The sequence below is a fragment of the Ursus americanus genome, chromosome 18 (genome assembly GCF_024610735.1).
Source record: "Ursus americanus isolate L20-20 chromosome 18, mUrsAme1.1.p, whole genome shotgun sequence".
Taxonomy (NCBI): domain Eukaryota; kingdom Metazoa; phylum Chordata; class Mammalia; order Carnivora; family Ursidae; genus Ursus; species Ursus americanus.
The window spans coordinates 13,117,307-13,360,802 of NC_142144.1; the positions used below are offsets into that span (position 1 = coordinate 13,117,307).

The following is a 243,496-nucleotide window of genomic DNA, read 5'->3' on the forward strand; positions in this document are numbered from 1 at the left end:
GAAAGAGCTGCTGCCCTGGGATAGTGAGGAGCAACTGATTATATACTTTGCGGTTGGAGGCAGTAAAGATAAGGGAAGTTCCAAAAGGATTTTCCTATGTCAAAGAAGACTCACAGGACACGGAGGCCTTGCTTTCTTCGAGCTAAGGTTGTTTTTCCCTCTAGCAAGTCATTAACGTTAAGACAGTTGGGAGCTTCCTGGAGGAAGGTTATATTCCGCCTGTCTCAAGTACTTGTCAACGGGCTGCAGGTTATAAGGACATTTAATCTTATCTGCATTTCCTTCTGCCTTTGTTTCCCACATCAGACCCATCCGGAAACTTCATTCTCCCAAGCTCCAAGACCCCACCTGGCCCACTGACAGCCTCTGTGCATCCTTCAAGTATTCAGCCAGGCCTCTCTGTTCCTTTCTCATTAGCAAGAAACAATTACAATTATACCTTACACTCAGGCTTGTGCCACTTTCCTGGCATCAAAGTATATTTTCAATGCATTCAAATATTTAAGAAGCTGATTTCTCAGTCTCTCAAATTGATGTTCAATGGCAAATGACCCTAGCAAAAGGGAGTTTTGACTTTCCACCCACAAAATACGTGGTCGTGAGTGGGAGTAGAATGCCTCTCGTCTTCATCAGTGCAGGGCAAGCTAAGCCGGAGCAGCCGGATGTGCCTACATCAACTCAACAGAAGTGAACCGCTGTCGTACAGGGCGCAGAAGCACAAACTCTCAAATAGATTTTTGGGGGGTTCCCTTTCAAATAATTCCAGTGGAGAACCCCAGGGGGTGTGGGGGGCGTTTTGAGAAACTTGGGCTGGAGTCTGTGAACGTGCACAGGCAGGACCCGCGCCAGGTGCCCAGTGACCAGCCCCCCCCTTCCGGAGCTCAAGACTTGGGGGGCTCCGGCAAGAGCCGCGAAGGCTCCAGCCCGCCAGCCTGTCGCTGTCTCCATCTGCACTCTTCCTTCCCCAGGAAACAAATGGTGGATCAGACCTCCCAGGCTCTCGGCTTCCCCAGTGTTTGGCGGCGCGCCAGGGCACCGAGGCCCCTCCCCGCAGTACAGGGTGACAGACCCCACCCCACCCGAAGCTCCCGCCCCCCCCCCCCACCACATGCAGCCCGAGACAGCAAAGAGGCCCAGCCACCGTCACCAGGGATTTTCTTTTCTTTTTTTGCTGGTTGCAGGCTTTTTTCTGCCTGAGTGAAAATGAAACAGACACCCCCTCCGCCTCCCCGCCGGCAGACACACGCACCCGCACACACGCGCTCGCGCGGCCGGCCTCCCGGCCGCCTGTGTCCGGGGCGGGCCCGGCTCTGCGCACACAGCCGCGGGCGGCGCAGAGCGGGGAGCGCCGCCGCTGTCTAGCGCTCGCCCGCTCCCGCGCGCAGCTGCCCGCAGCCCGCCGCCCACCGCCCGGGAGCAGCGCCCCGCGGCCCGTCGGCCGGAGCGCAGGCTGCACACCCCGCCCCGGCACGCCCCGCGGGGCTCGGGCAGAGGCGGCGCGGCGACAAGTGCGGGCGGCCGAGGGCGCCGCCGGGCCGGGGACCGAGGCGCGGTCCAGTGCCCGGTGCGCCCGGACTCTGCGGATCAGGTGGGTCTCGCGGGGCGCCGCCCGAGCCCCCGGAGGCCGGAGCTGGGCCCGGCCCGGGGGGCTGCGGGCGTGGCGTGGGGGGCGGCGGGGATGAGGAGCGGGCTACTGCTCCGGCCCTGCCCTGTTTCTGCCCTGCCTGTGTCCTCGCTTTTGTTCTTGTCACTATCTCTCTGCCCCAGTCCCTGTCCCTATCCTGTCCCTGCCGCTGCCTCTGCCCAGCCTCCAGGCTCGCCGGAGGGGCTGCGGCGGGGTTCTCCCCACCAGGTCCGTGGGATGGGGGCGGGAGAGAAGAGGCCCGGGGGGCACGGGGTAGGACCCCCGTCCCCGAGGAATCTCGAAAGGAGTGAGGGGTCTGTCCCCTCCTGTGGGGCAGGACACAGGATGGCTCTCGCCCCGGACAGGACGGGAAGAGGATGCCCCTGGGAAGGGGGAGCCTGGGAAGGTAAAGAGAGGGGCGCATGAGCCCCTGAAAGCAGGAGCACAGAGGGGGAGTGGTCGGAGAGGGAGGACCGAGCCAAACACCAGGCGTGGGGAAAGTTTCAAACATTTGTAACTTTGGCAGCAAAGGGCCTGCTGCACTGGGCTGAAGGGAGGAGACAGGGTCCTTTCGACTTTACAAACCACCCCGTTCCTGCTCTAAAGGGACACCACCCCGCCTTTGAAAATGGCAGAAAAACAGCTAAACAGAATGATTGCACAAACTCTTGAAAGGCATCCAAAAAACAGTAAAGTGGAAAAAATTGTCAGCACTCGAGGAGAGAAATCAGGACGAATTGAGATTTCCCAATCTTCCCGCTGGCAGGCGGGAAGGAGTAGGAAGGCGAGGAGAGTGTCAACGCCCCCCCCCCCCCCTCCACCGCGCCGCCCAGGAAGGAACGGAGACCCGGGCGGCTGCTTTTGCGGCTTTGCTTGTCGTTTGCACGCCTTCTGCCTCCTGCACAAGCCTCGTTGTCTCCTCCATTTACCTGGAAATAGGTATGTCTCAGGAGGCAGCGGATGCCCTGGGGAGCCCAGGCCTCTCTGCTTCTTCGCTGGGAGACACTTGCCCAGGGGAAGCCTCAGTTTCTGCAACTATGAAATGGGGCGCTGCTCTAAGACAGTGCCAGTGTGGAGGGGCTAGCGCTTGGGGGGTGGGGACATGGTTATTCTGTTGCACTTCTGTGCTTCTTCGGCTACACGAAGCAAGTACTTTCTATCTTGTCCCAAGTTACTTCTGGGTTTACCGAACCTCGCCTACCATATGGGGGGGGAACATGCAGATCTCAGTTACTGTTACAAGTGGCAGATACTCAATGAAGAAAGCAGAGCTAGGGTTTACCTGGTCCATGAGATTTCAAACTGTGTGCCCAGCTGGGAGTCTTGGGATCCTGGCTGCGGAGCCACCATAGTGGGGGAGGAGAGCCTCCAGGGCAGGGCTCTGACCCCTCCCTTCCTTCTTTCAGACAGAACAAGTTCCCTTCTAGAACCCTTTATCTCTCCTATATTTTGGGAACCCCCAGGGGCTGTTTTTAATACCACATTCCTCAGATCCAGTCTGATTTGGTCATTTTCAGTGGAGAAACTGAGTCAAGAGGTATGCAAAGTGATTAGTCTAAGATCCTCTGGCTGCCAGACCTTGCCGGAAAACCTGTCTCCTCTGAGTCATGGGCCCGGAGCCCTTTGCCCTGGGCCTCGTGGCTCTGAGCGGCTGTTCCTCCAGCTGTTAGGCCCAGCTCACCTCGACCCTAACTCCAACGCCTCAGGTCCACCTTCTCCTTCCAGGGGAAGAAGCCAAAAATCACATTGTCCGAGATTTTTTTAGGACTTTTATGGGACCTTCACATGAGAGTTGGTTTCACAGGCTGAGATAAAAAAGAAAGAGGTTCAACAAGAGCTAGTCAGCCTGCCGCCCCCATCTTAGCTGGCGGGACAGAGTAGGGAGTTCAGAGAGGCCAAGCAGCTCACCCCCGGGGCACTCAGCTTTTAACTTGAGGCTGGGATTGGAATGCAGCTCTGACTCTAAGGCATGTGCTCTTTACATTACGTGATTTCTCATGATGGCTAAAAAATGGCTAATGGACAGATGTCATTACGATGGGAGCAAGGGTGAGGGGAGAATGGCTGAAAGGGGGGCAGCATTAAGTGGGAGACTGGGCATTCATGGGGGGGCATTCCTACTATAAATGTAATCGTGTTTGAACAGTGTGTTTTCTGCAATGTACTTTCTTTTTTAGTTTAGAGGTTTTTTTGTAGATACTTAAAAATATTTATTTTTCTAATTTTTAATTAAAGTGTAATCTACATACAATAGCATCCACAGATCTAAAGTGTTCAGTTCAAATGTGTCTCGACAGCTGTTTACAGCTGTGTAACTGCCACCCAAAACAAGATGTAAATATTTGCATCGTCCTAGAAAGTTCCCACGTCCAACCAATTTTCCTTCTGTCCTTGCAGGCAACCATTTTTCTGATTTTATTACAATTGATTAATTTTGCCTGCTCTTGGGCTTCACATAAAGGGACTCCTACCGTATATCTCAGGTTTATTTCACTTGACATAGTGGTTCGCAAGTTCACCTGTATCGCTGCATATATGGGTCCTTGTTCCTTTTTATTGCTGAGTCGTATTTGTTCCATTGGATGGATAGACCACGGTTTGCTTATTTATTCTCTTTTTGATGCACGTTTGGGGTTATTTCCAGTTCGAGCTCTTATTTCTTGAAGAATTCTTTTGTGGATGTTTGTTTTTAAGTGGGAATGAAACCACTGGGTCACGGGGTATATACCATTTTACCCTCCTACAGAAATGTAGGAAGCTTGTGATTACTCCCCACCCTTGACCATGTTTGGTGTCGTCATTTGTTTTGATTTTAGCTATTTTAGTGGCTGGGTGATGGTATCTCTACCTTCTATTTTTACAATGGAATTTTAAGGGTTGTTGGAGGAGATAGCATGAACAGGTGGCAGAATATGGAATAAGATGGTAGTTTGGAGGCCAGTAGTTGGAATTGTGACCTTGGGAGGAGGAATTTCTGGGCTCAGGTGAGCTCTCCGTGTATCACCTGAGATTTAAGACCTGGTACTTGTACTCTATAAACTAGGCAAGCTCGTCCATGCTTATGGCTTTAAATCCTGCCTCCCGGACAGTCATTTTTATCTCCAGTTCACATCTCTGTTTTGGGTCCCCGATTCACATGTTTAACTGCCCGTTGGGCATTTCGTCTTGGATGTCTCAATGACACTACAGACTTGACAAGACTGGAACACAACTCATAGTCTCATATGGGCTTTCTGTCATGGGTCACTGGATGAATGATGGCACCACTGAGAGAATACATGAAGAGGAACATTTGGGTCAAGGGCAGGGACAATGTATTTGGTTCCACGCTAAATGGTGTGGCGCAGTCTGGGAAGATAAGGACGGGAAAGTACACTGGGCGGTTAGGAGATGACTGAAATCTGCTGGGAGTAGCTTTGGCGGAATGGAGGGCAGGCAAGTTAGATTGCCGAGACATGAGAGAGAAAGAAGCAGAGGTGGTGAGTATGGGCAGCTCTTGCAAGAGATTTGTTTGAAAAGGCCAGAGGGAGATTGAGCTACAGCTGTACAAAGATAGGGTGAAGGAAAGGATTTTAGGAGAGAAAGGACAAGGGAGACGGAGGCTCAGGGGAAGGACTCAGTCCAGGAGAGGGAAGGATGGCCCATAGAGCAAGGTGCTAGAGGAGTGGGAGGGAACAGGAGAGGCTGGCTTTGAAAGAAGGATGGATGTCTCCACCCCTGAGACTGGATGTGAGTGAATGAAGGGGAGAAAGCTTATCAACTACAGAATTCTCTGTTGACCCTCCATGTGCACCACCTTCGTGACATGGAAGGTTCTTCACCACCTGCTCCCGTCTCGTCTCAAATAGGTAGTGTGTATCAGTTAGCTTCTGCTGCAGCTCTGCTGCATAACAAACAGCCCCCAGTCATAGCTTATGACCACAGAAGTTTATGGGTCGCCTTACATGCTGGCTGCAGAGCAGGTGGCTATATGGTCTTGCAGCTGAGCACCAGGTGCCAGCCAACCAGACCTGCTCCACGCATCTTCTCGCTGCAGGACGAAGGCTGAAAGAGCTGCCTCTATCTGGTAGGTGTTATTTTCATGGTTAGAGCTAGAGGAAGAAAGGAATGATGTGATGCCTCATAAAGCCTGAACACTGAACGGGCAACACTGTCCCTTCTATCCACATTCTGTTGGTCAAAGCCAGTGATGCCACCAGGCCCAAAGTCAGTAGGACAGATGGATGGATATACAGGCATGGGAAGGGGGAGGGGCAGTGGGACAAGCAAACTCCCCCCTGAGCACGGAACCCGACACACCGCTCCATTCCAGGACCCTGAGATCATGACCTGAGTTGAAGGTAGATACTTAACTGACCCTTTTTTTCCTTTAAGATTTATTTATTTGAGAGAGAGAGAGTGTGCGTGTGTGTAATGGGGGAGGGGCAGAGGGAGAGGGAAAGAGAGAATCCCAAACAGGCTTTACACCCAGCTTAGAGTGCAAGGCAGGGCTCGATCTCAGGACTCTGAGATCATGACCTGAGCCGATATCAAGAGTCAGATGCTTAACCAACCGAATTACCCAGGTGCCCCATCCGTACCATTTTTTGCAACAGCATTTGCTCAGTTTGTCTCTGTGGCACATTTTGGCAATTCTTGGAAAATCTTCATTATTTCAACAGACTCTTTCATGACTACTGGATTTGAATTGCTGCAATCTCACAATAGAACTTTAGTGGACGAGGGGCGCCTGGGTGGCTCAGTCGTTAAGCGTCTGCCTTCGGCTCAGGGCGTGATCCTAGGGTCCTGGGATCGAGCCCCACATCGGGCTCCTCCGCTGGGAGCCTGCTTCTTCCTCTCCCACTCCCCCTGCTTGTGTTCCCTCTCTCACTGGCTGTCTCTCTGTCACATAAATAAATAAAATCTTAAAAAAAAAAAAAGAACTTTAGTGCACAAGGAGGTACTTACGGATCTGCAAAGAAAGTGGTTTCTTGAGATGGAATCTACTCCTGGTGGAGATGCTGTGCAGACAGCTGAAATGACAACAAAGGATTTAGAATTACATCAACGGAGCTGATAAAGCAGTGGCAGAATCTAAGAGGCCTGACTCCAATTTTAAAAGAAGTTCTAATGTGGTAAAATGCTATCAAACAGCATTTCGTGACATAGAGAAATCATTCATGAAAGGAAGAGTCAGCAGCAAACTTCACTGTGGTCTTGTTTTAAGAAATTGCTAGAGCCACCTGACCTGCACCAACCAGTTACCCTGATCAGTAGCCGTCAACATCAAGGCAAGACCCTCCACCAGCAAAAAAAATTCCAACTTGCTAAAAGCTCAGATACTGGCTAGCATTTTTTTTATTTTAGCAACAAAGAATTTTTTAATTAAGACATGTACACCGTATTTTTAGACGTAATGCACTTAATAGACTACAGTGTGGCATAAACATAACTTTTATAGGCACGAAAAAGCCAAAAAATTCATTCCATTTGCTTGGTTGCTGTATTTGCTTTATTGCGTAGTTGGGAATTGAACCCGCGGTATCTTGAGGGTATGTCTGTAACTCTGCTTTTTGGCAGGGAATGATGCTTGGGAACAGGAATCCAGTTGGCCACGTGTATTTGTTAATAACTCCCTGATACAAGTCTCCATTGATTTGTTTATCTCTCTGAACGAATCCCCATCACACAGTCTACTCTTTGGTACAGTTGCCCTGTCCTCAGGCAGGGCAGTGAGCTTTCAAGTCACTGTAGCTTTGCAACACACGGTCCCTCTGTCTGGGAGTCTCGCCCGGAACTAAGTGTATGACCCGTGCAGGCAGGCAGTCCCGCCTTTGTCGTCCTGTCCTTCCGTGGAGCTCTCTCCCGCCCAGACCCCTGCCATGCAGGCTCCCTGTTCTCTGGCCCAAGCTCATGTCCTCTAGTACATCTTGTCACTGCAGCCCATGCCTTGCCAGACACTACACCGACTGGGGTTTTGATCTTTCCCAGGCTCCACTCTGCCCTCAGGGTAAGGCCCGTGTTCTTTACGGGACCTCCAAGGTCCTGCATGAGCTGCCCTCTGAGCCACTCTTTATTCTCATCAACCCACCCCCAGAATTTCTGCTCCAGCCTCAAAACTACTGCAATTCCTGAAACCCTCTCCTGGTTTGATAGCTCTGGGCTTTCTCCCATGCTGTCCCCTCTGCTTGGAACGCCCAAATCCACCTGCAGACTCCCCACTCATGCTTCATGACCCAGCTTCAGCATCATCCTCTCTGTGAAGTCAGTTTCTTCGTCCTGCCTTCCAGCCACCCCGGGCATCCTGCAGTTACGTTCTGGCACCTGTCGTCATTTCTGTCTTCCTGGACTCTGAGCTGTAGGAGCCAGAGGATAACTGCACTCGCCCAGAGCACACTTTACTGACCCACGCCGGTGGTGCTGTGGGGTCCCTGGAGGCCCGCTGCCTGAGTTTGCGTCCTTACTGGCTGTCAGGCCTGGAGCAAAGCACCTCACTTCTCGGCCGGGGCTGAAGGGTCTGCTCCCAGGAGCTTTATCTTGGCTCCTGGGAGAGGGAGGCCAGCTGGGTCGGTTGGGGAAGCCAGAGTGATGTAGATGGGGTCCGTGTACTGAAGGCAAAGGGGGCGTCATTTTATATATTTAACCAAGAATTCTAAAAGGCCTTTCTGTTCGAAAAAGAGGAAGTAAAAATATGTCATTTCAGTCTCCAGCCAGAGAGCTGTTCTGCTCAGCTCAGCTTGTCCAAACCCAGCACGGAGGCCACAGACCTCGGCCGCAGGCCGTCAGAGCCGGCTGGGGGAGTTGCCAGGACACGCGCTCCGGCGGCCACTCTGCTGATTTCTGTTGCCAAGTAGAGTTTCATAAGGGAGAGGTGGTGATGGCTGGTGGAAGGTGGAGCTGTGTGCTCACGTTTTTTTGTGCGCCGGGGAAAGCCTGCTCCAACGTTCACAAGGGAGCTGGGTGGTGGTGCTTCCTGTGGCTTCTCTCTTAAGCCACGTGGGCTTGGCAGATGTGACTGGCAGGAGAGGGCGTGGTGCCGCCACCTGGGCCAGGTCCCAGCTCAGAGAGTGAGTGATCTGAGCGGGTGGGAGAGAGCCCAGGGAGAGTACGGTTTGCCAAGTCGGGGGCAGAGCAAGGTTCCGGGAGGATGTTGTCAGGAGGGTTGAATGGTGCCGAGAGGTTGGGTGGAATGAACCTGGAAGAGATCAGCTGGCTATGGGTTGACAGCAAAACCCCGGGGAAAACAGAAAAACAATTATAGAATTATTATTATTATTATTAGAGTTCTCTACTCTAGTTGACAGTTCAAAGAGTGAGATCATATTTCCACCTGGCTTGAGCATCACAAAAGCCCTGTGAGGGCAGCAAATTAGGAATTAGGCCCCCATTTTATAGGGGGGGGGACTAAGGGAATGGAGTTTTAAAGTTTTGGCCAAAGCCTCTCAAGAACTAACTGCAGAGGGGAGGCATGAAAGCCCAGTCCCGACTCCAAACATAGCGTGGCTTGGAGACCCTGGTGGGGTACAGGCAGGGGGAGCGAAGATGGTTCTGATGGGTCAGGGGTGCTGGGCACAGATCCATGTCCAGCGCAGGACACGGCTGCTACGTGGTCCTGCTCAGACAGAAACCAACCCGAGAGAGCGAAAGGCAGCCTCTGGAAGAGGCTGGGAGAGAGAGAGGCCAGGTCTTGTGGTGAGTTCTCGGTGAAAGCTTTTAATTCCATCCCAGGATGGGTGCTCTTGTCTTCAGAAGCACTTGGGGCCAGGACAGTGAAAAGAGTCTGGGCTGAAAGTGAGCTGATCTGGCCACACCTGTACCAGCGGGAGGAGCCGTTGGGGCCTCAGTTTCCCTGTCAGCAAAATGGCCCGAGGCTGTGATCTAGCAAACTTCTCTCTGAGCAACTCCTGCTGTTAAACAGCAAGTCCCCCCTGGACAATGAACATTCAGACTAAAAGCCAAAAGGGAGAAGCAGCTCTTGTGCCCAGAGGGAGTTCAGGTTTGTGGCCCCTACTTGCCAGTTTGGACACCAGGGACTGTGGTTCTAGGAAATGCACCTGTTCCAGAAACTCGTGCTTTGAAATTAGCTATTCGTTCAACAGCCGCTGAGCCACCATATATTCATTCACTTGGCCCACATGGAGGTTGGGATTTGGCTTGGGAGACAGTCGTTAAAAAACCGACTGCACAGTGAGAGCCATGAAGGAGAAGAACAGGGTGGGTGTCACAGGGGAACCTGTCAGGGGAGGTGGTCAGGGAGGGCTTCCTTGAGGAAGTGATCTGTAAACTGAGCCGCGCAGGAATTAGAGGGTGAAGAGGGAGTTGTTTAGGCAGAGGGAAGAGGCTGTAAGAACCAATCATCCTGATATCCCGCTGGCTGTTCCAGAACTCAGCCTTGGTGGCCAGAGGAGCACGGAGAGGGAGGCAGGCCTGGGACAGCGGGCCAGCTGCCCAGAGGGATGACGTTGGGCAGCTTCAGCATGCAGAACAGCAGCTGCCCTCCTGTCTCCTCCCTCAGGGAACCACGAGTCCTCAAGTGGCCCTCCAGCTGTCCCCGAGAGGAACTTGCCCAGCTTCTGGGTGGAAGGCAAAAACACTTCTCAAAATCAGGGGCAGGGTCTTGGTGTGCTCAGTTGACTAAATCTGTGGTTGTCTATACAGTGGTATTTTGTATAGAAAATTCTGTTTTCATATGTTAGCCAGAGCTGTGCAGAGGAAGGGCAAATTAATATTCTTTTTTTTTTAAGATTTTATTTATTTATTTGACAGAGGAAAAACAGCCAGCGAGAGAGGGAACCCAAGCAGGGGGAGCAAGAGAGGAAGAAGCAGACTCCCAGCAGAGTAGGGAGCCCGATGCGGAGCTCGATCCCAGGACCCTGGGATCATGACCTGAGCTGAAGGCAGATGCTTAACGACTGAGCCACCCAGGTGCCCCGAAAATTAATATTCCTATGTGCGAATTTAATTGAGTGCTTAGGAATTCATTCGTGGGCGTGCAAGTGCTCAGTAAATGTTTAGGGTTAATATACTGACTAGGACCTGAGAACGTGTAGCGGTTAGAGATCATGGTTGTAAGCAACTGATGGACATTCTAGCTCACAGAGCAGAAAAGGCATGCATTGGAAGGATTTCTTTTACTGCTCACAGTATCCCTGAGGAGGCTGGAAAACCAAGCAGACCAGACGCAGTAGAGGTCGGGCCATGGACAACACAGTCCGGGTCTTGCCCAGGAGCTCATTCTAGCTCTTGCTGCCCCTGGGGCTGCTGTAACATTTCATGGGCATCCGAACCTTCGCGCTCTTGCTCAGGATGTAAAACTGCTAACGGGCCAGGCCTAGGTGACGCTCCTGCATTCCAGGGGTACACAGGCGGACAGGAGAGTGTCTGGCCCCTTCTGCTCTGGTGGCTGGAGGGGATTCCTGACACGAGGCTGAGAAGCCACAAAGCCCACCAAAGCGACCAGAGTTCCTGCAGGTCTAAAGAGAGTCACGGGGCTGTGGCTGCAGGAGGGAGAAGGCTTCTGGGGGGACTCTCAGAAGGGCAGCCTGGCCTTGGTCACCTTTTTGAACCCCTGGGCCTCAACATTCTCAGGTGGACAGTGGACTGGGGCGGAGTGTAGAGATAAGCGTGCCCAGTGGCGTGGTGCTGTGAGCTGGAAAACTCCCCTTGTCATTACTGTCAGTAGAAGTAACAGTAACTCCACTCAGCTGTTACCAGAACAGTTGTGTCCTCAAAGGAAGGAAACCCAACATATGAAAAGCTAGAATTCAGAAGCAGACCACACAGGTTTCTACAAACAGATTCTCTGCAGGGGTTCCTTTAAATTTGTGCCTCCTCAGGATACTTACCTTAGGACTTAACTGACCAACACTAAATAAACAAACTAATGAATGAATCACCATCTGACAGACCCTTGATAAGTACCGTGGAAGAGACCAGTTGTTGTGCGGGAACAGACAGATCCGTTTAGAGATCCTAGTCCGGCTTCCTCACTGGGGAAGCTTTAAAAAAGGAAGAGAAAGTTCAGGGCACGTGACCGGAGGCGCTGCCCCGACCCCACTCCCGAGAGAGTCGGGGCTGCATCACCACACCCTCTGGCAGGAAGAGCACAGGCTCCCACAGACACAGAGTGCCCGGGTTAGATCTAGACACCCAGGCATGCTGCTAAATGTTTTATGACTAGCTCCTCCAGAATTGAAAAAGCTCTGATACGTGGTGTTTGCCAATTTCCACAGTATAAATATTTCCACCATGACCAGTTTCAAGGCACCAGTTGAGGAATTGGGAGCATACTGTTAGTTAGCACTTGCCTCTGGATACAGTTGGTTCAAAATAACCTCAAGGGTGTATCATGTAATAAAACAATTAGGAAATGATGAGTTTTGATGATTACCTTTGTTCTTAATACAATTCATTTAATTGTAAGGTTATACAATGTAACTTTTAATGATGGCTGTGTTTAACAACTCACTTGCCAAATTCCTGAAAATTTAACAGTTGGCCGTTACAAGCCAATGGGAGCCAACTTTAGCTTGCTCTTGGCTCGGGAGGTCCCTGGAGACCCCAGAGAAAGGCCAGTGTAAACAGGATCCCCAAACAGACCTCTCTGCCCCCACCATCAGTTTCAAACATGTTTTAACGTCTTTTTTTTCCCCTAAAGATTTATTTATTTGAAAGAGAGAGAGACAGACTGAGAGAGCATGAGCTGGGGTGGGGGGAGGAGCAGAGGGAGAAGGAGAGAGAGAGAATCTCAAGCAGACTCCATGCTGAACACGATCCCCACTCAGGGGATCAGTCCCACAACCCCGAGATCAGGACTTGAGCAGAAATCAAGAGTCAGATGCTTACCCGTCTGAGCCACCCAGGAGCCCCATGTTCACATCTTTTATTTGCTTTATGACCCTTTCTGCCACCCGAACTTATGTCCTTAATTATTTGTTAATTATAATTATTGTTTTGATTTGCTTACCAACGGGAATGTGAGCTCTGTGAGAACAGAGTACTTGACTGGTTCACTGTCACGTCCCCAGTGCTTAGAAGAGCGCATCTGTGTCGTAGGCCCTCAGTAACCGAGGATCCACCGAATGAATGCAAGTAAGTCAAGGAGCCTTCGAGGGTTCGAATCCTGCCTCTGCTATAAAGAGCATCTTTCCTTGAGCCTCTTCCTTCATCTGCAAAAGAAAAAGATTTGAGCAGAAGCGCCTAAGATTCCCTGCAGCTATTAAAAAGTCTCTGTCCCTGAGAAAGACACCCCTTCCACACAGTGCAGCCAGAGATTGTCCAGTGAGCATCGTCAAGGGTAGGAGCTCGTGCATGGGTTTTGAGGATGGTCGGCTTTATTCTTTTCCCCTGCAGACAGCTTTTTAAACCCTGAGTGCCAATGACTTTCCTTGAGCAGCCATGACCAGTTCCTTCTCAGCCATGCTGAGAGAGCCAGGCCCTGCCTGTTCAGTGGCAGCCGAGACTTCAAGGCCCATGGCATTTGCCACTGGGTGAAATGCTCTTGGCTCCGGAGGGCGGGTCTGCCTGGGGGAGTCATTCCAGCAAGATAGGAGCCCAAACTCTGCCTCGAACACAGAGCCCACTGGAACCAAATGGGGGCGGCTGCAGGAGGCAGGACATGACCCATGTCTCTTGTACCAGCTTTAGGGCTTAGGACAGTGCGGAAGCACAGTCAGTCCTTCTTTGTTCCTCTTTGTAATCCTTCTTGGATGCTATTTTGTTAAAATACAGTAAAATGAATATACTCCCAATTTCTCAGCCTCCTTCTGCGGGAGAAAACAGCAGCCTGCCGCAGGCCACGCTCTGAGAGCCGCTGCCCTGGGGGCCATCAGCCAAGGCTCCCTTCCCTCCCACAGCAGCCGGCAGAAGCAGGTGTTTGAATATCCTGGCTGTGCCGGTGAGGAAACTGAGGCCGGGCCCGGTTCCAGACCGTCCCTGTGAGGAGCCGAGGGAGGCCGCGCTGCTGCCCCCACCTCCCTGTCCCTGGGGGTGAGAGACCAGCACTTCTGTCAGAGAGAGTCCCCTGTTCTCTGCTCCTCGGGGGCTGTGTGACTGAGTCCAGCCTCCTCTCTACGTGTGATTCAGGACAGAGACAGGAACAGAGCTAACCCCACACCTGGCATCTTTGGCTGCTTCTCATCCATCTTCTTCCCAAACAGTCGTCCTCGCCAGGGCAAGCCGAGGGGGGCCAGGGACCCTCCCCCCGCTGCTGAAGCTGGGTGTGCCCGCAGGCCTTCTCTGGGGCGGCGGCCGGGCCCCTGAATCCGTCTGCTTTGGGGAAGCGTCCTAGGATTTTCTGCTGCTTGCCCTACAGTTCTCTTTTCCTGCTGTGCATGGCTGCACCTGAAATTCGGATTCACTTTCTCTGAGGGACGGGGCTGGACGTGGCTGGCAGGGCCAGTAGGGCTGTCTGGGCAAGGTGAGAAGGGGAAGCGATCCAGAAACCAGAGTGATAACAAAACAGCTCATGCTCACTGGGCATTTTCTCACTTCGGATGCTGCCGTGGACCTCTGCAGGAGCCCTGGGTTTTCATCAGCCAGAAACCCCAGTTTTGCAAATGAGGAAACTGAGGCACAGAAAGATTAAAACATTTCCCGGAGCCACATGGTAAAGGAGAGATTTGGGGACTCAGACACGGGCGAGGAGACGGCGCCCTTCATCACGGCACCGCACGGCCTTCTGGAATCGAACACAGTGAGCAGGGAGACAGCACAGCCCCAAATCCAGTCCTCTCACTCAACAGATGGGGAAACGCAGGCCCAGAGAGGGGTGGGGGCTTCCCTGAGGTCACGTGGGGTGTGGGCCAGAGCCCAGGGGCCCTAGCCCTCCACCTTCTGCTCTGTCCTGGGATTCAGTCAGGCATCAGAAGAACGAACGGTCACGGGAACATCCCTTAGACCGTTGATCTGCTCATTCTGGGCTCTGCAGCCCCTGCGAATGCACCAGGGTGGGGGTGGCGGGGGAGGCCCAGTCGGACACCAACAGTGTCCTCCGCGCACACTGTTGAAGAAAGGTCTTGGGCATGGAGTCTTGGCTTTAATAGAAAGTTCAGAAACTCGTCGTTTCCCCATTAGTCCCGCCATGCTTGAGAGCAACAAGCCGGATGTCCCATTTCCTGTGTGTGTATGCCTGGTCGGAGGTATAGCTTCCGGGGAAAGGCAGGGGAGGAGGGAGCCTTCTTACCGGAATTACCATTGTTGACGGTGGGAAAAGCCCAGAAGGTTGTACCCGAATGCTTCGTTCTGGAGATAGGGAAACTGAGGCCCAAGAACGTAAGAACCTGTTCTCCGAACTTGTCCAGTGCGCCGGACTCACGACGGTTGTTGGGTTGGTTGGTTGGTTGGTTGGTTGGTTGAAGGGATAAAATCACAGAATGTGTGAGCTGGCAGAAATCTAATACGTGCCCTGTCCACCTCCCCTAGTTGTGTAGATGAGAACCTGAGGACAGTGTGGTGGTGGGTGGGGGGGGAGGGTACTTTCTGAAGATCAGAGCCCTGAGAAGAACTCGTTTTTCGAATCAACGTACAACAAAAACCACTGAATGTCACCTCTCTGCCAGCTGATTGAAGATGAGTCTTCCATCTCGTGGCGAGGCGTGTATGCCTATGTGTCCAAATATAGTGGTCAGTGTCCCAAAGGAGACAATAGGGTGCTACAAGGGACATTAAGACTATAACGGGGAGACTTCCCTTGGGGAATAACATTTTCATCGAAGCCTAAAGGAAAGGGGGGGTGCATGGGTGTGAGGGGGCAGGGAAAGGTGCCCCAGACAGAGAGAAGAGCATGTACAAAGGTCTTGAGGCAGGAAGTGCCTTATTTTACAGATGAGGACGCCAGAGACCAGAGATTGGCAAGTTACCTAATTTAGGGCCTCAAAGAATCTTCCTGTCCCCTCCCTGCCTTTTCTTGAAAACTTTTTTTTAAAGAAAGAGGCAAGAGGTAAACAACTAACTGAACAAAGGAGTTAGTGGCAGAGCTGGAATTATCAGGAACCCCCACCCCCACGCCTTCATGCCAAAGGAGTTTTAGAAAACCCTATATCTGGTTATTCCCTAACTGTGTGACCTTGAATAAGATAGATAGCCTCTTGGAGCCTCTGTTTCTTCATCTATGAAATGGAGCCCACCTTCCGGCTCTGAGGATTTCATATGGACTCCTATGAAAGAGCTTTTTGCTGGCCAGTGTAGGACCTCAGAGCTGGGAGTCATGGGGCTGCTGGGCTCCCCTCCCCTGCCTTTTAGGGCCACCTCTGAACCCTGGGTCTGAAGGATCCTGTCTTCACCCCACTGCTGTACCGTAATCCTGAAACCCACCACTCAGCATTAACTGCCTTTGGTACCACTACGCTCCAATCCACCACCAAGACACACATGAATCTTGAACGGTGAACTTTAAGATACAAAGGAAGAAGCTTGTGAGCACCTGCTACGCGCCCAACATCTCAGGGACACTTTACACTTTACGTTTAGCCCCCCCAACAGCCCTGCAAGGTGGGGCCTTTCTTCCCCTTGGTTGGTAAGGACACTGCCTGAGGTCACATGGCCAGTGAGGAGCCGCTGTGGGTCACCCTGGCCTCCTCATCCTATGCACATGGCCTAGGAGCCAGGAAAGGTGGCACAGTTGGCTTAGGATAGAGGGCACCCTGGCAGGTAGACACACCAGCTGCCCTCGCAACCAATATCCTTTAAATATTTGGTCAACCATTATTTGGAGTGGGGGGTGTTAGAGGAAATGGATTTGCAGGGAACACAAATGGCAGGACTCTTCTGGATTTGTAGTTCTTTCTGCCCAAGAACGTTTTCCAGAAGAAGCAGAAGGGATAGAAATTCACCAGTAAAGTCACTTTCCCGACTGCTGCGTTAATGTCCTGAAGGGGCTGTCCTCCACTTTTCTGTAACATTCTTTCCCTCTTCCGTTTGCATTCGAGCTTTCCCAAGCCAGACAGCTTCTTGGGAAGCTCATTAGGGGATTATATTCTGGTTCTGTTTTCATTTGGATTTATTTAAATACAGGTGAGAACAACTAGTCTTAAAAGGGGGAAGCACTCCGCCTGTCGTTTAGTTTGACTGAGTGGCTTGCTGTATACTTGAGTTGGCATTCTTGAACTTGGTTCCTTTTATTAATTAAGTACATAAAGTATTGCTTCCATTCACATAAAAGGCAATGATGCATTTTTGGAAAGTGTCAGAGAACCACCAGATTTATTTAATTAAATAGCTTTTTGTCCAGTTTTGAAAGTAATTTGTTCTCATTGTAGAACATCTGCAAATGCGGAGACGTGGAAAGAATAAAGTGATGGCTCTCCCACACTCTCATCACACGATTCACCGTCATTACCATGTGAATCTAGTTCTGGCCGGTATCTTTTTTTTTTTTTTAATCTTGGTGAAATATACATAATGTAAAATTTACCATCATAACACTTTTTGGGTGAACCATTCAGTAGCATTAAATCCATTTACATCATTGTGCAACCATCACTACCGTCCATCTCTAGAACATTTCCATCCTCCCAAATGGAAACTCTACTCGTTAAGCAATAACTACCCACTCCCTCCGCGCCCCAGCCCCAGCAACCACCACTCTACATTCTGTCTCCATAATTCGACTACTCTAGGCACCTCATCTGAGTAGCATCATCCAGTATTTGTCCTTTGGCATCTGGCTTATCTCGAGGGGCATAATGTTTTCAAGGTTTATCCCTGTTGAAGCAGACGTCACAACCTCCTTCCTTTTCAAGGCTGAATAATATTCCATTGTATGTCTATACCACACTCTGCCAGTCCATCCATTCATTAATGGACATCTGAGCTGTTTCTACCTTTCTGGCTCTTGTGAATAATGCTGCTGAGACATTGGTGCACAAATTCCTCTTCAAGGGGTGCCTGGGTGGCTCAGTCTGTTAAGCATCTGCCTTCGGCTCAGTTAATGATCAGAGCCCTGGGATCGAGCCCCATGTCTGCTCCCTGCTCAGGGGGGCTCTGCTTCTCTTCCCTCCGGTCCTCCCCCAGCTTGGGCTTACTCTTTCAAATAAATAAATAAAATCTTTAAAAGTAAATAAATAAAAAACAAAACAAACCAAAACAAACCCAAATACCTCTTCAAGTCCCTGTTTACAATTATTTTTGGTACATACCCAGAAGTAGGATTGCTGGATCATAGAATTCGATGTTTAATTCTTTGACGACCTGCCATACTTGTCTGGTAATTTTGATATATTTGATCCAGAGTTGAGATTGTAGTCTATGTGCAATTTGGTATCTGGCTTTCTCATTTAATTTCCAATCTTATTAACTGTTCTTCAAAAACAATGTTTTTTTTTTAAAGGTCATGTAATATTCCTTTGCATTGCTATCCACACGCTTCCCCCTCCACTCAACTGATTTCTGCTCTGCAGCAAACGATTTTAAATTACAGTGGTAAAATGAATAACGCTGGTAAGCAGCCCCGTGCGGTGTCCATACTTGTTTGAGGAATACTCCACAAAAGTAGGCTGCTGCCTTTAAGGAATTTAAAGATTTCTCCTTGGGGATTCGTGGATGATCATCCAATTCAGTGGTTTTAAAAGTTCTTTGTAGCCAAGGAAACTTTACTACAAACAAAATAGCACACAGAAGCACAGCATAGGATAGCAGACGGGTAAAGGGGAGACGATCTAAGGAAGCAGGGATGGGGGCTGAGGGTCCTGCTCTCTCGGCCTCCCCATCTTCCCTCTGTGGTTCCTGAGGGGCTTCGGGAGATTCTGGGGTTCTCTAGAACACTGTTTGAAAACCACCAGGGTGACCCAGTGCCTTTATTTTAAAGAAGAGAAGACATCTTGAGCGAGGAAAGGACTTTCTGAGGTCAAGTTCATTTTTGTACCCATCCATTTTTTTTTCTCAACACATAGCACTTAATCCCTGCATGTTGGAATCACTTAGGGAGCTTGTTAAAAATACAGTTTCCAGGGACTCTTCTGGATTCCAAGGCAGGAGATGTGGGGAGAGACAGCACTGGACCCCTTGCTCCATAGCTCACACTGGGCTCGGTGGGGTGCTCCCATTCTAGCCCCCTGCATTTGCACATGCTTGTCCTTCAACCCATGGATGGTCTTCCCCATGCACCAAAGCCCAGTTCAAATGGAGCCCCTTCCTCTGTGAAGTCTGGCGCACAACCCTGTGCAGGAAGCCTTCCTCCTTCCTCCTTCCTCTATAGCCCCAGAATAGAACATCTCCACTTGCACTGCCTTCTTTCCACTGTAGGTAATAGTTCATTGCTTCCAGGCCTGCCTCCCCCACTAGAATGTAAGCTCCCTAGGGGGCCTGTATAATTTCTGCATTCCTTGAAGCTCCAAGCACACACTGGGTGCTTCGTGATTCTTGATTGACTGGCATCGAATCTGGTACACACCCCATATCTGGAAGATAAAAAAAAATCAGATAGCCAGCAAATTATGGAAGGTCATATAGCCCATCGGAGCAGTGCCAGGACTGGCACTGGGTGTCCTGAGGCTCGGCCCGCAGCACTGGCCACCTGCCAAGGAGGACAGCTGTCTGGTCTGGACAGGGAGCACTGGCCCCAGCTGCCTTATCCCCGAGTCCAATAATAGCCCAGGTTTTCTGAAATCTAGAGAGCTCTGCCTGGTTGGTGACTCAGCATACAGGTTTGGATGCCTGAAATTTCCTTTATAAAACTTCAACCTATAGAGGATGGGATATCATGTTAGTGCTATTAAGACTGAGCCAGGGCACAGATGCTAAGAAAGCAAGTCTAGTGGGGGATGGCCAGCTAGTCTACCCTCAAGGATGCAGAGCTGGGGTTGGGGTCAGCCAGCATTATATCCAGAGGCAGCTGCCACAAACCCTCCTGGCATTCCAATTTGTGGTCCACAACTGATGCTTTCCTAATGAGCACACTGGACACTAAATTTTTTTTTTAATTGGGGAAACAAGTGACTTATTTTTTATGAGAAATTGTTATACATGGGGTCATACTGTTGAAATCAAAGTATTTATGATACTTGTGTATTTATGATGTTCAGATGGGCTAAAGTAGCTATGAACCACTCCCCACCCTTGCACAAAGATGGTATAGGGTCCCTTACTCTGCTTACCCTGTACCAGCCAGAACCTCTGGGTCCTGCCTCTGGAATCCAGGCATCTGCCTCCACTATGGACTCCTTTGGAATCTGGGGAAGCCCATAGACCCCTTCTGAGAATGTCTTAAAATCTAAAAAAAAAAAAAAAAAAAATGAGATTATGGAGGAAAGGATTCAAGCTGAACTATAGTTATTAAAATATTAATACCAGGGGTTGAATTTTAGCTCAGCCAAACTGAGAGGCTTCTGCATCTGCAAAATGGGGTGATTCCAACACCTGATTCACAGAGTTGAGTGAGAACTGAATAATGAGTGTAAAGTCCTTAGAACACAGCCTGGCATGTCGTGTGTTCAATAAAGAGTAGCATTTGCTACTGCTGCTACTACTACTATTAGTTATTATATAATGTACTTATTCCCGCTCTTCAGGAGCTCATGATCTGGACTAGGAGACTATGTACATGTGAAATAGTAATTAAAAGGAGAAGTTAAGTGCAGAAGAAAAGCGTGATAAAGAGCCAAGGGGAGCTCCAAGGGAGGGACATGGCTTCTGGCTGAAAGAGTACCACCAGGTAGTGGCTGAGCTTTTGGGCCGGCCAGGCTCGGATAGTTCTGGCTCTGACCCTTAGCTGTCGGAGCTGGGCAAGCGGTATCATCTCTCTGGGCCTCAATATCCTTCACTCTAAAGTCAGGTATGCTGTGCAGGATGCTGTGAGCTCCGCCTCCTCGCTGCCTGTGATGATTGGTGAGTGGGACCATGTGGCCGGCTCAGTTCCAACCCCAGGAGGCTCCCAGTGCTGCTTGGCACCCTGTGTCCCTATCCCTGGTCAGTGTCTCCCCCCCTCCCCAGTGTCCCTGGCATCTGCTGCTAACCTGGGGGGCTCTCAGGCTGCCCTCTCACTTGCTCTTATCAAGCGAGCTTGCTGCTTCATAGGAAAGGGCGTCTGTAGACAACAGCCCACTCAGCTTCCTTGTCATTGCTTTCAAATGTAGGTGAATGTTCAGCTGTCTTTGGGACTTGAGAAAATTTCTCCAGGACTAATTAGAGAAACCTTCTTGCCTCCGTCTTATTCGCGTGCGTTCATTCAGGGCTCTTAGTGATAAGGAGGGTGAGGTTTTGACAGGGAAGAGGGTAGACTACTACCTCGAGAATCTCCCACTCTGTGTGAGATGGGCAGCCTATCCATCAGGATGGAGTAGGTTATACTGCGTGCAGCAAGAAGCAGCCCCTCGAGGCTAGGGACCGAACCCATGAAGGTTTATTTCCTTCTCTAGTTCATGTAGGCATCCTGGGCCAGTTGGGGGCTGTGTCCCTCACTCAAGGAAGCAGGCTGCTGGAATGCCTTCTTGAACGTACTCCATGGCACAGAGAAAAGAGAGCCCCTAGGCGGTCTTGTCCTGGCAGTTGAAGAGCCTACTTTTATCATCTTGGTCAAACTAGTCACTAGTTCCCAGCCACAAGGGGACCAAGAATTGAAATCCTACGTGAAGGTGGAGAGCTGGAAATATTTGGTGGAACAGCATTAGTGAGATCTCAGTGGGCTATTCCCCTCTGTGCCTGGGTCGTGCAGACAGACAGAACAGCCTATGGACTTTCCACTAGGAAACCACACCGAGCAAAACCCCAAAGCCACCTCTCAGCCCCCGCACGAAGCAGAAGCACAGAGAGGCACACACAGCTGCTGGCATCTCTGGGGGGAACAAAAGCAGAAGCTCAGTGACGAACGGAGCCGTGAGGAGGGTGGGCGATACCTTCTCAGAGCTCAAGGCCCTCAGCTCATGACCAAGGCCAAGGCAACGGGGTTAAATTGTGGTTTTCATGCCACATTCTTCATAACAGATCCATGTGATGTGGCCTCCGTGGAGCACGTGTGGAGGTGTTTTCGCTCCATCTGAGCTGTTTTATGTTTCTGCTTGAGTGAGGATGTTTTTTTTCTGAATTGGAGGCCTCCCTTAGCTTCAGCCCATCTGTGCTCACCTTTTCCCAGTGACATTTCTGGGCCCACGTCAGGAAGCCCACCGTGGCATCCCCAAATCGTTCAAGAGCAGTGGGACCAGGGGAAGGGAAGAACGCTGATGTGGCCATCTCTGGCACAGGCTTCTGGAGTTTTCTTGGCCACAAATAAGGAAACTTGGGAAGAAGACCCCTGACTGCAGCCTCCAGCCCCTCCCTGAGCCCTTCGATTTCCTGTGCTGTGGTTTAGAGGCATCTCGTCCTGGAGGGACGCCAGACACCTGGGTAGCAGCCCTGGTCTCCTCCTGTCATTGCCCGGTGGCCCTGGATCAGTCACTTCCCTTCCTCAGGGCCCCAGTGTTCTCATCTACAAAATGCAGCAGCTCAGAGGTGGGGGGGCATGCTAGAGGGTAGAGTGACCTTGGGTAGTAAGGCAGTTCCTGCAGCCACATGGGCAAGTGGCATGTGAGATTGTTGTCCGAGTCCTCCAGAAATCCATGGAGCTCAGAGTAAGGGAGGGACTGAATGTTGGGGGGCTCCTTTGTCTTTTCTGTCTCAGGACATTCACCTCAACCACAGAATGCATTTGGTGGCATGATAGTTGGATTCTGGGCTCAGCTTCTCACCAGAGCGCCACGAGAGCGAGGCCATGTAGGCTAATCCTTGTAGACGTAGCAGGGCTGAGCGGTGCCTGGCGTGTGACAGGTGCCAATATTGACACTAAATCGATACTTATTTAATGAGTGAACAAGCAAGGGAATACATCATTCTCTTCAACTCTGACTGAATCAGTGACTTTCAGACTTCCTATGGGCCAGGAGCAGGTTGGAGAAACACTTGGCTCCACCCAAACCCAGCTTCCAGTCCAAGTTGAGTCACCTTGGGCAAGTCCCCAGATTCCTCTGCCAGTGGAAAGAGCAACAGTCACCCTGTCTCACGGGCGAGGGAGGCATCAGCAGGTGGGAAGATTTGAAAATGCCCCATTCAAAGGACGGGCTGGTTGTTTTTCGGACACAGGAACATGGTGGACTTTTTGGGAACACAGAGCCTGTGATGCCGGAGCCTGTGAGGTGGAGGGTTCTGGAATAATCATTATTAGGAATTAAGTAGCTGCCATTGGGCCCTTGTTGCAACATCAGGCCCTGTGCGAAGCACTTTATGTGCACCCTCTCATTCACCATGGTTGAAGAGAAAGGCATTGTTACTCTCATTTTACAGAGGAGAGAAACCAAGTCTCAGGAAGCTCTCGTGATTTGCTCAAGGTCGCGCATTTAGTCAACGCCAGGCCTGTCTGACTTGAAGGCGGGCTGTACACTCTGTGCCATGCTGTCTCCTGCCACTGTGACAGTGACTCACAGAGGACACGGTGCTTGTCTCTCAGACACCAGTGATGACCATGCCAGTTCCCTTTTCCTGAGTACCTGCAAGGGGCTGGGAGCTTTACAGATGTTATTGTTCATCCTTTCAACAGCTCAAGGAGTAAGGAATTATTATCCCTACTTCACGGATGAGTAAACTGAGGCTCACAGAGCGCGGAGTGACTTATCCAGGGTCAGAACAACAAGAAAGTAGGTGGGACTGGGATTTGAATCCAGGCCTGCCTATTCCAAGAAAAAGCCATCTCCATTGTGATCTCAATTAAGAGGCATTTTGTTTTGTTTTTTTAGCTTACAGCTAGGATTCCTGGAACCTCATCTTTAGAGATCAGTTCTTGGAAGTCAATTGATTGTCAAGTTCTTACAAGAGTCAATTTATTACAAGAGACCCAGGAAAACCTAGTAGAGGGAAAAAAAAAAAAAACAAGACAACCTCAGGATTTTCCAGTAAAAATTTTTTTAAAGATTCTACTTATTTATTTGAGAGAGAGAGGGAGAGTGAGCATGGAAGGGAGAGAGAAAGAGAGAGGGAGAGAGAACCAGCGGGAGGAGAGGCAGAGGGAGAGGGAGAAGCAGGTTCCCCGCTGAGCAGGGAGCCAGACACGGGACTCGGTATCAGGACCCTGAGATCGTGACCTGAGCTGAAGGCAGATCTTAACTGATTGAGCCATTCAGGCGCCCCATTTTCCAGTAAACTCTTAGCTTCTGAATCCTCCTAGCTGCACAGAGGAAGCAGGCAGAGCAGAGATACCCCCCCCCCCCGCCCCGCCAAGGCAGTAAGGGGGACAGCCGGAGGGCAGCAGCGGAGCAGAAAAGCATCTGGAGGGGCTGGACCTGCACCACCTCTGAGCAGCCGTAGGAAAGACTCGGATGCTAGAGGGGGGATCCTAGGGGACCCGCAGGTGGTAAACACAAGCCCTGGATTCTAGCTGGAAGGGATCTTGAAGAGGACTTCATGAACTCTATTTTATGGAGCCATTTCTACATAGAGTGACCCTATAATTTATCCTGCAGACTGGCACACCTTTGAAAGTGAAAGGGGGCTCTAGAACGTGAACCTGTTAACTGCCCCACAACACATGTAAGCCAGAACTGTCCTAGGGAAAGCAGTTCGTACGGTCACTTGATTTTATAGGGCCTTTCTTACCAACGACACCAGGCAAAGGCAAAGACTGTAGACAGGCAAAGCACAAGTAACAGAAACAGGAGGATGGTAAAAACGAAAAGAAGGAACAGGACACAGACCCTGAGGGAGAGAGGAGTGCTGACTTCTTTCTGCCAGTGGACGCGGGCACGGCCCAGCTCTGTGCCAAGGCCAGCCTGCGTAGCCTGATGGCAGGAGCAGGAGCTGACATCCGTAAATAGCATTTGACATTTGTAGGTGCATTCGTCTGTCTCACCGGACTTGGACTTGAAAAGTGCAGACAGTGGGTCTGATTCATGCTGTGCGTGGCCCCGTCCCAGCAGTCCCCGGTACAGAGGAAATGCCCTCCAAATGTGTATCACTGGAATAAACGCTGGTGGGCACGCTTTGCTGAAGTGTGCCAGGGAAGATGGTATTTTGCTTGCAGAGGAAAGAGTGGGGGGCCCTGTCTCGGAGGACCTGTCAGGTTCGATGGGGGAGGCATGGCTCCGTGCACATGGAGAGCTTGCTTATTGGCTGTGTGATCTTGTCCATGTTAGTTAACCTCTGAGCCTCAGTTCCCTGCCTGGGAAATGGAGAGCACTGTCACTGATCAGAGTAAGGATCAAATGAAATGGTATATGTAAATGAATGGTGGGCTTTATCGTTATTAATAACGTTCTAGGAAGCAGAGATCAGAGATCAGTTCCACACTGAAAAGATGTGCCTTAAACCATCAGAAAAGCCTAGAGATTGGGCACCTGGGTGGCTCGGTCAGTTAAGCTTCTTCCTTAGGCTCAGGTCATGGTCTCGGGTCCTGGGATCAGTCCCACATCAGGCTCTCTGCTCAGTGGGGAGTCTCTTTCTCCCCCTCCTTCTGCCCCTCCCCCCTGCATCTGCACTCTCTCTCTCTCAAATAAATAAATGAAATCTTTAAAAAAGAGAAAAGTCTACAGATGAAGCAGAGTTCCCTGTCACTAGAAGCCTTCAAGTAGAGGCCAGAGGCCGTGTGGCACGGATGCTGTAAATGGGCGAACGCCTTTGGGAGGTAGGCCGGCTAGCGAGACACTGGGCGCGTGGATATATTACCACTGGCATCAAAGCCAGAGGGACTTGAACTCCTGCAGATGAGAGTGACTTGTTTATTTCTCTCATGTCACCTGGCAGTCGTCAGCCAGCCAGGGGAACACACACAGGGGCAACGAGGCTGGGACTGGGAGCTGGCCCCTTGAGAGACAGGCTCTGCCTTGGAGTGGAGAACAGGACCCAGGCAGAGGCCAGCCTGAAAATGTTCCCTTCTTTTGCCATGTAATGCTCCCTTGGTGGTTTCAGGGCCTCCCATCTTGGCTGAGGGAGGAGAAGGCTGCTTAGAACTTGCCTCTCAGCAGTTCTGATCTCAGCAGATAAAGCCCTGGATTAGGCACACCTGTTGGCTCTGCCCCCCCCCCCCCTCCAGTGCCCTTCCTCCAGCCAAAGGCTGGGGCCTCCCCTTCTGTCTCTGGTCTTGGGAGCCCTCTCACGGCCTATAGCTCTGAAAGCACCCAGCGCCCCTCTGCAGGGGTCTGCGGCCAGAGTCTGTGGCTGGGCTTGAGGGGTGCCGCGCGCCCCCCCAGAGCTGGGATGCAGTGCAGAGTAGGAGACACTGGTCCAAGCTTTTCATCTGCCAGAGGGTGGAGGGTTGGGGGAGGGGGAGCGTGGGAGCCAACCCCGCACATGCAGGGAGGCAGAGCCAGGACCAGAACCTCCGTCTGCTGCCACACCTCCACGCCTGGCACTCCTTGGTGCTTCTCAAGACAGCAGCAGCCCTGCCCAGGCACATGTGTGTGGCCTTCTCCTCTCTGCGGGCGGCCAGGGGCCCCAGAGGTGGTCAGACGAGAGAGTGTGGCCCTGAGCTGGGAATCCAGACGGCCGGCCTCTGCTCACCGCCCTCACCTGGCTGTCTTGGCTGCATGGGGTCCTGGTTCCCCACCTCCCTCTGCCTCCTCCAGGTGCCCCCCTGGTTTCAGGGCGGTGCCTATTAGGGACGCCCCGCTTTGCCCTCTATGCTTCTCTGCCTCAGCACCCCGTGGACCTGCCTGCTCATGCCTGCGTGCTGGCAGCTCCCAAATTGGACTCCTCCCGGCCTCGCTCTCTCTAGGACGCCCCTGCAGAGCTGGCTCCAGCAAGTTCTTAGAACTCCACGCATCTAGGACGAACTCACCAGCTCCCCCTACTCCCAGCCCTTGCACTGCGTTCTTCAGTGGCAGCAATGCTATTCTGCTCTGCTGCTTCACCCAGAAACCCGGGCACCAGCCCAGAGCAGGGCTTGCAAACGCCAGCGAGTGTCCGCATCACGAGACTCCTCGTGCCGACACTCACGCTGGGCCCACTGGACACCCTCATCTCTGCCTCGCTCCCTCCATCCCACTGCTTGCTGCTACTTTTGCTCTTATCATTGCCATCCATTTTTTAGAATAGTTAACATGTATTGAACGTGGAGGTGCCAAGCCCCGTGCTAGGCAGGCATCGTAGCCTAGGAAGATGCACGGGACGTCAGCTGCTGTTTCACTTGGGTCCAAAACACATGAAAGTATCTGCCCGTAGACTCAACATTCTGGTAGAAGAAGAAAGATACTTAAAAGATAAATAAGGGGGCACCTGGGTGGCTCAGTCGGTGAAGCGTCTGCCTTCGGCTCAGGTCATGAGCCCAGGGTCCTGGGGTTGAGCCCTGCATCGGGCTCCCTGCTCAGCGGGGAGTCTGCTTGGCTTCTCCTTCTCCCTCTGCAGCTCCCCCTGCTTGTACTTGCTCGCTCTCTCTCTGTTAAATACATAAATAAAATCTTTTTTAAAAAAAGATAAATAAGGAACCTACAAAAAGAAAGCCATTCTAAATCTGGGAATTTCTCCCCAGTGAGGTGACACTTAAGCAGAGTTGAAGGAGAATGTACTTCATGTCACCCAGTTTGCTCTGTCCCTCACAAGCAGGGATGTCTTTTGTGACTGCCCTAAACAAGATTCGGATGAAGCAAACACTGACAGCCTGCAAACACTTGGTCTGTAGGGTTCTTTGTCACAGACACATAATCCTCACACCTCCGCAGAGGTCATCAGGGTGGGATCTTGACCTTCATTCTTCCCAGCCAGAAGTGGTCTTGGGTGCAAGGCCAGGCCTTCCCACAACTGGGCTGCAGCCACGTTGGCTCATTTGTTAGGTTTTTTGCCTCTCAATTCGGGAGTGACCACAAGTGTGTGCTCCTTGCTTTGACAGTCTGAGCAGGACAGTACGTCAGGGGAGGAGGAAGATTGTGTCGGATCCTTACGAGTTGAATTTGCGGCCTTCCAGGTTTGCACGCTGTGTTGAGCTGCCCTTAACCAGCCTGCAGCCTATAATCCACCGGCCTGCACAGTGTCCCCTGGAGGCAGCTGTCAGAGAAAAGGCAGCACTGGACTCACCAGCTAGCGACCTTCAGCAAATCACGGAGGCTTCCAGAACCTCCCATTGTTCCAACCACTTTGTGGGTGATCCCGAGGGTCATCAAGAGAGGCTGCTTTGTCAGCTGTGAAGTGGGACCCCCGTGTGACCTGTGAGAGGTGCTTGCTTGTGAAAAGGGATGAGTTTATCTCAGCATCCAGCCTCTGTTTTTGTCCCCTTTCGCATTGACCATGGCCCTGGGTTTCTGGATCATTGAATGCAACAGATCATCCCTGGACTTCTAGTGAGATGCTCAGTGGTGCTTGGTATTGGGGTGGGGAACCCAAAAGAAGGAAAAAGTAGGGCCTGCCCCTGGTTCTCTGGCCCTCAAGCCAGGGGCAGGGGAAGACCGAATGCCCAAGAGAAGGCAGGCTTTCAGGAGAAAGTTTTCTGTTCACTCTTGGTCTTAACACTCGCATGGAACAGGCACATTCGTGACGGAATTTTCACAAAGTGGACACACCTGGGTAACCACGACCCAGCCTAAGAAACAACATGACCAGCCCCACAGGAACTCCTCCGGGCCCTTCCCAAGTCTCAGCCACCCCCATGCTAGGTTCTAGCACCTCAGATTGGTTTTGCCTGTGTTTTTGAACTTGAAATAAACGGACTGACCCAGGGCCGCTGGCTTTCGGCATTACGTGTGTGCGACTCTCCTGTTGCCATAGCAGCAGCCGGCTCATCCTCACTGTTGTGCGCAATCACACTCTGGGACGGGACTGAGCTGCTCTGAGCATGGGCTTTGGGGTTGTTTCCAGTGTTTGCTGGGCGATGAATGTCCCGGTCTGTGTGTCTTGGTGAGCTCACGGGCATTTTCTTTTGCATCCAGAGCTAGTTGCAAGGTGCGCCTTTGTTCGGCTTTCCTAGATTTAGGCATGTTGTTGGGACTTCCAGACACTAAACACTGTGGCCCACCAGCTCGTGCCCCCAGAGGAGGGGGTGTGAAATTTTGCTCAGAACAGCAGTAAGAGGCTAGATTAGGCATCCCCTTGACCGGGCTCCTGGACTTTAGTCCCCTCTCCCAAGTCTGGGGTTTCCAGACTGTCCTCCCAGGAGGCATGTGGGGCCCCTTGGGAGGGCTGGAACCAGGGTGGGGGGGGGTGGGAGGGGATTTGAGCTTCATTTCCCTGCCTCAGCCAAAGCATTCTGTGTGCTCTGTTTTGCATAGTGGGGTTCTGAGAATGACTTCCTGTGGGTTTGTTTTTTTTTTTTTAATAAAAGTTTTAGCTGTTTCGATGTTTGAAAATCCACTGCTCTAAGGTCCTTTCCAGCTGGAAAATTCTATTTTAGGAGCAGGAGGTGGGTGTGGGAAGGGTTAAGCATTATTCAGCCCAAGAGCAGGGCCGGGCCTCCGTGACCTTTTAAAGTTCTTATAGCTCGGTTTTCGATGCGGGAGATCTCATAACATTCTATAAAAATAGCGTTCAAACAAAACAACTTCCGAAGTTCAAAAGATGTGGAGAAGGGCTTAAACTTGAGGAACGTCTAGGTAGCATTTCGACAAGAGTCTTGAAGACTCTCCCCTTCGCCCACCCACCCCTGCATTTTTTTTAAGCTCTCCATTGGCTGTTCCTTATAGTAGTCACTTGGGGATGTCTGGGCTCAGAACACTTCCCATTTTTGCGAAGGAGTGGGTGACGTGGGTGGCCTCTGGGTCCCTCTCAAGGGTGGCGGCCTTCCCTCCTCCAACACCAGGCCTAGTTTGGGCCTGTAGTTTCGCTGGGTGAGGGAGGCCCGGCCACTCATGGGCCCAAAGAGAAACGTCTCTGCCTTGGCATGTAGCTCTGAGTCAACAGGCCTGATAAACAGCCCATTTCCCGGGGCCAGCAAGGAACAAAGCCCCTGGCTGCTGCGGGATCTGTCTACCCCCCTCTTCCTGAAACAGCTGTTTATTCTTTTGACAGGAGTTGGAAGGCAGCACCTTCCCTTCCTCCCAGCCTGCCTCCTTCTGCAGAGCGGAGCTCCATAAGAACTTTGTTGTTTTGCCTTTTACTCTGCGGGGAGAGAAGCAGACGATGAGGTATGTGCAATGTTGAAATTATTTACTTCTGCCTTGTGGGGGTCACTGGGGGAGTGGTGAGCAGGCCCCAGCAGGGACCCACCTGGAGGAGGAAACTTGCTCTCCCCTTAACCTCTTGCTTGTGCCCTCAGTAGTCCTGGAAGAAGACAAAGTCCTTCTCTCCCTGCTCTAGAATCAGGAGCTGGTAGGATGCTGGCTCAGGGGCTCCCCCCCCAACCCCCCCCCCCCGCCCCCGCTGGCAGGACCTCACGGCGCTGAGCTGGCTGGCTGGCTGCGGCCTGGGCTTTTCTCTCTAGGATTCCCAGTGACAATGCAGAGGCTGGAGGACTGGGGCTGGCGTCGTGGGTGGACCCAGGGCCCTCCCACCGCAGTGCAGACACTTCACCTACCGTATTTCTCTCTGGGGGAAACCCTGAACCAGTGACTCTGGGGCCAGGCGGCAAGGAAAAGCTGGCCGGATCCGGGCTTTAGAGTCCTGAAGGGGGTTCAGGAACAGGCACCATGAGAGGCACTGCAGAAAACAGGTTGTTCTGTGTGTGACGGCTGGAGCGACAATTAGTCGTGTGTTTAGTCTGAGACCTGACTCTTCGTTTCCTCCGCCTGTGTTTACTCTGACCCTTATAATGGAAAACATCCCTGGAAACAGCCTTCTGTACGCTTTTATCCCCCCCTACCGATTGTCCCATGTTTCTTCCAGTGGGGAGTGTTTCCCTGGAGCATGCCCCATTGCAGCGGGGTTTTCGGGTCAAGTGGCCCTCCCGTCCTCGCCCCCAGACACTGTCCTCTTCTGAGAGTGGGGCCTGGGGGGCAGAGACTCTGCTTTTCAAACTCCCCCTCTGGGTGAGCGCGGTGACCTCAGTCTGCGTTAAAGCGGTTTCCTCAGCTAGAAGCCACTACTCTGGCCACGATGAGGGATGACCGAGGCTTAGTGGGTGAGGAAGGCCCCACCGGGCACATGGGAGGCGCCTGGAAGTGGCAGCGTTGTTGAGCCAATGCTCACCAGCCGGTCCAAGGAGAAGCCAGCCCCCTCGGTGAGTCCAGCCTGTGAGTGGCCGGCTCTGGGTCAGTTGTGACCCAAGTGATTTTCATGTGATAATCAAGAGAGACAAAATGAGAGGGTGTGTCAGAGAGACCCAGGTGATTTTAGTCCATGGATAAGCCTTCATGCTTATTGAGAGAAGAGGGGCTAAAAGGGTGGACACTGAAGCCCAACCCGCTGGATCTGAATCCCATCTCTGCCACTTGATGCTTTGTGACAATGGGCAAGTTACTTAACCTTTCTGAGCCTCCATTTTCCTATCTTTAAAACGGGGATGATGCGAAAGTGACTTCACAGAGTCACTGTGAGGTGCAGCTGAGACACTAGTGGTCAAACATTTGGCCCAGGGCCTGGCCTAGTTCAGCTGGGGGGCATCCAAGTGTCAAAGGGCCGGGAGCTCACTCCATTTTCAGAGTCCTCTTCAAGGAAAAGAACACAGAGTTGCAAATACAATATTAGCATGGAAGTGAAGATTAGAATATGAGAAGAGATAACGTAGCAAATAACACTGACAAATACTTCAAATAGGACTAAATCCAGGAAACAACATCATAATAAAATGATGTGAAAATCATATAAAGATGATTAGTCTGACTTAGCTGCCTAATGCATCTGTCATACTCTGCGTGGTCTTGGATTGCCTCTTTATCTGACGACGATTTTGCAGTATCATTTTCAATAGAGACAAGGAATGAAGCCATTTGGCCTCTGGCACGGTTAACTAACATTGCTTTTTGTTACTGAGCGTTTAGAAATGTTTCTTCCAGTGTCACAACTTAGTATTGGTGATGCCACAGCTGTAAATCTCTTGGCCGTTTCTCTCTCAGAGGACCCAGCTCTTTGACCCTGGAGGGGTTAGCGGTGGGGTACAAGGTGGCTGTGAAGCCTGGATCACTGTGACACCTGGGTAGGGTACAGAGCAGCATCTGGGTCAAGTTCTTCCCCTTGGGACCCAAGTGGGAGTCTCCTGGGCACTCAACCAGGTCCATCTGGGGCAGGCTGTTACTGGGATGCAGGTGGACATGCAAGGAGTAGGGTCAGTCCCTTGGCCCCACGTGCAGCCCCAGGACAGCCCTCAAGGCTGGAATGATCCCCCCGACTAGGGGTAGCACTCCTTGCCTCAGGAAACATATGGGCCTTCCTGACCCACTCCCCACCCCAATGATCAGGCCCTGGCTTGCAAGGGGGAATAGCTTCATTAGCTTCTGGGTAAGTCAGCCTCTGCACTCAGTGTATGCTAGTTGGTGCTCCCACCGCTCACTGCATGCTGGTTAGTGCTCCCACTGCTCAGTTGGTGCTGCCACTGCTCAGTGTGTGCTGGTTAGTGCTCCCACTGCTCAGTTGGTGCTCCTGCCACTCATTGTGTGCGGGTTGTGCTCCCACTGCTCAGTTGGTGCTCCCACCGCTCACTGCATGCTGGTTAGTGCTCTCACTGCTCAGTTAGTGCTCCCGCCACTCAGTGTGTGCTGGTTAGTGCTCCCACCGCTCAGTTGGTGCTGCCACCGCTCAGTGTCTGCTGGTGAGTGCTCCCACTGCTCAGTTAGTGCTCCCACCGCTCAGTGTGTGCTGGTTAGTCCTCCCGCCGCTCAGTTGGTGCTGCCACCACTCAGTGTGTGCTGGTTAGTGCTCTCATTGCTCAGTTAGTGCTCCCGCCACTCAGTGCGTGCTGGTTGGTGCTCCCACCATTCTGTCGCCATGTCAAAGAATCCCTGTGGGCCATGGCAGCAGGTGCTCCCCATGTGTCTATGTGAGCTGCCCTCGTAAAATGAGACAGCTAGCCCTCTGCTCGATTGCTCTTCCACATCCTGGATCCATCAGGAAAGACAGTCATGGAAAGTTAGGTCCAGAGAACTTGTTTCATTGATGGGGAGACAGGCCAGAGAAACTCGTGATCCTGGTTTACAAAGCCGGCTTTGTGTGGGAGCTGGGGCCCACCTGGAGGTCTGCGACACATAGGAACCTCGTCTTCCTCACGTGTCCACCTTGAGCACTGGGCAGTGGGGACAAATGTGCTGGGTAGCTGGATCCTGAGCTGGGGGCAGTGAGAAGGGGAGGTGTCATAACGGTCACCGACTGGGGTCACCATGACTCTCCCGTGTGATGCAGCCCTGGAGGACCCAGACTCTTCTCTCAGATAAAGTCACAGCTCTACTTCAGAGCCACGCATTTCAGAAACTCCCGTGAAACATACCGTCATCATGATGGCTGCCGTTTGTGGAGCATTCGCTGTCCACCAGGCGCAATGTGCTTCATAGACACCATCTCCTTTGGTCCTTTCTCAAGAACCCTGGAGGAGGGTGTTTAAAGCTCCATTTTGTACATGGAGTAGAGGCTCTGAATACTTGCTCAAGGCATCCGTCCAGGAGCACTGATTCCAGAGTCTTCATGCTGGCCTAGTTTCCACCTGGATTTCTGGGTCTAGACATCACAGTGGAGGATGTGGAGGACTAAAGAGGGTTTTGCCCAAGGTCATGAACACCCAGTAGGTTCCTGTGCCCTCCCCTGCCCCTCCCCTGCTATGTTTTCGTTTGCAACACTTGTCACTACCTGACCTGTAGCATTTTTGAGTCTCTTGATTGAATGCAGTAGTCCAGAAGCGACTCAGGCTAGCAGGGCCAGCCTCGTGCGGAGGCTGTGGCTGGGTTCCTGGGTTTGGGGGAGGAATCAGAGGCAGAGAGGCGGTTCTTTAGGCTGTGGGAATGTCTGGTTTCCCTCTGCCCGATGCCTGTGCTCCTGAGATAATGGCTTTTCCAGAGCTTCTGAGTGCTCTGTTCCTCAGCTGAGATGTTCACCTTTTCCCCTGACACAAGATGGAGAAAACACGGTCTATCAGAATTCCTTTCAGAGAGGAATTCAGTTTGGAAGGAATAACTTGACTTAGCCCCAGTGGGGTGGAACTCCAGAGATTCTCCAAAGGGGGTGTATGTCTGTGTGTGTGTTGTTCTGTGTGGGACAGGATGGTGGTGGGTAGGGAAGAATTAATTTATGGGCCGCATGGAGAAATCCGTCTGACACTTCACATGGGAACCGTTGGGAGGACCGGACTCTACTAGGAGCCCAGGGGCAGCCCGTGCATGGGGTTGGACAGACTCGGTGGGAATAGTCACAAGTGTGACAAGAGGGCCTGGGAGATGGTGGGGGGATTCGGTAGAATTGGCCCTGGCTGAATCTTCTGAAGGATGGCACCCAGGTGACCCAGAGTCACACTCTCCCACATGAGACAGGGTGGCAATTTTCAGCAGGGCCCAATTCTGTGCTCTACCCCTTAGAGGAAGGAATTCAGAAGCAATCCCACATTTCCTTCTTGGTGGGGAAGAGAGCCAACCGCCAACTTTCAGAATTACCTAGTTTTGAAAATTCTGAGACAGAAACCAAAGAGAAGGACTTGTAGACTACACCGACTGCCAAATGCCTCATTTTGGTCCAGAGAGAAAATTTAAAATGTCTTAAAAGATCAGTTGGCCACCCTGCCAGCCCTTCCTTCCCCGGGGACTTGGAGCCCAGATTCCGGGACGCCCGGATACGCCCGTTTCTAGCGTCCTGCTCAAGGACGGAGTATTGGCTCCCTGGCGCGGCTCGTGCTCGAAGGCTCCAGCAAGAGTGATGACTGGCCATTATCAGCTGCAAGCTGTCCGTGAGGTCCAGAAAGCAACAGGCTTCCAGAGTCGCTTCTGATGCTAGTTTCTGAAATGAAGAAAGCACATACATATTTGGGGAGGTGTGACTGACTTGGGCGCCGCCGGGTGTACTGGCAGTGATCCTTCTCCACCCCGAGAGTTTGGGTGTTTCTTACGCTGGGAAACAGTTGGCGTGGGATCCTCAGCAGGTGGGGCTGGTGGAGCTCTGGATGCTTGTGGCCGTGTTGTCACTTCCTCCTCCGCACACACCGGGTGTCAGTAGCAGGGGCCCGGGCTTGGGCTTGATCAGAGAAACCCCACTTCCCAGGAGCTCTTCATCAGGCCGTGCCACGGAACAGATGGAGGGACCTTCAGAGTCCCTCATTTGCACTTATTTGCACTTCATTATTAACAACACATTCTTATTCCTTTTCTTCACATTTGTTTTGAGCTCTTCCTAAGGACCCCTCTTGGTCGCGGTCACAGTCACGGTGCTATCTCACGGGAGCATCCCAAGAGCCCATTTTATGGATGCCCATTTTAAGAAGTAGCATTTGGGAGGAGCATTTATACAGTGCCACGCACAGTGAGAAGCATTTTGTGGACATTGTCTCTTGTCATCCCCATTTTCATCCTCATTTTAAAGATGAGGAAACCAGTTCAATTAGAGATCCACAATCCCTTTTCTGAAACCCCAGGGCCAGATATGTTGGAATTCAGAATTTTGGGGTGTGGATAATATATCACATATTAGGCAACGCCCCAGTGTAGCCACATCACTTAATAAGATACATCAATGTTGGTGCAAAGAAGTGTTAAAACAGTCTCACTGAGTGGGATAAAGATTATAGAGAGCCTCCTGTCAGTTAGGGCCCTGAGGCCAATGGAATTATAAAAAGACTTTTGGTTCTCAGAGGTTTTCGGAGCTGTGCATGAGGACCTGAGGACCTGCCCCAAAGTCAGGGCTCCCCGGCTCCGTGTGCATCCGCACTGGCACTCCGATCCACGCGTCTCTGGGAGTGAAGACATCGCCTCATTATACGAGGTGGCTACACTCCCAATCTAGATCTTTCACTCCCAAATGTGGGACTTTTCTTGTACTTCTCATCCTTTGGACCCTGTCTTCATCCCTTGGGAAACTCTCATCACCTCCCCAGCGACAGGGCTTCCTTGACCACCCAAATTAAAGTACTTTCTAACCTGTTATTCCCCACCCAGCACCCTAGCCCTCTTCAACCACAACTTCATGCAGCAATCAAGACATTTATGTACCTACTATGTGCCGATTGACTGATTGATTGATTGATCGATCGATCGCCTGTGGGCATGGTGGGGAAAAGCTAGATGGGGCTGGGATGTGGGTGAGCCTAGACTTTAAGGGACCAGGGTTGTCTTCCCCTCTGAGGATGGGACATGTGGTCAATATATCAAAGGCAGCAGAGCTGGAGAAGGAATGGTTCTCCATAATCTGAGTCGGAAGGCAGCTGGAGCCCATGGGAACCATTTATAGCTACACCTTCACCAACCCAAGTCCATGACAGACCCTGTGGTCAGTCAGTACACTTCCTGTCTGAGCGCCAAGATGGCCTCAGCATCCTTCCCCACCGGGGAGCCAGGTCAATTCATTAAGTTAGCCTAATTTGCCATTGCAAGCCTGTTCAATTTAAGGTAGAACAGACTCCATAGCTCTGGTTAAATAGTTATAAATGTTTCTCCTTAAAGGGTGGAAGCCTTGCTTAGAAACCATATCTCACCTTGCACGTATTTAATCTATTTTTTCCTTTCCCCTTTTTTGTTTCCCCAGGAGAAAATAATGAATGTCAAAGGAAAAGTGGTCCTGTCAATGCTGGTTGTCTCCACCGTCATTGTTGTGTTTTGGGAGTATATCCACAGGTAATTGGGGGTGTGGTGTCCACCTTTGACCTGAATCTCCTGCTTATCTGCCAAGTCACCAGGTTGAAGATTAAATTGAGGTTAACTGAAACAATGAAGAGGACAGTCTACCCTTCCCGTATCCCTGAGCCCTGGACTATATTTAAAATCATTAGATCTCCCAGTACCTTCTGGCTAAATTATCTTCCTTCCTGCTACGTTCCTAATGTCCTGATTTTTATAACCTTGCCATGCTGGGCAGGCTATATCCAGAAACAGAGAGGCCATATTAAACCCAAAATGTGACTTTAGATGATTTGAATGATGAGCTATGGGAATTACCTTAAGAAATTTCAGACAGGAATTCCATTAGAATTCCACCCTGAATTTTGCAAGTCTAAAATATTTTCGGAGTTTTAAAGGAGCAACTCAAAGTTGTTGACTTTTGCTGTAAAATCCACTCCGGGTGGCTGATGATTCATTTATGCCTGGCTACAACGCTTGAGGGTGTTCTGTTTTGTTTTGTTTTTTTAAACTCTGGAAAGCAAAATGAATTAAACATTTCTGGGTTTTCAAATTCATCCTGTGGATTCACCCCAAATATATGTGCTTCTGTGCTTTGGGAAAAGACAGTGTCTCAGAGGTTCCAGCTGGAGAGACTCCTGACAGAAAGAAGTCTCTGCAAACAGCTATAAAAATGCAGGATTCCTTGGACTTAAGAGGCACTGGGACAGCTCTGCCTTGATCCAGAAAGTACACGACACAGCTCTGGGTAGGGAGAGCTGCCTTGGCACCACGGCTGTTTGCACGGTGGAGTGCTTTAGTAGCCCCCAAGTTAAAGATGACAGCCTGGATTAACATTTGAATTCTTCCAGTTCTTAAATTCTAAGATTTGATGGGCCAGTAAGACCATCCTGGCTACTGAAAAAGGGTCTGTGCAATCAGTGGGAGGAGGACTCCCCAGAATACGGGAGCTCTTATTCCCCGGAGTGCAGCATAGATCTAGTGGCTTCTGGAGCATTATTCATAGCTCAGTTTCACAAAATCAAGACAAGCTAGAGTGTGATCAAGTTCAAAGGGTCTACACCCATGGCTTTTGAAATGAGGAAACTGGGGGTATTTAGTCCTAAGACGAGAGGATTCTGAGTTGGGTGCAGGGAGCCTGGGATCCCTTGGGTACTTGAGGGCAGAGGAAAGCCTGAAGTCTGGAGCTAGGCTGTCTGGAACTGGTCCTCTGTCACCACTTACCTCCTCCGTGACTTTGGGCAACAGAGGACTCTGTTCCTCAGTTTCCCTCTCTTTAAAAATGGGTGATACTAGTACCTGCCTCATAGGTACATTGTGGGGAGGATTAAATAAGTTATTGCATATAAAGCATTTAGGGCAATGCCTGGGACTTAAAAAGCACTCAGTAACTGCTAACTGCCATCATCATCGTCATCACCATGGTCATCATCTGCTCTAGAGGGCAGACTGGGACGGGGGGTTGTGACAAATAGAAGGAAGAGCTCTAGCAGTTGGAAGACGCCCAACAGAAGAACAAGCAGTCCTTGGGGTCCCTGCCCTGAGTTGAGACGCTTGTGCAGATAGCCCGCAAGCCCTGAATGCTTGATTGTTTAAGTTTGGCGTTTTGAATCTGAGCCAGAGTTGTACTTCCATATTTTGGGCGGTTCGCAGAATTAAAATATGGAAGCCAGAAGTCCAAATGTGGATTTTGGCACCGACCTCCCGTAAAGAGGGTTACTTTGCAGTGCCGGGCACTCTCTGAACAGTAACTGGAGCAGGTTCTGGCTGCTCTTTGGGACTATGGTCTGGCACGCAGACTCCGGGCACATCATTCTTCAATGGGAGGAATCTACTGAGTGCCTGCAAGAGGCATAAAAGGCAGCAGATCCTTTGGCACCTCGTGAACTGGCCACGTGATGGCTTGAGGTGAGCTGAGGGCACCAACCTGAGACAGGTGGACAGTACCGAGCTTAAAAAGGATTTTACAATAACTAAACAGAACACATCAACTGACTAGGGATATACCGTGAGCCAAGCAGAACTCCTACCCTCAGGGATTATGATCTAGATGGGGCAGGAAGATATGCGTACAGATAACCAATGCTAGAAGTAGAGAAAGAATATCAGGGTAGAGAAAAGGAACTGTCAGAGTTGAGGCGGCTAAGGTTATGTTTGGCTTGAAGGGGGATCTATTTTTTGCATGGATTTACAATTGTTTATAGAGCCCCTTCTATGTGCCAGGCACAGTGCTAGGATCGCATCGAGAAAGGCACAGAAGAGATGGCATTTGAGCTGTGCCTTGAAGCATGAATATGTGTGAAATGTCATATACCGCAGAGTGGGTATCACTGTGACAGTTGAGATGCTGAAGGATGCTGAGAGAGGAGGGTGAGGAGGGGAAGAAGGAGAGGTTAGTAAAGAAAGGTAACAGGGAAGCAAAGCTGAATTTAGAAATCGGTGCCCTAAGTGCCAGGTGGCCATCTGAGGGATGGGTCCTGTCTTCCTCATTCCCCTCCCCCTTCCACCTCTTGTAGGATCTGGAGTCAGATTCTCCAGGTTCAAATACTGGTTCTACTCCTCAGTAGCAGTATGACCTTGGGCAAATCACCTAATGCTTCTGTGCCTCAGTTTTCACCTCTGTAGGATGAAGAAGAGTAGAACCTATTTCATGGGTTGTTGTGAGGGTTCAGTGAGCTAATATATGTCAGTTGCTTAGAACAGTGCCTGGCCAAGTATTCACTATTACGAATATTGTCAGAATCAGTATAGGAACAAGAAATTTTGCAGTGTGGTCCATGAGTCCCGAGCTCAGAGGAGAAACCATAGGCGGTGAGAGAGCACACATTTTATTTCTACAAGGAGATGTGGACCCCCAACAGGGGGAGAAGGTGGAAGGAGGGGATAAGAGTTGGCAGGGTCTGAAACAACTGTGAGTCATTTGTTTTTTTTCAGGGACCAGGGAGCCGGGGCCAGGCAGGGGTTGAGCCAAGGGAGGTGCCTGAGCTCAAGTCTAGAACTCTTCCTACCAGGCTGCACTCCCTTTATTCACAGAGAGGAAAAGGGGTCAAGCAAGGCCTAGCACTGGGGCACAGCATCCCTGCACAGAACAGTGGAGTAACGCAGTATGACAAGTCCTGTCACTTTACCCCCCAACATGCCTCTCCAGTCAGTGCGCTTCCTCCCCTCTACCTCCTTGGCCGCCCTGATTCGTGCCTGGGTGATGGGCATCACCTCCAAACTGGTCACCCACATTCACTCCTGCATCCCTGCTGTCTGTTCTCCAGTGACCTTCTTCGGATGCATGAGACACCCTGTCCCTCCTCTGCTTAAAACCATTCAAGGGCTAAATCCCCAGTAGGTCCCAGCAAGGTCTGGCCTCTGGCTACTACTTCCTTGCACATTTAAATGCCCCCTTTTTACCTCCAGGCCTTTGCGTATGTTTCACTCTTACTGGAGCACTCTTCCTACTTCCCCTTCACCTGGACTTCATTTATCCTTCAGATCTCCGCTAAACCATTCCCCCCTCCTCCAGGAAGCCTTCTGGGTCTTCCTGTTAAGTGCTTATAGTTACTTATGCTTTTTTTTTTTTTTAATAGCCCTTCCTGGGGTTCGAGGTCATGTAGCTGTGTGATTATGGGAATAGGGTCTGCCTTCCCTGCTAGATTGAGTGGACCACAAGGACACATAGACACAGGACCTGTGTCTGTCTTAGCTAACAGTGTGTCCCTGGCACTCGACATGTAATCACGCTCAGCAAGTCTCAACTGAATGAGCAGAGATGGCTCAGTGGAGGAGTCGTATATTCACTGGCCTAGGCTTGTAGGAGCCTACAGACCAGCTCACCGCCTTCCTGGGCTCAAGACGTGCCCTCCGAGACTGTGCTACAGGAGGTTCTGCAGCCATGGCTTTGTTTTCTACAGGAAGATAAATCCTGGGGGCAGGATAGCGGGGATGTTCCCGAGTGGGTGGCAGGAGGGAACCCGTCTGTGGAGCCCCGCCCTCAGTGCAACCACCCCTAGACAGTGGAGAGCTGTTGTCATGGGTTTTTTTGTTTGATTGGTTTTTTTTTAGTTAAGGTTTGAGATTCTCCAGTGACCTCTTTCCCACCTCTTGCTCTGAATAACCCTGACGTGGCTACAAGTGAAAATTCCCAGTCCCTTGATACCATGGGTTCTATCTCAAAAGGAAAGTAGAAGAAACCTAGGAGTTGTCAAAACCCAGGCTTTCAGCCCAGGGCTTCGCTGATAATGGTTGCAAAACAGCTTTTCTCAGAATTAAATGTAACATGATATGTTTTTATTTCTCATTTGCTTTCAGCCCAGAAGGCTCCTTCTTGTGGATATATCACTCAAAGTAAGTGCTTTGAATTCTGGAGGTCTATGGGATGTCTCCCGTGTCCCGTCTGGCACCCCCCACAGTCTATTTTTAGCATGGCAGCGGGTGGTGGAGCCCTGGTCAAGGGCTAGAGGGTGAAGAGCGGTTTCCCAGGATTGGACTCCCCGCCTCCCATTCCCTAGACTGGCCTTTATCCAACTGTGACTATTATTTGGCCCTTGCTTCTCATCAAGGGTTTCTTTACGTGGTATCATTGGGAGAACATTCTGCCTTGCTGATGAAAAGAATCAGGACAGGTATTCCCCCTTATGCTGCCGAGTATATGTTCTATAAAGACCCTTGCAAGAAATTCCTTTGAGACAAAGAATCAGGAAAAAAAAGTCAGGGTCACCTGATGAGCTCATCTTTATTATTATTATTACCAAAGGCAGCGAGAACTAGGTAAGCCTTCATTTTTCTGTCTTTGGCTTGGTTGCCAGGAGGCGCAGGGTAAAGTCTTGCTTAACTGCTTTGTACTTTCCTCAGCTTTCATTTCTGATATTATTCCTGCCCTGGTGTTAAATCCTGGCTTTTATGCTTACATTCTGTGGGATCTTGGCACTTGGCCCAAACCCACGTGGCCGAATTCTCAGCTATGAAATGAACATAAAGATAAAAACCTTTATTCTCATGAGTAGCTGGGATGACCACGATCATACGAAAAACACCTACCTGGGTGACTAAAGAAATAGTTCTCTTTCTGTTCCCCTTTTGTTTATTTAAGTCTTATGTGGTCTCCCTGTGTATGGTAACCACATAAATTATCAACCATCTGAAACACCTCCTGAGAGTAGATGGGCTTTAAAACAGGTTTCTTTCTATTATTACGCCTGTTCGTGCCTCACCACCTTATTTGTCCAACCGCAGGACACTGCACCCCCTGGCTTCCCGCTCTTTTCCCTCCTCCAGAAAGCCCCTGCCTTGGAGAGACTCTCACAATGAGAGAGGATGGAAATTTCCACACGTGGGTGGCGAGGGTGGCTACTGATGACGGTTTCCTGAGCTTCTGGTTTAGAGACCCTCCGATTTCCTGAGGCTGTCCCTGCTGACCTTTGTAGCAACCTGAATTCTACTTTACTCAAAGAGATCATTCTTGGAAAAATACTCTATTTTGTTTTGTTTTGCATTTTAATTAAGATTTACAACTTGTTCTAGTAATTTTCAACTTTTATAAAGCTCTCGGATGGACGCTATGTCGTTGACTTTTCAAAGCCACCTTCGTGGTAGGTTCATTATCGTTATGATTGTCACCATCGTTATTATGTATCTGACTTTTCAGAGGAGAAAACCAAGATTCAGAGAGTGAAAAGGTCCCGTCACGGTCATACTACCAGTAAGTGGCATATCCATGACTCAGGTTTACGTATCCGTGCTCCCCACCCTGTCACCCCCTCTGCTCTGCTCTGTCCCTGCCAGGGCCCCCTGGGTGAGCGGAGGTCCGGGGGCTGCCCGAGGGTGGAGAGGTCCAGGCAGGGGTAGGTCTATCTTCCCCCATTCTGCTGGAGCAGCGTCACTTCTTCTTTTTTTTTTTTTTCCTAATTTTTATTTTAATTCCAGTTAGTTAACATACAGTGTTATGTGAGTTTCAGGTGTATAACAGAGTGATTCAGTATCCCCGTACATCACCCGGTATAGGGTAATAGGGTAGCTTCACTTCTGTCTGTTTTATGAACTGGCTTTTTTTTTTTTTTTTTAAGAACTATAAGTGATTTTCTGCCATTAAAAGAGTTTGGAAACCCTCCCCGCCCCGCCCCCCTCCCCCCAGTTTGGGACTGCCTCATTTTCTAAAAATGTCGTCTTTTTCATTTCTTAGAAACCCAGAAGTTGGTGACAGCAGAATTCGGAAGGGCTGGTGGTTTCCGAGCTGGTTTAACAATGGGTAAGGTGATGGGATGGCCCTCTGTGTTTTTCATCCACCCAACGCTTATAGAGTCCGAATAAAACAGTTTCATGTTCGTGACCTAGGGCACTCGTCTTTCTGGCCTATTGAAGTCATACAAGGAATCTACTTCATGGTTGGGACTCAGATATTTAAGTTTGGGGGTTTTGTTTGGTTTAGATTTTCCATTTAACTTGGGGGTGAGTGGGGCTTGGGCTGAAGTTTAGGCTGTGGGAAAGATGATCGCAGCTAATTCGGTTAGCCGTTCATTAGTCCAGCAAGTTCCCTGAGCCCCTGGAATAACCAACCCAAGGGTCCTGGGTCACTAAATTGCTAACTGTGCTGACCCCTGGAAGGAAAATATGAAAGGTGAGTACTGAGCCTTTTCACCAAAAGTATGTGTTTATGAATTAACATATCCGATCACGAAGCTTTCTCCGCATACCCCCTCACTGCACACATTCTCCACCTGCCAACCCGTGTTCACATTCCCCAGCTGTCCCGGTGTCATAGATCGTCCTCCCTGTCTCACTCAGCTTGCTTTCCCTTTGTATGTAGGACCCACATTTACCACGAAGAGGAAGACATAGATGATGAGCAAGAACAAAGAGAGGAAAACAACGAAGAGCTTCAGCTGTCAGACTGGTTTAACCCACAGTAAGAAAAGTACTCCCCCTCCCCGGGTTCAGTAAGTGCATTAGCGCCCATCGGAGGTGGCGGGGGCTATGGAGGCAACAGTGCCATTGAGAACGTTCCTGATGGGGGAGATGGAGCCTTAGCGTCCATCAGACTTTCACCATAGATTAGATGAGAAACGGAGAGTCTGGACATTTTGACCCGGATGCTTGAGCAACAATACAGTGATTCTGACAGCGGTTGTCCAAAGGCAGCAGGCACATCACAAAATCCTGGGGCTGGAAGGGGTCTCACTGGCCATGGGGTATTGTGGAAAGCAGTGTCAAGAGTCAGAGCAAGAAAATTCTCTCTGAGATTCAGCAAGCGCGTCTGAATATTGGCAGTGATGATGAAAAATCTCATGAGGCCATGCATGCATTTATTAAGTGATTATACAACAAATGTTGAACAAGTACCTATGATATGCCAGCTGGTATGTTTCAAACTACAGTGACGGTCCATTAATATGTTTAGAAACTAGCTTAATGGGTCAAAATGAGCTTTTTTTTAAATTGAAATCAAATAGAATACCAGAGGGCATCACATGAAATAGAACCAAGGTTACGTATTGTGTGGTTGAGTTGTTTCTGTATATATGTGTATGTATTTGGCTGTGATGGAAAATGCATTTCTCACTGTGAGTCGTGGTCAAAAATACTGTGCTAGACGTTGTGTTAGGCACAGGAGATAGAAGAAATCAATCAACATGGTTATATTCAATAAGTTCATAGTCTTCTAGGGGCAGGAGATGTATAGGGAGTATTTGCCAAAATTGGGAAGGAGGTGTGGTCAATTCGACTTCAGACAATGTGTCTGGGGGAGTAAGGAGGCAGAATCTGTCCAAGATGACCGTGGGGCCCAAGAGACTGGTGCGTGGTGGTGGTGTTGACCAGGATAGGGACTGGAGGAGGACAGCCGGGTCTAGGAGTGGGGGGAGGTGAAGAGCTCTACTAGGGACGTTTGTGGATTCAGGTCCCTGTTGGGCATCGGGACTGAGACTCACAGAATGCCTGTCTTAGTCTGTTCAGGCTGCTACAAACAACAGAAATTTATTTCTCACAGTTCTGGAGGCTGGAAAGTCCAAGATCAAAACACCAGCCGCTTTGGTGATTGGTGAGAGCCCACTTCCCAGGTCATAGACAGCATCTTCTCTGTCCTCACACAGAGACAGAAGGGGCGAGGGGGCTCTCTGGGAGCTCTTTCATAAGGGCACTAATTCCAGTCATGAGGCTTCCACCTTCATGAACTAAGCCCTTCCCAAAGGCCCCACCTCCAGATATCATCACACTGGCGATTAAGTTCCAACGTATGAATTCTGGGGGCACAGACATTCAGTCTCTGGCAGTGCCCGTGAGCTCAGTGGAAGACGCGTGTAGAGATCTGGGTGGCAGTGGGACCTGTAGGCCTGGAGGGGGCCACCCAGGCAGAGGACTAGAACCACATCCTATCATAGCAACATTTAAAGGGCCGGTGAAGGAAAAGAAATCGGAGAGGGGTTAGGAAGAACTCTAGGGGAAGAGGATCGGGAGAGAATATTCCTGTGGGAGGGGTGTGACCTCTGGAGAGACTGAATATGTTCTGGCAAGCTCTCTTTTTGTTTTGGGGTGGGGAATCACGCTAGTGTGAAAGGGTGGGCATTGTGGCCCCCACGTGTGTCATTCAGTGAGCTGGGCAACAGGGTAGCCATCCGTGAGATGCTAAACCCTTCCTGGAAATGCAAGAATATGGAAGCATTGGTGCTTTAAAGCCCCTTAGGTGTGTGTGTTGGGGGGTGGGGGGGGCCTCTGCTAGGCTAGGTGGGCTAGATGAGCCAGAGATAGTCACCAAGTTCCCGTCTAAGGAGGATGATGCACGTTCACTGTGGCATTTATGCTCGCTGTGCGGGACTTGGGAAGCAGGGTTGAAGGCTGAGTTACTGGAGACAAAGGGAGAGACATATCGTGGCCACCAGCTGTGACTCTCAGCTCTCCCCCATGCATGATTCAGCTTCTCCTCCAAACAAGTGGCGAGCAGATAGGTAGAGTATCAGTTTGAAGAGGCACCAAATTGAAGCCAGGGCACCAAAGTCTATTTCCTGCATAAACGAATGATTAGCTGAACAACTGCATGAACAAATAAATATATTTATATAAATGTATCCCTTCCTGGAAACAACCTACAGCATATTACAGCATATCGAGCACACATTTCCACATCAAGAGCTCCTAGCTTCTGAGAGAAAACATCCTCTGGATTTCCCTCCTACTTCTCCGTTCCCCCTTCTGGATCCCCTCCATAAGCACCTCTCCTGCTGCCCAGCCATCATATGTTAGAGTTTCTTTTTTTTTTTTTTTAAGATTTTATTTATTTATTTGACAGAGATAGAGCAGCCAGCGAGAGAGGGAACACAAGCTGGGGGAGTGGGAGAGGAAGAAGCAGGCTCCCAGCAGAAGAGCCTGATGCGGGGCTCGATCCCATAACGCCGGGATCACGCCCTGGGCCGAAGGCAGACGCTTAACCGCTGTGCCACCCAGGCACCCCCATATGTTAGAGTTTCTGGAGGATCTCATCCGTTTCCATGGCCTTAGACACGATGGTGTGAGAGTGACTCCCACCTTCCCATCTTCAGCTCTGAGGTTCCCTGAGTCCTGACTTGGGTCTGACTTCCTGCTGGGCAGCTCTGCACACACGTCTCCATGACCCAGCTGGATCTGCACCTTCTACCCTGCCCTTGTTCTCACTTCCCACCTCAAGCCAGAGCCTGGGATCTCTCTCCGGTTCATCCTTTCCCTCCACCCACCCCACAGTCGCATTGATGGATGTGTTCTGTTAATCCTGCCTCCAGAATTCTTCCTGCATCATGTCCTTCTCTGTATCCCACGGACCCCACTCTTTGTTCCTTTTGCCACCGGCTCTGTGCTGGATCACGCGCGCTCCGGCGTGCTGACGCTTAGAGGGAGTTCAGTAACTAACACATCGTGTGCACCTCCCAGCTTTTCTGACCTGCTTCACGATTCACATTTTATCATATTCATATTTAAAATATTCACTTTGAGCACTTCCTCTACCCAACACCTGGGGACCGCAAGGTACCCATGAATAAGTATGTAAAATTAAAAAGCTACCAATGGCCTAGGTAGGTATGTGTTTATTTAGCGGGAAGCCTCTGGCCTACCCTGGAGCCACACCCAGTGACACAGTGGGTGCTGTGCTTGGAAGAAAGGCATCTGGGCAGCTCTGAGTCTGTCCTGGCACTTTTCCCTCTTTTTAGAGCCCCATCCTTGTGATCTTGGACATCTCTGGCAATCGACAGCAGTGGAGACTAGCTCTGACACATGGGTGGCCTGCCCTGTGTCACTTCTTTTGGGCAAGAGTGGTGGTGATGGTTTTGCAAAGACTCCCTGATGCATGGGTTCATCTGGGAACTGATCTGGTTCTCATCCTCCCTCCTCCCCTGCCCCCACTGCCTGCGTTTTCAAGCTGTCACCCAGCTTTTTCGTCAGGGTCCATGACATGTTGGAATTGCCAGTGAAATTTAATAATTAACAGCTGGGAAATAGAACATTTTAATTTTTAAGTAAACATTAATTTTTAATATCGCTTTTTTCTTTTTCCTGCATGGAGGAATCTTCCCAGGCAAGCCACCAAACTGGGCACTGGTTTTCTGACTCAGTCTTTCTAGAAGATGGGGACTGTGTGGGGGTGCCGTTGTGTAGCAGGCTGACCACCTGCTGGGAGTGTGAGATTCTCAAGGGGTAGGATGGAGTCTCATTTCTCTGATCTCAGTGCTCGGCTGTGGGTCTGGTGTGGCTGAGGCAGTGTGCAGGGAGGGACTGTGTGCCCTGGCCTGGCCCTTCCTGTAAAGCTGAAGGTGCAGATCACTTCTGCTTTTCTCTTACCCCACCTTCCTTTATTTGTAAAATGGGGGTGAGGGTAGCACCCACTTTATAAGGTCAATGTGAGGATTAAATGACAGAGTAAAAGTCAAGTACTTGGTCCCTGTGCACCGTAAGTATGAAGTAAGTCCACTTGCTACCTGCCTTCCCCCCACCTTCCTTTTTTCCTTAAAGATTTTATTTATTTATTTATTTATTTATTTATTTATTTATTTATTTATTTAGGGAGAGTGTGAGAGTGAGTGGCGGGAGGGTCAGAGAGAGGGAGAGAGAGAATCTCAAGCAGACTCCCTGCTGAGTGAGCCCGATGCCGAAATCAAAAGTTGGATGCTTCACCGACTGAGCCACCCAGGCACCCCTCTTTTTTTTTTTTTTTTTAAATAATATTACTTGCTTACCACATGTCCAGCTCGTACATGGTTGCAAGACTTAGCTAGCGGGCTTGGGTCAGAACTACTAAAAGATCCTTGATGGGCTAAAACTAAGGACAGCAAAGAATGAGGCAGTAACACAGAGCAGACTCTAAGTTCAGAAACGTTGGTTACAGATGTGTAAGCCGTGTGTGTGTGTGTGTGTGTGTGTGTGTGTGTGTGTGGTGTTTGGTGGTTTGAAATCTTGTCATTCCACAAAGTGGGGGGTTTTATGTGACTAAAAGCATCACATAAACTTCTAAAAACATAACACAACAAGAGCTCACTATTTCTCATTCTGCGCTGTTAAAAATACCAGGGTAGCTAAGGTGAGTGGAAATGATGACAAACCTGGGTTGTAGCCCCAGCTTCACCAGCAGAGCCAGCCGATGTCCCTATAAGGAGCAATACAGGCTGGTAGCCCAGAGCGTGGACTCCGGAGTCAGACCATCTGGGTCTGAAAACCAGCTTTGCCTCTTACTAGCTCTGTGTGACCTTGGACAAGTTATTGAACCTCTCTGTGTTGCTCATTGATACAACAGAATCAAAATAGTACCTCTGAAGGGTGACGCCCTTAGCTCAGTGCCTGGTCTCACAGGAAGTGCTCAGCGTATGTCAGTCTCCATCAGCAGCGGCCAGCCGTGCGGCTCTGGACAAGTTAGCCAGTCTTTCTGAGCCTTGGTTTTCTTCCCTGTACAAGGGACATAATCTGTGGCAGGACTGTTGCCAGGACTAAATGAGAAAGTGTAGTGAAGGTGCTGGGCACAGGTTGGTGCTTTCATGACTGAAGGAAACCAAGAGCAGCAGTTCTCTGCGCAGCCAGCACTGGTGGGGTGTGAGGGCAGAGCCGAGACTCCAGACAAGATGGGGGGGCCAGGAGAGCAGCCTCAGAGTGCCCCACCCGACCCATCTCTGGGGGCGATTCAGCTGTGCAGGGGGAAGAGGGAGGCCAGAAGCAGGGCACAGGCAGGCGGGAGGGACTGTCATCTCAAGTATTAGAGTGAAGAGCTTGGTGACTGATGGACAGGAGGATGGGAGTCTGCTGAGGCTCTTTTCTACTCTGGGGCTGGGGGGAGGCTGGGACTGAAGCTGGAGCTGGGGCTGGGCTGATGCTGGGGCTGGGTGAGACTGGGGCTAGGACTGCAACTGGAGCTGGGGCTGGGCTGAAGCTGGGGCTGGGTGAGACTGGGGCTAGGACTGAAGCTGGAGCTGGGGCTGGGCTGATGCTGGGGCTGGGTGAGACTGGGGCTACGACTGCAACTGGAGCTGGGGCTGGGCTGATGCTGGGGCTGGGTGAGACTGGGGCTACGACTGCAACTGGAGCTGGGGCTGGGCTGATGCTGGGGCTGGGTGAGACTGGGGCTAGGACTGCAACTGGAGCTGGGGCTGGGCTGATGCTGGGGCTGGGTGAGACTGGGGCTACGACTGCAACTGGAGCTGGGGCTGGGCTGATGCTGGGGCTGGGGCTGGGGTGAGGTGGGGGTTGACCCAGCCTTGCCCAACTTCACTGTGGAAAACCCAGCTTAGCTGGTGGGATATGGGCAGTTTTGTGAAAACCCACCCTCCACTGATGTATAGGACTAGGGGAAGTTCTCAGTGGCTGCATCTATTTGCTGACATCTCGCTAACAGCCTCAGCAGGGCCACATGCACACAGCCTTCAGGGACCCAAGAGGGACCACTAGGACTTTGCCCTCATCACTGGCAAGCAGATGCCTAGTGGGGACAGGCCCGTTTGTGCTGGGGTTTGAATCTGATGACTGTGTTTCGGTCTCTGCTCCCCAGCAGGGGAAATGCAGCCGCTTCCTGAGCAAATGGGGGTCAGAGCTGAGTCTGTGTCACCCCCTCCTGCTGGGCCCCAGCTGCTCTGCAGCCTTTCCGTGTCTCCCCTCCGCAGTTGGTCAGTTTGCTGTCGCTCTTGTGTTGCTTCCTGTGTTTGTGTTGGCTTTGCCAAGTCCCTTCAGAGCATTCTGAGTGCAGAAAACATACCCCCCCCCTTTGCCCTTTGTACTCCTACCAAAGATGCAACGTGGTCTGAGGAGAGGGTCTGTGCCAGACCCCCATGTTCCAGCCTTGGCCGTGGGGGGTCTCTATTGAGTCCCTGCTTTTCTGGGTGACTCTGTCTCTTTGTTTGTAAAATGAATGATAATGCCAGAACCCCCTTAAATCTGGGGACTTTTTGGCCTATAACCAAGTTTTTACCTAGAAATCCCTTTCTGGCAAAAGGCAAATTAAAATAGCTTTCTCTCTTTTGGCTCCAAGGTCACTCTCATCCTCCCAAGTCAAGGATTAGGGACTCCTGAGGCTTGGATAGCACCCATGGGGCTAAAACCCAAAGATGCCACTGGTAATTTAGGAAGGGGATGGGGAGATAGGAAGGAAGAAGAGAACTAGGAAAGCAGCAAAAGGGGACAGAGGGTGTGGAGGTGTACAGGTAAGATCGCCATCAGGGCCCCAAAGGCAGCTCTCAAAGGCACCTGGCCAGAGCCTCCTGCCCCTCACTCGGAAGACGCTGTCTCTGCAAATGTCACACCAGCCTGCTGACTGCCCGGGGCTAAGTCAGGATTCAAGGGCAGTCTCAGCAAATCATAGCTGACCCCAGTGTTCCCTTAGACAATCTCCGCCCCACCTTAGGAAAGCTGTCCTGACTCATGGGGCCCTATGTTTTGTCACCAGGAAACGTCCAGAGGTTGTGACAGTGACCGGATGGAAGGCGCCGGTTGTGTGGGAAGGCACTTACAACAGCACCATCCTAGAAAATTATTATGGCAAACAGAAAATTACCGTGGGTTTGACGGTTTTTGCTGTTGGAAGGTAAGAGTCCCTAATAAGATCGATCTCAGTTTTTTCTTGTTTCGTTGTCAGAATGTTTGTGAGGGGCCCCCTGGGCTCATGGAGCTGTTCCTGCCTTGTCTGAATTCTTAGATAGGAGAATGTTATAATGGGATGGTGTCCATCTCCATTCTGCTGAGGCCCCTGAAGGGCTGAGAACAAAACAATAGTAGGTGAGTTGACTCCTTTCTACCTCGAAGTGAGGGTCTCAGGTTGCAGGTAAAAGTGTCCACTCCACCCACGAAGGAGCCTAGGGGCTACAGCACACCCACGACGACCTCCTTCCTGACCTCCATGGCTTTCTCTGGAAATTCCAAAAATGGTAGCTGTTGGCCCAAATGTGCATCATTCGTCCTCCTACACTCTCAGACCCAGGACCAAGGACAGAAGGATTTACAGTCCAGACTGATGCAAGCATGGCCGTTCTCCATGTCTTCCATGGGCTCCTCAGGTCTTCCTTGGCCCCCAGAGATTCAGCTAGCCAGAACTTCCTCTTCTAGAGGTTGGGTAGATTCCTGTTTCAGCTTTCATTTCCTTGTTTAGAACACTTCTTCCAAAACTGCAGTCATTCTTGCTTGAAATTAGTAGGTGTAATATTAGTTTTAAAATGTAACCCATTTTGCTTTTTTGGAAAGTTTTTGGGCTTTTCCCCCAAAACAAAAGCAAAAGTTCAATTTTCCTAGTCCGCACCCCCACCATGGGCCTCTCCTGTTCCTTTCCTGAAAACTACATGGGAAGTTGATCCCTTGGCCTGTATGAAGAGTGTTGAAGGCCCAGGTTGATTTGAGCTTCAGCTCTGCCCACCGCAGGGCCTAAAGGAGAGCTCTGTGAAGATCTGATGGTTCTCCTAAAACCTCCAACCCAGAGGCCAGAAGCCATCACTGTGGCCATACTAATCAGGTATGGTGACCTGGTTAGTCACCTGGGTGGCATCTCTAATAGACAAGGGTGACTCTGGAGTTTTGAGATTTTCCCCAGGAAAATCTGTACTATTCTGAGTCAGGAGCCAATTCTCAGCTCACCTAATCCCACAGCCCAAATGTTATGGGCGGACTCGATCTTGGTGTTCCCAAAAAGAACAGAATACTGCTTATGGCTCCACAACGGCTTCAGCATCCAGCTGCAACTCTGCAGAACCCAGCTATAAATCACCTATCCTGGGGAAAGCCCTATGCTCTCCGCTCTGACGCCCGAGAGGACTGTTTGTGCACTCAGCAGCAATAAATCCTCATAAGAGTGGATTTGGACTTTTAGGAGGTGTGATGTTTGGTTTGTTTTCAAATAACAATGCAGGAAGCCAACAGCAGTGTTTTAATCCCTAAACAATGTTAAACCTCCAGTGGCGGGGTCCCTGGGTGGCTCAGTCATTAAGCGGCTGCCTTCGGCTCAGGGCGTGATCCCAGAGTTCTGGGATCGAGCCCCACATCAGGCTCCTCTGCTAAGAGCCTGCTTCTTCCTCTCCCACTCCCCCTGCTTGTGTTCCCACTCTCACTGGCTGTCTCTCTCTCTGTCAAATAAATAAATAAAATCTTCTTTTTTAAAAAAAAACCCTCCAGTGGCGCCCTCCCTCGCCTTAGGATTGTCTCCCAAGCTTCAGAGCACAATAGAGTTTTCTTAAAGCTCCAGAGTGCCCAAGAATTTCCTGGCAGCCAGCCACAGAGCCATGTTGAACTCCCTGTTTATATTGCTCAGATATCTTCTTTCCATTTAAATAATCAGTACTGTAAACTCTTGGGCTTCTAGTGGCCAGCATTAAAAGCACACTTTATTTTGGTAGTAAAGAAAGGAAATCTGAGCAGTCACCAAAAAGCAAAATGAAGTACCGGTTACTATGGCGCACAAAACCTCTTGATTGCCTGCAGCTATGATCAGCAAATTAAATTCAATCCACATTCACTGAGCGAAGCATGAGTCTGGGGTCTGCATGAGTTGTGTTAAGACATCTGACTCCTACTTCTTCCTCCTCTCTGTGATCTCCATGGCTTCACAAGAGCATACAGCTTGGGTTACAGAAGACACCAACATGGTGTGTTTGGAATGAAGACCTATGTAGCTGGGGCGCCTGGGTGGCACAGCGGTTGGGCGTCTGCCTTTGGCTCAGGGCGTGATCCCGGCGTTACAGGATCGAGCCCCACATCGGGCTCCTCCGCTATGAGCCTGCTTCTTCCTCTCCCACTCCCCCTGCTTGTGTTCCCTCTCTCACTGGCTGTCTCTATCTCTGTCAAATAAATAAATAAAATCTTAAAAAAAAAAAAAGACCTATGTAGCTAAAATAGCACCACCCACCCATTAGCATGGCATAAATCCAAAACACATTGTCAGTACCAAATACCAAATGCTGGTGAGGACGTGGAGCAATAAGCACTCTCATTCATTACTGGTAGGAGTGCAAAATGGTACAGCCATTTTGGAAGACCGTTTGGCAGATTCTTAAAAAACTACAGATAATCTTCCCATGCATTTCAGCAACTGCACTCCTTGGTATTTAGCCAAAGGAGTTGAAAACTTATGTCTACACAAAAAACTGTGCACAGATGTTTATACCAGCTTTACTGATAACTGCCAAAACTTGGAAGCAACCAAGATGTCCTTCAGTAGGTGAATGGATAAACAAACTGTAACATCTAGAATATTATCAGTGCTACAAAGAAATGCGCTATCAAGCCATGCAGACGTGGAGGAACCTTAAATGCATGTTAACTTAGTGAACGAAACCAATCTAAAAAGACTGCATGCTGTATGATTCCAACTATGTGACATTCTAGAAAAGGCAAAACTATGGAGACAGTGAAAAGATCAGTGGTTGCCACGGGTGGGGTGGGGTTGGGGGAAGAGGTGTGGATGAACAGACAGAACACAAGATTTTTAGGGCAGTGAAAATACCCTGTATAATACCATACATAGTGATAGATACATGTCAGCATACATTTGTCCAAATCCATAGAATGTACAACTCCAAGAGTGAATCTTAATGTAAACTATGGAGTGATAATGATATGTCAGTGCAGGTTCATGGATCGCAAGGCATGTATCACCCGATGCTGGAAATTGGTAGTGGAGGAAAGCTGTGGGAGGGAGGGGGAGCAGTGGGTACATGGGAACTCTGTGCTTTCAGTTCAGTTTTGCTGTGAACCTAAACTTGCTCTAAAAAATAAAATCTATTTTGAAAAACAAGGAAAAAGTAGTTAAACTAAGGTTAAAGCAGGTTGCTTGCTCCAGTGTTTGGATGAGTCTTACAATGGTGGTATCTGAAGAGTGGATTGGTGTTTGGGGTGATCAGTGGGAGGCTCACAGGGTGAATATGTGATATAGAAGGATATCTATGCCCTGTGACCCGTTCTCTGGGTCCCAAAAGAGGATATGAGAGTAGTGATGGTTAGGCTTAATGTCACCCTTGCATCTGGTAGGACAGTAGCAACACTGGGTACAGTTTGAGGGAGAACTAGTGCCCCCAATGTTGGTCAGAGGGTGCAAACTTCCAATTATAAGGTGAATAAGATCTGGAGATCTAATGTATATCATGGTGATTATAGTTAATAATACTTATTATACACTCGAAAGTTGTTAAGAGAATAGATCTCAAATGTTCTCATCACAAAAAAAGAAACAGTAATTATGTGACATGCTGGACGTATTAGCTAATGCTACGGTGGTAATCATTTTGTAATATAAAAGTGTATCAAATCGACACTTTGTACACCTTAAACTTACACGATGTTATATGTCAATTATCTTAGTGAAGCTAGGGGGGGAAATATCTGGCACCCACTTTGCCTGCGCAGAGTCTGAACCAACAGATAAATAAGACAAAGGGTAGATGATGTGACTACCATGTTCATCGCAATTAAAGCAGGTCTTGGAGAATGTGGCTTCTATCTGTAGACCTTAGGCTTCCTGACAGTGAACCACAGGATTAGAAAGATTGGGTATCCAGGCTTCCAGATGCAGAGTAGGGCCCGTTCCACTAGGCTCACTTCAAGGCCCCAAAGAGTTGAGAGCACAGGCTCTCTCCAACTGGCTGGTGGCCATTTCCAAGAGTGAGAGTGGTGGGGGCAGGGCTGCAAACGCCCTGTCGCTCTTCCAACATCAGCAGGTAAGTCACTCCTCCTCCCCAAAGTGGAACGAATGAATGGTGGAAAGCAGCCAGGAATGTTCCCCTATCAGATGTGGAAAACACATGTCTGGGATGGGGAAAATCATTCCTCTCCCACACTGCCAAACACAGACAAGATGATTAGAAGAGCACGTAGTCTCCTGCACAAATCCCAGGAGTTACATTTGTCCCGTTCTTCTTTGTTTCAGATACATTGAGCATTACTTGGAGGAATTCTTAATATCTGCCAATAGGTACTTCATGGTTGGCCACAAAGTCATATTTTACATCATGGTGGACGACGTCTCCAGGATGCCCTTGATAGAGCTGGGGCCTCTGCGTTCCTTCAAAGTGTTTGAGATTGAGCCTGAGAAGAGGTGGCAGGACATCAGCATGATGCGTATGAAGACCATTGGGGAGCACATTGTGGCCCACATCCAGCATGAAGTGGACTTCCTCTTCTGCATGGACGTGGACCAGGTCTTCCAAGATAGCTTTGGAGTGGAGACCCTGGGCCAGTCAGTGGCTCAGCTGCAGGCCTGGTGGTACAAGGCAGATCCCGATGAGTTTACCTACGAGAGGCGGAAGGAGTCTGCAGCCTACATTCCATTCGGCCAGGGGGATTTTTATTATCATGCAGCCATTTTTGGAGGAACACCCATTCAGGTCTTAAACATCACCCAGGAGTGCTTCAAGGGAATCCTCCAGGACAAGAAAAATGACATAGAAGCTGAGTGGCATGATGAAAGCCACCTAAACAAGTATTTCCTTCTCAACAAACCCACTAAAATCTTATCCCCAGAATATTGCTGGGATTATCACATAGGCCTGCCTTCAGATATTAAGACTGTCAAGATATCTTGGCAGACAAAAGAGTATAATTTGGTTAGAAATAATATCTGACTTTAAACTGTGCCAGTAAGTTTCCGAATTTGAGAGAGTATGATTATGGCAACTTTCTCAGAAGAGTAACACTTGACTTTTAAACAATACTAGCAAAACACCAACACAGCAAATACTTGCTCTTCTTCCTTATAACTTTGAACTTTGCAGTATGGGAGAAGGAACCTATGGTAATCAGATGTAAATTCCTATTCTGGGTTTGGGGGAAATACTATCAACTAAACCAAAAAAAAAAAAAATTTTGTTTTGGACACAGGCAAAGAAAAAGCCAGAAACGCTCTGCACGTGCCAGAACGTACTGACAAAAGGGTGCGAAGGAGGCATTTGGCGACAAGATACAACTGTGGGAGGTCATCCCCTTGACTTCAGTGTCCTTGCTGAGTTGCTCGGCAGCAGAACTCTGAGCAAGGACACGGTCCCCCTTGGCAATCCTCGGATGGTTTCAGTAGCAAACTGCTTCAGGCCACTGGCTGTCCATGTTCTTTTCTCATCAGGAAAATGTCATTTGGCTTCTCTACAGAAGATTGGTGGAGATTCCCAATGGATATCATGGTGGTGAAGGTTTGGAGTCCCAGGGAATGTGAATAAGCCAGTGGGGGCTCAGCATGGAGTGAAAACAAAGACTCAAAGTTAGTTTGCCGTGAAATGGGCAAGAGGCCCATGCCGTGAAGTGGGAAAAGAGGAGGCTGGTGGGCCACCTCTGAGGGGCACAGGGCACAGGGCTGGTGCTTAAACACAGCACAAATCCCGGCGCTGAATGGGAGGCTGTGTGGGCAATCTCCAGCCTCCTCAGACCCACAACAACTAGAGCAGCAGGGGCTTGCATGGAAGATGCTTCTCGTTTTGCCCAAGTCACATTCAGTCTGCCAGACTCTGCCACTTGGGTCTTCGGTTCCATGGCCGGAGGAAGTGGATGGTGTCAGAGAAGGCAAAGGCCTGCAGTGGACTGAAGAGGCTGGCAAGGAGTTCCACTTCCCAAACCTGAGCTTCATGACAATAAGTCGTCAATGTGTCCTGCTGCAGCCTGCTCTAAGCCTCAGGGCCCCTCAGCCCATCATGCCCCAGTGGAGGGCTGACATCCAGGAGTGGACTGGATTGGAAAACCCTCCCGTCAAGCAACCTCTCGTTTTCCCCTGTCCTGTCTGCACGAAAGCAGTGTAACCACCAGACACAGTGGATAAATGTCTAATTGATTTTATATCAAAAGCAGACGGGACGGTAATGGGAGACCCAGTCCTCATGACTGAACAGCTTAACATACAGTTCCCTTCTCTAAGAGAAGCTCTGAAATCCTACATATTATTTAAAGTTAAGCAATTCAGCGTCAAGGAAGTTGGGAGGCACCATCTACATAGGCAGGTATATTTACAGTTTGCTTGTGTTCCAGTTTTGGTCATTTCGTTTCCATTTTTAAGTGATTGATTTGAAGAGCCACTGCCCTGGCTCCACGTTCGGCACAATGGGCTTACGTGATCCAAATGAAACCCACGTTTTTTCCTACCATTTCACTGTGCCGCCTACTCTTCAGTCCTTGCCAAAAAATCCCACAACCCAGCAAAACCAAACCAAACCAACAAAAGTGCTGAAGAAGTAGACTTCGTGAAAGAAAACAAGGACCATACGTCAGTTAGGATGCTGCCTTTAGGATTCAAGTTTTCTGGGATCCATTCTGGAGTAGAGACAGTTGAGCATTTAAGTCTTACACCAAAGAAATGATCTATCTTAAACGATTAGGGGAAAGGGCTGATGGTTACTTTTGAGGGAATCTTGATTTCTTTTTATTTGTTTAAATCCCAAATGAACAAACTCAAGATCTCATGAATAGTTATTCTTAAACATTAAAAAAATAATAATAAAATTCCTGATTCACAATTGAATAAATTATTTTCTTAGTAGATTCTGGATTCTGGTCTGATCATGGATTGTGTGTTTCCTCCCAAAGATGTTCAGAATAAGCCCGTTATAAAATTTTATATTCTTAGACTCCAAAAAGTCCTGAGGTCCTTCTAAAAATGTGTTCACTATTATGAAGATAGAACATGGTTGGAAGTCCCAGGCTTTCAAAACAACAAATGCCGATGGAGAGCTTTTCCAAAATGGTGCATTGAAGTCATTAACTGCCCGTGAAGGAACCAGAAAGAAAAGGCTTGCCCCTGAAGCCTAGGGTGGGGCACCAGGGCAGCGGGAGAAAACAATGTCGTAACTACATCTGGGGGTTATTAGTCCTGACCTCTGGGGAATATATGTGGCCAAAGGGGCCCTGGGAAAAGGCTGCATTTCCAGCACAGTCAGGGCGGGTGGCTTTGTAATAAACAGAAAGATGAAAAGTGATGAGACTGATAGAGTGTGGTGCATTAGCTACACAACAGGGCATCATTCCCTCATTAGAATGGTCTTCATTTTATAGGTGAGCAAAGCAGTGTTCAGAAAGGTTAGCCACCTGGCTAGGAAACAACCGAGCTGAAGCTCAAACCAGAGGAGCCGACAAGGATAGATGTGTTGACACCATACAGCTGAAGGGCCATGTTTCTAATCAAGGAAAATGCAGCTTTATAGAAGGACTTTACAAAGGGGCATTTCTGCCCAAAGAGTTAAGATTTTAAAAACTAGATGCATCCCCAAGCCTGTTGTACTATTTCCCACTTTTTGTGTACTAAACCTGCCCTAAATGCATTACATTAGTTAAAACGGATCCTGTAAGAAAAATAAAAGACTGTGATCATTCTTATCTTTACTTTGTGCATGCAGGGCTGATACAAGCCCTGTGGGCACACACTAGCTGTTGTGCCAAGGCAGGTGCCATGGAGGGCACGCTTGGGCAGGGGGGGCACAGGGGGCCGGGGGAAGGGACAGCCACGCCTCCACCTTCCACTCCACCTCTAATCTGGGGCTCACATGCAGCTGGAAGGGGATACGTTTCTTTAAGCCCTGAAAGGACCTTACTTCTCTTGTCCTTCTTGAGTGACACGTCTTTGATGTCTCCCAGCCAAAGTCACCATGTGATTTACCAATAAGGGAATCATAGTTATGGCAATACTTACAAGTATTTATTAAATGCACCATTTGTTAAATGTGCCTTTTATAAATGAATAACAGGCACAATAGCATACTAGCTGGTGCAAGGTCATAGAAAGCGTGGATGCATAACGTACAATGCATACTTTTTAAGGCAAGAAAGCAGGGTTAAGTGAGGATCCATTGGGCAAAGCCTCAGCTCTATAAGGGTGCCAACTAGAATTCAAACCCAGGACTGTCTGACTCTACATCCTTTGTTCTTTTCACAGCTCCTGTCTGCTTCCCTCACTCTTTCTTTTACTTGTGTGCAAGTGCGCCACACACATTTTAACCATCTTGTTTTAAATTTGAGGACACCAGAGGAATCATTACCAAAAGCTCTCAATTCCTTTGTTAGGCATTAAAGAGAGAGAACTTAGTAGACCCAAAACTCTCAGAATGCAGGTCTAAAGCGTTCAAAGCGCCACGCTGGAGAAGCAGACAAATGAAACGTGAGCGATACAGGGTCCAGGGCAGCATGGAGGAAGGGAGGAGGAAACTGCTTCGGAGGGGCTGACTCTGCACTTTAAAAGAAGAGAAGGGGGTGGCTGAGGAGTGGAGCTGGAAGGAGGTTTCAGAGGGAGGAGCAGCAGATGCAAAGCACAGAGGGCAGCCAGGAGACCTTCCCAGAGACCCACACAACTGGTGCTGGGGCCTTGGCACTGGCTGAAATCAGCTGGCAGAGCCTGTGTGGAAAGCAGTTAAGACCATGTGAGCAATTTGGCTGGTTGAGGATTCCATATTTGCCTGGCATTCGTGGCTCTCTTTCTCCCCTCCCAGCAATGCCTAGGCTCCTTGAAGCAGAATACGTGATTTCCATGGAAACTGGTGCCATGATTGGAGCAAGGGATCCAGAATAGCAAATCAACATTCTCCATCCCCTTGGTGGCAATGATTCATTTGGGGAGGGGCAGGTGACCTAAACTAGTCCACTCAGAGTGAATCTCAGGTCCTTTCAAGAAATGAGGAAGCATGTAGTATTAGGAGCTTGACCACAGGAAGGTCAGCCTTAGGATGGGACTGACAATAAGACAGGAGGGGCAGGGTTGCTGAAGGAAACACAGCCCTTGATGACAAGCCTGAGTCACTGGCTCCAGCCTTACCTGCACTGCCTGTGGGCTTTTCAAATGTGTGAGTCCCATTATTAAGTCAGTTGGAAATGGGCTTTCTCTTATAACTGAAAAATATCCCCTTTGAAGCCTTCTAGAATTGTTAGCTCCTGAAAGGCAGGTCCACAGTCTGCCTTTGCATCAGTCCCAGCCCTCCCACACATCTCGGAGGCGCTGTTTAACACATACCTACTGAATGAATGAATGAATGAATGATCACATCCACTCCCATCATGCTTAATAAGAAGTCATTGTTTTTCATTTAAAATTTTTAAATTTTGATGGTGGACTCTATGTCCTACCACAAAGCGGATGCTTTCATATCTGGCACCTGGAACTTTCCCTCCTGTATGTAGTACATAGCATGAGGACTCAGGAATTGCAGCCTGGGCTTTGGGCTCTAACCCGGTGCTAACCTACTGGGTTCGGCACTGCTTAAGGTCAGTGATGCAGGGACCAATCGGCTTCATCAGTGTGGAGCAGTGGTTCTCAACCAGGATGATTTTGTATGACCTCCCACTCCCCCGCTCTGACCCCAGGGACATTTGGCAATGTCTGAAGATATTATTGATTGTCACAACTGGGGGGCAGGGGATGCTACTCACGTCTAGTGGGTAGAGGCCGGGAATGGAGCTAAACGTCTTACAATACACAGGACAGCCCCCGCAACACTGATTCGGCTCAAAATGTCAATAGTGATGAGGTTGAGAAACCGTGGTGTAAAGTTCCTTTGGACTTCATTAAGGAAGAAACACTGGGGAGTCAACATGCATAATAACCCAATGGCCTATCCCCTAGGAATAGTCCCTGATGGGTGTCAAGAGCCTTAAACTCACCTCTTAACTCCTGTTAACATTCACAACTAAGGCAGAAGTAGTTCCCTATACTGGACAGTAGAGGGCAGGGATTTCCAAAGATTACACTTCCCCAAAGCAACTGCAGTGATTCCTCTCTGGATCTGGTAAAGACCACACATTTGTAGAAATGGATATGAATAAATGAAAATAGCTATAAATATCTAAAGAATGTGGCTGTGAAAAATCAGCCAAAGTTAGAAAACACTTTTAGTGAACTGACTGTCAGTGTCAGGATAAAACATGGTTGTGCTAGCTAGGTATTTTAGTTACAAATATTTTGATTGCTGGGGTGCCAGGGTGGCTCAGTTGGATGGGTGTCTGACTTCGGCTCAGGTCATGATCTTGGGGTCCTGGGGTCAAGCCCCGCATCAGGCTCTGTGCTCAGCAGGGAGTCTGCTGTCCCTCTCCCTCTGCCCCTCCCCCTAGCTCATGTACACACACTCTCTCTCTCAAATAAATAAAATCTTTTCAAAAATATTTTGATGGCAAGGAACAGGCATCCCCTTTGAGCTGTCTAACTCTGAAAAGGAGATTTTCGGGAGGCTATTTCTTGGGAGGGAGCATTCCACTGAATACAAGGGAGAGTTGATAACCAGAAAGGAATATACTGAAGCTGGATTATGCCTGTTTCTCAAGCCCCTGTGCAGTGACTTCACTGGGGTAGCTCGATATGGGCCACAGTGAGTGTACTGACACCATGGGAATCAGTCAACGCTGGAAATCGGGGCTTTCCTCCCTTTCCTTTCTTTTCCATTTTTCTTTTTTAGGAGTTGGTTGTATAAAAATTTTCCAGCCACATCACTATAACCAGGCCATGAGCAAGAGCTAGGGAAGTTCTAAGGGCTTCAACAGCTAAAAATTGTGAACTTTCCCCAGGGGTCTGTCAATATGGCTCAGCCCGAACTATTTCCAGACTTAGGGTTTCTTCCTTCAAAACTTTCAAATTCCTGGAAAAGGAAACACAAACAGCACAGCATCCACTCCTGCTCCCAGCCGCTGTGCCATGGGGCAGGCTTACCAGAGGGTGGTTACACCTGGGGCAGTTCTTCAGAGAAGGACATACTGTGAGCTGGATAGATGCCTCTCACAGTGTCTACCGCACCCAACTTACAGCTGTCTAGCCGTCAATCACTTCTTCCCACATATCTAAAATATTCCCTGCTACCATGAACCAAAAACGTGATGCACTACCCTAGCACAGCCCCCTCGCTAACAGCAGACCACAGAATCCACGGATAACATCAGAAGGCTGGGCTTCTCAGAGCCTACTGTCTCCAGATATTAACTACGTCTCCTTTGGTTCCTTAGAGAACCCATCTGACTATATGGCAATCTGTAAAATAAATGGTAAGCTTAGCTCACACCCGAAATACACTAGAGTTAGCAGTGAGACACAAGGAAGGAAGAGAGAAAAAATTATAGCAACACCTGTTTAAATAGGAAATAATGGCTATCTGCTCAAGAGGCATTTCCTTATTCTGGAACTCAGTGGGCCTCTGCTGTAGGTTTCCTATCAGGGCTAGGCACAGTCTTTATCCATCATCCCATTCTACTGCTAATTCTCTGAACTATGTAAGATAGGATTGGTCATAAGAGTCCAGTGTCAGGGCAACTGGCCTTCAAGCTGGATGAGCTGGAGAGCTTTCTCTCTCTCTCTTTTTTAATAATAATTTTTTATTATGTTATGTTAGTCACCATACAGTATATCCTTAGTTTTTGATGTAGTGTTCCATGATTCATTATTTGTGTATAACACCCAGTGCTCCATGCAATACGTGCCCTCTTTAATACCCACCACTGGCCTATCCCAATCCCCCACCCCCTCCCCTCTGAAGCCCTCAGTTTGTTTCCCAGAGTCCATAGTCTTTCATGGTTCATTCCCCCTTCTGTTTACCCCCTCTTCATTCTTCCCTTCCTTCTCCTACCGATCTTCCTGCTATTTCTTATGTTCCATAAATGAGTGAAACCGTATGATAATTGTCTTTCTCTGCTTGACTTATTTCGCTTAGCATAATCTCCTCCAGTCCCATCCACGTTGCTGTAAATGTTGGGTAATCGTTCTTTCTGATGGCTGAGTAATATTCCATTGTATATATGGACCATATCTTCTTAATCCAGTCATCTGTTGAAGGGCATCTCAGCTCCTTCCACAATTTAGCTATTGTGGACAATGCTGCTTGAACATTGGGGTGCATATGGCCCTTCTCTTCACTACATCTGTATCTTTGGGGTAAATACCCAGTAGTGCAATTGCTGGATCATAGGGTAGCTCTATTTTTAACTTTTTAAGGGACCTACACAGTGTTTTCCAAAGTGGCTGTACCAACTTGCATTCCCACCAACAGTGTAAGAGGGATCTCCTTTCTCCACATCCTCTCCAACATTTGTTGTTTCCTGCCTTGTCAATTTTTGTCATTCTAACTGGTGTAAGGTGGTATCTCAACGTGGTTTTGATTTGAATTTCCCTGATAGCTAATGATTTTGAACATTTTTTCATGTGTCTGTTAGCCATTTGTATGTCTTCGTTGGGCAGGAGATATGGAGAGCTTTCTCTTAAGCAGGATCCCACTGAAGCTCACTGCTTTTTTATTATCAGGCAAATGGGAGGCAACATGTGTGGGGCACTGCCTCCAAAATCCAAAGCGGCCCATAGGAGTTATGCCTCTCTCTTAGATGTAGGGTGTATAAAGTCCCCTTGGGGCTGCAAACTTGGCTGCAACCTAGAATTACCTGGAGAGTTAACATTGATGCCTGGTTCTGACCCCACAGATTCTGATTCAAGAGGATGGACATTAGGACTTTCAAAAGCTTCCCAGGTAGAGAGGATTCTGGGAATACGGTGGACTACGAAGCATCAGGAATCTGTCTCCCCACCTAGACAACAATTGCACTGGCAGAATCTGTAACTATTTTGGAACTCTGGAGTCTATTGAAGGCTCGCAAGTTCCAAGGGAGGGCTTGGCTGGTAAATTAAGGTTAATTTTGGTCAATTTCAGCTCTTAGCACAGTAGCAGCCACCTCTTCTCCACCCCCAGCCATGTGGCAGGTAGTTGTGTACAAGTTCCTGGCAGCCTGTGAGAGCCAGAATGGGCCAAAGGGACCCTGTCCTCCACATATCAGGGGTCTGTGCTCTGATCACTAATTGCTGCTTAGGATCACAAAGATGCAGACAAAGGCAGGCCGCTATAGTTGTTGCACCTCCCCCCATTGTTGCAAGCCCTGTCCCCTTCAGCTGAAGTGCCTGCCAGGGGACTTAAAGGGCCAGCATTCCTTTTCTCTCTTCATTTATCTCTTTTCCTCTTTTGGGAGCCAGAGTGGGAGATTCAATAATGACTACATATACAGGAAAATTAGTAAGTGACCATGCATGCCCAGGGAAAGGCTCGGAAAAGACCTTAGAAGACCTTAAATTTACACCTTACGCTGATCCTTGGCACAGAGACAGCCTATGACAATCAAAAAAGCCAAAGCAATAAATGAAAACAATAACAAAAAACAGTCAACCCTGGGGAAAAAGGATAATCTGACTTCCAGAGTTATCACAGTATTAGATATAAATGTCCAGTTTTCAACAAAAAATCACAAGGCATGTAAAGAAACAGAAAAGTATGGCTCATTCAAAGGAAAAATAAATAAACAGAAACTGTTCCTAGAAAGGCCTGATGGCAGATTTCTAGACAAAGGCAACTGTCAATGATGCTCAAAGAACTAAAAGAAGACATGGGAAAAGCCAAGAAAATGATATAGGAACAATAGAAATAACAATCAAAGAGAAAGCCAAAAGAGAAACCAGAAAGAAACTCTGGAGCTGAAAACCAGAAGAACTGAAATGAAAAATTCATTAGAGGGAGTCAAAGGCAGATTTGAGCAAGTGAAAGCAAGAGTCAATGACCTGGAAGATATAGGACAATAAATATCATGGAGTTTGAGGAACGGAAAGTAAAAAGACTGAAGAAAAGTGAACAGAGCCTAAGAGACACGAGACACTATCAAACAGAGCAACATACTCATTGGAGGCATCCCAGAAGGAGAGGAGAGAGAGACTGTGTGAAGAAATAATACCGAAACGTCCCAAGTTTGATGAGGGAGATGAATGTAAACATCCAAGAAGTTCAATCAACTTCAAGTAAGATGAACCGAAAACGATGCACATTGAGATACATTATAATCAAACTTTGGAAAAAAGGTAAAGACAAAGAGAATCTTGAGAACAGCAAGAGAGAAAGGACTCATCACATACGAGGGATCCTCCATAAGATGACTGGCAGATTTCTTGTCAGAAACTTTGGAAATCAGAAAGGAGTCTTGCAGGGTGAAATGAAAGGACACTAGACAGCATCAAAGCTGTAGAGAAAAATAAAGATATCCATAAAAGTAAATACGTGGGCAACTATAAAAACTAGTATTGTAACAATGGTTTGTAACTCTAGTTTTTGTTTCCTATGTTACTTAAGAGACTAATACACTTTTTAAAATTCCTAGTCTAAAAGCTAGTATTATAACTTCAGTTGGTAACTTCAAATTTCGTTTTCTACATAATTTAAGAGGCTAATGCATTTAAAAGAATTACTAGTTCATGCTTTTTGGGTACACCATGTATAAAGATGTAAGTTCATGACATCAACAACCACCAAGGATGGGGACTGAGGTATAAAGGAACAGAGGTTTGGTATGTTATTGAAGTTAAGATGGTATCAATTCTAATTTGAGTGTTATAATTTCAGTACATTCACTGTAATCCCCATGATTACCACAAAGAAAACAGCTATAGAATATACACAAAAGGAAATGCAAAAAGAATTTAAATATTTCACTACAAAAAATAAACTAAACACAAAATGAAGAACAACAACAACAACAAAGGCTACAAGGCAAATAGAAAACAGATAGCAAAATGACAGAAGTAAGTCCCTCCTCACAGTAATTACATAAAGGTCAAACCTTTATTCTTATGAAGTGGCTAGGATGTCCAAGTCATGGGAAACACCTACCTAAGTGACTAAATAAATATTTCTCTTTCTGTTCCCCTCTTAAAAAAAATTCTTGTGTTGTTTCCCTGTTTATTGTAACCACACTTTCTTAATAATAAGTCATCTCAAACACTTCCTGAGAGTAGATGGGCTTTAAAACAGGCTTTCAATATTATTATGCCTGTTCATGCCTCACCATCTTATTTGTCCAACCACAGGACTCTGCACCCCCAGGCTTCCCACTCTTTCCCCTTCTCCGGAATGCCCACAACTTGGAGAGACTGTCATAATGACAGAGTGTGGAAACTTCTGCCTGTGGGTGGCTAAGGTGGCTTCTGATTGCAGTTTAAATGTAAATAGATTTTTATTTCCCCTCTTTTTCACAAAGATGATTAACATTGATCTATCCTTCATTGCACCGACCTTTTCTTCTATGGTATATAATCTGTTTGTAAGCCCATCCACTAATATCCTCATTTCAAATACAGTACTTTCAAAGAATGTCCATTTTTAAATAGCTTTCCTCTGTTCATTTGTTTTCACCAAGTTTTCCACTAAATCCTCAAACATTTTTTTAATAGTTGCTTTAAAGTCCTTGTTTATCACTTATATTGGGGTCTAGTTCTCTTCACTATGGGTCACATATTCCTCTTTCTTTACATGTCTAAGAACTTTTCCAACATGTATACCTGACATTATAGATGACATGTAGAGACTCTGGATTCTGTTATTTTCCTCTAAAGAGTGTTGATTTTTGTTTGGACAGATAGTTAACTGGGCTGGACTCAAATTCCAAACTCCATTTATCCTGCAGGGGGCATTGGTGGAAACTGCTCAATTTCAGAAGTTGCTATTTCCTAGGGAAACTGAAGTTTTTCCTATGCATGGGCAGTTTAGTTGTCATCCACGGTTTAAGTCAGAGTTTCTATGCAGATTTTGGGGTACCCCACTCTGTGTTTTCCATATTACTTTTCAGCCTCCTTTATATCAACCAATTTCATCTTCTGACTGCCCAAGTCTTTCTCTGTGAGTTCTAGCCACCCGACTCTGTGTGAATTAGGAGGTAACCTCAGACGAAAAGTTGTATAAATGTAAGTTTTACCCAATACACGTCCCTCCTTTCAAGGATCAACCTGGTTTTGTTCCATCTCTTTTGCCTTCAAATAGTTTTATGTCATTTTTATTTTATTTTCCCTTCCAGGACTTATGACTGTCATCTATGGGAGCATTAATCTACTTTCCTGTGACTCAAAATATTCTAATTCTGTATTAATTTAATTTAATTTAATTATCCTCCTTCACCACCCCATTTTTTCTTCTAGGAAGAAAACTTCTAACATTAATATAGATTTTATTTCCTGTATGGTATGTAGTATTTAGGTCACTGTAAACCACTGGTGAGTAGTAATGGCTTACTTATTCATTTCTTAATGGTGTCTTTTGATGAGCATAAGTTTTCTAATTATAATAAAGTATAATTTATCATTTTTTTAGTTGTTGTTTTCTGTCACCTTCTAAGGGACTTTTATCTATCCCCAGGTTAGAAAGATATCCTCCTACGTTTTTCTCTAAAAGCTTGTGGTTTTAGCTTTTATGCTTACATCTATAATTCATTTTGAATTAACTTTTGGTATGTGTCAGATACACACAACCACATAGATGAGGTGCAAAACCTTGAGTGGAAAAAAAAACTGGATGCAAAGAATACACACCATGCAATTGTACTTATATGAAGGTCTACAGCAGGAATAACGCAGCTATGGTAATAGAAATCAGAACACTGGTTTCCTGGATGGGAGAGGGTAGAAACTCAAAGGGGCACAAGAAGAAAGTTACTGGGGTTATGGAGATGTCCTGTATCTTAATTAAAGTGGTTTTTACATAGACATGTACATGTGTGAAAAACCCCAATGAGCTGTACACTTAAATTGCATGTGTTTTACTTCATGTAAACTGTACTTCAATTAAAAATGTATTATGAAAAAAAAGTCCCAAATAAGGAAAAGAAACTTTAATGATCCTATGTTTGTTTTTTTCTAAATGGGACAAAATCTAGTCCCTTGGTAATGACAAAGAGAAGCTACTGGCATATGAATTGTTATGATTGCAAGTATCCAATTCTTTCATCATCAAAAGAGAATCTGATGACATCATCATCCCAGAAGACTGAATAATAAACAGGCAAACTGGGGAGTGCCATAGAACCAGTGCCAGGTTATCTGATTCATGATTTTTCAAAGGTCTCAGCATGTCCTGTTTGAAAACTGTCTGCCCATTTGAGATTTGCACATGTCTTCCCAAACCACCATACCATGTTAAGTCTCTAAGGAAGAAACTATATAAAAGCCCTATGTGATCTTAGGAAAAGAAAAGGTAAGAGTTTGTCCTTAATTTCAACCAACTGAGCCACATTCAATTCCTTTTCTGCACACAATTTCCTAAGTGCATAGACTGAATATCACAAAGGAGCTTTATAAACTTCATGGCTAAAATTCCAAGGTCAATGTACAAATAATCTAAAAATTATTGTTCAGCCCCTAACTCATGCTTAAAATCAATTTTACATTCAAATACTTTTGAGAAGGAACATCTGTTTTATGCTCCTATTGGTCCTATCATCTGTCTTGGAATGATCAACTTCATAATATTAATTCATTAAAAATAAGTTCATTCATAACTATACTCCTCTTTAGAGTCCAAGTAAGTATTTTCACAATTATCTCTTTTCCCTGACACCCCACCCTGTGAGTTAGGCTGGGAAGTGGCATTTGTATTTTTATTTTCTGTAGGAGAAGCCCTGTGCACTCTAGAAAAGACAAATGAAGGTTATAAAATCTCTTGCATCAAGGCCAGCTTAGACCAGCTAACGTCCTAAGACTTTGGCAGCTAGCTCCCACAAAAAGTGTCTCCACAGACTCAACCCCATTTTCATATAGAGAGACATCCAAGGATGAAATGTGCCTCAAAGCCTAGCCAATATCTATTAAATCAGTTGGTTTAAGTCATGGAGAATCACAATTCAACACAGCTTACTCCATATACATTGTACTATATTTAATCTACTTTTATCTGTTTCCTTTTCCTCTCAGGAAAGGATGAAATATGGAAGAAAAATAATTCAATTGTTATTACTTTTATTGTTTCTATGGGCTTCGCACAGACTGTATCGTTTTAGGTAATTTGTAAAAAATTCATGAATATTTTATTCTGGCGTTTGGTAAGGATCTAGTTTGTCAGAAAGGTGATAGGCTAGACCCCTGAATAAATCAGCATCCAAATGTACCACTCCAATATACCCAAAAATATCCAAATGACATTCAAATACAACAGCAGGAACATAACCTTCAGCATAAAAGTTTTTTGTTTCTAATGTGATCAACGATAAACATAATTTTTGTAGGCAATGTAAGCTACCAAGATAGTGACCATGTAATTATGGCAGTTAGGAAATTTTAGAGAAACTGCCATTTTTAAATAGGTGGCATCTTTAAGAAACATCCCTAATATTGGTGACTTCTGGCACTATGTATGGTATCTGCCCTCCACAGAGTTACCCAAGTAGAAAGATTTCATTGGCAATTAGCAAATTCCATTGTTTCAATGATATTAAGTTAGTTTTTCTTTCATTTGTAGCTCAAAGAATTAGGCTTCCTTTTTTTAAGATACAGCGTATGAAGTCCTTAACTGCAGTGATTTTTTTAAAATCACATTCATTACTGTATCTCTACAACCAATGATGTACTTGGCACATAGTATGTGTCTTAGTCCATTCGAGCTTCTATAATAGAATACCACACACTGGGTGGCTTATCAACAATAGACATTTATTTCTCACAGTTCTGGAGGGTGAGAAGTCCAAGATCAAGGCGCTGGAGGACTTGGTGTCCTGGTTCATAGACAGCCACCTTCTCCCTGTGTCCTCACATGGTGGAAGGGACAAGGGAGTTCTCTGGTCTCACTTTTGTAAGGCTACTCATCCCATTCATGAGGGCTCCAACCTCATGACCTAATTATGTCACAAAGGCCCCACCTCCTAATGCCATCATACTGGGGGTTAGGATTTCAGCATGTGAGTTTGAGGGGACATAAATATTCTGTCCATAATATTATGTGTTCGTTGACTATTTGGCAATATTTAGTAATCAAATGAGTGGAGTGATGGAGTATAACTCTAGTCATCTTAAATGCGGAAACCCGGGGCACCCGGCAGGCTCAGTCGGTTAAGCATCTGCCTTCAGCTCATGTCATGATCTCAGAAGCCTGGGATCAAGCCCCGCATTGGGCTCTCTGCTCAGCGGGAAGTTGGCTGCTTCTTCTCACTCTCCCTCTGTGCTCTCTCTCTCTCAAATAAATAAATAAATAAATTTTTAAAAAATTAAACATGGAAACCTTTTATATAAGTTTAAAAGTAACATAATGCTTTTTGTTTATCCTAAGCACAAAGGAACTACAGAGGATATACGAGTGCTGGTAAGTCTTATTTACAAATATGCTATGACCTCTTCTTTGAGGACAAAACCTGTTGGAGGGCAGTGGGGTACCTGCAAGTCCTTGGTTCCTGCAAGCAGGGTAAACCAAAGTAATTTTACAAACATACGTTGGAGACACTCATGTAAGGTCAGAGTACTAGGAGTACTAGGAGTACTAAGAGTGAGAACTGGTTAGGGGAAATGTGTTACGGGAGCCAGAACCCAGCTGCCAGGAATCTTGAGTCTTTTAAAGCTCTGGGAAACCACACAGGAGTAAAGTGTTGGTTTAAAGATTTGGGAGATTGTTATTAACCACAGGCCACCTACCAAATCATACTATCAGAACGTATGCAGAGAGGAAAACCTCCCTAAAGACTGTGCAAGACCCCAAGTCATAATATGTTCTATTTCTCCCTAGAGTCATGGGAACCCACATAGTGAAGTGAAAGAAACTTTCTTTCTGATGCTTGTTGTGTCTAAGAGCCTTATGTCTCTGGTGGTTCTATGGTGCACAACACTCTCACCAGGACCGTGACTCCATATGTGGGTGAGCTGCTCTGTGCATGAAAATAATACAGTAAGATGGTTTTTATGGGAGGGGTATGTTCCCTCTATATAGAGCCATGGCTAACAAGGGCAGTAACTCTCAACCACCTGAAAACAAGAGGAAAACCCCTAGACAAAGGTGGGAACACGCAAGGGCAGTCTGCTGCAGCAGAGGCTGGAAGAATGAATGATTTAAAATGTTTTCTGGTAAAATGTACAAGTGCAACACAATCTAACAATCGCTCTACCATTAATATTAGCTCTCCTTAGCATCAGGATTCTATAGCCATAATACACTAACACTCAGCATCCAAAGACTTTGCCATCAATGAGGCAGATGCCTGCATAGAAGGCCGTGCCTCAGTCACACTCTGGACACTGCAGTGCTCACTCATGACGTTCAACTCAGCTCCACAGCTGCCCAATCCCCACCTGAACTCAGCCCCGGATCAACTCTCCAAAGACAGGATATCCAGGGTGCCATTAGAGTGTATAGCAAGGAGGAAGTAAGGACTCAGGCGCAACTGCTTGTTTTTCCACCTGCTGTGTGACTGTGGACAAGATAATAAAAACTCTTTGTGCCTCAGTTTCCTTATCTAGTAAAATGAGGATAATAACAACAATACCTATCTCATATTGGTGGATTAAATTAGATAATACTTAGGAAAGTATTTCATAAGTTTTAGCTATTAAGAAAGGCAATCTAACCTCATCCAGCAGGTTAGAGAATACTTCCCTTAGGTAGGGCTATTTAAATAACATGAGACCTAAAGGCTACGTGGGAATTAACTGTTTGAAGTCATGGCATGTTTAAGGAAATTTAAAAAGGCAAGTGAGTCTGGACAATTGTCATTGTGGGGCTAGGAGATGCGGCTGGAACAGTGTGAAGGGTCAGTTCATGCAGAATGTCATGGCCACATAAGGAATATAGATGTGATCTTTAGAAAATGGGAAGCCACTGAACCCTGTTAAACAGAATAATGACATGGGAACACTGGAGCTTCAGAAATATAATAGTGGAAGCACAGTGGGTATATGGAGAATGGATTGAAAAAGGCCAGTGCAAGGACAGGCAGAGAGGGGATCACAGTGTTAATTACAGGGGATGGAAATATGGAGGTTCATTATATTCTTCTCTTTCAGTTTGTGTACCTTTGACATTTTTCACACTACAAAGTCTTATTGAAAGTGTACAAACAGTGAGACCAATTAGAAGGCTGCTATAGTAGCTCCGACAAGAGATGACGGTGACCTGATGTCACGCGGTAGCAGAGGATGAAGACAGGGGGTAGACCTGAGAGATGTTTTGGAGGTACAACCAGTAGGGGTTAATGATAGATTCGAGGTCGGCATTTAGGGCATGCTCTGAGTGTAGAATGACGCTCATACTTCTGCCTTGCCAGCCCAAGTGAGAAGGCAATATACGAAGGGGACCTACTTTGGGGAAGACAGGATGATTTTCACCTTAAACATCTTCATCTTGTGGCGTTGGTGCAAACTTCAAGTAGAAGACTTCAGCACGCAATGGGATGTCTGGGTCTTAAATTCCTGGGAGAAGTCTAGCTGCACATACAAATCTGAAGCCACAGGAAAAGGCCTGCATGCATGTCAATTGATCAAATAGAAAGCCTAGGAGAAACCCTTCTGAGAGTAATTCTCAAACCAAGGATCCTGAGCAGATAGGATATTTAAGGCCAGAAAGTCAGGTTGTATTTCCATTGCAATAAAAGGGGAGAAATCAGTGCTCAAGGTAAATTTGGAGGCAAGGTGGCAGAAGATTGAGGGAGCTTTCATGTGATAATGGCTATTTCTCAATCAATGAGTAGAAGGAGAATGCACACTGTGGAAACACATAAAGGTCTCTGGGCAGCCCAGAGACTCAAGTCGAGGTAAGAAATCATGATATTCCATGCCACTCCCATCAAAGTTCATCATTGCTTTTTTTTTTTTTTTTTTTTTTACTGTTTCACGCTTATCTTGCATTTTATATCATATTATAACATAGCCCATGATTTGGCAGATACTCAATTACCTCAAACTCAAATAGATACAGTGTGATTCTTTGCATTATTCCTCCTGGTAGGTCTGTGGATACTCAATCAAAAGAATTAAAGCTATCGGACTGGTTTTCTCCCAGGTAAGACGTACAAATCAAACACATGCGAGACTGACCCACAGACCGCTCAGTAGAAGTTAACAGACGGCAACAACACTACAAATGGCATTCCAACTGCTGAATGGCAGATGGATCTTTGATTACATTTTTTTAAAAAAGCAGTGGCCCAGACAAATTGGGAATGGACATTAGGGCCCACATCCTCCATAAATGACATTGTAGAATGACAGAAACCCAAAGGCCCTAAAATTATGGCAGCTCAACCTGCGAAGGGTGTATCTAAGATCTTTTGGTTGATTCTCCTCATTCCACCAATGAGGGACCAAAGCCCAAATGGGATAGATGGGCCATCTGTAGGTCAACCTGCGAAGGGTGTATCTAAGATCTTTTGGTTGATTCTCCTCATTCCACCAATGAGGGAACCAAAGCCAAATGGGATAGATGGGCCATCTGTGCACTTCTCACTTTAATACGGTGGCTTTCCTTTGGCCTCTCTGCCCCTCTTCTTATTATACCCACCCATCTTTCTCCCTGGTGCTGCAGAGTTTCAGGCCTTGCTCTAATCTAAACTTTGCAAGGAGATGTCCAATTAAGATCATGATTGGATAACGGCCTGTGACTCATCTTCCCATGATAGCATAACTTTTATCAGATCTAATCAGGACACAGAAAGTCCAGTGGATTATTTTAACAGAGAATTTAATACAAAGAATTGTTAACTAGTGTAAAGTTGTTAACTAGGTAACTTGAGCTTAAACTCTGATGCACTCCACTGGTGCTGGTATCTCTGAGCTCTTGAAAGGCTTCTTGGGACAGGGAACCAGCCCTCTAGGGAAGGGCACCGTGAGGCTGGGTTTGCAAGTGTTGGAAAAGCTGAAATCTGGATTCAACTGCTGGTCCAGGAAGGAACTGCTAATATGGTGATGTGGGATTTGCAGGAACAAGAGGCAGGCAAGGAGCCCACTGGAAACAGGAAAGAGCAAGGCCCTTCGTCCTCCAGGCTCGTAATTTTCCTCCAGCGCCCTCTATTAGCAGAGCCTCAAAGGGTGCACACTAGCAAAGGGGAAATGTGGCTTGCAGAGTCCCAGTTCAGCACAATAAAGCCAAATATAGTGTGGTGGGTTTAGTTCTGAAAGACACTAGCTTAATAACTGGTACACGATCTCACTAACAAGACAAGTGAGGCATATCCTTGTAACTCAGGGTGATCATCCCGACAATTGAACAAAGGAGAAAATCATATGCACAGATTCCAAATAAGCTACTGATAAAATTCAACTCCCACTGCATTTCTTTTTTCTTGCATTGGGCTCCTTGCTTAGTGGGGAGCCTGCTTCTCCCTCTGTCTGCCACTCCCCCTGCTTGTGTGCTCTCTCTCTCTGACAAATAAATAAAATCTTAAAAAAAAAAAAGATTTGTCAATTTTGTTGATATCTTCAAAGAACCAACTTTTGGCTTCATTAATTCTATCATTGTTTTCTCTTTCTCTATGTCAGTTGTCTCTGCTCCAGTCTTTATTATTTCTTCTTTCTGCTTGCTTTGGGTTTAGTTTGCTATTTTTTTCTAGTTCCTTAAGGCGGAAGGTTAGGTTATTATATGATATCGTTCTTCTTTTTTAATACAGATGTTTACAGCTATACATTTCCTTCTGACTATTGCTTTTCACTGCATCCCATAAGTTTTGGTATGTTGTATTTTCATTTTTATTCATCTCAATGTATTTTCTAATTCCCTTTTTATTTTTTTCTTTGACCCACTGGTTGTTTAAGAGTGTGTTGTTCAATTTCTACATATTTGTGAACTTTCCAAGTTTTCCTGTTATTGATTTTATACCACTGTCAATGAAAAAGATAGTTTGCATGTTACCAGCCATCTTAAGTTTATTGAGATTTGCTTTATGGCTTAACATATGATCATCCTGGAAAGTGTCCCATGTGTATTTGAGAAGAATATGTATTCTGTTGTTGGTTAAAATGTTCTATGTGTATCTTATTCTTTCTTCTGCCTGTCAAATATGCAGTTGAAATCCTATGGCAAGGTGGGTTTTTTTGTTTTATTGTTTTGTTTTGATTTAATTTCAGCTATTATACTTCTCAGCTCCAGAATTTCTATTTGGTTCCTTTTTATAATTTCTATCTCTTTATTCACATTCTCTATTTGTTAAGCTGTTGTTCTCCTGGTTTCCTTTAGTTCTTTGTCCATAGTTTACTTTGGCTCTTTCAGCACATTAAAAATAGTTGGTTTAAAGTCTTGTTCTAGTAAGCCCAATGTCTGGGCTTCCCTAGGGACAGTTTTTGTTCATTTTTTCCCCTATGAATGCACCATACATTCTTGTTTCTTTGCATACCTCATAATTTTTAGTTTAAAAGTAGGCATTTTGTATATTATAATGTGATCACTTTGGAAGTCAGATTCTTTTACCTCCTAGAGTTGTTCTTGCTTGCTGTGGACTATAGTTGTTTGTTTAGTGACTTTTCCAAACTATTTTTCAAGAGTGTATTCTTTGTTTTGTTTGGTCTGCGAGGTCTCTGTCCCTTTAGCTTGTGGTCAGCTAGTGGTTTGACAGAGATATCCTTAAATGACTAGAGCCAGAGTGGTGGTGATGGTCGTGGTTGGAGGGTTATTGTAGAAGAAGAAGAAGATGAAGAGAAGGAGGAGGAGGAGAAGAGGGAAGAAGAAAAGGAAAGGAAAGGAAAGGAAAGGAAAGGAAAGGAAAGGAAAGGAAAGGAAAGGAAAGAAGAGGGAAGAAAAGAGGAAAGAAAAGGAAGGAAAAAGAAGAAGAAAAAGGAAAGAACCCCTTTACAGTCTTTGAAGATTAGCTGTGTATTTGGACCCTCCTTCAACAGAGCCCAGCTATTTACAACTCTCCCTTAGCCTTCACTTCCTGCTTGCACTGAGTCTAAATATCATCCAGAGGTGAAAGCTTAGGATCTTCAGGGATCTTTTCTGAACATGTAACCTGCCCCGAACATATGCATGGATTTCCTAATTCCTCGTTATACATGGGATCTTGCCAGAGGTTTTACTTTTCAAAGAACTCTCTTCCAAACTTTTCTTCCCAGGCTTTCAGCACATCTAGTGTTTATTCCAACTGTAATTTCTTGCCTCAGGTGGCAGGGGCTTGTTCCTTTTTAAAATGCTTTCAAGGATTGCCCTCCACTTTCCACTTTTCCATTTTGAGAGAGTTCTGAGTTAAGTGAAACAAAGGAAAGCACTAGGAGTCCAGTCCTTTGGGGAGCCCTCAGGTCAAAACGGACAAACACAATTCCTTCAGAATTAGATCCACTCTTCTCGTCCAGAAGCAGGTACTCACACTGAGAACATGGTTTGCTGTTTTCCATATCACTGCCATACTGGCAGGGAGTTGGTGTAAGGCTAAGTTAAAATACCACAAAGCTTTCCTTCTCCTATTGTGTCATTATCCTTTTCTTGATTTAACTTTTGTTTGATTGCTCCCAAACTCTGGAAGGTAGCCAAACTTTGGCTTTGGCTTGACTACCCTCCAGAGTTTTGACAAAGTTGTTTCTGACAATATGCAGTAATATTATCCTGGAAGCATTTTAGAATATGAAACTAGAAGGTCATTTTTCAAAATATGGCCTCTGAAAAGAATTAATGTCAAAAAGCCTAAGACCAGGAGATTTTTGCCCAAATACAGGAGACATTGTTACTTTAGACTTCGGGTGACATTTTAACTGTGTCCTCAAAGATCTTGGAATTACAGTACCATGAATCTGTAATGTACTTTTGTAATGATCTGGCCATTACTGAGAAGCTGTTTCTCCAGTTTATCATAATCATCAAGGCTTTGGATTAGGAGTAAGGAAATGCTGCAACCAGACACAGGCTTTATATATTAGTAACGTCTACTGCAGTTTTATTTTAAAAGGTATCTTGTTCATAATTCTTATGTCTGTCTTACAGTGAATCCATGAACCTGACTACCACCAGCTGGTCAGCTCCAGTTGTGTGGGATGGCACTTTTGATGAAAAAGTATTGGAAAAGTATTATGAAAAAATAAAATTACTGTGGGATTGACTGTGTTTGCTGTAGGAAGGTAGGTAACGCCAAATGTCCTTTATAGTCAATCTTTTTATTGTAGAAAATGGTAGATTATCAATAATCCCACCTCAAGAATCTAGGAAAAGTGGGACAAAATAAAGCCAAAGTAAACAGAAGTAAGGAAATAGTAAAGATGAGAACAGAAATCCATGAAACTGAAAACAGAGGAGCAATAGAGAAAAATCAAAGAATTAAAAAGCCTTTTCCTTGAAAAAAAATCAATAAAATTCACAATCATCCAGGAAGTCTGGCAAAGAAAAAAATTTGACACAAATTACCAATATTAGGAAAGAAACAGGGTTTATCACCTCAGACCTGGCAGACATCAAAAGGATAATCAGAGAATACTACACTACACATACATACATTTGAAAACTGAGGTGAAATGGACCTTGAAAACACTATCACAACCCACTCAACATGAAATCGACCATCTCAACAGCCCTATATCTGTCGAGGATATAGAATTGATAATTTTCAAAACTCCCAAAGTCTCCAGGCCCAGGTGGTTTCATTGGAAAATTCTACCAAATAGTTAAAGAATTAACATCAGTTCTACCTAATATCCTTTGAAAAATCAAAGAGAAAGGAACACTTTCCAATTCATTTTACGAACCCAGTGCTACCCTAATATCAAAATCATACCCAAAAAAGTACAAAAAAGTAATAAGTTGAACAATGTACATATTACCCAATAAAATTATAAATTTTTATAAAGAACTTCTCAAACTCAACACCCAAAAAACAAATAATCCAGTCAAGAAATGGGCAGAAGACATGAACAGACACTTCTCCAAAAAGACATACAAATGGCTAACAGACACATGAATAAACGTCACTAGCCATCAGGGAAATGCAAATCAAAACCACAGGGGGATAACACACCAGTTAGAATGGCAAAAATTAACAAGACAGGAAACAACAAATGTTGGTGAGGATGTGGAGAAAAGGGAACCCTCTTACACTGTTGGTGGGAATGCAAGCTGGTACAGCCACTCTGAAAAACAGTATGGAGCTTCCACAAGATGTTAAAAATAGAGCTATCCTACGACCCAGCAATTGCGCTACTAGGTATTTACCCCAAAGATACAGATGTACTGAAAAGAAGGGGCACAAGAACCCCAATATTCATAGCAGCAATGGCGACAATAGCCAAACTATGGAAGGAGCCAAGATGTCCTTCAATAGATGAATGGATAAAGAAGATGTGGTCCGTATATACAATGGAATATTACTCAGCCATCAGAAAGGATGAATACCTACCATTTGCATCCACATGGATGGAACTGGAGGGGATTATGCTAAGTGAAATAAGTCAAGCAGAGAAAGAAAATTATCACGTGGTTTCACTCATATGTGGAATATAAGGAACAGTGCAGAAGACCATAGGGGAAGGGAGGGAAAACTGAATGGGAAGAAATCAGGGAGGGAGACAAACCATGAGAGACTATGGACTCTGGGAAACAAACAGGGTTACAGAAGGGAGAGGGGTGGGGGGATGGGGTAACCAGGTGATGGGTATTAAGGAGGGCATGTGTTGTGATAAGCACTGGGTATTATACACTACTAATGAATCGTTGAACACTACATCAAAAACTAATGATGTACTATATGTTGGCTAATTGAACATAACAATAAAAAATAAATAAAAATAAATAAAATAAAATTATAAATTTTATCAACTTTATAGTAACTCATTATTAAATATTGATAGTAATTTACTCTTTTTTAAAATAGACCTTTTTAAAAAGTTTTATTTATTTTTTTTAGTAATCTCTACACCCAATGTGGGGCTCGAACTCACAACCCCAAGATTAAGAGTCACCTCTTCTTCTGACTAAGCCAGCCGGGCACCCCCAATAGTAATTTATATTTAAAAAGAAAATGACACAGGGGTGCCCGGGTGGCTCAGTCAGTTAAGTGTCTGCCTTTGGCTCAGGTCATGATCCTGGTCCCAAGATTGAGCCCTACATCAGGCTCCCTGCTCAGTGAGGAGTCTGCTTCTCCCTCTCCCTCTGCTCATCCCCCGACTCATGCTCTCTCTCTCACACAAATAAATAAAATCTTTTTTAAAAAGAAAAGAAAAAAACACAGAAGGAAAGAGGGAGGGAGGGAAAGGGAAAGGAGGGGAGAGGACGGGAGGGGAAGGAAGGGAAAGAGAGGGGAAGGAAGGGGAGAGAAGGGAAGGGGAGGGAGAGAGGATGGGAGGGAGGGAGGAATCCTTACAGAAGAAGCTCCTGGATTCCCAGATCCATTCTGATCCCTCTCTGTTGCTGCCCCAGGATCTGTAAGAGGCATGGTGAGGGACCCTGTGCCCGGTCAATGCCCCTACTTTCAGGACACAGAGCTTCTGCTTCCTTCCCACCCTCCTTCAGTAGAACTCACTGAGTCTTAGAAGAATACTATGTAAGTGAAGGGGCACTGAAACCAAAGCCTCATTAACTTTATCATAACCCCCCCTTCATGTGCCCCTGAAAATCAATCTAATTAATGGCATCAAGTGCCTCTGCAATTAGGAGTATAGGTGGGACTGAAAACAGAAGGATAGATTGAAGGTATCTATATGGAGCATTTAGACATGAATATTTGCTGCAGGGATGAACAAATAAGCCCATATAATAAAACAAATGCCCACACAAATGTGAAAGACTATGGCTGTGGCTATGACACTGTGGATCTGTAGGGAAAGACTTCCATAGATGATGCTGGAGAGAGTTGATGTCAGCATGGGAACATCGCAATTGTACCTCTATGGCACATATGTATGGCAAGCATATACAAACATAATTCCCAGGGAGCCTGAAGACCAAAATTTAAAGGGAAAACCATAGTGTATCTTCATGAAATCAAGACAAGAAAGGAGTTCTTAATCAAGATACAGAAAATACTAATCATAAAGGAAAAGGTTGATAAATGTGACTGCATTTAATTAACTTTACCTAAGAAAACATCAGAAAAACCCAAACTGGAGAGAAACTGAGACAGACTGGAGGAGCCTAAGGAGACATCATGACAAAATGCAATGTGTGTTCTGGATTGGAGCTTGGAAACTAAAAAGGCCATTAGGGGAAAAACTGGTGAAATAAAAATAAAATCTGTGGTTTAGTTATAGTATTTAATCACTGCTAATTTCCTAGTTTTGACAAATGTACCGTGGTTATATAAGATAGTAACATTCGGTAAAGGTGAGTAGAGCATGTACGGGAACTCTTTATAATATGGTTGCACCTGTTCTGTAAATCTAATATCATTCCAAAATAGAAAGTTTTTTTAAAAATTGAAAAAAAAAAGTTTGCCGTTATAGTGAGAACGCCTAACAATAACCTTTTTTTCCTGTAAATGCCTGCCATTAAGCTTTTGATCACTGAGGCATCCTCATCAAGGCATCCAACTCAAATAAACATATTGCCAGTCTTGACATGGTCACTAGCTAAACAACTGGGTAAAGAGCCAGGCCACCCCTCCAATGAAATTCCCTTTTTAGAAAGGCCTGGGTAACCAACATAACCAACCACTTGAGTGACCCTGCATTTTCCTTCCTGTGCTTTCATTCTTGCTTTTAGATTTTAAATTGTGAAACCCTAGGTACCCCACCCCCTACCCCAGTAAAGGCAGAACCCCCAAGGTCCCCCCTTCTTTCTCCCTACCTAGGACCTCGTTCTGTGACCCTGGACTTAGCTTGTACCCTCTAGGACTTGTGAGCAATAAATCTTACTTTTTCAAAGTTCTCTGGTGGTTGTGCTGAGATGCAGCTTGCAAATGTAATGAGAACCACCAGAGCTGGTCCAGCCAACATTGGCTCTGGTAGGGGAAATGTCTTTGGGGGTCTCACCACAAGTAGCAGGGCTCAGGTGAGTCCCAGGTATTCCCGGCCAATAGGATTACCATCGAAGGCTGAGAACAACAAAAACAGCCCTATATTATACCATACACAAAAATTAATTCAAATGGATAACCAACTTAATGTGAAAGTTAAAACAATAAAGCAACTAGAAGAAAACATAGGAGCATATTTTCCCTACTTTGAGGAGGCAATGATTTCTGAAACATTAATACAAAAGCACGAACCATAAAAAATGTGCATAAATTATATTTCTTCAGATTTGAGTTGCTAGTTTCCAACTCGGTAGAACATTTTAAGTGATATTTTTCTAAATTAATCTTGCTTTAATTATTAAATTGCCATAATTTTAGATATTCCAAACTAGAAAGTTTTCTCCTAACTCCATCTGCTATGTTTCTTAAAACTTAGGTCAACATTCAGAACTTACTTTTAATGATTCTATAAACATTAATTGAAACAGGAAGCATGTATGATTACCCTCCCTGCTTTGAATTTACCCGAGGCCATTTATTATTCTGAGAATTTTCACTGGTTGGAGAGACCGGAAGTGAGAGTTTCGTTTTCTAATCCTGCCATCTTAGCACTATCCTGAAGGCCACGAGGCAAAATAAGAGAGACACTGCAGATAGTGGTAGTTGATCATGCTACCTCTAACTTTTTTCTGCATAACTGACCCTTTACAAAGCAAGCCATAGACATCAATCACTGCTCTTGCAATGACCCAAGACCTTCTTGCCTACAACCTGCAAAGCAAGTTCCTTCTTCTCTGATAACTCTGAAGACTCTAGCTCTCATCTTGCACTGGGCTCTATGTTGTATCCCCCTCGTGAGGAAGTCCTCTTCTCTCCTGTAATTCACAGAGTCCCGTCAGGGAGAGGAAAGGCAGATGATTTCACTTGCTTCTATACCGCTTAAATACAACTCAAGAAGTATATCTAATACTTGGTTTGCTTACCAGCATGTTTGGACAGACTACAGCCAGGATAATTAAAGTAGCATGCGTTCCACTGTAATGTAAGACCATGAACTTAGTCATTTCTTATTTGCTTCACAGATACATTGACCACTATTTGAAGAGATTTATATCCTCTGCAGATAGGTTTTTTATGGTTGGCCATAAAGTCATAATTTATGTCCTGATATGTGACTTCTCCAGGATGCCCTGGATACAGCTGAGTCCCCTCCGTTCGATCAAAGTGTTCGAAATCGAGCGAGAGAAGAGATGGCAAGATATCAGCATGATGCGCATGAAGGCTATTAGTGACCATGTCGTGGCTCATATCTAGTATGAAGCTGACTTTCTCTTCTGCATGGACGTGGATCAAATCTTCTAAGGAAATATGGATTGGAGACTCTGGGGGAGTCAGTAGCTCAGTTACACGCTTACTGGTACATGGAAGATCCTATAGGGTTGCCATATGAAAGAAGTGAGTTATCAGAAGCATATATACCTTTTGGTATGGGAGATTTTTATTACCACGCTGCTGTATTTGGTGGCACTCCCATTCAAGGTCTCGATATTGCCAGGGAGTGCTTCAAAGGAATCATGAATGACAAGAAAAACGGCATCGAAGCAGTGTGGCATGATGAAAGTCATTTAAACAAGTATTTCTTTCTCCATAAGCCCACTAAACTCTTATCACCGGAATATTGCTGGGCTTTTCCTAAAATGGATGTTCCTTTTATTCACAGTATCAAACTCTGTTGGGCTAAAAAGGATTATGAAAATCTTAGGGTGACAATGTAATTAGATAGCCCTTCCTTCAGGTTGCTGAAGTTAAGAGCATCATTTTGTCTTATTCCTTAGGAAATTAGCACTTGATACATTTTAGCACTAAAAAAGAAATCACTAACAAAATGGCAAGGCCACCATCACGGCATACTCATACTTTTCCTCATATTCATTTTGAATTGTATAAGATGGGATAGAGCAGTTGCAGAATGAATGTATTGACATCAGATGGAGATACAGTGATTTCATATCCTAGGTGAGTATTGAGGAAATATTATTTGTGGGATCACATTGAACAAAATAGACTCTCTCACAAGAAAATGAAACCGGAAATATTTTTATTTATCCATGCGGATACACATTTCTCATATTGCTTAAGAAAGGAATTGAAGGGAGGTGTGGATAAGAAGTCACTGCAAGTATAGTAATATTCTCTCTATGTAAAACGTTAAAGACATTAAAGTTGCCACCAGATGGACAGATAATTACTTAAGAAACTTTGAGTCATTCAAAACTTTTTTTTGAATTTGTAGTTTTAAAACTACAAAGTTGTTTGTTGTAAAAACTAATTGAAAAGAAAATAAACAAGATACAGAGAAAATTGAAAGCCACCCCTTTACTCTCCCTTTAAAAACCTATCCTTCAATACTCCTTTTATATGCATTTACATACCCACATGAATACACACACACACTTATTTAATATTTTATACAAACTGATTTATGCCACACACATGCACGCACACAGATTTTATCACTAGTCAGTGTCCAGTTAGGAAAACAAATACTACTTTTCTCAGTATTTTAAACAGTGGGGATTTAACTCAAGGAACTGGACATATAAAAGAGGTAATAACAGAGCTGAGGAGTTCACAAGAGAGAGCGGAGCAACCCACAATTTTTTTTTAAATGGAGGCAATAACAGTCCTAAGTCTGAAGGAAAAATTGTAGAATGTCCAGAAAGAGCTAGGACCTAGTATGAGTTGCCAGGCACGAGTGGAGACAACAAAGAGAGGAGTCCCAGTCACTGCTAAAGATGTCACCCAAAGGAGACAAAGACAGAGACAAGAGAGAAACATACAGACTTTTCTCCTTCTCCTATCCTGTCTGCCTGTTTTCCACTGTCTAGTGCTGTCCACGAGTCAGATGCAAGGGAGTCTGGGAGACATAGGTCCCTGTCATATGCAGCAGAACGCAGGAAAAATGAGAGAGGAATCCAACAGTAAACAGACAAATGGCTATCACAGTTCACCAATTTTGCCACAAAGCACCCATACTCCTCCTTCCACCCATGCCTAACTCCCATAAAACAATTTCATGTTTCCACCTTGCAGAATTCAACCAACTTTTGTATAAACAATCACTTTCTTCCCCAAAGGGTGAAACACAAAGTTTCCCTCATCATGTCCAGGAACCCAAGATGATATGAGGTCCTCTCCCTCAGGACTGTATGTGACTCTTCAGTTTGGCCAACTCTGATCTAAATTGTTAAGGAAAAGAATAACTAACACTTCTCCTTAAAAAAAAAAAGTAGGAAGAGAAGGAAAAGGGGAAAATAATTGGTTAACATATAAAAAGGTACATATATATATAAAATATATATACTTATGTTTATAATATAAATATACATGCCTGCTATAGTCCTCATTTCTTGTAGCCAGTTCTAAGGTCAAGTTCAAGGTCACTTCTTTCCTCCACCACCAATTTTATTCCTACCCTCTGCTAGAAGCTCAGCTGAATAGGGTTCTTTACTAGTGAGATGACATAAACCTTTTCCCTGTGGGATCTGAGTCTTTAGTGGGTCCTTATTCATTGGATTGCCACGGTTTTCCCCTAACATGGATTGTTGGATAAAGTAGTTTAAGAGGCTCCCAGGGAACACCCTGAATTCTAAAATACAGCCCTCATTCCACTATTGTGTAATAGCAACCTCCTTTCATCTTGATAATTGTGATCAGTTCCCTGATCCAGTACACAGACCCCTTCTCTGGCTATTGATTCAGCATGAAGAGAAGGCAAAAAATGGCCAGGAGAAGTCTCAGATCCCAGTTCAACAGGACCATCACTGTTTCGTTGTGCACTAGGATCTCCAAACTCACTGAGCCCAAGGTTGCAGAGAAGGAAGTGAAAATTTCTCCAGTAGATTATTTGGTGTAATTGCAAAAGAAAGCCTCACATCTCTACTTCCCAGTTCCAGATCCATGCATTCTGGCTTTGAGGAAGACAATATGATATAGTGACCACTATTTTAAGATATATCCCATACCTTTAGGATGGCACCCCAACCTCACCAAATGTTGTCTTATAGCTGATACTGTAACTGAGTCTTCTTTAGGCCATTTCACAAAGTTAGCTGCTTCTGGGTCATGACCGACATGGTAAGACCAGTGACTTGCATGGATAGGAGCCTATTGTTGCACTTACTTGACAATAAAATCTATCTCCTTGTAAGGGGCAATGAATAAAACATTCTGTAAGTCCATAAGTGGTGGTGCTGGAAAAGGAAGGTATATCTGTACCCAGAATATATTTGTTTGGGGACAAGTTTCTTCTCCTTCCCTGATGGAAAAGATTCAAGGTAACCAATATGCCACCAGTGGCCAGACAGTCCCTCAGAAGAAAGGAGTCACATGATGTACTCAGGGTGGCCTCTGCTGTTGGGTGGTTGCACGTTTAGCAGCAGAGAAAGCCAGATCATCATTGATGAGAGGAAAGACTATCTTACTGAGCCACTGGATAGCCTCCATCCCTGCCACCAAGGCCACTCAGTACATGTCCTCAAGAAAGCACTGTGGTGGCTGCAAAAGGAGGCTGAGTGACATCATGGAAGTTTTTCTCTGCTCGGTTACTGAGAGTCTCCTTTACTAAGATGGCTCTTCGGTGAGTATTTTCATGGGACACTCACATCCTTACACTCTGTACCTATTTCAGAAGCCCATAAAGGACCTCAGACTTTCTTGTCACCAATGTTTCAATCTGCCTGAGTCCAATTTCATAGAAATGACTTTCACTGATAGATTACAGCTGCATGTATCCAAGCTTTTAGTTTGTTGGATCAGAAAGCATTAAGTTCATGGTGGGTAGGAGAGGTCATAATTCAAGTAAATTTAGAATCCCATGTGTCCAGTATTCATTCTCTGCCTGGCTATGCAAAATACTCTGTTTAGTATCTGTATCTGCCACTTTAACCTGCTAAGGGGCACAGATCCTTGCTCTGCAGACTATCTTACATAGAGCCTTCTCTTGCCCTGGGTCTCTCTCAAAATGGGCAGGGTATTGGTTTCTCAGTACATAGGTCAGAGTGGTACTCAAGTACAATATATGTTGCCTCCTATATCCAAAAAGCCCCACTGAGCTTTATGCATACTCTGATTTGCTACTAACTGGTGCAAGGGGCAGGAACTTGCCCAGAGCCAATAACCCTACATGCTCCGCAGAAATGTCACTGACGTGTCAGGCCCCTGAATGTTTCTTCCAATTCCTGCCATACATTTGTATTAGCACGACATCTGGGATTCTTGCTCCTTTCTGCTCAAAATGCTCAGCATGGTGTTAACAATGGTAGCCTGTAAGACGTCCAGATGGTCAAGGACTCGGGATTATACTACGACAACACAGGAGAGTTTTTGTAACTCTGAGGTTTACTGATGTCTCTGCCAGGTAAAAGCAAACTGCTTTGGATGATCCATACTAACTGGTATAAGGAAAAACATCTGTTACCTGCAGGCCAAATATCAGGGACTGTGTTCACTTGCTCTAGCAAAGATACAATGCCAGGAGTCACCTCTTGATGAACTTTATGATTGCCAGCCATTCTGCAAATGTCGCTGTCTTTTATGCTGGCCGAACAAGCAAGGATATTAACAAATCTCAGGAAAGTGTACCTGTTTCGATAACTTCAGAACCTCAGCTTAATCCAATATTATATTCCATTCATCTTAATCTAATATCGTTAGATATTAAACAAGGGTGTGATAGGAATCGACAACCTGCCGTGTTCAAGTTTTTAATGGTAGCACTAATCTTTACAATCGCCACGGGGAGATGTTATGATTATATAACTTTTGATTTGGTAGGAGAGCCTTTTCCTTTGGCTTCAATTTGACCCTTCTTACCACATTAGCCCTTACACCATGAGTCAAAGACTAATGTAAATACTCTACTAGTTGCTGACTATATATATTTCAACCATGAATTCAGGAATTCAGAAACCACACAGTGGCTCTTTTATATGATGGGACCACTGTGAGATAAACTCAGGGTAGAATCTCCACAAGCCTCTGTTCAGTAGATCATGATGCTATTTCTAGCCTCTAGAAATTGCCAACTCAGAGCTAGTGTCCGTTCTGCGTTTTCCTCCAAGGACACAGTCATCCTACTAAATAACCACAGGTCTTCCCTTGAGGTGACATAGACTCCTCTTGTCAAGAGACTCCAGGTCTATAAACTGGCTTAGGTACGGGAACATGATGAGATACCATAACTTGTTACCGGGACAATTCAAGTCAGGTTTCTGCTCACCAGGGCTGGGGTTTCCCCAGTAATGTAAATCCCATAATTTTCATTGAAATCTGGGAGTCCATTTCAATATCAGTATCTCCCCACACTGATTCATTTCTCAATGACTTAGTGAAAGAGAGAGTTCTCTGAGTCCCCCCCCCCATCCCCTGGAACACAGTTGGGGGGGAAGGCGAATGGTGTGAACATGATAAATTCACTTCAGCATTTCTGCCTCCCTAAACATTTGGATTTCTTCTACATCATGCCAGAAAAGATATGACATCTTAACCTCATTGACTGTAGGCTACCACTGAATTCAAATTTTAGATAACATCCAAGAAAACTCTTAGAACCACTTACAGCTGACTAGGACAACATATTAAATCCAGAATATCAGGTAAATGTACCTGTTTCAATAACTTCAGAACTTCAGCACAATCCAATATTATATTCCATTCATCTCAATCTAATATCATTAGAATCCATTCTCACATGTGTTTCCCTGCTAATACAAATTTGCCTTGAAATTTGCAAGAGCTTGAAATTCTTTTAATGGACCTATCTCTTACTGGAGCAGACCTTGAATTCCCTCTCTGAGGCATGCTGTTTCTGACTCTAGGTATTAGGTCTTCAGGCAATGAGAACAGACATCACCTTATAAATCAACTATCTTGGGTGAGATCTTTATGGAATCTTTTAGCAAGAAAAGACTTGTTTCCTCAGAGAGATGAAGAGGAGGAGTTGCTTCCACTGACAAGGGAAGCTCAGAAGGATTAGAATATGAGTTCTCAGATTCATCTGAATCCACCCAAATATAGCGGTGCCAGTCTTTCCAAATTCTCTAATTTTAACATGAGACTTTTCCCCCAAGGTTTTATTTAAATTCCAGTTAGTTAACATACAGTGTAACATTAGTTTTAGGTGTAGAACCGAGTGATTCATCACTTACATATAACACCCAGTGCTCATCACAACAAGTGCCCTCCTTAATCCCCATCACCCATTTAACCCATCCCCCCACCCACCTCCCTCCAGGAACCCTGTTTGTTCCCTGTTGTCAGGAGTCTGTTTTCTGGTTTGCCTCTCTCTCTCTCTCTCTCTCTCCTCTCTTTTTTATCCTCTATGTTCATCTGTTTTGTTTCTTAAATTTCACATATGAGTGAAATCGTATGGTATTTGTCTTTCTCTGACTGACTTATTTTGTTTATAGCATTATACTCTCTAGCTCCATCCACATGATGGCAGGTGTCATTCTTTCAATAGCTGAATAATATTCCATTGTATACATAGACCACATCTTCCTTATCCGTTCTTTCGTTGATGGACATTTGGGCCCTTTCCATAATTTGGCTATTGTTACTAATGCTGCTATCAACATGGGGGTGCCTGTATCCCTTTGAATCAGTATTGTTGTATCCTTTGGGTAAATGCCTAGTAGTGCAATTGCTGGGTCATAGGGTAGCTCTATTTTTAACTTTTTGAGGAACCTCTATACTGTTTTCCAGAGAGGCTGTATCAGTTTGCATTCCCACCAATACAAGAGACTTTTAGAAGTTATATATAAACTTACATTCTAATTATGCATATCACACAATTCGATTTGGGGCCTTATCCTCAGGAATGTGTGTCTGTGACTACAAGTACACATGCACATGCATGCACGCACACGTACCCACACACACATACCCATGCACAAATACACACACATGCTCCAAAGGAACCATCTTGGTCTGTGTCCATGTCTTGAGCTGGTATTTCCAATTTTTAGACTTAGCATTTTATTTCTGTAAGCTCTCTAGAACAGTCAGAAGAAGGAATCCCATCTCAAAGACCTTGTACTTGTTATGGCCACAATGGCGAGTATCGCACCTGTGTAGTGTCCTGAAGTCTTCCCTTCAATGTACTCTTCCTATCGAGCAATAATAGTGATAAAGTAATTTAAATAATTGTGATGTCACTACATGCCACAGATTTCTAGTAATCCACAGTAGGATAGGATTCTACATGGTAGTCAAATAGGTGAGCAACCCAAAACCAGAATCCCACTTTGAGAGACTGCTTCTTAGGGCCTTTGGTGGATAGTTGGCAAAAGTGAATATTAGTATCCCCTCTCTGTATCCATGCCCATTTTACATTGCCCCAGTTGATGTTCTCCAACGGCCAGATATGTGAATACAGACCAGGGTTATGCATCTTTAAGAATTTTATATAAACAGAATCACACAGTATGTGCCTTTTTTTGCAGTATCTTTCTTTCACAGTCTCATTATTTTAAGGTTCATTTATGCTGTGGCACATATCAGTGCTAAGTACTGTTCCATTGCAAGGACACACCACAGTTTGTGGGTGAATATCAGGGATCATGACCTGAGCCGAAGGTAGACGCTTAACCACTGACTGACCCACCCAGGTGCCCCGAGACCCTTTTTTTTTTTAAAGATTATCCTTTCACCAACGAATTGTCTTCTCTTATTTGTTAAAAATCAATTGTCCATGGAGGTATAGATCTATTTCTGGACTCCCGATTCTGCCCCAAGGATCTGGTTGTCTATCTTAAAACCATATGGTCTTAATAACTGTATCTTTAAATCTAAAATTATGCCAAAAATAAAAAGTTTATTTAAAAAATGCAAAAAGATAGAGACCTAATAGAAAATGAATAAAAACTATGGACAGTTTGCAGAGAAGGAATGACAATGGCTCTTAAACATTCAAGAACATGCTCAATATAAGCCATAATGAAACAAATGTAAATTAAAGCCACACTAAGACACAATTCAGACACTCCGATTTTCAACTACCAAACATTTTAACAGCACACTTTATATTGATAAGTATGTAAGAAAATGGGTACTTTTACCCATCGATGGTACGAGTTAAACTGGAATAACCTGCATGGAAAACAATTTGGCAACATTTACTTAAACGTGAAATGGGTATAACCTTTGACCCAACAATTCTGTTTCTAGAAATTTACCCTGCATTCTAGTTCAACATATGCTCATAGAGCACGATCGCACGTCCAAGTAGAAATGGAAGTGGAAACACTGTGGCATTTCTTATAATGGCAACGACAATAAGCAAACAAAATGTCTAGCAATAGAGAACTGGTTACATAAATTATGATACATGTAATATAATCAACTAAGGTTCACTAGCAAAAGAATGAGTTAGGTCTCTTTCGGAATCTCAGAACCAAATGATCTTCAAAATATACTGATAAACGTGAGATATTCGAAGTACCGAAGGATGTTTTTAGTATGCTGCCATGTGTGTGAAAAGGAGACCTATAGATACACTTAAAAATAGATAAATGCCCTTATAGGTGCAAGATAGCTATGGAATAAAAGCCAAGAAACTGTGACAGTGGCTGTCGCTGGGGATAGGATAATGGAAAAGAGTTGGTGCTGAGGGGGAAGATAAGCATTGCACAACCTTTCCTCTGTTTGAATTTTTTACTCTGTGTGTGTCTTACTTTTTCAATAAGAAAAACTATTTTAAAAGGATATATAATAAAGGTACATGCTATCTTAAATTAAGAGTGATTATCTCAGGAGAGGGTAATTACATTTGATTATCATTTTGTTTGTGCTTTTATGCACTTGACAAATTTTATAACATGAAAATGTGTTACTTCTATAATCAGAAAAATAAGTACTTGTAAAACGTTCTACAAAAGGGTGAGAAGGGATTAGCTTTACCTGGGATAATTGGACAATGCCTGAAAGGGGTTGAAGAAAACGATGGTGCACGTTTTTTGTCATTCACCTACACATATGTACACACACGGCACACCTCTCAAAATACACCTCGGTAAGGAAAAGTCAGTCATCAAGAAAGGTAAGGAAGTACAACAAAGGAAACTAAAAGCAAACCATTTTTTAAAATCCTTTTCCAAATGGGACAAAGTTCCACCATCTGGTAGCAATGAGATCTTGGGACCACAGGTATCATTATGACAGTATCATTATGACTTTCGAATGCTTTCATCATCAAAAGAGCCTGGTGACATCACCACAAGCAAAAGATTCAAACACCAGCAGAATATTTTACAATATCTGATTTTTTAAAATACAGACCCCAAAATATAATGATTGGGAAACATCCTAGGACTCCTTTTTACATCACCAAAACTAAAGGTAAGGCTCTTAGGAAGAAACCGTATGAAAGGTTGGATGATCTGGCAAAAATCACAGGTAGGGGTCATCCCCAAACCTTGGCCTTAAAAGTATATTGTACAAAATAGATGGCACTTCAACATATTACTGGCCTTTAAGAATAATGTCATTGAAGGCACACTGTCAGAAAATCATCTGACTAGATGAACTCTTACCTCATACATAGGGTATTTCTAATGGTTTTTTTTTTTTTTAAGATTTATTTATTTATTTAAGAGAATGAGAGTGAGAGAGAGAGCATGCATGTGTGCGGAGGGAGGGGCAGAAGAAGAGGGAGAGAGAGAATTCCCCGAGGAGACTTCCCATGGAGCACAGAGCCCTGACACCAGGCTCTATCCCAGGAACCTGAGACCATGACCTGAGCCGAAATCAAAAGTCAGAGGCTTAACTGACTGAGCCACCCAGGAGCCTCTCTAATGTTTTTGAATTTAAAAGGTGGTCATTCCACATTGCTGGAACACGAAAACTGTGTCAAATGCAAGCCTTCCCAGGCTGGTAGTATCTATAGAAGAACGGTCTAATAGAAATACAATGTAAACCACATTGTAACTTTAAATATTCTAGGAGCCATACTGGAAAAGGTTAAAAAGAAACAGATAACATTCATCTCAATGATATATTTTATTTAACCTACCATATCCAAAATTTCATTTCAACATCTCATCAATATATGCAATCATTAATGAGATATCTTCCATCGTTTTTTCCATAATGAGTCCTCAAACTCCACTGTTTGGACTAGCAAAATTTCAAATACTCACTAGTCACTTGTTGCTAATGGCCACCACGCCGGAAGGAACAGATCTAAACATCTTGCTCATTAAATAAATGTTCAAAAAGTAAGTATCGGGGGGAAAAAAAAGTAAGTATCGGAAACCTCCATTTTACTCCAACACATAACCCAAAAGCAGGACCTGTTCTTGGATAACGCCTACTGAAAACCAATTTAATGCTGGTCAATAGAAGTCATTTTTCCCCCACATTTGAGCCAATGTGGGGCTCAAACTGATGACCCCAAGATCATGAGTCACGTGCTGCACTGACTGAGCCAGCCAGGCACCCCATGGGTAAACAGAAATACTTACTAACACTTTCAACACAAGCTCAGTGCATTGGCTGGAGCCAAATATTCCATTTTAGAGTGTAATGCTTTTAATTTAGATTTTTAATCACTGTTTACAAGACTATATCTTTGAGAGAGCGCATATGTTTCTAGGTTACTAGACCTATAGTGTTTGAATAAATTATTAGTCTTAATACCTTCGTGAGAAAAAAATATATAAAAATCAACTTTGGGGGAAGAATATATTCCAGTGCATAAAAACATCTTCATAAGGACCACATTTTCTTTTCTCAGAAGCACAAGTGAAAAAGAATGAGAGTTTTACTGAATTTCCTTTAGGCATTCAGGGTGCACTTTGATAAAGGAATACAAAAGGAATCTCACAGACACTCTGCACCTGATCTAAAGATCCCGAGATTTTTGCAGGCACTTCAAACAAAATAGGTGGTTTCCCTAAGTCTGCCTTCTTCCGAAGGCCAAGCATTCTAGAATCAGAAATCAGACACTTTGGTAGCCAAATTTCCAGAAACTGATTCCATAATTAATTAGTTATTAGAAGATGGCAAGGAAATTGTCTCTTACTTTCCAAAAAACTGCTTTTCTCCCCCCCCCTTTTTTTTTCTAGGGAAGAATGAATTCTAAATGGAAAATGCTGTTATTAACCTCATTTGCTTTATTGCTGATGTTGACTAAGCATCATTCCCGGTAAATATAAAAGATTGATGGATCACCATCTTTAATGATTGGCAGAGTAGATCTAAAATGCTGAGTTCTGTGCAAAAAACGTTAATAAACACCCCCTAAATTAATCAGAGATTATCTCCTCTTTGAAGAACTAATTAAATTATAAATACATTCTTTCACTTTTCACCATTCAACAAATATTTACTGAGCACTTTTTTTGGTGCCAGGTCCCGTTCTAGGTGCTGGGAAAACAGTAATAACCCAAACAAAGTGACTGCTGTTATGCAGCTTTATATTCGAGGTGGAGAAGATGGACGATAAACAAGGAAATATATAATAAAATGCCAGGAGCTTTGTATTTTATATAATAGTGCTATGAAGAAAGAAGTAAGGCAAGAGAAGAGAAGAGAGAATGCTGGGGGCTATTTTAGGTACATTTTAGCTTAAAGCTACGTCAATGTTCCACCTGATAGGAACAAGATTCAAAGTAACGTGCTATAGAAACATAGCTGTACTGAGAATCTGTTAACCCGCTAGTATTCTCTCATAGAAAAATTCGAATTCTTCCCTCATCCCTGCCTTCCTCTTTATGGTCTCTTTAAATAAGCAATGCAATGTTACTGAGTGCTACCGGAAAATCAGCTATATTGTGGGAGCTAATGTCTTTCAAAATTAACCCTATTGCTTTGCTATCATGTTCTACATGTTATTTGCCCTCTTAGGGGGTTGTACCTTAATAGAAAGGCCTCATTGTCACTTGTAATAGTATTATTATAATCTTTTTGAAGATAATGGGCTTAGTCAAAAGGGAAATAATAGACCATAAGCTCATTGCAGGCCTGGATCCCAGAACTGGATGTCATGTATTCCAAACTGTAGCATTGTGCCTGGCAATATAGCAGGTATTTAGGAATTGTTTGGCTAACAATTCAAATGAATGGATTTGAACTCAAGATTTTTTGTTATTCCAATTGCGTCTGTTCAAATTTAACACGAAATATCTTTTTTCATTTATATAAAGAATAAAGAACCACCTAGAGAAGATAAATCTCTGCTGGTAAGAACCTTTGTTCTATAAATATTCTGAACTGTATTGAGGGCGACCTGGTTAGAGTCAAGTGAGTTCTAATGGTGATGACAGGCAGAAGGATCAGAAAACTGGACTGAATTCTCTAGAGACAATCACTGACAAATTTCTTGGGTATCAGTTCAGAAATATTTGACGCATACGTACCCATCTATGAGTCTGTATGGACACGTGTATGCGTGCATCTCCAAATTTTGCTCCCTCGCCACACTCACTTGCTTACACCAGACAAATTTTTCATATTTGCTATAGTTTAAATATCTCCGTCTAGGATGATATTTTTCTGTAGATTGATAGCCCTCTGTAGTCCACCATGTTTTCTACCAATGACCATATGTAGGACCTGAGAAATTAGTGAAACCAACCCTCAAAAAAATCAACTTTTTAAAAAAGTTCTCCATTTGTCACTATACATTTTTAATGAAGTTAGGCATGGACAAATTGGATTTTGAAAAAGCACAGTCTTGAGCAGTCCTATATTAAAATATTTTTGGCTAAAAACACCTCTGAAATGTCAAAACGGGATGCACTTTCAAAGTTATTATTTAATATTTGATTTTGAAATAATTACAGATTCATAGGAAGTTGCAAAAATAGTAAAGAGGTCACATGTACCCTTCACTCAATTTCCCCCAGTGTTACAGCTTACATAATTGTCATGTGATATCAAAATAGGACATTGATGCTGGGACAAGGTATGTATATAATTACATAACATTTTCTCACATGTGTAAATTTGTAGACGGCCACGGCAATCAATATACAAAACTGTTCTATCACCACAAAGATCTCCTCTGAGCTACCGTTTATATTCACCCCCAACCTCCTCTCCTCAACCCTTTCTAACCCCTAGTACCATGAATCTATTTTTATCTTTATAATTTTGTCACTTTGAGAATGTTTTATAAATGGAATCATACAATATATGATTTATTGAAATGAGCTTTTTTTCACTCAGGATAATGCTCTTGAGATCCAGCCACCTTGTTGTGTATCTCAATAGATCACTCCTTTTTTGTTGCTGTGTAGTATTCCATGAAGGGATGTATTGAAGTTTGTTTAACCATTTACCTACTGGGGGACTTAAAAAAAGAGATTTATTCATTTGAGAGAGAGAGAGCATGAGTGGGAGCAGTAGAGGGAGAGAGGGAGAGATTTCCAAGCAGACTACTCCCCGCTGAGTGCCAAGCCTGATGTGGGGCTCAATCTCACAACCCTGAGACCACCACCCAAGACTAAACCAAGAGTTGGGTGCTTAACCAACTGCTCCATCCAGGCGCCCCTACTGGGGGACATTTTGGATGACAGTTCTTTTCTTACAGCACCTGAAAAATACTGTTCTACTTCCTTTTATATCCATAGTTTCTAATAAAAAATCGATTTTCATTCAAATTATTTTTCCCCTATAGGTGAATCATTTCCTTCTGTCTGTTTTCAAGATTCTTTTCACCTTTAGCTTTCTTTTCACCTTTAGCTTTCAGAAATTTGGCTATCATGTGCCTTAGCATGGATTCTTTTTTCCTTAGGATTATCCTTTTTAGGGGTCACTCAGCTTCTTGAATTTGTATGTTTATCTTTTGCCAAATTTTGGGGGCATGTTCAGTCATATTTTTAATACTTTTTCAGCCCCATCCTCTTTCTTTCCTTTTGGGATTCCAGCTACATGAATGTTAGATCTTTTGTTTTTGTCCCACATGTCCCTGAAGCTTTTCCTTTTTCTTTTCTCCCCCCGCCCCCCCAGTTTTTTCTCTCTGTTGTTCAGGTTAAGTGATTTGTTATTCTGTCTTCAAGTTCACTGATTCTTTCCTCCATCATCTCCATTTTGCTGTTAAGCCTATTTCTTGAGTTTTTATTTCAGTTTTATATTTTTAAGTTCTAAAATTTCCATTTGGTTCTTCTTTATATCTTCCATATCTTTAATAAGACTTTCTATTTCTTTGCTGTGACTTCCTATTTTTTCATGTTTCAATGGTTTGTAATTGCTCATTGAAGCACTTTTACAACGGCTGCTTTAAAGTCCTTGTCATATAGTTCTAATATCTTGTTATCATGGCATCTACAGAGTATCCTTTCTCATTCAAGTTGAGATCTTCCTGATTCTTGGTATGTGATTTTTTTTATTGAAACTCAGACAACTTGGAGTATTATGAGACTCTGGATCTTATTTAAATTTTATGTTTTCATAGGCATCCCTATGTGATTTTTTTTATTGAAACTCAGACAACTTGGAGTATTATGAGACTCTGGATCTTATTTAAATTTTATGTTTTCATAGGCATCCCACTGTTCCAGCTAGGAAATAGGGTGGCACCATCTCATTACTGTCAGTTGAGGGGTGAAATTTTAGGTTCTTGACTCTGCCTCCCTTAAAACCCAGTGGGAAGGGGCTCCTTATTACTAATGAGCAGGGGTGGGAGTTTGGGGTACCCATGTGGTCTCCACTGACACAACCACAGGAGGGTTGCCACAATTGCTGAGCAGTGGTGACAGTTTTAACCCCCATTAACCTCCTTTAGCTCCACACAAGTGACGGAGGGAGGAGATCCTCATTATGGTCTGGTAAGGGTAGAAGTCTAGGCTCTCTACTTAGTTATTGGTGGAAGGATGGATATGGGGCTATGGTTTTTCTGTTGTATTGGGCTGCATAACAGTAAGTAGTGTCTACAAGTTCTCTGCCTTGCTGGGTTGCCCTTTTCCTGGCCCTTTAACTATCAAGAGCAGTGTTTTTTCAGGCCTCTTTTTTTTTTTTCTCTGTCTGTGCCCATTGGCATCTCTGGGTTGCTGGCTTCTCTGGCACCCAGTCTGGGCTATACGTGGCAGAAAACCCAGGGAACTCACTGCCATGTCAATCCTTGAGTCCCAGTGCACCTACCTGATCTGCCTTCTTCTCTTCACCTTTCAGAGTCTTCTTTTGTTTGTTTTAAATACAATGTCCTGGGTTTTTAGCTATACTCAGGGTTAGGAATAGGGAAAATTAGTACTTATTCCATCTTTCTGGAAGTACTAGTCACTTAAGGTTATTCTTATTTTACAAAATATCCCCGGTTTATGAAAGAGAAGTTCCTTCATAGCCTTGTTAATTAAATAATTAACTTAAAAGTAAAACAAAACTTCGGGTGGATCCTAACTTTAAATGAAAATCAAAGACAAACATCTAGATCCCTGCTATAACCCCTTTATTTTAACATGTCATTAACTATCTATCACAGAGTAAGCTACTAATACTTGATAAGTGAATTAAATAAATCTGTATTTTTGTCTGAAGATGCATTATTTTTCCTGCTCTGTTAATTTAAAAAACATATCCCCCATTCAAAAACCATACTGTTCCTTGCCTTCTCACCTCTGGTCATGACCTCTTCACCCTACAGTTCTTTCCTGAACTAGCCTTTATCTTTCCAGACCCAGTTTACATATTTCATCTCCAAATAGTTTTCCTTAACCCCACATTTAGGTTGGATGCCCCATTTATATGCTCCCATGGAGATCTGTTTTTCCCTATTAGTAGTTAACACTCTGTACTGTAATTGTTTATTTACTGTTGTCTTTCCAGCTAGTCTATTGGCTTCTGGAGAGGAGGAGCTGATCTAAATGTTCATAGATATAGAACCAGCACCAAACAGTGTCTGCCATATTACAGGGACACAATAATTACTTGCTGAATAAGTGGATTACTCTTAACTTGACTTTTTCTTTGTATCAGGGTCATGAAGCAGAAGAACCTCAGCTCTCAGACTGGTTTAATCCTAAGTAAGAAAAAATATTCTGCACACGGATAATAATAATAATAATAATAATCATCATCATCATCATCATCATCATCATCAACTCAATTTAAATGGGGGAGATTTTTTTCCCTATCATCAAATTGTACCTATCCTGGCATGTTTCTAGGCCTTGGAGTTTTTATTTTCTTTTAATTTGTTAAAAAAGATTTTATTTATTTATTTGAGAGAGAAAGCATGAGCGGGGAGGAGAGGAGGCTGGGAGTCTGACATGGGGCTCTATCCCAGGACCCTGGGATCATGACCTGAGCTGAAGTCAGATGCTTAACTAACTGAGCCACCCAGGTATCCCCTTGGAGTTTTTATTTTTAAGGCTTTTATATATAAACCTAGTGTCTCTTTATCAAGAATCGGGCAATTAAGGGTCATAACGAGAAAACTGTTATCTAGTTTAACATTCCTGGTTTTATTAGGGGAAAGAAAAAAAAAATCTTTTTAGTAGCAGCCCAAAAATGCCACTAAGGACTTCTCTTGATTTTGGCATTAACACTCGGGGGAGAATCTCATTCTTTATAATGGCAATCGAGTATTCTATTTTATAGATAATTTATATAACCAGTTCCCTCTTGGTTTTGAATCGTTTGCAATTTGAGGGCTGTTGTAACTCATGCTTTGATGAACATCCTTGTATATATATTTTTGTACCCTCTTGTGTGAATTTATCCATATGATAAATGCCTATTGTAGCATCATTAGTTTAAGAGACGTAGATATTTTATATTTTCATTCAGGTTGCTAAATTGCCTTTTAATAATTATTCCACTTGTTTTCTAATCCACAGTGGATAAATAATAATATTTTGTTTTATAAATTTACATTTTATTCTAGTAGTATCAAACATTTTATTGCTGGCAAAAACTGCTAGTTAAAATATCTCAATTCAATTTGCACTTCTGTAATTATTATTGAATTTGGGCATCTTTTATATGTGTGTTCTTTATTTGTATTTCCTGTTCTGTGAATTATTTTTTTCATATTTACGTTTTTAAAATAACCTCAAGTGCACAGAATTAGATAACAATCTTTGCTTCATGACTCACTCTGATCATTAGGTTATGCAAGATCCACTCATATTATTTGTGTGGTTTTTTGCTCGCTTATTTTTAATGAAACAAGAACTTCGACATTCAATAAAATTCAACATCCAGCTCTGCCTTTCCCAGTACCCGCATTCTGTCTCTTCACCCTCTGCCTTGAAACAATCTCCATCCTGAATCCTGCTTCATCACCCCATTGCTTTCTCTTTTTAAAATATAAGTTAGATCTTCCCCATGTGTTGTGGGAAAAGTGTATTTTTTTAATTTAAGTTTTGGTAATTTTATAAAGAGGATATAATGCTATGTATGTAATCTCCAGGGACTTATTTCGGCCCTTAATATTAGAATGCAAAGATTCATCCAAATTGCATATTACTATCATTCATTTTGATGGCTGTGTTAATAGTTGACTACAGAAATATACCACAGTTTGTTCATCCATTGCCTTAGTAATGGGCACTTGAACTGTTTCTAGGTTTTTGTTATTACGAACATTAAGAAGTAACACTCTCGTAAGGGGCTTTTCCAAAGACTTCAAAGTGTTTATAATATATATATATTAGAAAAGTTATAGATAAAACAGCGGCCCAACATCTATCTCTGACCTCCTCTTCAACTGTTGTTTCCCTCACTCCACTCCAATCATGCTAGCTCCCTTTTGTTCTCTGGATCCACCCAGCGTGCTCTCACCTGGGGATCTTTGCACCTGCTGTTCTTTCTCCATAGACCATTCATCCTTCAAACAGCCAAATGACTCATTCTTTCACTTCCCTCAGGACTCCACTCAAATGTTATCAGTGAAGCCTGCTCTAATCACTCCATATAAACCAGCACACCCATGCCCTTTCTCCCTTATCCAGATTTATTTTTTCCATTGCTCTCCTCAACATTTGACACACTGTATATTTGCTTGCTTATTCATTTATTATCTGCCTCTCCCACAAGAATGTGCCTAGAAAAAAAAAAGCCTAGATATAGTAGAGATTCAATATTTGTAGAATAAACAAATACATGAGACCTTTTGTCTAAGTGAAACGATAGCACCTTCATAAAAATATAATAGCAATGGTAGAAGGCATTGTGCTTTATTATGAAGCATCGTATTGGCTTTTAGTTTAGAATGAAATGACCCCTTCAATATTGTGATATCAGGCAGGAAGTTCATTTTTGGTTCTTATTAAGTAGAAAAAAAACTATAAGCTTAAAGCAAATATAAAAGAGTAAATGTCTCAGAACATCCAAGGAAAGTGTGAAAAATAAGAAAGTTAACAGGATTTTGCCTTAAATATCCAAACATATTCTACTATCATTATGATCAAATCAACATGGAATGGATCAGAGGAGTAGTAAATCCAGAATTAGATCACAGTATGTATCAAAGTTGATACATAACAAAAGCAGTATTTTAAAAATCAGTGAGGAAAGGACTGATTATTTCATAAATTATACTGACACTACTCGCAGTCTAAGTACGGGGAAAAATGGGGTCTTACCCCTATGGCATAAAGATAAATTCCTGATAGATTACAGACTTGACTGTAAAAAATAAAGCAGTAAAACATTTTGTTAGAAAATCAGTATGACAACATGTAAAGTCTAGGTAAGAAGGAAATCTTAGTTCATGCTGGAAACCTACTAGCTATGTAAAAAGACATATTTCACTATATTAAAAAAAAACTTTTTATTTTGGTTTTAAACCAAGCACCTGGGTGGCTTAGCCGTTAAGCGTCTGCCTTCGGCTCAGGTCATGATCCCAGGGTCCTGGGACGGAGGCCTGCATTGGGCTCCCTGCTCCGTGGGAAGCCTGCTTCTCCCTCTCACACTCCCCTTGCTTGTGTTCCCTCTCTCATTGTGTCTCTCTGTCAAATAAATAAATAAAATCTTTTAAAAAAAAGTTTTGGTAGACAAAAAATCTGGGAAAAAATTATTTGTAATACAGATAATAATTATCAAACTATAAGGAATATTCATAAACTGCTGAGAATAAATTAACAATTCAATAGAAAAATATGAAACTCAGGGCATCTGGGTGGCTTAGTCAATTAAGCATCCAACTCTTAATTTCGGCTCAGGTCATGATCTCAGGGTCATGAGACTGAGCCCCACATTGGGCTCTGTGCTGGGAGACTGCTTGAGATTCTCTGTCTTCCTCTCCCTCTGCACTTCCCCCACTGCACACGCTAATATACATATATATAATATTTATATATATTATATATAATATTTATATATATATTTACCATCTGCTCACACATATATATTATATATAATTTGCTCACATTAGAACAAATTGAGATAGCCAATAAGTATATGAAAAGATACTCAAATTCACTAGAAATCAGAGAAATGTAAAATAATGTAATAATGAGCTATTATTTATACCCATCAAACTGGAATCTTTTTATTTATTTATTTATTTTTAAAGATTTTATTTATTTATTTGACAGAGATAGAGACAGCCAGTGAGAGAGGGAACACAAGCAGGGGGAGTGGGAGAGGAAGAAGCAGGCTCACAGCAGAGGAGCCTGATGTGGGGCTCGATCCCATAACGCCGGGATCACGCCCTAAGCCGAAGGCAGATGCTTAACCGCTGTGCCACCCAGGCGCCCCTGGAATCTTTTTAAAGCTACAATCTAATAGTATAGGAGAAATTCTGGTGGGAAGGTGAAATATTGCAGCTGTTTAAAAAGTAATTGGGTAAGAACCCAAATTTTTTTTTAAATTATTTATTTATTTATTTATTTACTTGAGAGGGAGTGTGAGCAAGTGGGGGAAAGGGCAGAGGGAGAGAATCTTCAAGCAGACTCCCCACAGAGCACAGAGCCCCATGTAGGGCTCTCTCTCACGATCCATGAGATCATGACCTGAGCTGAAACCAAGAGTCAGCTGCTTAACCAACTGTGCCACCCAGGTGCCCCAGGTAACAACTATTAAAAATGAACACAGGTATACAGCAAACGTACTCCTGGGATCAGCCAGTAAAAAAAACAGCAATAAAACCTAAGGACATAAGATTAAGATTTGTTATATCACTTTTTATAACGACAGACATCCCAGAAATAAAATGAAAACCCATTCATAAGGAAATGGCTAAACAAACTGTCCACACCTTGGAATATTATGCAGCCATTACAGAGAGTGAACGAGAACTAGTCCAGAAAACACGAAAGGATTTCCACAAAGTTGTATTGAGTAGAAAGGCGAGCTGCAGAAAAGGATGCATTATCTTATTATTATAAAATAAACAAGATTCTAAAAGCCTGGATATATATGTGTATTTAATGTATATGTGCATATTGTACACATATTTTCTATAGAATTCTATGAATATGGTGGGGGGAAGAAAAGGGTACCAACTAGGCTGCTAATATGGCAGTTTGGCTAGGAAGAAGGGAGGTGGAATATTGTATACTGTGGAGCAGGAGTAGATGTGGGAAACATACACCCTGGAAATTCTCTAGTACTATCATGATTCTGTTTGCTCATGGTATGTTTATCTCTGTGACATCACATCTGCTTCCTACACTTTTTAGACTCCTGTTCAGTTTCCTATAACTAGACATACATCAATATAGCCTGGACTTACAGGAAGAGTCCCTGCCCTCTCCCTCCAGAACTACTTTTTGAACAAATTATACCCTCCCATATTATTGTCATGATCACATCTCAGCAAATCTTAGTAATACCTTCTAGCATTGAAATTATTTCTAATTCATTTTGGCACCTATTCTCTCTTCATTAGGAATGTGGGTATCTTAGGTCATATATATGATGTCCCCCCTTCATTATCGTGCTTCTATGTCCCACCTATGACAGTCTATAGCACTATGACACTGTAGCATTCTCCCCTGTGTACCTCCTTCTGCAAATGTTCATTGTTAGCAATATACTTTGTGAGTAGGTCACTTTGTATCCTGCTGAATACCATCTGCTCAGGCCTCCTGAGGTATTTTCTAAGCTCCTCAGATACTGAATCTATCAGGGTGTAAGAGGAAGAATGCAACTGAGATGAAGTAACTCTGGTGAAGGGATGGTTGGCAGAGATGTGAACAAGGTGAAGAGACCCAGCAAAGGATATGGAGGCATTGAGAGGCTTGCAACAGCAAAAAGTTATGACCACCCTCTGCCTAAAGGGACAAGGGAAGGGATGGTGTTCCTGGAGACCAGGGATTTCTGGAACCAGAAAAGAGCTACCCAACAGAAGCTGTAGTTGTATATGGACACAACCACTGTTAAGATCTCAACAAAGCTGGGAGAGAGGGGAAGAAAATAGACAACCACCTTTCCTGTCCTCTGCTCTCATGCTGGTGCCTCCCACTAGCAGAACTCGCTGCAAGCCATAGGGCAGGGAACTTTGGGTGATCGGTCTGCTCCCAAGGCAGGCCAAGTAGAGAAGGGCTGAGGAAGGAGAGCGGAACAGTAAATGGAGAATAACTAACACCAGGCACCCTTTTTGCCACTAAGCATCATTTCTCGAATTTGACTTAGATGGAGAAGCTCATGTTCCCCGAACAGGAGAAACAAAAAGTCATATCAGCTAGGGGGTATCATCAAGATGATGGCAATCCAGCCCCATTCCCAACCTAAACTGTAATCTAAATTGTAACATTTGCCATCTCTAGCACTCTTCATATAAAGTGGTGAAGGGGAGAGAATAATTAACAGCAAATCATGGCTACAATCCCACTTCTGTAGCTGTACAGGTGGTTGGGAATAAAAGGAGGCAGCTAACAATCACTACCCCATGGTTTCTTTACCCTCTGCTAACCCCTTTGATGGCCAGAGTTTCTATCTGATAGGGTGACTCAAACCTCCATTCCTGAAGAGTCTGATTCTCTTGGTGGTCTCACCTTAGGGAGTTGCCACAATTTCCCATTGACCATTATTGCTGGAAATGGGAGTAGCAGGGGCAACCCCGAAGAATCCCTTGCATTCTATGTGAAGCCCTCCTTGCCGTCATTGTATAACCTCATCTCAGTATCTTCCTGGTGAGGAAGATCAGTCATGCTGGCCAGCGCAGTAATGCCATTTTCTGCCTGTTAGCTCAGCAACATGAGGAACCACAAGGGATCGGCTATCAGGTTCATAGAACCATGACTTATTTCCTAGAGGAAAGACTCCTCCCTTGGGAACTGAGAACACTACACACACTGAACGCAAGGTCACAGCAATGGTGAGTAAACATTCTATAAGTGAATTATTAGATGTGATTGTGAGCAGGAATAGCCCCACATCCACCTTGTTTTATGAACGGCGCATGTTAGCTTGGGAAGAAACAGTATTTCACAGTGCTCGCTGATTCAAAGCATGAATGGTGTAATACTACAGAACAGTTCCTCAACCTTTTCAGGGAATTAATCTCGGAACTAGCACTGAAACTGAGACTTTCCCTGGCTCTTCCACTCTCTATCAGGCCAGCTGCCTCTAGACAGACTATGTGCCTCATAGTCAGACCAGAGAACTTTATGGAAATGGGCCAACTGTTACACTATTTTCACCATGGAACGAGTACCCTGGATGGGGGCAATGTTATGTGTGATACAATGGCAACTAATAAGATATTCTGCAAGTCAACAAAGCTGACAAATTTGTAGGCAGGAAAAGCAAATCCCTCCCCAGAACATAAAACATTCCCCTGAAGGACAAGTGTTATTCCTTTCTTCGTGGAGTCTAACGTAATCAACCAGCCATCATCTGGCTGGCTGGTCACCCTGGGAAGTGGCTTCATACTGTGGGCTCCCATTGTCCCTTGTTGTTGACAAGTTGGGTGCTCAGCACTGGAGATAGCTCAGTCTTAGCAAGGGGATGTCCATGTCATTGAGCCCGTGCATAAACTCCACTGGACTCCAAGTAGCTAGGGCCACGTTATACAGAGACACTAAGCCAGCCACAAAGGAGACTGGGCAAGGTGTCTAGCTGCCATCCAGAGGGTCAATCATCTTGTCTGCCTAATGCTGAGCACCTATTTGGCAGAGAATGCCCTCTGGCCAGCACTTACCTTCCAGGTAAGGAGCTTCATACCTGTAATAGAAATCTAATGACTCTAAGTCTCTCCTACTCCTTCCTCTTCTGTTTTATCAATTTGCAAACACAAGTTTTTACCTGCCTTCTTCTTTCAGAGACTGCTTTTGTTCTGTCAGCAAATCTTTAATCCGATCTAATGAAGAAAGAGGGATAATCTTCAAACCCTTTCATCTTCACAAATAGATACTGATTTGCATCTGGGATGTGCCTAGGTGATAAGCATCATCACCCCGATAAGGGTACAGGTGGCCAATATTAAGGCGGAGTTTGAGACTTGTGAGTCAAATAGAAGTGTCTGACTATAAGCTCTAAGAAGTGTTTAAAAATAAATGCATAATAAATAAGTAAATGTGGAAGTTCAGAAAATCCCTAAAATAGTAAGAGTAAGGGTACTTTGAAGAATTTTTTTTTTATTAATGTACTATTGAGGGTTGCCAAATCTTACTCTTATCTGGGTCAGAATTTGTAAACAAAACCTGTAAATCACCAAAAGCAAAATGGCTTCTCATTTTGTAGTCGATTCCTTCCAAAGCAAAGGTGTTAATTTGTTTTAATAGTTTAATGCCCTGCCTCCAGCCGAACTATTACTTTTGTCTGCTTCTTTGCTTTGTTTTTTGTTTATTAGTACTAATGCTGCTTCTGCTGTTATTTTGTTACTATTAGAAGCAAACCTAATATTGGGGCGCCTGGGTGGCACAGCGGTTAAGCGTCTGCCTTCGGCTCAGGGCGTGATCCCGGCGTTATGGGATCGAGCCCCACATCAGGCTCCTCTGCTATGAGCCTGCTTCTTCCTCTCCCACTCCCCCTGCTTGTGTTCCCTCTCTCGCTGGCTGTCTGTCAAATAAATAAATAAAATCTTTAAAAAAAAAAAAAAAAAAGAAGCAAACCTAATATTAATCTTCTCTTTTGGACTAATCTTATTTTCTTCTGGTTTGCACTCATGGGCCTAGAACAGTAGGAAGGGTGGGAAGAAGGTGCTCTAGATCTCCTAGAAAAGAGGGAAGAAGAGAAAGACGCAAAGCGGGTTAAGAGAACGGAAGACAAATGCACACGGTGGTGCTGTCTGCTTTAGGCAATAAGCAGAGAAGTGATCAGACACTGGGCAGCTAGTTTAAGCCGCAGTCAGAGCTCAAGGGAAGGAGCGCCTGGGCGGCTCAGTCATTAAGCGTCTGCCTTTGGCTTGGGTCACCATCTCTGGGTCCCCGTGCTGGGTTCTGTGCTCAGCGGGGAGTCTGCTCTTCCCTCTGCCTCTGCCGCACCCCCCCCCCACTCCTGTTGTCTCTCACTCACTCACTCACTCTCAAATAAATAAATAAAATCTTTTAAAAAAAGATTTTTTAAAAAAGGGGGAAAAAATCTCTGGGCTCAAAAGGCAGTTGGGAATACTGACTGAAGCACAGATTAGGAAAGCCAACTGGTTAATCTTGAATCCTGACTCTGCCATTTGTTAACTGTGGGATACTAAGCAATTGACTCAACCAATCTCTGCTCACGTTTCCTCATACGAAAAATAGAGATAATGATGGTAGGACAATGTAGGACATTGCAAGGATTAAATGAATACTGTAAAGCACTTAATCACGGTGCCTGGCACATAGTAAGTACTTTGTAATCATTAACTATTATCACTTGGACCACAACTTACGTTGTCATGATAAGGTGGTAGCTTGATTTGTTTCGTTTGTTCAACAGAAAGCGTCCTGATGTAAAAACAACAACTGATTGGTTTGCACCAATCATATGGGAAGGAACTTACAACAGACAAGTCCTGGAAAAGTATTACAAAAGGAGGAACATTACCATAGGCTTGGCTGTGTTTGCTACTGGAAAGTAGGTGCTACTAACATTCATCCTTCTTTATTTTGGAAAAACATGGATAGGTACCCATGAACTCTCTACATCCAAAGAGTTACTCATACTTAACCCTAATCATGATTTCTGGCTGACCTGCATAATTATAGTGGTTATTTTCTGCAGCCATGGCTGAATCCTTTACACGACTTGGGAATCTTCTTATTAATATCCACTTAGCTCTCTTTTCCTTTTTTCTCAATCAACTTTATGGCTCTTCTCCGGCCCCCAAGCTCACTACCTCCTCTTTCATTAATCAACACAGATAAGCTCTTTACCCAACTTCTCTGCCCCTACCCATTGGCAATTCTGTAGCAACAATGACACATGGTGTTCGATAGCATGCCTAAGTGACATGTTTTCTCCTGATGAGTTTTCAAAATAAGTGTTTTGTTTTTTGTGTTTCTCAGGTTTGTAGATCAGTACCTGCAACAGTTCATCCAGTCCGCTAATAAACACTTCATGAGTGGCTACAATGTTATCTTTTATATCTTGATGGATGACTTCTCCAAACTACCTCCCATAGAGTTAGGTGCCCTTCGAACATTTAAACTATGTATTGTATTCAGACGACATGAGTGGAAAGACCTGAATTACATATACATGAGGAACTTGCATATGTACGTCCTAGAACACATCCAGCACAAAGCTGACTTTCTCTTCAGTATGACCGTGAACCAGATCTTCAGGAGTGACTTTGGGGTAGAAGCTCTGGGCAAGTCTGTAGCTCAACTCCATGGATGGTGGTATTTTGGACATGCTAAAAACTTCCCTTATGAGAGAAGCCCTAACTCAGCAGCTTTCATCCCTTTTGGAGAGGGAGATTTCTATTACCGTGGCGCAATTTTTGGTGGTACACCCTATGAGGTTTTAGCCTTCATTGAAGAATATAAAAAAGGAGTTCAAAATGATGCCCGAAGAGGATTTAAGAGTACATATGAACGTTACCTAAACAAATATTTATTTATCAATAAACCCACTAAGTTGTTATCACCAGAATACAATTGGGATCCAAATTTTAGACCGCCCCCACAAATTAAACGTGTAAAGATAGAATGCCAGTCAAAAAGTATTTGAGGTTATATCATTAGATTTACGAATTAATAAGTGAATCATCACAATAATTCCTCAAATATAAAACTTGTTAAAAGTTTCAGTGTTTTAGAAGCTTGCAAAAATGTGCAATCTTCCAAAATAAATTGTTTTTCTCCTTGTAAACTTGAACCATCTAAATCTGCTTAAACTGGATTAAGAATAAATGGATGGTAATTTAATGTTAATGCACAGTGATGTTATTATCTACATATAATAAATAATGTAGAAATACTTTTGGAGGCATAAAATGAAGAAACACACCCAGACTCTAGTTCAGAAAATAAAGATGGTAGAGAGATGATAGATAGATAGATAGATAGATAGATAGATAGATAGATAGATAGATAGGTGATACACATACACATATACACAATGTCAAAGGGATATATTTAAGGGAAAAAATATTCATCAACTCACTCATCAAATACTCTTTTTTAGTGTTGGGAGATAAATACTGCTTATAATTAATCTCAGTTAGTATTTAATCTATTATCTGATTGAACTTAGGTGAACTGGAGACATTCTACCAAAAACATATCTTACCTCTATTGTTACAAAGATGTTGGATTCATTCTTTTTTCTTTTTGGGGGGGTTGGGCAGAGGGAGAGGGAAATCTTGGAAATAATTACAGACAACCATAAGAGGACTCTGAAAGATAGAACGAGGAAAGCAGATGGGCTAGGGACCTTAGGACTTGAGGAACAATATGGCAGGGAGTTCCCTGGGATTTCTTTTGTCTCCCGTATATCCCAGACCGGGCACTGGAGAGGCACACAGCTCAGAACCACCAAAAGGCAAAGCCCAAAAACCCCCAAGCCAACCAACCAACCAAACAACCAAACAAACAAACAAACAAACAAACAAAAAAACCTCTAGGACCAGCTAGGAAAAGGCCCAGGAAAGAGGCAGCTCATCAGAGACCTAACGGGGAAGCCCATCTCCATGCAATACCTGGCTGACCTGCTCTGCCTACACCAGCAGCACCTGCAAAGAGGAGGCAGAGGATTCCACCCAGAAGCTCAGTGTCTCCTGGCCCCCCACTCAGCAGTAGAGGGAGACTCATTCTAGCATCTCCTGGGCTCTACACAGTGGTAAAGACGACGCCCACCACTACCACCAGAGGCAGAAGGAGGCCCAGGTACATGCTTCTCTCCCTCAGGGGCACTGGCAGAGATGGAAGAAGAAGTGTCAGCACCAGATGACCTAGAGAGATGGCCCCTGAAAACCTTCCAATCCACATGCCCGTCATCCTCCACCCAGCACCTAGAGGCACCGGGGAGCCCAGGAAGCGCCTTCCACTCCCTCAGACAATACCAGCAGTGATTAGGTAGGCACAGGGTGGTCCAGACAACAGGCTCAGGGAAGCACTCACTGCCCCATAGCTTGGCATCTCCCATACTCCCCCTAGGAGCACCTGCCTGGGAAAGTGCACGCCACCCCTGCGGGCAGCATCAGCACAAGCAAGCAGGAGACCTGATGGTGCCGGGTGAGTGCAACGGACCAGAATGACACTATACAGGCTCCGAATCCTATACTATTATTGGAACCACAGCCCAGAAAAGAAAGCCAGGGACGATGTCCTAAACATAAACAGGGTGACTGTCTGCTGAAATAAAAAACTTAAATAGGATCCAAGGTCTCAACACTTAGTAGTCAAAATTTCCAGGATACAATAAAAAAAAATTATTCATACCAAGGACAAGAAAAGTCACAACCCAAACAAGAAAAGGCAATCAACTGATGCCAACATAGAGACAAATCAGATGCCAGAATCATCTGACAAAGGTTGGAACAGCCATCATAAAAAATGCTTCAGTGGGCACCTGGTTGGCTCAGTTGGTGGAGCGTTGACTCTTGATCACAGGATTGTGAGTTTGAGCCCCACAATGGCGTAGAGATGGCTTAAACAACACAACACAAAACAAACAAACAAAAAAACCCAAACCAAACCAAACCAAAACAAAAGCTTCAACAAGCAATTCCAAATTATCTCAAAACAAATTAAAAAATAGAAAACGTCAGGGAAAAATGTTTATTAAATGAATGAATAATGTTTAGTAAATACTGTGGAAGAACACATATCATGTATTACTATTTATATTTTACTTTACAGAATGTAAAGCAACAGTACATACTGCTTAGGAATATAAACATACAGGTAAAAATACAAAGAGATAAATTGCAAGGATAATCACCAAATTTGTGATTGTGGTTACCTCTGTGATAGAAAGGAAATGTGATCAGAAAGGATACACAATGTATTTCATCTGTATGTGAAATGTTTTATTTCCTAAGCTTGGTTACTGTTACTAAGGTGTTCATTATAGCAGTCTTTACACTTTGATGCCTGAAATATAATAAAAAATGACTTTATTGAACAACTCTACTGAGTGATCTCTGTCTCTTGTAGTTCAAAAATTTTCACTCAATACCGTAAACGAAGCTTTTGAGCTTAACTTGCTAATTTTTGCTTTAACCTTTAAGTTTTTAGGTTACAAAGACTATTGCCCCTACCAAAGACTGTACAAAATGCATATATTTCAAAGGAGAACAAAATATATATATGTGAAATAACTTTATCTACGATAAAATCTAGACTAGCACCATACGTAAGAGGAAAGATTGTCAATGTTCTAGTTCTTAAATTAGGTAGCGGTTTCTAAGTAAAAAGAGTAATAAAATTGACAAACTACTCACAGAATCCAGCAAGAAAAAAAAGAGAGAAAACACAGATAACCAATATCATAAATAAAAGGAGAGACATTTTATTACTAATTATTACCAATAGCACAGATAACATCAAATATAATAAAAGGATACTTTGAAACAAAAATTTCCAATACATTTGAATATATGGAAGAAACAGAAATTTTTAAAGAAAAATATAAAATTGCGAACGACACGGGTAGAAATAGAAAAATAAAATATCTTAAAGAAACTGACTCAGAGGGGGGAAACAAGTCTTCCCTCAAAAATAAGTAGGCCCTGGGTGAAATAGGTGAAGGGGATTAAGAGCACACTTACCATGACGAACACTGAGTAGTGTATAGAATTGTTGAGTCACTATATTGTATACCTGAAACTAATACAACACTGTAGGTTAATTATGCTGGAATTAACATTTGAAAAATACGGGAAATAAAAAATAGACCCTTACCTCATACTACTAACAAAAATTAACTTAAAATGGTTCAAAAATCTAAATATAAGAGCTAAAACTATGAAATTCTTAGAAGAAAACATAGGGACAAACCATGCCCATGGATTTGGCAATGGTTTCTTAGATATGACACCAACAACATGAGCAAAAGGAAAAATAAACTGAGAGTACAAAACTTTTATTTTTATTCTTTTTTTTTTTATTTGATAGAGAGAGAGCGTGCACACAAGTGGGAGGGAGGAGGGGTGGAGGGAGAGGGAAAAGCAGACTCCCCATTGAGCAGGGAGCCAGACGCGGGGCTCAATCCCAGGACCCAGGGATCATGACCTGAGTTGAAGGCAGACACTCAACGGATTGAGCCACCCAGGCCCCCCAAAACTTTTATGCATCAAATGACATGATTAAGAAAGTGAAAAGACAACCACAGAATGGGAAAAAAAACCCTGCAGATCATTTATCTGATAAGTCTAGTATCTAGACTTACCTATATAAAGAGTTCTTACAACTCGACAAAAGAGAACAAGCCACTTTAAAAATGGAATGGCCATTTTTCTGAAACTATATATGCAAATGGCCACCAAGCATATGAAAAGATGCTTAACATCATTAGCCATTGGAGAAATGAAAATCAAAACATTGAGATACAACTTCACACCCACCAGGATGGCTATAATTTATTTTAAAGATTTTATTTATTTTTTTGACAGATTGAGAGTGGGCACACACAAGCAGGGGGAGCGGCAGAGGGAGAGGGAGAAGCAGGCTCCAGGATGAGCAGGGAGCCTGATGGGGGGCTCAATGCCAGGACCCTGGGATCATGACCTGAGCCGAAGGCAGACACTTAACTGATTGAGCCACCCAGGTGCCCCAGGAGGGCTGTAATTTTAAAAGATGGAAAATAATAATTGTCAGAGTGAGGAGAAGTTAGAACCTATGTACGTTGCCTTGAGAATGTAAAATAGTGTGGCGGCAGTGGAAAACATGTTAGCAATTCCTCAAAAAGTTAAATATAGAATTACCACATGACCCAGGAATTCTACTCCTAGGTACAGGTCCAAAAGAACTGAAAAGGTTTTCAAACAAAAACTTGAACGTGAATGTTCATAGCAGCACTATTCAGAATAGCCAAGAAGTGAAAACAATCCAAACGTCCATCGGTGGGTAAATAAGCAGAATGTGGTTTCCACACACCCGGAGAATATTATTCAGCCATAAAGAGGAATGAAGGACTGGTACAGGCTGTCACATGATGAGCTTGAAACCATTATGGTAAGTGAAAGAAGCCAGTTATGAGAGACTACCTAACATCTGGGTCCATTTACATGAGATGTCCAGAATAGGCAACTCGTAAGACAGGAAGTAGGTCAGCGGTAGCTTAGGGCTGGGGTTTTACAGAAGGGGACAGTCAACAGCTAAAGGGTACATCATCTCTCTTTGCCGTGACAAAAATGTTCTAGAGTTGGCTGTGGTGATGGTTGCATATATTTGTGACTATACTAAAAAACCACGGACCTGGATGCTTGAAATGGGTAAACTCTCTGATACGTGAACTCTATCTTAGCAAAATTAAGATAAATCATTAATTTTAAAAAATAATTCCAAGCTCTGATGTATTCTCCAGCAAATCCAAAGAAGAAATAATGCCAAAATTACACGAACTCTAGGATGATAGGAAAAGAGAGATTCATCAACTCACATTCGGGGGCTGGCAAACTCTGATACGAAAACCTGACGATAGCAAAACCTGATTGACTGTGTTCTCAGGCACCCTTTAACGAACAAAGACAAGGAAAATTATAGGCCAATCTCATTCATGGACATAAATATAAAAAATATTAAAGAATACGTTAGGAACCCAAATTGAGAAATCTATTAAAAAGTTAATCAATCATGACCAAGGTGGATTTATCTTAGGAATGTAAGGTCAGTTTAACATTAGGAAATCAGGGGCGCCTGGGTGGCACAGCGGTTAAGCGTCTGCCTTCGGCTCAGGGCGTGATCCTGGCGTTATGGGATCGAGCCCCACATCAGGCTCCTCTGCTATGAGCCTGCTTCTTCCTCTCCCACTCCCCCTGCTTGTGTTCCCTCTCTCGCTGGCTGTCTCTATCTCTGTCGAATAAATAAATAAAATCTTTAAAAAAAAAAACATTAGGAAATCAAACAGTGAGATCTACCACATTAAAAAATCAAAGCAGGGGAAAAAATCACAGCATTTCTAGACAGATGTAAATTTTTAAAAAAATTTATAATATTCAACATCCATTCATGATTTTATTTAAAACTTTCCCCAAAAAATAGTTTGGAATTTTCTTAATGCGATCAAGAATATCTACAGAAAACCAAAGTAAACTTACCATTTGCTCAATATCAAATATTAGAAGGCTTTCCTCTGAAAAGAGCAATTAAAGGTTTGCTGATATCACTACTTTTGTTCTATGTTGTGCTAGAGATTCCAGCCAGTACATGAAGGTCAGGAAAAATAAATAAAAGGCATAATTATCTACAGATGATATATTATATACATAGAGTCCCCCCAAAAGCTAAGCCATTAGAATTAATAAGAGCATTAAGCAAAATTGCTAGATGAACCAATATACCCAAGTCAACTGCATTTCCAAATACTATCCATAAACTGTTAGCAAATATATTGTTTAAAGATGTCTTTTTGCAATAGCATAAAAATTAAGTATCTAGAAATAAACCTATCAAAAGATATGCAAGACCTCTATATCGATTGAAAGTCACTAAAGACTAAAATAAATGGTGAACTGGAAGATTTAAGAGGGCTAAACATGCCAATTCACTCAAAAACAATTTATCGATTCACTTCAATCTTAATTAAAATTCCCAACAGATGTAGTTTGTTGCTTTTGGTTTGGGGTTTTCGTTTTGTTTTTGTTTGAATTTGACAAATTAAAAAAATACATATTTGAGAGAGAGTGAGCGCGCACGCACGCATGAGCAGGCCAGAGGGATAGGGGCAGAGAGAGAGGGAGAGAGAGAATCCCAAGCCGGCTCCACACTCAGTGCAGAGCCCAACGCAGGGCTGATCCCACGACCCTGAGATCAAGACTGAGCGGAAATCAAGAGTCCAATGCTTAACCAACTGAGCCACCCACGTGCCCCTTGACAAGCTGATTTAAAACACTATTGAAATTTTAAGGACCAAGAATATCGAGAACACTCTTTAAAAAAATAAGGTGAGAGTTCTTGTTGTATCAAATATTGACTGATTATAAAGTAAAAAAAAAAAGTAAATAATTAACACACTAATACTGTCACAGAAATTGACAAATCAGTGGCACATAACCAAGATATGCAATGACTCACACACAAATGAACACTACATATACAACGGTAATGGTAACCCATGGTCATAAAAAAAAAAAGATAATCTTTTCAGTAAATGGTGCTGGGAAAACAGAATATTCCTATGGAAATAATGAAACTGTATTCTCTCTCACCATACACAGAAACCAAATCCAGGTGAATTAAAAACCTACAAGTGGCCCCTTCCTTCCTTTTCCTTACTCTCCCAAATAATTTAGTCCCAAAGCCTTGAGGTAGGGCAGAGCAAAGTGGGTGTTAACAATTTCTCACCAGCTTACTCCTTTATTGTCACCCATCTAGCTCAAGTTGTCATCTCTCACCTGGATTGTTAAAATAGCATCTTACTGCTCTCCCTGCTTCTGACCTTGCCTTTCAGTCTGTTCTCAACACAGCAGCCAGGGTGATCCTATTAAATGGTACACAAGACCATGTCCTTGCTCAAAACTCTGGTAGGATTTCCAATCTCAAAATAAATGTAATAGTCCTTACTGTGATTCCAAAGGCTCTTATCTCCTAATGCTCTCCCCCCAGTTCAGCCTATTCCTCCTCACTGTTCCTTGAACTCACCAAGCATGTTTCCACGTTGGGGCTTTTGCACTATTTCCTCTGCCTAAAATGCTCTCTCGCTATCTCTTTTTTACTAGGAGGCTTCCCTGACCACCTGATTTAAAATTATAGACCCCTCCCCAGAAAACCTTAAACCTAAGTCTTCCTTCCTTGATTTATTTTTCCTCCTTCACATTTACAACTATATAGCATAGGATATATTTTACCTTTGCATTATCTTTATCCCCACAAGAATGTAAGCTTCCATAAAATCAGGCTTTTTGTCACAGTTTTAATTTCAATACCTAGAAAAGTGATTTGCATATAGAAAGTGTTCCATCAGTATTTGTTGAATAAGAAAAATAACAAATGACTGATGACTTTGGAAATTGTTCTCAGATTCTTAATTCCCCTGCTTTCTAGTCGTGGAGCTAGGACAAAAGAAGTACATTAAAGTTAACACTAGGTGGCATAATATCATAAGGAAAGTAATCGTTAACAACCCATCCTTTCCTCCTGACTGATACTGCTTCCAGAAAAGCCATTGTTGCCAAGTTTCCTCTGGCCTCCCCACTTCCCAGCCTGTTGGTGTCATGTTTGCAGTAATAACTTAAATTTCACTGATGTATGCCCCACCTGCATGAATGTTATTCTGTCCTGCCAAGCACCTCAGTTCTTCCATAAGCACTAGTGCACAACGTGCCAGTGTATGTTACCACGTTCCTACTCCCCATCCATTGCAATACCCCCCAACCCACCTTCAACTAAAGTCACCGCTGCACTAAAGCCCTCAAGTTTCCAGGGCGGTGGGGTGGTCTGTGGTGAGAAAGAATCTGTCTCCCCTGGGTTACACACTGCTCGATTTCCCAGATTTTACTTCCAAACTTCTCTCCCTAGAGCCCACACCAGAGCCCTAGGGTCCATAGGTTAGGAATCGATCTAAATGGCAGCTACCATGGAGGACTAAGACTCACTACTTCCCTGCACCACTAATGATGACTGGACTCAGTGCTCCTGCCAAGGAGCTGCTGTCACTAATCTGCCCCACCAGTTCCCTACCAGGGCAGGATGACCAACTTGTCCCGGGTTGCCAGGGACTTTTCCAATTTTAGCATAGGAAGTCTCAGGTTCCAGGAAATCCCTCCATCCGGGGCAACCTAGGACAGTTGATAACACTACATTAAACCCGGATCTGTCTGCACTCCACTCAAACTCAGCCCAGATCTGTCACATCGGTGCTACAAATATTACACCATTCTCTCATTCCACATGTGGTCATCACCAAGCACGTCAATTCTCCCTCCTTTGTGTCACCTATATTCGTTTTCTCCTCCACATGCCCACTGTAAAAGTTAGTGGAAAACGACAGTAACCAAGAAAAGACACGACCACTGAAGATGCAGAGACTTCGGCAGTGAAGCATTGGATCACATCACCTGGGGCAGGCACTGGCTCAGAGCAAAGGGAAGATGGAATGAGTAGGGGAAGAAGGAAGTTAGAAACATCAGCCACAGGCTCATACCCAGACAGAAAAAAGGACTAATATCTAGACATTATTTTCTTCTTTGCTTAATGTATGTGCACATATGTGTGTGTTTATGTATTTTTGTATATATTAAGTAATTTTCTTCTTCTCCCTTCCCATTGTAATTTTAAGAATTAATGGCAGTGGTTAACTTTACAATTTCATCTTTAGGTTACAGAATATTCAAGAGGGACTCCAACTGAACTTGAGTAATTGACATCATCCAGATATGAATGTAATGACATTTGGAACCTTTCCTTTTTGGGGAAAAGGTGAGAGTGCCTATTTCTACCAAGGGTCATTGTATCTTATTAAAGAAATGGCTGGAATCTGGTATTGCTGCACAGGAAGTTGAAATATATGGAGAAAGTTGTGTATGGACATGGAGTAGGCAGTGGGATGAGCTGTCCCTGTCATTACACCACTGCCTCTCAGTCCAAACCTACTTTCATGCTCTGCTTTGTGACGCCAGGCCTGGGACTATGGGAGCTCTACGTCTGCGTTGCCAGTCGACTTCCTTTGAATTCTGCAAGGCAGACAGAAGATGGGAGGAGGGAAGCACTCCTTTCCTGACAAGTGGTTAGCAATGATAACATTCAACTTTTGGGGGGGCACTTCTAGAACCAGGCTCATCATGCCTAATCAAAGACATCGGCAATAGTTAGGCCATGGCACCCGTTCCACAGTCTGAGGTCCCCTCCTTTGAGCTTCCTATTGTCTCCCCAGGCTAGAGTAGAGTTCCTGGAGTTCCTCTCCCTGGGTCAGCTCGGTATCCTCTTTTTTGCCTTTTCAGTTCTCCAAAACTACTTAGCTAATTCCCTATATTAAATTCTCTCTGTTGAAGTTCCAAGGTGTGTTCTATTGTTCTGAATGTATCCTGACTGATCCAGTCACCCCGCTAAGTAAAGAACCCTAACCACCTGCAATGCTGGCTAAAAACAATGGAAATATGAAGTGAGTGGTAGAAGAGGGAAGTGATCAATATGGACTATGACTTTTTACAGCGACGATGACTGTATAGCTAATGTGTATTTTTGTTATGTACATATTAACCAATGATTTATACTTTTTCCCCTTCCCTGTTACAGTTTTATATGGAGTGTGGGTGGAACTTAATTTACAATTTTGTTCATAGGTCACCAGGCCACAAGTTACCTCTAGACCTACTGGAGAGGAATGAGGATCACCAGGAGGTCCTGAACTTGAAAAGGCTACAATGACCAACGGGACTTTGAGTCTCTCTTCTTGTTTGGGGAGAAGGAGTGTCTTTGTATGACAGGCAGGAGTAGGAAAGTATTAAATGACGAGTGAACTTAGATGCTAAGTGGTAAAGGGGTGGGCTATATAAATGTTGAACCCATTTGTCCCCAAATTCATGTTTGCCCTTCCACTGCTGTGCAACCTATGAGAGGGCGCACTGGCTTTTCTTAACTGTGGTGCCCAGGCTCACTATCAGGTGGTTTCTGAAAGACTGGAAGACGGGGGTAGGAAGGACGAAGCCAGGATATTTCTCTCCATCTCCCTTCTATCTCAGGCACTTCTCTGGCAATGACTGCAACTCCAAAGGGCCCCAGCGCTCACCAGACAGGTCCTTAGAGGTCCGAGGCTCCAACAGATGAGCCCCAGCTCGGGGACTCAGCAACACGGCTTTCTTACCTTTGTCTCTCCAGGTTGCAGGCAGAGGTTCTCCCACTGTCACTAACCTCTGGGTTGCTTCACTTTCTCAGTAATGCAGTCAGTTCTGTCATCTGGCAGTCACTTCCCTGCATTATATTTTCTCTGTTGTAAATACTAAAGACGGTTGCCACTTTCCTCATTGTCCCTGATTATTTAAAACAGATGACAGCTGATCCCAGTCTGGGTACACTATAATGCTCAGTCAATATTCTGCCACTTTCCCACTTCTGGGAATTTATATCAAAATATATCTACACACCTACAAAATGAGATTTGTATGAGTTTATTCTATGTGCAAAGCCAACAATATATTGAGAAAAAAACACAAGCCACTTTCTGTAAGGGAACTGGTTACATGAATATTGGGACATCAACAGAGCTGTGAAAAAGAACAAGGAAAACCCCTATGAACTAATACAAAGTATTCAGTGAAGAGAGCACAGGATGGTAAAAATAGTGTGTTATCTTTTGTGTAAGAAGAAAAGAAGACTATGTGTTTGTACGTGCATAAAGAAACACCAAAAGACACACAAAAAACTAATCAAAGTGGTTACTTACAGTGGGTAGGGCAAAGGAGAACAAGGTAAACAGAGACAAGAGAGAGTATTCTCAATATATAGTCTGTGTTGTTTGGGCTTTTGAGCTGTATTAGTCCGTTACCAATAGAAAAAGTCACAAAAACTATAAAAATGCACAGGAAAAAAATGCAACCACCTAGTCACAAAATGATAAACAAAACCAATATCAAAATACTTTACATAAAATTGTAGGAAAATAAAAGAGGAAAAAAGACTACATACTGTCTGATTCCAACCCTAGGACATTCTGGAAAAGGCAAAGCTACAGAGACAACAAAAAGATCAGTGGTCATCAGGGGGTTGGAGGAAGGACGAACAGGCAGAGTGCAGAGGAGTTTTAGAGCAGTGGAAATACTCTGTATAATATTATAATGATAGACATATGTCATCATACATTTGTCCAAAGCCATACAAAGTACAGCACCAAGAGTGAACCCTGAGGTAAACTATGGACTTTGGGTGATTATGATATGTCAATATAGATTCATCCTTGGTAATTAATTATTTATTAAAATAAAAATGTACCATTTCTGGTGAATGGAAGAGGCTATACCTGTGTAGGGGCAGGGAGTATGGGGGAACTCTCTGTACCTTCCTCTCCATTATACTGTAAAGCTAACACTACTCTGGAAACATAAAGATGAGAGACAAAGGAGAAGAAAAGAAAGGCAGCAAATTTTCAGAGGCCTTCAGTCCTCATTTATGCAACTGGTCAAGAAGCCTATGTGGAAATTGTAACTCCCTTCCTCAACCCATTCAAGTTTCGGTTGCCTTTGACTAGCATAAGCCGGGTGAAGCTCTTTGCCTGGTTGACTAACCCAAACTTAGATTCCTGAGGTATCCAAGTCTGCCTTGTTTTCTGTTAGACTTAATAACTGGGCATGTAAAAAGCAGCTTCCATGCTCAGCATAAACCTGGCTTTATAGCAGTAACCCTAATTTACCTTTGATAATTAGGGCCAATCACACCAGCCAACATTAGAAGCCTTACTTCTCTAGCTATGAACTGAGTTTCTTGACTGATCACAATGTTTTATGAAATACAACAATGATACCCCAAAAAAGCATTCAGAGATTCCATGCATTATATTAATGGTAGAATTATAACAAACAGGAAGGGCAAATCCAAACAGATTAAACATCAATTTTGATGATTAAAAAACGTTTCCCCCAAGGCTTCCAGATAAAGATGGCAGATTGAACATAATAATTCAATTTCACTTCCTCTGAAATCCCACTAAAACTACCATAAAGGGATCTTTTAAAGCCCAGAAAACTATAAATACAAAGACAAGGAAGATAATAGAAACAAAATTTTGCTAGCTGGAATGCAGAAAAGTACTTGGGATACAGTGGGGAAAGGCAAGAACTGAACTGACGCATATCACAGAATCTTCCAAGGGCTCAGGAACTGAGTGGACTTTTAGAAGTGGGGGATAAAAAGTGATATTAAATAAGCATTGATAGAATGCAGTTTTAAAATACATTCCCCACCCCTCGAGTGTGGGCTGGATTTGGCAACTCTCTTCTAAAGAAGAATGTAGAGAAAGAGAAACAGTAAGGAGAGGAACCTGAGACACCACCCTAGCCAAATGCTCAAGATTATCATCACCAGTCCTAAGTCATGTTGACACCGTGCACCCCTGGTAGGATGCAGCATATCCCTGCGGTATTCCTCCCCCCAATCCATATTCCCAACGTAATCACGGCAAACCAAAACATCCAGCAAACCCAAATGGAGGGACAGCCTACAAAACACCTGTCAAGGTCATGAGAGACAAGGAAAGACCAATCAACGGTCACGGCTTGGAGACTAAGGGAACAGGATGACTGAATGCAATCTGATATCCTGCAACAGAAAAAGGACTTCATGGAAAACCTGGTGAAATCCAAACAAAGTCTGTGGTTAGTTAACACGATCATCCTCGTGTTGATTTCTCAGTTCTGGTACATGCAGCTTGATCAAAAGAGATGTTACCATGAGGAGAAGCTTGGGGGAGAATATACAGGAACTGTCTTTGCAACTTTTTCTGGTAAATCTAAAATCATTTCAAGATAAAAGGATTTTTGAAATACAAAAATGGCATGGCACTGAGTAAACTCCTGCAGAAGACCGGAACTGGTGAATGGGGAATGACAGACAGAGCAGCTATGGGAGCAAGAACCCTACTGGAAAATAGGAGCATGACCTAAGTGCGTGCATACCGAATGCTAAGACCCCAATACCAGCCTTAGAACTGGGCACCCCACACGGTAGAGTCCCTACAGATCAAAGAGAGAGGGAGAATACATTGATGAAAGAACCCATGGGTACCATTATCACCCAAGAACTAGCACTCAGTGCCGGGGCAGTACAATCTAGAACATTAGATATTTTATTCTGTGACGCTAACTTCATCTAGGCTCCAGGGAGATGCTTCTCTACTTCTCCTGCTCTTGTCCTCCTTTCTCCTCAAAGTAAAAGGTGATTGTCCCTGAATGCTGCGTGTGTGGGGGGAGGCAGGGGTTGTGCTTCTATTGTCAGAGACAGACTTTGCTGCTCAGAGAATGTGCACAGTAGAAGCACTTTGGTAAAACAAAATACAAATTAACTAGTGTGACAAATCCTTCCTCTCTGAGAGCATGAATGAAACAGATACTTGCATTTTAAAGTCTCAGAGTATTGAAAATTCATTTTTTTAACTCATTTCAGATTCCACTTGGAGAATTCACTGATAATCACTAATTAGCATACTGTTCAACACTGTTACACATAGCAGCTGAGAAACATTTTGTAGTATTAAATAATTCAAATTATTCTTAAATCTGTGTGTGTCTAGAAGTAATATGTGTGCAGCAAGCTATTTGTATCTTATACTGACAGATGGATACTAATTCTAGAATCCTAATTAGATTTACTTTTATAAAACATATGATACGATTTAATTAAATTTTCAAAATATGAAGTTAAAAATTCCAGCTTTAAATTTTTATATTTGTTGACTATAATCAGTATCTTACCTTTCAGTTTTAATAGATTATCTTGAATGTTTTATTTTTTTTTTTAGAAGATTTTATTTATTTACTTGATAGAGAGACAGCCAGCTAGAAAGGGAACACAAGCAGGGGGAGTGGGAGAGGAAGAAGCAGGCTCCCAGTGAAGGAGCCTGATGTGGGGCTCGATCCCAGGACCCCAGGATCATGCCCTGCGCCAAAGGCAGACGCTTAACAACTGCACTACCGAGGCGCCCCTATCTTGAATGTTTTAAAAGAAGAATATGTAAAGTCTACAATGACTCAAGAAAGGTCTTAATGTGATATTATTGTCAATAAATCAAACTTTACGTGAAGTTTCAGGGTAATATTTTGCTGAAATTAAGAAAAACAAAATTCATAGCGAAGAATATAATCATTTATTAGTTTGGCAAGTCTTTACTAATCATCTAAACATCACTTTTGCATTTGCAATAAAAGTTAAAATTCAGTTGTCTAATAAGTCATAGGCCTTCAGTCATATAAAAACTACGGCTTGAGATAATTTTCAGTTTTGTTGTGAAGGTATACATATCAAGTCAAGAGAAGAAAAGAGAGTTTACTCAGTAGTTTGAGTTATAACTTTTAAATATTTAGACATGTGGTATGTGGGCCTCCATTAGTATTTATCCTGGAACACATAAAATTATATTGAAAAGCAATTTAATTCAGTAACTGGCATAAAGAAAAATAAGAAAAAAATTAAATAAACAATTTTTAACCTCAGAAAAATCACAAAATAAGAAAAGAAATACAGTCGTAATATATTATGATACTTGACTATGCATAATATTGGCACAGGTATAGTGTAAATACTGGACATTCACTCAACCAAAAATTATGTTGAGAGGATAGAGAAGGGAAGCAGAGAGGATGGCAGGATGAGAGATAAAGCCTCAGCTATCATAAGGGAAGTCGTTACATAGGATCTAAAATTGCTACTCCCCATTCCCCACAATGGAAGAGATCCACTGTAATGTATCTGTCAACAGAGAACTGGCGAGGTGCCTACAGGTGTAATGCTAAGTCCAGAACCCAATACTGGCTGCTGTTGGTAGCAAACTGAGTCCTCAGCAACGGCATGGACCAGGGCAGCCTTGGAGACAAGAAGTCCATGTTGTTGAAGCCCATGTGTAGCCTCTACCACTGACACCATGGCCACTCCATTCAGCAAGCATCAGGCTGGCTGGAGACAAAAGAGAACTAGCATTTACAGAGTGAGCCACCTTGAACATCCTAGTATTAAGAAGCTCTTCTGCAGTGGAAGATTTCTGCTGAGCATTTCATGAAAGCAAGAGGGATCAGAGGAAAGAAATCTAGGGAGTATTTACCTTTTATCTTTTTTTTTTTTTTTTTTTTTTTGAAGATTCACTGATTTATTTGTCAGAGAGAGAGACAAGCAGGGGGAGCAACAGGCAGAAGGAGAAGCAAGCTCCCCACTGAGCAAGGAGCCTGATGCAAGACTCGATCACAGGACCCTGGGATCATAACCTGGGCCGAAGGCAGACGCTTAACCGGCTGAGCCACCCAGGCATCCCATTTTTTATCTATTTTTTTAATTCTTATTTAATTTATTCTTATTTTAAAATCCATTTTATCAATTTTTTTTAATTTCTAGCAATAAGAAATAGTTACATGTTACTTTCTACAATCAAAAGTAAATTTTCATTAATTAACTATGGTAAAACCTCCCTGAGATTGAATCATCACATTCACTGTGTTATGTGATGACCATGCCTACTACTTGCTCGTTTCTGTCATAGGACTCTGCCACCCCCACTGAGATTACGTCTCGCGTTCCAAGTTCCAAATGTGGCCCGCCTACCCGTCAGCATTCTCAGCCTAGAAAGGGCAGCCAAAGGAAAGTGCTTTTTAAAGATTCCCATACTTCCTTCACTAATTCATTCCTTGCGCCCAAACTAAACTGAGCGTCTTCTGGAATATACCAGGGGATCTAAGAGGGGCCCACGGGCAGATTACATGACAGATGGAATCCTGCATTCCTATACCCTAAAATTTTTTATCCCTTCTTTTAGACCAAATTCTTTCTGGCTTTTCAATGCTACTTGGGGTTTGCCAGCTCAGGACATCGTTAGAACTACAGTGGGCTGCCCAAGCAACCACAGAGACTGCAAGTGCAATCTTATCAATTAACGTGGCTTAATCTAAAAACTCCGCTTCCATTTTCCTGGTCAAGAACCCTCAACTCCATTCCTGCAAATATTCCGCATATTTTCATGACATAAATGAACAAATTCCTATCATTCTTGTGGGTGTTAACACTCAACTACGATGTGCCACAATTGAGAACTCGGTTTCAGATAAATCTAGGAGTTCGGGGTTCTCTAAGCCTTCGTTTCTGTCATAGCTCACTATTCAATTTCTCAAGACCCTTCTCTTCCCTAATCTAGCTTAACCTACCGCTCATGTAAAATATTTGGCCTAGTATTTGAATTCATGTACTAATATAATTTACCAAACCACAGAATCAATCTTTTTTTTTTTTTAAGATTTTATTTATTTATTTGACACACAGAGAGACTGCCAGTGAGAGAGGGAACACAAGCAGGGGGAGTGGGAGAGGAAGAAGCAGGCTCCCAGCAGAGGAGCCTGATGTGGGGCTCGATCCCAGGACCCTGGGATCACGCCCTGAGCCAAAGGCAGACACTTAACGACTGAGCCACCCAGGCGACCCCACAGAATCAATCTTTGAATTGGTTTTGAGATACCTCAGCTACGACTAAAAGCTATAAGAGATTTTTTTCAAGACCATCCCATACAGACTTGAGTGTCATTCTACTAGGGCAATATTTTTACAATTTGAACATGTCATCTGCTTGCTTTAAATCATCCTATGCCATTAAAGGCATCCATCATGGTTCAATCACTCTTCCCCTTTAAATTGGTCTAGGCAGTAGTTATCTGGTTTCCCAGAACTTCCTCTTCAGTGAGCACACAGTCCAATACGACCATACAAGATAACTTGATTCGCTATTTTGCCATATCTTAGTACGGAATGCCACCTTACCATCATGGAGTACAAAAGGAAGTCTCCGCCTTCTGCCTGATCTCTGTGTAATTACCGTTTCCCTGAAGCCGTGTTACCTGCAATCCACTGTCTGAAACCACTAGACGGTAAGCCCCACGGAGGGACCACGTCTGTCCTATTAGTCACAGTATCCCCAGCACCTAGACTGTACTTGACACATAGTAGGCACCTAGTTAACATTTACTGAACAAATTAATAAACCCAAATGTCAATTCCTCTAAGAAACTTTATTATAGTGCTTATTACATGTTTTTCCTTCTGGACTGGGTCTCTCGAGACAGAAATCTATCTTGATCCTGGGACTGCAGGTTCAAGACCCATGTTGGGTGTAGAGATTACTTTAAAAAAAAAGACAGAAACAGAGGCACCTGGGTGGCTCAGTCGGTTAAGTGTCCACCTCTTGATTTCAGCGCAGGTTATGATCTCAGGGTCGTGGGATCAAGCCCCAAGTACGGCTCTGCATTAGCGTGGAGCCTCCTTGGGATTCTCTGTCTCTCTCTCTCTCCCTCTGCTTCTGCCCCTCATTCTCTTTCTCTCTCTCCTTCTCAAATGAATAAATAAATCTTAAAAAAAAAAAAAAAAGACAGAAACCTAACAACAAAGACACCTAGTGACCCTGCAACCAAAGTACAGGAAAGAACTCAAACAATGCATACAATAAAACCAACATCCCCACTACCATCATCAAGGGAGATATTGTGAAATAACTGAGAGTTTAAAAATTTACAGGCTCATCTGCATAGGAATGTCAAAAGGCTGGAACAGCTTAGGTTGCTAACACCTGCAGAACTGGTCTCCTAGGAGATAAACAAACTTCTTACATCCCTGCCAAAAAAAAAAAAAAAAAGCCCTATTTGGAAACTGTCTGTATTTCTTTTTATACCATTATAATAAAAGGAATTCCTTCCAATAGAAACTCATTAGGTGTGAATGGGTATTCTTCATAAAAATAACAGTTACATCTGAAAATGTTAAGAGGCTGGTTGTTAATACTTGTTAGGGTAAATCAATTCAATGAAGTTTCTGTTTTTCTAATAGCAGAGAATTTTGGTGCAAAGAGAGCTCTGATGGGAAAAAAACATGCTTGGCTGGATTGCGGCAATGTGATAATTGGGGTAAGTTAGCATCGCACACTATGAAGTAGAGGAAAAGCAGGTAAGAACAGGGCAAAGTGCTACGGACAAAATACCCCAATTTACAAACTGCCACAGGTTGCTTCAAGACTTAGAACAAAGTATCTTTTCTTCTTGTTTCTGCACCTCACCCTTTGCTCTCCAGTTAGTGCTGCTTATCTGCTTCTAAATGAAGGATTGTGGGAAGGATTCTGGGTGGCTGCTGCTGCTGCTTCTTCTCCTTCTCCTTCTTCTCCTTCTTCTTCGTTTAAAGATTTTATTTATTTGACAGGAAGAGAGACAGCCAGTGAGAAAGGGAACACAAGCAGGGGGAGTGGGAGAGGAAGAAGCAGGCTCCCAGCGGAGCAGGGAGCTTGATGCGGGGCTCGATCCCAGGACCCTGGGATCACGCCCTGAGCCGAAGGCAGACACTTAATGACTGAGCCACCCAGGCGCCCCTGGGTGGCTTCTTCTGAACACACGCACTCCACTAAATACAGCTACTGTGCTGCTCGCTTTCCTTGCAGTCAGAAAATTATGCATACCCAATGCTTCAACTGGTACTACTGAGGCAACAATGAACTTCCTGTCACTTTGGAAGGCCTAGAATTCTCAAAAAAGCCTTGAGATGATTTCAACACCTGAATAAATTGCCTGACGGAGAGCTAAGAAGGATTCAGTGAGTACATATGGGACATAAAACCAATCAGCCTCGCTCAAGGGGAAAAAAATCACTGATACCACCACACACTTCTGTTATCTATTGTATTGCCAATCTATAAAAATATGGTAGCTTTTACATTAAAAAAAAATGAAAGTTCCACCACACTGAATTAGAATCACTTTGTGGAATTCTAAGAATAATTTAATTTCATCACCTTTTGAGGAAGTTTGTATAAAATTACCCCTTCATTTTATGACAGGCAGATTACAACACAGACTGTTTGCCATGATTTAGTGCACGGCCTGTCTTTTCATTTTCTTTTCAGTCTATGGACATTTGGTTAATAAATGATAAAAACAGAACTCAACCCAGAAATCATTCTCAACTTCTTTCCTTCCGGTAGAAAAACAGTTTCCATTTCTCCATCAAGAAAGCAATGTTTAGAGGAAATGTGGGGTAGCAAAAAAGTCACATTGTTCTTTTATTTTAAAAAAAGCTAAAAGTGAAAAGAAAACAGCAATCATTATTTCCTTAATTCCTCTATATGGTTTGACTAACTCTTAGTAACCACGACTCCTATGTTCAGCACAGATTAAAGGAAACCCGATATGTAGATGATTTTAACTTTAAAATTCTATCAGGAATACAATGTGGATTTAATCTTTACTTGAGTCTCCGTGTTCACCATAAAAAATCACCAGGCACTGCATACAAGACTTGAGGATATGCAGCGATACACCATGTATCATACTTGTGATGAGGAAATGCTGGGCCTGCAACCATTGCAGTTTTCCGGGTTCCCTCAAAGAGCCAACTAGTATCTTTGAATTTCTCTTTCAACCTGAGCCACCTGCCATCATCTCTATACATCACTTTCAAACTCCAGACATCACTTTCTCCGTTGAGTTTCCTTTGCCTGAAAAAGAGCCTTTCGTGGACGTTTTCTGTTCTTGGTAAGATACAGCACTTTTTCTCAGATCACACCAGCTCAAGGGGAAGGTCAGATCACAGTAAGTCTCCCCACACTATAGGTCTCTGACACAAAGATCCTGCCTCCACGGGCACCCGAAGAGCTCCAGTTTCTCTGCTCAACGGCTCCGGGTGCCCCAACGGCTGCTCTGCAGAAAAATCTGCTTGGTTACCCATTGGCTGGCACCATTTTACTCCTCTGCTAATGATTTTCCCTGGTGCTGCTAATGAACAAAACAGGGGCCAGGCTGCCATGCCCACAGATGGCACTACAGCTATTGGGATGAAACTGCCAACGTCTATGCCATGGGTCCTGTCCTTTGACCATTCCAAAGTCTTGCCACTAATGCTCCTGACACTTCCGTTGTCAGCGATACAGCCGCTATAATTTCTACACCGTTTTCCTCTGTAGCTACCATGTTTTATCATTCTGAGTCTGACAGCTGGGCTGTAGAACTGTATGCATAAGCCTCTGCTATACTCAAACCATCTGTCTGCTACTATGCTAGCCGACCGTTCTTAAATATAGGCTCCTGAAAAATCTTCTTTATTTTAAAGAATTACACATTTACTCTGCCTTTTTAGGAAAAACTTAATTCCTCTCCAGTTGATTAAGAAAAAAAAAAAGCCCTTCTTTATTGAAGAGTGTTAGACAATCATAATAAACTTCGTAGGGATAATAAAATCAGAAAATCACTCTTTGGCAACCCCTGCCCCTCAATAAAATAATTGATTCAGGCAACAATTACCAGTGGATGTCAAAAAATTGGCAAATAAAACAAATATAGCAAAATGCTAGCAGTTACTGAATTAAGTTGTGGGTCAATTCTTTCAACGTTCCATCTGACTGAAATTTTTTCAGTAAAAAGTTGGGGCAGGGGTAAAAGTCTCCCTTGATTTACAGGGAGGTGGGTCTCTTTCATGCGGATTGGTCTTCCCTTACGTACAAAACCCTGGAGTCACCTAGGCAACCCCGAGATACACTGACCTCTGCGGCAAACACAGGTTAAGCCTGAGCTAAGAACCTGCTAGACTGACTCATAATTTTTGTTCTGATGCCTTCCTCTTTCCCACACTTTTAGTTCTGTTTCAGAGCTGTTTTCACTTCCCATCTGTTTTAAGAGCAACCCCCGAAAACAAATATGAGTTTACAACTACACAGTCACAACAGAGGGCAAGCCAGAACCATCTGGGAAGCTTTATCAAAATACACACATCCAGAGCCTGACCCTTTGATATTTCAATTCACTAGTTCTTGGGTGAGGCCTGGGCATATGGTTTTGAAAAAGTCTCCAGATAACTCTGATATGCCTCTCTGAAACAGAGAGGTGTTTCTTTGAAACTATACATAATCTTTTACCTGAAGAATCTATATACAGAAGAAGGGACGGGGGCAGATTTAGAAATGGAAAAGATAAATACCAAATTAGGAAGCTCAAAAAGTTCAAATTATTGGTATGGTAGTCATTAATGCTGCTCACCGATGTCTAATTCTCCTCTTTCCTGAACCCCCCAAAACTGCACTTTCCCCTTCTTGTTTAAAGTTGGACCCGGCCATTTACTGGCTTTGATCAATGAAATATGAGCAGCAGTGGCATGTGTCACTTCTAAGCAGAAGTCTTCAAGACACAGTACACAAGTCACCACATCCCTTTCTTCCTGCCTCGGTGATGGTGGAAGCATGTGTTGAGATGGTCCCTCCATCTGCTGAGATCCTTGGGGGACTGTGATGAAAAAGCCCCTGTCATCCCATGTAGGCCATTAAATGGGACTAAGAAACAAACATCTTTATGATAAATCATTAAATTATGAAAACTGTTCAGGGCACCTGGCTGGCTCAGTTGGTAGGGCGTGAGTCTCTTGATCTCAGGGTCCTGAGTTTGAGCCCAGGTTAGGCATAGAACGTATATAAAAATGAATGAATGAATGAATGAATGAATGAACAAATAAAATGTGGGGATATTTAGAAAAACATATGAAAGTTGTTCATTAATGCAACATAATCTACTCTACCCTGACTGATAAACTGGCAAAACTTTTTTTTCCACAGAATCTAAGCAACTCATAGAGAATGAGTTCTATCTCCATCAATGACTAAACATTTATAGAGACGGTGTTAAATAAAGGGAAATGAGGGAGTTTTAGGGTCAGAGAGCCCTAAGTTTAAACCTGTGGTATCACTTGTTTGTTCTAATAAAATTAGTATATAATGTCTGTATAACGTACAATTACCTTTAGTGACTGCTAATGTTTTTGACGTTCTTACGATATACCAGGCACTGAGCTGAGAACACTACATGGATTATTTCACTTACTTTTCCATTTTGCAGATAAGAAAAATGAAGTTTAGGGGCGCCTGGGTGGCACAGCGGTTGAGCGTCTGCCTTCGGCTCAGGGCGTGATCCCGGTGTTGTGGGATCGAGCCCCACATCAGGCTCCTCTGCTATGAGCCTGCTTCTTCCTCTCCCACTCCCCCTTCTTGTGTTCCCTCTCTCGCTGGCTGTCTCTGTCTCTGTCAAATAAATAAATAAAATCTTTAAAAAAAAAAAAAGAAAAAAAAAAAAAGAAAAGAAAAATGAAGTTTAAAGAAGTTAAATAACTTGCCCAAGATCACGGAGCTAGGAAATGGCAGAACAAGATATCTAATATGGGCAATAGGGCCCACAAAGCCTGCGCTCTTAACCACTACTCCTTCGGCTTCCCTATGTGACTCTGACCAAGTTACTTGACTTCTTGGAAGCTCAGTTTCCTCTATAATGGGGTTGAGAGCTACCAGGCAGGGTTTTTCTTATAAGGGTTAAAGAAGATAATTGGGTAAAGCAACTAATACGATTCCTGGCAATTAGCAGGTATTTAAGACAAGGTAGTTATTATGTTTTAGTAGCTAATACGTCACTCCTTGGCGTCTCCTATAAATGGAGACTAATCAATACGGGAAAGAGAACAAGAATAGATACTTGTCATGACCTATCTGAATTCAGTACTATAAAAAGATAGGTAACACACACAATAATCAATCCTACATTACTCTGCTTACATTACTTAATGGGCAACGTTGACTTCTTAAAACGGGTTTTTGGAAATAAAGATACTGTGTATCAGCAAATACCACCTATAAAATTCCCAAGGATGTAATAACTGCATCCAGTAGCTCCAAGGCCATTATGTCTCAAGGTCCAAGAAAAAAAGACTTCAAGGGTAGTGAAAGGTATTTTCTGCTCAACTATTCACAAATGATACTGTGGGATTGATAGAGTTTAATAACCTTATGGTCCTATATTCATTGATAAACTACATAAGACAATACCACATTTAATGTGAAAGTACTTGCTCTGGGTTTTCTATTTGTTTATTTAACTTCCCTTTTTCTATTGCTTCCTTATGTAATAACATAAGAGGACAAGTACAGATTTTCTACATAGACAATATTCTGCAAGCAAAGAGTTTTATTTTCTCTCTTCCCAGTCTGCATGCATACACTTTTACTTCCTTTTCTTATCTTACTGCATTAGCTAGGGCTTCCAGTATGATGTGGAAAAGGAGGGGTGATGACAGTCATCCTTGCCTTGTTCCCGGTCTTAACAGGAAAGCGTTATGCTTTTCACTATTAAGCATGCTGTTCATCGTAGGTTTTTGTGCATGTTTTTTTACCATGTTGAGTAAGCTCTCTTCAGTTCCTAGTTTACTAAGAGTTTTTATGATGAATGAATATTGGGTTTTGTCAAATCCTTTTTCTGCATCTATTGATGTAAGTATGTGATTTTTCTTCTTAAATCTGTTGATGTAAGAGATCACATTAACCGACTTCCAAATGTTGAACCATTTTACATATAGCTGTATATAATTTTTGGTTTTTTTGAGAAAGAGAAAGAGAGCACTAATGGGGGGTAGTGGGCAGAGGGAGAACGAGAGAGAGTCTTAAGTAGGCTCCACATTCGGCATGGAGCCCAATGCAGAGCTCAGTCCCACAACCCTGCGATCGTGACCTGAGCTGAAATCAGGGGTTGGATGCTTAACTGACTGAGCCACCCAGGCGCCCCTGTATTTAATTCTTTTTATACCTTGTTGGGTTTGATTTTGCTAATATTTTGTTGAAAGCTTTTACACTTTAAAACTTTAAGCTCATGAGAGATATTGTTCTTAGTTTTCTGATAAAGTCTTTGTCTGCTTTTAGTGTTAGGAATGGTGGCCTCATAGAATAAGTTAGGGAGTATTCCCTCTGCTTCTATCTTCTAGAACAGATTGTAGAGAATTGGTGTGATTTCTTTCTTAAATGTTTGGTAGAATTCACCAGTGAACCCATCTAGGCCTGGGGCCTTCTGTGTTAGGTCATTAATTGTCAATTCAATTTCTTTAATAGACATAGTCTGTTCAGGTTGTCTATTACATGACCTTTTGATAGGAAGAGTTCATTCCAATCCTTTTGTTAAGATCTTTCAGGGGCTTCATATTTACCTTCTAAGTTTGGCATGTACCTTTTAGTCCACTGCCATTTTTTAATGCTCCAACTTTTTTTTTTTTTTTTAAGATTTTATTTATTTTTTGACAGAGAGAGACAGCCAGCGAGAGAAGGAACACAAGCAGGGGGAGTGGGAGAGGAAGAAGCAGGCTCTTAGTGGAGGAGCCTGATGTGGGGCTCGATCTCAGAACGCTGGGATCACGCCCTGAGCCGAAGGCAGACGCTTAACTGCTGTGCTACCCAGGTGCCCCAAATGCTCCAACTTCTTGCATATCTTACTACTTGCATTTTCCCCAAAATATCAAGCTCTGTCATATGCCTATGTATGCATACGGGCTTTTTTCTGTGTTCCTAAAGTATCCTTTTCTAATTTGTATTTATCCTACTAAATTCAGCGCTCCACAGAAGCCTTTCCTGATGTCTCCAGGTAATTTACCTGCCCCGTTCATCTTATACAATAGAAAAACAAAATTATTCTTTAAAATTATAAGAAAAAAAGCCAAACTTTTAAACAGCTCTTTTAGATTTTCAGTGTAATTCAAGATGTACAATGAAATAAACTATAAAATACTGACCCGGTTGTAGACAGTGTCCTTTATAAATTCAGTATCAAAGACAGATAGACAAGACACATTTTGACACAGCGTATCAACAATGATATAAACACTGAACAATAAAATATCATTTCAAGATAAAGGTTAAGTATATATCAAGACTGAAGGCAAACTTTTGTACTCATTTAGGTGTAATTAGATACTTAGATACATCACTTTCTCAGAAGTGTTTGTATATGAAACATTTGAGTCTTTTTTTTTCTTTTTCCTTTTCTGAATGGTTAAAGGCTTAAACTCTAGAGTCATACAGACTTGGGGTAGACATCAGTTATAATCTGTGAGACCCTGGGCAAGTGATTAAACCATCTCAATTTCCTCATGGGATAAAAATAAATAGTAACTGGGGCGCCTGGGTGGCACAGCGGTTAAGCGTCTGCCTTCGGCTCAGGGCGTGATCCCGGTGTTCTGGGATCGAGCCCCACATCGGGCTCCTCCGCTATGAGCCTGCTTCTTCCTCTCCCACTCCCCCTGCTTGTGTTCCCTCTCTCGCTGGCTGTCTCTATCTCTGTCGAATAAATAAATAAATAAATCTTTAAAAAATAAATAAATAAATAGTAACTAGTTGTGATGGTAAAATGGTAATGATATTACTCGAATTATTAAAAAATAATGTCATTATATAGACTTCTCTTTCCCCTCATGTACAGTGTTTGAAAAAATGGGGTTTTTTTGTTTTGTTTTGTTTTGTTTTTACCATGGATCCTAGTACCCTGCAAATAATAACCTGTCAAACTCCTTCTCCAACAACATTCTTCCTTATTTTTTTTATAACTTTGCCAAAACAGTAGACTATGGGCTGGACGGAGCAACATTTCAAGTAGAGTAATCCTTCTGAACCAGAAACTTTCCTTTTAGTGGTTATTAAAAATAAATCATGTCTAGAAAAATAATTGCTCATAATTATAGGTCTCCTAGACACACTTTGCAGGAAACATAAATGGTTATGAGTATCTCAGAGATGTGGATATGAGAAAACAGGCAAGACAAAGATTTGGATCACCACAGTCACATGTGATATTATGGGCTAAAATGTGTTCCCCTAAAATTCATATGTTGAAGTCCTAACCCCTAGGACCTCAGAATGTGACTGTATTTGGAAACAGGGTCTTTTTTTTTTTTTTTTTTTTTTTTTTAGACAGCATCTTTAAGGAGGTAATTAAGGTAGTGTGAGGTGGTTACGGTGGGTCCTAATTCAATATAACTGGTGCCCTTGTAAGAAGAGGAAATCTGGACACAGATGCATACAGACAGAAGACAATGTAAAAACATAGGAAGAAGATGGCACCTACCAGTCAAGGAGAGAGGCTGGGACAGATTCTTCCCTGAGGCTCCTTAGAGGAAATCCCCTCTGCTGACTCTTGATCTTGGACTTCTCGCCTCCAGAACTGTAAGAAAAATAAACTTCTGTTATTAAAGCCATCCAGCCTGTGGTACCTTATTGTGTAAGCCCTAGCAAGCTAATACGTGTAGAAAGGAATACTAAGAATGTAAGCTCCACAAGGGGAGGAATTTCTGTCTTTTTTTTGTTCGTTGATGTATCCCAAGTACCCAGAGCAATGTCTGGCACATAATAGGTGCTCAGCAAATATTTGCTAAGTGAACTTCTTAATAAATAAGGCAAATTAATAAAATTCTTCCCGCAGATGCTCTATTACATACCATCAATGTTTCAGGAATGCTGTTTATTCTCATAAGACCTGAGAACCTCGACTCTCAGTGCTCTTACCAACTCTGTGTTTAATTGGTCTGCTGCCACAGCCCAAATATATAAAATCCTCTGGTGAAACTCCTGGTATGATTCAATTCCAGGAGTAATTTCTTAAAGACAAGAGCTAATAAGATAAAAATGCTGCCGAAATACAATAAATGTGAATTAGTCCACATAGAGAAACAGATAAACTTGTTAGTCCCATCCTGGGGAAAATACCACAAACAGATGTAACTTGCTGGTATTTGCTGTTCCCTGAAAAGTGTCTGACTAGCTGATTTCACTAAAGGCATTGAGAACAGCCTGGATTCACAATTTTAAGGAAAAAAAAAAAAGGATCCTCCTGTTGTTTTTTTAAAGCATGTCTTGCATGGACACAGGAAAAAGACAGATTAAATTTCCTCTGACTTATTCAATTACATGGCTTCGTGGTGCATGTATGTCTTTAAAACAAATCCATGTCTTAATATCATCACTATCACCATCAATCAATACTTAATTTAGTTCCATGAATATGCTAGGGAAATAACAGCAAAATAAAACATAAAAGGAATATGGGATCTATATTCTAATTCTAACTTATATGCAAATATCCTTTAATAACAGCTAGAACAAAAAAATTCACCAAAATTCTAATAGTTCTTGATGTGGGGAACAAAGACAAAAGAAAAAAATTAAATTTCCTTACAACTTATAGCTCACTGACAAAAACTCAACTGTTTTGATGTTAATACTCTGCTAAGGGCAAAAGACAATCTTTGCTTAACATTATCCTGACCTCCAGGATCCTATAAGTCTACTTTAACATATAAAAATTCCTTTGGAAAATTCCCTATATCTTAACTCCCCCAAGATACATGTTGGTAATCATCCTCCAAGCATATGGCCCACCGATATACATCTGAAGGGTCTCATGACTAAGGTTTTACTAGATAGTAATAAATGACGTTTTCCTAACAATAGCTAGCCCCCTCAAGGTCCTAGAAACCTTGCTTCCAAAATTCCCTAGAGACTTACATATGCTAGAGAGACTTACGCTATCCCTAACCCCCTCCCAACTTGAAAGTATATAATCAGTCACCCATCATAACCCCAATGCAGCTCTTTCTGTCCACAGGTCCTGTCCCTGTCCTATAATAACACCACCTTTTTGCACCAAAGATGTCTGAAGAATTCTTTCTCCGCCGTCAACTTCAAACCCTAACATCTTTCCTACTTCACATTTATGCAGAATCTGCATGAGAAAGCCAGAATACACTAGTTTCATGGGCAGGCAAAATTCAGCATTTTAAAATCAAAATGTGGAAACATCCAACCTGCAGGTAATTTAAAAATCAAGTCAAAACTTGTTCTTAGTTCTCAGTCAGCACTTGGGCCTGGAATTAGCTCTCCAACTGATGCAATCTGAAACCAGAGCCAACAAGTGTTTACCAAAGTCTTTGTCCCAAAGGGAGAGAAGCCTCTTCTCTAAATCTCCAGGAGTGATGCTGCTGGGATTGCTTTGAGACTTGAGCAAAGGGAGCAAGTAGGAGTACAAACATCAAAATCACTTTGAAACATTTTCTTTTCCGGCAAAGTGAAAGCCAAATAGTTTTTCATGATATGCAATTTGTAATCAAGCCCTCCTCTATTGAAGGATTTAATTAGTTGCTGGTGCATTTGCTCCTTTTTCCTGGGAACCACAGCATAAACAGGAAGTACATGCCTCTGGGGCTTATTCGTTGCGGAATGGAAAAAATGAAGCTGTGGATTTTCTCAAGGATGATTTAGAGAGGAAGGATCATTAAATTACTGTACTCCCCTCCTTATCTTCTCCAGGAGGCTTATAAACCAAACGACTGCACAAGCTGTACTCCACAGGCAGGAAAATGCAAACAGTTCTTTGCCCATATGTGCCTGGAAGTCAACTTTACAGCTGTGTCAGGCTTTCAGCACATACTCAAGTCTGCATCCCAAAGCAAAGATGGTCTGCCACAGTCTTAACACCTGTTAGACCCGGGCGTGCTCCAGTTTCCATCCTGACAGTCACAAGGCTCAGGAGCTAAAATCAGAAAGCCTACCGTTTCACATTAACCAAACACCACAGTGTTGGGTATTAAACAACCCAACAATGAGCCTATTAAGAAGAAGAAAAATGTACTCCCCACAAGGGAGATCTTTGTGGTGATGGAACAGCTCCCTAGCTTGATTGCAGTGGTGGTTACACCCACCGATGCATGTGATATAACGGCACAGAACTACACACACACACCTTGTGCTGCTGTCCATGTCCAGACTGGTAACTTACTAGTTAGTAAGGTGTAACTTTTGGGAAAGTGGGTAGAGGGTACATATAACCTCTCTGCACACTCTCTGCAACTTCTTGTGATATCTGCACTTATTTCAAAATACAATGTTTTTTAAAAGTGGACCTTCTTGGGTACATCAACATACTTCGAAATTTTGCATCTGGAGAAGTCGTGGAGAATAAAACATAGCCTGGTTCTCAAGGGTAAGGTTTCGGCCGCCACCCAACGGAGAGCTTGAGGCTGGGAATGCCCTTGCAGATGCTTTGCCTGGGATTCCGTTTCTGGCCTCCCGCACTGCCTGTACCCCCCCCCCCTCAAATTTAGGTCACACTTCAACGCCACCTCCTTACGGAGGCCTTCTCTGCGCCCCCTAACTAAAGTAGATGCCCTCTGCTATTCTGAGTACCTCGGTCCCCTCACTGCGTTCTACGTACGTGGAAAGGTCTGGTTAGTTTGTCTCCTGTCTCCCTTATAAACTCCATGAGGGCCGGCACCGTGTCTGCCCCGCGCGCGGCACTGGGCGGGTGGCAGGTGCACCGAAAGGAGTTTGGTGAATAAACGCACCTCACTGGGATTCACTCCCTCCTGCTCGACGGCGTCGCGCCGCTTCCTCCCCCTCGCACCCACTGACCCTCTCAGCCCAGGCGGCCCTCGGCCACACACAGGTGCCCCTCCACCTCCTCGCCTCCACTCGGACCCCACCCCCCCAGGGAGGGCGCCATTTTCCTCTTACTCGTCTGCCCAGAAGGCTGCTCTCCCTCGCGTGCATCTTTTCCTCAGGCCACCCCTTCAGCCCCCTCCCCAATATCTTCAGCCAGCGCCCCGCACTCCCCGGCGCCCGCCCCTCCCTTCCGGTGCCGCTCTTGGGCCTGGACCCCGGCTTGGGGCCGCACCGCCCCCCGGGCCACGCCCCTCAGCCCCAGCGGGCCTCTCCGGAGGGGCGGGCGGACGGGCGGAGCGTGGGGGGGGGGGCGTGTCCCCCTCCGTCCCGAGCGTCGATTGGTCGGGCAGCGGGGAGGGGGCGAGACTGGAGCCTGGGTCTCTGCCCCGCGTCTTTGCCAAGCATTCTTCGCGGAAGCTGTTCCAGCATCGTTGACGAGGACGTGAGAGCGGCGCCTCCGGCTCGGGCAGCATGGCTGAGAAGCGGCAAACAGGGGACGCCGAAGCCCGGCGGCTCCCCGACTCCTTCAGGGGTGAGCCCCCCGCCGTCGCCCACCGCCCCCAGCCCTCCCCTCGGGAACGAGCCACAGCCTGGTTGTCCCAGGCTCGTCTCCGTCGCGTTTGAGCCATGCGACCGCTGCTTTAAGCTTCGGTGACGCTGAGAATAGCGAACCCTGCTCTGCGGGCTGGGGGGGTCAGATTTAGGGATGTTAGGGTGCAGAGTGCCCTGCGGCTTGCCTGGCACCCGGGGGACGCACCCACTGCAGGGCACGTTTCCAACACTGAAGCCAAGCGGGGGCTCGCGTGCTCCAGCGGTTGCCAGATGCCGGGGCCCTGGGCCAGCGCTTCGCGTTTATCATCTCGTGGCATGCATGCGGGCAAGGAGATGCTTAAGTGACTCGCGGCCAGCGAGCGGTGGAGCCGGGGCGCAAACCTGCACCCCACACCCAGGACCCTGCGTCTTCCTGTCGCGCGACTCCCCTTTCCTTCCCACCCCGTCCCCTCCAGCCAGCCTTCGCCTACCCCCAGAGTGAGCCCCCCTTCCCCGGAACTGAAAAGAACTCCTGCTCCCCCAGCCCTACCTCTGGCCGATTTCATCTTAAGAAGCAAGACTGACCTGTGAGGTTTTGCCCCCGCCCCTCACATATAACAGGTTACATTTGTGGAAGAAAAGAAGAAAGTCTCTTTCTCCTCTCTTCCCAGCTTTACTTTCTGCCCTATCCTGCCCCCTCTTTACTCCCTTTGTCCTGGGGACCTCGCCTTCGGGGCTTTTGTTTCTCACCAGGAGTTCGTTAAGTACTCCCACCCTACCAGGGCCCTCCCTGTCTTGAAGGAAAAAACCTTGAGTGGCCCATTTTGTTTCCCTGTGAAGGAACTAGTACCCTTGAGAGGGCTATCACTTTGAACCTTTATTGGCTAACTCCTTGGGGTAGGGGTGGGGTTGCAATAGAGAGGTGACAGTCCTCCCCGGGGGGGGGGGGGTGCTGGGTCCCTCCCAGGGGCTCGTAGTGATCCAAAGGAATTATTTCTAAGGATGGAATTTCAGACAGGCTGACATAGAGAGCGACATTTTAGGGGGGCTGGGTGGGCTTTTCCAGCATCCCACAAAGAACATGATATTGGACTTAACTATTCTGATTAGTTGTAAAGCAAGCTTTGTCCACCCATCTAATATAACTCCCATTCCTTTACCCAGCCACCCTTCCCAGGAGCATCAAAAGAATTATCCCTCACTTTTCTCTGCTAAGCACATTGGAGAGTTACTTTCCCAAATCAGTAGTGTAACAGGAAGGATGTATTTGAAGAAACGGGTACTGAAAGAGGTTGAATTACTTCAGAGTCACTCAGTTTATCATTAATGGGGCCATATTTTAAATCGGGTTTTGACCGACTCTCAAACTTGCAGTCCACCTCTTTCATAGTTGGTTGTCTTATCCTAGATGGGAAGGTGGGTAGGATACTTCCCTCTGTGCCCTGACCTTTTCTGGTGGGAGACAGAGGGACTGTGAGGACAGTATTAGCAGTTTGGTGAAAGCAGTGGGAAATCTGTTTGTAGACGTTCTTTGGGAATACACGTGATCTGTATTTATACTTAATATCCCTTTGTTTTTTCATGGTCACAGACCAGTTTTCACTTCTAAGTTCTTTTTCTTGGTTCTACGATTAACTTTTTTTTTTTTTAGACAGAATGTTTTTTCAGACTCTAATGAAAACTGTGTGCTCCTCAGAAAATTATACATACAAACAAAATTTTGCTTAGTCTAGTGAAGTCTAGCATCTTTTTTTTTTTAATATAAACTTTTGAGATCCAACACTGGTAGGAAAGCCATTACTAGAATTTATTAAATAGAATTTATTGAGTGCTTGCCATGGGTCAAACAGAGCCTAAGTGCTTTACAAACATGATCTAATTGCAGTCTTCTAACAGCTCCACAAGGAAAACATTATCCACCATTTTACAGCAAGGAAACCAGGGCTCAGAGTAGAAAAATCACACATGTGTGTGCTTCAGAGCTAGGTTTCAAAGCTGGGCTATGTGATTTTCCATTTTCCCTATCCTAGAGCTACCTCCAAAATGTATACCCCAGAGAGGACCTTCTCAGACGTCAGTACTTCACTGAAGGTGAGAGACAACAAAGAAAGCCCAAAGGAGCCTAGCTTCAGTCCAGACCTCTTGAATAAGACATCTCCAGAAAGCTGCCTATGAGGGAGGCAGTGGAATAGAAAAGCCCAAACTCTGTCCTTTTGTGATTTTGCTGACAGTCTTAGGAATATGAATATGACCAAACCTAGTAGGGCAAGAGCCAGTGCCTTCACTTTGTAATGAAATAATGCAGGTGGATTGCAAAGAAATGTATTATTATAATTAAGAGGCATGTCAACAGAATATATCCCTTTGGGAGAATGCCTGAAAATAAGCAGAATCAAGGGACTGATTTGTTTATTTCAGTTGTTACAGCTGATCAGATTGGGGAGAACTTTGTAACTTCTTTAATAATTAATCTGAGTTAAACCATCAATGGTCATAAATTAACTCAAACCAATGACCATGTCTAGTAAAGCTGGCATATGCATATATATATGTGTGTGTGTGTGTGTGTGTGTGTGTGTGTGTGTGTGTGTATTAAGACGTTTCCTTATTATATGTTCTTATTACAGATAGACTATTTGTCTGGGTTTATATTATCTTGGTAAAGGAATTACAATTGTCATGGTAATACATTGTGAAGTGTGGAAGGAAAAAGGTTAGATTACAGTCAGTGGGAAAAAGGAAGTGTGTGTCAATTCTCCTTTCTCCATTCTTTTTGAATCTTTGTCTATACTCTGGGATTGGTAAAGAAACTTAAACCCCAGGCATTTAGCCTGACATTTCAGTAGATTAGCCTCTGAAGATGTCTGTCATAAAGTATCAGCCAGTAAAAATTATACCAACTTTGTCCAGTTGTGAACATACTTACGGTAAGAGTGGAATTTAGAATTCAAAGATCTGAATTGAGATCTCAATACCATCATTTACTACCTGGGTCACCTTGGGTAAGTCTCAGCCTCCCTCGCCAATTCTTTATCTCTGTCCTGGACATAATCTTACCCGTAGTAACTGTCTCCCAAGGTTTCAAGAATCAAATGAGAAAATTTATGTGAATGTACTTTTGAAACATTGAAATGTCAACTATTGAGATAATTCATTAATGGGGAAAACAAAGAATGAAGTTAACAATGACTATTCAGAAAACCTAGTAATTATTGCAGGGAATTTAACTTTATGGGCAAAAAGTTGTATGAAAGACGGTCCAAGATGATTTAGAGCTGTGTTGTCCTGCTCAGATGTAGTCTGTTTCTCCTCCAGAGATAGAGTCCCCAGGCAGATTGTTAGTCTTGATATTTTCTCAGCAGTGTTTAGGTCCCAGAAGGCAATTCACTTACTGAAAAGTTTATGCCTATAAACTGTATCAATATGATCTTTAAGTTGTAATAAAAATAGCAGCTGCTATTTATTGAATACTTCCGAGCGTCGAGTACTTTTTGTTGGTTTTTATATAAGTATTGTTCTTTTCCCTCATTTTACCACTGAGAAAAGTTAGTGGTAGAATTGGAATCTGATCCCAGAACCCTGAGCTCTTAGCCACTGCTCAGCTTCTTGACCTCAGTTGAAGAACTGTGCTTCTGTCTGCCCCGCCCCACTTTTTTTTTTTTTTTTTTTTTTTTTTAAGCAAGCTCAATGCCCAGTGTGGAGCTTGAATTCATGACCCTGGGATTGAGAGTTGCATGTTCTACCAACCGAGCCAGCCCCCCCCCCCCCATTTTTATATAAAATGTTGTTGCCCTCCAAAGACTTTTATGAGAAAAATTTCATTGTAGATACTTTTAAGATGTGCAAATAAAGGAGCTGGGGGGAAGAAAAACACAATGGAAGAAGGAGGAGGGGTTTTGTTCTCAATATATTTCAGCTCTAGTCTAAATTTAATTCACTTAATAACATTATGAAATTGTTTTTCTCCAATTTTTCTGAATATAACTGTTTCTATCTTTCCAGCTATGGGCAATATTCAGCCCAGACATATTCATTCTGACAACTGCTTTGGGACAGAGAAGGATTCTGAACTGTAGTCAACAATCATTTACTTGGGAGATGTTTTTCGAGTACCTGTTTTGCTCTAGATGTCTGCTGTATTAGCTCATCTATCTTCACATTTAACCCTCTCAGGAGGTACTCCTATTGGCCCTATTTTTAAATGAGTAGATTGAAGCACAGAGAATTAAGAAACTTTCACAAGATCATACAAATAATAAACGGCAGAGCCAGCTTTGAAACCATCATGCTATGTCGTTTTAAGAAGATCAAAATCTATGAGGAAGATAGACCTTGAATAGGATAATGACAAGTATGCTAAATGTGTTTTAGAGGGGGTAAAGTGCTTTAGGCGATTTGGAGAGGAAGCCTATTTAAGACTCAGGGGGTTCTAATTTAAAATTACTCATGACACCCTCACCTCTTTTTCCTCCTGCTTTAGGGCTAGAACAGTCAAATGGAGGAAAGCTACAGAAAACCCCCAAGATGCTTGGGAAAGAAAATATTTACACTTAATTTCCTTACTCTTTTCAAGCAATGCGAAGGACTCCTTTTTTTCAACTTGTATTGGAAATCCTTCTTAAAAGGGTTTGTCCATTCCCTTTTTCTAATATCTCATGGTAAACACCTTTTATGACTCAGATCCCATAATGCTTCACCAGTATCGGATCTTTTGGTCCGGTATTGTAGCCATAGATGGTTTCTAATAGGGAGGAAAAGGTACTGTCTCCGGCCATGGTTCTTAACTTGATACCATCTGGCCTGAAGTCACTCCAGCCGGGAGAATAATTTCTTCCCTAGAGGTTTAAGGATACGGGCATTCGAAGAACTATAAACCATGCCTAATTAAAATAATCATTTGAAAGATGGGTTATAGTGTGTGCTTGTTGCTTTGAAAGCCTCTGCCCAAACAAATGCAAGTTGTGATCTCCAACTAAATACTGACATTTTTTCAACATACATTTATTGAGTCCCTACTGTGTGCTAAGCTCTGCCCCTCTCTCGCTCCACCTGGTGTCATTTTTCTCTCTGCAGTGTGCTGCCTCATTTTTGTTTCTCTCTTCACTTTTTTCTCCATTTCTCTTCTTTTCCTTTTCTTCTGTTTTTTCCCTACCCTTCCTGTCTTTCTTTTTTTTTAATTTATTTTTATTTTTTAAAAAGATTTTATTTATTTGATTGAGAGAGAGAGAGCACGAGCAGGGCATGGAAGGGCAGAAGGAGAGGGAGGATATAATCAGAAATATTATATCCTGAATATTTCTACCTTTCAGAAAAATTCAGAAATTGCCAAGACCTTTCATTTCGACCTACCGTTGCTCCTTAAAAAGTGCTGTTAGGACCATGCTGTTAGCATGTTTGTGAGACCAAATTCCTAGCCCTCTTATCTCTCCCCACCCAAACAGCACTGTTCTTGGCAATGCACAAAGCGGTGAAGAGCTTCACTTGCCTTCCAGGAAAGGGGAAGGAAAAGATTGGCCTTAAATGTTGCTGTTCAGGCCTTGCAACAATCCTTGGGCTCATCTTTTTCGTTTTGTGTGTATTCATGCAAACGAATCTTGAGTTAGATTTTCAGATATTGTGTAAGACCTTTCTGGCCTTTCCCTGAAGAGGAAATCTAATCTTTTGAACTTTAGAACAAAATTTCAATGATAAATGGAATTTATTATTGCACATGATTTCCAGCAGTGCCAAGTTCAGTAGCCCTTTTAGTAAGTCAGCTGATACCGTATCATGAACGACATGTAGAGTTCTGAAATTATGCCTGTGTTATCAACTTGCAAAGATTATTTTACTGCTTTTTTTGGACGCTCACCCAACAAAAATTACCATACAACTTGTTTTGTTTTGTTTTCATTTGTTTTGTGGTTTTGTTTCTTTTCTTCTGTCTCAGCTCAGAAAGTCTTTTGCTTTATTACCCTGGAACTCCAGGAGGAATATTTCATACTTACTTTACAGACTTTTGTGAATATTAGAAAGATGGTATATAAGGAGTCCACTTGTGGCTGGCAATGTGATAGACATTCAATAAATGGCTATTATTAGTAATAATTAAAGATACCTCCAGAATGAGAGAAATTTAAGAATTATGCAATTTCATCTTTTCAGCAAAATTAGTTTGCACAATAAAAATGCATGGAAATTTTAGTAAGTGTATATGCGAGCAACAGAGTTTCTATTTGGGAAAATTGGACATAACCTAAATGTTCATTAGGTTCATGGAACAATGGACTATTACTATTCGACCTTTAATAATGAAGAGTATGTGCTGACATGAAAAGATTTCACAATATGGGGGGAAAGCAGATTCAAAATTATTATGTATACCATTATGTCATTAAAAAAAAAAAGCAGGGTAGGAAAGGTTTAGAGGACACATAGCAAGGCAGGAAAATCATCGCCTTCTAGAGATAATGAAAGTATAGATAATTTTTCTTTTTTTAATTTCCTTAGCTACAATTTCAAATTTTTATGAGGACAATATTTTACTTTTAAAATAAGAGAAAAAAGCAGTGTTTTTTTTTAAATTTATGTCAGTTCCGTGGAGATAAGCCCAGTTTGAATATTGAGTTAAACAGTGTTGATGTATCCACTTCTATCCATTGTCAAAACCTTGCTTTGGTCAGTTAAAAATTTAATGCAGTTTTCAGAAGAGTTGGTAGTCAAAAAAATCAACCGTGGCCAAGTAGCATTTATGACCAAGTGTCATGGGATCACTAATCTTTAGGAGTGTTCCCACCCAGCAATAGCAACCAGAGTATCTCAGGAATGCTGATTGCTCAGTACTTGTCTTTTACCTCATGCAGCTGGTAGGGAGGATCCAGTCTTCAAAGTAATGAATGAGAAACTTGAAGGGAATGAATTTCATGAAATCTGGGGGAGTAGCTGAGAATTTCTTTTCTTTGGCCCAGAAATGGTGGAGGATGAAGGGTTCACTGATAGCCTGGTGAAGTTGAAGCCTCACCTGTCCGAGGCATGTGATCTGTATACCTTTTAGGAGCTAATACCAGATGGGGACAAATTTCAAGGGTTGAGAATGGGATAGTTTAGGCACTAGCATAATACGAAACAGTGCCATCCCCGGGGTATACACCGATTCTTTCCAGCGGAGCATTTGAGATGTGAAAGACCAACCCAGTTTTTAGGATACCCACTTCATTTCTTGTTCCTCTTCATTTGTAATCCCATGTATTCATGTGGGGCTTTCAAAAACACGTCACAGTGGAAATGAGCGCGTGTACACGTATGCACACACACACACACACACACACACACGGGAAGAGACTGGGCGGGAGCAAGAGAAGAATAAGAAACATCGCTGCCCTCAGAGAGTTTATAGTCTAATATGTTCAGGACACAGAGCTATGAGCTTTGCCTGGAAACAGGAGGCTTGGGCAGCATTTTAGAAGGAACCAGATGCTGTCAGAAAAGTATTTGTGGCCAGTCTGTTCCTTGTTTGGACCCCAGTTCACTTTGGAAGCCTAGACCTGAGCCTGGCCACCAGCCTCGAGACTGTCATGCTATAAATAGGCCCAGCTGGAATTAAGAGGCCTTCCTCAGTAGGAATATCAGATTCCATTCTCAGAACTCCGACCATGCTTTCCCAGTTTGGATACTGTATTGAGAAAGTGCTCCAAACACGAAAACTCCTTTCATGAGGATTTTTTAATTCAGAGGCAAAGGACCGAAGGAGTGAATTGACTTAGAACATGAGCTCTGGGGTAGGATGACCCGTGTTTGAATCCCAGGTCCTCCTCCGTCAGTGTGGCTTGGGAAGGCTTTGTTGCTTCAGTTACCCCATTTGTAAAATGGAATTAAAAATACTTAGGGTGCCGGGGTGGCTCAGTCGGTTAAGTGTCTGCCTTTCGCTCAGGGCGTGATCCCAGGGTCCTGGGATCGAGCCCCACATCAGGCTCCCTGCTCAGCTGGGAGTCTGCTTCTCCCTCTCCCCCTGCGTGTGTTCTCTCTCTCTCCCTCTCTCAAATAAGTAAAATCTTTAAAAGAAACACTTAACTTCACAGGGCTTTGTAAAGAGTAAATGACATACACGTCTCGAGTAACTGAACACAGTGCTTGTGACACATCGTCTATAAGTGACAGCTGTGATTATCGTCAGTCGTGATAATGCCTAATGGAACTTCCCGCGCAAGCAGCAGTGTGTCCTCGCTTGGAATATCCTCTCAGTAAACTGTCAACGACCCCACAAACTATAACTCAGAAACCTCCGGGAGACTAACTTAGGGCGCTTTTATCCAGGTGTGCGTAGGACGTTTACCTCACACTGTGACACAGGACCAGAAAACCACAAAGTCATCTGTAGTATTTCTGGGCTTGCATCCTGTGTTTCAGAGCACTTGACCTGGAGGCCACCTTGTGTCCCTCTTCTCCCATGCTGTCAGCCTCAGCTCTGCTCATCTCTTGGCCTGCTGTGGCTTCAAAGGCCTGTCTCCCTGCCATCTTTGCCCTTCCCAGCCATAACCACTGCCCGGCCTGCTTCTTCCCCTCTTGCCGATCTCCCTCGTTATTAAGACAGTTTCCTGGAAATATTGCAGAAGCTTTCTGTGGTTCATGAGAGAAGTGATCGTATCCCTGGGCCTTCTCCGTCCCTCCGCCCTCCACAGAGAGGAAAAACAAGCTAGGAGTGTGGAAGATGCTGGATACGGAAAGTGGAAAACACAACCCAGGAAGTGAAGGCGGTTTCCCAGGATGGGAGGGAAGGCAGTCCCAGACCAGCTGCTCTCACGACCAAAGAGAGCAAGTCCAGACACTCCTTCAAGAGACACTCTCTTAGAAGAGGAAATTGGTAGAATACCTAACCCTTGTGAGAGGAGACAGACCATTGATGAGAGCTTTGAGGTTGAATCAATACATGCATTAAAAACTAAGCAGAAAGAAAAAGCAAGACATGGAGAAAAAACCCAAAAAGTGGTATGGGACAGAAAAACGAATTAGACATCCCTACCTGGCTTAGCTTTGAATTGCATTTACATATTCATGAAATGTAAAATCTGAAAACAACCTAACCAAAATGATGATATAATTAGAAGGAGGGGTATATTTATGGGGTGCAGAGAAGCTAAATCCTCTTCCATAGTGGAAAGTCATTAAGTCATGCTCAAAGTGGAGAAGGCAACAAGTAACAAAATCAGCATTTTATTTAGAAACATGGAGGTATAGACCAAAATACTCAGCCAACAGAGCAGTTGCCTTTGAGGAAAGCAAAACTGGAAGAGGTAAGCAGGGGACTGCTCTCTTTTTGTACTAATCTTGGAGAACTTTGGGACTTTTTAAACTTTATACAAGTATAACTGATAAAAAAAATTAAAACAGAAAAAGCACAGATGAAGGGCACCTGGGTGGCTCAGTCGGTTAAGCATCTGCCTTCAGCTCAGGTCATGATCTTGGGGTCCTGGGACTGAACCCGGAGGCGGGCTCCCTACTCAGCGGGGAGTCTGCTTCCCCCTCCCCCTGACCCTGCTCGTGCTCTCTCTCTCTCTCTCAAATAAATACATAATTTTTTTTAAAGCACAGATGCATAGCAACAAAGGCTAAAAAAAAGGTGAGAATAATAGAGGGGAGAAAAATAGTTCACAGATTTTAGTTATAAAGGTGTGTGGTTTGGAAGAATATTCATCATCTCTGGATTGAATAATTTCCCCCTTTTTATACTTTTTCTGCAATTCTTGCAGTGGAGCGTGTATTACCTTCCTAGTAAGACAAGAGCTAGTTCATGTTGCAGGAAAGGAAGCAATTAGAAAAGTGAGAGGAAAGCTATGTACAAAGATGTTTATGATACATTGTTAATGATCCCAAGAAACCAGAAACAGTGTGTCTAATCATCCGGAGAAGGGTAATAAATTACGGTGCAGGTGCCGTGAACTCGCGTGCAGTTCACCTTTAGTTAAGCTGCCTGTCAGCTTAAATGCTCTTTGCCTTCCTTCCCTGCCCTTTTGGTATCTTCCTTAACTGTTATGTCCTTCAGGAAGCCCCTCTGACAACCTCCACCATCACGTACCCGCCCCCCCCCCACTGTCACCTCCGTCCTAGCTGCGTAAGTTACCCCTATTCTGTGGTTTCAAAATGCTCGACAGTCTATGTCTACACTTACCGCCTAATGTTATAATTATCTGTCTTGCCCCCTGAACTTGAACTTTCCTGATAGCTGGGATCCGATCTTACTCACTTTTACCACTCCAGGGCAGAGCACAAGACATAATAAATATTAGGTGCCTAATAAATGTTTTCAGGATAAAAAATAAAGTGGGAAATCCTTGTCACGTTAAGTAGATGAGAAACAGCAGCAGCTGCACGTCAGGGTTGTTACAGGGCTGAGACGGGGAAATCCGTGTAAAACAGTAGATGCCAACGAGCTTCGGTGTGTTCAGTGAACAGAGGGTGAAAGTGGTGGGAATGTGCTGATAACAATGACAAGAGTTGTATATTTTTTGTTTGCACAGATGGCCCCAGTACAGGCCTTGGACCTTGTGGCTGGATTTTGGTGGCTGTCTCGTTCTTGTTCACGGTTATAACTTTCCCAATATCGATATGGATGTGCATAAAGGTAAAGACTATGTCACTGGAGTCTGCAAAGGGGTCACCCCGTCACCACATAAGCCCACATTGTGTGTACGTGTGTGAAAAAGAGAGAGACCTACCGGCCTGAATTCTTTTTCCTTCATCTCTCCCTTGGAAAATTCCCTCCAGTCACCTCTTGTAATGGGATTTGGGGACTTCCTTTCAGCCATTGTCCAGGCAGTCCTTCTCATTGGTTAGAGTAAGGATCCCCATCTGAAATCTTCTGAAATCAGGAATGTGGGGTGGTCCTGTCCAGAGTCCAGACGCTGGGCTTTGCTTGCCGGCTCCATTGTTCACTGTGTGACCTTTGCCACGTTTCCTCCCTGTAAAATGGGAGGAAGTAACAACACCCACTTCATAGGGCTGTTGTGAGGATTAAATGATGTATTTAAACATACTTATCCCAATGCCTGGCATATGGTAAGGGCCCCCCGATGGCTGGTTATTTTTTCCATAAAGTTATTAATACTTCGACAAATGACTGTCATTTACATCTTCCTAGGAAGGTAAAATATGCTCCAAGAATTTTCAGATAAGTTTATTATTATAATTTAAAGGAATCGGGAGACAAGCTATGGGAAATTTAGTTGGTTTTTGTTGTTTTTTTCTGTATTAACAATGCATGAGTACCTGAATGGTGACGGTAGCGGCTGAGGAGTGGAGTTACGGATTTGCGGCTGTATACTGCCCAAATGGCCCAAATTTTATACGATGACTATTGCTTTTATAATCAGTTAAAAAAATAGTAAATACTATTTGGTATTATGTGCTTGGTAATTAAACATTGGACATGTTATTTATAGATACTGTTTGGATTTTATTTTATTTTTTTTAACTTTTATGTGTTTAAGAAATCCCTACGCCCAGTGTGGGGCTCAAACTCATGACCCCGAGATCAAGAGTTGCATTCCCTAAAGACTGAGCCAGGCAGGCACCCTGATACTCTTTGGACTTTAGAGAAAAAACAAAATAGAGGCATCTCACCTGTTTAGAACAGAATATATATTTAAGAAGCCATCTATAAATATATAGCATATATAAATAGTTGTACTCCTCATGTTAAATTATTATTTGTGTTTTTAACCTAGATCATAAAAGAATATGAAAGAGCCATCATCTTTAGATTGGGTCGCATTTTACAAGGAGGAGCCAAAGGACCTGGTCAGTACTAGAATTCTGGGTGGTTGGCCTGGAGACTGAAATTCTTCTCTTGTTGATGTGAATTCCCTCACGTGGGTCCCTTCTCTGTCGACTTGGAAAACCGTAACAGACGCCGCGTAACAATAGCAGTGGTGCTGGCCAGTCCTGCTACAATCACCCTTTCCTTCCCTGGGCTCCCCTCCCCTTCCCATCCCAGCTGATAAGATTATTTTGGGCCAAGAATAGCCACAGCTGTGGAAGTTGGAGCATGAGAATTCCTACTCCTAAAGGCTTCCTAGATTTTATTCTCTATGCCTTTTTGGGGGCAAACTTCCCTTAAGCCCTACTGTATTCCAGGCTCTGGGAATTCAAGGGAGGCTAAAATATAGTTTCTGCCCTCCAGGAGCTTGCTGTCTAGCGGGCACTAAAAGGAAACCGTTACAATCCCACGTGATAAGTCCTATGACCGAGTCATTGCAGATAGCTGTGGAACCCCAGAGACAGGTGACGGACCCCAGCTAGTAGGATGAGACCAGGCTTTGGAGGTGACATCTCAGCTGAGTCTTGAGGCACGGAGAGGTGTTGGCCAGAGGGGTGGTGTTCCCAGCAGAAATGGCAACATGGCGCAGAGCGATGCAGGGGCAGTGTGATGGGCCCAGGGGCCTGCGGGTAGCTCAGCCCAGCGGGAGCACAGAGCTCGAGGAGAGGGGAGCGGCCAAAGAGGGACCCCGGGGCAGGTCATGCGGGACCCCGTGTGGCACGTTCAGGGGTCCATAGGTCAGGAAAGATTGCTGTGCTTTGGTCGAGAAAACGGGTCACAGGAGAGAACCTGGAAGACCTAGAAAGACGTGGGAAGGATTGCGTTGGTCCAAGTGAAACCCAGACGCCCAGTGGTGGTGGAGTCAGGAGATGACGTCACGGGCCTCGGTGGCAGCAGTTGGGTGGGGGGAGAGAGCAAGAGGATACCATTCCTGGCATCTGGCCCGTGCACTGAGACGAACTAGCTGCCTTCCGCTGGCTACGTTGGTTCTGTTAGAACGAACGGACAAGGTGCCCGTGTCGCTCGATAATGTTCTGTGTTTCTTTGTTGCAGGTTTGTTTTTTATTCTGCCCTGCACTGACAGCTTCATCAAGGTGGACATGAGAACCATTTCATTTGACATTCCTCCTCAGGAGGTAAGGTGGGCTTTTGCCATCAATAACAGAGGTCATGTGTGAAAGTCGCTGGCGATGAGAGAAGCACAGACTATGTTGGTGGTGAGAGCATGGGCGTAGAGCCTGTCTGCTGTCACCATTTTCTAACTGTGTGGCTTTGAGCAAGTTCCTTAACCTCTCTGTACCGTAGTTTCCTCATCTGTAAAATTAGAGGTCATAATAGTAGGACCTACTCTTTTTTTTTTCTTTTTTTTTTTGAGATCGAGAGAGAGAGAGAGAGAGAGAGAGAGAGCATGAGCAAGCAGGTAGGAGGGGCAGAGGCAGGCTCTCCGCTGAGCAAGGAGCCTGACGTGGGGCTTGATCCCAGGACCCTGAGAGCATGACCTGAGCCGAAGGCAGACACTTTACTGACTAAATGACTGAGCCACCCAAGTGTCCCTAGGAGAACCTGCTTTAGAAGGTTCTTGTGAGGACTACCTGAGACGTTATATGTGCAGTGCCTAGAATAGTGGCTGGTAAATAGTTCGGTGCTGCTACGTGTGTATCATCACCAAGCGTGGCGTAATGTTGACGTAAGTGTGATGTTAGCATTATCATGTTTGTCATCCTTTTGCCTGCCACATTTCTCTGCTATGGGTTTCGGATAGAAAATCCGGCTTAGTGCAATATTCTCCTTAAAGTTCTTGATTGTATTCTAGATAAAGAATTAGGAGCTGCTCATTTGCCATTTTAGATGAAGCATATAATGCTTTATAATAGTAACACTCTGTGCTCTTTCAAACTACTTCACAAGTAATATCACAGTGGAGACTCACAGCAGGATCCTGGAAAAGCGTGTAACTGCCGTGGGGCAAAGGGGTTCCACCAGACCAGAGTGGCAGAGCCGGGAGCGACGTTCAGCTCCATGCTCCATGCTCAATGCACCCGACGTTCGCTCCCTCATGGCCCGTGACGTAGTGAGGGCCATCCTGGGCCGCACGTCTAGGGAGGCATCATGACCGAGGCAGACAGAAAGCCTGGAAACAGGATGAAGGGAGGGACCGAAGAATAGTGTCAAGTGTTTCCTGGCCAGGGGCCAGGCGCACAGCAGGAAGGTGGAGCCTGGCCCTATGGCCTTCTCTTGTCCCCGATTCCAGGAACCAGCGTAGGAACCTCCTTGCTGGTACCCATCCAAGTAGTGGGTGAGGTCGGCCTTTATAACCCACATGCATGTAGGGACACCAGGAATGACTGATACCCACAAGAACAAGGCTAAGAGCTGTGCTGTCTTCTCTGCATGCGTTCCCATCTTTCAGAGAAGATTGACCCTCACAAGGAGCCCCTGGCAGGGCAGCTGGGAGTCCTGGCATTCTCCTCTGTAAACACTGCAGACATCTGGCAGGCTTGCTGGAAGCTGCTGCCTTCCAACAGCTCTCTCCTCTCCTGCGAGCTGCTGAACGCGGAGTGGATTGGAACTTGGCGAGCAGTCCTTTTTCCGATCCCCTGTGAATTTAATATGAAGGAAGATAAAAACTCTGCCCACGATAAACAGCAGGCAGAGAGGCTGCAGCTTTAGAAAGCTCTGGCTGTGGCAGTCGCAGGGGCAAGAGACTGTTTAGAAATGATACACATTTTCCTATCACATCATGGGAAATAATTAATTTTCACACAAAGATGGTAATATACTATTAGAAGTATTTTTAGATTATCAGAAGAAAAGATAACTGCTTTCCTGCCTGACGGGGATAAACAGCTATGGAAGACCGTTGTCATTACTACCTGCCATTTACAGAGCCCTTCACACTCGCAAAAGAGCCTGGTTCTACCGGATCTTCAACTTCAAAGCAGTTTGCAAGCAATTTGCGTAGAACTGGGCAGCGTTATTAGCGCCATCTCAGAGATGCGGACTCTCTAGGTCTAGCAGTTTAAGAGCCTCACTAGGGATCACCAAGGAAGATACAGGAGGTACAGCTCAGGTCTCCTGACCCCCCCTCCCACGCTCTGCCTCAATCACTGTATTCCTAGGGTCACGTTTCAGGTCATCTCTCGTTTATTCACTACCTGCTCTGTATCCAACAGTCTGCCACTGCTGGAGATGACAAAGACAAACTGCCCTCAAGAAATGCATAGTCCAGGGGTGCACGGGTGGTGCAGTCGTTAAGTGTCTGCCTTCAGCTCAGGGCGTGATCCCAGCGTTCTGGGATCGAGCCCCATATCAGGCTCCTCTGCTAGAGGCCTGCTTCTTCCTCTCCCACTCCCCCTGCCTGTGTTCCCTCTCTCGCTGGCTGTCTCTCTCTGTCAAATAAATAAATAAAATCTTTAAAAAAAAAAAAGAAAAGAAAAGAAATGCGTAGTCCAGTAGAGAGGCAACGAGGTCAACCAGTAACACGGTCACTGCAGTAAGGTGCAAAGTGAAAAGTATTTAACCCTGCCGAGTGAGGGAAGTTTCACAGAGGAAAAGACACTTGAGTTGTGTCTTGAATAATGAGTAATCTTGTGCCCATCTGATGGTGTGAGGGAGAGGAGAGGAGAGGACATCCAAGCAGAGGGGACACCGGCACGAAGGCCTGGGACACGGAACATGGTGTTCGTGGGACCTACCGCTTGTCCTGTGTAGCGTGTGTGCAGGAGGGAGTGGGAAGGAGTGAGACCCAAGGGCCGGCTGTCCAAGGACCTGTAAGCCAAACTAAGCCGCCCTGAAGGGGGTAGGAAGAAGCATTGACGCATGATGTCCTGGAAAGCATTTTTATGTAGCATGCTATAAAATATATTTTTACCCTGACCTCTCCCTATAACAACAGTCCTCATTCCCTTCGGTTCGACCTCACTGTGCTGCCGTAGAGAGTTCATGAAGCCTAGGTTCTGCCACAGCACCGTGCCATCTCGTGCACTGTGCTCCCTGCCCTGCATGCTCTCACGCCACCCTTGGGAAATTATTTCTTCCTGCAAGACGTAGTCCAGGTGTCACCCCTGCCACCTACAACTGTCCCTCCTTTGTCCCATCAAGGCTCCCTTGATTCCCCACCCTCTTTGAAAGTACGAGTCGGTGTCTCCAGATGTGTTGAGTGATTGAAGTAATGTTTTTTGTTAAAATTCTAAAGGCATTGTTAGGATGCTTTGTTGTCTTCGTCCATTCGGGCGGCTATAACCAGATCCCACCCACTGGGCGACTCATGAACGACTGAAATTTATTGCTCCCCATCCTGGAGGCTGGAATCCAAGGTCAGGGTAGCAGCAGACACAGTGCCTATATGAGGGGCTCCTTCCTCGTTCCTAGATGACCATGAGGGTTCAACCCTCAAGACCTAATCATATCCAAAGGCCCCGCCTCCTGCCATCACACGGGGGTTGGCTGTCAGCTTCTGAATTTGGAGGGCACACAACATTCAGTCGGTAGCACTTACTAAAGACAATCAGCCGGTGTCTTAGATGTTCTGTAGAAGAACGCTGCCTACAGTTCTGTTAAAGCAGGAGTTGGTTGGCAGGTGTAAAATGGCTTTCTTTCTGTTACAGATCCTCACCAAGGATTCGGTGACAATCAGTGTGGATGGCGTGGTCTATTACCGCGTCCAGAATGCCACCCTGGCCGTGGCGAATATCACCAACGCCGACTCGGCAACCCGTCTTTTGGCACAAACAACTCTGAGGAACGTCCTGGGCACCAAGAACCTTTCCCAGATCCTCTCCGACAGAGAAGAAATTGCACACAACATGCAGGTGAGGCTGTGAGTCAGCGGAAATTCCAAGATGAAGCCAGAGGGTTAGCGGTTGGCTAATCCAATCGGGGGGGAATCACTGGCCGACCTTTTTCTCGTCATAGGAGGGTTTTCTCAAACTCAATGGAAGGGAATATTTTTCACAAATAGCTCATGATCAACAGCTCAGATACATGCATTATTTTTTTTATTCCCTTCAGTGTAGGGTTTTTTTTTCCAGAATTAGCAGGAATCTTTTTTCTTTTTTTTTTTAATTATTATTATTTTCTTAAGATTTTATTTATTTATTCGACAGAGATAGAGACAGCCAGCGAGAGAGGGAACACAAGCAGGGGGAGTGGGAGAGGAAGAAGCAGGCTCATAGCAGAGGAGCCTGATGTGGGGCTCGATCCCATAACGCCGGGATCACGCCCTGAGCCGAAGGCAGACGCTTAACCGCTGTGCCACCCAGGCGCCCCAGCAGTAACCTTTTTTCTTTAGCGTAATAGTTCTGAGGCCTTTCTAGAAGAGTGCGGGTGTCGTGAAAGCTGTATTCTCTGCGCGAGTCCCATGACTCCCTTGTAACTCGTATGCGTTCTGAACTTCCTAGAGTTCTAGATTATGAGTTACACCTGACTTGTCCAAAAAAGGTGAAGTACTAGAATCCGAGATCTTGTTATTTGTGTAAAGGTCATCATGTGTCAAATCTATGACCTTACCTGATGCCCACAGCCACCGCAGGAAACAGAACGGAAGGTTTCGTTCCTCCCCTTGTAAAGGGACGAAGCTGAAGCACAAAGTACAATGGCTCACCCGGAGTCACATTAGGTCCGGCGCTAGCTGCCACCTATTTTAATAGTAAAGCATGGTCGGGAGACCATACCCACTGGTTTATATATTATCCATGGCCGCTTTTGACCTACAACAGCACGGTTAAATAGTTGCAAGAGAGACTGAAAATAAACAATCACTGTCTGGCCCTTTGAGGACAAGTTTGCCAACCCCTGCATAGTAACAGACCCGGATCAGCTGCCCGGGACCCGGCCCGGCATAGAGTAACTAACGTCTCTCCCGGCTCTCCCCCAGCGCCCTGTCCGCTCCCCAGCCCACTGAGCTGCCCTCGGCCTCTGGGCTGGGCTGAGCATTCTTCGCTGGCCTTCTCTCTTCCGAACAGTGTACCCTGGATGACGCCACTGATGACTGGGGAATAAAGGTGGAGCGCGTGGAAATTAAGGACGTGAAGCTTCCCGTGCAGCTCCAGAGAGCGATGGCTGCAGAGGCAGAAGCTTCCCGGGAGGCCCGCGCCAAGGTAGCTTTGCTTTCTTTGCTTTTTTCTCTTCTCTTCTCTTCTCTTCTCTTCTCTTCTCTTCTCTTCTCTTCTCTTCTCTTCTCCTTTCCTTTCCTTTCCTTTCCTTTCCTTTCCTTTCTTCTTCTCTTCTCTCTTCTCCTTTCCTTTCCTTTCTTTTCTTTTCTCTTTTCTTTCTCTTTAATCTCTTCTTTCTTTCTTCGTTTCTTCCTTTCTTTCTGTAGTTTTTTTTCCTATTGAGTTTTCTTCTTAATTACAAAACAGTAAAACATTGATATAAAAATGGAAATAATCCTCAAGTGTTTAGTCAAGTTGAAAGCCTCCCTGTCGCTTCGAGCCACATCCCCCCAGGGGCCACTGCCCGGGACAGCTTAGTGTCTATACTGGGGCTTTACCTGACGTGGGTGTTAGACTGCTGGCTTGTTTGTTTTACGAAAGTAGGGTCATACCATACCTATTGTTCTCTACCTTGCTCGTTTCGCTGAACGACATCCTGTGAGCACAGCAGTGCGTGTAAAGCTACCTTCTTCTGTGACTGCGTGTCCCATACTGTGTGTTCCCGGTCCCCCACTAAGCACAAATTAACAGTTCTGACTTCAGAGCAACTGGGCAGTCCCGTCAGTGTGCTTACCATTTGTTCCTTCCCTATTTTGTTTCATTCAAAGATTTTATTTTTTTTCTAATTATTCTCTACTCCCAGACATCGCTGATGTCTGCTTCCCCCCCCCCTTCCTTGTCATCCCCATCCCTGCCTACCTCTGGAGCCCGCATGGGTGCGTGCCCCCGATGAGAGGTATCGAGGAAATATCTATTCATCTAACCTAGGAAACAGGATTTCTGGAGCTAATACATAAGCACACCGGGATATCTCGCCAAACCCACGGTAGGGAAGCAGACTCAAGTCTCCAGAATTGGAGCCAGGGACCGCAGAATTGGAGTCAAGACTGAAGGGAGCTTATCATTCCATCTCCTGGGCCCCACCTCACTGCTGACAGCTGGTGGGCAGAGTGTCTGACTCCCCAGGTGAACACTAAAGGGGACAGACCAGCCTTGATTCCAAATTCACAGCAAGGAGATTTTCTTTGGTCAAAGTTTAGTCAAAAGGGCAAAGTCAGATATTAATAACGTCCCACAGGCCCTTGCCTGTATATGAATGGGTGGAGGAAGAGGGTCAGTTCTCATAGGAGGGGTTGCTATGAACTTGACTGATCTCCCAAGACACAAGGAGCAAACCAATCTGTTGTTTTTGTTGGAAAACAGTAGTAGCTGGAGATAATCGGCTAAGCACAAAACCCTAACCTTCTAGTAGGAAGCCCTTTAAGCCACAAATCGGGAACTATAATTTCTTAGCCAGCACCAAATAGAACAGTAAATCCTTTGACAGTCTATGCCCAGAATTTTCTACTAACCAGAATGGTTAGGTTTTCCTAACGTGATAATTAATGCTCATGAGGACAACTTGGTAATCCTGCAGAACCTGCAGGTGCTCTCTCTCTCAAAGTCATCACATTTAGAAGACTAAGTGACATTTCTGGTAACATAAATATGCCCTACGATAATCTAATTCGTATTTTGAAAATTAGGAATTGCTTTTACCTAGAATGTGTCATTAACCAACAGCCCCATTTCCAAGCCATACTGAATGGAACTTCTCATACATAGACGGCTTAGACTATCAGAGCCCGAAAGGTCCTTGGAGATCACCTTCTGAAGGTGACAAATAACCTGGCCCAGATGCTGCCCTCCACCCTCCTATTCCCCTGCCAGTAATTAACCACAGCACTGTTTTCCCCTGAGCTTCGACTTGACCTCAGAACCCTCCTATTGCCCTCCAGGTAACAAGCCTCAACTGCTTGGAATTGGCTCCAAAAATGAACCTTATTTGCCATCCCACTATTCAGATGAAAAAAATGAAGCCCAGGAAGTTTATGTGATTTTCCTCAAGATCACACTGTTGATGAGTGGCCGTAGAAGTTAGAATTCCCCTCTGCTCCTCACTGCTACCTCTGGACTTACTGTGATGGGCAGAGCCTCTGTGCAAGTGTTTCCACCAGCCAGGAAAGAAAATTCCTGAGAACAATGGGAGGAGATGGAGGAAGCCGGTTAGAATGCTGAATTATTGGGCTCCCACTTAGATGAGACCGTAGGGACCATCTAGAATATTCTCGTGGACCTGGGCAGTGACTGCCTTTAAGATGAGGGTGAACACATAGAATCACAAGGAGTCTCTCCCTTCCGTAAAATACAGTAACCGTGCAACCACCATAAGGCCGAAAACTCAAAAATCATGTATTCAGGTTCTCATGGAAAAGAGGGAGTCTGTCTCTTCAATACGTAAATTGTGAAAGAAAAGGGGAGGGTCTCTAGACTAAGACACCAGAGAGAAATTCCTCAAGTTAATTACCATCAGGGAAATGCAAATTCAGATCACACGCAGATGCCACACTGGATATCCACCAGAATGGTAAAAAAAAAAAAAAAAGAAAGAAAGAAAGAAAGAAAGAAAGAAAGAAAGAAAGAAAGAAAGAAAAAGAAAAGACCCGCATGTGGGTGAGGGAGGACCAGGCGCTCTTAATTTTGTTAGAGACTCTAAATTTGGTGCCTCCACTTTGGAAAACCATCTGGCAGTGTGTACCCAACAGAAGTGCCCTCGTGTGTTTACCGAAAGGCACGTACGAGGGTGTCGACAGCAGCGTTTTGCGTTACCCCAAACTGCAAACTGCCCGTGTGTCCCTTGCCGTCAAATGGCTAAAGTGTGCTTTCTTCACACGGAGGCGCACCATGCAATGAAGAGAATGACCGTCCAAGTGCCCCCAAGCGTGGTTTGAGAGGACGGAGCCGGGCACAAAGGAGGACAGATTCTCCCGCAAGCCTGACAGTACGTTAGCCGAAGCTCTTTCTCAAGTGTTTAGACCCGCTCTTAACGACTTGAAATGTAATACCTTTCCGCTTGCACCCCTCCTGATTTCCTGTCTCGTAACTTTCGAAAGAATGCTGGCACGTGCTTTCAGGCTCATCTTCCCGGGTCTAGTCATCTGTTAATTGAGTGGGTGGAGGGGTAATACATCCTGATAAATTAAGGTTTTTGTCCTCTAAACTGAGTGCCTTCTCTCGGTAATACCATATCCAATTTCCCCCATCTCACCTAATGGGACCACCCAGGCAACCGAAACCTAGAAACGGGGGCTCCACCTCTGTTCCTCTCCCTCCCTGTACCCACTCAGCCCCATACTCTGCTCTCCTGACAGCCCTTCAGCCTGTTCCTCCCTCCATCCCCACTACTGGCAGATGGCCCCGGTCTCTCTGGGGCTGTCCCACCAGCAGCTCTCCGTGTCTCCTCATCTGTCCTCAGACATCTGTCAGCATGTTTTCTCCAGCGAGATCTGATGAGGTTCCTGCTGGAAACTGTTCAGCACCTTCCCACCGGCTACAGGCTGCAGACCAAACACCACAGGCTCCCCTCTTCCTCACACCACATTCAGCCGCTTACATTTTTCTAGAATGCGCCCGCTTTTTTTTAACCTCGGTACCTTTCCATGCGTGCTGCCTGAAGTATTCTTCATCTTTGTCCAAACAGCAAAGCTTTCGTCCCGTCCTGTTCAACTTCTCTATCTCACCACCTCACCTTCTGCAAAAACTGCTTTCCTCTGAGGGCTAGCACTGTGCCTTGTACCCGTCTCTGTCAATGCTTGTCACGCTGGGACGCAGCTGGCTGTGTCCGTGCCTGTGTCCCCTCCTTGACCAGTTGCCGAAGGAGGCAAGGGGTCCACTCTCTCCCCCTAGCTCCTGCACAGGGCTTGACCCCTAGCTCCCCAACATTTACTGTATAAGTAAGTGTAACTCCACGGGTCCTAAGACCCTTGCTTCTGATTCTGATTCTCACGGGAGCATTCTGAACCATGAGTATTTTGAAATCCATGTGAAAATAACCTAGTGGAACAGTACAGTTAAGCTTGAGGATCCTGGTATCTTCACCCCTCTTCTGAGGATTGAAATAAAAGGAACTGCCTTGTTTGGCTTCCAAATCTTCTATGCTTCAAGGTATAGGTGGATCCGAAAATCAGGTCTTGACTTCCCACTCGCCATTCCTATACAACAGCCTCCATTTATACGTACCGCACGCAGTGCGGCTTTCTGTCTTCCCCCCCCGTGGCCCAAGAAGGCAGGTGCTCTCCTACTTTAAGAAGAAGAAACCGGAGCTCAGAATGTTAAAGAACCCCCTCGAGGACACTCAGCTGGTTAAGGGTTTGAGGTTTGAGCTCCAGCCTGTCTCACTCCAGAGCCTCCCCACCACCCCAGTGACGTTCAAACTTTTATGTTCACATAACCTCTCAAAGAATTTAGAAAAACTGTATGTCCCCATCACACATTTTAGATAGACCTGTAAAAGTTTTCATTTGAATTGATATACTTGGCTGAGCATATAATCCCTGGCATGTTTTAAATAGTGACATTTTACACTAAAACTGTGAACCTCATTCTTTTAAATGTATCCAGTGAAATTCAAATAACATAATGACTCCGTCGTCTATTTAAAATATGTAGATAAGCTCTTCATAGTCGGGCATGTTTCACTGTTCCTTTTTCTCCTTATATTTTCACTCTACCTCCTCCACGATTTCTTTTCCTAATACAATATATTCTGTCATGAATTATTTTATTACTCTACTGCAACACATTTAGTATTGAAGTTAAAATTAATTTTTTTAAAAAATTCATGCGACTACAAGCAAGGCATTTAAATGTTTCAGAATTTCTCCTTAATAATTTTTTTTTACTAGAAATGCTTCTCTTAGCAAGATGAAGAACTCATGTCTTTGTAGCTGGCTATTACATATTGCCAAAAGATTAAACATCAATTCTGGTCTTAACTTTTCATTTTTATGGATCTAAGGACTAAGAACCTTTGCTTACATAAATAAGTGGGTGGAAACAGAAGTTTTGTTTAAAGTCACACCATGCAGTTCTTTGCACTGCCTCTGAATTTATGTGCTAAAAATATTACATAGCGATCTTCATCAAAAAATATATATTTTAAAGATTTTATTGATTTATTTGAGAGAGAGAGCGCACAAGCAGAGGGAGTGGTAGAGGGAGAGGGAGAAGCTGACTGCCCGCTGAGCAGGGAGCCTGACGCGGGGCTCGATCCCAGGGCGCTGAGATCATGACCTGAGCCAAAGGCAGACACTCAACCGACTGAGCCACCCACCCGCTCCTCAGAAAGTATTTTTAATGGTCATCAACTTTCAGTTCTGTGAGGTTCTTTTTCCTTTCTTAAAAATCAAAGAACTGGAAAGCCATGTGACTTGCAAAAGGATTCGTATCCAGTCGTTAGTCACTCTCCACCCCTACACAGTATTTCGAATTGTCCCTTTCTCTGGTCCCCTGAAGCGTGCACCAAAGGTCACAGTAAAAGAGGGCGTCTTGATCTCAGGCACATACGCAGGCAAATCAGATATGAGAAAAAGGACATATGGAAACTGGGTAACTGGAAATTGCTTTCTTAAAATGTTTTGGCTCGGCCCTGGAAGGTTTAATGTACGTACCTGGGTTTGAAGACTGCTGGTGGACAGCTGCCTTTTTCTGCATTTTGACTGCTCCCTCCTCCCGTGCCATAGGTCATTGCAGCCGAGGGAGAAATGAACGCATCCAGGGCCCTGAAAGAGGCCTCCATGGTCATCACCGAGTCTCCTGCAGCCCTTCAGCTGCGGTACCTTCAGACGCTGACCACCATCGCTGCCGAGAAGAACTCCACGATCGTCTTCCCCCTGCCCATAGACATGTTGCAAGGCATTGTGGGGGCAAAACATTGAGCCGCCGAGGCCAACGCAGAGATGTGCCCTTCCTTTCCAGGGTAGAGTGGGGACCGAATCAGCCCGTAACCTGTAAGGAGAGAGGAGGGCGGGACCTCGACTATCCTTCCTCTCTTTCCTTTTCCGTATGTTGACTGCAAGGTTCTTAGAATGTGTAGTGATCCTAGCAACAGATGAAAATTGTTAGCTTGTAGATACTGAGAAAGAGAAGGGGTGCAGGGAAGGGACCGGTGATTTATAGAAGATAATTTCTTACTCTTTAAAATATTTTAAAGTTCATATATTTAGATCATTATGGAATAGGTTCAATCCCGCTTGTTTTGACTTTTCACTGGGTCATTCTGCAGGCAGGCCAAAGGCAAGAAAATAGGTTATGACCTCCACTTGACACCCTGGCTGGACAAATGCGTTGCAGAAAGCAAAGACCTTAGGCAATGACCAGCTTCTCTGGGCCACACGTGCCTTACTTCCGGGGAATCTTAAGGAAACATTCCTGCCATCCGCTTACTTTCTAATCCCAGGCCATGTTTCAAAATGATCCTCTCTCGAGGGGAGGCGTTTTCTTGCCTGTACCTGTCAACATTGGAGGAAATGGTCAAGATCAGTGAGAAAGATGATGTTAACCCTTGACATACTTTTAAATCCACTGTCACAAAGATCCTTTAAGAATAATATGTTTCTTTCCTTTTTTTTTTGCTCGAAACTTCTTTGGGCCTCTCTACGACCAAATGATTCCCCTGTGGTCTTTCAAACCAGCTAAATACTTGTCACAAAAGTGCTTTTTTCTCACTTTTGCCTATTTTCATATATCAGGTTCTCAATAGTTTGATTTTTTTAAATGACACTTTCTCTAAATTCTATAAACAATTGTTTATATACCCATTTGAATAGCTTAAGGACTAATACTTTTTTAAAAAAATGTCTTCAGAAAGCCATTCTGCTTTACTGTCTGCATGCTATTAACTACTGTACACTGTGAAATATTTTGGTTCCTAGTCCTGTTCATTGAATACTATAAGGAATTCACAATATATTGGGCACATTGTAGCCAATGAGCTTGGGGAGACACTGTCAAGCTTAGGATATATATATACGGATCTAGGTCTTTTTTCTACTTGCAGAATCCTCTTTTTCTGTCACCTGTGTCAATGCCAGAAGAGGAAGTGCTCAGCCCCTCTGAACCACAGCTGCTTATTTTGCAGTAATAGGAAGCACCTTCAGTTTTCCAAATGCCTGTGAATCTGAGCAACTGGCATTCTTCCTGCTGGTCCAAACACCTGAATGGCGACATTCCTTCTTGAGGCTCTGAATTCACCTAGACAGGTCTTCCCTACCCAGAGCCACCCTGCATCTCTGTCCTTAGCGAGATCACTCTGTCAGTCCCAGACTATGAGTGTCCTCTCCCCGATCCCCCATTTCCAAGCTTATTTTAGGAAACCTTGAGTCATGTATCCAAGTTTCCAGATGAGTTTATTAGGTATATATGGAGCATTTTGGCTTGGAACCCAAGGTACTCATTTTAAATAATGATCTTATCTCTTTGGTGAGGCGGTGACCCATGAGGACCAGGAAACAACCCCACATCCTGGCTGAAAATCTCTTCTCAGGCTTCGAGTAACCGTGCTTCTGCTCCTGGAGTTTCCCTATTTGCAGATACCAGTCTTCGCCTCTCTCCCTCGTGGATTCATAGCCCAGTAGGTTGGGATTACATTGCTTGAGAGGGAGGAAGCATAAAAGGGGTCTAGGGTGAGTGTTGCTGCGAGAGGTTTTCCACGTGGCCTCCCTTTCCAATGCTGTACATAATAAAGTGTGCACTTTTACTCATTTTCTTGGGTGAGAGTCTGTTTCTGCCTGCATTTAGTGTCTGTGGATTTCGTTTTTCAGAGGTGGCGTGTGAGATCCTCCCATCAGTCCTGGGCTGGCTACATTGGCTTCTTCATGTGCTCTTTGTGGGCCAAAAAAAGGAGAGCTTACAATTGTCCATCTGTCATCTTTCTTGTCTATACTCCCTCTGGTGCACCTGCCCACTTATTTTCCCTGGGGAGTTGGAGATCCTCAGACACCCTGAACCCGTCGCTAGTTTAATTTCTCTTTGCTTTAATCCAAACAGGACAGGAACTCCCCTTCTGTCACCCATTGGTCTATCATATCTGCAATGCCTTGCACACTGCCCGGCCCCAAGTACACGACCAATACCTACTGACCAGCCCAAGGTCGGACACAGGATCCGAGCCCAGGCCAGCCTCTTCGGCGCCTGTCATGGTACATCACGATGACATCCACATTGTAGATGACAAAACACAAGGTCACTTTTTTGAGGGGAAAAGTTGTTAAGAAGAGAAACTATGTGGTTGATATGATACTGTTCTCAATTCACTATTTTGCCTTCGAGAGAGAAACACGAAGTCCAAGCGACTCTGTTGCCTCCACGACTTCCTTTTTCCGAGCACTGTGGAGCTCTGTCAAAGACCACAGCCACCAATAAACTGAAATTGGCCAATAAACTACCTTGAATGGCAGTAGAGGAAATGAATTCGGGGGCAGGTCTCCTTGCAAATTGTCCTCCCACAAGTTTCCAGGATGTGAGCTGGCTTGCCTAGACAGGCCTCCACCTGCCTCTTAGGGAAGGTTCTAGAAGCTCCAGGTGAAAATGCTTTTGTTCCAGAACTCCGCATTTGTCAAGTTGATTACTTTCACTGTGAAAGTAACCCTTTGGGGTGAGGCAGGAGTTACAAGATCAGGTCCGAATCCCTGAGCGTGACAGTTGAGGTTCCCCTGGATCCCACCCACCTCTCAGATGTGAGGCCTAGCACCCCACCCCCACCCCCACCCCGGCCTTACAGGCTGTTGTCTGTCCCTGAGCATGACATCCTCCCTCATCACTCCCTCTGTACTTGCTGCACAGTCTGCCTGAGAGGACTTGACCCCCCCCCACCCCCTCCATGTCTCACCTGGAAAATTCCTTCTCCACTCCCCTTGTCACCTCTGAGATGAATCAGAATCTCCAGAGGTAGGGCCCCTGGGGCATCTATGCTTTTAAAAAGCTCCCTGGGCAATCTGAGTGAGCAGCAGCTCTGAAATGGCAGTGTAAACACACACACACCCCCTTCCTACCATATAAACCTTCATGCTGGCCTTGGTGCCACAGTTCCAGGAATGGGAGTCTCACTCTGTAACAGGTGGGGATTGGAAGGAGCAGGGGGCAGAGAAGAAAATGGGGGAGAATGTGGGGAGAAGAGACCACAAGGATAGAGGGAGGAAAAGGGATCTGTTCTACAGCAGTTCTGTGCCCTGGTTTGGAACATCCATGGAGAAAACGTCTAGAAGAAACTCATGGAAAAGTCTAAGAAGGACTCTGTGACACCCCGAGCGGGAGCAGAGATTCAGGGCTGGGGGGACAAAGCAGGGCACAGAGGAAGTCCCTCTCCCACAGCTCGGGGAGCCTTCAGGGCACCTTCTGTGACGGTAACTTCAGTAGCAGAGATTTCTCCCAACAGGCCTGGGGCAGCAGAATGACTCACGAAGGCAGCGGAAGCCAGGAAGGTGTAGGCAGATCAGTCACAGGATAAGAAGGCTGTGGGAATGCACCTTGCCCAGACTTACAGGCAGCGAATGCAAATGGCTAAGGGCCCTGCTTGGAGCTCTGTCCCCAAAGGTGCCCCAAAGCCACGCCTCCCGAGGGCTGAATGCAGTGGGGAGGTAAGACACCACAGCGGCTCCTGGGGGGAGTGCAGCTCCTTCGCTGGCTGATGGGTCCGGGGCTCAGGAACACTTTGAGTCAAACAGATATTTGCACCCCTGTGTCCACAGTGGGCTCATTCACAGTAGTCAGAACGTGGACATGACGAGAGTGCCCACCGACGGATGAATGGATAAACCAAATGTGGTGTATACACACAAGGGAATAGTGTTCAGCCACAAAAAGGGATTAAATTGTGATATTTGCTACAAAATATATGAATCTTGGAAACATTGTGCTAAGTGAAACAAGCCAGACACAGAGGACAAATCTTGTATAGGAAAAGGCAAATTCACGGAGACAGAAAGTCGACTAAAGGTTACCAGGAGCAGAGAGGAGACAGGAACGGGGGTTACTGTGTAATGGGCACCCCATGTATGTTGGGGATATGAAAAAGGTTTGGGTATAGATCGTGGTGATGACCTCATAATACTGTAAACTTATTTAATGCCACTGAATGCCACTTAACAGATGGTCAAAATGAATATTGTATGTAGTTTACCACAATAAAAAAATAGCAAAAATGGAACCATACGATTAAAAAAAGTTTTTCTTTTCTTAGGGGGAGTTGTTTTGGGTCGTTTGGTTTTTTGGTTTTGGTTTTGTTTTTTTTTTTCCTTTCGCTCAAGCATTCCCTGACCAGCTCTGCCAGACTTTCTTGGACCGCGTAGCCATCTGGGATGGCTCCCCTCCTGATTCCCTTCCACCCAGTCAATTCCCCCAGAGACATCTCTATGCTCCTTCCGCCTCAGCCTGGCATCAGCTTCTCGAAGGTCCAGGATTCACACCTAGCGTGAATGATCTCATCCTCCCACCGACGAGGCCCCTCCCTGGGACCCCCAGAAGAATCACCAAGACATATGGAGCCACGGCAGGCTCACACACTTCCAAAAGCTTTTATTAAATTCAATTTTCCAAAAGCTCAGATACTTGAGACAATTTCGCAAGGACCCTGAATTTTCACGTGGCTGTTTTTGGCTACAGTAGGTAAAAACACACTCACACACACCAGAGTGGCCCTGCTCGCTCTAAGATCTCTGATGACAGGTGGACTGTTAGAAAAGGCACTGACCAGGAAGGGGTGGGGCCTGTCTGTCCTCAGGCCGCCAGTTCAGCCATGGCCCTGTCCAAGGGGTCCACAGACCAGTAATTGTCATCCCAGCCAAGGAACCAGCCCACGAAGGAGGGAGGCTCAAAGCCTTGCTTCACGACGGTGATGGGGGTCCGCCTGTCGCGATTAGCTGGGTCCGTCTCGATGTAACGCTTAGCTGTAGATAGACACGTACAGGAAAAGGAAACCCCAGAAATCCTTAGTGCCTCCTTCACCAGGGAGAGGTGCTTCAGGGCAGGGACTGCCTACAATGGCTTCTGGTCTTACCGTCTCCAATGCCCAGTCCCTGCACTAGACACCCCCATCCCTTAAGGGCAATGACCCCACATGGCTCCTCCACCACCCTGCCCGAGCGCACCGGAAGGGACAGGGGTCACAGTTCAACTTCCTCCTTCCCGAAGTTTATATCATTTCTCATTCTTGCCCTCCCCTATTGGGAGATAGTAAAGGACCAGCTTGAGGGTTCCAGCTCCCAAATCGGATCCGGTCAGCTACCAGGGATCGGGTCAGGAACCCCCAGCCCCACGCGGGAGGCTGTTCCCACCACACCACAGGACACAGACCCACAGGTACACTTGGTCCTCACCAGAGCTCAACGCTTCTGTCTTCTCCTCTTCTTGAGAATCCTTTCCAACCCAGACAAAGACCTGGAGCGAGATGTGAAACCAGATGGGTGTGAGGGTCCCGGCCACAGGGGGAGGGTCCAGGGGCTGGACGCGGGAAAAGCCCGCAGCTGACAGAACCCACAGACCAGAACTAGAAGGATGTGGAACCATGTCTGCACACGGGTGACCTCCCAGCATGCTTTGTGGGCCTACCCACCCTTACATGTTGGTCTGCGACGTCTTTTTAGGCAAGGTGAATTACCAGCTTACATTAGCATCTGGAGTTCCCAGTTCTCTTGACAACCTGGGCGATCTGGCAACCACAGGCCATCACCTCCGTGTGAATAAAGCTGAGAGGCAGCCCCCCCACTTCAGGCACTCGCTCAGTTCCTGTTTGCCTCACGCTGCAGCAGCCTGTGCCCCGACCCATCCCAGACCCTCACTCACGTGCACTGCTAACCAGATGCACCGGGCACTGAGTTTGAGACCCCTCCCTGAAGCGCATGAATGACGCTCTGTAGGCATGTATTTGCTCGGCAAGTGAGTGGCCAAACACATGCTCACAGCCAATATGCCCCGAGTCTGCTACGGGCCATTTCTGTGTGTCGGGGCCGCACAGGTCTAAGGCTTGGAAAAATATAAGTTTCGGGCTTGAAGACAAGTTTTGTCATACACACATTTTTATGCTTATCTAACATCTTTTAAAGAGCGCCTGTCATTGATACGCTGCTATTAGATGATAAAACACCAGACTTGACTTCTCTCACTTATCCACAGACGCGCTCCCTGCTAAACGGGAAGCCCCTCGCGGCAGGTTTTACGGCTACCCTGCTCATCACAGGGTTCCGGCACCGCTCCCGGAAGACAGCGGTGCATGGGATGTGCTGGCTGAGCGAGCGAATAAGCAGAAGAACGAGCAGATCATGTAGCCGGGGCAGCAACCGCTGACGAGAGCTGGATGGCTCAAGCTCTGAACATTCTGGCACTGATCTCCACCTGGGCATCCCAAGAAGCAGACGTAGTGGGGAGACGTATGCCTTTGGGGCTGCCATCTGTAACTCTGACAACTCGGATAGGCAGGGTTACGGACTGCCATCTCCCAGGAGAATGTAAGGCCCGTGAGGGCGGTGGAATGTCTGCTGTAGGCACTGCTCTACCCCTGGCCTGGCACGAAGCAGGTGCTCAGTTAATGTTGGTCGACTGAATGAATGGCTCCATCGCCTGCCGGTCCTACACAAGAGTCTTCCCTAGGAGATGAAGCAGAGAGCTCAGGAGCCCTCTAAAACAGAAGGAGATGCACTTCGAAACTTCCAGGGGATACTCTGTGGACAGTTTACGCCTGCATGCTATGTGCTAAGTTCAAGTTTCTTTATCAGTAGATTTAAAGTCAGAGTTCACAATCCACTCAGGCCCAGGAGAGAGTGCTGGTCACCTGATTTGCATTTATGGGGTACTATGCAGTTGGTAGATCTCATCTACATCTCAGCTTACTGAATTAAGCAAGATAGGTACTATTGTTCCCATTTTGCAGAGGAGGAACTGGAGGCCCAGAAGGGGGAAGGGACTCACTGCAGCACAGGGACCTTTCCAGTAACACCTGGCAACTGATCTTAGAGCTGGAAGTCTAGCGCCTCCCACTCCCTCAGCCCAGACAGCCAACACTTTCTGTCCGTCGCCCACCTGGTCCCAGGTGTCCAGGAGCATGACATCATCTGTGGCCAGGTCTTCCTGCATGAGCTCGCCAGGAACCTCTTCGATCTGGGAAGGAACAGAAGAGGTTAATGAAAGCGCACCAGCCCCTAGTTGAGGCATTCCCTGCCTTGGTGGGGTTCATTGGGTTTGCTCCAGCGGGCAGGGGGTCCTCCCTCCTCCACGAGGAGCCCTCAAGGGCTTCTCCCTGCCCTACTGCTGGCAAAACACTCCTCAGAAGCCCACCTCCCGATGCAGAAGCAGAGGCAGAGGCCTCCGCGGGGGCTCACCACAAAACGTCCGATCTTGTTGGAGCAGGCAAAGAGGCGAGGAGGATGGGCGTCCATCTTCTTGTCCTTCAGCCGCGGGGACGTGCGGTAGGCGGCCTTCCCGCCCAGGGCCTCCCAGAAGCTGTCTGTGAGGGGAGGCCCCAGCAGTTGGCCACCTGACACCACCTCCCCCCAGCACCACTCATCAGACCCCATGGTAACCCTGCCCTGGAACAACCCACTGCTCTCAATCCCCCTCCACCTTAAAATCCCAGGGAATCAGAGACAGACAGGCCTGAGGGAATCTGAAGGTGATGAAACAGAGACCAGAGAGCCGACTTGGCAGTAAACACACAGCCAGGACTACCTCTGGCTTCTGAATGACGACAGCACTGCAGGATGGGGATAATTATCCCTGCTCAACAAATGGGGTGACAGAGGCTCAGAGAGGGTAAGCAACTCACCCAACATCACGCAGCTAGTAAGTGGTCAAGCCAGGGTACAAATCCTATCTGACTCCAACCCCACCCCCCTGATTCTTTCCACTACACCTGCTCTGTCCACGTGCGGCTATTTAAGTTAATTAAAATTAAATACAATTAAACATTCAGTTCCTCATTCTCATTAATTCCCAGCAGCCATATTTCAAGTGCTCAGTAGCCACATGTGACTAGTGGCTACCATATTGGACCTGGGCAGGTATGAACATGTCCAGCCTCTCAGAAAGTTCCATGGGACGGCTATAGACTGAGCTGCTCCTCCCCATTTCTACCGAGCATCAGGCGGGGAGGAATGGGCTCACAGCAAGAGCAGAGAGACTGAGAGCTGGCATAAAGAAGACGTTCCCACCTATGTTCTGGAAACACAGCAGGCTTGTGACAATCCTGTCCGTGGAGATTCTGAAGATTAGGCGGGACTGCTGCCCCCCGTGAGGCTACCACTCCTGCCTGTCTTTCAAGGCTTCCTAGCAAGCACCACCTCCTCCAGCAGCCTTCCCTGAATGCCCCAGTCCACACTGAGCTCTCCTTTCTCTTAGCTCTTGAAGCCCTCCCTCTCACTGACCACAGCCCTCATTTGAATCCAACCTGCTTTTCTTGAACACACGTTTGGGGACAGGCACTAGAAGGCACGAGGATCTGGAGCCCCTCACGCAGAAAGAAGGAAGGGAACCTAAGAGCCTCAGTCCGCCGGAGAGCAGCGGGCCCGTCTGCCCCCAGCGCCTACCTGGCTCGCTGCCTTCTGCCACCTGCACAGGTTGGGCCTGCAGTACCCTGAGCAGCTCCTGGGCACCCGTCTTCTCTGCCTTGCTGGCCCCTGCGCCCACCCACAGGTAGGCAGCCGAGGGAGTTTTCAGGACAAAGGCATCATTGGAGTTCAGCGCACCAGCCTTAGGAATTATCTGGGAAGACAACGCTCGATTAATCAGAAACCAGACAAAAAGTCCTCAGCCCCCTCCTTACCACCCAGGAGATCCTGCAGCAGGACCAGCTCTTAGGTGGAGACTTGGAAGAGCACCCCTATCACAGCTGAGGGCACAGACTTCGGACAATGAGGGGTTTCGTTGATTCCCATGATTCACTAGTGGGCTGTGGCTCAACATGGTCATTCTAGAATTCTGGGCTGCATTAACAGAAGCTGAGTGCCCAAAACAGAGGAGGTGATAGTCCCATTCTCCCCTAGGCTGCTCTGACCATCCTGCAGGATTATGTTCAGGTCTGCACCTTCCACCATGAAAGGGATAGTAGCCATGTGGAATATAATCAGGAAGTGTCCAGATGGTGAAGAATGGACTACCTGTTAGGCAATGAGCTTCCCATCATGGAAGGTATGCAAGGGGCACCAGGCATCCTTGAGACAAGAGGAAGTCTAAGACATACAGTTCTGCTTGCCGGGCCAGGGAAGTTACAAAAAGCTGCTTCGTAACTCCTGACCCAACCGCCCCCTCCCCTAACCAGTCCAGTGCCCAGACATCTGCCCACCGAGCGTGAGAGGTCTCAAGTAGGCCAACCCCTCCTGGGGTCCGGGGCCTGGGCCTTACCTCAACGGCTCTGGTGGCTCCCGAGCTGCTGGCCCGGACCTGGAAGAGGCGGGTACTGGCAGGGGCCGTCTGCCCGCCCTCACGGGAAGTGCCACCCTTGTAGACGATCATCGGTTTCCCGCCGAACAGGCTCATGAGGTGCGCGGGCTCCTTGCCTTGGACCACACGGCTCTGGCAGGGTGACAGGAGAGCAAGTCAGGAGAGCGGGGCATTCGTCCTTCTGGTGGCAGCAGGCTCACCCCCACCCCAGCCAGCATGGCCTAGGCCCGCCCTCCAAACAAGGCCAGCACGTCAGTGTCTGCACGAGCTGTGGAGTGTGACCCTACAGCACACGGGAGCTGGGCGGGGAAACGGGGCGTTCCCGAAAAGCTGGAGACAGCGCCACTGCCTCCCGTCCCCCGGGCACTGCCTCGGCGGCTCTCCCCTCCCATGAGGACCTGCCTTACTGACCCTGAGTCTAGTCCAAGAACCAAGAGAACCCATGTTTGCAAATATTCCCTTAAATAGAAACACACAGATTGTTTGGGGACATTCTTCCAGAACGGTGATGTCAGCCCAGGGCATGAAAGACGGCAGAGTGGTGAGAATAGAGCTTTCTAGATATGAAGAGACCCCCTCTTGCACAGCAGAGGAAACTCTTAAACCCATAAATCCCTTCACATCACATTTACCATGGAGCAGTATCCCCTTGTTCTCAGGGTTAAGGTCAACATCCTCACCAAGGCTTCTGGGTGGTCTGACCCCTCTGAGCACCCCTTTAGACTTCTCTCTTGGCACTTGGTCCCTTGTTCTAGTGCTCAATGCCCCCTCCCACCTCAGGGCCTTTGCATATACTCTTCCTTCTGCCTGAAATGTGTCTCCCCAACTCCTACTCACCCATTAGGTCCCAGCAGAAAAGTACCTTCGTAAGGAGGTTCTTGTCTAATCCAGGCAGATCCTACCTGGGATCTATATGTCCTTACACTTAACACATATATAAAAGGAGACTATTATGGGCCAGGCATGGCTCTAAATGCTTTACTAATATTAACTCTCCATCTACACAGCAATCCTGGGACACAGAGGGGATACTTTGAGAATACACAGGCACAGAGAGGCTAAGCAACTTAACCATAGTCTCCCAGAGGTGAGACAGGATTCAACTCCCAGCAGGCCGGCTCCGCATCTGCCCTCTCCCTGTGCCTCTCCTGCGACTCTCTCCATGTTGCGGTGTGCGATCACCCATCTATTTGCCTGAATGTCTGCTGAACATCTTTCTCTCCCCCAGACTATAAACCACATGAGCACAGGGGCGTGACTATGTGTTCAGGGCTGCAGATGGTGTCAGGCACGTGGGAGCCCTGCCTAAATGTTTGTGGGATGGGTGGATGGACAGTCGGATAGAGGAGTGACCCAATGGACGAGGTGCAGGGTGGGGCCCAGCGGGGCACTGGGCTGGCCTCACCTGGACAGGGGACCCTCCGAGCTCCTCATCCAGCTGGGCGGTCAGGATGGCAGATGCAGCGACCTCATCCTGCGTAGACTGGGCACCCTGCCTGGAAGAGGAAGCGATACTCGGCACAGAGGTTTGCACAGAACCCAGAGTGTCTCCTTGGCCCTGGGCCTTGAGAAACCCACAGGTCTCCAGATTACAGGCAATGAAACTGAGAGGGAAAGGGATTCTCTCAAGAGCAGCCGGTGCCAGGAACCAAACCCACTTGCCACATCCCCGGCTCAGCACCCAGCCTTATTCTGAGATCTGAGCAAAACCAATGGTCTCCCTTATCCTAAATGTGCCCTGCGAGGGGCCGGCTGCCTCATCCCAAGCTGGGTAGCCATGAGGGAAGGTGCCCCGAGATGCCAAGATGGAGAAAGGTGGCCAGAACATTTCTCACGGGTGAGAGGCAGGTCAGAGAACAAGTGGGACACAAGCCCCTTCGCAGGAAAAGACACCAGTGCTTAGCCTCACGTGAACCTGCCCAGAGCAGTGTGGGCAGATGTCCACCGAAAGACCCACGGTGCTTGCCCTGAGAGGGGAGATTTGGCCAGGGCTTTGCTTTCCGCCCCACATCTCCCTAAACTGCCCACATTTCCCATAACTAATGCATGTTATCTGTAGAAGCAAACAAAATCTGACAAATCAAGGTGCTGATGCAGCTGCAGTTTTTAAAAAATGCCTTCTTCTGCGTTTTATACCACGTGCATGTATTACCTAGTCCAAAAAAAAAAAATTCTTTGAAGCTGCTTTTAAATGTCTGACGTTGTCACATAGAGAGGCATTCTCCCAAATAACTGACCGGCACTCTTCCAAAGTACCAAGGTCGTCAAAGAAAAGACTGAGGAGCTGTCATGGATTAGGACACGGTGATTCATCACTAAGGAGGCATGGTGACTAAGTGTCATGGGGGGGTCCTGGGTTAGAGCCTAGGCTGGAAAGAGAACATGAGTGGGGCAACTGGTGAAATCCAAGTAAGGTCTACAGGTTGGTAAATAATATTGCATCCGATGTTAATTTCCTGGTTTTGATCATTGTACTCTGGTTACGTAAGATACGCACAGACAGGGAGACGTGTAACAGGTACGTGGAAACTGTCCCATTTTTGCAACTTTCCAGGAAGCCTCAAGTTATTTCAAAACAAAAAGTTTAAAGAGGAAGACATCTAACCGTCATCAGAAAGTTTTGAGACGATATAGTAAGAGCAATACAAGTTAAAAATATACTGAGATACTGTCTTATAAACAATAGGGTTGACAAACATCCAAAAGTTTGACAAGAGTCCACCAGGGAAGCTGTGGGGAACAAGACACGCACTCTTGCTGTCGGAAACACAAAATGCTGCCAAGCCCATCTAGGGAAACTGGGCACCATCTGTCAAAATGACAAGTGCATTTAGTCTTTGACCCAGCAATCTCACTTCTGGGAACTTACCCTACAGACATTTCTCTACATGTTCAAAATGATATTTGTTTAAAGGTCACTAATCATAGCAATGCTTGTAATAGCAAAAGACTGGAATCAATCCAAGTATGCATTACAGGGAATTTGTTAGACAAGCAACAGCGTAGTCACACAGGAGAATACTGTGCAGCTATAAAAGAAAAAAAAAAAACAAGGAAGTACCCCATGTACTGACATGGGTCGATCTCCAGGAAGTACTAAGTGAAAAAAGCCGAGTGCAGGACCATATGCACAGTACGCCATCCTTCGAAGGATAGGGAAGGAAGTGAACTAGGAATATGGTCATATTTGCATGAAAAATGACGGGAAGAATATATAAAAAAAAGAATGAAAGCCGTTACTCATGGAGGGGTGGGGACTGGAGAATGGGGTGAAGGGGGATGGGGTGGGAACAAGATTTCTCAACAGACACTTATTATTCTGTCTTGATTTTTGAATTTTGTGAATGCATTACCCATTTTAAAGGAATTAAAATAATTTTTAATTAGAAAACACGTGGGAGGAGAATGCCTGTACGTTCAGTATTTGGTGTGGAATTATGGGAGGGATTTTCTGCTTGCTTCTTCTCCCTATTTACTGCCTCTCCTACGACGGACACGTCGCATTTTTGGAAGAATGGTTTAAAAGCTGTTTCGAGAAATAAGACAAGTGGCGTTGCCCCGTAGATAGGAGCCCTCCCTCACAGTGTAGCTGGCTATTCCACTGCTGGCCTCTCAGCGCCATGCCATGCTCAGGGCCCAGGCGGAGCCCGCCACATCCCCGCAGCACAGGACCCCCAGCCTCACCAGTTGTAGATGATCTGTCCCTGACGGCTGCCGTGACGGTAGTTGTACAGAATGATGTAACTGTCCCCGCCGTAGAACTGCCCGTACGTAGAGGGGTCCACGGGCACTTTGTTGGAGCCTTCGATTCTCCAGATCTGCCAGGAAGAGGCCAGGTTCAGACCCGGTGCGAGGGTCCCCCCGCCCCCTAAATCAGGCCAGCGGGGAAACCGCGGTGCAGTGGGTTAGGGTTACACAACAGGACGAGCTTTTTATACGTGGCTTCACTTGGGCTCAGGCTGGACCTAAAGAATTTGCCCCAATCATTGAGCCACTGGGACTTAAACCCTGGATCCTTATATGATACCCCCAGGCCACCCCGTAGATCGTCCTCAGAGTGGTCAGCACAGGCACAGGGAGCTGCACGGAGGTATTCGGAACGTGCTTTAGCGAGGGTAACACAGTGAGTGCCTACCTCGAAGTGTCGTGAGGATCAGGTGAGTTTACTCTTGAAAATCTAGCACAGTGCCTGGCACAGGGTGACCGCTGTGTACTGGCAGCCACTCTCATTATTAGAATTATGATTGAGGTGATTACTAATGATACACTTATCTGTATCGTTAGTGAGTTATCTGGATTTTACAGATCACCTCCAGAAGCAGGAGCATCCCTAGGTGACCTCAGAATGACCCTGCTGGCAGGTCTCCTCGCAGAGATCTGGTGAGTTCCCCCCAAGTGGTCATAAGGTCCTGCAGCGCCACCTAGTGGTGTCACGGAGACACTGCACACTCCAAAACCAAGAATCTCAGACCTTGAAAATTCTAGGTGAGGGAGTGGGATTAAACCCCATTTTACAGGTGAGAAGAGTGAGGCTCAGAGAGGTCACTCAGCCAGGTTGTCAGAGCTCTTTCCACCTGCGCTACCCTGGACATTTCCCCTGAATCCTTCCCCCCCACTGAAATAGTGAATGAACGAACAAGTGATAGTCATAACAATGACAAAAGCAAGAATAAATAAAAATGAACACTTTTGGCTGATTCTATCATGTAGAATGGAAACAAACAAGTAGACTCTACTTCATCAACACCTATGAACCCCAGCCCCCACCTCTCCACCTTCACCGTGACCTTGCTGGGGGCCAGGTTGCTTCTGTTGCCTATGCTACTACACCAATTTCCTCATGGGGTCTTAACCTTCGTTTTCCTGCCTCTAATCCATTTTCACAGCAAGTTTCAAAAACACAGAACTGAACTTCTTGCATGTCTGCTTTTAAAGCAAGAAAAAGAAAAAACCCTCACTTGCACCCACCAGTTACAGGATCAAGGCCACAGCCTTGGACATGGCATTCGAGGCCCTTCCTTGAGGATGCGGTCAGCCCCAGGCTCTTGGGACAGTCCCCTGCCTGGAATACCCACCATTCTTCCTCCCTGGCAGCAAACTTCGACTCATCCTCTGAGGCCCAACTGAAGGGTCCCCACCTCTGTGAAGACTGCCCCAACCACCCTGTCCCTTTTGTCCTTTCTCGGTTCCCATCACCTGTGTGCTCGCCTCCAATCTTCCACTAACCGCACGGTCTCAGCAATCAGCTGTGGTGGTGTTTAGACCAGGGACTCCTTGCTGGCAGGGTGAGGTCTGAGACACCTGGCCCAGGCCGGGCAAACAGTAGGTGCTTGGGGTATGTTCGCTGTAAAACTTAACTGAGGCAGAAGAATCCCATCCACCAAGACTGTGGTCAAAACCTCACAGAGGAAAGGCCTCAGGGAAGCGGGAGGCAATGCGTGAGCTAGAGGTGCCCAGGAGGGAGCATGGGAAGGGCCTGACACACCCACCCAACCCCCCACGCACCTGCTTCTGGCCTGTGCCATCGTCATCCATGCTGTGCTGGGCCGCCATGGCAGTGGACGTGTGCAGGGTGGCAGCATCGAAGGGCACGCGCTCCACATTGGCGATGTGGCTGGAGAGGTAGGTCAAGCCTGGGCCGTCTGTCTGGTCTGGGTCCCTCCAGTTCTTGAAGAATTGCTTGAACAGCGGGGTCTCGCCACCCTCAGGAAGGACGGAGACCTGGACAGGAGAGGGAAGAGCAGGATGGGGCTGGGCTCAGGTCCCCCTGAGGACAGGGGCCTCCCCGCAGAGGACTGGGGAGACTCAGACACCCAGTCCACACGCAGTGGGGACACCCACCCCGTCCCAACCCCGCCCCACTCCAACTGGACCCATCCTCACCGTGCTGCGTGGCTCCAAGACTTACCTGGGTCTGCCTGGGGTAGTCCATCTTGGAGATGAAGTCGGAGGCCGTTTTGAGGGCAGCCTTCCTCTCCTCTGTGTTGGCCTGCTTGCCTGTCGGCAGATGGGGGGTGAGGCACCCGGGGTCAGTGCTATGTCCTAACATCCAGTGGTCCAGGGGAAGCAGCAGCCGAACCTCCCTCCCTTTTCTTCTGAGGCTACGGACAGCCAAGACCAGAGATGACCGCCCCTAGAGCCCCTGCGGGTCCAGCTGGGGGTCCTAACTGATGCCAGTACCCACAGCCACCGTTGTGGTCCACTGACTGAGCACACACTCTGTGCTCAGAACTGTACATGGCTGATTTCGCTTAATCCACACAATGACCCTTTGTGAGAAAGATCATTATTAACTTGTCCCATTGACATATAAGAAAACCAGGGTCTTAGAGAGGTTAAGTGACTTGACCAAGGCCATACAGCAAGGGGGAAAGCTGTGACTCAGACTCTGAAGCCCACACACCACACCCTCAGGCCCCCTTCTCGCCCCCAGGCCACCTATCCGCAGTGGGGGCCTTCTCCCACTCCCCAGTCTGAAGTTTGCCCCAACCCTGAGAGCACCCCCATGCCTGCACAGCTCCTGGCCAGCAGGTGCCAGACTGCAGTCCCCAGCCTTCTCACTGCCGAGGCTGAGGGGCCCAGATGATAACAATAATAATGGCCACAAGTGCTCTATCTCTCTCTCCCTCTCTGTCCTTCTCTCTGCACCCACTGCCTCCCTCCCCTTTCTGCCCTCCTCCCCTGGACTAATGGTAGAACATCTAAGCAGGATGCTGCTGGGTCCTCTCAGAAGCATCTGGGCCAATGTTTTCCAAGAGCCTCTCATAACCAATCCCACAGGACATTCCCCACAGATCCCAGGGACCCCGAGCACAGCGGTTCCCAAATAGAAACCAGATCACTTTCGTGAAAAGCCCCAACATACATTAGCAAGTTAAAGGCTCTTAAAAGTCCTGCAGTGAACAAGCCTGTTAACGGTGTTGCCCATAAGCTTATTTGACCACAGACGTATACACTTTCTTTTTTTTTTTTTTAACATGATGCCAATTAGCCTCTGAGAGAACTGGTGTTATAACACGCTTGGGAAATACTGGTTTTAGCCAAATGGGAAATGTGAGGCCCCGAGAGGGTAAGTCAAGTGCCCAAGATCACCAAGCGAGTCAATTGCAAAGCCAGGGCTTCAGAACGAGACTCAATTTCTATTCAGGAACCTGCCATGCCCCAGGCACCCGCAACACACACTCTACCCTCCCAGGGCCACAGGAGCTCCCACCAATGGCCTGGGTCCTGGTTAGAGACCCTTCCCCTGTCCCCAGTACCTTTCCAGACAAAGATTTTCCCATCTCTGCCATGGTCCAGGATGAAGCAGTCCTCGGACCTCAAGGCCCCCTGGGCGAAGGGGTTCTCATCAGCAACGAGGGAGACTGACATGGTGCCCGCGCCATTGGAGACCTGAGGGGATGAGGGACGGGAGGCCCAGAACGTGAGTGACCTCTACCACTTCGGCCTCCCCAGGCAGCACCCCCCAGCTGACACATGGGTTGGCCCACATCCCAGCTGCCACCCCAAACAACATGGGACAGTAACACCCGGACCCGCATCCCCAAGCTCTGAGGCACACTCAGGTTTTCTTTCCCCTTCTCTGTTTTGTCGAAACCACATCTGTGATCCCCACACACGTGTAACGTGGAGACTGCACACAGAGAGGGAGGGGGGATGAGACGCAGGTGGCACAGGAGAAAATTGGCCGAGGAGACAGTCAATCTCAGTTAAAAAAAAAAAAAAAAGTAGAAAAATATAAATGCAGATGCAGTGTGGTACCCTGGATTAGAATCAGGAATGAGAAACTGGGGAAACCAGAAACAAATCTGTTGTTTGGTTAACAGTGTTGAACCGCTGTCAATTTCTTAGTGTTGACAAATGTCTCTGGTTATGGTAAGATAATAAGGAAAAGCTGGATGAAGGGTATTTGGGAACTCTCTGTCCCATCTTTGCAATTTTTCTGCAAACCTTAAAATTATTCCAAAACGAAAAGCTTTCATGAAATTAAAATGAAAGTAGACCATACTAGATGAAATTCAAAATACTGATAATCCTCAGTGTTGACAAGGTTCTGGGTAATCTGGGAGCACTTTCAGAATGCAGTTTAATAACGTATCAGAACTTGAAGTAACAAACATTCTACACTTACTGAGTACTTGCTACGCACCGGGCACTTTTCTGAGCAAATCTTATAATTTAATAACTTATGTCGTTACAGAACCCCTTTAATCCTTGCAGCAACCCTAGGATAGTTCTACTGGTATCCCCATTTTATTCACAAGGAAACCAGGGCACAGAGAAGTTTACATAACTGCACAGCTAGAAAGCCAGACTTGGGATTCAAAGCCAGGCAACCTGACTCCAGAACTGGTATTTTCAATCACTGACTTCTTATTCAGGCTTTGATCCAAAAATCCACGTCTGGGAACTTGCTCTAAGGCCAGACTCAGCATAAGTGCACAGAGAGGGAGTGTTTGCAATCAGAAAAGGTGGAAACAGCCTAAAGCCTATCAACGTCTGTTGAGATTCTTACATTCATAAAACAGAATACAACAGAGCTACTACAAAGGGCCACCTAGTCCTCTGATGTAGAAGCATATTCCTGGCCACACTGAGAGGGAAAAAGGAGGTCATGGAAAAGCATGAATAATTTGGATCCATTTATAGCAAACAGAGATGGAAAAGTGTGTAATTAGATACAGAAAGATGTAATCTGGGCCTTCTTTCACTAACATGATAGCCGTGTAGTCATGGTAACCCTTAAAAAGGATGCGGGAGAGGCTGATTTTTTAAAAATTGAGTCGTTACTTTTATAATTAAAACATTTTAAAAATAGTACTTGTTAATCTTAAACTAGTGAAATTACATTGACTCTAATTTTCTTTTTACGTTCTGGACTATTGCTTACTATTTTCTTCAATGAATATACATTTCTTTATAATCAGAATGAAAATCAACGTGGTTTTTCTTTGGAGGCGATGGAAATCTGCACCCCATTTTGTTGTAATTGTACCACAAATAAGCCAAGGGCTCGATGTGAGTATCATGGTCTAGGCCAGACTTTCACCCAGAGCTCGGCCATGAGGCCAGAGTTCCTCAGCTCAAGCTCAGCCTGAGTTTTAAAAACCACAAGACATAAATTATAAAGTAACTACACACACACACAGACACACACACACACACACAGACACACACACACACACACACACACGTCCATTTCTGTAGTATTTCCCCAAGTATTTTCCTAAACTATTTTCCCATCAGTTTTCTCTGTGGACTCCTAGAAATCCTGCAAAGTTGGTCTCACTGTCCTACTCCCCACTTTCCAGATGAGGACACTGAGACCTAGAGAAAGACTGTGCCACCCAAGACCGCACAGATGAGCGTGACGTACATGTGTCTACAGTTGACCGATTTCTCTCACCCCTGGTGCAGGAAGGCTAAGGAAGGAGATGGATGTCCACTGGAGACACGTGGAAGCCGAGCCCCCTGACCGAGGGTGCTCTGCTCCGGGTCCCATGGCAGTGGGAGCCCGGGAAGACCAAGCCCCCCGCCTCCCTGTCCCGACCCCACACCCTGGGAACAGAATAGCCGAGGCTCACCTTGTAGAGCTTGGCCAGCTTGCGGTTGGCCGCGTCCTCCTTGGCTGTGTCCTCCGTGCCTGCAGGCAGAGCCGGCTTAGCGCCCAGCACCTGCAGGAAATGACAGGGGGAAGAAAGCGTGGCTATGACCACAGGGAGGGGCCTGGGCTCCTCAGAGAGCTCCCACCCCAGGCAGGGAAGGACCCCCCGGGTGTCCACCACAACCCTCCACTAAGGGCAGGACCCCCTCCAGAAACATCCTGCATCTCTTCACATGCCTCCTGCGTGTGGATCTCAACAAGAGCAGCCTGTAAGTCCTTCCCTCCCTGCTGCCCTGTCCCTGGGAGCTCCGTGACAACACCCCGCTCCTTCACCTCCAGGCCAGTCCTTCAGATAGTCACGCTCCCATTTCCTCCTAGGCTTTCTCAGAATGATAAACACCTTCCACCACACGCCCTTAAGTGATCCCACTTAATGCTCACGCCCACGAGGTGCCGAGGATCACTCTCATTTTACAGAGGAGGAACCTGAAGTCAGAAAGCTCCAGTAACTTGTACACACGGCTCTGAGGTAGCTAAGTCAGAATGTGAACCCAGATCCCTGCGATTTCACAGCCGATTTTCACTCCTCCATTCTGGGCTACTCCTGACTCAACAGCCCCAGCTACTGCCCCCTCCAAGCTATGGTTGGTATCCAGGCTTCTCCCCACAATAACCTTCTGCTCTTCCTAAAAACTGGAACTCAACGTCCTCAGACAAGTAGGAGCCAAAGGGCATAGAGCAGAGCTCACGGTCTCCTCCTTTTCCTGGTGAAATCTGCCTCTATTGATATGTCCTCAAAGCCCAATGGCTGGCAGTGCCATCCTGCAGTTGCCTAAATGGGTCATAAATCACTAGGAATGATCAGAAGAGGAAAGAGGGGATTGGGTCAGTTGTCTCTTCCTGATCTGGCTCCGGTACCAGGATTGCTCTCAGAAGATGCCACAACCCTCCTCCTCAGCTCCTTGGGGTGGAACTGGCCCTCTGGCTGGAGGGTGTGGCTCACAACCCCAGCGGGCACCAGGCCCTGGGATTCCAGCCCCACCTCCCAGGGGAGTCTGGGAATTGTCCAGGAAGTTGCTCTTCCCCGCTCGCTGAGGAGTTCCAGCTTAGTGGAAAAACAACTTCGCCTCACGATTGCCTAACCGATGGAGGAACAAAGTGAGCATCCCAGACCTGCGCTCAGTCCCACCCTGCATCCCCGGGATGCGGCCCTGGGTACCTGGAGCATCGCCTCAGGCTCAGCACCCTCCTCCGACACGTGCACTCGGGCCCGGCCGCTCCGCTCGTTGTCGCGGATGCCCTTGGACACCTGTGTGGCCTTCAGCCTCTCAAATCGGTTGCTGTTGGAGCCACACCACTGGTAGATGTCCTGTAAGACAAGGACCCTGTGTCAGGCAGTGCCGCAGCCTTTGAATCAGCCCCACCCAATGACACAGCGAGGAGGGGACTCCGGGGTGTGTGTAAGCCCACCTTGTTCTCGGCCTGCCCACATGAGGCTGACGGGGCACGCACAATGGGCTGATCCGTGTGTGCCAGGGTGTGTGAGTGCACGGCTGGGAATGCGTCTTCTCACAGGTACCACCACACACAGAATGTGCATAAAAGCATCTGCTCACTGCTGCGAGTGGAAACTGGCACAACCGTTTTGGAAAACCATTTGGCTGTAGCTACTAGAGCTCCGTGTACTGCTGTCCTGTGAGCCAGCAGCACCCCTCCCAGAGGCACGCTCCACAGAAGTGCATTTGCATGTGCCCGGAAGACCCATGTGAGAACATTCAGGGGAGCGCGCCTGGAATCGCCTCGAACCACAAACTCTTCCAAGTGCCCACAAACAATAAAAGCATAAATAAATAGGGGCACATCAGCCTGGTTCAGTGGGACATAGCAAGGAGAATGAACAATCAATAACTAAATGCTACGTGGATAGAACCCAGAAACAGATCAAAAGTCATCAGACAGAAGAAAGAACGATTCCATGTACCTAAAGTTCAGAATCGGATGGAACCCTGCTATGCTGCTCACAGTTCAGGATGATGGTTACCCAGGGGCTTGCCATCAAGCCCTGGATGAGGGCTGGATGAGGACAGGAGAGGACTTCTGTGAGCTCATGACGTTCTGTTTCTTAATCTGGGTGTTGGTTACACCAGTGTGTCCACGCTGAGGAATCCACTGAGCTGCACACTCAGGATTCACACACTCTTTTGTGTACCTATTATACTTTAATAAAAAGCTGATGCTAAGTATGTTTGTCTATGTTTGCATGGACATTACGCCATGTACCTAGATGAGGTGGCGGTGGAATGTCTGGCCATGTCCATTTGCAGGGATGAGTGTACCTGGATGTCAGGAATGTGTACAAAGCATCACACATCTGTAACCTGGGCTGGGGTAAGTGCATCCCCCCCCACGTTGCCACGTATAAGTGTGCATGTCCTTGAACAGCACACCCAGGTCTATGTGTGTAGGCACTCATCATGGTATGCGTGTCCGTGTCACGGTTTTTGCACACGCCTGCATTTGTGAGTGGCTATATGTAAAAACGTACATGAGATGTGCATACAAACACAAGATGTTGGGGAATCAATACGTCAGTTGAAGTCCGAGAGCACTGTGCACAAGGTCTGTGCACCTGAGTGTGACAGGCTTGAGTTTGCACACATGGGAGTCTATGCATGCTGGGCACCTCTGTCCCCCAGTCTCTGCAGGTGTTTCCGACTCGTGCACAGAACACATGCGGTCCCTGGGGCTTGCACGTCTTTGCGTGCATTCATACAGGTGTGTCCACCTCCCCCAGAGGCAGGACCAGCCAGGCCAGAAGCATCTCAGGGGCCCCTGGGAAAGGGCAGGGCAGGAACTCACATTGCCCAGGTCCAAGATGAAGCAGTCACCATTGTTGAAGCTCTCCCAGGACACGGGCACCTCAGTGGCACGGACCACACGCCGCCCTTTGACCTGGAAGAGTCTCTGCACCACCACTTCATTGGGTACCACGTGCTTGAATCCTGATGCCACACCTCCTTTCTGTTGGGTCAAGGAGACAGTGTGAGTCCAGGACAAAGGGTCCAGGGAAGCAGATATGGGAGGAGGGGAGAGGGGCAAACTGAAGGAAATTCTGGCCTGTGGACCAGCAGCCTTCCAGCAGATCCCCTGGTCAGATTCTACCTGCTGCCACCCCTTTGAATCTCATACTCCACTAACAAAGACCTGGGACCACTTGTCTAAATCGAAAAGCTAGACATTCCTTTCTCAAAACCCACTAAGGCCAGAAATGTTGCCTCCCCATCTAAGCTCCTCTCTGCCACCTCACTTTGCAGAGCAAAGCCAAGTCTGAGTTGAGGCACAGACTCCATGAGGGCAAGGGGACCAAGGGAAAGAGTTTAAATTGAGCTCTTATTATGCCTACACACAGTAAGCAACACAAAATTGTTGGGGAAATGACAATGCACACTGTGCTGGGCATTTTGCATGCATCATCTATGAGGGAGGTATCCTTATCCCCATCTTACAGATGAGGAAAGTGGAGTCCAGAAATGAAGGGACTTACCCAAGAGCTCACAACTAGTCAATGGTGGAGCTAGGATTCAAACCCAGGTGTGACTGAATCTATAAGGCCCACATTCTTCCCCCAACATCAGGGTTTCTTAGAGCAAAGGGAACTAGGGTCACCCAGGATGAAAGGCAGAAACAAGCCACCGCTCAGAGCAAAGTCCTTCAAGTAGAATGGTTTCTCCTGTTGTGAGTGAAGCGCCCCCTGGTGTCCCTTCTTGGTACCAGCATGAGGCCCTTCAAGAGCATCCCCTTGGGCTGAGCAGGGCTGCCCAAGGTGTTCACAGAGCCTTTCCTTCCACCCTGCTTCAAGGACCCTCTCTCACTGGGGGCCAGGTGAGGAAGGGCAGCTGAGGGAGAAGATGCAAAGCCCTGTGCCCACCTGGTAATGACCGCAGAAGCTGCCACTTTGTGAGCCCATGCCTGGGAGCTGGGGCACTTGCTTTACAGACATGCAGCTGGGTCCTCACTACAAGCCCCTACGGGAGGGACTTTCATTACCCCACTTCACAGACTACAAAACTGAGGTACAAAGAGGTTACACCCTGATCCCAGGGTCCCAGCTAGTTGGTGGCAGTGCTAGGTTTTACTCCCAAGTTTGCCCTTCCAGGGACCCAGCCTTGCCTATCTACCAGCCCAGGAACTCCTGAGCATCCATAGACAGCTCTGACCCAAGCACTTCGTTCTAAAAAGACAGTGGATCTGAAAACTTTCTCCAAAAGGTGCTGGAACAACACACCAACCATTTCCACGGATTCCTCAGAGACGAGAAAATGGGGACATGGAGGAAGAGGCAGGCCCTTTTTAATATGTTTCTGAACTATTTCACTTATTTAAGCATGACTTTTGTTATTATATGAACAAAATTCAATAGGATGGTCTTAAAAGTCACTTTCCAAAATAAAGTGATGATATATATATATATATATATATATTATATAGATAGATAGTTCCCTATCTACACATGAATATACATAGCTATATGTTCATAGAGAAACATTATCCATTTGGGGTGTGTGTATATATATGCTATATATATATGTATTTGTAAAGTTGAATTTGGTGTATATCTCTAAAAGTAGAGTCATGGAGAACTTTTACTTTCTAAAACATACATTTCTATAATGTTTGACACTTTACAAAAAGCTTGTATTGTAGTCAGAGAAAGAAAAAAAAGCTATAAAGATTTACATTTTTTAAAATGTTAAACTGTTTATAAAACAAAGAAAAATGTATTGATTGGGGCTGGTCCACTCCACCCCCTGAACTCCGGGTTCTTTATCTAAGAAATGGGAGGGGGGCTGGAAAGGGCTCAGTGGGGCCAGGGGCTTCTCTGACTCAGCCCAGCCCAGATTCTATTTGAACAAAGGGTTTCAAATAACCCAGCCACAAGGGGTCTCTAGGGTTCTGTCTGAGAGGTGGAGGAGGAAGGGGAAGAGGAGGAGGAGAGATCGACAGAGTCTGGAAAGTGCAGTACTTTTCAGGACTGGGGGGTTGCAGAACAAGAGGGGCCAGGCCCTACAACAGCCCCTTTCTAGTGGCTCCTGTCCCCTCGCTGCCCCGTCTCCCACCCCGAGGACAGAATCGTTTCCGAGGAGCAGGCTTTCACAGGAACAAGTCTTGCGTAACAAGCTCTGCTCCTTGGGGATCTATAATTGATGAGGGCACCAGGCCAAGAACTTTAGGCCTGCCAAGTGCGGGGGCAGCTGGAGGACTTGCAGAAGGTGGAAAACAGGACCAGCTTTGGACCTCCCATTTCCACCAGGGGGAGCCTGGGCCTTTCAAGGACTGAAGTCCCAAATCCAGTTCCAAATGCTCCCTGGAGCATTCCTCAGAGTATGGTCCGAGAACATCCTGGAAAAAGCACCAGAGGCTAGAGCAGGCTTGCTGCCCATGCAGATTCCTAGGCCCCATCTGCACTAAGATCAGAGACCAGGGAGGCTTGAAACATCCACTGTGAGCCAGCTCTGTGAGAGGCCCTTCACACTGAATCCCAGCTCCATCATTTACCAGCTGTGTCAGCTGCTAACCTTGTCCAGAAATGAAGTTGCTGTGTCTACACAGCAGCAACAATCAACAGGCACTGTTGTTCCGGGGGCTCAATAAATATGTGAGAGCCCACAGCCAGAGGCACCCGACTGGCCCAAGGCCTCACAGCAGTTAGCGGGGGTAGCCTTGGGTCCTGAACCTCAATCTCCCTGACTCCTCGCCACGTGCTCTTTCCACTTCCTGCTCTAAGAACTGCAAAAAGGCCTGGTCCTTCTCTAGCTCTGAGGCCTGGGTCCCAACCTTCTCACCTCTCCTCCTTAGTACACCGAGGCTTCAAAAAGAAAGAAGATGGAGCTGGACAGCTCAGCAGGAGAAGCTGTAGGCATGGATAAAGTGGCAGACAGGAGGCGCTCGGTAGGCTCCAGGGCATCCAGCCCAGCTCCACCCAGCCCAGGCCTCAGTCCCCGTTCCCAGAACACACCCTACCCTTTGCTATCTCAGTCTCAGAGTGCTTTCCCATGATCCAATCCCCTTTGTGTCACCTGAGCAGAACCCTGTTCAGACCCCCAAATACCACCCTGTTGGCACAGAGGACCCTTAGGCCCAGAGAGGGACAATGACTTCTCTAAGGTCACACAGCACATCAACAACACAGATGGGGCTTCTTCACCCCTATACGAGAACCCTGCTCATGAGAGGCAGGTTGGTGTAGTGGAAAGAACGCCGGGAGTCAGGAGATCTTGGTTCTAGTCCCAGCTCTGGGACTCACTTGCTTTGTGACCCTGTGCCAATTGCTTAACCTCTCTGTGCCTCAGTTTCTCTCCCTAACATCAAATAAGATTTTTGGACTCTGACATTAAGGCCCATCTGGCTATCAAAGTTTGTGATCCCCTCCCTATCCTGACCAAAGAGAACTGAAGCTTTGTAAACCTACAGCTTTCTCTGAGCCCTTCCAGGGTGCCAAGCCCTGGGCAAGGCATTTACCAGCTACCCTTCATCAAATCCTCTCTCCAGTCCTGAAGGGCAGGTACAGCAGGCTCTCATGTAACCAGAGAGCAAAGGGAGGCTCTCAGAGAGGCCAAGTGGCTGGCTTGTCACACAGCATATTAGGGCAGAGCCTCTCAGGGCTCCTCGCTTGGCTTTGCTCAGCCCCACCTGGCTGAGGGTTGCAGGGGAAGGGCTCAGAAGGTGTTGGCTCAGATTCCTCAGAGTTCACATTCAAGGGGGATTCTAAGGAACCTAATGAGGAATGTGGTCAAGGGTGCCCTTTCAAATACTTAACATAGGGCCTTCTGTCGGCAGGCCCTAAGCACTAACGGGTGCAGGAACAGGACTGCTGGGGAAGTGACAGGCTGGGTTCCCACCCCTCGCTGCTGGGGCTAGCAAGACAATCCTGTGAAGCCATAAATTTTCTTCTCCCCCTTTTTTTTTTTTTTAAAGATTTTATTTATTTATTTGACAGAGATAGATAGCCAGCGAGAGAGGGAACACAAGCAGGGGGAGTGGGAGAGGAAGAAGCAGGCTCATAGGGGAGGAGCCTGATGTGGGGCTCGATCCCATAACACCAGGATCACGCCCTGAGTCGAAGGCAAACGCTTAACCGCTGTGCCACCCAGGCACCCCTCTTCTCCCCTTTTTAAGATAAGAAATCAGAAGCTCAAAACCGGGGATGTACTGTATGGTGACTAACATAATATAATAAAAAATCATTAAAAAAAAAAAAAAGAAATCAGAAGCTCAGAGAGGCAGTGTGATTTATCCAAGGTTACACAGCTAGGAAGGGCTAGGATTCAAACCCAGGGCTAGCCAGCTCCAAAAGCCGAGCTGTGACCCATCTGCCCCATCACCCCACAAGGCTGAGAGATGGGTGGGCCTGAGCGAGCCCTGCCATTGGTGCATCTGTCCCTGACGCCTGGGACCCACCTTGTACTTGAGGCCAGACTTGAAGTAGCCCAGGAAGGTGGCCGACTCGAAGCCCTGGACCTCACGGTGCTGCACGGCCCGGCCGTTCAGGTAGTCATCCAGCTGCACGGTGAAGATGGCTGCTGCCCCGCTCTCATCCTGGCTGCACTCATTGCCTAGGGAGCATCAGAGCAGCGTGAGCCTGGCTTCCCGAAAGTGGTCCCAGCCTCCCATGGAAGAGGAGCCCAGAGCCCCCAGGGCTGCCCTGGTCTGGCTATAGAAGCTGGGCAAGCCCTGCCTTCTGTGGGCCTCAGTTGATCCATCTGTATAATGGGGCAGTGGGGGCTAGACTTCATGGTCTCTAAGAGTCCTCTCAGCCCTGACCCGTCCCCCCACAATCACCTCTCACTCGTTGCCCCGCACTCACTCTCAGACCTCTAGACATGAAGTCAGGCCTAGGAGCAGTGGCTCAATTCACAGTTTCGGAAAGGGAGGTGCAGAGAGGGGGCAGAATTTAGGAAGTCACACAGCACAGCAGGGACTCCGGGCTCCTGACTCTGAAGGGCAAGCTGGGGTGTGACTGGAACTGAGCTAGGAAGTATGGAGGGGGCTCAGGGGCACCATGTCAGCCCAGCTCTGAGATGGTAACCTGTCTCACCCTCAAACGCTCCTGTGGGGTCATGTGGCGTCATCACGATGTCCCCTTTACAGAGGCACTGAGTGGCCTACCAGAGGGCGGAGCCGGGGTCTGAACTGGGACAGGCTGGCTCTAGAGTCTCAGGACACCATCAGCCCAGGGGCTGGCACATATCTGACGCTCAACAGTCACTTAGTTCCCTGAGCGCTTCCTGGGGACCATGCTTCCAGGGGCCGTGCTTTACAGGGCAGGGGGCGGCCTCACCGAGCCAGTAGTGGAGGTCATACTGCAGGTTCCCATTCCTCAACTGCACTGTCTTCAGGATGACGTAGGCATCGCCTGTGAAGAAGTCTCCATAGAGGTTGGGGGGCACAGGCACCAGGTCAAACTTCTCCACGCGCCAGATCTGCAGGCCGGGCTCCTTCCCCGCCTTGAGGAACTCGGGGTGTTCCACCACCATGCTGCTGGGCTGGAAGAGACGGGCAGAGCCTGAGTGGGGGCAGGAGCCTCAGTGAGGAGAGACCCCAGGGCATGAGGGAGGGTGGTTTCCAGCCCCAAGAGCATCTCACTTGAGCCTCTGACTCTCCCTGCCCCTGAGGCGAGTCTACCCCTGTCTCTGTGAGTGAGCAAACAGGGCAGAGTTTAGGCTCCAAACCCTGTCCTTGACCAGAGTCTGTCTCACCTACTCAGCTCAACGGCGATGAAGGGACAGAAGGTTCTACCTTCCTTCTCCCTCCCCTTCTTAGTGCCAATTGGATGGGGCAGCTGAGGCACGGAGAGGTGAAGTGATTCTGCCAAGGACCCTCAGCTAGGAAGTGGCATAGCAGGAATTGCTCGCGAGCTCCAAGAGCAGAAGCTCTGGAGCCATAGGGAGACCCCCTTAGATGGCAAAGGTAAAAGTGGGGGTCCCCAGGGGTTCAGCATGTTCCCTCCCAGCATCCTCAGCAGCTCTTAGAACTAGAAGGGTCCTCGGAGAGCTCATTATCCAACCCCATTCTGCAGATAGGGAAATTGAGGCCCAAATAGGGGAGGAGACTGGCCTAAGTTCACACAGCCTGTTTGCTTTTGCTCTTTGGAAGATTTCCCATGTTCCATCCGTGTCCCCATCACACTCCCAAGAAGGGCCTAGATGACTGAGCCCAAGTGGCCTCCTGCGCTGTCTGCCTCCTCCCTCCTGCCCCCCCCCACCAACATCCCACCCCCAATTCCATTTCTCGGAAAAGGTGGAGAGGACGCAGCCAGGGTCTGTAGGAGCCTGTTGGAGATGAGGTGGTCAAGGGTGGGGGAAAGGCCATCAGACATGCACAGGGGCTGGAGATGGAGCAGAGCAGGATGGTTAGCCTGGAGCCGGAGGGCAGAAATCAGCAGGCACAGGTCACCTCAGGCCGGAGGACGATCTAAGGGAAACCAGATGGGGAGAAGTCAGGCAGAGGGGTGGAGAAACACAAAAGGAAAACAGGAGAGAGGAGGAGAAACCAGACAGGGCAGACATATCAGGGAAGGGAGAATAAATAACAGTAATGAGGATAAGCAGACAGAGGTGAGATCATACAAGAAAGAGGGGGAAATACTGGAGAGGGAAAAGAGAAATCAGACAAGACAGAAGAATCTGAAATGAAAGAAAAAGAATCAGAAGAGGGGTCGGAGGACAGGACACATCCCTGTAACTAAGACTCTCGTTGACTGGAGCCGGAGAGCTCTGGTTGGCCTGAGAAGGCACAATTAGTGACCACCCAGCACGCTTCCATGGGGGAGGACCCTCATCCATGGGCCTGACGAATTTATAATTGTAAACCGTGCAGTGGTCCCTGACTCTGCTATTCCTAATCTCCTGCTCCCCACCTCAGCCCGCCCATGACTGAGCCCAGCGCTGGGCCAACGCTGAGATGGGAGACTGAGCCCTGAGGCTTTATAAATACCAAAGACCTAGTTGAGGCCCTTATCTCCACTACTGGCCACTGCATGTAGTTTTGCCCGTTTCTATGGGAAGGCAACTCAGTACATTCTCTGCTAGTTATTCACAGAATGTCAGAGCCGGGAGGAATCTTAGAGAGAGACTCTCATGTCCCACACTGTTGGGGGAGGGAGGCGACTCATCCGTGGTCACTCTGCCATCCGTCCAGTAGCAGAGCAGGGGCCCTGGCTTCTCATTCCACACTGCATGCCGCCTCCCTCACGCGGCACCCTCAGGATCAGCAGTCACCGCCAAAGGCTCAACCCTCAGGCCCTTCAAGATCCTAAAGTGTCTTCTGAAACATCAGAGATTAAATGTTGTTCAAGACCATAAAAAAAAAAAAAAAAAAAAAGAATCAGAAGAGGGGAAAGAAATCAGGCAGAGGGAAAAGGAGAAATCAGGAGGTGGAGATGTGTAAGACATCAAAAGGCAGAGGCTAGGGAACAAGAAATCCGGCCAAGGTGAGGTTAGCCTCTAGGGAGGGAAACAGCCAGGCGCCCTGAGGCTCCCACCCCCAATCCACGGGAGCCCCGGAAGCAGCAAGAGATACTTACAAAGCAACAAAACAGTTTTTCCATTCTAGACCTGAATTACTCCCCTTTTCCTAGCGCTGTATCTGCAAGAACTTACAATAGAGAGTTACTCCGGGAGCCCCCGGGCCCCCCGGGCACTCACCCGCACCTGGGGCACCCGCCCCTGGGCCACCGGTGCCTGGGCCGCCCCCCGCGAGGCGGTGGCCGCGAGAGCCGGCGGCAACAGCGCGCACAGCGCCAGGACCAGCGCGCAGAGCAACGCGGGCGCAGAGTGGTGCGGAGCCATGGCAGCGACGGCGGCAGAAGACCCCACTCCGCAGCCCCGAGCTCCGGGTCACCGACCCTATATAGCCACCGGCCCTTCCCACTCAAGCCGGGGACCGCCCCTCAGGGAGGGCGCGGGCCGGGGAGGGGCGGGGATCTGGCCTGGAGGTTGGAGACGTCGGGGATCCAAGCCGGACCGACCCGACTGGGCGTGGCTGTCCCTTCACCCCTGCTCCAGGACGAGACCCGAGACCGAGCAAAGGGCCTGACACGGAGTAGGCGTCAACGCAATGCACACTAAAGGGATGCGTGCAGGTAGGAAAGGCAGAAAGCCCAGCTCAGCCTCCTCGGTGCCCCACGCGAGGCCCCTCCCCTCTCTGCGCCTAACAACTCCAGCAAAAACATAAAACACAGTTTTTGAAGGCTTTCCACACATCACATCAAGCCTGGCAGTTCCTAACATCTTTTACAGAGTAGGTACTATGGAGAGCGCCATTTTACAAAGGGAAAAACTGACTGCAGAACGGTCAAGCAACTTGCACACACCTGGGAAATGGTGCAGCCAAGATGTGAACTCAGGTAGTCTGGGTGGAAGGCCCCCTAGGCAGCGTGCAGCTGCCCCCAGCTAGGGACAGGAATACTGGGGGCTTGCCTTCACTGCTCCAGTGAGCGAGCAAGACTCCAGAGGGACAGGCAGACCTCTCAACTCCTGAGAGTGCAGATTCTACTTTACTTGAGACTGCCCTTCTTTCCTTCTTTTTAAAGTTTGTTTCTATTTTTTTAAGACTTTATTTATTTATTTATTTATTTGAGAAAGAGAGGGGATGTGCATGAGCAGGGGGAGGGGCAGAGGGACAAACTGAGCCTGGAGCCTAACGCAGGCAGGACTCCAAGATCGAGACTTGAGTTGAAGTCAGACACTCAACCGACTGAGCCACCCAGGTGCCCCAACAGTTTTTATTTTTAAAAAGTTATTTATTTATTTATTTGTTTATTTGTTTGTTTATTTATTTATTTATTTATTTATTTATTTATTTATTTATTTTTTAGAGTGACAGCCAGCAAGAGAGGGAACACAAGCAGGGGGAGTAGGAGAGGAAGAAGCAGGCTCCCAGCAGAGGAGCCTGATGCGGGGCTCAATCCCAGGACTCTGGGATCACGCCCTGAGCCGAAGGCAAACGCTTAACGACTGAGCCACCCAGGCGCCCCTAAAAAGTTTATTTTTATCACAACTGGAAGTCACCTATTTGTACAAAGTTGTTCCCTTTCAACCCCACTCAGTTCTCCCCAGGATCAACCTATTCTATCTACCTCCTTTAGCTGATGCTTCTGGGCTTACCCTCATATCTTAAATACCAAGCCCTTGTTGGTTCTTGTAGTCCGTGGTGGTGGTTCTGCGGGTTTGTTTATGGTTTGTTTGTGTTTTTTTCCAGGGGAGGGGGTCTTTTTTCAGTTCCAGATCTTATCTATTGGCTCCCCCTGGGGAAGACGAGGATTTAAGTCTCTTCCCCACTCCAAGGCTCCCTTCCCACCTCTCCACTAGAGGCACCCAGTCATCGTGTTTGAACAAATACTAATTCGAGTCCAGGAGGCCTGCTTCCCATCTCCACCAACCCCTTTCACCTCCTCCCCACCACTCTGCTGGACCCACTTCTCTGTTTCCAAGTTCTCTTCCCATCCTCTCTCCCAACAGCCTAGTGCAATGAGAGGAAGAGAACAGGGGAGGTGGAGATCTGGTCTGACCCCTGCCTCTACTGTGTGTAAAGTACTTTATGCCTCAGTCTCCTCATTTACTAAATGGGTAGAGTAGTTGCTAAGGATTAAATCAGTCTGTATGTATGAGAATGGCCTGGCCTGCAACTAGATAAATGGGAGTTCCTGTCCTGATTCCCCCCAAGCTATGGTCACCTATCCCAGCCTCTCCTGGAGCCCAGCCTCTATCGAATCAGGCTGAAGTTTTCCCTGCACCACCCACAACTTCCTCCCGCTTAAGGGGGTCTGTGGGTCAGATAAAGAGCTAAGGGAACACACAGAGAGAAGGCAATTCAGACTGTAGAGATTACAAGAAGGCTTCGTGATGGAACGGACTTGTGACCTAGGCCTCAAAGGATAAGGAGGAGGAAGATTGAGAATAAAAGACATTCTAGGAGAGGGGACAGCATGGGCAAAGGGCAAGCAAACACAGGTCACATCCAGTGAATAAGGAGGGGGTCCAGCCTAAAACACAGGGAGCAAGAAGAGATGAGAGGGTGGCAGGAGTCACAGGGGCCCGTGTGCCCTGCTGGAGTCTGAACTTTATCCTGGTGTCTGTGGGGAATCCCAGGGAGCTGCCCGAGGTCTTGGGGCTGCGTGCCTAGGCATGGGCCTGTAGAGCCTGCATTCGGAGCTCTGCCCTCTCCCTGCGGATTTGGAGGATTATAAAAACCCCACAGTTCCCATATGCTTTTGCTGTAAGCATAAACTGGTTTCATCTCTCTGGACAGCAATTTAGCTCTCCAAATTCGAGAAAGACACAATGCAACAAAAGTTCCACTTCCTTCAGTATTACTTACAGAGAAACACCAAAATATATGTGCAAGGATGTTCACTGAAGCAGTTTGAAGAAAACTGGGAAGGACCCAAATGTCCCGGTTCAATAAATTACGGAGCCACCATACAATGGACTACTTTGCAGCTGTGAAGAAAGAATGAGCTAGAGCTGATTGTGCCTAGCACATAGTAGGGACACAGGAAGCAAAGAGAAACCTCTAAGTGCAAAAGCAAATTGTACAAGGACTATAGTATGGCTCCTCTCCTCTTTTTTTATAGGAGTTCCGTTTTTGCACACATCCTTAAAAAGTCAAGGAGGGTGAAATCCAAACCGTCCAGGCAGTTTGCTTGAAAGGAACGAAGGGGGAGAGTTTCGCCCGCAAATACTGCTGTGGCTGCCTGAGGCTGGGGTGGGCACCCAGATCACTGTCATCGGCCCGCAAGAACCCCCAAGGGTGATGAAAACATTCTCACACTGGAAAATGGTGATGATGACACACCCGAAAAATCTACCAAAAATCAGTTACTGAACGCTTACAATGGGCGAATTGTTATGGTATATAACTTACACCTTGCCTGGAAATAAAATGAGCTGTAGGGTTTGAAACTATTTACAAGTATGTATCCATCCATTGTCATTGGGGTTTTTTTTCTTTTTAAAAAGAAATAATACCATTAAAAATATACTTCAAGTGATGCCTGCTCATTAGACAGTTCGGAAAATACAAACAAAGTAGGAAGAAGACATTTCCTCATCATCCCAGCCCCCAGAGTGAAAGTGAGCTGGCGGCTAGCCCAGCTGAGCAGTCCCTTCTGGAGAAGTGTGGCCCCGACCTGGCCGGTTGGTGATTCACAGAGGGCTGCTGTGGCTTGGCCTTGGCCCCAAGGGTCACTGACCACCAGCCCAGGGTCCCTGGCCCCCAGGTTACTGATTACAAAGGCCCTGCAGCTTTGCCTGTCACAAAGCTCTCAGCCCTAGAGACCTAGTGAAGACAGCCCGGCCCCTTCCCCCCAGGGAGCCCACAGCCTGGAAACGCTTGTCAAGGGGCAATGACATGTGTGCACTATGATGGGGCAATATGGCCTTGCACTGCTCCTTGCCTGGAAGAGGATGTATGAGTTCAAGACAGCAGGGGGATTTGGGTGCAAAAGAAAGACTCCTACGTAAAAAGGAAGAAGCTCAAGTGCTAGGCCTGCCTCTGCCACTGACTTCTAGGGTGACTTTGGACAAGTCCCTGTCCCCGCCAGGGCCTCAAGTCTCCATATGCCCCATGTAGTGCGGCAGCGGGCTTTGACTCTAAGATCCATTCCCAGTGCCAGCATTCCCAGAAACTGGCTGTGAAACTACAGCCAGAACCTACATATCTGTGAGCCTCAGGGCTCCCATCTGTAAAATGGGGGCACTGGAGTGGGTCACCTGTACAGGACCCTCTGATTCAGACAGTCCAGGGCCCCTGACCTGCAGAAGGAGACACTACCATCACCAATGCCCCCTCATCTCCGGGTCCAGACGTCTCTGGGAGAAGAAAGGGAGGGAAGCTGGGGCGGGGGGGGCCCAAGACCAAGTCTCCTCAGAGTTACCAGGGGAAACAGGCATTAAAGTTCTCATGTTACAGATGGGGAAACAGACTCAGGGAGCTTCAGTCACTGGCTCAGAGCCACTCAGCTGGAAAGAGGCATTGCTGAGATTCAAACCCAAGCCTGGCCAGCTCTAGTCCCCAAGCACTGTCGGAGGGGATCAGGCAGGACCTCCTGACACCGTCTGGCCTGAGCAGAGAGAAACAGTGACGTTTCGGCTACAGTCCCTAAACCAGTCAAGCCCAGGCCAAGCCTGGCAGCCAGGAGTCTCTGAGGCAGCCAACCCCCGACACCTCCCAGGCTGGGTCAGGAGGTCACAGGAAGGCCCTCTGGGCCTCCATATACCTGTTGAGTACCCAGGACAAAGGCATGTCCTAGGAAGACCCCCAGGCTGTGGCCGCTGAGCAGAAGAGAGACCGAGGCACCTGTACTTTGGGCCACTCATGGGCGCTCAGGTCAGGCATGGTTTCTTTGACTCGAGGGGCAGGCTGGCTCTGTCACCACCTGCCATGTGAGCACATGTCCTAGTCCCTGTCCTCCTCTGGAGCTCAGACATCCCCTTGACCCTTGATCCTGGCTGCTCCTGGCTCCTGCCCACTGCCCGGCACCCGCTAGGCAGCTTTTCAGGGTCTGCCACAGGAAGGGGCCTGTGTCGCTCCCCTGCAGTTGGACCCCCTCAACCAGCTCTGGCCCTGCGCCCTCTCCCTCACCAAACTTAGGCTTGTCTTCATGTCTCTCTGGGTGTCCCAGGGCAGCTACCAGAGACTGGAGAAGGCAGCCTCACCCTCCGCCCCTGGCCACTATGTACAAAAGGCCCTTGACTGGGTCTGGAAGACACCACCCTGTTCTCTTCTCTTCACCCCAAACACTGCTGTTCTTGATTTCTCAGGCAGTCGGCCACTCATGGGAAGCCCTCTCTCTCGGAGCTTGTTTGCTTTCTGGCTCACTGCTGTTCTCTGGGTCCTCCTGGGAACACCCGCCCCTCTAGCCCTGGATTTTGCTAATTGGGACAATAGTCAGTAAACAGAGAAGCCAGTTATGAAATCCAGCGAAACTGGACAGGGCCTCGGTACGGTGTGGGGAGCCCATGGATTTGAAAGCACACATGTTTCAGAACCTGCGAAACTCCACTCCTGGCATCAGGGCCTCAGTCTCCTTATCTGTAAAATGGGGGACTGATACCTAGCTCACAGAGAAGGGACGAGCCCCAAAGGCCTGACACACAGGAGGAGCTCCGCAAAAGTCAGCATCCTTCTTCTTGAACTGCCTGGTTTCTTTGCACAGAGGCCTTTGCTCAGCACATACACAGCACACAAGAGGAATGGGACAGGGCAGGAGAAAGGTTATAGATTCCACAGTGAGATCCTTGAGTTGAGGTCGGAGCTGCATGACCCGGAGCAAGTTACCCTCCCTCTCAGCCTCAGGTCAGCCATCTGTAAATAGGGATGGTGAGGCCCAGTGAAAGGATGGTTGGGAGCTCTGGACTGTTGGTGGGAGTTACCCAGAAGAGGACTCGTTAGCTACAACGTTCATTAGTCCATCCTCTCTGTAGACAATGACACCAAGAACAAGAGTGTCATTTCTTGGAGTCACATAGCGAGTATCTGGCAGGGCACCCCTAGAACCCACACCTCGCCTCCCAGATCAGAGCTGAGGTCTGAGCCCGTGACAGGACAGGGCTCCCTGGAAGAGCCAGCTGGACCTCTGCCTTGGCCCTGTCTACCCTGGGTGTGGACAGCTGTTGGGGAGATGGCCAGTAGAGCTTGGCTGACGCCACATCCAAGAGGCCAACTATCCCAGGGACTGAAGCCACTGGCACTTTCCCAGTTTCCGGAGGTAACCCCACCTAGTGCTGAGAGCCAGGACAGGACATGAGAGGGGGCCTGGCCCCACCACTTCCTGACCCCATGCCCTGGAAGCAGCCAGATTTGGCCATGGCTGCAAGCCCAGCACCCTTCCTGCCAGGGTCTGCTTTGTAGTCTGTCTCCCCTTCCCTGGGGGAGGAGCTGGCCCTCAGATGCTTGGCAGGCCAGCAGCTGGGGCTGTAAACAGTGGCAAAAGCTGTGTCTTACCCCTCCAACACCTCGCAGCCCACCAATAGGGGACACAGGGCACAAACACAAATCAGCAGCAGGACAAAGAGGCCCAGCTACAGGCATTGTAGCTGTGGGACGAGTGGAAGATGGGGACACAGTCTCCATCTGCAAACATATGGGGAGAGAGGCAGTGCCTATGATGCCCAAACCAGAGCCAGAATGAGCAGAAGCCATGGGAAGCAGCTCTCTGCTCCACAGAGGAAAGGCTTTCCAAGAAGGAGAAAAACAACAGGCATGATTGTGGAAAGAAGCTCCTGCCAGGAAAATCTGTATGTAAATCCCTGACCTAGCACTTCCTAGCTGTGTGGCTTCAAGTGAGTCGCTTCTGCTCTCTGGGCCTCAGTCTCCTCGTCTGTAAAATGGGGATTATAATACCATCTTCTCAGGGTTGCTGTGAGAATTCAGTAAGGTAAAATACATGTGGGGCTTAGCAAAGTGTTTGGCATACAGTATGCAACTATAAAGAAAGTTTTGGTATTGTTTGCTGGGGGTTGGGTAAATATCTCTCTGAGTATAAAACTGGGGTCAAAATACCTTTCTCAAAGTCAAGTGGAGGAGACTGAATCAGACCATAAATGTGGAAGATCCTAGGACTATGGCTTGCATAAAATAAATGTTCAAAAATGCCACTTTCTTTCCCCCTCTCTGGAGAGGTAATGAGCTGCCCAGTGGTGACCCAGCCAAGAGGACTCAGGTGACGAGTGAACCAGCTAATCTCTAAGGACCCTTTGGGCCCTTGGGCTCTAAAATTCTGAAAGAAACAGGAAAGGCAAATAATGTTTGTGCATTTGGCCAAGATCCCTCCTGCCTGTCTGGGGATCAAGTTAATCCTTCACCAGGATCCACCAGGCATGTTAGAGGCTCCCCAGGCCAACAATCATCATGCTGGGAACTATGACAAGAGGACATCAGAAGATAGTGACATGTCCCTCCTGCTGCAGGCTCCAAATGAAGCCCTTCTCTGTCCCTGAGCCTCGCACAGCCAACTGTGGCCAAGACCCCTGTGCTGGGCTCTGGCAAGAAGCTTGAGCCCATCCACCTGGGTATCAGTCTGCACCCTGCAGGCAGAACTCTTGAGAAACACAAAGGGGGTGGGTGTGGGACAGAGGAAAAATGACAGAGTCCAGGAGCAGGGGCCAAGCCCCCATGAGTTCAGGATACCAAGAATGACCAACAGGGTGAAAGATGTACAACATGCCATCAAAGGGAGCACAGGCTATGTCCAGTGTGAGTTTGAACATAGCCTAAATCCCTACTGCAAGGGGACTGGGCAAGTGGCCTTTCTGCAATGCTTTAATTTCCTCCTCTGGAAAATGGGGTGATGATCCCTACCCTGTAGGGTGTCTGGGAGGATTGAAAGAGCCCCTGGTACTGTGCTTGGCATGCAGCAGGTGCTCAATAACCATAACATCCAAAGACGACTCCCAGCATATATCCAGGCCCTACACACATACAGCTCACTGGCCCCCATATCTACCCTTGACCTCTACCTCTGTGTCCTTGCATGCAGAACAGGAGAGGGCTGCGGGTCCAAGCCAAAGCCCAGAGGCCCAGAATTGCTGCTGGTGTCAGGGATGGGGAGGCATCTCAGGAGAGGGCCTGCAGCCAGGACCTAAAGAGCTCGCCCTGCCTTCCAACCCCTCCACCAGTCTCTCCTTATGACACCCTGCCCTCTTCTCTGGTCTGCCCCCACCTCAAAGAACAAGGGCTCTGGAGTCACCATCTGATCCCAGTCCTATCATTCACTACCCGGTGACCCTGAGAAAGAGAATCAACCTCTCTGAGCCTGTGTCCTTGGGTAGAGAGTGGCCAGGTGATCTCACAGGCTTGCCAAAACTTGATACTAGTAAAAGTCAGTTATGGAAAAACTCCAAAGCCTATGGCATGATTAGAGATTCTTTGCAATGTATCTCAAACTTTTATCCATAATAGAATTCCCAGAGATTCAAAGATATTTTTTATCGTTACTAATCCTTTTAATTTTAATAGTTTTTTTAAAAAGTACTTTCCCTCTTAAACATAAACAGAGGTAGAATAGTGGAATGCTTTTGTTCCTCTCCCGGCTCAGAAGATAATCACAACCAGCTGGAAGAATGAAACAGGATCCAGCACACAGAACCCAGGGCCTGGCCCTCGCTCGAGCTCCAAAACACGGGCCGTCTTCTCTCCCCGGGGCTGTTCCCAGCTTCACCTCCACCCAGGCACCTGCCCTGTGACCAGCATCCTCCTGCAGGTGTCTGGCCCTCTAGGGGTTTTGGGAACCCTCTGTGACACTGTGGCCTAACCAGAGTCATCCCACCGGGACATTTTACAGAAGGGCTGAGGCCAGAGTGGAAGTGCTCAATCCCACAGGCTCCCTGCTTCTCTCACTTCCGCCCCCACATCCCAGGGCTCTCCTAGTTCAGGGTCTCCATCTTTCCTCTGCAACCACTGCACTGGCTTCCCCACTGCCTTCAATGCTCCCATGATCCACAGAGATTGCATCGTGGTTTACTCAAGACCCTTCCACAGCCCCCATTGCAGCTTGAAAGTCAGGCATTTAAGACCCACCATGCTCTTTCAGCCTCGTTACCCACTGACACTCCCAACCACACTCTCTGCGCCACGTAACCTTGCCTCAATATGTCACTTTCCTGCCTCCAGAAGAGCTGGGGTCTATCCTCAGCTCTGCCTCTGCCTCTGTGTGACCTTGGACAAGCTCTTGCCTTCCTGAGCCTCAGTCTCCCCATCAGGCTATTGGGGCTTGCGTGCAGACCAGACGAGATAAGGCCATGTGCAGCAGGTGCCAGAGGGCTCAGGAAATGCTAGCCTGGAGCCACTGCTTCCTCCAGGCACCCACGGTCCCTCCACCCCTCCCACAGCAGCTGGTGGCTATCTGCTTCTCAACCCCAGCAGCTGTGTGTGCTCTCTCCCCTAAGCCCCGGAATGCAGACGTGCTTGCAGCCAGCAGCAGCAGCCAGGGAGGGGAGGAGGAGAGAGGAAGGCTTAGAGGAAAATTACCCGGCTCTGGCCCAGCCAACACTGGTGCTCACAGCCACCTCCCAGGGAAGGGATCTGGGGGCCTGGCAGGCTCTTTCTGAGCCGTGGTCTTGGCCCCAAGCCTTGACCCCTGTCTGAGCTTGTAGGGTGGTAGGGGGGTACGCTGGGCCCCACTCATCCAGGACACTCCCACTCTTTGGCATCGGAAGAGACAGGGAGGAGGAGGCAAAAAACAGACAGGCCTTTGTGAGAGGAGAAAATTGGCTCCTGCTGCTTCGTGCTGAAGCCCCAGGCACTGACATGGAAAGGGTCCTTCTGTGACCCGTCTCGTTGCTGCATCTCAAGCCCTATACCCTGGCTACCATGTCCCAGCGTCACATATACCATGTTCTCTATGCCCCATACCAAGCCCATGTTTCTCATGCCTTGTCCTGCATGTGCACCCTGATGCGTGGTGCCGGTACTGGGTCCCACGTCACTTAGACCATACATCATGCTCCATGTACATCTGTGTTTGATGCACTCTGTTGTACGTGCCATCTTTTGAAAAACCAGGTCCTGTCCCTTGAAAGCATGTGCCACAAACTTTGTGCTAGGCCCACGAACAGGGTCCCTCACTCCATGCTGTGATTCCAGTCACTAGCGTAGGGATGAAGGAGGACAGATTCCTAGACCTTCCGACTGTTACCCATGCGACCTCCGCTCTCGGTGCCTCAGTATCTTTGGCTATGAAATAGAAATGATATTAACATTTACCTCATAAGAGTTGTTTTGGGCATTAAAAGAGATCACGCATTTAAAACGCCCAGTGCATGGCACAGAGTCAATACAATGTTTGCTAACATTGTTACAAGCACACCCAGGTATCTGTACTACCTCCTGCATACTTCCTGCCAGGCTCCCACATCCCTGGCTCCCACTAGACATCAGACCTTCTACCACATTAGTGAAATTCCTTGGAAATTCCTACGGAGGAGAAATCCGAGGCCCAGAGAGGGGCAATAATCTGCATGAGGTCACACAGCCAGGAGTGAGGCTGGGAGGGGCACGCAGATCTGGACATTCGAAGGGACAGAAAGTAGATCAGTGGTGGAACAGGGGGGTGGGTGTGGAGACTGCCAGCAAGCAGGCAGAGGCATCATTTAGGGAGGATTCGGGGTGATGAAAATATTCTCAAACTGGATTGTGGTGATGGTGGTATAACTCTGTAAATTTACTAAAAACCATCAAATTAATGAAAACAGTTGAATTATGTGTATGTAAATGACATGTAAATGTACTTTGACAACTTATGTACATTAGACTTCCAAAAAGCTGTTTGTTTGTTTATTTTAAAGCCCATGCACTTCCCATCACCATTCTGCCCAAGCATGCAGCAAGAAAAGTGACTCTCCGTGAGCTAGGAGGGATGGTCAAGCAGAGGCTTAGCAACCGCTCTGAGGCCCAGCCAGGAAAAGCCTTGCACGGTGAGGTTCCCAAACACCTCTGCAGCCCAGGTGTGCAGCACAATCACCCAGGGAGCTCCAGAAAACGTGGATTCCCAGGCCCCACACCCAGCCTCTGAATCTATAGGTCAGGGTGGGGCCCAGGCACCTGGGATTCGGAGGCTCAGCCTGGACTGGGAGCCTTCATCAAAGCCCAGCATCTCCTTTCACACTTGGGGAAATGGAGGCCAGGCAGGACAGGGGACTTGTCAGACCTGGTGGATCAGCAGTGGGAAAGCCAGGGTTGGAATTGGGGGCCCCCTTTCTTGTCCTTTCTCTTGTTTCCCTCCTCCTCCCTGGCCCTCTGCCTCCTGGTGACTCAGGGCTCTGAGTCATCCTGTGGCACCACAGAGGAAACTTCTCAGGAAAAACAATCCCCAAACAAAGCCTCCCCTGATCTGGGTTACAGAATAGGCCCAGGAGGCTAAGAGAGGGAGGGGAAAAGAACATAGGCTGGAGGTGGAGGCCAGGACCCCAAGACCCGGTCTCTTCTATTGGCCACTGACTTGTGTGGGGCCCTAGAGATGGCACTTCCCTGCTCTGAGCCTCAGTTTCCCCACCTATAAATAACACCTACTATGGCACATAGAGGCTTATTATGGACCACTCAACATGATAAGTATTTATAAGCTTTTTCTTGTTGATAATGCTTCCCCAAAACCCATGGCTAGCATCATGCCCATTTTACAGGCAGGGAAACTAAGGTTCAGAGGGGTTTACCCAAGGTTGCATAGGAAGTGCGGGGCAGGGTCTGAAACTAGGCCTATGTAAGTCTGAGATCTTCCTCTCATGCCTACACCTTTAAAACATACCTATTGCATGCATTGGCATGCAGGCCATAGCTCACCAAACATGAGGCAGATGGCCACAGCAGGTGCTCAACTACAAACGCCTTTCTCCTTTCTGCATCAGGCCCTGTCTCAGGACCTCCCGGCCCCACAGGGAGCACACATGAACTCGGGCAATCACTCAAGTGGTTCTGGGCAGCTGGAGCACAAGGCAGGGAGCATCCAGCGCCTGAAGAGCCACAGAGGAGGAAGATTTGAGCAGAGCCTGGAGAATGAAGGGAGGTTTTTCTTTGGGTAACTGGGAACTGGGCAAGTTAGGAGGTGGGAATAGCAAAGGCAAAGGCTCAGAGGTGTGACCCACATAGAGCAAGGCAAACACTCAGAGGCGTGGCTGGGGAAGGGGCTTGACTGACAGGAGTCCTGGCCTAGACCCAGGCAGTAGGGAGAACAGGATCAGAGCTGGTTTCTGGTCTGCAGAGGGCCTGGCTGGCAGATGACCTGGGAGTCAGGAGTGGGACCTCCCCTGGAGCCCCTCCTCTGAGCAGGCTTCAGGACCACCCCAGATCCCTTGCTACTCACCGACGGGTCAGAATCTCCCCCAAGGGCCTCTTCCTCGGCCATAGCTGGGCTGGGCAGACAGCAGGCGAGCCTCTCCTTCCCACATCAACCTAATCACACAGGCCTATAAATAGGACCCTGTGGCTTAGTCTGAAATAGCTATGCCAGGCTCAACTCTGCGGCCATCACATGGGCACACACGGTTCCGGAAATGGTCCTTGACACATTGGCACGTTAAAAACTGAAACTTCCTCAGGAAACTATTGTTCGTGCTCTAATTCACTTTCTTAAACATGAGGCAGTGGGCTGGGGAGAAGAGCTCACCCAACTACTGCTGGTGACTGGAGACGGGCCTTTGAGTCCTCTCTGCTTCCTATGCTCTGGGGACCCTGAGCAAGCCACAACCTCTCTATGGGCCTCAATTTCCCCAAATGTAACTAGGGTGGTTGATTTTCTCAGGGCTTGTCTAGCCAGGATACTCCCTGGAAATGTCTGGGAGAGCCCCTACCCCCAAAATGCTCATTCCATTGTTACCCCTCCCCCTGTCGACTTGGGAATTGGTTTTTGTTTTTGTTTTTTTTAAATTATCAGCATTTAAAAAGTGAGGATTACAAGAGGGAGAGATGAACAGGTCTGAGCCCTACCACTGAAGGGCTGGGTGACCTTAGATGAGTCACTGTCTCTCTCTGGGCCCCAGATTCCTCAGCCATAAGATAAAGGTGCCGGTGGGATGATCACAGATTTGCCGCCACAGAGGACTCCCCAAGGGGCAAGTTACAGCATGGACGGGGCTGTTACCAACCGAAAGGGAAATAAACATAACCGAGCTGTCAGTGTACACCAGGCCTACGCTTAGGACTTCATTTCCTCATCAGTAATCCTCAACAACCCTCTATCACCCCTATTTTCACAGCTGAGTAAACTGAGGCTGAGGGATTAAGGGATGTGACTAGCAACTCAGGGCCAGAGTGACGTTTCAGGCTCAGACCGTTGTCTCTGGTGCCCAGGATGTAACCGCACTTGGTGCTACGTTGAAATAGTGCTGGTGGCTCAGGAATGCCAACCAACGGGGACATAACCCAACAAGGGCAGGGGACAGAAAGAGGAAGAGTATTTTACTGTGTGTGCAGGTAGGTGGGAGTGACCAGGCTTCAACCAGTGATACTCATTCTCTCCAACCCGTTTACAATGTTGACCCTCCCATGTGCCCTCCCCTTTGCCTCCTATCTGTTCTTAAATCCCATTGTGCAAGTCACTCCCCAGCTCAAAGCCTGTCCATGCCTCCCTGGCACCCAGAGGACTAAGCCCCAGCATCTCGGGACACTCCCCACCTCAGCCCCACATTCCTCCTTTAGCCACACGACTCACTAGTCCCTAAGCACAGCGGCTCCAGGTGGCCTTTGTACATGTGAATCCCTTGGCTGGAATGTTCCAGTGCTCCCTTAGCCCAGTGCTTGACGTAGAGCAGGAAAAGCCCTCCCTGGCTCCTGGAGAGCCTGGCTCTCATCCCAGTGCACTCTGGGCCTCAGTCCCCCCAAATCTGGATTTCCAAGGGTGGGGTGGGATTTGACTCACCTCCCCTCTGCAGTGCAGAAGCTCAGCAAGGGTTGGCCAGGTAAATGGAAAGATGCAAAGAGCAGAGAGAATGCTGGAAAGTGCACATTTCCCAGGACTGACCAATACCAAGCCTTAAAGCCTCTATGGAGGCATAGTGTCAGGACACCACGCTGTGGAAGAGCCAAAAATTACACCCTCAGGACGGATCAGAGTGGGACCTGCGCTGGCTCTTTCAAGGGCTTCCCCCTGATAAGGCAATCTGCAACAGGTCTCTCTCCTGCTTTAAAACTTCCAGTGGTGCCCCAGTGTTTTAGGATAAAAATCTAAACTCTGACCAAGGCCTCCAAGGGCCTGCACGCCTGGGGTGCTGCCCAGTCTCCAGGGCCTTCCATGGTCATGGTCACGCTCCTCTCTTCCAGTTCCTCCCGCGGTCACGCTCCTCTCTTCCTGTTTCTCAACCACTCCACACGCATCATCCTGCCTCACAACCTGGTCCGTCCTGTTCCCTCTGTCTGGGGGCTCCCTTCCCTGCTCACCCAGCCACCTGTCGTCCCTTCTCCAGGTCTGGACTTGGAGGGAGACCTCAGTCCTGTGTCGGGTCAAGATCCTGCCATGCCCACCCAACTCCATGTGCTCTTATAACCCTAGTCATCTCTTTCACAGCTGAAGAAAGGCTGAGTCTGTTATGTGTATCATGGCTGACTACTGCAAGCCCCAACACTGTATGGCTCATGACAGATGGGAAAATCTTGTTCTTTGCTGATGTTCCAACACTGGTTCCAGGCCCAGGTATCTGGTGATGCACACATGATTGAATGAATGAGCAAAGGAGCAAATTAACCTATATGTATAACTCAAGACCAGAAGGTGGTGAGAATCCTGGTAAACATCGGAGGCAGGAAGACAGGGCCCTACAAAGATCAGAGAAGTGGGAGATTAATTGAGGGGGGCAGCCTCCCAGGAGCAACAAGGAGAGAGCACTTCCAGGAGAAGGTATCCAACGCTCCAGCAGGTGGTACATGGAGACCTGAGAAAACGCCACCAGATTTTGACAAGTAGGAGGTCTCTAGGGCCCCCCTGGTTGAACCCCAGTTCAGCAGAGGTGGGCATGAGGCAGGGTGCACTGCTGGGGGACAGCAGTTGAAAGGGGTGGGAGTCTTACTAGCAGGTACTCAGCTGGGCCTGAGCCAGCCTGGCCTGGCAGGGTCTGCAGAAGTGGGGAAGACAGAAGACAGGCCCCTGTGTCCTTGCTGCCAAAAGCATCGGCAGCTTGTAACACTCTTCGGTGACAGATCACTCTGAGGCAATGCAGCTCTGGGAGCTGTCAGGGCTCAGGCCCCAAGCAGGAGCATCGGAACCAAGACCGGCCCCAGATCCCTCCTTTCTGGGCACATCAGGGCTGGCCCTTTGGCTGCAGAACCCTTAGGGGGCCAAGTCTCATCTCTATGCCTAGCCAGCCTTCTAGGAATCCCTGGTTGTTTTGTAGACAAAGCATTCCGGAGACCATCAGAAGGCCCCTGCACCTAAGCTCTGGGAAAGAGGAACTGCTCCAAGAAGTGTCACCACCCGAAAGCCAGCTGGACCACAGCAGATGAGTAAACCCTGGAGCAATATCGCGCCTTCTCCTTTTGGCCCCCAAGGGTGATGTTATGAGCTGGAGGGGTGTTTTCCAGGCTCTCGGCACAGTTGCTATTAGAAATTCACTTCTGTTCCGGCATTGGAGGCTGGGTATTTCCCCTGGTACTGATCCTTCCCATTTCGCAGCTCACAAAGCTCTTGAGCATCTATAAGCTCGTATAGTCCTCACGACAACCTTGTTAGGGGATGGGCGGGAGACCAATACACCCATTGTATAGGTGGAGAAACTGAGGCCTAAGCTGGGTCATGAAGTGGGTCCCTTGCTTCCAGCCCAGAACGCTGCCTGCCCACCCATGTCAGCATCCTACAGCGGGTCACCTGTGAATCTGATAGTCAGGTGGGCCCCATCCTGCCAGCTGTCCCAGGTGGCTATGACTCATCCACCTGCCCTGTGACTCACACAGCTTGGGTACTCCTCCTACGGTCAACAAGCCTGGAGACTTGGCAGCCACAGCCCAGCTTTTTCTCACCTCTCCAAGGCCTCTGGGGAGAATTCCTGGACCTCCGGGGAATCCACCCTCTTACCGAAGAGATAACAGAGGCCTTGCAAGGGAAAACGGCTTTCCTACAGCCACACAGTGAGAACGTAGCACAGCGGGGATAGGGACCCAGGCGCCCTGGCACCAAGCCCAGCCCTTGTGTCTTCCCCACAGGATCACACTTGCCTGGCCTCCCTCACAAGGGAGGGTGAGGAACAAATGAGGCAACGGGCAGAAATGCACTCTGGGCTTTACTAGAGAAACCTCAGGGACTCCCTTTGAGTCCATAGTAGTGACCAGCAGCTGCTTCTACTGTCCCCTCCAGACTTCCCCGGGCAGCCAGAGCTGGATTTAGGAGGACTCAGGGGTGTCTGCTCTGCTCCACCTACCTTGCAGGGCTGTGAGGAGGAAGAGGGCTGCTCCGTGCAGAGGTGCTGGGACCACGGCAGAGGCAGAGTACAAGGGGATTATCAGCACCACCTGTAAATAAAAGGCCAAGAATCTCAACATCAGACGCTCAAGGTCATCTGGTCAAATCCCATTTGATACTTCTACCCGTCCCCAGCACCCACCACCACAGTCACACGGCCTCTACTTGCACACCCCAAGCAATGGGGCACTCACTTCCTGCCAAGGCTGTAAGACCTTCTGTTGAGTTTAGCTGGTTGAAAGAACTGTCATTAGGATGGGCTAAAATCTCTCTCCCTATGCTTTACACCCACTGGTGCTAGCTCTATCTGCTCAGATCACCCAGAATAGGTCTGTCACCCTGTTTCCCAACAGCTCCTTAGACTTGGGTCCCTCAAATCTTCTACAAGTTGTATAACCTCTTTCCTCCAGCTTTTCCTGAGACCAGGTTTCTGGTTCCCTCCCTCACCCCTTCCCTGATCAGCTCCAAATGAACCTTGTCCCTACTGACAGCACAATACCGAAAATTTGACATTCAGGCGAGCTCTATCCAGAGCAGGGCAAGCAGAACTCTCACCTCCATCATTTTAGATATCATGTCTCTATTAATCCAGCCTAAAATCCCATTTGCAAGTAAGGCAACCCCAGTGCATGTCTGAATTCAGCTTATGGTCAACTTCAGAGCTATGGTTCAGGATTCTGGAGTTAGACAAGATGACCCCTCATTTAACTAACTGCGTGACTTGATCAGGTTACTTCGCCCTGAGTCTCAGTTTCCTCCTCTGTACAAGAAGGATTATGTCAGAACTTATTCCATAGGCTATTATAAGGATTAAATGAGATAAGATATGTCAAGCGTTTTGTACAGTGCATATGTTTACTCTGATTATTAATTAAATCCCTAAGCCTTTTTCTAGAAATTATATTTTTCTCATTCTGTGCTTGTGCAGTTAGGGGACCCAAGCTGTTTACATGCTGTATCCTCACTTCTATGCCTAAGCATTGTTCTACCATTGTAAGACCCTATTATCATTATCTGGCAACAGGTCTTTCTCTCCCATCAGGCTGCGAGCTGCCAGTCTGCTTTGCCTCTGAAATGCTGGTCCTGGCACATGAGCTGGCAAACAGCAGGACCAGGGAATTTATATGCTAGATGAGCGAACGAAGGACCAGCCAACACTGGCCCCACAGTGGATTGTGCATCCCAGCCCTTTGGCCCCCTGCCTTTCAGGGACAACCTGGATCTTCACTCTGCCTCACTCCCCAGAACCCCAGCCACCCACATTCAGGGGACAGCTAAGCAAGCTGGCTCCTGCCTACACTGGAAAATTTCTCTGCCCAAACCAGCTTCTCCAAGCCAAGGAGAGAGTCCAAGATCCCAAATGCAGTGGGGCCCTACAGGCTACAGAGATTAAGACACCAATGAGCCCTGTCCTCAGCTGACGGTAAATGGCCCAGGCATTCCCGGTGTATTTCTGCATTGTGAGTGGCATACATAGCAAAGCAGGGGATCTGAAAAAGAGGCTGCATGCTTATCTGGCACTGGTGTCCACACCAGCTCTGTGGGCCTTCTTCAGAGAGTTCCACCTGAAACTTCCTGGTTCCATGGGATAGATCAAAGCAGAGTTGCACTATATTGTGTTCCTGCAAGTGACTAATGACCTCTCAGTTTCTGTTAACTCTGTGTGAGGACAAGCCTTTGAAATCCAGCCCGCTTTTCCTCTACACCCCTCCAAATCACACCCTCATCCTCCTGGTGGTGCTACATTTCTTCCCGAATGTAATCTGCTCCTCCCCTGATGTTCCGCATCTCAGCAACAGCACTACCAGCCACCAGCCACAGCCTGGGCCAGACCAGACACCAGGGCACCACCCTCCTCAACCTCCCCTGTTCTGTCACTCATTCCTCCAACACCACCTCCCCCTGCCCTGCCCTGCCCTGCTGGTTCTGCTCAAATACATCCTCATGTCTCCACCCCCACTGCCAACATCCAGGTCCAGGTATGACCACCTGTCATCTGGGTGACTGCAGTGCTTGTTTTCTAACTGGTCCCCCCACCTCCTCTCTCCCCTGTGGTGCAAGCCCAGACCACGTCGCTCCTCTGCTCAGACTCCACCATGGTTCCCCTAGAGCCCCAGAGATAAAGTCCAAGATCCTCAGTGAATTTGTCAACGTCCTTCAGGATCTGCTGCTGCTGGTCCCATAAGCTTCAGCTTCTTCAGTTCCTGTCTTCCATCCACACCCCTCCAAGCTCCAGCCAGGCCAAGCTGCACTCTGCCCCCTGCGTCTGCATGTACTCTTCACACAGAGTCTTCTCTGTTCCAGAACTCTCTTCCATCCCTATTCTTCATCTCTCCTTCCATTCATGATCAAGCCCAGTTTCCTCCAGGAAGTTAGCTCTAATTTCCCCTCCCCCATGAGGGTGAGCTCCTCTGAGTTCCCACAGGCCTCCAGTCTTCCCTGTCACACTGGATTATGGTCCATTTCCCAGTTAGCTTCCCCCATTAGACTAAGATCTGCTTCCATGGATCCCAGCTCCTAGCCTAGGGCTGGGGCCATTACAGCTCAAGAATCACCAAAGGAAGACGCTAGTAAATCACATGCTTGCACACATGCATATACACATGTGTGCACACGTGAGTAAACATATACTTGTGCACATGTGCGCACATTCACAAAGACAGCTAAGAGTGCAGGTGCTGCCACCTATGGGCAAAAAGAACATTACATTCTTCCCCAGGCTCTGGATGGGAGGAGCCCCAGAGATGCAAATTTGGCTGGGTTTAGCAATAACTCAGGCTAACTCCAAGTTGGTCTGTTTTCCATTCTGGGCCTTAAGGCTGCAGCAACTTAAAAACAAGGTCCACAAACCACTGACTAGTCCACCGCCCACATGCTCCAGAGGGAGCCATAAAGAGAGATGTTTCCTTCCAGCATTCACCATCCTGGTCTGGGGCCGGCGGGGCGCCTGTTTACTGAATTATATCTTAGAGAGGGGGAGAAGGCACAGTCCGTTAGCGCTGCCCACCAGTGGAGGGGCTGGCCTTTGGGTAGAGAGCTTTGTGCAAGTGACACTGTGCAAGTCACCAGGAACCCCGTATGTCTAGGTGGCCGAAGAGGAGCTTTCTGCCCTGGTGGTGGAGGGGGGAGCCTGAAGCCAGGGGTGTTTTTCTCTGAAAAGCCTGCTCCCAGCATCATGGGAGGACTTTCAGATTTGGTGGGAGAAACACGATATCTGCCTAGCAATCCCAGAAGGGTTCAAATGGCCGCCCCAAAGACAACACTGCTTTTCTGAGCACCTAGCAAGGATTAAACTCTTTACATACACCATGTCTCATCCTCCTGATACTCTGCCAGGAAGATATCGTTGTTTCTATTTTGTTTAAGGAAGGATACAAGCTCAGAGAGGTGAAAATGTGCTTCGAGTCATACAACTAAGATGTCTGCACAGTTCCCACCAAGGCAGGCTGCCTTCCCGACTTCACTAAATTTCAGGCATTAAGGCTAGGTCTTTTGCATAGAGAAAAACACAAAGCTTTGGTTACTCTAGATCATTGGTTAGCAAACTCTTACTGTAAAGAGCCAGTTAGTAAATGTGTTAGGCTTTGCAGGCCCTATACCTTGTCTGTTGCATATTCTTCCTTGTTTGGTTTTAGGTTTGGGTTTTTTGGCTTTTTTTTTTTTTTAACCACCTTTTAAAACAATGTAAAAACCATTCTTAGCTCAGAGGCATACAATCACAGGCTGAGGCCTCCCCAGGGCTGTAGTTTGCAGCCTACAGACTTGAGAGAAGAATGTCTATAATCTTAAGTATAAAAACTTCTGGTGGAAATAGTTAAGACGAAAGCTGGGTCCTTCAGCTGTGTTTCTCCTGCTTCAGATGGCTTCCTGCTGAGTCTCTTTCTCCTAAAGAAGGGCTCTACCTCGCTCTGCAATTAGGCAGCAAAATATTTCAAGGGCTGTTCAGATTCTAAAAACTCAGCTGTGGACTAAAGAGACGGTCTGACTCCGCATAGGGCACAAAAGCTGGAGGCAAATTCGATGGGTAGAAAGAACCTCTACCATAAGACAGTAAGAGATCTAGGCTCTGGTCTGGGCCCCCAACAAAGGATTTAGAATCTTACTATGCCAAGTGTGGCCCCTGGACCAGCAACTTCTGCATTACCTGGGATCTCATTAGAAATGAAGAGCCTCTGGCCCCACCCCAGACCTAGTGAACCAGACTTTGAATTTTCACAAACACCCCAGGTGATTCATGTTCACGGTAAGTTTGAGATCCGCCGGGACAGCTTTCGTGTCCAGCTGCAATACTGTCCCCACAACCCTTTCCCCGAGGAAAGAAAGGGTTTAAAGACATCTTTCCTTATGTCATAGTATTAAGTCTCTGACCTATCATCTGCACTAGGGACCTCAAGAAGCACCCTGTTTTGGATGCACAATCGATAGACCAAGACCTTCCATTGGATCTTGAAATCAAACCTTCGACTGGCAGAAAAGTAGAAGGAGGAGAACCAGAGAAGGTGCCACTCTCCACTTCGCAGTGCGGGGACACCAGGCAGAGAGGGAAATGACTTTCCCAAGACCATGCTGCCAAGGAAAACGTGGGGTTTGACTATGGTCAAGTTGCTTCATCTTCCCAGACCTTGGGTTTAATAAGTGAACTCGTGTTGGTCTAGATGAGAGCTTTTGAAATCTTGCAAATGGTGGAGGAGCAACCAGGCGACTCGCTGTGCGCTTTACAAAAATCAATTGCTGTCTCTGGGCCTGAGTATCCTTGATCATGAAGTAAAGGGCGGGGCCAGGGAAATTCCCAAGGTCTAATTGTAAAAGCTGGAATCTAGAAGCTATTTCGAGGCAAAAAGGCAGTCAGAAGGGGAGCCTTCTGCTGGTGGTCACCACAGTCACACCGAAGTCTCAGGGCTGGTAACACAAAGTCAAGCCCGTCCCTCTGAAGCACGGAAGCAGAGCAGTGACCTGGCTTAAGCTCAAGGTCTTATGGCAAGTCCCAAGCAGAAACTGGAAATGAGAACAGGCTTCTCTCTGCTTCCTCAGTTTGGAACCATAATCTTTATCCTTACTGATGCTGAACTGTGCAAATGTATTTGTTAAATAAATGAAGTACGATGTTTTGGGGAAATGGTCCCTGAGCCTTCTAGTAAGACAGCTAGAACTTTGATTACCAGCTTTCAATGCTCCACCAAGAAGGCTGCCGTCCTCACGAATGGCTGGTGGGAATAAGAGCTCTGTGGCCTTCTGAGCAGCAATTTGGTAAAATGTAGCAGAAATTGTAAAATGTGTCATTTTGACCCAGTGACTCCATTTCTTGGGCTCTCTTTTAGGAAATAATGAAAGAAGACTAACGTATACACTCGGATGTTCATTGCACCATTGTTTGTAAGCAGCCTCAATGCCTGATAATAGAGGAAAGTGAACCATGGTATATTCCCACTTAGATACAACAACAGAGGGAGGAAAAAGCAGATTTGCATATATCATTTTCATAATAAAAAAATAAAACTTTTTTTTTTACAAGTAAAATGCATTATTTCATTTCTTTAATCCCCCAATCGGAATGAAAGATTTTCAATAGAAATAGACATGCCTTTATCTATTTAGGTAGAGAATACTTCTCAAACTCTTCTAAAAATTAAATTTACTGTCCTTAATAACATGAGAAAATATTTATGTCATCATGTTGAAAAAAAAATCAGAATAGAAAAATTATAAATGTGGTATGACCACAATTATATAGAGGTAAAAAAAAAATGTGCTGCAAATATCAGGAAGGAAATGCCCACAAATGTTAACAGTGATTATCTCACATTGGCAGAATTATGGACAGTTCTTATTTTTTTATTTGCTAAATTTCCTTATCATAAGCATTCATTATAATTAGAAAAGGAAGGGGGGTAAAGTCCTTGGAGGAAAGGGGAAAAAGCACCCCATTTCCCATGAGTATACCACTCATACCACTTTGCCACTCCCCCAAAATTAACTAGTATTTACTGTGTCCACTGAGGGCCCAGCCTGGCCACACTGCTTACAGAAAGGAGATTAAGGGCCAGGACCCACCCTGAAGGCTCATATATACTGTCTATCCTTTGCTTGGCAAATAAGGCAGACCCAGATGATATCCTCATTGAGGCTGGAAAGCAATAATACTATTTATTTAATCCGTTTAGCAAGATACATGAATCCACTCCCACTGGTGTGGCTCCTTCACCGAGTTCCCTGAGACGCTATGGCTGAAACCATTTCTGGAGCCCCCTGGGGAAGAGCAGGTTTCAGGGATCCTGTTATCCCTTAGTCTAAGCATTGAATGCAAGAGGTGCAAGAGGTTCCCTCTGAGGCAGAACAAGCAAGGCCCCGTCAGGGACAAGGACAGAGAGCCGGGAAGGAATCTAAATGGTCACCCGGCCCCGGGTGCTCACAGCTCCAGACTTCACCTTCCTCATGGACAAATTAGGACCCATCACGACAACCTCAGGGCTACTGTGAGGCTCAAAGAAAAGAAGGTAAATCATTTCATCTCTCCAGGGTGAGCCTCAGTTTCCTTGTCTGTGAAATGGAGTCAATATCTCCTCCCTCACTGGGCTGTGAAAAGACTAAACAAGATAGCAAACACACACAGCAAGCATGCTCCCTACGGTGGCCAGGACTTACTGCTCGTAGAACAGGGAGTAAGATACATAAATGAATACTAGGCCTCAACTTCCTTATCTGCACTACGGGGCAAACAATTCAGGCCACAAAGACCAAAGTCACGAACACTGGCTACATCTCCAGCTGGCCCTGGTGCAGGTTAAACATAATGACTGCTGTGGGCTCACTCTGAGGTCCACGTTCATGCACTGAGCACAAAACCCTCTGACTCAGAGACCATCAGAGCCAAGAAAGCCCGATATTATCCTGCCCACCCCTCTAGTGCAGGGTGGACCCCGGGGCCCAGAGAAAGACACATATTAGCACAAGTCACCCAGTACTTCGTCAGTGGCAAAACCAGGACCCAAGTCCAGGCCTTCTGCTGCCCAGCCTTGCCCACCACGCCTACTGCTTTTCTCTGCCCTGCCCTCAAATTGCTGATGTGGTCCCAGGGCAGGGCAGGGGAGAGCAAGCATATGGTGGGGGAGTGTGGGGGGGAGGGGGGCAGGGAGGGCGAAACCAGCGAGCAGCAGGAACCCAGTCTGCCTGTGGTCTACAAACTCACAAACCACATCAGGCTGCAATATGACACACGCTCAGTTGAAAGGGAGGAGACAGTTTTATTTAACATACCCTGGCTGCCTAAACATTGCTCTCTCCATTTCCCTCCCCCGAAAAATGCATACCTCCGGGGATCTGCTTTCCTCTGCTTCTGCCAAAGGGCGGGGAGATGGTCCTGGCTGGGACCCCAACTCACAGAGTGACCCAGGGCAAGGGAGCTTGTGTTCTCTCAGCCTTGATTCCCTGAAACAGAGGGGAGACTGACCTACACTGTGGAGTCCTGTTGATAGTATAGAAAAGGATGAGTTTGCCAAAAGTGCTGACGGGAGGCCCTTCAAACCTCCCTGCTCCAGGGCTGAACTCTCCAAGCTGTGCACACAGCCACCGTGAAAACCCCAGCAGTTCTCATTATGTCAGGACTACAAGGAAACTTCAGGATAACATTTAGGGACTAAGAGTCATGGCTCTGTAGTCAGAACTGCAGAAATCAAGGACATAATTAATGTCCCTGTGGTTGATATACTAAAAAGTAGCTTTCTTTTATAATCATGCCAGCCAACATCACCCCCGTTCTACAGATGAGGAAACGGAGCCCCAGAGAGCTAGGCCTTGCCAAAGGTTACTCAGGAGAACTAAGGCTGAAGCTCCACTCCCAAATCAGTGCTTCTAATTCCTCTCAGTCCTGTGGTTTCTAATAAGTAAATATACACACTCAGAGGCTGTAGACACAGACTGTAAAGTTTGCTTGAAGAAAACCAGAGAACAATGCCTCAGCAAAGGACTCCAGATCATGCAGAGATCACCTCAATGACCTACCTGGCAACTTCTTATTATTATTACTCCTTTTCTTTCTTTCTTTCTTTTTTTTTTTTTTAATGCCCGACACGGGGCTTGAACTCACAACCCTGAGATCAAGCCCTGAGCTGAGAGCAAGAGTCAGATGCTTAACTAACTGAGGCACCCAGGCGCCCCTGCTTGACAACTTCTCAAGAAAGACCCAAACTACCCACAGGAGTAGGGAGAAGTGACCTATGGCACTGGATGGTTGAGAAGCATAAGGCATCCAGTCAACAGCTCTTGCTCATCTTGGATTGGTAAATGCACACATGGCTGCTAACAATGGTTACTTTTGGGGAAAGAAGAAGGTCTGGAGGGATGAAGCTTACACTATACTCTTCTCTCTGTTTGAATCTTTAACAATATTTTTCCCACTTTACAAATATTAAAAAAGAAAAAAAAAACAACACTGCAAAATTCAAAATAATTTAGCAGCCTTATCCAGTAGCTATCAGCCTACTGTTTGCTTTTCACTGAAATTTATAGCAGGTTCTAAGACCTTTGGCTGGGCTTCCAGAGTCTGCAGCTCTGATCCATCCCAGGGGCCACTGCTCTGGTTCAGACCTGCACTCTCTTTAACTTGGACCGTGCAACCCCCTCCTCTGGGTGCCCCTTCCTCCAGCTTGCCTCCTCCCATGCATCCCCTACACCAACCACAAGATTAGTGAGAGTTTTTATTGTTGTTCTGCTCAAAACCTTTCTCAGCTTCTCATTGCCTTCAGGATAAAGTCCAAACCCCTAGTTTACAATCTTTATTTACAGTCTCAACTTCCATAGCTGCACCCTTCCCTCATGGCCATTCTAGCCACAAACTGCTCAAGAAACCTCAGTACCTTTGCACAAACTGTTCCTGTTTCTTAGAATATCTTTTCCCTCAACTCCTTTAACTCCTGGGAGCCTATTACTTATTTCTGAGGCCTGGGTCACCCAGACAGACTTAGTCACCCCTTTATGGGTTGAAATAACTCTCAGTATTGAATGATTGTGCCAATCACTATGGATGGGAAGTATCTTGAGGACAAAGAGCTTTGTCCTCCTGGAGGCTTCTGTGCCCTCACAGGGCAAGGCACAGGACACAGGCCCGGGTAAGTGTTGAATCGATGAAGGAGGGAAGGAAGGAAATGCCATGAGAGGCAAACCCTACAGCCTCCCCACCCACCCCAGCTGCCCGCTTTCCTAGGTTCGTGTTAGTCCGTAATAAAAAAAAAAGACTATGGAAAATTCTGGAGTAAAGTTTCCTTCCCTGATTCACACGGAAACCTTCTTTGCTGCTGTGTAACTCCCCCGGGGTGCCAACCCAAGCTCCCCGGCTGTTTACAATTTCCCTGGCATTTATAAATAGCAAGGCCTCAGAAAGGAAAACGGAATTTCAAAGGAGCTGGATGCTGCCTGTCTTCCCATCCCATCCTTCCTCCTCTGCTCCAAGCCCTTTCCCCTTCACATCCCCAAGAAACACCAACCAGCACCCCCAAGTGTGTGGATGGGGAGGGACGGGGATGTATTAATGAATGGAATACTCAAGAAAGAGTAAAAAGCCCCACCAGCTAGAAGGACTCCGCCAAAGGCCAACTGGAACTAGGTCCCAGCCCTACCCCTTTGTCACTGTGAGCCCATCACAAGCTTTCTGGGCACTGTGGTTTTCTCAGCTGTAGAATGGGGTTGAGGTGAGACTCCAGCAAGCCCATGGTCACTATAAAGTACCTAAAGTACCGTGCAGCCCGCGCTCCCAGTGCGCAGGTCAGAAATGTGGTCCTACGAGAACAGGCCGTACAGGATCACGTCTTTGAAAAGTGTCTAGGAGCCAAAGTAAAGCAGAGGCTCCTCCCCAGAGGCCCCGCCTTCCACAAAGCCCAAGTTACCCCCCAGGACAGCCCTGAATGCCTTTGGCTCTTTAGAGTTCTAGGCGGTTTAAGGATACCCTCTCTGCTCTGTGGAAGGTGTAAGGGTAGGATAAAGGGTATATGTCTGGGCAGATAAAGGGCTACAAAAAAGCCAATGTCCCCTGCCCACCAAATGCTCCCCCGCCTTCCAAAAACTTGGGCTTGCCCTTGGCCATCGCCCAGAGCAGCCGGCCTGCACTGGACCAGGGGGGACACAGCCGTGACCAGATTCGGGGAGTGATTAGCCCCCAGACGAGATAGGGGCCTAGGGAGAAGGGAGACTCCAATCACTGTTGTCAACTCTGAGAGAAGTTTCCGTGTGAGTCAGTGAAAGGAACGTACACTGTAGGGCCGAGGAGAAAGCACCTTCAGGTAACAAACGCAAGCAGATTTCAGACGAGTACAAGGAAGAAGTTTCTAACAGTCCTGGGCCCAAAAAGAGGAAGGAGCTGGAGGGCTCCTCACCGCCCCGGGGAGAGCAGGCAAAGGCATTATTACCTTGGAGTCAAGGATCCGCTGAGCAGCCTCCCCGGCGGAGCCACCGCCCAAACCGCGGACGCACGGCTACCTGCAAGCCCGGGTGGAATACACCGAGTGCCGGGGTGACCCCGTGCCCAGGTCCCCACCCGCGGGGGCGGGGGCGGGGTCAAGGTTAGCTCAGGTGCTTGCAGCATAGCGGGGCCTGTAGGTGGAGACCCGGCCCCCTTCCTCCCCTGCCCTAGCCCCCCGGTCCAACCCTTCTTGGTCCCCTGGAAGAGCAGTAAGGTGAGGGAAGAAGCCCCTCTCCAGCGATGCCCCGCTGCCGGGACGAGCTCCAGACTCGGGAGGGAGAAGAAGGACCCAGATGCCCGGGATCCTCAGATGCCCGGGACTCCAAGATCTCCGGGTCCATGGCCGCCCCCCCCAACCCCCTACCTGCTGCTGAGGCGCTGCCGACGGCGGCTGCAGGGTCCAGCTGCGCTCAGCTGGTTCCGGGCGGCGGGGCGGGGGCTCTGCGGTCGCTCGGCCGCGGTGGGCAGGGCGCGGGCGGGAGCCGCCCTCGGGGCGGGGCGGCCGGGCCGGGGGGTGGGGAGGAGCGCCGGCCCCTGCCCGCAGGCAGCTGGGAGGGTGGCCACTCTGGCTCCAGGCTGGCTTTCGTCGAGCGCACTCTGTGTCACTTCACCAGACCCCGGGCTACCTCCCCGCGAGGAAGGCATCCGGCCCCTCCTAGGAATAAACTGAGTCTCAAAGCACGGAGGGGAGATCTGCAGGAGGGTGGGGAGAGTGGGGGGAAGCCGACCCAGGGGAGCGCCCGGGCTGGCTGGGCTGGGGCCGAAGAGCGCAGTTGGGGTGGGCAGCGTGCCACGCTCAGCTGGGATCCACGGAGGCAGATTTCAGCTTCAGTGAGTTCCAAGTTCAGGAGGCAGAGCCCTCCTCAGGAGAGCGAAATGGGCTACCAGCTAAAGCAGGGGAGATGTGCAAGCCGCTGCCAGAACCACTGCACGAAAGAAAGGAGAATGTTTCCCAACTTCATTCAAAACGAAAACACAAGAAATGCCAAGCGCATCCCTGTCCTTAAAACAGAACCGTAAAAAAAGAATCTAAAGAGGCTTTGGAGTCAAACGGCCTTGGTTGGAAGCCCTGACACTTACCAATCCTGTAACTTTGGGCAAGTGACTTAAATTGGCAAAGTGTCATTTCCTCATGTGTAAAGTGGGTATAGTAATTGCCTCTTCGTGGGGCTGTTGGGAAGACACAGAGAAAGACTCTCAGCGCAGGGGTGGGTACTGTGGATTCTCCATAAATGCAAGTTCTTATCAGTGTGATGGTGGATATTATCTCAGGTGATGGAGAAAAGCCACACTGGCAAAAAGATGAGTGCAAGGTCACTTTTAAATAAATGTGATATTGTCTTCATCTCAACAGTATCTCACATGCGTTGGAGAAACAGCCACGTAGGATGGCACAGGGCACAGGGCAGCCTCCAGCAGTCCTGCTGCGAGGATGGGTTTCCAGGCTTCCTGCAGTGGCTCTGTGGTTCCACGTTGGGAGGACTCCCACAGCAGGAAACTGGACCAGATGACCACGATGTCCCTTCCCAGCCTGGGTGCCAGCAGCAGCCCCATGTTCAGCTGAGTATATCTCCCTCTCACACAAGGTAAAATGTACCAAGTCAGTAATTGCCAGGTTCTGGGGTTTCGGAGCAGGAAAAGCTGGTGTTTAAGTAGCAAGAGGAGGCAAGAGCACCATACTCACTTCCTGGTTTTTGTTGTTGTTGTTGTTTGTTTTTCCAATGAGTAGCAGCTGGGGAAGCCACACAGCCTGGGGAATCCCATCTAGGCTCTTCCGCCCACCCTCCCCTCCCTTTCTGCAACTCTAGTAATTACAGGAACCATTCCTTGAACACCTTGTGCCATGCTCTGGGCTTCCCATGCATCCTCACCTCCCCACCCCCATCCCCCCCAGGTAGGTGTCACCATGTACACTTTTCAGATGAGGAGGGCAAGGCACAGAGACAGCTAAGTAGCTCTCCCAAGTTCATACAAGTAACAACATACACACCTGAGTCCTTAGCCTCTCTCCTTTGCCCAGCGTCTGACGTCATACACTGCCACCTTTCCTGGCTTGGGAAACTCTACTCAGTTCCACTTTCCCTAAGAACTGAAGCAGGGTGCTCACCCAAAGAAAGGCTCACACCTTCCCTCTGCCACTCTCTGCTTTCTTCAGAGTCTGCCTATGGCTCCCTGTGGGGCAGGTGGAGAGAAAGGCAAAAACACGCTATTCGGCTCCAAGCTCTTTGATTATAAGACCTGGCATACACATGCCCCGGATTTGCCTAGCATATCATTTTCAACACCAGCAGCTTCTCTCCAGCAAAAAAAGGTAAACCTCTGAATCTGTGTCTCCACAGAACTGATGGAGGAAATTTTAGAGAACATCTGCTCCGAGCCCTCACTATAGACATGGGGAACGGAGGCCAGCGGAGCACAGGTTTGCACATATAACCCTCTGATGGCTCCACTTGGTAGTGGAGAAGCACGTGAGCATAGGCTGCCCCCAGAAATAATGAAAAATTACGATGATGATGCCAGTGATGATAAGTGGAACTTCTACTGGGGGGCCAAGCAAACTCCCAGTGCTTCTCTTTGCAGACATTAACACGTGTATTTCACAGCTGATTAGGAGAGATCCTGGCCTGACCTTTCAGTCAGGGCCAAGCTGGTCTTGCATGGATGCTAAGAAGTCTCCCCTGTCTTGGTATCTTATTCTCATTTCTTTCTAGACTCCTACATGTACTCCCGTCCCTGCTGGCTCTAGGCATCAGGAAGGCCTCTTTTGTTCTAGATCCTCACCTTCAGAGTGAATGTCTTCTTGTTCTTGATAATATGGATCCCCTCTCATGGAAGAACTTTGATGTATCCTTTTGCCAGACCACCTCCCCCCCCCCCAACCTCCAGGAGTGAGGATGGGGGAAACAAAGGCTACAACCGAGGCTACACAGTGGATAACTTGGAGCTGTTGCTCCCCCTTGTGAGAAGGCCTCTCCCCACCCACAGGAGTGGCCTTCACTTGGCACCTATGTCTGTACTACCCACCCCACCCCAAACACAGTTGATAGTATTAGGAGTAGACACACGGGATTATCAGAACTTGGAAATAAAGTTTGGGATATGACGATTATGGTTAATTAACTGGGCCTGTGAGGACTGGCCATCTCTGAAGGCTAAGACCACCATTTTGAGGTGACCACCTTCTACAGAGAAAGCCAGTGAGATCTGCATTAAACAGCGTGGGTAAATCAGTGTGGAGAAACTCAGAGAGGAGAAGGCCGGATTGGCCAAGGAAGAATTTGGGATCCACTAAGGCTCTCTTGGGTGTAGACCTCTCCTGATGCTAGCCTCAGAAAAGTAAGTTATTAGGACAAGCATTTATTGAGCATTGAATGCCTTCTAGTCAGTTCCTAGAAGCAGAGCACAAGATCAGGATTTTGTGCAAGCGATTAATTGAAGAGGTGCTCTTCGGGGATCCTGCAGTATCCCAAGGAGCCCTTCGGGCAGGATGCAGCTGGGCCTCAGGATCAGCCCAGATGCAGGCCTGGGCACACAGAGTACCTGGAAAGTGCTTTAATTCCATCGCCCTTCTCTGCTCACCTGCTTCACTGTTCTGCCTCAAATCAGACAAGGATCTCTGCTTTCCACAAAATGGCTTTTACCAGCAGGGAGCTGGAATCTTTGTAGCCCACAGGCTAACGTGGGTCAGATGCCTACCCTTTATCCAGCGACTCTAGCCAGAGAGACAGGGTTATGTTGCACAAACCTGGCTGCTCCCACTGTAACCTGTAGATGGAGAGAAAGGGGAAGGGAGAGCCAGGCAGAGAAGACAGTGTCACTAGGTGAGAAGACTCAGCCAGTCTTGAAAGGCTGGAAAGAGTTAAAACTGGAGGTAAGGAATGGGATGGAATCTTCTACTCTGGGCACAGAATAAGCAAAGTGTGGAGGCTGGAGGAAGACAAGACTGGAAGAAGGGGAGGCGTCTGGGTCCCTTCAGGGATGTGCTAGAGTCAATCAGCTCACTAGTGCTGGCTGTTAAACCTCCAGGACTTTGACAGCTGGCTGTTAAACACAGCCTGTCTGCAGCTACACACAGCTGGCCCGGAGACAGTGGCATAATAAAAATTAAACCTAAAATTATAACTACTAGGTTTGGGTGCTTACTGGTCACCTTATTATGCCAATTTATTACGTCAATTAAGCCTTCTGTAACTACCTCCAAGTTAGGTATGATCTTCAATTTTTCAAATACATTAAACAAGCTCAGAAAAGGTAAGCAATCCTGCTCACGTTTCCATAGTTGGGTGAGTAGAACGGGAATCCGAATCCAGGTGTGCCCCCGAAGCCCAGGTTCTTTCTACGGCCAAAGTGAAGAAAGTCAGGGGGAAGGTGAAGCTTCCTCCAGGCCTCCCATTCAGGATCAGGAATTATTTAATCTCGTCTTGATAATGTTAGGGCCTGATGTTGGGCCCTTCCCTGCAACACTTCATATAATGCTTTATGACAACTCATTATTTATTTATATGGAAGGTATCTGGAGTTGTTTAAGAAATGTAGATCTATTTTAAGAAAGATTATAAACTGCTGTGCTTGAGAAATAAGAAGTAATTCATAAAACCCCTTACACACATACACACACACACACACACCAAAAAAAATCTTTGAGGCAGGGCTATTTTTGTATTCTTTTATGTACCCACAGAAGAAGTTCATGTCCTGTGTTTTTTCCTTACTTATTATTTACTTACTGCTTTTTTGAGTACGAGTTATGTGCCAAGCCCTGCGCTTAGGGCTAAGGGCATAGAGATGAATCAGCCATAGACTCAACCCTTGCAGGGCCTGTGGCCAAGGAAACAGACAATTACAATAGGGTGTTATAGGAACTATGATAGAGGAAGCTCGGGTGGGGTTGGAAGGAGGCTGGGGGACAAAGACAGGGTCCAAGAAGACTGCAAATAAGGAGATGAGCCAGGCCTTGCAGGACACCTCTATGGGCCTCAACTTCTTCATCTGATAACTGAGTCCGCCTCAAAGAGTTGTAGAGAAACGAAATGAAATTATCCACGTCCACCATTTGCTGCATAGAAAGGGCTCTGTAAAAAGTAGCTGGTATCATTAAAGGAACCCCATAGTAAAGGCATGGAGGTGCTTAAGATAAGTGAGCATGTGGTAGCATGTCTGGAATACAGGGTACCTGATCTGAGTTCTAGAAGAAGAAACCAGGCAGCAAGAGGACAGCAGCATTCACAGTTGCCTCGTCCGGGCATTCCCTCCTTTGAAACTGACGGCAAATTCCTCAGATTGAAACTATTCTCACTCCCAGTTCAGAGATGGAGAGATTGAGGCTCAGAGAGGTGAAGTCACTTGTTTATGTTGCGCAGCTGGGAAATGGCAGAGGTAGGACGGGAACTGAGATCTCGCTCCAAAGCCAGTCTCCCATGTGGGACTGACAGCATGCCAGGCTGAAGGGATGGAGCACTGGGAAGCTGTCAGAGGCTCTCATGCAGGAGACTGACACTGTTGGAGCCAGCTCAAGAAGAAGTTTCCGAGGAAGGGGACAGGGGCCCGCTGGCCCTACAGCCTGGGCCTGCCAGGGATTTAGCAGAAGAGCTGCTTTTGTTCTAGATGAATCAGCCCAGCTGTTACTGAAAGCCCAGCCCCACTCTTCTGGGCTCAGCGGACCAGAAGGCATTCAGCTGTCCCCGCAGGTCACCAGTGGGGTGGGAGGGCACAGTACTTTGTCCACTGGACTGCACCATTTACAGAGAGTTATATTATCACAACACGGAACAATGGGCTTTTTTTTTTTTTTTTTAATCTTGCGCTGCATCTCCGGCTGCAAGTTGTAGTGGAAACACAATCAGGCCGTCACAGCATTACCGTCTTTGGAATGTGGAGAAACTAAAAAAGCAAAATAAAAACCACCCATAATAGCTGATTGGATTAAGGTTTTAGTCAAAAGTTGGTGTGGGTCCTCCACTCTGCTCCTCCTCCTGTCCCTTCTCTCTATTCTGTTATGCTTCTCTTTTCCTCCCCAGGGGCCCCCTCTTCCTCCCTCTCCTCTTCTCCTTTCTCCCCATGATTACTGCATGAGCAGCACTTTGCTGGAGTCCGAAGAGCTTTGCCTGGGGAATTCAGACAGCTGAGTTCACTCCCTGTCCTGCCTCTTTCTTGCAGAATGATCCAGGGCAAGTCACTCACTCGTCTGGGCCTCCATGATCCCATCTGCAAACTGGGACGGTAGAAGTAACCATCCCCCTAGGAGGGGTTAGACCTGGCTCACAAAACCGGGGATTTTTCAGCCCCTGCTTCTGCTGCACTGGCCCCAAGGAGAGCCGGAGGGCATCTGCCTCCTAAGATCTAGTAAACTGTCCTTCACAACATTAGACTTCAGGTCAAGTCACTCTAGCTTGTCTTATCTTACATCTGCAATTTCTACAAATGTCTTCAGACACTCACAGCCCAAATACAATCATTTCACTTCTTTGTTTTTCAAATCAAAGCCACAGACTTGAGAAACTCAATGCCTGATTAGCAAGAAGCTCAGTGCTTCCCCAACCAAGCTTTTCTCTCCTCCCGAATGTTCCCAAACTCCAAGGCTGAAGCGCCCCAGCAGGGAGAGGGTCAGCCCACACCCACAGCAAGCAGCAATCTGGTGTTTTGCTTTCTCCCTGGTGCACAGTCTTGCTATTTTACCCTAACCTCAGACATATGACCCTGCAGATCCAGGTCCCTGGGCAGGTGCCAGGGGCCTCCATGAGCTGTCTAGCTCCGTCACTGCTTAGCCCAGACACACGCTCAAGTTTCTCCCACAGCCATCCTGCAAGGTCCTGGCCTGCCAGAGGCTCCATATCACAATTTGTCTGCAGACCCACCCTTACGGACTCCCAACTTCCCTCTTTTTTGTCTCCTAATGCCCTACATGTCCCCATTCAAGGATGAGGGAGCAACCTTCAGGCAGTTAAAGGTGAATTACCCCAAGAGGACTTTTAAGTTCCTCTTTCTCTAGAAATGAAAAAAGAAAAATAGTTAAATCTTCAGCAAGCAACTTATGACACTCTTTTAAAGTATACCACGGGGGGCACCTGGGTGGCACAGCGGTTAAGCATCTGCCTTCAGCTCAGGGCGTGATCCCGGTGTTAGGGGATCGAGCCCCACATCAGGATCCTCTGCTGGGAGCCTGCCTTCTTCCGCTCCCACTCCCCCTGCTTGTGTTCCCTCTCTCGCCAGCTGTCTCTATCTCTGTCAAATAAATAAATAAAATCTTTAAAAATAAAAAATAAAAAAAAATAAAGTATACCACGGAATTATGGCATAAAATACAATTGGCTTGGTTTTATGGAACTCATGAAAAGCTACTGGAATCTTAGGTGCCAAGGGCCATGGCTTGGTAAGCTTTACATTTTATCACCATCCAGACAAATACCTAGCTTCTTTAGCCTGGCATGGGCGGCCACACATGATCTGGCCTTGCTTTGTCTCTCCAGCTTCATCTCATCCCCTCCCACCTCTGCCACGGAATCACCTGCTGATCTCCCAGCCACCGGATCCTACTTTCTGTCCCCTTGACACCTCCAGGCCTTTGAATCCCAGTTCTCTCTCTTGGGATTGCCCATCTCGACATTTCCCCGTTTAACTCTTCCCTATATGTGCAGACTCAGTTTAGGGGGAACCTACTTGGCAAAGCCTTCCCTGACTGCTCTGGGCTATACAGTATTAGCTGACCCTCCCTGCTCCCACAGTCCCCTGGATGTGTCCATCAGAGCACTAACTGGAAAATCTGTCCTATTGTTCTTCATCCCAGACCACTGCTTAATCCCCTTATAAATGGTGGTTATTTTTAGTGGTTTAATTACCAGTTTTTTTACTGTCTCCCCCACTAGACTGTGAGCTCCTTGAGGACAGGGCCAGATAACTCATTCTCTACTCACCTGTGAAAGTGCCCAGGACAGCAACCTGGACAGAACAGACCCTCAATACACACTTACCTGGATTAAAATGAAATGGCACTTATCACACTGTGTTATAATCATCTGTTTATATTTCTAGCTCTACCAGCGAAAGCTTCAGGGGCAGAGACTAAGTCTTGCTGGCCATTTGCTCATTGTGCCCAGCACAGAACTTGGCACACAATAGGTTAATAAATGTGGAATGAATGAATGAATGAATGAGTGAGTGAGTGAAATGAGTTAAAAAGACTAACATGAAGGCAGGATGAAGAAATGATTAAGTAAAGGAACCAAATAACCTTTCTGAAACAACCAATTGATAGCTGTTACTTTCACTGTTTGAAATAAATATAAGGCTCCTCTCTTGATTTTGTTCACTGGTACCATTGGGAAAAAAATCATAATGGAATCGGTCAAGGCTAACCTTTAAAAAACAATCACCACAGAAATCCAATGACTGGAGTAGCCTCTTAATGAATAGGAAAGGCACTGATATCAATTTACATTAATTAGTAAGGCTAAGATACCCTCTTAAAATGTCTGCTTCCTTAACCTTCTAGATTTGTATCAAATATCACCCCTTAGTTTTTCCAAGTTTCATATTTAAAAAAAAAAATTTATTCCCTGTAACAACACTGATGTGTGTGTGTGTGTGTGTGTGTGTGTGTGTGTGTGTGTGTGTGTGTGTAAGGGAAACTACTGTATCTTCTCTACTATTCACATAGAACTTCACTTCTGAGACCAAAAGTGAGGGGTTTTTCCGCACACTGACCAATTCTGTGATGCCAGTTGGGTGTCCTGCAATTCAGTTCAGTGCTGACACTCTCTGGAGATAGCATCAGAGCCCACCCACAGATTAGGGGTCGGTTCCACAAAACTGTCCCCACCCCACTTCGGATGCCAATTGCAAGCACAGGCCTCCAGGCTGTAAATCAAAGGTTCCTACCACCCCCTTCTCAGGTTCGATAACTTACTAGAACGGCTTACAGAACTCAGGAAAACGGTCGACTTACCAGGTTACCAGTTTATTATAAAGGCCAGGGGCAGCCAGATAAAGGCATGCATAGAGCCAAGTGTGGAGGAAGGAGCAAGGAGCGTCCATGCCCTCCGGAGACACTAACCTCTCAGGACCTCTGTGTATGCAGCAAGTTGTAAGCACCCCAAACCCCACAGTGCAGGGACTTTTATGAAGGCTTTATCATGTGGGCACGATCAATTATTAACTCAGTCTCTAGTCCTTCTCCCCCCTTCAGGGACTGGTGGAATGGGGCTGAAAGTTCCAAGTTTCTGCTCATGGCTTGGTCTTTCTGGTGACCAGCCCCCACCTGAAGCTCTCCAGGAGCCCGCCAAGAATCTCCTCATTAGAACAATAGATGCTTCTACTGATCAGGAAATTCCGAGGGATTTAGGAGCCCTGTGTCAGACAATAGGGTCAAAGAACAAATACTAGAATAAAAGATGTTCTTAGCCCCTTTAGCATTTAGGAAATTACAAAGGTTTTCAGATCTCTGGCCAGAAGCCAGGAACAAAGACCAAAATATATATTACTTATTATGTCCCAATATCACAGTGTTTATTCCATAATACATGTATATTTAAATGCTCATGGTATTAAAAAATACAGTAACTACTTAAAATGTCTTCAATACAATCTTTAGTTTGGGGCCCCTGGGTGGCTCAATCCATGAAGTGGCTGACTCTTGATTTCAGCTCAGGTCATGATCTCAGGGTGGTGGGATCAGGCTCTGTGCTCAGCACAGAGTCTGTTTACCCCTCTCCTCCCCCTCTGCCCCCCCCCACTCTCTGTCCCTTCTTTCTAAAATTAATAAATAGGGGCACCTGGGTGGCTCAGCCAGTTAAGTGTCTGCCTTCCGCTCAGGTCATGATCCTGGGGTCCTGGGATTGAGCCCCCTGCGTCATGCTCCTTGCTCAGCATGGAGGCTGCTTCTCCCTCTGCTGCTCCCCTCCACTTGTTCTCTCTCTCTCTCAAATAAATAAAATCTTTAAATAAATAGATAAAATCTTAAAAATATATATATAGTCTTTAGTTTTAAGTAAAGTAGCCATATTTCCCCAACTTTCCTAAAGTCAGAACACAGCAACCCATATAGGACTGACAATGATCAGAAACTTAAACCCAGGACGTCCTAGAATTTTCTGGATGGGAAGCCAGCACACCCACCGTTATTTCTATTTTTACGTAGCTCTGACCACCACATCTAAATGATCCCATGCACAACTTTTTCCCCTCATTAGATTACTTAGCAAACGTTTTCCCTGTTGTGCTATACTCTTTATATCTCCTCTGAAAAAAATCAACCAACTTCCTCACCCTCATCTGTAATCAACTGTAATCACGTCCTCTCCCGTGACACCTTCCCAGGGCTCTGGAGAGTTCAGCGGACGGGAGGAGGCTCTCTAGCAGGTGAGACGGAACTCTGGAGTCACACGCCTTCATGGACCCCTGGCTCTGCCACTTCCTTGTTATGCACCTTTCGCAGGCTACTTGTCATCTTTGATCCTCAGTGTTCTCATCTGCAGATTGGAAATAATTGTGCCTTGTGCAAAAAGGTGGTATAAAGATTCAATGGGTTTTAAAAAATGCATGTGCGATAGTAACCCGGTGCCTGGCACATACTGGCTCTTCATAAGCAAGAGCTGCTATTATTACTGTTATCACGATTCCTCTACTTTTCCATGGAATTCATATACCATCATGACTTAACTCTCACCAAATGGTTTCCTGTTCTTTTCTCTTATAGGTAAGGCTACAAGGTACCTCCTCAGGTAGACAACTTTTTTCTTCCCCCGCAAATGATCTCTTTGGATTAAAATGCCAGGAAGAGCCAGCATGGCCTCACAGACTCTTCCTCTCTCTGCCTGGTGAGCTCCTGATTCTGCACGAGCCTCACCTTCACAAAGCCTTCTCTGACCCCCAGAGACTGAACCTCCCCCGCCCCACTTTACCTAGAACATACCACCTCCTTCACAGGGCCTCTCCCTCCAACCCAATTTCCACATGGCCCCAGAGGATTTTCCTGGGAAGACATGTACAGCACTGCGTAGGAAAAGAGAGTCCCTTACTGGCGCGTGAGAGTATAGATCGGTACAAGTCCACAGATGGGCAACTGGGATATTTATCATTCTCTTTGAGCCAGTGGTTCCACCTCCAGAAATGTCTTCTAACAGGTGTGCTCCAAAAATGTGCAAAATGGTGTATGTACAAGGTTATCAGAGCAGTGTTGCCTATAGTAGCGAAAAGACTGGAAATCAGCTACATGTCCATCAGTCGAGGATTATTTAAATAAATTATGTAATATGCATTCACTGGAATATCACTCCCAAACTATATCTATAAGTGAAAAAAAAAAAAAACCAAGGTGCAAGTCAACATGTATGGAATGCCAGCATGTGTATGTGAAGAATAATAAGGAAGAGAAAGAACAGATATATGTTTGCTTGCACTTGTATAAAATACTTTGTAAGTGTACATAAGAAACTGGTGACGTGGCTCACCTCCGGAGAGAGTTCTGGTGGCTGACAGACATGACAGAACGGAGATTTTTCTCATGTACCCTTTGTTGCCTTTGAATTTTAAACCATGTAAATGTATCATCTATTCAAAATAATAACAATAATAGAAAGAAAACCCAGGTTGTGAGACACAAAAACATCGCTATACATGCTTGTTACTAAAGAGATAGTAGAAGAATTCACCTCCTGCAGAAAGTTGCTCTCAATGTTGGGGGAAAAGCCTTCTAAGGGCCTTCCTGTTGTGCAAAGCCAAAGCCCAGGGCCCAGTCTGGAGGGGAAAGGTTAAAACCATCAGATAGTAAAGAATGACCTCGTCGGGCAAAGAGTCATTCTGGTTTGAAGCAATTCTTGACCCAAGGAAAATGGAATTTGGGCACTGGGAACTGGGGGAGAGAAAAGGAAAGAAAAAGGTCTAATAAGAATAAGAGATAAGAACGGACCCTCCGGGGCTGAGATGGCTCCCTGTAATGGTGTAAGGTTGAAAGCCTTTAGGGCTAGTGACTCTCGTTTTAGGGGGAGTCAAATCTTTCTCTTCTGTGCGTGGCAGGATGGGAAAGCTCAGACTAGTTTAAAACCAAGCCAGTGTGTAGCTGACTCCCTTTCTTTGTCTACAACTATTTTCTCTCACTTCTTATGCAGCCTCCGTGTTGAGTCCTCCCTACCCTTAAGAAGAGGGACAGCTTTTTCTTTTTTGGTCTGTTTGTATTATTTGCTGATGATCCAGGGCTTACATTTAATAGATCATCAAGTCTTCTGTTAAAGAACTAGAGAACAGGAATTGGAATAGAGAAAGAAGGAAGTACTGTGGAGGAGACCAAAGGGAGAAAGAAAGAGTCTTCTCAAAACTAGGAGATCAGAGGATTGGAGGAGGGGAAGAAAGTGACAGGGGAATTTGCCGCAAGTTCCCCACTCGCCTGATTGATGATCTGGGCCAGTTTACCAAAAAGGAGGAAGATCCAAAGCTCAGTTGAGGCAGGTGAATGGAACTAGCAAAGAAGGTTTCAAGGGATGTTGTTTGAGCATCAGGGAGCAGGGCGAGAGTGGTGGCGTTGTCACAGATCACTCAGCTATGACTAGAGAGAGAACCTCCTGGTGCCCACACCAAACTAGCCTACACACCTTGTTCCCGTGTGGGCAGCCAGTGAACGGGTCGCTCCGTTAGCATCGGTAACACACCGGATGCTTGCCCAGCTGGAGAGATGCCCACCCATACCACATGACTTCAGCACGCACCTGCTCCATTACTCCAGGTGACAGGTACCTGTATCATGCCCCAGGACAAAATCTATAAGCCCGAAGCAAGGAATGAGACCCTGGACTCAGTGATGTGGTAACAAGAAAGCTCTGGGCATCTGTACTCAGTGGTAGAAGGAGAATAAGAGAAGTGGGAGCTCAACTGAAGGAGCTCAAACCCTCCTGAGATGGGACAGTGGTTAACAACACTGTGGGTTGCGCATGGATAGGGGCGATCTGGATAGCAGGGTCTGGCAGATCTGACAATGCTACTCACTAGCCTATAACCTCTTAAGGGCTACTCTCTACCTCTAGGATAAATTCCAAATTTCTCAGCCTGGTGTATCAGGATAGGCTAACTTCTGCTGCAGTAACAAATGAACCCCCGAATCCTAATGGCTTCACATAACCAAAGTTTTTATTTCTTGGTCAAGGTACACATCTCGTGTGTGTACACCACATAGTCACTCAAGAACCTAGACAGATCGAGAAGCCACCATCCTGGAGCTGCACCACTTGGAACATGTGGCCTCCCCAGTCACTGTGGCAAGGCAGGAAGGCTAAGGGAGAACTTGCTTTTTTAAATACTTTAGCTCAGAACTGACATGTCAAAGCATCTGCCTTGGGCTCAGGTCATGATCTCAGGTCCGGGGGTCAAGTCCCGCATTGGGCTCCCTGCTCAGCAGGGAGCCTGCTTCTCCCTCTCCCTCTGCCTGCCACTCCCCCTGCTTGTGCTCTCTCTCTCTCTCTGTCAAATGAATAAATAAAATCTTAAAAAAAAAAAAAAGGCCCAGAGATGTGGGGAGGAAATGATTATGTGGTTAGTGGTAAATATCTCTGTCATACATAGCATTCAAGACCCTTTGTGATCATGGGGCGCCTGGGTGGCTCAGTTGGTTAAGTGTCTGACTTCGGCAGAGGTCATGATCTCAGCGTCCTGGGATCAAGTCCCACATCCAGCTCCCTGCTCAGTGGGGAGCCTGCTTCTCCCTCTCCCTCTTCCTGCTGCTCCCCCTGCTATGTTCTCTCTCGCTCTCTGTCAAATAAATAGAATCTTAAAGATTTGTGATCTATTCCCAGGACTGCCTTTAGCTTCATTTCCTGCCACTATCCTTCTTCCCAACTCATAATCCGCCTGTGGTCACAGGAATTTTCTCTCAGCACCCCAGGTATGTCCTTGAACCACGCACCCCCATACCTTTGCTTATTATGCCGGTTCCTGAACATAAAATGCCCCTTTCCTACCTTTCCCATCTGTCACATTCTACTTCTCCTTTTTAGCCCAGCTCAAATGTTATCTTCTCCATTCCTGATCCCTCAGGAATACAGTTAATTGACCCTTTTCAGTTCCACCATATCTATTTTTATATACTTCCCTTAGCACTTAGGGTCCGTGGGACTGACTTCCTGGCCTGTTTCACAGTGCCTGGTGCATCATGGGCGCTAGACAAATATTGGTTGAATAAATGCTTTGCGTTTAGAACTTTTCAGACAACAATTTAATTGTATGTCTTTCTCCACACCCATCCACCCACTCACAATAGTTTGTGAACTCTGGTTGATACAGACCAAACTTAATTTTTTTAATTTTTAAAAATATATATATTTTTAAGGTTTTATTTGTTTCAGATCGAGAGAGAGAGAGCAAGCACGAGCCACCGGTGGGCAGAGGGAGAAGGAGAAGCAGGCTCCCCGTGGAGCAGGGAGCCCCCCTGTGCGGCTCCATCCCAGGACTCTGGGATCCTGACCTGAGCCAAAGGCAGACGTTTAACCCACTGAGCCACCCAGGCGCCCCACAGACTAAACTTAATTTATCTCCACTCTCCCGTTACCTACCAACACTGGGAAATTTTCAGCAAATGTTTTGCAGAGAATTGACCAATTCGTCCTATACTTAAGTAATGAATGAAAAATTGCAAATATGTCTTTTAAAAATAAGCATCTGCTATGTGTATGTTATCCTTCAATAAAAAAGTTTATTCTAAAAAACAAACAGCAGGGGCGCCTGGGTGGCTCAGTTGGTTGAGCGGCTGCCTCTGGCTCAGGTCATGATCCCAGGGTGTGGGATCAAGACTGGCATCCAGCTCCCTGCTCAGCGGGAGCCTGCTTCTCCTTCTCCCTCTCCCCCTACCTGTGCTCTCTCTTTCTCTCTGTCAAGTAAATAAATAAAATCTTTAAAACAAACAAACAAACAAACAAACAAACAAACAAACAGCAGGGGCACTCGGGTGGTTCAGTCCATTGAGGGTCTGATTCTTGGTTTCAGCTAAGTCATGATCTCATGGCTGTGGAATCGAGCCCTGAGTCGGGCTCTGAGCTCAGTGTGGAGTGGGCTTCAGATTCTTTTCTCCCTCTCCCTCCCTCCCTCGTCACCCCTCCCCGTGATCTCTCTCTCTCTTTCTCTAAAAGAAATAAAATATTTAAAAAATAAAAAACAAACAGCAGTGATGAGCAAAAAAAGGGAAGTATTGAGAGAGTAAACTGCACAAACACAAAGACACTTCCAGAAGGTTCAATCATTGTAATAGCATCTGTAGGTAAAAGTCCCGAAGTCCCCTTGGGGACAGTTACATTGGCTGGAGCTAACTAAAGCAAAAGGGAACCCCGGGTGGAAACATGCTGGCCTCAGGATCAGGTGGAATCTGCTACCTGAGTGCTGGGGGACCACACACAACCCTCTTTACTTCTTTGGTCTCGCTTCTCTTTGAGCATCTACTTCATTATTCTCACTCCCTAAAAATCAGCTTTTTCTCCTTCTCAGAAAACAGCCACTTGAACCTCAACCAACAGCTAGCTGGTAGCCAACTCCTTTCCAGAATGCAGCAGCTAGCTTCTTTGACCCAATTTCAGACCCTGGAGAAGGGCTCTGATTGGCCCAGCGTGGTCACGTGCCCACCTGGCCCCACCGCGCGGGTGACCAGGATGGAAAGTTCCCCGGCATTCCCGGGGCTATTTCTCACCCTGACCTTCTTCACGGAGGAACCAAGCACCAGAAAACTGGGCCTAGGAAGAAAAAGCCACTGCTGTCCGCCTAAAATCAGAGAAAGGGAGAAGCGTTCTTGAGAAATTTGCTTCATGGAGAGATAACATAATAAATATGAATATATAGTCTGAAAAGAACGAATGAGAAGGACACATAATTTAGGAAGGAACTAAAATGGCAGGCGCCACTTATAGTTACTGTATCTTCCAAATCTCTTGTGCAATAGCTCTCCCGCCCCCAGCTCTGTTGCCTCAGGTCCTTCCTACCTTATCATCCTTGGTTTGAACTGTTGCGACAGCTTGTCAATTGCTCTCAGTGCCTCCAGTCTCACTTCATCCTGATCATCCACCAGACCAGTGCTTCCAAATGATCTTTCTTTAAATGACATGTCATCCTGTCATCTCCTCACTTAAAACCCTTCGGTCGCCCCCATCAACTTCCAAACCTCCTAGCACAGCCTTCAAGGCCCTCCTTGGTGTAGCACGAGCTTCGCCTGCTCTCCTTCCCTAGACACCAGGACTTCTCCCCATCCCTCCTCACCAGCTCAGTGCTTTCCTATCTTCTCAAGCATTTGTTCTCTCTGTTCCCTCTGCCCAGGATACCCTTCCCATCTCCATCACTTCTGCCTGGTGATGCTACTTACTCTTCAGGGTCCAGTTAAATGTCTTCCCTCCCTCTGTGATGACTCCACATTATGTCTATTTTTAGCTCTGGAGACATCTATCTCCTCCATTCTGTTCTCTCAAAACACTAATCATGTCTCATTTACCTTCAAATCACCAGTTCCAAGCCTAGGGCTTGAGTCATAGTAGGAATCAACACATGCTCATAGAAAGATGTAAGGAGAGAGGGAGGGAGAAGGGAAGAGAAGGAAGGAAAGGGAAGGGGAGGAAGGAAGGACCGAGGGAGGGAAGGAAGAAGGGAGAGAGGAAGGAAGGATGAATGGAAGGAAGGGAGGGAAGAAGGGAGGAAGGAGAGAAGGATGAAGGAAGGATTAAGGAAAGACCAAAGGTCTTGTTTTCTCCCCTATGTATCACCAACTCAGACAGTTTTTGGCACTTCTCTGAGACTCCATTTCCTCCTTCATAAAATAACATCTATCCTACCCTAACGCATGCGCTTATTGGAGATCAAATAAAGAAAAGAATGTGGAAGCACTTTATTTCTATGCAAACATTCATTATTATTAATTGGCTGTTGGGTAGTATTTATTCTCCTAACTACTTAAAGACTACGGTTTTAATGGACCACCTTTGTTGGTCAGGGCTCCCTTGCAGGGGTAGGAGTCAGGGGGCAGTGAGGTAGATTTGGTTATGTTTTATCAGTGACTCATTGCCAGAATCTTGTGAATCAGGTGGTGCTGACATTGTGATTCATTAGGACCACAATGTAACAAGTGAATTAATTTGATAACATTATTCTATTTAGGATCCCTTTTGTACTGATTAAATCTTGGGTCCTGATTTTAATGAAAAATAAGGAATATCTGCAACCACTGACCATTACTAATGATTTAACTCAAATTAAACAAATCTCTACTTACTTCTCACTCAAGGTTCTGGATCAGTTTAATTGGAAAGTGGCTTGAGCTAGATGCTGCAAGGGGAGATGACGAAAAACTGCTTCAGTTTGCAACTACTTATCCATGGGAATCAGGATTTTCTCAATACTTTGCAACCAGAATAGAAGGCAGGAGGCAATTAGAAGCTGCACAGATGGAAGGCTCCAGCTGTCATGCTGCAGTTGTCTAGTAGGCCAGGTGGGGCCTGTTTTGGCCCAATGGTGTGGTAGGAAATAGAACAATGTGGGACAAATGTTGGACAGTGGTGTGGCAAGGGTTCTCTTAGGTGGGAGCAAATGGATGCTTGAGTGCTGGCACAGCCTCCCACGCCCCCCCACCCCCACTCCAGGATCATGGCCTGAGCACCTCTGGCCTGGCTGGTTCCTAACTCCTTGGGGACTATACTGAACTTGAGCTTGCCTCTGTGAGGACCTAGGAGCAGCAGAGAGTCAAGTCTCCTCACTTGTATCCTTGTCCCACACTTGTCTTCTGCACTGCTCGTTTGCTTTAGTCAACCAAAGTAAAGTCTGTCCAAGTCATCATTCTCACTGATCTCTGCACTCACTCTAAACTTCCTGATCTGGCCTGACTCAACTAGATATCTTTCGTCTGTCTGCCCGGTTGCTTCCCACCCCCGCATCTCAGGGAATTGTTTTTGCCACCCCCTCCATTCACATGAACGCCACAGAAACCATAGGATTGGCCATTTTGCCCACACCTTGGACCTTGGCTGTGACTGACCTAGAATTAGGCCCTTCCTCTTGGACAGGACAACCTCAGCTTTTGGACCATTCAATCCCTTCCTCCAGAATTTTTGGAACAGGGCCCAGCGGGGGAAAATCAGCCTCTATCTGGTGTGTAAACCAGAAACTACGAATGTGCATATGTTCTATGGTGTTGACTGGAAAATGAAGAAAGCTGGTCTACAATGAGATAGAGCAGTGAGATTCGAGATGGAGAAAGAATACTGCCAGACTTTACATTTTGAACTATGTTTCTCATGTGTCTCAGTAGCATTTCTGTACTAGAATTCCATGAGATTGCCCTGCATGCCCAAAATAAATCTCCAAATCTTGCCTAAGCTAAGCCAAGGTTTCTATTAGTTGCAGACAAAGAAATCTCATGTATATACATTGAGAAACTCCAATTTCAATATTCTCATCCATCAAAACTACCTCATTTTCTCACCAACTAGCTTTATAATTAGCCAGTTTAATAAATTTGAATTTATGCAAATGACATATCTATCCATTTGGATGCTTCTGACTAGGTTTGCATGCTTATGGTCATAAGGTGGCCCTTTTTTAGTATGAAAAAAAATTTTTTAAATCATTTAAACACAGAAAAAAGTGGTATAATGACTCCAACCTACTCATCACCCAGCACTCACAGCTGTCACTATAGTCACCCTGAATCATCTGCACATTCACATGCCTTTCCCACCCCTCAGATTATCTTGAGGCAAGTCCTAGACATGACATTATTTCTTCTGTAAGTATTTCACATATATCTCTAAAAGATACAAATTCTTTTTTAAAAAGTAGTCTCCACAATATCATGATCACAGGTGAAAATATTGACAATATTTCCTAGTGCTATCAAATTTGCAAAAGGGTCCCTTTTCCCTGATTGTCTCAAAAATGGGTTATTTTGCTAACTTACATCCTTTTTAGTGACTATAGCAAGGGAATGTATATTATTTTCTAAAGATAAAAGGTATAAGATATTCATACTTATAATCCCAGTTGAAATGGAGAACTATGGTTTTCATTCATCCTCACCAATCCTAATCTGTATTTCTATGCCAGATATCTCAGTTCTCAAGGACACCAACATAACTACTTATTTTTAATCCCATAACATGTATGTCTTTCCATCTTTGGATATATCCCTTTAGGGGTACAGAGTCAACTGATAGCGATTTAAAATCACTCAGAGTCATTCTTTGTGGTTATGTCAGCCACTGAATGCACAAGTAGGATCACTGTTATTTCATTTTACTTTCAATTTCTAAGGATTTTTTTTTTATTTAACTTTGTTGTAAATTTTTTAAAGTCTGGATTCTACCTTATCCTTTCCTCTCTAAGCACTCTCTCTGCTACAGCAGTGTTGTATTAAATTTTTATAGCTTCTTCTTTTACTTGTAGTTAAATGATTACATACTCTATACATTATTTTCTTACATTTCTCTTTACTTAAAAATATATCCTAGACATCACACCATAGTCACAGAGAATTTTCTTATCCCTTGGTACAGCTCCATAATACTCCATTTGGGGGACTGTACCATAGTTTATTCAATTAGTCTTCTTTTCTTTTCTTTTTTTCTTTCTTTCTTTCCTTCCTTCCTCCCTCCCTCCTTCCCTTTCTTCCTTCCTTCCTTCTTAAGTAATCTCTACACCCAACGTGGGGCTCAAACTCACAACCCTGAGAGCAAGAGTTGCATGTTCTTCCAACTGAGCCAGGTGCCCTCAATTAGTCTTCTACTGATGGGCATTTGGGTTGTTTCCAGTCTCTTGCAGTTATAAACAGAGCTGCATGGGTAGCCTTGTATGAACATCTTTTTGCATTTTTGCCAGGGCATCTCTGTTTCTAGAAGTGGGATTGCTATATCACTGCACACCTGTCAGAATGACTAAAATTAAGAGAGAAAAAAATGCATGGGGCGCCTGGGTGGCGTAGTTGTTAAGCATCTGCCTTTGGCTCAGAGCGTGATCCTGGCATTCTGGGATCGAGCCCCACATCAGGCTCCTCCGCTGGGAGCCTGCTTCTTCTTCTCCCACTCCCCCTGCTTGTGTTCTCTCTCTCTCAAATAAATAAATAAAATCTTTAAAAAAAGAGAGAGAGAGAGAGAGAGAGAGAGAAAATGCAATACTGAATACTGATGAGGATGTGAAGCAACTGGAACTTTCCTACATTACTAATAGGAGTACAAAATGGTACAGCCACTTTGAAAAACAGTTTGGCAGTCCCGTATGAAGTTTAATATACATTTACAATATGACCCAGCAATTCCTTTCTGATATATTTACTCGAGAGAAATGAATATTATGTTTACACAAAACCTGTCAGTACCTGAACATTTGTAGAGGCTTTATTCATAATTGCCAAAGACTGGAAACAACTCAAGTGCCTTCCACCTGATGGGATACATCTCTACAATCAAATGCCACGCAGCAATAAAAGGAACAGACTCCTGGTACACCACAATGTCGATGAATTTCAAATGCATTATTTTAAGAGAAAGAAGCCAGATTTACAAAGCTACAAACTCCATGATTTCATTTATATGACATCTCTAAAAGGCAATACTAGAGGGACAGAGAATAGATCAGTGATTGTCAGGGGGTGAGGCGAGGGGATGGTTTGACCACTACGGGGCACCACGAAGGAATTTCTGAGGTTGATGGAACTGCTGTCCATCTTGTCTGTGGTGGTAATTACACAACTATATGTGTCTGACAAAACTCATAGAATTGTACACTAAAAAGAATTAATTTTACATGTAAATTATAACTCAGTAAACCTGAGGTTAAAAAAAAAAAAAAAGAATAAATGTACAGGTAATTTTGCTAATTAGTGCCAAAATCCCCTCTGTGGTAGAATGACTAACGGCTCCCACACATACTCAGGCCCTAATTCCAGTAATCTGTGGATGTTACCTTATAAGGCAAACAGGATTTTGCAGACATATTAAGTTAAGAATCTTGAGATAAAGAGAGTATCCTGGCTTATGTAGGTAAACCCAAAATGCAATCATAAGTGTCCTTATAAAAGACAGGCAAAGGGAGGTTTTACCATGGAGAAGGCCATGTGAAGACAGGGCAGAAAGAGATTTGCTAGACTGCTGGCCTTGAAGATGGAGATAGGAGCAATGTGCCAAGGAATTCAAGGAATGAAACTCTGGAAGGTGGAAAAGACACGGAAACGGAACCTCCTCCGGATCTTCCCGAAGGAGCAGAGCCCTGCCAACACCTTGGTTTCAGCCCAGTGAGATTTCTGACCCCCAGAACTTTAAGAGGATAATCTGTGTTGTTATAAATCACCAAGTTTGTGGTAATTTGTTACCATGGCAATTGAAGACTAATACCCTCCATGGTGACTATACTGTTCTTCTAACCCCACCAAAAGTGTAATGGTGTCCTTTATTTAAGAAAGAGGGAAATTTTCCCGGAAGCCCCGGAGCAGCCATCCCCTGACATCTCATTGGCCAGAATTATGTCACATGGTCATTCTTAAACCAATCACTGGCAAGAACACTCAAACTTCCTCCTACCCCTTGGCCTGGGGATGCAGCCACACAGTTGCCTAATTCTGGCCAGTATCAGGGTTCTGCCCTTAAGGAGAGAGAGGGCTATAGCTTTCGGTTGGCCACCAATGGTACGTATCTCAAAAATTATTTGCAGGAGGGCACCTGGCTGGCTCAGTCGGTAGTTAATGCAACTCTTGATCTCAGGGTTGTGAATTCCAGCCTAATGTTGGGTGTAGAGATTACTTAAAAATAAAATGTTAAAAAAATTTTTTTGTAGAAAAAGAAAACCCTTCAGTTTAATATACATTTTACAAGGATTTATGAGATCACAACCTGAGCCAAAACCAAGAGTTGGATGCGTAACCAACTGAGCCACTCAGGCGCCCCCATTTTATAAGAATTTAAAAATCTAGTTGGAGTAGGCTCTCTGAGGGGCCATTAGCTACATCTGATGCCCTGGCCCAACCAGGGTTTTCCTCTGTCTGACATCATATTGGCTTAACCTTCCTCTCTTTCTTATACAGAGGAGGCAGGGCCGAGCTGAACTCTGGTTGTGAGTCACCAAGGTTATATAAGGCCCTGTGAACACAGCCTGTCTTCCAGAAAAACGTCCCACTTGCAATACTAACTCAAGTCCTATTAAGGGAATCTTCTGTTTTCTTCCTGTTTTAGCTTTTCTCTGACATAATATCCTAGACTTTCAGAGCTGCAAATGCCCTTAGAGGTAATGAATAATAATAAAAATAATAATTGTAATTACAATAGCTACAAGTTTTCAAGTATTTATTATGTTTCAGGCACTTTATATTTATTACCACATTTAATCCTCGAGTCTTCTTGGTGAAATAGATATTATAATCCCCATCTGACAGATTTTGAAACCCAGGAAAAGAAAGGGTGAGTTATCCAAGATTAATGCTGGCACCAGGGTTCAAACTGAGATCTGTAAAGACTCCAAAGTTTTTTCTCTCAAACCCACAAAGTCCAAAACCTTCCATTCTACAGATGGGAAATGAACACTTAGGGTGGAGGGGTGGAGAAGAGGGGGGCACTGGGAGGCATAAATGTCTTGTTCAGTTAATATGATCCAGGCTCACTTCACTTTTCTCGCCCCACCACAGGAACCAGTATTTACAAATTAACGTGTAACTGAGTTTAATAAGAGAAAGGGTGTTTGATTTTTTTTGCAAGATGAGAGCAATTGTGATTGTCACATTTATCCAACATCATTAGGGGGTAAAAAATTAAAAATCACAGTTATAACATGAAGAATGCCTTACAGTTTATAAAACACTTTCAAGTACTTTGTCTCATGTGAGCCTTGCTACAGGTCTGTGGAGGAGGAAAATATGAATAAATTATTCCACTTCACAGATGAGGAAACTAAGACTCCCAAAAGGTTATATTACTTGCCTAAAGTCTCAGAGATCATTCAGTGGCAGAGCCAGAATCAAAATTTGGGGCCTGTTCCTTGGGAGGGAGCTTGTTGGCAATGAGGGCCTGACATTTTCCTATGAATTTTAGACTCTCATTTTCAAGTATAAAAAACTTAATTAAGATTTTGATTGGCTGAGGTGATTTTTTTTTTTTAGCTGAGATTTTTACACTGCATAAATCAACTTGGTGAGAAATGACATCTTTAAAATCTCAAGTCTTCCCATCCTTCATTTTTTATGCCTCCAAGTAGAATCTCATGTTTTGGTCTTTTTTTCTTAATAGAGACCCTTTGCACTTCCGCTGAGTTTTTCCTTTACAAGCTGCCTTGGTAGCTAATTTGAACGACATCTTCAGTTCTGTTACGCTTTTTTTCTAACTGATTTTTATTACATGATTTTTATTTCCATTTAGTAACTTGATACTTGATTGAACATTCTTGTTGTTTCTAAGAGCTTTTCTTGATCTTCAATTCTGAGGACAGAATTATTCCATCTGCAAATTATTTAAAAAAAAACAAAAAACCCAAAACCTGTTCTGATTCCGCCATGAGCGCTCCTTGTACCACATGACACTGCATTTTTCCACAGCTCTGCATTTTCCAGATGACTAAATGGCTCCTTTAAGTGCCAAAATATTTAGAAATATAACTGCCTGAGCTGAAAAATCTTTCTCAAATGATTTACAATGTGTAGCAAACAGCTGTGGTTTTGCCTGCACAACACATCCTTCCCCCTATTTTTTAGAAGCTGTGCCTCTCTTTCTTTTGGGGAACTACCCCTCCCACAATCCATGAGGTCCTGGCAAGACTGTCCATCACTTGATCCCATTCACATCTCCCTAAAGGGGCCCTGGTTCCACCACAGGCTGACCCAACCAACCCCTTCTAAGAACTGGTACCTTGAGAGAAGGGACACTTGGCCAGAAGGCCATTGGAACGGAGTCATAGAGAAGGCAGGCCCTAAACAGATGTCCATGAGTTTTTCCCTGGAGCTACCCAGATTTCTATCCTTCCCAAAGCCTGTTTGTTCAAGTTCTCCTTTGGTTCCAGGAGCTACCCAACATCCTTCCAGTACATTCTCTTTGCTTAGTTTGCTTCTGTTACAAATGATACAGATATCAGTGCCCAAGAATCAGCTGCAGACAATTCATCATGTTGTGGGTTGAATTGTGTCCTCCCAACGCCCACCGGAAAAAAAAAAATGTTGAAGTCCTAACCCTAGTGTCTCCAAATGTGATCTTATCTGGAAATAGGGTCTCTACAGAGGCAATCAAGTTGAAATAAGGCCATAGGGTAGACCCTAATCCAATGTGGCTGGTGTCCCTGAAAAGAGAAGATTGGGACACAGAGACGGGCACATATAAAAGGAAGACAATATGGAGACACACAGGGAGAAGGCCATAACAAGACAGAGAATTGTAGTGACGTATCTATAAGGCAAAAAAAGTCCTGGAGATGACCAGAAGCTAGGAAAAAGACATAAAGAATAGCTCCTTCCTAGCACCTTTAGAGGGAGTGCAGTCCTGCCGACAGTGTTGACTTTGGAGTTATGGCCTTCAGAATGTGAAACAATACATTTCTTAAGTTTGTGGTACTGCATCCTGGCAGGCCTAGAAAACTAATACTGACCCCCGAGGGAATATGGACTATTTTGAATTATGTATGGCAGACTGCTAGCTGTTCACCAAAAGCCTTCTCCCCTTTTTTGCCTATAAGTCGCCTTGTAGCCAGGCACATGACCGCCCCACTAGATCATCTTTGCCAGCTTCCCTTGTGGTCAGGGTGGCCTTGTATCTGACTTCTCCCCAGTGGAACATAAGTGACTGTGATGTGTGCCATGCTGGGTCTGAGCTCTAAGATATCTAGAAAGACTCCTCCACTCTCTCTATCTCTCTCTCTCTCTTTTTTTTTTTTTAAGATTCTATGTATTTATTTGAGAGGGAGAGAGCGTATGCAAGCAGGAGCAGAGCAGGAGGAAAAGGGAGGGGGAAAGAATCTCAAGCAGACTCTGAACTGAGCATGGAGCCCAACCTGGGGCTCCATCTCATGACCCTGAGATCATGACCCGAGGTGTAACCAAGAGTCGGATGCTTAACCAATTGAGCCACCCAGGCGGCCCAAGACTCCTCCATTCTTGTTTCCTTTCTTGCCAGTTAGAACCCAGATGAAAGGGCTTCATCTGTGCAGAAGAAAACCCTGCCAACACCATGGAAGAATGCATGGCCAAGGAGAAAGACTCCCAGTTGCTCTAGACCACTTCCTTCAAGGGGAAATAGGCCAACCTAATTTGTCTTTTTATTAGGAGCTTAGCTTTACCTCTAACGGATCCGTGGTTATTCAGCTGAGATGAGATGCAAGGCAGTGGGAATCCTGCTCCTATTCCAGAATGGAAACTAATAGTAGCTCATGGAACAGTGACCAAGAAAATAATCTCTTTAGGTCTCTTGGGGCTTTTTTTTTTTTTTTTTTTTTTTAGTGTGTGAGTCCATTTATATAAATTTTCCAGATTTTTTTCTCTTGGGACTTTTTACAAGCTGAAGCCAAACTCTCAGCAACTTAAAAGGGAGATGCGAGATACCCAAACCAGCAGGGTGGCTACTTCCAAAGGCATTCGGCTATCTTCAGCTGAGAGAATGACGAGCTCAGGTCTTGAGCTGTATGCTACACGGCACAGACTGACATTCGGAGCTTCTCTGCGGCCAAGTGAAAAATCTTTCGTCGGAGCCATGGGCTTAAGACAGCTGGAAGCCAAACTCAGATTCAAGGAGTTGCTGAATGGCAGTGTTGGCTAACCATGTGATTTTGCCAGGCTTCTTTTATGAAAAGATGCACTTATGTGGAGGTCTCAGAGGACCTGGAGAATCAGAACCCACTAACTGTCTTCTGTCTGCAGCCTTTCCTATGTACCCCTCTCTCCTGGAGAAGGAAGCTAACACTTTCCCTCATGCCCAATGTCTGCCTGTTGCTCAGCCAGTAACTAACTCCATCTGGAGCAACTGAATTGTTCTCACAGGAATATTTTACATTTATTATTTTTTTAAGATTTTATTTATTTGACAGAGAGAGACACAGCGAGAGAGGGAACACAAGCAGGGGGAGTGGGAGAAGGAGAAGCAGGCTTCCCGCTGAGCAGGGACCCCGATGCAGGGCTTGATCCCAGGACCCTGGGATCACGACCAGAGCCGAAGGCAGACGCTTAAAGACTGAGCCACCCAGGTGCCCCTACATTTATTTTTTATTTGGATTTGCTTTCCCAGTACTT

General features: G+C 46.2%; 4 protein-coding genes, 1 long non-coding RNA gene and 1 pseudogene across 16 annotated transcripts; 4 read left to right on the forward strand and 2 right to left on the reverse strand.

Moving 5' to 3' along the window:
- Positions 1–1,449: 1,449 nt before the first annotated feature.
- GGTA1 (glycoprotein alpha-galactosyltransferase 1 (inactive)) lies at positions 1,450–57,075 on the forward strand. The gene is made up of 9 exons (XM_045791034.2): positions 1,450–1,588; positions 29,489–29,604; positions 36,065–36,153; positions 40,456–40,491; positions 41,792–41,845; positions 42,326–42,391; positions 42,950–43,048; positions 50,027–50,164; positions 54,485–57,075. The coding sequence occupies exons 3-9, from the start codon at positions 36,074–36,076 to the stop codon at positions 55,176–55,178; spliced, it is 1,167 nt and encodes a 388-aa protein (XP_045646990.2). The 5' UTR covers positions 1,450–1,588; positions 29,489–29,604; positions 36,065–36,073; the 3' UTR covers positions 55,179–57,075.
- Positions 2,429–136,835, reverse strand: LOC123788012 (uncharacterized). Of its 9 annotated transcripts, none has more exons than XR_015727323.1 (10): positions 136,666–136,835; positions 133,226–133,321; positions 129,179–129,375; positions 110,267–122,255; positions 26,771–26,930; positions 19,696–19,811; positions 14,787–18,999; positions 12,570–12,771; positions 6,572–6,636; positions 2,546–5,715 (listed from the first exon to the last, which is right to left on the reverse strand). It is a non-coding gene; the product is annotated as an uncharacterized LOC123788012 (long non-coding RNA). The 9 variants fall into 9 exon arrangements; XR_015727326.1 differs by having other exon boundaries at positions 110,267–128,587; positions 129,179–129,397; XR_015727325.1 differs by lacking the exon at positions 110,267–122,255 and having other exon boundaries at positions 136,666–136,821.
- On the forward strand, positions 68,264–81,953 carry LOC123788078 (N-acetyllactosaminide alpha-1,3-galactosyltransferase-like; annotated as a pseudogene).
- LOC123788079 (glycosyltransferase 6 domain-containing protein 1-like) lies at positions 92,310–107,223 on the forward strand. Its single transcript, XM_087869401.1, has 6 exons — positions 92,310–92,383; positions 93,384–93,419; position 95,753; positions 97,153–97,199; positions 105,988–106,125; positions 106,557–107,223. Exons 1-6 carry the CDS (start codon positions 92,310–92,312, stop codon positions 107,221–107,223), a joined length of 963 nt encoding a protein of 320 aa, XP_087725527.1.
- Positions 136,836–136,967: 132 nt separating the features above from the next.
- Positions 136,968–162,647, forward strand: STOM (stomatin). The gene is made up of 7 exons (XM_045791036.2): positions 136,968–137,125; positions 147,618–147,721; positions 148,824–148,896; positions 149,969–150,051; positions 153,523–153,726; positions 154,879–155,013; positions 160,629–162,647. The coding sequence occupies exons 1-7, from the start codon at positions 137,065–137,067 to the stop codon at positions 160,821–160,823; spliced, it is 855 nt and encodes a 284-aa protein (XP_045646992.1). The 5' UTR covers positions 136,968–137,064; the 3' UTR covers positions 160,824–162,647.
- Positions 162,648–165,442: 2,795 nt separating this feature from the next.
- GSN (gelsolin) lies at positions 165,443–217,795 on the reverse strand. 4 transcript variants are annotated; one of them, XM_045791041.2, is made up of 18 exons: positions 217,673–217,795; positions 206,818–206,908; positions 188,256–188,460; positions 187,376–187,530; positions 182,777–182,938; positions 181,137–181,286; positions 179,898–179,987; positions 177,573–177,705; positions 176,222–176,310; positions 175,819–176,034; positions 173,998–174,131; positions 171,719–171,809; positions 170,275–170,445; positions 169,461–169,635; positions 168,258–168,382; positions 167,959–168,036; positions 166,260–166,320; positions 165,443–165,830 (listed from the first exon to the last, which is right to left on the reverse strand). In XM_045791041.2, exons 3-18 carry the CDS (start codon positions 188,449–188,451, stop codon positions 165,661–165,663), a joined length of 2,196 nt encoding a protein of 731 aa, XP_045646997.1. In that variant the 5' UTR covers positions 188,452–188,460; positions 206,818–206,908; positions 217,673–217,795; the 3' UTR covers positions 165,443–165,660. The 4 variants fall into 4 exon arrangements, with proteins under 4 accessions (XP_045646997.1, XP_045646995.2, XP_045646994.2 ...); XM_045791039.2 differs by lacking the exons at positions 206,818–206,908; positions 217,673–217,795 and adding an exon at positions 202,776–202,923; XM_045791038.2 differs by lacking the exons at positions 206,818–206,908; positions 217,673–217,795 and adding an exon at positions 190,621–190,812.
- Between the last annotated feature and the right edge of the window lie 25,701 nt (positions 217,796–243,496).

Coding starts and splice junctions, on each gene's coding strand:
- GSN (XM_045791038.2), bottom strand. CDS start 190,764: ATGGCTCCGCACCACTCTGCGCCCGCGTTGCTCTGCGCGCTGGTCCTG. Junction 182,939..187,375: donor AGTCTGGCCTCAAGTACAAG/GTGGGTCCCAGG, acceptor TTGACCCAACAG/AAAGGAGGTGTGGCATCAGG. Junction 181,287..182,776: donor TCATCTTGGACCTGGGCAAT/GTGAGTTCCTGC, acceptor CTTGTCTTACAG/GACATCTACCAGTGGTGTGG.
- LOC123788079 (XM_087869401.1), top strand. CDS start 92,310: ATGAATTCTAAATGGAAAATGCTGTTATTAACCTCATTTGCTTTATTG. Junction 92,384..93,383: donor TTGACTAAGCATCATTCCCG/GTAAATATAAAA, acceptor ATTTATATAAAG/AATAAAGAACCACCTAGAGA. Junction 97,200..105,987: donor TCAGACTGGTTTAATCCTAA/GTAAGAAAAAAT, acceptor TTTGTTCAACAG/AAAGCGTCCTGATGTAAAAA.
- STOM (XM_045791036.2), top strand. CDS start 137,065: ATGGCTGAGAAGCGGCAAACAGGGGACGCCGAAGCCCGGCGGCTCCCC. Junction 148,897..149,968: donor AGGAGGAGCCAAAGGACCTG/GTCAGTACTAGA, acceptor TCTTTGTTGCAG/GTTTGTTTTTTATTCTGCCC. Junction 153,727..154,878: donor AAATTGCACACAACATGCAG/GTGAGGCTGTGA, acceptor TCTTCCGAACAG/TGTACCCTGGATGACGCCAC.
- GGTA1 (XM_045791034.2), top strand. CDS start 36,074: ATGAATGTCAAAGGAAAAGTGGTCCTGTCAATGCTGGTTGTCTCCACC. Junction 42,392..42,949: donor CCGAGCTGGTTTAACAATGG/GTAAGGTGATGG, acceptor CTTTGTATGTAG/GACCCACATTTACCACGAAG. Junction 50,165..54,484: donor ACGGTTTTTGCTGTTGGAAG/GTAAGAGTCCCT, acceptor TCTTTGTTTCAG/ATACATTGAGCATTACTTGG.